This window comes from Abramis brama (assembly GCF_963993115.1).
Source record: "Abramis brama genome assembly, chromosome: 23".
NCBI lineage: Eukaryota > Metazoa > Chordata > Actinopteri > Cypriniformes > Leuciscidae > Abramis > Abramis brama.
In genome coordinates, this window is record NC_139985.1 from 5,468,190 (window position 1) to 5,703,576 (window position 235,387).

The following is a 235,387-nucleotide window of genomic DNA, read 5'->3' on the forward strand; positions in this document are numbered from 1 at the left end:
TTGTTGACGCACTTCACGAGGTGCTCAGATGTTTGGCTTGAATGGTTATCTTTGATTTTGATTGGCTATTGGTTTTTGGCTCGTTTTGGACGGGCGCAAACGACGTTGCGTTACTTTAATATTTCTTCTGTATGAAGATTTTGTTTTAAATATTTATATATTAAATTATATATAATGACTCAAATGAACTGATGAATCATTTTGTGAACATTCATTGAAATGAATAAATTATTGATCGTAAAATTGGTAGCCTATAGTAGCCTAAACAGAATGATATTTATTTTAACATATGCACAATAAGCTATATTAACAGCATTTTTATATCAATATTGTTGGAATACAAAATATCCCTTAATCTAAAAACATAGTGATAAACTGCATTTTACAACAAACAAAAATGAAAAGTAAAATCCCGCATTGGGAACAACTGAACGATGACTCAAGTGATCCAATGAGATGATCCATTTGAGCGAACCGATTCTTTAAATGATTCAGAGTCCTCGTCACTAAAGTAAGCGCGGTTCGTGCGCGCACAGCCAGAGGGGGAGTTCAGCTCATTTCACCGTTCACCGACGCCGCGTGACGCTTCAACACGGGCAACGCGCGCCGAACGCGAGGAAGCTCTCGCGCTCTCTCACGCGCAAAATAACGAATGCACACTGATGAATTTGAATTTACCGTGTCAGATCGGACCTGAGCGTTTTAATCGATGTCGGAGTTTTATCTCTGGATATAAGCCGAATCATTATCATCAGCATCATCATCCTCAGCTGAAAGGAAAGACCTCATCAAAGGTACGATATTCACGCGGCGGCCTGGCATGTTTCTGGTTAAAAATGGATCTGTTTAACAAATGATGGAGTGCAATCATTTAGCATCCGTGTCAGACCTGAAAAGATGCTGATGATGCTGATGCAGTGGATTTTGCGCTCGTTTTGGTCCCGTTATACCTTTGATGCTGTCACTGCTTGTCATAATCAGTCGTTAAAAAAAAAAGAACAGTCGGAGACTATAAAGACGCATCACAGCTGTTGTAACTGAGCATCATTGGTATCATTTAAAGAAAGACACAGATTTGGCTGCCATATATATGGAATATTGCATTTTTTGGGGGAAGAAACGCTACCGTTATTGCCTTAAAGTCACGAGCCTCTTTTTCTATACGCATAATGCATGTGTATTTCATCAAATATATGCATGAATGCATCATTGCCATGCGATGTTAGAATGACAATTGTCATTGTCCTTCATGGTAGTTTAAACATTAACGTCTAGGATCTATGGAAGCACAACAGGAAATGTTTAATTGTAAATGAAGGCATTTATTTTCTAATGTGCATCATTGTAATGCATGGCGTTAGAATGACAAATATATATATATATATATATATATATATATATATATATATATATATATATATACATAATATATATGAGCCAGTACAGGATACACTGCACTTAATGTCGTATATTATTAGTGTGAAGATTAACACTTATTGTATATGCAGCGACAGCAGAGCATCGTCTTAAATTTGACATATTTGGATGCGATGTCTTAGGTTTACACGAAGACAAATGCTTAAAGGGGATATGACCTTTCCATGCATGTCTTCATTTCCTCTGCGGGGCCTAGTGGTTCAAGGACTCTGATGTATATGAGTGACATTTGTGTATCCCATAAGCCTGATGTGTGTTTTTTTTGGTTGTATTTGAATGCAGATGATGATTTTCTTTGCTGTTGTTTGTGGATAATGTCTGTTTGTGTGCTGGGATGTTGGTAGTGTGATTCTCTGCCACAGTGCATCTATTTGCAGACTGGTTTTCATTGGGTCACGCTACACGCATTGATTTTTCCACAGGCTGTAACTTTTTTTTGTGACATTATCCTAATAATACCTCTGTCATTCAAGAGTTATGTTTTGCCTGTCTTTTTTGCTGCCCTGGTTTGTTTTAAGTGTTTGTTTTTTTTTTTAGTTATATGATATTTTTCGCTTACACTGGCACATTGTATATGGTCCTCGTAGTCTTGTTGCACTACCTCAGACTTTTCCATATTAGATGCTCCTGGTTTCATGGTTTTGATTTGATTTTGGATTTAAAGCAATAAAACATGACAATTATGTCAGTAATACAGTATTTGCATTTTGTGACAAGTTTGATGGCAAATGCCAAATGTCATGCATGCATCATGATAAGGAAGTTCAGAGATGTAGAATGAAGGCTAAAGGGATTGTTCACCCAAAAAAGAAAATTCTGTCATTAATTCCTCACCCTAATGTCGTTTCAAACCCATAAGACTTTCGTTCATCTTCGGGAACACAAGTGAAGGTCTTTTTGAAGAAATCTGAGAGCTTTGTGTCCCTCCATTGACAGCTACGCAACTACCACTTTGATGCTTCAAAAAGTTCATAAAGAGATTGTAACTAATCCACAATTGAGCGGTTTAGTCCAAATTTTCTGAAGAGACACAATCGTTTATATAATGAACAGGTTTAATTCAGGCTTTTATTCACATGTAAACATTGATCAGTGAACATAAACAGAAGCTCAACCGAACTTGCTTGACACGCTAGAACAAACCTCATTGGTTCTTGCTGAAGCTCAAACGTGCTGCGTAACACGAGAATGAACCCCATTGGTTCTCGCACGTCAAGCGAACATGTTTGAGCTTCCGTTTACCACAACTGATGTGCGAGTTTATGAATGTTTATATGTGAATAAAAGCCTAAATTCAATCTGTTCATCATATAAAGCGATCATGTCTTTTCAGAAAATTTGGTCTAAACCGCACAATTCATATGGATTAGTTTTCCGATCTCTTTATTATCACTTTGAAGTGCCAAAGTGGTGGTTGCGTTGCTGTCAATAGAAAGTACAGAAAGCTCTCAGATTTCTTCAAGGGCAACTTTTATGGTGGTTTTCAACATGAAAGTGAGTAAATAATAACATAATTTTATATTTAGATAAGCTATTACTTTGAATATATTTTTAATGTTTAGTCCCACGTCTTTCACACGTTGGGCTGCTCGCGATCCTTGGTTGAGACACTGGCCTTTAGTCCCAAAGACATACTGTATGCATCTTTTAGTCTTACACCCACATAGTTGCATAATATAATGTAGCGGTGAAGGAAGTCACTGCACAGCCTCCCACTATATTCTCTGCGCTTTCTCGTGTTCTCTCTTTCAGACCACACGCATCCTCTTACTCTCCTCTCTATCTTTTACAGAGGCAAATTATGCCAGCAGTACCAGAGTCCCTCTCTCTGGTGACGTGCCAGCCTGTTGGTGAGACCCTCCGCTCCAGCGCCCACCCCTGTGCCCTCTCCCCTGGCAGGCCCATGCTGGTGGACGCCCTGCTCAGGTCTACGCCCGCACCATGAGCGCCAACGGCCCTGCTCCGCCTGCTGCGACTCCTGCCGCGCCCCCCGCAGCCTCTGTGCCTGTACCCTCGGTGGTACCGGTCGGCTCGCTGGCCCAGAAGAAGCGGCAGCAGTATGCCAAGAGCAAAAAACAGGGCAGTTCGGCCAACACACGACCACAGAGAGCTCTCTTCTGCCTCAACCTCAACAACCCCATCCGCCGGGCCTGCATCAGCCTCGTGGAATGGAAGTATCCTTTACCATCTGTAAAACATCGGTTTCTGTCAAGCTCGACCAATATCAAAACTCTTTAGGTGTTCAAAATGTTCTCATATCCAAGGTTAAAGAGATGTGTTTTCCCCAAATTGAACATTTTTACTCGTGTTGTTCAAAACCTGTATGACTTTCCTTTTTTCTTATTCCACACAATGGAAGATCCAATGTTGTTTGGATACCAACGTTCTTCAAAATAACTTTTGTGTTCTTCAGAAGAAAGGAATGCATGTAGGTTTTGAACAACATGATGGTAAGTAAATAATTCCAGAATTGTTATTTGATTGTTATCAGCTGTCCCTTTAATATTTAGAGACAACTATATGTAAGCCATTTATAGGTTGAGTTGCGATGAATAGTATACTGGCTTTGTGGTGCTATCAAACATCGCAGTTTGAACGTATCTAGCCAATAAAATGATATTAACTCCACCACTGGTGTGAGTTGGAGGTGGGACTATCTGTTCACTGACCAATGGAGGACAAGGGGAGTGTTCTGGAAGGTTGTTTGAAAATTGCAATAGAGTGCTGCAATGATGACGTATATTTGTAGGCCAACCCAGAAGTTAGCATCACCCTGGTTCCCAATAGGATTTTTCCATTGGCTTTGGATTATTGCAGAAAGCTCTGTGACCAACAAAAGTTTATGAAGTTTTATCATGATAATCTTCACCAATGAACATAACGTTTATGAACTCTGAAGCTTAAATACAATCTCCAGAAGTAAAAAGCTAAACATAGACTATAAATTGCATGACAGCATGATGAAGTTTGATTTACCTGAAAACCTCTGTAGCAACTGCCCATTTCAAGACAAGTAAAAGCTTTTTAAAAAATCACAAGGGTGCATTACTGATGTATTTTAAGTCATAGAATAAAACATGAAAACATCTTGAGCTTGTATTCACCACAGACCTTATTTCAGGCATTTAATAAAAACCCATTTCAAAAACCCATTCACTTCAGGCCGATGGAACCAGAAGCGTTAAAATGCTAACTCGTTTCTGGGTTTTGGCCAACAAAACGTCATAGCTGAAAGGAAAGTGGGCTCAAATATTTTGTTTGCGTTTCATGGAAAAAATGGCGGCATACTGAATGGTAATTTTTTTGCTGTATGTGTAGTGGATTGCTGTATATTCTATTTTAGCATTCGAACATGTGGTAAAAAATGGTGGTCTGCTGCTGTTTGTTGTTTGTAAATACGCTTTGAAGGTTCAATTCCTCAGGAAAACTAGCATATGGTGTGGTTTGCTTTCGGCCTGTGCTGAAAATAGTTGAAGGCAGGATGAAGTAATTGAGCGAATCATCAAAAGAACAGGTAAACAAATGAAAGTAGTCCACCTTTGCGTCTCGCAGACATCTCAGCTTGTGATCTTCAGTAGAAGCTTGTCTGGTGGTCTTTATTAGAGAGAAACTGTGTTCCCTGCAGTGAGGAGCACCTTAATCTCAAGCGCAAGTCAGCGTGTATAACTGAGCTTTGAAAAGAACATCTGTTCCCCGGCCACACGGGGAAGATAAAGGTGCTATGGCTTCCAAGCTGCAGATCTCAAATGTATCTCTACAAGAGGGGATCTATAGACCTTAATCAGGGTAGCACCATGTTTCATTTTTGATAGGAATGAAAACATGGCTGTGAGGGATAGAATAGCTGTTCAATTGATTGTACTGTTTAATAACAATCCACTGTCAGTTAGGTGTGTAACGATATATCGTGTCATAATATATCGCAATACAAAATGTATCGTGGATAGTGACAGTGTATTGTGTATAGTTCACCCAAAAGGAAAATTACTGTGTGAGAAAGAAATTCAAGTTTACAGAGTTTTATGGCGCTTTTCCATTACCAGTACCAGCTCAGCTCGACTCGCCTCGGCTCGGCTCGGCTCGCTTTTTGCTCCGTTTTCCATTGCAGATAGTACCTCCACAATAGTACCTGGTCGTCATAGCGACGCCGCAGGAAACTGCCGTGACTTAATCTTTTACGCGAGACACACCCGCTACCCACACACAGGACAATGGAGGAAATCGAGTGTATGCTGTTTTTGGATGTTTTTGTTTTTGCTGTTTTTTTATTCAGGATACTCCGTCTGGCGCGTGCAATGATGATGCAATGAATAGTGACGATTCTCTCTGACCAATCAGCAGTCTGCCGTGTTTTCACGTCACATTTTAGTATCGCCTCAGCTCGCTTAGAACCTCGCCGGAGGTGGTACGAAAAAAATTACCTGGAAGCAGGTACAGGTACAACTTTTACACAGTGGAAAACCAAACAGAGTCGAGTCGAGTCGAGCCGAGGCGAGCTGGTACTGTGTAGTGGAAAAGCGCCATTAGTGTCAGTGCTACATTAAACTACTATATATAATGTTTAATATAATGTGTAATAATGCAATGGGAGAATATTTGTGGGTCCTGATAATGCCAAATGTCTTATATTACCAGTAAAAAGTAGCCTAGATTATTTTAAATACATCTAGTCAGTGACAGAGTGCAAGCATGTTTGTCTAAAATAATTCTGTATTTTCAGTTTCAGAATCATGAATATTTTTATTCTGGTGTCAACATTGTCCTGTGCATTGGGTTACCAGCACCAAGTCCAAGCCTATTAATTTCCACCCCCCATGTAATACTAAATTTAGCATTTTAAAGTACAGTTTTTTGTTAACCTTTTACCATATGTCTTGGAGTATCGCAATAATATCGTATTGTGAGTTCAGTATCGTGATATGTATCGAATCGTGACATGAGGGTATCATTACACCCCTGCTGTCAATAGACTTCATGAGAAAGTTTTGAAAGGTGTGAGTTAACACCTTTATACAGTGCGTGCCATTGTAAAAACTGTATGTCTATCCCTCACAGCATTGTTTTCATCTGTGTTAAATTCAATTTTGGCATCTAACCTAAGGTCTATAGCCCAGGATATCTCTTTTTTCTTTTTGTTGTTGTCATACAATATAATATACAGTGAAAAAAGCAATGCAGATTTGTGTATGAACATGGTAAAGCTAATGTTAGCTCAGTGCTACCAAATTCCCAGCTAACAGGGAATGTTCTCAGAACTTTAGCTAACGTTCTGGCAAGGTTCTCTTAAAGTTATGAACAAGCGTTCTTCCACTAATGTTAACAGAATGTTCTTTCAAAGTTCTCTTTCTTTACTCAAGGGAACAATGGGAAAGTCAAAGAGAACTTTCCCCTGAATGGCGCATAATCCAACATTTTAGTGTCCTAGCTCATGGCCTAATAAGAGTATTTAGCAGTGTAAAATTAGAACATTGCGTTGTACTGGATTTAAAAAAACGCATTAAGTGAGTACAAAAAGTAATGCGAGACGCAACCCTCAATCTAGCACAAAATGTTCCCTTGACACAACATATGCTTTTTTTGTGAAAGCAGAGTATAGATGTGTATTACGTTGAATGTTTAATGTAGACTGCAGCATTTTCAGGTCCTCTGACTCACACTTTTATTTACAATTTGTCTGTCTCACTAGCAGGAAAGCAGAGCGGCTGATTCAGTACTGTTGTGATGGGCTTTTTGCTGTTAAAACACATGCAAGCTTCTCACTGCTATTTCCTTCTGACCCTCTTGACCAAACACAAGATGAGATTTAGCTGGGCTGGGCTCAGTAATAAAGATGTACCGGGGCAGGGGCCGGTGTCAGAGATTGTTGAATATTTCGATGATATGTTTTTTTTATAGCTTTTGTTCTCTGTGATGCTTTGAATATTATTCTCTTGACTTGTTAGTCTCGCATAGCCAGACTTTCAGACTGATGGCAGAAGGTCTGGACTACATAGCAGCTTTCATTGGACAAGGACATGTAAAGCAACCAATCAGAGTTTGTTTTGTTCAGCATCATGCTTAGGGCCGTGAAAATGTAAAGTCAATGTCCCTACAGTGCGGCATGCAACTAATAAATAATTAATTCAAGAACCAAAAATACCTGTTTGCGAAACACCTTAGAAGACGATTGGAAACGTGTGTAGATTTTGTTCTAAGAATTTCAAATCATCTAAAAGTAACAAAAAAATTGTTGTCACGACGGCGGTGTTTCTGGGCGGACTGTTAAAGAACGTTACACACAAATCCTTGTAAGCAATCCTATAGAATTTAACCAATCAGATGAAGACTTTGAAACTCCTGAAGTGTTTCCCATTTTGTGTGCCTTATGCATCAGATGTTCAGCCAATTTTGACGTCTAAAGCTGAGACTTACTAACATAAGTTAGAATGGTTTGGAAAGATACAATTATTCCCCCGGTTTCACAGACAAGTCTTACCCCTAGTCCCAGACTAAAATGCATGTTTGAGCTGTGTTAACTGAAAGTTAACTGATTTTCATATCTTAAAATATGAATCTGAAGATGCAAACTAGTAATGTTTTTATTTATAAAAGCTACTTAAATGCCCTAGTCCTGGTTTAATCTAAGCCCTGTCTGTGAAACCAGTCCATTAGGTTATAATCAATGTTTTTTAATATATATATGTTTTTTTTTTTACACACTAAAAGTATACATTTTGTGGGGGAGCCAATGACAATATCAGTGCATTTCTGGCAGAAATCGCATTTTTGAGCCTTGTTTAGTACAAAATTCAAGGGATGAGCTGAAATTCGACCTTGGAATTTCTTTTCTCTAGTTTTCGATGTACAGAGCTGTACTGTGTCTTGTTTGATTGATTCCTGTAGCAAATTTTACTTTTACCTTTACAAGAATGACTGAATGTGCATTTTAACAGCCTCTAACTTCAAATGTAATATTCTCTTTGTTCTACTCCTTAACTTTCACCTCAGGCCATTTGATATCTTTATTTTGATAGCGATTTTCGCCAACTGCATGGCCTTAGCTGTATACATCCCCTTTCCCGAGGATGATTCCAACTCAACCAACCACGACCTGGTGAGTAAACAACTTAAACCTTTTGACCTTTTAGCATGTTCCAGCTTGACCCCTGCCATGACCCCATGACCCCGCCCTCACATTAACTGGTGTGTACATCTAAAGATGGATCTTAGGTCAAAGAGCATCTTCTACGGGGCGTAAATGGCATTGTTTAATGGACATTAAGCTCTTTTATTGTGTGCAGGTGTCTTTATAGAGCACATAGTTCTTGTGGCTTAAAAATATATAGTATCTTCTTTTAAAATAATAGCAAATGAGGACGTCTTTGGCAAGGCAGGCCGGATTTCAGTTGTTTCATAATAATTTCTCCCTTCGACAACAGGCGAATGTCTTTCTCTCCTCAAACAGAGCCGCGGCATTGTGATTATACGTGTATGTTCCTGGAAGGACATCGAGGAAAATCTGTCTCATTATAATCTCGATGATCTTTTCTGAGAACAGATGCACGCTCAGCTCAGACATTTTCTTTTCAAACTTGCTTCTCTTCCTGTCGACAAAGTGCTTCTCTTGTACAGTTTAAATTGATCTGATTTTGCACTCTTTAGATTTATATTTAGACAAGCGGAGCATTTGGATTGCAGATTTGGTGAGTTTGGAGGGGGCGGATGTTCTTCGCCGTGCGTTGGACCGAGAGGACGATTGTGAGTTGAGATAAGACAGCTGTTCGATCTTGTGCCGGAGTGGAGCTCAGCACGAGGGCTTCGTGATTTGTGAATAGCTCTCTTGGCTACTGGCATGGTTTAATTTAGTGATTTAAACTCAGACAGGAAAGAGAAAGGCAGGCAGAGATGTTGTATCCTGGGTTTTTTCCCGAAGCACTTTGGGGCTGCGTTTGATGAAGTGTTTCCCTTAACTGAGTTTGTATTGAAAGTTTCTTGAAATGTTCAAACTGTGAAGGGAATGTTTCTGATTAACTTTAATGTGCTTTTTCATTTGTAGTCTTACAAATCGTCGCTGTCATGAGGCCGTGGGCCAGATTTACTAACAGCTTGCGCCAGCGCAAACCCTCTTTTGGTGTTAAAAACTACTGTCAGGATTTACTAAAAACATGCAGTGAAAAATTCGCGCTGAAAAGACGTGTACAGGGTTATTTTTGCGGCTCACCTTATTGCATATGCATTTGTAGGAGTTTCCCTTTCAGACACAGAATTTATGGGAGGAGAGAATTTAAAGGAATCATGCAAGGTGATTTACTGAGGTTTGCGCTAGTCAATTTACTGGTATTTGCCATTATTTAGCTACCACCCAAAAAAAGCATGTCTTTAACCAAATGATCCAGCTGCGTCTGTGTTCTTCAATTTGCGTGTCTAATTTGCCCTGTTTAGTAAATCTGGCCCCTTGAATCTCCATATTTCATTTTTTTTTTTTTTTCATAAATCATTACTATAATCATTATGTCTTTCATTGGGTTTTGCAAATATTTAACCAATGGAAAGTATTAAAAAAGAGCTTGTGACTAATCCTCATTACTCCATTGGATCCTCAAACTGTTGGTCAAACCTCATAACTCCACACCGCCTCTATCATGAATGAAGTGCCGCGCGCAGTTTGGTCCGTCTCTGCTTGTTTGCAATGCAATGGTAAATAAAGAACTGTTTGTTTGAATATGTTCAGAATTTTCATATACTGTATGGCTAATATTTTGTATATTTGAGGAGCAGAGAAGAGTCTTAGTCTAGGATTTGTGGGCGAGTCACAGTCCATGCTGTCTAAAATAGCCATGCGTAGCACTTCATCTTTAATAACATGAGATTTTGGCCAAATTACAGAAAAAACTGAGCAACTGATGAAACCGTAATGCAATGCACTTTCTGTCTCAGATGCGGCCGTTCTAATGACGGACAAAACATTTGTCATACATTCACTGGTCAAATAACTTTTGGTAAAATGTCAATAATATATTGATATATGCAAGTGTCTGACCATATATAAAGCCACAATATAAACTTTTACAGTTACAATACAATATGTAATCATTTAAAGAATATATTTTTTTCCATTTTCTGAAAAGTAGCGGTTTTGGACGTACGAGGTTTCCACCCGATAGCAATGAAATGTGACCATCTGCACCACCATTATGGTACAGTTCAGATTACTGTAAACCTCACACTGAGCAGGCCATTGTTCTTACAGCGCACACATGTGACAACAATACACGTCCAACAAACATCCTTATCGGTCGTTTTGTGGCGGTTGTGTTATCTCATCCGTCTGCGGTTCCATGTGTGTGTTAAACAGCGGTGGGTAATCGCGAGGCAAAATTTCATCAGAACCCCAGCAGGCATGATAACATACATCACCTGTTCTTTCACACGGATGAGCAGAGGTCATGCTGGGGAGCCTATAGCCTATAGTTAGCATATAAACTGCACAATGCACGAACAAGGTCTAAAGATGTGCTTTTATCTTTGTAGATAATTTTTTTTTTTATGTTACTAGGTAAAGCATCACTGTTAGTATTACTCATCCTTAAGGTTAGTGATTTAAATAAACCCTTTACCATAAGTCATGCTGTTTTAAGTATTTTGATGATTTTCACCTTGCGGATGATAAAACTAATAAAACAAAACAAAAATCTAGAGACCCAGGGCCGGATTCACAAAACTTTCTTAAAGTCCCCCTGTGTTGAAAATCAAGTTTTTAATGTTGTTTAGATGTTTATATGGTGTTTTTAATACACTTTAAGACAAACCATGTGCAAAATTCATTAGTCAACACTATTGCTGAGTATTTTCTCCTTAAAACTGCATGCAGTGAACAAACTACCTTGTAACCAATCACGTCAATGTGCGGGCGGGCTTTAACATATCATCATTATTACTCTGCTGCGAAGCAGGGGAGTCTCGAGAAGCCAGGTTATCCCTGTATATTTTTCTGTTGATATGAAAAATGGGTACATATAGCAATATAGCTTGTAAATATGATGTATATTACGATTTTATGATGAACTATATATGTTGTTCAAAGCATTTAGATACTGATTGTTAGAAGGCAGCTCACTGACTCTGAAATGGCAAATGGGAACATGGTTTGTGTAACATTAGCAGCACATTATTTGCTGTTTGATAATGTAGTCAAGCCAAAGGCTAATCATATTAATTGCTGTTATGTGTCTGAAGTTGTAGAGAGCGATACATAAAATGCATTACCATTCTGATACATCGACTTGTGTATGAATTGACCAAGTGGATCTCTGAGCTGGTGTGAGTGAGTGGAGGCGGGGCTAATTTGCATATTCATTGATCTGCGTTTACTAAATGAGGCAAGGGTGTAGAGTTACATTCAAGCTATTTTAAGGCATGAATTTTTTTCACTGGAAAAAAAAAAACGTTTAAATATGTAATTTTGTTGATCAAAGATGAGTTTAAAGGGATAAAATGATTGACTAAGGGGGACTTTAAGACAAAATTTGAGAAGAATTTGAATTCATCGTAAATTGTCGTAAATTACCTCTTAAAAGTTAGGATAACCTACAACAAACAAACATTCTTCCAGTAACATTAATAGAATGTTTGTTCAAATAATTTTCACAAAACGTTAACATAAAAACATTAATTAATTCAGTCATTGAATGTTTTTTCCCCCGAAACATTTTAGTTGGATGTTTGTCCCTTTTTTTAATGTTTTTTGGGATATTACTACTATTACTGGGGATGTGCACGAGTACACTGAAGTGAAACCAGTGATCGATAATATAAAAATGATCAGCCATGATTATGCGTGACATGACAGTAGATTATGCAGCATGACATAATCTACTGCCCTCTGACATGGTTTTAAAGCTATTGCTATCCAATGTTTTTGACCTTCAAATGTCTTGAAATACACATGTAGATTAGAGAAATCAAAATGTTCTCCACTGAACCCCCCTAACCACTGCAAATTTGGGACCTTTGTGATTATAAAATCATGCCTATGGCCCTAAATGGCTTGCAGAGGTTTTGAATGCTGATGTATAATAGAAAGCGAGGAATCGAAATAAATGGGTACAACCTAGCAGCACATTCCTGCTTCTCATAATACCATGCAAATGAATTCAGAGACTGTCTATTGCTGATTTTAGCACCACAGAGAACACCTCATACACCACAGGACTGCATGAGAACTGCTTTCAAAGAACAGAGAGCACAGAAATAGCGTCAGTGGCACAGATCAAGCATTGTTACTGACTACAAGGCAGGTTGGTTGGTAATTCTCCTCTGAATGTTTTTTTTTCTCAGCTGAGCTTTAGTTTAAATTGTGGTTTTAGATGCAGCTCAGGGGAGTTTCATTTAACACAGACTCCAATTAGAGGGTTGGACCGGTTTAGGATCAAGCGTCTCTTAGTCCATACAAAATTTAAGTGTTTTTCAAAGCAAAACTTTATCACAGAGCTCACACAGACAACCCATTTCCTCATCTGAGCAAAATTTCCAGCTAATAGTTTTCCAGGGTGCTTTTAATCCTGATCTAGAGCGTGTTCATTATACGCAACACTATCATTCAAAAATCAGTGAGATTTTTTTTGTTTTAATTAATATTTGTATTCACCAAGGACGCATTAAATTGATCAAAAACGAGAGTAAAGATATTTATAATGTTCCAAAATATTTCAATTTCAAGTAAGTGCTGTTCTTTGGAACATTCTAATAAAGGAATCATGAAACAAATATATTCCACTAAATATTAAGCATCTGTTTTCAACATTGATAATATTAAGAAATGTTTCTTGAGCAGCAAATCATCATATTACAATGATTTCTGAAGGATTGTGTGACACTGAAGACTGGAGTAACAATGCTGAATAAATTACATTTACAATATATTCAAATAGAAAAAAAGTTATTTTAGGTTGTAGAAAGATTTACAGTATTACTGTGATCAAATAAATGCAGCCTTAATGAGCATAGAGACTTCTTTCAAAAAAATTAAAATAATCTTACTGACCACAAACTTTTGTCTGGTATGTACACGTAGAATGAAGTAGAATACTGCAGAAATACAGTATGTGAAATGGGATAGACCTCATGTGTTTTAGTGACCACCTGTTTAACGCTACACAGTTATGAATAATGTAAATGCTTCTCAGTGTATATTACAGCAGCCATGCATCTTTTCATTCGCCATTCTGCCACTACTGAACAATAACGTCTGTGCTGTGTTATGGGATGTTTCTATGCCTCTTTTTATGCATGAGTTCTCTGCTTATTAGGTGTCCTATTTCTAAGGGACTGCATTACCCAAAGGTCTCAGCTTTCATTTGGCCTTTCTAGGTGTTAAAGGGTTGAGTATTGAAGTATAGAAAGTGAAAACTCTCATAGGAGAGTTCCTGGTTCAAAACAAGCGGATTCATTTGGATTGTAAGGGGTGGTTTAAACCTTTTCTAACCCGTTCCATAGGACATGTAAACACTTGTGAAACACGTGGAAAAACTGGAACTTTCTGTGCATGTTTAATGGCATAGAAATGGCATAACGGCCTATGACGCACGGAACGAGCTGTTGTTGAATATGTAAGGGATAATCCACGCTAGCTGTGCATTAAACAATTTTAATGCATGATGTGGGGGCGAAGAACCGCCCGACGCAAAGTGCATTCAAATCGTTTAAGGCACAGCTAGCCGTGGATTGTGCCGTTTATACCACGGTCATTTGCCAGAATTTACAAGTTAAAGCTGTTTTTGATGTTTGCAGCGCAATATTTATCAATTACAGCTCGTTAGATCTAGTATTCTGCCCATTTTAAATCAAACACAGGGATGTAGTGCGAATTACAAGATTACATTTATTTGAGTGAATGAATTGTAGCATTTATTTGAATGAATTTTTTAGAGAGAGATGAGAGAGGTGCATGTGAATTACCTGCGTCTTTGCAGTGTCTCTCTTTCTCTAGAATGAAGCTGTGATGTTACTTCAAAAACAGCCGTTAACTCGTCGCTGAGAAATATAGTGTAGCGAAGTCACAAAGCTATTTCATTAATAAAAGTCAAAGGGTAGTGTTGATGTTTCTGTGTGTGTGCAGCGTAATCTCCGATCTATGTTCAAGCGTATATATATTAACTAAGCTGCCAATCTCTAAAGCGCAAGCTCAATGAATTCTGTACTCTTGCAAAAACTCTCATTATAATAAAAAAGCTGTCTTTGAACAAAACAAAATGCATTTAGTTTTGCAGTTTCAGCGGTGTTAAGCGGATTCTGATTAACTTACTAAGCATAAAACACATCCAGAATGACTGGCGTTAGCTTCAATTAGCCGAAGCAAGTCGATCACAGGGATGAAGGGTGTATGGCAGGGTGACGCAGTGTCTCATTTTCTTCTCAGGAACTATGGTTACAGTTGTAACCTGAGACGTTTCCTTTCGAGGGAACTTGTGCTGTGTTGATGACGCTTTGGGAACGATAATGCCCAAACGCTATGCTTACAAGTGCCTGTCTATGTGAATACTGAGAGTACAACTAAGACATGAGCACCTGTGAACCCGGGGTAGTGCCCAGGTCCAGGTTGTAAAACCTTACAAATGTGAGTGGAGAGGACCAGTCTGTCGCATGCCACATCTTGTAGGGATACCTCCTTATATAATAAGGCTTTCTAAGCCGCCATACTCCTGTCCTGGCCTAAGTAGCACCACGGAGGAAAGGTGTCACAACGGGTTTCTCCCCAGGGATACACCACCCAAAGGGACATGGTAGGCAGCTAAGGCCGCCATTTACACCTTCAGTGTGAAAGGGGATAACCCTGCGGAAAAACAAACCTGCAGTAACTCCAGCACTGTACCAATCGGGTAGTTAACTGGTTCCCACTGTCGAGATCCGCACCATGAAGTGAAAACCTTCCGATTCAATGCATACAGTATCCTCGTGGAGGGAGCTCTGGAGTTAAGTATGGTCTCCACAACCTCGGTTGAGAGACCAAAGTCGATGAGTTAGCCCCCCTCAGAGGCCAAACACACAAGTTCCATATCTCTGGGCGGGATGAAAGGTCACACCTCCCAATTGAGACAGAAGGTTCCCCCTGACTGGAATCTCCAGGGGAGAGCTATTGAGTAGGGACGCCAGGTCTGAGAACTATAATCGGCTCAGCCAGTACGGCACTACTAATAGTAGACTTATTCCGTCCCAACGGACCTTCTCCACAACTCCTGGGAGCAGAGCAATCGGGGGAAGAGCGTACACACGTAGCTTTGGTCATGTCTGTACCATAACGTCCAGCCCCAAGGGAGCTGGGTGTGTGAGGGAGAACCAAAGTGTGCAGTGCGTCGTATCCTGAGACGCAGACAGATCCACTTCTGCTTGGCCGAAAAACCTCCTATATACGCTTCACCACCTCGGGGTGAAGTTTCCATTCCCCGGGCCTCAGCCCCTGCCTCGACAGGATGCTCCTAAGTACCCTGGAATGTATACTGCTCTCAGGTAGAGCTGTTTTCTTGGAACCACAGGAGAATCTGCAATAGCGGGCACGGACACAGACCCCCTGATGCTTTATGTAAGAGACCACTGATGTGTTGTCTGTGCGAACAAGCACATGATGGCCTCTCAGGTCTGGGAGGAAATGCTTCAATGCTGTGAAGACAGCCATCATTTCTATTTTTGGGTAAACTAACCCTTTAATTAGATAAAGTACTATTACTAGAATAAAGTACTAGAATTTTCAAATCATTTATTGCTTATCGGCCATAGATTAAAAATAATTGGTATTGGCCATAATTTCATAATTTTGGTGCCTTCCTATTGTAAACCTTATTTAAAAAAAAAAAAATGTATATGAACTGAAAGATTAGTTGAAATAGTTTCTGTGGTAATCGACAGCATCTGTTGAATATACATATTCAACCCTGAACATTCTTTTAAGACTTTTCATTATTGATTACTAGTGCATCAAATTAAATGAATTATAATGCAAGCACTATATATTACAAGCAATTTGAATAACTGTTCAAAAACCTGAAGATGACTTGCATTTACATTTTGCACTTTTTGAAAGATTAGAACTTACATAATTGCATATTACAACTTTGTGTTGTCTATGGACTACTTGCACAACTACTTCCGCGTTCTAGTTAGTACATATCGGAAGTTTCCGGTTAGAGCGTTCAGCGCACCTCCATACATGAGAATGCAGATTATCACTATGTTTTATGGCTGTCATTTGATTAAAACAATGAATAATGATCTCTGTATTAATTATCTTGAGCCTGCTGAAATGTATTTTCTTTCCAACTGTGCATTCTGAATTATAAATAGCTAAATATATTTATCCACTAAGCTGCAGCAGTCCTATATGCTCGTCTTCTCATTAGTCATTACTCATTAACAGATTTTTTTCTCTTTCTGACATTTCATACCTGTTGGGTTTACATTTTTAAATGAAATTGACTATTAAAAGGATTGCTTGTGTGCGCTGGTGTTCATTCCAGTTTTTTAAAATAGTTGAATGAATGAATGCTCGCGAGGTGCCTGTAACAATGTTAAGTAGGCTAGGCTATTTAATCAATAACGTACACAGCGTAGAGGAGAATGACAGTCAACTACTTTGAATATTATAGCATTTTTGGCATAAACATGTAAATAGTGAAACGATTGACAATGAAAAATGGCACAGAATGATTAAAATATTTAATCCAAATAAATAAATGTTTGTGTTTCGTACTGATGTTATTCATCTGTTCTCACGCGGTCACTAGTTTAGACGAACACTGACACCCCATGGTGAAATAAGGGCGTATTTTTAACAGCCGCTGCTTTCTCAGATCGGCTTGGGTTGGATTAAAACTTCATGTGCCGATAAGTTTGGAAAATTCAGATTTTTTCACATTTCTAAATCTTATTGCGGACACTCATTTTAGGTGGCGTTTGTTCAACTCATTGACCACAGTACATTGAAAGTAAACATAACCGGAAATAAGTGAGAAGTACTATTTCCAAACGGAAGTGCGTCACAAAGCTCAGTGCAAATGGTCCATTCCGACCCATAAGAATTTTGTTTCAAATAGATCATGCGTCAGTTGGCCAAAAAAGGAACATCTTGAGTCGAGTATTTGAGAAGCAGTCAACACATCCTGAAGCCCCAAGCTCTCTCTCCACTAATGACGTACAGTACCTGTCTGAGTCAAACATTCCCTAGACAAGTGTTCTCTACAATACTTGTCTTGCCCTTACCCTTCCTTACATACAATATGCCACTCAGAAATGTGGTTTGCAGCATGTATGAGTAAGGAAAGCCATCATTTGGTACCTGGTGCACAAGGCGACACACAGCCTCTTTAGACACTCACATTTCTTTTTCAGACACAAACATAGATGTGGAGTCTGGAATAAGGTTATTCCTGGCTGTTTCTTGCACTAGATTGAAGGCTCCAGGCAGCTCCTGCTGAACACTGCTGTGTACGAGCGTGCCCTTTTCATAGCCAATAATATTCATATTCTCCAACCTTTACCACACACACACACACACACACACGCACATGTCATGTTGTATATCACGGAGGAAACATTACATTCACTTTTGTTGTTAAATTAAGCTAATTATTATTATTACACCATCACGTTACCCCTTGCAGGCATTTTTCCATGTAAAATAACTCTTACTAAAATACAATACCATAGTACAGTGATTATAATGGGCTTCTGACATGATATTTCATGCTCTAACATACAGCATTTGCCTGCAATGTGACAATTTTAACTGCAGTTTTCCAATTTGTTTATAATTAATTGTGCATGTTGTGTTTATGATCTATTTTTTTTGACAAACTACATGGATTATTTGGACATTAATACATGAATTTGTCACATTTGAGTGAACTACAAAAAAACTAGGTGATGTTATGACTTGTTACAGCACCTAAATATACGTTTGACTTTATAACTATGTACGGTGGTCTAAAACTTGTAATAATTATGCTTTTCAGTGTTTCTGAAACAAGTCTCTTCTGCTCACCAAGGCTGAATTTATTTGATCAAAAAATACAGCAGTGATATTTTAAATTTATTAGAATGATTTCTGAAGGATCATGTGACTCTGAAGACTGAAGTAATGATGCTGAAAATTCAGCTTTGCCATCACAGGAATTACATTTAAAAATATTTTCAGTTTTTAAATGTTAATAATATTTAACAATATTACTGGTTTTACTAGATTTTTCATCAAACAAATGCAGCCTTGTTGAACATAAGAGACTTTTTTCAAAAACATTTAAAAAGAATTCCAATCTTTTGACCACCAAAATGTTAACTTAAAATCATGTTTAATAATTTTTCAATATAGATTTATGTCATATTTTACTCCGAGGTACTCAAACAACAACAAAACATTAGACCATGGTACCAATGTCTAAAAGTTTTTTTGTATTTTTTTGTATTTGTTATTTATTTATTCAGAGATAGTATATGCCCCCTGTGGTGGATTTAATGGGACTTTTTTTTTCTGAGGGCATTTTTTTTAACTATGTAAAACATGCACCATTTATGTCAAATACTTCAACTTAATTTAAATAAATGTTCCATCTGAATAATTAATATGATTAACTTGGCTTAGAATTTAATGTTATGTATATGATTTTGTTCATATAATAATGAAAGCATTGAGCTCTTTGAATTTGCTGGCATTTTGATCATTTTTGGTGACAATTTTGCCACAAACTCCCTTTTTTTTCCTTGCATGTCAAGAAAAATTGGTTGTACTATGGTACTTTTTGATAGGAAATTTATGAATCTCTTTTCCTTTGGGGACCATGAGGTTGACCACTATTTAGATTTTTCAGGTTTTAACATCATTATAAAGACAATTTATCCCTGCAAAAAAGGACAGCAAACACAACACACTCTGGCATACGTAAGCTTTACACCAGCGTTTTCTCACAGTTGTCAGGTTTAACCTACATTAGAGTCACTGTGAGATTAAAATAGAGCAAAATGATTTGAGATGAAATCAGCCCCAAGCGAAAACTGCACCATAAGGGTGAACCAGAACCAGAACACGGTTTTGCTTTGAAAAACGGGGGGAATGGGGAAAATCGCAAGGTCTCGAGACGTCTTTTAAAAGTTGAACTTATTTTTACTTGAGCGCCACGTTTTTAGAACGCCATGTCATGCGCGAGACGCTGCAAAAGACGCAAGATGTGAGCGCAACGGTCAAACACGTCCGCCTAGCGCGTGTTTACATAGAAAAAAATAATGGAAAGGTAGTGCAGTGGAATGGAAAAACACGTTCTGTGTGAACGACCCCTAAGAAGTATGAGGGAAAAGACTGATGTTAAATGGGTACTTCACTGAGAGAAAAAAGGCTGGCCAGCGGACTTTAGCTGTCAAATAAACATGATTTTCTCGGTCCAGCCAGCAAACACGGAGAACGAGTGAACATTGTTCATTTGCATATACTACCGACATTGTAACAATACAAAGCAGGTTGAAAAATCGGTGAAGTTACACTTTAAGCATAAACCTGTTTAGGAGGAGAAGCCGTAGAGCGTAGACTTCTCTGAGGTAAGTCAGACGTGTGTGTGTGTGTGTGTGTGTGTGTGTTTGTGTCTGGCTGTGTCTCTGGACCCCAGTGGTGATGAAGGCTGAAGTGTATGTTTAATCACTTAGCTAACCGCTTATTTTCACCAGATGCGCTGACTTCCCAGTGCTCTTTATCTTGGTGTGTGTGGGTTTGACGCTTTGGAAAGCCTCTGTCCATTCATGTGTATGCATGTGAAATATTGATGGGAATATTTGATTTTGTGTGCCACACTGAGTATACGTTTTCCGAGTATACATTTCGATTAGTAGGATTCTGTGTAATGGAGTGTGTGAAAGGAGAGAGAGAGTCATATGGAGTTTGGTGTCTAGTTTGCTCTCAGTGCATTTTATATATGCATTTTATATACATTTTTTTATATATTTAATATTTTCACTTATTGTTTTTTTTTTCTTTATGATAACATGCATTTACAGCATTTAGTGAGGACTCCATGTAATGCAGTTTTCTATGGAAGCTTGTTTTCGCCCCTGAATAAAAAATAAAAGTTAATTTTATCTCACAATTCTGACCTTTTTTCTGAAATGGATGATTTAAACACAATTGTGTGTTATAAAGTCAGAATTGCAAGATATAAACTCGGACAGCAGTATGAAAATTAGGCTGCTGTCACGTTAAGAGCTAATGCACGGATCCAATATATTCATACACATTTTTTTTCTCTCAACTGTTTACGTTCACTTAAGACATAACTGACTGTTAAGATCCTTGCTAAGATGGGCATTTTGACATAATTTTGTTTGAATATGTCCGTTCAAGCACAAGACGACGTGAAAGTGAACCAAATTTGTTTTATTCGCACGCTGGATGAAATGCAGATTTCTGGAAGGAGAAATGTCGTCGTGCACGTTTGTTCGCGTTCATGTTCTCAGAAGCATTTTTAAAATTCATAAAAATGTTACTGTCCATTTTCAATGATTTTGGCATCAATTTTTCCCCATAGCCAACAACTGATTTACAACTTTTCATACACTCGCCAACACCGATTTTTACTCTCATTTGGCGAGTGTTCATTTTAGGCCTTATGTGTAACTATAGATAGTGCTGCTGCTCTCTGTGTAAATGCATCTTTGGCATCAGCACTCTGTCCTGGCTGAGTTTTCCTCAGGTGATCTCGTGCTCAGGCATAAATAAGCGATCTTGCTCATAGGCATCGAGTCAAGTCAGATTTCAGAATCACACTTACTAACATGCAGAGGCACTCGCAGGGGCTCACACGCACGTAATAAATGCAGATACACCCATACAATAAAAGCCAATTTATTTTTGGTAGTTCCTGCAACTGCAAACAGGCTTTATTTGTATACTTTTATTTGTGTACCTTTATAAGGTAGCTGTAAATAAGTTGATTAGTGATCTAGAAAAAAGGATTCTAGATTTCTGTCACATGTTGGGCCGAAAGAATTGTCCATGTGTTAAGTGTATCGTAACTTGCTTTATAGAAGAAGCGCCTATTATGACTAACTAGTGACTTTTTCATTACAAAGACATCGCTAGATGCACTAGTAGTTTGCTAGATGTGTTCGAACTCTTGCTGTTCTGACTTCTCTGCTGCTGATGTTTGGATACAATTCAACCTTATTGGGTCTTTACTGGAATTTTGTTGCAAGATGTTTTCTGCATGAATGGAACATCCATTCACTTATTAGGAGATGGTGGGAAGCATTTCTTAATGTTTGGTTATCTGGTTTCATTTTATATTTATTTATGTATGTGTATGTGTATGTGTATGTATATGTATGTGTGTACGTATATGTATATGTGTGTGTGTGTATATATATCTATATATCTATCTCTCTCTCTCTCTCTCTCTCTCTCTCTCTATATATATATATATATATATATATATATATATATATATATATATATATATATATACATATATACATACATACATACATACATACACATATACATACATACACAGGGGTTTATCTTACCAGCAGCTCTTGTCCATACAATGAAAACGAATGGCCATGGCAATCCCTGCTTCCCTTCCATTACACTTTCATTGTATGGAAAATAACTGCTTCTGTTCAATGAATTAAAAAGAAAGTTGGGTGACTAAATAATAGGGGCAGTTACAGGAACTTAGTTATAGGAACTAGCGACCAGGGCGGTTCCCAGAAAACTTAGGGCCATTTTCCTAGTTGCATTCACACCACCAGTAGGAATTCCGAAGTGACGTAAACCGCCCTTGTTGTTGTGACTTTTATTTTGACAGCGTGTCAGGCGGGTGCTGGTGTTTTGCGTGTGTTTGGCCAATCAGCGTACACCTATGTCACTGGTAGTTCCTATTATGCTGGGTTAGACCTTACTCTGAAGTAAGAACTAATTGAGTTCCCCCAAAATGCGTTCCTAAAACTAAAATCATTCCTAGTTCTTGCGGTGCGAACTAGTTCTAGGAACTATGACAAGGTCCCTCCAGTGTGAAAGCCTCTAATGACAGAATTTGTGAGTAAACTGTCCCTTCAGTGCCCTAGCTCAAATGCTTCTGCTACAGTTCCCATCTGTTCAGTCAGGTACCACATTTTCAAGGTGAAATTGCTTTGCTCCAGAGGTAAATGAAATCTGAATTGAATCTGAGATGGAGTTTTGAATGCAGTTGAATTGCATTATGATGATGTTTTGAGGGGGATCTTTGGTCTTATTAGTATTCAGTCATGTATGCATCTACCTGCGTTCTCCCGCTGCCGCCCCCACACACTGCCCCTCAGTGGTCAGGGGTGGAACAGCGCGCAGAAGAACACCTGATTCTGAGCTGCTCTGCGTAATGTGAAGCGATGCGCTTGGTTGCTGGGTTACTGAGCGAGAGGACGAGGTTCAGGATTGCATGGCTATAAGAGAGAGGAGGTGGAATAGATGCTGCATTCATCTGGCTGTCTTTATGCATTCAAAGTTGATCACTGCAAGGTCATTTGAAAAAACGTCATATTTCTATAACGCACTTGTATTCAGGATCTTTTCTATTTGTGTTTCTTTGGCTGGCTGTCTTTTTTTCCGAAGAAAAGCACGTCCTGTTCCGGGACACAGTTGTTTGTCACTCTTGTCTTGTTCCACAAGCCCCCCCCCCCACACACACACACACACACACGCACACACACACACACACACGCACACACACACACACACACACACACTGTACAGTAGGAGGTAGAGGGGGAACTCTATGATGTGGTCTGCGCTCCCTCCAGCTTTCCTGGTGTACACTGACTGATCTATATAGTCGAGAGAGAGAGAGAGAGAGAGAGAGAGAAGGAAAGATGGAAGTGGAGGATGTAGAGATGTCTTAACACATTTTTCATGCCACTCAGAAATACCAAGCTTCATCCATGTCGCAATGCTTCTACTACCATTTTTTACACATTAAAACTTAGGCTGAAACCCCTCATTTAGAGAGAGTGATGAATTATATTTAAATAGTATACATTAAGAAAGTATAAATGTTATATATATTTATATATTTATATATGTTATATGTTATATTTTCATTTATAAATGTGTGTGTGTGTATGTATATATATGTGTATATATATATATATATATATATATATATATATATATATGTGTATATGTATATGTATATGTATATGTATATATATATATGTATATGTTTGTGTGTATGTATGTATATGTGTATATGTGTATATATATATGTATATGTATATGTATGTATGTATATATATATATATATATATATATATATATATATATATATATATATATATATATATATATATATATATGTATGTATGTATATAACATCATGGTGTTACCATTTAGTTTATGCAATATGTTTTGTAAGCTGCATTAAATGTTTTTTGAATGACTGATATAAGGACAGTCGATGTATTGATGTTTTGTTGCTAGATGTATGTAGTTCATGTGGTGGTATATGCCGCATATTCTGTTACTTTGAACAGAGGACATTGTGATGTTTCCGGGATGATAAACGACATGATGTCACACTGACTCATGTCACGCCAGCTATTCGCCACATGCACAAATGCGCCTGCTTGTGTATGTGTGTGTGTGTGTGTGTGTGTGTGTGTGTGTTTACATGCTTCATTTCAAATCCATGAATATGATAAATGACATGCTGTTTTTACCAATTATAGAATAAATCAAAACAATACGTTGAACCAAATCGGAATCAAATTAACCATTTCCTCGGATCAGCATTTAGAATTTGTTCATGGCAATATTTCTCTCCTCACATTTGTCTGTGAATCAGGTTATTATTAATAATTCTATCAAGAAATTTTGGATTTGTTTGATTCATCCTGAAAGTTTCCTCAGACACTGATTCAGTTTTGATTTTACTGTAATATATAGAGTTGATTTGCATTATGGTTGTGGGCTGATCTCAGATTAGTCAATGTAACTCGCAGTAGCTTTGAGTGTAAAGGAATTTGATCCTCCTAAAATGTTTAATTTATTCTTTCTCTCTTCTGTGGAACACAAAATAAGATTTTTTTTAATGTTCATGCTGCTCTTTTCCATGCAATATAGAGAACATATGGAGTCATATGGAGCACTTTTATGGTGTGTTTGTGTCTTTCCTGGAGCTTGACATCCCCTGGTCATCTGCTTTCATTATTTGGAAAAGAGCAGCTTGAACATTTTTTAAAACATCCCCTTTTGCGTCCCCCGGATGAAAGAAACTCATTTGCAGTGACGTGAGGGTGTTCATTCTTGTGTTAAATATTCCTTTAAGTATGTTGGACATATGAGTCACAAAAACACCTCAGAGTATTTACAACTCATCCTTTGAATTCATAATTACTGCATTTGATTAAAGGATTGAGCCAAATCAATGTATGGCTGAAGATAGAGTTGATATTTTATTTTGCTCTGATCAAATATGTATCAACACTAACCAAAACAATTAAAACAGACTTCATTAACATAAAAGGGATGTTGAGCTTTTAATGTTGAAGGTGAAATTTGCATGTGTGGAACAGTAGGGCATGTGTTTGTGACATGTTTTTGTTTTAGTAAACTAGCTAATGGTTTGTGTGTGTGTGTCTCACACAGTGTGTGAATGTGTGTGTGTGTGTGTGTGTGTGTGAGAGAGAGTATGTACAGTTAGTCTTTAGAGCATAAATAAGCAGATATGAGTCAGAGATATTTATGGATTGCCCCACAGGCCTCTGTTTTCCTCTCTCTCTTTCTCTCTGTTCTCACACACTCTGCTGATGGATGAATAAAAGTAGAGGGGTAATGGATTGGGAATGCTGCATTACTTTGTTCTCAACCCCATATCGCTTAATGAAGCTCTCTAGCACCCATTTGTTTATTTGATATGTAAAATTGTGTTGTTTATTTGCATGATATGACAAGTTAAAGGCTGCTTTGTTAGAAATCCCATCATTTAAAGCGGCCATATTTAAAATAGGATTTTAAAACAGGATTTCCTTGCTCTTTCTTTGAATCTCACGAAAAGATTTCCTGGCTATATTTCACCCTAGAATTGGAAGCAATTTTTTTTTTTATTTCTCATTATGAAAATAAAGCATTTTTTAGTACCATTGTGGCATTTTTCAATTAAACACCCAAATGCATGTATCATCAAATGTTTAGTAGTATGATGCATTTTAAAACTTTTTAAATAAATGTTATGTATAGGCAATGGTGTAGGGCTGCACGATATTGGGAAAAAAACTGCAATTGCGATATTTTGTTTTTCTGCGATTATATATTGTGAAATGAAAACAATTTCACCAGATGATTTGATTAGCTTTGATTTGATTTGTAAAGAATGAACCATTCTAGGATGATTGGGGTGATTTTGTAGGAGAGTGCATTTATTAATTATTATTAAAATAATAAACAAATTACGAACAGAACAAAGATGAAATAAGCAGTGCTTTGTTTTTCAGGTAAATCGAACTATATTCAGGTACAGACAATGAATAATCAAATGTAAAATAACACATCATAGTCTTCACTGTATAAATTAAATATAATTAATTCAATTTATCTTTGTTAAAGCTACAAAAGGGATTTTCTCTTTCTCTTTTGTTGTTTGATTAACTTTGGTGACACAAACAGCTGTGTATATTAGATATATTAGGCCGCTGTCCCTTTAAGACGAATGCACGGACCCAGTATAATCATGATATTTAGAGGAATGCTCTTTTTTTTTTTTTCTTATAATTAATTAAAACATTTTCATTGTTTATCATAATAGATTTTTTTTTTTAGGTGGATAAATGTGTGCTGTGTACTACAAAGTTAATGCATTAGATCTTTGGCAAGCGCATTTGTTTGTTTCATGTGCTTTTCTGTGTCATCTGTCTCAGATTGCCTCTTTGACATCCTGTAAATATCTCATATTCAGTGCAGTGACTTCCCTCCGCTGCTGTCACTCATATCGCTCTCTCCGTCTCTGTGGCAGCAGGATCAGTGAGCCCGGGTTACTCTTTTCCCGCAGTAACAAAAGGCTCTTTTTCTGTTACACAGGGCTAAGTGCTTCATTCAGTCGTCTGTAAAATGTTGGCAAAACGAGGCCCACAGCGTATAAAAGCTTCCCAAATGTCCTTACACTTAAACGCACACGCACGCACGCACGCACGCACACCAACTAACCTCTTTCATTGTGCAACCTTTGCACAGCTGTCACACACACATAAAGGAGAAAGCTTGAGTCTCTGTGTGTTTGTATAAAGAGATGGTATTTGACAAGTTAAATGGCTGTGTCTAACACCATCAATGCACAGAAAACAACCCAGTAGCCTCTGCCATGACTGAGCTGCATGCTGCAATGCTTTAAAAACAAAAGCCAAATCACTTATTTTCCCCCATGACACGTATTCAAGGATCATTTCAGATGCCATGGATCGGTTTACGCTAGTACAGTTTCTCCAAGACACTGACTTAATTAAAGATGTCACGAAATGCATTTTCAGATCTTTATCTTATGTTTCTGGAGGTTAGCTTATGAAGTTAGCCACGTTTTTTGCATTAAATATTTCAGAAAATGTCAGTTGTTTATCTTATCAATTAATTTCTCTCTCCCTCTTTTGTCTCCCACAGGAAACAGTTGAATATGCCTTCCTTATCATTTTCACGATCGAAACCTTCCTAAAGATCATAGCGTACGGCTTGGTGATGCATCAGAACGCGTATGTCCGAAACGGATGGAACATGCTGGATTTCGTCATTGTTGTCATAGGGTACGTTTATCTGCTTATGTTTTAACATCTTAAGTTAACTCAAAGTTGTCAAAGGGATTTTTTTAAAATCTCATTTCTATTACAGACAGCACATAACACCCTTTTCTGTCCCTTTCAATTTTTCTCCCCAATATTATATTGTTACATTTTGCATTTACAGTGCTATGCATAAGTTTAGACACCCATGCTAAAGTTGACTAAAAAGAGGAATAAAAAATCATCTTTTGGAAATTGAACTTAATGCCTTAATTAAATTTTTTTGGAAAAATCCAACCTTTAAGGACACCAGTTTCTTTGTGAATGAATAATGTATTGTAAATAAATAAATGTTCTTCCTTAAAATACAGGGTGCATAAGTTTGGACACCCCTATGTTAAATTCCCATAGAGGCAGGCAGATTTTTATTTTTAAAGGCCAGTTACTTCATGGATCCAGGATACTATGCATCCTGATAAAGTTCCCTTGGCCTTTGGAATTAAAATAGCCCCATATCATCACATAGCCTTCACCATACCTAGAGATTGGCATGGTTTTATTTCAGTTAGCCTAATAGCTGGTTTGATTTGCATTGAGAGATGATCTTATGGAAAGTACTCCATGCCAATCTCTAGGTATGGTGAAGGCTATGTGATGATGTGGGGCTATTTTAATTCCAAAGGCCAAGGGAACTTTATCAGGATGCATAGTATCCTGGATCCATGAAGTAACTGGCCTTTAAAAATAAAAATCTGCCTGGCTCTATGGGAATTTAACATAGGGGTGTCCAAACTTATGCACCCTGTATTTTAAGGAAGAACATTTATTTATTTACGATACATTATTCATTCACAAAGAAAATTGGTCTCCTTAAAGGTTGGATTTTTCCAAATATTTTTAATTAAGGCATTAAGTTCAATTTCCAAAAGATGATTTTTTTTATTCCTCTTTTTAGTCAACTTTAGCATGGGTGTCTAAACTTATGCATAGCACTGTATATTTCCAAAGCATTTTCTGGTTGGTGTAAACAAATTATGTAGTCTTATTATCATTATTATTATCATTATTAAATAATTTGTAACATTATAAAATAAAATATTGATCTATTTAAATAATAAAGGAACATACAAGCATGCAAACATTTGGGCTTTTTAAGATTTTTTGTAATTATTCAGCAAGGACTAGTCTGTCAAAATTAACATGTTAACGTATGCGATAATTTTATTTGTAGCTTTAATAAAATTAATAAAACAAATATTGCAGGGAAGACTGAAGTGTTTGATAACTTTATTTGATAATTTTATTCAGTTTCTACACATTTCCTACCTGTTAGATCAAATAATTCAAATATACTGTTTTTATGTTGTTTCTACATTAATTCAGAGATTAAATGTGAAATTATTACAATTAAAAAATATATTAGAAGCTTTAATGTTAGGTGCAATTTTATCATGATTAATTACAGAAATGTGCTATTAATTACAGTAGTTACGTTTTTTAAATCGATTGACAGCACTAGCAAGGACACATTAAAATGATCAAAATCGACCAAATATGCCAGTGTCTTACTCGTTTTCTTTCTCTTTCTGTTTTGGTCTTTCTTCCCAGCATCCTCTGGAATGTCACTTTCACTAATTTTCCTCCTTTGAGGCCCTTCACCTTCTCCTCAACTCCCAAAACACACACACACACACACCTACACACACTCCTCATGCAGCTAAATGACCCAGAAAAGACCCGTAAAATAAACCAGTGACGTGAGCTGCTGTCTCTCTCTATTCATTATAGTCATTGTACCAGCCTCTTTGGAGCATTTCTTGATTTTAGATTAGAGTTCAGCGTGGACTGTATTACTCGCTCTTTATTTTCAGGTGAAATATATATTTATATTCAAAAAAACACTTCCTGGCCAGTCTTTTTTGAAGATGTAGAAGAGGAAGAATCCACCCTCCAAAGAGTCCACCTCTTCCGGCTGGTTTTTATTTAAGTGCTTTAATTTCATGTCACTTTCTACTGTACAGTATCAGCCTAAAAAAAGGTGCAGAAGCCTAAAGATAAAATGAGGAGGAACGCCTCTCCTCTTGTGTCCGTGCCGCAGGCCTGTGTCATACCGCATTCAGAAGCAGTGTAAGCAAAAGCAGCGTAACTGCACCATCAGGCTCACGTTGTGCTTTCACACTCACAACTGCCTCACGATACAGAAAATAAAGTGTTTCTGGGTTTCTACAGCCAGCATTTGCTTTAATAATGTCTATAAATTGCACAATGGTTATCGTGAGTGTTCCATTTGAGAATTATTACAAACTTGATATTCATGAAATGTAATTAGCATGAAGAGTGAGATCACATACACTGTACATCCAAATGATAATTAGAGGAATATTCAGAGTTCATTATAAGTTACACGCTTGATCGGCGGCATCTGTGGCTTAACGTTGATTACTACAAAAAGATATTCTTTTAGACTAATCCTTCATTTTATTAAAAAAAGCTAAAATTAAGTAGGATTTTTTTTAAAAAGAAGAAATGTGAAGTTTATGATTTTATGTTAAAAAACTTAAATTAATTGTTAATCTGTTAAAACTCACTTATTATTTGAGCATTATTTTATGATCGTTCGATTTGAGACATGGTTTTAGTCATGGTGACAAAATTGTAAAATTGGATCTAACTTTACACAGAATAAGTGTTTTTAACACTAAAATCATGTTAACAAGCATATCATTTGTGTCTTGTGGATATACTTTTAAAACATTTAGCATTACGGATTGACCCGATTCACTTCCATGTGTCTCACTTTATTTTTTTATTTTTTTATCTTAAACTTTTAATCAGCAAGGATGCATTAAATTGATCAAAATAGACAGGGTTCCTACACAGTTTGGAAAAGTATGGAATTTGATTTGAGTAATTTCCAGGTCTGGAAAAGTATGGAAAAATATTTATGTTTCTAGACTATTGCGTTTAATTTTCTAAAATATACAATTAAGAATTTCTGAATGATAGAATGATTCTGAAGGATCATGTGACACTGAAGACTGGAGTAATGGCAGGAATAAATGACATTTTTAAATGTATTAAAATACAGTTATTTTAAATTATAATAATATTTCACAATATTACTGCTTTTACTGTATTTTGGATAAAATAAGTACAGTCTTGGTGAGCAGAAGAGACTTTGAAACATTGAAAAAGCGTACTGACCCCAAACTTTTGAAAAGTAGTGTACGTTTTTGTAGTGTACACCTTAACTCTTATTGACCCCTGGATTTTCCTTTAAATTTAACCAGACACTATACATTGTAGCTATAAACTGCTCAAATCATCCAGATTCAGTCAATCATTTTATGAAATGGAAAGTGTTTGTGTGTCTGTAAGTGAAAAAGTAAAAGCACACGGCTTACGTGTGCGATATGAAACTGCTTTAACGGTTCTGTCCACTTGTGTTGTCGTTCTATATCTGTATCTCTCACCGCCGATGTCTTGTTCGCTTCTCTGTAGATCATTTCAAACTGTGTACACTCTCCTCTTCTTCCTCATCAGCATCTCTATCTGACTCTCCCTCACTCACTCACTCACACACACACACACACACACACACAGTCCACTGGGCAGCTAGGTCACATTTCGATCAGTTCGCCTCATGCAGAAAGAGCTGTCTCCCTCTCTCTCTTCACCTACCCGTCTCTCTGTTCACGAGGCTGTCGCTCTTCATCTTCAGCTCCTGAGCAGCAGCCCCAAATTAGCCACGAATACTCACAGATAGGTAGTCACTCTTTAAAGTCACCATGAAATCAAAAGTCTTGTTTTTTATCGAATATTGCAGTATTTATTTTAAATGGTTTATCCGTGCTCATCGTTATTTTTTCATATATTTTTATCCATGCGCCCTCGTAATCTTTAATCAAAATAATTTCCCCTCCCTCTTATAGAAACATCTCTTTTCTTTTCTGATGACATGTTCACTGGCGTGAGGGCGGGGCAACCTGTCACTCACATGAGATCCACCAATAGCAAACCACAACCATCCAATCAATTCCCCTGACAAAATCAATTCACGCCCTAATTTTGTCTTCACTCGGATAAACGGCAGAAAACACTATCGCAACATCTGTCTCATGCTGACTTTAAAAGATGAATCACTGGCATTAATAAGGCTTTATGATTTAGATGCATTCAAAAACAGCTTATTTTATACTTTGAATATTTGTTTTGTTTGTTATATTATCCGCTGTTGTTGAGATCCTGTCATACATCACTTCTCAGATGTGCACCATGGTCATTTCAGGTTACCACATGCTGCTTTTTCCTTGTGTACAGCGGATGATGCTGTCTGATGTTGTTCAGATTGAATGTCTTGCTGTTTATGTTTTGGCACATTCATGAAAGGTCATGCTGTCATGTGATGCTGAAAGTGTTTTTTCTCTTTTATAATCCAAATATGTTTTGATATTTCAGCTATTATCTTGCTACTTTAGATCAATAAATAAAGCAAAAAAAGAATTCTTTGATTTTCAAAGAATGTAATTCTTTTATATATTAATTTATAACTAGACTTTTTTTTATAGGAATTTCTTATATTTTAATAGAGCACACAGCATTTTCTAGAATAAGTTCTAAGTTGAATGTTGTAAAATAAAAAGATAATATATCTCAAAATAATGGCAAGATTTTTTGTTGTTTGCTACACAGAAAAAAATAGATACTGGACTGCACTGGTTTTGTTTAAAACAATTCAAAACGTTTTAGATAATTGTAATAAAGATGAAATAGAATAAAATATAAATATTAGATGAAAAACATAAACTTCCCTTAAATGACAAGAAATATTGCCTTGACATTGAACTAAAATATAATAAGGGAAAAAAATAAATAAAACTAAAATACTAAAAATAAAACTTAGATAAAATAGATTGATCCTAAAATGAAATATTTTAAAACACCAAAAGCTAATCCAAAATTACTGAAACTTAAATGAAAACTGGAAATATGAAAAATAAAGCTAATTCAAAATATGAATAAATAGTATAATAGTATATAAATAGTAAAGTAACAATGGTGCGCTCCACTAGTGCTTTCACATGACTCTTTTGAACAGGATCTTGTGATTCTAATGAATCTTTAAACGAAGGAGTTCTTGCTTTGAATCAGTCTAAATCCATCATAGCGCTCACTGAACTGCAAGTTCTGATATGACATGGTGTAGGTAAAGATACGTTTTTTTTTTTTGATAAATGATTTTGAGACATTGAGTTATTTTTCAGATTGATCACTGACCATCATTGTTATTCAGAGTGTTAATTTATTTTGCCATTCATTTTTTTTGTGTGTAGATTGTTTAGTGTTGTCTTGGAACTTCTGACCAAAGATGGGGAGAAGGAGATTGTTGGAACCCACCCGCCCGTGCACGGCCACGGAGGAAAACCAGGAGGTTTCGACGTCAAAGCCCTCAGAGCCTTTCGAGTGCTGCGACCGCTTCGCCTGGTCTCAGGAGTGCCCAGTGAGTGAAAAAAACATCCGGCATTAGCAGTTACTAATAGCAAAAATAACAGTAGAGTGGTTATGGTCTTTAAATATAGTGAGTATACAATATAAATCACTAATATGGTGATATCAGTGTCTATATAGTTGTATTTATTAGTTTTAGTTTTAGTTATTTTAGTATCTCAAGTTAAACTTAAGGTGTGTTCACACTTGTAGTTCAGTTTACTTGTTTCTTTTCTTCAAAAAAAACCCATTTTGTCCTGGCCCTCTTAGCGTTTACAGTGGCATTTTAACACTGAACCTAAAGATACCGAACCTAAAGGCATAGGGATATGTTCACAACCTGATTGGTCGGCTTTTATTACGTATATTTTGCGACGGAACTTACAGAACATCCAAAACGATGCTGTGTGTTGGGATAAATGCGCTTATTGTATGTGTGTAGCCTACATATGATGGTGTTTTGCCCAGCTGAGAACTCGTGAAGAGCTTATAAAATGTGTAAAGTCAAAACAGCGACAGAAATCCCTCCGGCACACACACACAAATGAAGATCTGCTGCGAGGTGGATCAGATGTATGTACCGAACTGTGCAACATCACGACTATGATGAGAAAAAACACGTATGCTTGAGCAGTCTGTCCTTTTTATGGTCGCATCTTGTGACATCACGTCCTGTTTTTGGTTCGTTTACATGTCTTTGGTCCGTATTGAGTTCATATTTCAGTAGAACCGCACCAGAGTTCGTTTGGAAGCGGACAGAGACCCATCTTTTCTACGTCTCGGCCCGCTTGTTTGGTGGCACCAGGGTTCAGATGTCAGAGTTCACACTTATTCAAATGAACTGCACTAATATAGCAATCTCACAGGGTTTGTTTTAATCAAACCAAACATGCCAAGTGTGAACACACCCTAAAAGAAAATGAGAAACATTGCCCTGGCAACTTGCAGAAATAAAAATATTTCAGTTTTTTATATATTTAATTTAATTTAATGTTTATTTTGTTTCAAGTAATTATAATTTTTTTAATGGTTTTAGCTAGATAATGATAATAACCCTAAGTGATATCGATTTATGTTTTATTTTAGATCTTTAATTAGTGCTGACAACATGTTTAGCAAGGTAAAAACCCTTTCGGAGGACATTTTTTTAAACGCCCCATTAGAAATCTGATCAAGCTGATTACATATTCAATGTCAAGACGTTCAGGCAGTGCACTGACTTGTCATTTTCGAAAATATGTCGTTTTGCACCACACTAATCATGAGGCGGTTTGACAGCTTCCCCTTCCGAGCGCCCGGAGCTCCAGACCCCCGCAGAGGGGTGGATGTTGGGTGAGAGATGGCGCATGATGTGGCCATATGGCGGGAAAAGCGCAGTATTCCTTGCTGCATCCCCTCAGGATCATTCTCTGAGAACAAGCTGTCAAACTCAATGCCCTAAAGACACTAGTGTGTGTCTGTGTGTATGCAATAGGAACTAGATGTGAAAGTTTGGACTTAAATGCACCCGAACGCTGTGGATCTGCATTTTTACGTGCGTTTGCATATCCTTAGGTTTACAGGTGGTGCTGAACTCCATCATTAAAGCCATGGTTCCTCTCCTCCACATCGCCCTGCTGGTTCTGTTCGTCATCATCATCTACGCCATCATCGGTTTGGAGCTTTTCATTGGGAAAATGCACGCTACCTGTTATTATCAAGGAACAGGTTTGTTAAACCTCTGTGACTTACATGAATATTGATAGACTAGCGTTCAAAAGTTTGGAGTCGGTAAGATTCGTCTCTTCTGCTCACCTAGACTTCTTAACGGGATAGTTCACCCAAAAATGAAAATTAGCCCATGATTTACTCACCCTTAAGTCATGCTTGGTGTATATGACGTTCTTCTGTCAGACGAATACAGTCGGAGTTATATTAAAAAATATCCTGGCTCTTCCAAGCTTTATAATGGCAGTGAATGGCCGTTTCTGTTTTGAAGTCCACAAAAGTGCATCTATCCATCATAAAAGTGATGGCAAGGGATATTCCAAAAACGGGTAGTAGTGATAGAGTAGAAAGTAAGAAGTTATTTGTTGAAGAAACAATATTTATAAGAGGGACTGATGAAAAAGAACTTATTGATGTTGTAAATAAATTGAAGAGTAAGAAGTCTACCGACTGCCATGATATTGATAGGTGCACAGTCAAAAACATTATTGAATCCATAGCAAGACCTCTAACCCATATTTGCAACCAGTCCCTACAAACCGGTGTCTTTCCAGATAAAATGAAAATAGCTAAAGTAATACCAATATATAAAACTGGAGACAAACATATACTACACAACTACAGACCCATCTCATTGCTTCCACAGTTCTCTAAAATACTGGGAAAAATGTTCTTTATAAGGCTAGATGATTTCATCGCCAAACATAGCATTTTATATGAACAACAATATGGTTTTAGAGCTGACAGATGAACTTCTTTTGCACTGATAGAATTTATAGAAAAAGTTACAAATGCCATAGACAGGAAGCAATATGCAGTAGGGATATTTCTAGATCTCAAAAAAGCTTTTGATACTGTAGATCACAAATTATTGATTAAAAAACTACAAAGATATGGTATTAGAGGAATTGCACTGACATGGTTATCCAGTTACCTAGAGAACAGAAAACAGTATGTTGAAATACAAAACAATAAATCACAGCTGTTGCAGGTTACATGTGGGGTGCCACAGGGTTCAGTGTTGGGGCCATTATTATTTAACCTTTATATGGATTTATGATGGATAGATGCACTTTTATGATGGACAGATGCACTTTTATGATGGATAGATGCACTTTTATGATGATTAGATGCACTTTTATGATGGATAGATGCACTTTTATGATGGACAGAGGCACTTTTATGATGGACAGATGCACTTTTATGATGGACAGATGCACTTTTATGATGGACAGAGGCATTTTTATGGACTTCAAAACAGAAACGGCCATTCACTGCCATTATAAAGCTTGGAAGAGCCAGGATATTTTTTAATATAACTCTGATTGTATTCGTATTCTAATTTTCATTTTTGGGTGAACTATCCCTTTAATGTGTCTATCCCTTTAACTATTTCTGACATAGTTTCCATATTGTCCGATTTAATTCCAGTAATGTTGGATTGTTACATAGATTATGTGAGACGATTATATCGATTAATATTTTCAACAAATTGAGATTCATAGGAATTGTTTCTTGCAAGGATTTATAGCCATTATGCTTGTTAATATTTGATCTTCTCCTCTCTGTGCAGACATGATAGAGGACGAACCTGCGCCGTGTGCTGTTAACCGTCACGGCCGCACATGCACCATTAATGGCACCGTGTGTAAAGAGGGCTGGCACGGCCCCAACGGAGGCATCACAAACTTCGACAACTTCATGTTTGCCATGCTCACTGTGTTTCAGTGCATCACCATGGAGGGCTGGACGGATGTACTCTACTGGGTTAGTATTAGCATGAGACTTCACACACGTCGTCTTGTTGGCGTATAATGAATGCTAGTCAGTAATTATATTTGTGTGGAGTGGATGAAGTGCTCATACAGTCATTACTGTTTTGAGGAGAGTGTGAGATGCTCAAACTAGCAGCCCACACACTGAAGCAGGAACTCAAGAGTCTGTGACTGACCAGTGTGCTCTGATGAGATCCACCCACCTTTCACATCATCCTCTGGAATATGTTTCCTCCATTTCATCACAGCACATGGTTCATTTACAGCGGCATAAACTCCAGATAGATTTCCAGCCTAGATTTCCTGTGAATCACCCCCCCCCAAAAAATTCTTAGTAGCTGTTTTTAAACCTCTTTATGGATTTTTAAAAAGCCAAATTTACCCGTGGACCCCCATACACTGAGGAAGTGTCTTCGCAATATTCAGATTAGTGTTTAATCGCTATGGGTTTTTCCTGAGATAAATCCCTGCTTTTTTGTTGCTGCTTATTGGACATGTTCAATAATTGAACATGTAAATAATGTGTAATGCAGCATGCACGTTAATGCAGCTTGCCTCCTGAAATATATATATATATATATCAGCATTTTATCTAGACTAGAATAGAAGTTTATCTATCCATACATCCATCCATGTATTATATATGTATATGTGTAAGATGTGTATGTTAATTAATTTATTCAGACTAGGCTAGAGGGGGGAAAAGTATTTATTTATTATAATTTAAGTATTTATAAGTATTTATTGCAACTTTATAGACAATGTGTGGGATTTCTCCTTTATCTTTCCTTTATATTGACTATATATATAAACTTGTGAAAGTCTTCTGGTATTTCTTCAAAATATCTAAACATGTTAAAACTGAAATCCAGATTGATTTTGAGCAGAACGTCTTCTCTAGACCTGTTTTTAACCTTCCTCTCACAGTTTCTGTTTCATACTTTCATTCTTTCATTTTCTCTTTCCCTCTTCTTCCCGCTTCTCTTCCTCTCTTCTCTCAGATGAATGATGCTATGGGGTTGGAGCTGCCCTGGGTGTACTTTGTGAGCTTGGTCATCTTCGGCTCTTTCTTCGTCTTGAACCTGGTTCTGGGTGTGTTGAGCGGGTGAGCAGCTCCTCTTTTCTCTCCCCTGATATCCATTTCTTTTTTTTCTCTGTCTCTCTCCCAAGACTAAACTCCCATCTATGGAGTTTCTCTCAGCTAGATGTACTCTCTCTCTCCGGTTAACCGTCCTGTTTGGGCCCTTGTAGGTGAATGACGCCATTGGCTGGGAGACGCCGTGGATCTACTTTGTTAGTCTGATCATTCTGGGCTCGTTTTTTGTGTTGAATCTTGTGCTGGGTGTTCTCAGTGGGTAAGAGAATGAGAATCACTGTGTGCTGTGGAGACTGCTGTGAATTTCTTATTTCTGCCAGAGTTTTTCTTGCATGGGGTTCAGTCATGGACAAAAATTGCAAACTAATCTGGTTATTTTTCATAAAACTAGGATGGATTCAGGTAAATTGTTAATCAATTATGCCTGTTTTAATATGAATAACATAATAAAAATATAAATTATTATTCATTTAAATGTATTTTATTTTATTATTCTGCATAATTTCTATATATTATTTATTATAAATTACATATTTATTCATATATATATATATATATATATATATATATATATATATATATATATATATATATATATATATATATATATATATATATATGTGTGATATATCTGCTTGGGGTGTCTGCAATGCTTTTTCCATGACTGCATATTCCGGGAGTTTTTTTTTTTTTTTTACGGGTTTCAGGTGTTTTCTGAAGTGTTGTGTGCTGTGAGATGATCTTCACGCTGCCGGGTTGATTTGTTCTGAGCTGATGACATTATTAAGTAAAACGGTTCCAAGGACAGAATGAAATGAGAGAGGAAGTGATTCAGACCAATGAAAGTCAAGAAGGGGAAATGAAATTGTTTAGACTAGAGGACAATAAGTAGGGCGAAGCAGGTGAATGATGCTCATTCAGCAGAAACATTTGCTTTTTGGGAGAAAAAAACATTAGTCATTTGGATGATTTAGCAATTCAGCATTTAAATACACTACTGTTCAAAGGATTGGGGTCTGAAATGTTTTATGCTCCCCAAGGCTGCATTTATTTGATCTAAAATATAGTAAAAACATTAATATTATGAAATACTGTTACAATTTAAATACCTTTTATTTTAATTTTCAGTCTTCAGTGTCACATGATCCTTCAGAAATCATTATAATATGCTGATATGCTGGTCAATATACATTTTAATATACATATAACAGTTGTGCTGCATGTTTTTCAAGATCCTTTGATGAATAGAACTTTCAAAAGAACAGCATTTATTTGAAATAGAAATCTTTTGTAACATTATAAATGTCTTTACTGTCATTTTTTGATCCATTTAAATCATCCTTTCTGAATAAAAGTATTAATCTCACTGACCTCAAACTTTGGAACGATGGTGAATGTCATTCCCAGTAACATTGCAAAACATAGTTCGTCATATCTTACATTGTACATCAGTTTTTTTTGGTTCTTAATTGTGAACCTTAAACTGGATATTAGTTAAGACAGAAAGAGGCAAAAGGAACAGGAGGAGATGAGTAAGAGGAAGGAAGGGCAGATGGAGGAGAGGAAGGAGACCTGAGCCAGACAGGTGACTCAATTCAATATGGTTATTTAGTTTTTTTAAATCAGAAAGATAACATCTCCTTCATCTCCGTCAGAGAAGGGCACAGATTTCCTGACCTCCTCCGGAAGGGTGAAATTAATCTGCTTCTTGTGTCCGCAAGTCCTACAAGCGCTTTCTTAGAGCTGCAGGGTTATTAATATTCTCCCACGAGAGACGCCGTGCCTGTGGTGCAACATATACAATTCGCAGATCGAGCGATCTTCTGAAATTAGGTTTAGATTCCATTTTTGTGCTTTTGCCATTTTATTAAGGATGCGACACACGTCGTGTGACCTTTTGAGCGCGTTTATGTGATGTTTCTCCTTGTCCTTTGTGGACAAGCATGCACCCTGCTGGCAGGACGCTGAAGCATTTACACTTACTGTACGTTTAGATGTATGTAAATATGGTAAACATGCACATTAGTCGTGAGAATTAGTTTAGGGTCCAATTCTCACTGTTAACTAACTATTAACTATGACTTTTCGCCTAATTACTGCTTATTAATAGTTTTTAAGGTACAGTAGTTGTTAAGTTTAGGTATTGGATAGGATTATGTGATGTAGAATATGGTCATGCAGAATAAGGCATTATTACGTGCTTTCAGCCAATATCCTAGTAATAAGCAACTAGTTAGTAGTGAGAATTGGACCCTGAACTAAAATGTTAGCTATAATATTGTATCACATTTATACATTGTATTTAATTAAAATTATTTGTATTATTTCGCATCATTTCAGAAGATTTATTTAATATTTATACTTATTCAAGAGACAGATCAGTATTGTCATCTTATAAAACCATCTAAAACCCAAGTGTTTTGGAATTGATGATGGTAAAAAAAAAAATTTTGGCAGGGTGGAAAGTTCATTCTGAACGTTAATCGGATCCTTAGTGTGTTTAGTGCAACTAATCAGTTGAACTGAATTCTATTTGATTCAGTAAATGTTTGAAATCACAAATAGCCAACAATACATTGTATGGGTCAAAATGATTGATTTCTATTTTATGGCAAAAATTATTAGGATATTCAGTAAAGATCATGTTCCATGAAGATATTTTGTAAATTTTCTACTGTAAATATATAAAACATTTATTTTTGTGAGTGAATTCAGCACAGTGGTGAACATAAATGGACAACTTTAAAGGCGATTTTCTCAATGTTTCGATTTTTTTACACCCTCAGATTCCAGATTTTCAAATAGTTGTATCTCGGCCAAATATTGCCCTATCCTAAAAAATTTAATAGTCTTGTCCAGCACAACATTTGCAATGTCCAAAATTATACATATGAATTAAGTCATTTCAAGAAAACCATAAATCAATTGTTTTCAAAAGTTCAAAAGGTTTTTTTGTTGTTATTGAAAATAATGCAAAATACTTCTTTATTCAGGTGTAAAAATGTTGTTTGTAAAACTTTAAAAACCACATATCTGTACAAAATATATAATATACTGTATTTTCATACGGTATCATCTTGTGAAATGTTATGCTTGAAAAGTGACATCTTTCTTAAACTAAATATCGCATGGTTTGATATTTTAGTATGTAATGCAATCATTTAGACATTTCTAAGTGTGGTTTAGGTTAAGTATTATAAACTTGTTGGATGATTAGTAGTGAACTGAAGGTAAAACTGTTTTCCTGAACCCAGAGAGTTCTCTAAAGAGCGAGAGAAGGCAAAGGCTCGTGGAGATTTCCAGAAGCTGCGGGAGAAACAGCAGCTGGAGGAAGATCTGAAGGGTTATCTGGACTGGATCACACAGGCTGAAGACATCGACCCCGAGAATGAGGAGGATGAAGAGGACAGCAAACGCAACCGTGAGTGCCTGAATACAGCACATGACAGGAATCCATGTGAGGGACATGGTCATTTAAATGAATACTAGTAACCAGAAACACATTATACAGTCCATATGCAGAAAGTTATTTCAAGTCAGGATTCAGAATTGAGCTGAGAATGCTTTTCAGATTGCAAATTAGTTCATGAATTTCAGTTAAATTTAGTGTAGCAAACAGGATCGATTTGATCAATTTAAATGTGAATTTAAGGAAGTTGAATAAAAAAAATCCTGTTACTTCTGTAAGTATAGTTTTTAATAAAAAATACTTTAACTTTTCTGAAATACACTATTTCCAGAAACATTTGACGATATTAATAATGTAGTAATATATACCACCTACAGTATAGAAGTTGTGATTTATCTGTAAATTTAATAAATTGTAAAATTGTGTGTAATTTATGTATACACTACTGTTTAAAAGTTTGGGATATTTAAGTTTTTTTGGTTGCAGCATTTATTTGATCAAAAGTACAGTAATATTGTGAAATATTATTACAATTTAAAAGAACTGAATATATTTTAAATGTAATTTATTCCTGTGATGCAAAGCTGAATTTTCAGCATCATTACTCTTACAGTCTTCAGTGTCACATGATCTTTCAGAAATCATTTTAAAATTATGATTTGTTGCTCAAGAAACATTTCTTATTATTTTCAATGTTGAAAACAGTTGTGCAGCTTACTTTTTTTTTTTTATGGAAACAATGATTCATTGATGAATAGAAATATTCAAACAAACAATAGAATAGAAGTTCAAACAAACCGCATTTATTTAAAATATAAATCTTTTTTAACATTATAAATGTCTTTACTGTGACTTTTGATCAATTTAATGCATCTTTCGTACTGACCCCGACTTTTGAAAAGTAGTGCATTTCATTTTTTTGCACTGCATTTCATGCATTGCATTTCAACTTTCATATTATGCAACAGTCCATTTCCCAGAATGCTTTAAATTACTCCTACAAAAATAGTCGATCAATGTAAAGTGATCATAAAACAATGTGGTTGAGATTGTTGAATGACAGAATTAAAATCTGCCTATGTTGATTGTCTTTACAGTATTTGTTTAGTTTAGAAAAATGCCATATATCAGTAGGGAACAATCAGCATATCAAGGAATCAATAGCCATGATTAGTCAAAACTGATCATTTATATTTTGTGTTGAACTAATGAAATTTGTTCAGTGAGTGAACTTCTGAATTGCACTTTTCTGACTTGTATTAAGGGTGGTGTTCCAACCAAAGCTTTGCAACTTTTTCTAGCAGCCACTGAGGCGTCTTTAATTGGCCCGTCATGCCCATCAAACTGCAGCGTGACACCGAACAGACGTCAGCAAACCAAAACAGCTGCCTCTGGTGTATTTTTGATGAAATAGTTGAGGAGCAGTGAGCAAGCGCTGACGCCACGAGCGCTGCCTCTGCCGCCGAACCGCAGATTTGTCAATCAGAGTCCAAAATCTTCAGGTTTTGGTTCAGTACAGTGCTGAACCAACATCTAGGACTGATTCTGCTGTGATCAAGACACTGTCTTCAAGTATTGTCTAAAAGTGACATTAAATGAGCTGAATGTAAGTCAGTCATTATGTCCGGTATCTACTGAACGAGAGGAGCTTGCTCATAAGGGCGTGAAGTGGAGAAACGAAGCAAAATAAAGACTAATCCTAATCCCTTTTATATAAGCAGCACACATGATTCTGAGCGGTTGGAGCCGCTACAGTAACAGCAGATTTCCACTTCCACTGTTCCAGCGAGCTGCTCTTTGACTGACCTCAGTTCTGCGAGAGGACGGTCGGGTTAGATTAGCCGGCTGGATTCTGAAAGGGTTTTTTTTGCTGTAATTGATTGATACAGACCCACAAAAGTCGCTCGTCTGGAAAGCTTAGCATTTATGCAGAACTTATTCTGCAAATGGAAAATCAAGCTGAATTCTGTTTCCGCTCACACAAGTTCACAGAATGATATCTCTTAGAAGTGAATTTATTTCCATTTTTAATCAGTATGTTTTTCTTGTTTTCCAGTAAAACCTGTTTAAAACACACCACACATACAGTGTGTGTGTATATGTATATGTATATATGTATATATATACACACATAAAATTGAAAACAAAATGCAGTTATAAACAAGTTTTATAAATACTCATATTACTTCTGTAATTATAGATTTAATAAAGAACACTTTTCAATGAACTGCACTATTTCTAGAAACATTTGATATTAATATTATAGTTATATTTGCCACCTACAGTATTTAAGTTGTAATTTATATGTAAAATTGTGTAATTTATATATACACTACTATTCAAATTTTGGGATCATTAAAGCTGCATTTATGTGCTCAAAAATACAGTATTGTGAGATATTATTACAATTTAAAATAGCTGTTTTCTATTTTAATATATTTTAAATGTAATTTATTCCTGTGATGCAAAGCTGAATTTTCAGCATCGTCACTCCAGTCTTCAGTGTCACATGATCCTTCAGAGAAATCATTCTAATATGCTGATTTTTATTATATAAATGAACTCCAAATAATCTGTTTAATAGAAAAACAGAAAAAGTTCTGTTAATTTTCTGCCATGACATTGTCTGTTGATGTTATGAACATTTCCTTTAACCCTAAAACACAAGAGAATGCATTGTGGATTCTAAGTATGGGTAAAACACCTGTGAAAATTCCATCATATTAACGCAGCACAATGGGCCCTATTTTTATGGGTTGTTTTAATATTTTTACTGAAAAACAAGACAAAGACATTGAATAAAAATAGATTTTTGTTTTGACATGGTTTAGTCATCATATTTGCAGTTAATTTGTGATTTGAACTCTGTTTGAACTGATATGATAATATTCAACATCTCATTGCTGTTGCTTAGATATCACAAAACAGCATAAAACCACATATAAAAAAAATTGTAATATTTACCATTTGTTATTTAATTGGTCTGCCATGTACCTGTTATATTTCTGATGATTTTAGATGTAAATTTAGGAGTTAATTGGTTGTTCATTTTCTAAGTCAAAAAACGACAAAGTATAAATAATAGCTTGAGTCTCCAAGCAAACAATTTCATCTCCATATTGACTCGTACCACTTTTTGTGGTTACAAGACCATTCTGTAGTTTTAATTTAATTAATTGTGCAGCCTTATGAGAAATAGCAGTATGCAATTGAGCAGTGTGAGAAAAGATTGGTTTCAAAAATATAATCATTGACAACATTTTTTTTCTGAACTTTAAGTACTGATGAACTTCCATGAATGTATGAGGGGGGCATCGAGGTCAGAGGTCAGCTTCATATCATACACGCATTCAAACATCTGCACCATCGAATCTCAACATTTGGACCCTTGCTATGTTCCTACGTTTTCATTGAATTCATTGCACCCTGTTCCTAATAACCTGCTCTTGCTCACTGTTAACTAACTACCCTTCATCCTTTGCTCCCATCCAGCAGACCAGTTGCCTCGATGTTGATGTTGTTGTGGTTGTTGTTTACTGTTGTTAATTGTTGTGTTTGGTGCTGTTCTTGTTCCCGTGCTTTAACCTGTGTCGATGTGGCTACTCGTTCTCGCCCTCGTGACCATGCCACGGCTGTGCTGTGCTGTGTAAATCATGCATGGGCTTTGGTTGCATGGGAAATGAAGGGGTTACATTGGCCAGCCTCATGGAGAAGAAGAAGAAAGGGTTTGGCTGGTTCAGCCAGTCCTCTGACACTCATGGTAAATCTCCCTCCCACCCTTCTGTCCCTTTCATATGTGTGATTACTTGATGATATTCATGAATATTACCTGTTAGAAGCCTTGCATAGAGTTTGTTTAATAGGCTCTCTTTTGAAAAGAGATATATATTACTCATTGACTTAGGCACAAATGCCCTATTTTGGCCTGTATGGAAGTATGTTATGCAGCTTATAATATGTCTATGTGTGTGATGCTTATGCGGATGCTATAGTGTGTGAATGCACTAGTTGTGCTTTGCAAATGTGTGTGTTTTCCTTCTCTATGACCGTCAGCGCCTAAATGCTGTTTGCACCCAACAGTTTTTCCTCAGCATTAGCGTTATCGAAATCCTCGCTTGCCCGTTTCCTCCTTCCTGTACTAATTTAGTCTTCTCATTGTCATTCTCTCAAAATCAGAGTGAGTCAGAGATCAGATCCGGCAGGAGTGGGAGCGCAGCGTCTCTACAACTTAAAAAATCCCAAAACAGTGACAGCGAGTTTCTAACATAGAAATGAGGTTAAACCCAGATCACCAGGCTCATGGTCAGCAGTTTATAGAGAAGTCACAAAAAGTCTGATCACACTCGCTTATTACTGTCTTTGGATGTGTCAGAATTTATCCGTATATCCTGAGGGAATGTGAGGGCTGAGCAGAACATATATTTTGTACTTTTCCCCTCAAGCGGCCTTTTGTTTTACCATTACTGAAGTCATGATTGAACTATTGGCCTTTTAATTCGATTTCTATAAATATCTCTCAGCACAGATACAGACTGACTGTAATTGAGCTGTCATATAAAAACACTTTGCATTATGATTTTCTGCTTTAACATTAGTATGGAAGTAAATTAATGACAAATGTCTTTGAAACATAAACCATGTTGAGTTGCACTAATTAAATTTTTTTACATTTTAATGTTTTTTTTTTTTTCCTTCAGGACTTGTATTTTCTTTTCTTTTTCTTTTCTTTTTTTTTTTGGGGGGGGGGGTAAAATTCAACATGATTGTATATTTAATCAATTTTTTATAAAACAATTGGTAACACTTTACAATAAGGTCTTATTTGTTAACATTAGTTAATGCATTAGTTGACATGAACTAACAATGAGCAATACTTCTACAGCATTTATTGATCTTAGTTAATGTTAATCTCAACATTTACTAATACATTTTAAAAATCAAATGTTGTATCTGTTAACATTAAATGCACTGTGAACTAACATGAACATGAGCATTTTTATTAACTAATATTAAAGGGTTAGTTCACCCAAAAATTGTAATTCTTTCATTAAGAAATCTGAGAGCTTTCTGTCCCTCCATTGACAGCTACGTAACTAACACTTTCAAACCCCAGAAAGGTAGTAAAGACATCTTTAAAATAATCCATGTGACTCCAGTGGTTTAACCTCAATTTTCCAAAGAGACGTCAGTGCTTTGTTTGCACAAAAAAAACATAATTTACCACTTTATTACAAAATATGAATCTCCAATGCGCGTTCACGCAACAACGTCCACCCTCGTGCCAATACAACACGCATGCGTCGTGGTGCTCTTGCGCGTTGGAGTCCAATCATTCATTGTCCAATTATGTTATCTATTGCAGTAACATACACAATTCTATTGTACACAACCTTATTGTAAAGTGTCACCAAAAAGTCATGTGTTCGTAAACCGAAGGATCAAGATCAAATTACATCATAATGTCAGAGCTTAGAAATTGTGTTTATACTGACATTTTTTTATTTTTTGTTGAATATTTTTCAGAAAGATAAACGATCTTGTCAAGTTCTTGTCCACGAAATTTGACTGAGAATGTTTGAACTGTGTGTTGTGAGTGTTTTAATGCGTGTGTGCTGAACCTTGTGTTTGTAACACAATAGCGAGTATGCCGGCGAGTGAGACCGAATCCATGAATACAGAGAATGAGAAAGGAGAAGAAGAGAAGGTGACATGTTGCGGCCCAACATGGTGAGAAAACTCACAAATACACATTAATTTATTTTTATATCATCAGTAATGAATCATTGTAATATGCTTTATCAAGGAGGTGTATGAATACTCTTGTTTCTTTTTTAACTTTACAATTTGTTTCAATTTACAGTCAAAAAATTTCAAAATCAAAGTGCAGGTCAGTAAAGATTTGATTAGTACGTGCTAATGTCAGTTTATTTACATGTCATTGCATGTATTTACATGTTATTTGCATGTATAACTGTGAGCTTGCATGCTCTATCTATCTGTCTGTCTGTCTAGCTAACTAACATTCCAGCTAGCATTCCAGTTATCTGTCTAACTAGCTAACATTCTAGGTATCTGTTTAGCTAGCTAGCATTCCAGCTAGCATTCCAGCTATCTGTTTAGCTAGTTAAAATTCCAGCTATATGTCTAGTTAGCTACCTAGCTTTCTATCTAACATGCTATCTGTCTTGCCAGCATTCTGGCTATCTAGCACTGTAGTATTCTATCATTTTAGCATTCTACCAATATAGTGTTCTAGTATTCTGTCTATTGTTTTGTGTCTTGCTTTGTTTATTTAGCATTCAATCATTCTGCCATATATAATATATAGCGTTCTGTTGTTTTATAGTTTGTTTTATGTTTTATAACCTTCCTGCATTCTACTGTATATAGTGTTCAATTTATCGTTTTAACGCATACCTATCTAATATTCTGGTGTTCTTTCTATGTAGTGTTCTAGCTAGTGTTCTGTAATTCTGTCTGTGTGTTATTTATCCAGTATTCTATCATTCTAGTGTTCTGTTTAGTTCTAGCATCCTGTCTATCTATAGTAGCATTCTATTGTTCTATTTAGCGCTCGATCGACTGTTCAAGTGTTCTATCTATCCCAGCATTTTGTCTAACATTCTGTATATCTAGCATTCTATCTCTCTCTCTCTTGCATTCTAACGTCTGTTATTGAGAGTTCAGGCATTTTATCTAGTGTTCAATCTCTCCTTTCAATGCATCATTCTATTTTCATTTCTTCTTGTGTCTATGTTGTCTGACTTCACTGCCTCCTCTTTCAGTCGGCGCTGGCGTCGCTGGAACCGGTTGTGTCGAAGAAACTGTCGTTTGGCTGTGAAATCTGTGCCGTTCTATTGGCTTGTGATCATCCTGGTGTTCCTCAACACTTTGACCATCTCATCAGAACATTACAACCAGCCCATGTGGCTCACACAAGTACAGGGTGAGCTCTGCGTGTATTTGTACTCAAAGCAATGAGTGTAAAAGATCATGACTGCTTCATGTTCTCACGGTATCCTCTCTTTTCTGACCCTGATCGGTTTTCTCTTGTAGACGTGGCCAATAAAGTGCTGCTGGCCCTTTTCACGTGCGAGATGTTGGTGAAGATGTACAGTCTGGGCCTGCAGGCTTATTTTGTGTCTCTCTTTAATCGTTTTGACTGCTTTGTGGTGTGCGGTGGCATCACTGAGACGATCCTAGTGGAGTTAGAGATCATGTCGCCTCTCGGCATCTCAGTGTTTCGATGTGTACGACTTCTCAGGATCTTTAAAGTCACACGGTAAGGGATTGGAAAATTAAAATTGTTAAAGTGCCCCATTATGCTATTTTAAAGGTTCCTAATTTTGTTTTGGGGGTCTTCTACAATATATTTGCATGCATTCAACTTCAAAAAAACACTTTAATTTCCTCATAATATACTTTTCTCACAGTGTCTGAAATGGTATGATAAACTCCCCCTTTCTGTGAGCCAACTCTGCTCTGATTGGTCAGATGGCCCAGTTGTTGTGATTGGTCTACCACTTACAGAACATGTCAGAAATGAAACACCCATTGCCATATCTGAATTTCAGCTCCAGAGGCTTCCTCAGCACTTGATAGCGATACTAACAATAATGATGCTGTTGTTTTTACTGTATCAGTTCTAACACAAGTCCTCATTCTTCGGAGGTGCATGTAAATTTGCTTTTACAGCGCAGAAAACAGCGTCTTCTCGACATGTCGACAACACAAACCAATCTCTTCCAGGCCTCAGCTACATCTACAGTGTTTGAGGGTCAAAGTAGACATTTTTCACAGCAAAAGAGACTATAGGCTTGCATTATGGCAATGTGCATTTCAGAATCTGTTCTTACTTTTGGGAGACAATAGCCCCATTTATCATGAACTTTAATCTTTGAAACGTTGCAGACCTTTTACAGTCACAAACAGCTATATCACACACCTCATGAAAGGTAATATCTGAAAAAGAATAATGGGGCACTTATAGTTCATCCTGTTTTTTGACAGAATGACATTTAAGAAAGAAGAAATTTTTGCAGGGCTCAGAACACTTTTTTTACAGTTTGTTTTTTGCCTTAAGTCATTGGGCGTCTCTCAGTAACTTGGTGGCATCTCTGCTGAACTCCATGAAGTCCATCGCATCTCTATTGCTGCTGCTCTTCCTCTTCATCATCATCTTCAGCCTCCTCGGTATGCAGGTGTTCGGCGGCAAGTTTAACTTCGACGAGACACAAACGAAGAGGAGCACCTTTGACAACTTCCCTCAGGCCTTGCTCACTGTGTTTCAGGTGTGTGTGTGTGTGTGTCTTTTTTTTTTATGTTATTTTGATGGGATATGTGTTTGCTCATGTGTAACAATGTTGTTCCCAGATTCTGACCGGTGAAGACTGGAATGCCGTCATGTACGATGGAATTATGGCATACGGTGGCCCATCATCGTCAGGAATGATCGTGTGCATCTACTTCATCATTCTCTTCATCTGTGGAAACTGTATCCTCCTCTTACTGCTGCTGACTTCCTAATGAAGCCAAAAAAGGAAACGGAAAAACAAAGGGACATTTTTTTTTGTCATTCCCTTAAGGAGTCAATTCATCTTCTTAGACGTCAGACATGTTGGTGTAAGCCTAATTGTGCGGCTAATTGTAGATTTGTTTTTAACTATCTTAGTTGCAAGAGAAAAGTTTGTAGTTTCAGTTCCTGGGATGTTACCCTAGAATCAGGGAGTTAAGTATTGAAATAAATAATTTTAAGTTACTAAAACTGAAAAATAAATTATATCTTATATATACACACACACACAGACACACACACACACACACATATATATATATATTTATATATATATAATATAATATATATGTGTGTGTATATGTGTATATGTAATGAACAACGACGAGACACAAAAATATGCGGTTTCTGTAAAAACATTAAGCAGCACAACTGTTTTCAACATTGATAATAATAAGAAATGTTTCTTGAGCAGCAAATCAGCATATTAGAATGATTTCTGAAGGATCATGTGATTCTGAAGACTGGAGCACTGTAATGATTCAGCTTTTATATTAGAGGATTAGATTAGATACATTTTAAAATATAAAACGGTTATTTTAAGTTGAAATAATATTTCACAGTATTTCAGTTTTTACTGTATTTTGATAAAATAAATGCAGCCTTGGTGAGCATAAGAGACTTCAAGAGACAAAAATAAAAAAATCCAGACCCAAAACTTTTGAATGGTAGTCTTTGTTTATGTAGCATATGTGTAGACAACGTGCAAATTAAATGTAATGAAACATTTTAAACACAAAGGTTTATAGCTTTAAGGAATAGATTTGATCATAAATCTCCCAATATTTAATCATCTTCATATCATTCCAAACCTGTCTGCTGTTATTTGCTTCATACTCCCACAGTTCATAGTGACCTAATCTGTCAATCTCCAAAAATGAAAGTTTTGGTTCAGTATATAGCAGTTTGCAAACAGTAACATTTTTGTAGTTTGCTATTTCATAATGTCAAGACATACAGTATATTGAATATTGTGAAAAGGCTTAAAATATTGAGCTCTGGGAGTATTGCATTGCAAAATTGTGTTGTTTTCTTATGAGCATTACAGTATAAAGCTGTTGGTTTACTTAACGCATTGACACCTAGACATTCTTCTGAATGTGTTCTTGGCTATCGCTGTGGACAACCTTGCAGACGCGGAGTCTCTGAACACAGACACCGACGATAAGAAGAAATGGTAAATGATAAAAACTTGTAGAGGTCATTTAATCAAACATTGAGGGCCTGGATCTAGTTTCCACTGCTCGTGTGCTGCATTTTACAGTGCTTGTTTTTGTGCCTTTTTTTCCCAAGTGAGGAAATTGATGAAAATGAAGATGATGCCAAGGTAACTATTTTGTGCCTGTTTTTTGTGTTTTATGTGTTTTTGTGTTAGTAGTAGGATATTATAGCGTTGCTTTCTTTCCTTCAGGCTGGAGAGGAGGATGAGAAGGAAAACGCAGGTAAAGAACTATATCATGTCGTTGCACATCCAAGATGATTTTTTTCTATACTTGTCCTGATCATCGTGTCCGTGTAACAGAAGAGGAAGAAGAAGAGCCGGACGTTCCTGCGGGGCCCCGTCCACAGATCTCAGAGCTTGTTAAGAAGGAGAAAATCACTCCAATCCCAGAGGGCAGTGCGTTCTTCATCTTTAGCAACACAAACCCGTATGTGTCACATTGACGTCTGCTCAAACATACACACAGCTAGACAGGAACAAAGACCCATGTAAACGTTTACACACACTTCATTTCTGAATCAGTCTTTTTACATTACGTTTATGCCTTTGGCAGATACTTTTATCCACTTTTCTTATACTTTTAAGCCTTTTTCCTACACATTTGACACTTCTGGTTCTTGAACACACATATAGTGTTTAAGATGTTTTTCAGTGTCTCCTCCTCCTCTCTCTCTCTCTGTAGAATTCGAGTCGCCTGCCACAAGCTGATAAACCACCACATCTTCACCAACCTCATCCTCGTGTTCATTATGTTAAGCTCCGCCTCCTTGGCCGCTGAGGACCCAATCAGAAACTTCTCTTTCCGGAATATCGTGAGTACAACTTGCGCACACATACAGAAGCTATTTGGTTCTGCAAATGTCACATTATTCATTAATGTCCAAAACATATTCATACTCGATATATTCAACTAAAACAACATTGTAAACGAAAGTTTAGTGTTATGATCAAGCATAAGTGCAAGGGTTTGTGTTTGTTTTGTTTTGTTTTTGGTTAAGAGCTATGTAGTTTATGTACTCAGATTGTAAATATTAAAAAAAATACATTTATTATTTTTATTATTTAATTTTATGATTTAAATAAGAGCTTTCCAAAGCATTTACAGATAAAGTAAAACAAATATGTTTACAAGTAGTTATATGTTACTCACTCTCATGTCGTTCTAAACCCGTAAGACTTTCGTTCATCTTAGGAACACAAATTGAGATATTTTAAGGAAATCTGAGATATTTCTGTCTTCATCGTTGATCAATGTTTATATTTAAATTAAACGTAAATTAAATCTGTTCATATAAAGCAATCGTGTCTCATAAACTGCTTCTCTTTTTGAAGTTTTTGAAGTGTCAGTGTTTTGGGTGAATGGACTTTCAATGGAGGCACAGAAATCTCTCAGATATCATTAAAAGATCTTCATTTGTTTTCTGAAGATGAACAAAAGTCTTATGGACTTGGAGCGACATGAAAGTGAGCAAATTACAGAATTTTGATTTTTGGCTGAACTAACCCTTTAAAAGGGTTAAATGTAGGGGTGTAACGGTTCAAATAATTCACAGTTTGGTTTTTATCACGGTTTCAGGGTTTCGGTACGGTTCGGTATGTGCTATATTCAGGGAAAAAAGGAACTGTCAAATGAAAACAAAGAAAATAAAAACAAATTATCAAAGTACCAGCAACAGAACAAAATAATTATGATAGAGCAAAGATACAAAAAAATTCTTTCAGGAAAAAAAAAAGCTTTTCAGGTTTTTCAGGTATCAGTAGTTTTCAGATCCAGAAAGTAATCAAATGTAAAATTACATTGCGTATAATCTTCACTGTATAAATTAAATAAAGATTAATCATTATTAAAGTTACAAATGCTATTCAGTCAAGAGCAGTGAGTGATTTATTTTGTCTTTTGTTGTTTGATTAACATTAAAAACACAGACAGGAGGAATATTATGCTGCTGTCACTTTAAGACGTAATGCACGGATCCGAGATACTGATACTGATACACATGCGTCGTCTTTCTCGACCGTTTACGTTCACTTATGACGTAACCTACGATGTTTGCTAGGATACTCGCCAAGACGGGCATTTTGACAGTTTTTGTGTGAATCTGTCCATTCAAGAGCAAGACTTGAAAGAGAACTCAATATTTGAGTGCTGTCTGAGATAGTGCTGGGCGGTATGACCAAAAATCCACATCACGGTATTTTTCTAAATTACACCGGTTTCACGGTATATCGGGGGTTTTTTTTCAAGCATAACTGGGTGTAAAACACATTTTTCACTGTGAGAGAGGAAATACTGCAGTAGATTGACTTAGAATGCCCTATTTTACTGTCATGAGTGAATATTGTAGAAAAAAATCCACACTAGTATTAATCATAGACTGTAAAAAGGTATTAATACAGGTTTGCAAGGCTGTTTACAAAGAGGTGCCAGCAGGAGGCGCTTTAGGAGCGGCAGAAATAGCGGTTTCCCCGGTAACGGCTGTACACAAAGCAGCAACGCTCATAAACGCTGCTTTATCAGGAAAGATAAAGAAAGATTCAATCGTAATAACAAAGAAACTTTTCTAAAGACCGTCAGTTAACTTCAGATACATTCATATAAAAACACCCGAGCCGCGTTTTGATTTTGAAACGTGCAGTACTCATGTTTATTCAACGATGTCAATGCCAACCACAAATAGATTTTCCAAAAGTCTGTGTTGATATTGTGAACCAATGTATGGGAAACACTGTAATATAATTTGACAGCTATCAATTATAGTTTAACCTATCCACCTTCAAAGTCACGCTTAGTAACACGTGCATCACCACAGTGCAACAGTGAAAAAGGACCCTCTCAAACAGTGTCGCGCCGCGCTCCGATCGTTATTAAAGCGACATACACCGGTACTGCGGTATTTTAAAAATTCATATCATAACAAAAATAAACACCGGTATTCGGTATGAACCGGTACACCGCCCAGCACTAGTCTGAGACACAGCTTTCCGTGTGTGTGCTTCTGATCTTTGTCCACGTTTTTTGATCATCGCTGTTGTAACGTATCAGGAAGCCAGAATGCTTATCTGACAGAAACATACAGTAGCCAAACTCTGTCTGTCTGTTTTTACGTGTTGATATTTTCATCAAAACATATTATAGATGCGTCGTCAGATTTAAGATGAACCGCGGTGCAAGTGTGTGCCAAACCATTGGTGGAGAACGGTACGGTTAGATTATATGGTTTTATTTTTTTTACAGAGAACCGTTACACCCCTCGTCAAATGTGATATTTGAGATTAAACTAGTGGAGTTGTATGTTTTGTGCATCTGTTATTCCTTCATCTCTTCATATCTGCTAACCCTTTTCTTCCAAACTAAGGACTTCCTTCACTGAAAGAGTAATGTTTCTGTGGTGTTACCGTACCAGACTAATAATTAACTAAAGGACACAACATATACCTATAATTCTAAATATATATTCTGATGGTAAATGATGATTGCTAAATGTCCTTGATCTTTGTTAAACATGTACATTGCTCTTTGCAGATACTTGGTTACTTTGACTATGCTTTCACGGCTATCTTTACTGTAGAGATCGTGTTAAAGGTAAATGTCCTGCCCTGTGCTCGTGTTGTGTGTTGTGTATGTTCAGTAACGCTGTAACCGTCTGGTTTATTCCAGGTCCTAGGCTATGCAGATTATGTCTTCACTAGTATGTTTACATTTGAGATCGTGTTGAAGGTAACCTCTCGGCACACAGGCCTGGCTGCATTCTCTCCATGTGTGTCACCTGCTACTTCAGTACTACCTGGCTTGATCAATCTCTTTTCTTTCTCTTTTTTTTAAACCATGGCACCTCTTTTACTAAAAGACTAAAAGAAAAGAAATGTCTCAGAACATGAAAGCACATCTTCATCAAACACAGCACAAGAGTTGTCAGGTTTTCACTTTTCTTTTGGGGAGAATGACAGGGCTTGAACTCAACCCTGATTGGTCAAAGTGGGGTTAAGGAAGTTTTGAAGGAAACCGATCTGGAGAAATCACACAGGATGTGTCTGTAAAACTAAAATGCTTTTTTTTTGTTGAGGAAAGAAAGCAATTCAAAAAGACGAAACTATGCAACTCTTTGTGAAATGAAAATAACACTGCCTCTCTCATGCCTTCATAACTGATTGGGCCGTATCCAGTCCATAAAAGAGGGGGCAAATATGACCATGCTTGGACAGAACATGGTTCAAACCCCTTGACTGAGTGCATATCAATGCAATGCGACCTCCAGCGCCATACAGGGCAGCACAGTTGTTATTTAATGAAGCTGCAGTAACTCTCTCTGGCTGTGTTCAGAATGTCAGACTACAGTACTATTCTATTTCTGCAGATTATAATATGTATTCTGTGTACAATATGCACATTTTCTCTGTATATTTCTCATTGTTAGTTCATTTTAGCTAATGCAATAGCTAATATCAACAAATATGGCCATATTGTGTTACCGAAATAACCAAATAGTCTTAACAGAACCTGTCAAAAAAGCATTGTGTATGGTAAAATATGTATGATACAGAATACAGTTTATTTATATATGTGTATAGTAACAGTTTAGTACAGTTTTAGTAACTTAAAATTATTTATTTCAATGAATTGCCAATGCAACATTTTTAATTTTCATTAACATTTTTAAGTTTACGTTTTTCATACAATATTTATGTGCTATTTTATTTTAGCTTTATTCCATTAATGAAAATTATTTTTAATAAATTTAGTTTTAGTTAACAATAACCACACTGATTTGAGTCGCAATGACGCCGTTTGTGGAAATCTGAGAAATGATTTAGTTTGAACAGGACATTTAAAATACTTTAAATGTGTTTTTAATTTAAATGTGAAAACTTTAAATTTGTCCTTCAAATGCTGATTTTAGTTGCCAGGAATGTGTCGCCAGAAGTTTTATTAATTTTTCAGACAATAAAAAATAACTTGCATTTCAATTAAATCTATATAATCGTGTAATGTAGAAACCCGGAAATAATTACACCATGATTTTTAACCTATTTGAGATCAGACTGCCAAAAATATAACACATTTTTACACAAAATTTATTTATTGTGAAATACCCAGTATTATTTTTAAGATGCTAACTGGATGCAAATCGCATGCAGGTGATGAGGTCATGGGACAAAAATATTAGCATACTGCTATTTAAATAGTTTATTGTGTAACCATTTTACTTCCCAGTTTTAAAGACCCCTTTAAAATCAAAATTAAAGTTTTAATGCTTTTAGTCCGTCTCTATAAGTTATTATCAATTGAAAATGAGTCAACATGCAGTAGGAAAGGAAACTGCACTTATTAAATGATTTTAATTGTTTTTAAGGAATAGTAGGCTAGTATTACATTGTGAACATAGCATCTTGTTTTGTGGAGAGATTCTCATAAGTGCTGATCTTGGACCAGCAACTTCTACCAAAAAATGTTTTATGAAAATTTTGTACGATTTTCACCTAAAGTGATTTATGTAGTTATCTAAACTTGGTCTCTGATCAGCAGCCAACGTTCGCGTAACCCAATGCTCGCCTTCATGGTGTGTGGTTGCATCTGTATTCATAATCATTCAGCAAACGACTCCTTTGCATTCATGATTTTGGAGCGACTTGCTTTGGTTTTGGCTGGTCTTTTCTCTGCCTGCTGAATATGAAGTTAAAGTAGGAGCTTCTTCCCCCTCTTTTTCTTTACCGAATCTTGCCGAGGGAACAGGGCGCAATGTTCTCAAGGATTAAAAAAAAAAACGGCTCACATGAATGTGACAGTAAGGGAAGTTCTCATTTCAGATCGCCTGATAGATAGGTTCCCTTTCTTTCTGACTCTTCTCTTGCTCTTTTATCTTTTCCTCCTGTACTCTTTCTGTCGATCCTTATTTCTTCTGTCATAAGTTAGTCCCCTTCGAAGCTCGGCAACAAACAGCATGTTTTATTGCTGGGCCCCCTAGTGGTGGATTGTGAAACAGAGCTTACTACTACATTCATGTTGACTCAAGCCGTGAGGGTTTGGCGGAGTTAGCGCTAGGATCTCGCCTTTAGTCCAACTCCGAGCACGCCACCCTTAAAAAAGAGTGATATTAAGGAGTGTAAATGTGTGTTTCTGTCTATGCGAGTGTGTGTGTGTGTGAACTCTGTCTGAGAGTGTGATTTACTGTTTTCTCTATGTCCTTCATTACGGTAGGGCAATTGTTGACCATCTACGCTTGTTTTGTTAGATGACCACATATGGCGCGTTTCTCCACAAGGGGGCGTTCTGCAGGAACTACTTTAATCTCCTAGATCTGCTGGTGGTCGGCGTGTCGCTGGTGTCCTTCGGAATTCAGTGAGTGATGGTTATATTTTAAGACTGCACAATTAATTGGCATAAAACCAAAATCGCAATATGGCTTAGTGTGATTATCAAATCACAAAAGCTGCAATTTAATTAAATACTGTATATACGCTACATGTTTCAGAGTGAAGCATGGCATTGTGTTCTTTTACACACGAGCAGCTCATCATTTGGTGTTTTCAGCGTCCCAGAACGGCTCAGTTCGGGAATCATTTTCCCCACCTGATGAGAGAAGATTTAAGGGCTTCTTACAGGTTTCTGCCCAAATAAGACAGCTAATTTAATCATTAAATTAATAAATTTAAACAAAATATATTTAAAATGAGTAATTTTACAATTTTACTGTATTTTTTTTTCTTAAATACATTTTATTTTACAGTGACATTTTACAATAGTACTTTTTCTTATTTTATTTTTATTTAGAAATAAATATTAGTAATAATAAGAGATATTTAAGAGATCTCATTTGTGGTTTTTCTTTCCTATGGGACATGCTTGTTTGATGCTGGTCAGTCTGTTGGACAAGCATCACCTCGCTGTTCACTGGCAAAACTTAGCATGGCATCATGAAGTCAGTTGACCAAGGACCAAGTCTTGCTGGTCAATCAGGTTTAGAAGCCTGGCAGAAACTCCAGTATCAAAGAATTGAAAGCATGGAGTTTGTGTTTTGGTAACGTGAACGCTTGTTTCTCTTGCAGATCGTCAGCCATCTCAGTGGTGAAGATTCTGAGGGTTCTGAGGGTGTTGCGTCCACTCAGGGCCATAAACCGAGCTAAAGGACTGAAGGTTCTGCCTATTGCTTTACTTTGATATGAATTGTCTTCATACATTTTAATATGTTTATGGTTTTGGAAAAATATAGGGCTGTCTGACAACCTCTGACTCTTAATCTTTGCCTTCTGCAGCATGTGGTCCAGTGTGTGTTTGTGGCCATCAGGACTATTGGAAACATCATGATTGTCACCACACTGCTACAGTTTATGTTTGCCTGCATTGGTGTACAGCTCTTCAAGGTAAAATATGTCATATACTGTATGGGGTCGGGTTTTTTTATGTTTTTGAAAGTCTCTTATTCTCACCAAGGCTGCATTTATTTGATAAAAAATAAAGTAAAAACAGTAATGTTGTGAAATATCATTACAATTTAAAATGACTCTTTTCTTTTTTAAATGTATTTGAAAATGTCATTTATTCCTGTGATGCTGCAGCATCATTACTTCAGTATCACATGATCCTTCAGAAATCATTCTAATATGCTGATTTGGCGTTTAATATTTGTTATTAATGTTGAAAACAGTTGTTCCGCTTAATATATTTGTGGAAACCTTTCCAGATTCTTTTATGATTAGAAATTTCAAAAGAACAGCATTAATATTATTATTATTATTATTATTTACTTTTTCTTCAGGGGAAGTTTTACCGTTGTAATGATGAAGCCAAGTCCACCTCAGAGGAGTGCAAGTGAGTCTAATTGAAGTTTTTAATCATCACTGATGTTAATAATTAGCCATAATTATGAAATAAGTATGAAATGCTGCTTTCATAAATGTATCGAAAATGTATACATTACACAAATAAGCATTTCTCTCTCTCAGGGGAACATATATCATGTATAAGGAAGGAGACTTGAACCAGCCAATCATTCAGAAGCGTCATTGGCATAACAGCGATTACAACTTTGACAACGTGCTCATGGCCATGATGGCTCTCTTCACAGTGTCCACGTTTGAAGGCTGGCCATCGTAAGCATTCAACAATACACCATATTATAACTTGGATATAGAATAGCACCTTTATTTTATTTTCCATTTTGTTATTTTATGTTATTTTATTTTGTACACCTTAATATAGATTAGATATAGAAAAGCCCCATTTTTTTATTTTTATGCAATGTTTAATTTGTATTTTTATTATCTTAATATAGATTGTATATAGAGCTGAGGTGTGTGTGTGTGTGTGTGTGTTAAATTCACCTAATTATAGCACCTTTTTATATAATTATTTTCCTTATAGATCAGAAATAGAATAGCACTGTTTATTTTATATTTTATTTTATGCACTTCATTATAGATCAGATATATGAATGCCACTTTGTGCAACTTTACCCTTGTGAAAAATAATTAGACCAAAATGTATTTGAAATGCATTTATTTTATGCTAAGTATACTACAAATACATTTACATATGTATGTACTTAATATGAATACCCTGCCGTTGTACTCTTGGTATACTAAATTGATATACTTACAGTCTGCTAAATTGTAACATCTAATTTTGTACTTAATGCACTTTAGTTATCTAGAAGTAGTGCATGCATTTAAAGACTGATATACAGTGATAAGACTATCCTAATTTTACTAATACGGATATCAAAACGCATTTTAGGCTTAATTTTAATACGTGCATTGTGCAATAAAGAAGTACTCAAAAATAAAGTTTAATTCTAACATTTATATTGGAAAGACTCAAGCGATATGTCAGTAAATATGTTAATGGATTTGTACTATACTTACTGTAGTATGAAGTAAGTGTATTTTAAATACATTTTGGTATAATAAAAAAAACTAACAAAAACGTATAAAAACCCTTTTATATATTACATGTGTTACTCTTTATGCATCCATTTTAAAGGAGCAAAAATCCCAAGCAGTTATCAGAAGCCTAAGCCTAATAAAATGGCTCAATGTAATTGGATATTGCAAAATGACAAATATTGGTTGTTGCATTGCGAGTTCTTACTCAGACAGTCGAGTTTCCTTGCTCAAGCACGGGGGTAAATGAACGAGTGTGTTATTGTAATTTTTGTGTTTGTATTGGCGCTGTTGGTAAGTGCCACTGTGAACTCGATGCCAACAGTACCACGCTGTTCCTGTAATTACAACACCACACTGCTTCAAATGTTCTGTTAGTTTAACACACACACTCACACACACAGTGACAGAATGACACAATATCGCTGTTCCGTAACTGAGGGTGTTGAAGTAGTTTTTCCTTAACTCTCCATTCTCTTAGTTTACTTCATGTCATCTTTCCTAAGGTTGTTGTACAAGGCCATAGACTCCAACCGGGAGAACATGGGTCCGATCTACAACTACCGTGTGGAGATTTCCATCTTCTTCATCATCTACATCATCATCATCGCCTTCTTCATGATGAACATCTTCGTGGGTTTCGTCATCGTGACCTTTCAGGAACAGGGAGAGAAAGAGTACAAGAACTGTGAGCTGGACAAGAATCAGGTAAGAGAAAGACACAATAGGATTGTGTGGAAATCCCTGTGAACTGCATTGATCTAGACTTTATATCTTAATGTATTCTTTTTCCATATAGTACACAAAAAAAGTATGCTGGCTTATAAGGATCCCCTTTTTTAAATCAAAGACAGCATTGCATGTAGTATATCCTTCATAGATAATAAATACATGAATTGACAGAATGAAAAGCATCATTTGATGTGTGTCGTCCTCAGCGTCAGTGTGTGGAGTATGCATTAAAAGCGCGTCCTCTCAGGAGGTACATCCCAAAGAACCCGTATCAGTATAAGTTCTGGTATGTGGTGAACTCCACCGGCTTCGAGTACATCATGTTTGTCCTGATCTTACTCAACACCATCTGTCTTGCGGTGCAGGTAACTTCCTTTATTCTTAGGTAATTATAAGTAGTCTTAGTTTGCTTTCATGCTTAATTAATGTTTAAATAATTGTTTGTGTTTAAATATTCAAACCTGCTTCATATGCTCATTTTGTAATTTTATTTGATGAGATATAACTATGCATTAATACACATTAATTTGATTATGATTTATTTATTATATTATTTAACTGTATATTTCATGTTAATTAGCTCTTTATAGTCCCCATTAAATCAAAAATTTGGTGTGTAGCTTTTAGTGCATGTCTATACAGTATATGATGTGTATATATAGCATACAATATGTATTTGAAAAAAAAATCAAATATATTGTATATGTGTGTGTGTATATATATATATATGATTCATAATAGGATTCATAATACAGTACAGGTCAAAAGTTTGGAAACATTACTATTTTTAATGTTTTTGAAAGAAGTTTCATCTGATTTATTTGATCAAAAATACAGAAAAAAAAGTAATATTGTGATATATTATTACAATTTAAAATAATTGGTTTTCAATTTATTATACTTTAAATTATCATTTATTTCTGTGATGCAAAGCTGAATTTTCAGGATCATTACTCCAGTCTATCACATGATCCTTTAGAAATCATTCTAATATGATGATTCATTATCAAAGTTGGAAACAGTTCTGCTGCTTAATATTTTTTCGTAACCTGTGATACTTTTTTAGGATACTTTGATGAATAAAAAGTAAAAAAATAAAAATAAAAAAAAAGAAGCAAATTTTTTAAAAATAGAAATCTTTTGTAACAACAATGTACACTACTGGTCAGTAATTTTTTTTTTTTTTTCTTTTTTTTAAATAAATCAATACTTTTATTCAGCAAGGATGTGTTAAATTGATAAAAAAGTGATAGTAAAGAATATTTATATTATTAGAAAATATTTTTTTATTTTGAATAAATGCAGTTCTTTTTAACCTTTTATTCATCAAATATATTAGGCAGCAGAACTGTTTCCAACACTCATAATAAATCAGAATATTAGAATGATTTCTAAAGGATCATGTGATAGACTGGATGTCACATGTGACACTAAAGACTGGAGTAATGATGCTGAAAATTCAGCTTTGCATCACAGGAATAAATTATTTTTTAAAGTATATTCAAATAGAAAACTATTATTTTAAGTTGTAATAATATTTCACAATATTACTGTTTTTTTGTATTTTTGATCAAATAAACGCAGCCTTGATAAGCATTAGAGGCTTCTTTCAAAAATATAAAAAAAGTAATGTTTCCAAACTTTTGACCTGTACTGTATATGCTATTATAGTGTTTATTAATATTTAAAATAGCTTTAAATTTGTATATTTTTAGTTTTTGTTTTCTGTTATGCAAAAATAAATAAATGTGTATATATATATATATATATATATATATATATATATATATATATATATATATCTTTTTTTTTTTTTTTTTTTTTTTTTTTTTTTTTTAGTTTTAGTTAACAATAACGACACTGGTATGCAGGGTGTATATTCATGTTTGTCTAATGAAATTACCTTTCACTTATACATTTTCTACAATTTAATATCATTCATTTATGCGTCCAGCACTATGGTCAATCCGAGCAGTTCAGTTATGTAATGGACATCCTGAATATGGTCTTCACTGCCGTCTTCACTGTGGAGATGGTCCTCAAACTGATCGCTTTCAAACCCCGGGTGAGTAATTCAAGCACATAGATGCACGCCATTATACATTATCACACAATTTCCCATTTGGACATTCAGAACAGTGCAGTATAAATACACTTCCCTCCTCAATATGTCATGCTCATCCACTTATATCGTTAGATGGTTACACAAGGTTTGTAATGTTAACTGCCCACTTTTACACATGCAGGTTTGTGTTGCGAAGAAGGACAGAATGCTAGTAAGCATCTCAGCGTGATGTGCAGTGCTGTCGTTTTCAGCTTTTCTGTGTGGCGTGACTAACAGTGTCTCTTTGACACGAACAGATTCAGTCCATCATCTGACAACAGCACAGTTCTTCCTTTACTAGAAAATAATATAGTAACCTTTCCTACTTTATATTAATATGCTCAAAAAAAATATTTAGGTCTAATTTTAAGATTTATTTATTTGAATTGCCTTAAAAATTTCCATCCGTTTTGATTAAACAGTTTTAACATAAACTAATAAATGTTTTTTTAATAAATAAATGTTTAAATTTAGCCCCCCCCCCCCCAAACGCGATAGCAAACATGCCACATAATGGTTACATTATTTTGCTCAAAGTTGTAATCACAACGATTGTTGTCATTTGAGAGATTTATTTTTAAATTTCATCAGAACGTAAAAAACTTAATCTTGACGTTGGTGTCGTCTCATCATTGTCTCGTCTTATTCATTGAAAAAAGGTCATCGACCAGCACTTTTTGTCAAAGATTTCGTTAACGAAATGAACACTATTTCGCATGCACTTCCAAGGATGTGGACCTAGGCTCAAATTGATATGGTAAAAACGACACAGTCGTTACTGTTGTTATCGCTGTGTGCTGAGGAAGCCTCCGGAGCTGAAATTCATGTAGTAAGCGTTTGGTTTCTGACATGCACTGTAAGTGGTAGACCAATCACAACAGACTGGGCCATCTGACCAATCAGAGCAGAGCTGGCTTTTGGAAAGGAGGGATTTGGAGAGGCCGAATCCTTTATCAAACCGTTACAGACACTGTGAGAAAAGAGGTGATGCTGCAATGGATGTTATGAGAAAATGAAACTGTGTTTTTATTTATTTATTTATTTTTACCTTGGATTCATGTGAACCTATTGCAGAAGACAAAATAGGAACCTTTAAAATAGCATAAAAAGGGCATTTAAAAACTGTGTAACCTAATTGGATGGAAAATGTTATACTGTATGCAATTCATATACATAAATCTTAAATATAGGCCCAAATATGTGTACTTGGTTTGGGTGTTGATTGATACTTTAATAAATAAGCTGATAACAGTTTTTTAAATGATCGGAAATGTACTGCATCTAACTTCTAATCACACATATATTCCCTGGCCGTCCACCCCTTCGCATTTCTCAGGGGTATTTTGGGGACGCCTGGAACGTCTTTGACGCTTTGGTTGTGATCGGCAGCATTGTAGACATAGTGCTCAGTGAGATTGATGTAAGTACAGCACAGTTCTAGGCCCTGTGTCTCCTCTTATATCCGCTCAACCCTTATCTTCAGACAGGCTCAGATTTCAGCTCAGGATGAGCTACTGTACTTTTCAACTGAAGACTTGTTTCTTTAACTGAGATCTAACATCTGTATTTCTGTCTTCTCTGCACCTTCTTTTTCCTCCCTCATTCTGTTCCATTCATTTCTTCCCCCTCTTCCTTGTGTGTGGTGTGTCTTTTATTAACAGCATTATTTCACTGACGCATGGAACACATTTGACGCCTTAATTGTTGTCGGTAGCGTCGTAGATATTGCTATCACTGAAGTCAAAGTAAGTACAACCGTTTTTCGCCTTTCCAAGTGTAGAAGTCTTGCAAAATAAGCATATCTGGTGCCAACACAGATTTTATCCACAAGAATATCTTTATTATGTGCGAACCCAGATTTGCACATCAAGTGGGACTCAACACAGTAACAAAATTGTTTATTGTGCAAAAGTGAAATAAATATATTTATCTATTTTTATTTTAAATGTAAATATGTATTTAAATATCTTATGCTCACCTAGGCTGCATTTATTTGATCAACATTACAGTAATATGAAAATATTAATACAATTTTAAATAACTTATATTTGAATATATTTTAAAATGTAATTTATTATTATATTACTATTATTATTAAATGATTCAAATATCATTTAAATTATTATATAATTTAAACAAATTTATATTTAAAGAATATTTAAAATATAAACATAAACAGTTATGCTGCATAATTATATATATACTGTATATAGAGTAATCTTTTTTTTTTTTTAAGAAATCTCTTACACTCACCTAGGCTACATTTATTTGATAATAAAATACATGGAAAATATTATATATATATATATATATATGCTGTGACAATAGTTAAATTTCTTGTAATGGCACTGATGATTTTTTTTGCAAGGTTTCACTATATGTTGTCTTGAGTTATTTGTGATGTGAGTTGGGTCGTTTAGCTAACCTTAATAACATTAACAGTCACACCTTCTCTTTCCCCTGCTTATCTGAGATAAAACAACATCTTGTGAACCTCGAGGACTCTTCTGCTGAGAAAACTGCTGAAATCGCTTACCGAGCTTTTTGTTGTATATTTGTGTGGAACATTAATCCGTTGTCTAGCATCCAAATGTGTGTAAATGCAGCAAGAACTGCAGAAATCCATCAGCTGGTTTGTCTAACGCTTGTTCTTCCATTCTGTCTCCATAGAAACTTTTAGAGGCAAGTATGGGAAAATGTGATCTCCTGTTTGCTTGTGTTCTGCTTCATAATGACTTTATTCCTTGAAGTGCTGTGAGGACAAAAAAATGTTCTTGTCAAAAGTTTGACAATATTGTTCCGGTTTAAGAGTTGTCATCAAGATCAGTTCAGAAAAAAATCATATATTTGTGCCTTGCTGATTTTGTGTAATGAAGTAAAGCCCTCACTGCCTTGGCTTTACTGATTACATCGAGCCAAATCAGCATTAATGATTAGTTTTTGTGGGCAGGAAGGTTGATGACTTGTTAAAGGAACAGACCACCACTTTTTGAAATCACACTTAAAATGTTCAGCATCAAACAAATCAATATGGAAACGTCAGCAATTTAATTATCTTCGTTACTAAAACATTTTATATTAACATTATATTATCAGTGTTGTTGTAGTATTTTATACTTGTATAGTGTTTATTCATATGTGGAATTGGCTTTTATTTTTGTATTGTCAGTTTTCATTTTATTACTTCATTTTAATACTTCGACTTAAACTTATTTATTTCAGTTAGTTGCAGGTCCTAACACTAACTTTTTTGTCTCATATTTTTCACCTGCTTTTTATTTGTCCTTTGTTGTTCGATTAACATTTAAAACTCAGACGGCAGCAGGAATATTGGGCTGCTGTCACTTTAAGAGCTCATGCACATATCTAATACAGTATACTGATACTGATACACGTGCGTTTACTTTCTCAACTGTTTACGTTCACTTAAGACATAACCAACTATGTTTACTACTAGGATACTTGCCATTTTTTTAACATAATTTGTGAATTTGTCCGTTCAAGTGCAAGAAGACGTGAAAGAGAGCTCAGGGCGCACGCTTCGAATGTTTGCGCACCCAAAACTTTCCACACAGCATGCGAGTAACGGAGTGAGCTCCCTTTCGAGTCTTCTTGAATATTGTCAAGGCTTAAACTTTCATGACGATGCAGCACTGGCCCGTCAACTGTCCCGAGCGTCGTTCACATTTGTTAATTTTGAATTTAGTTAGAAAAGCGACACCGTTTCATACACTCGCCAACAGATTTTTACTCTCATTTGGTGCTTGGCGGGAGTTCATTTTAGGCCCTGGTTAATTGTAAGTTTTTCCATCCAATATTCATATTTTAGTTTGTTTTATTTTAATATTTTAATTATTTCTGTATTATTTCAATTAACAAAAACATTTTTAATAGTTTTAGTTAACAATATTATCAACACTATTATATATAATTTTAAAATATATAAAATTACATTTTACCTAGTTGTGCTATATATACTTGAAATGTAAAGTTGAATGCTGGACATGAAGAGGGTGGTGCTGGAAAGTGATGGTGTTTAGCAATGGTGGAGTTTCTGTGTGTGATCTCTTTGGTGGTGCTACTTAAACTCCTGTATCTCACAATTACTGTCCAGTTTCAGACATGTAATGTAGGGAATACACACTCTTATGTATTGATTGGTTTGTCTCTCCTCTCACACGCCTGTCACTCTGCTGTCTGAGCTACAGTGCTATCTCTCTGGAGTCTCTCATGTCCCAGCGTCCATATATAAATGTATATATGTGTATATTGTACATGTCCCTTTAGGTGTTTGTACTGTGGCCATTTTCATTGGATGTGTTGTGCATTGAGTCTCTGTACGTCGTGTCCTTGTATAGTATGATTGTGGACTTGTGATATGTATTTATGAGAGTTTGTGGATGTTTGTGTGCGAGAGAGAGAATTTGAGAGTGGCTATGTCTTGTCTTTGTATGTTTTTCTTTATTTTCTTTGTCTGTTTTCCTCTACATCTTTATTTTCTGCTGTGTTTGTGCGTTTCAGTGGTGATAAATCTATTAAGAGGTTTCACAAGGTCTTCTATCAAGCCTATCTGACTAGATTCTTGCAATCCGCAAACGGTTTCAGAAGTTCATAGTTCACCCCAAAAATGTCATTATTTCCTCACCCTCATTTTGTTCCAAACCTTTACAACATTAATTCCTGTATATAATAATATCCCTTCAATAATAAATTGAACCTGTTTTTTCATGCAACTACAATAAGCAGAAAATGAATGAAAGTGGTCCTTGTGACCTAAGGCCCGTTCACACCAAGGATGATAACTTTAATGTTAAAGATAAGGATATAGTTCTAAAAATTGTTTATAAAAGAATAGCAGAATCACGACTATAATGATAACAGCACAGAGAAACAATATAGTTGGAATCACTTTCAGAACAAATTTTTTCCAGCTGATAAACGATAAAAATATTGACAGCCAATCAGAATCTGTCCTGCTTTCAAGAGCTCAAGCATTTAAAGTGGCAGACGACAAACTGCAGCACACTATTATAATAAATAGAGCAATATTGTACATTGATAGTTATAATTTTTTGGCATTATAATATATCATAATTTAGGCATTTAGGTATTATTTTTTATAGTCTTCTGGACATTCATATTCCCCTATTGTCCATGCAACTGGATCTTTGAGTCAGTAAGTTGAACTCGAGAACTGGAGCAGTTTGATTTGTGAATGAATCATTCAGACTGATTTTATGAACTGGATTCAATGAAATTCAATTCACAAGAATGTTTTGTTAATGAATCAGACATCGCTATACAAAGGTATGGTTGTGAAGACTTGGAAAATGGCATAAGTTGTGTGGAACACTTTTAGTATACTGTACATGTCATATTTGCAGGTTTTGCACTTTCATGATATTGAAAAGAGTGGTCAGGAAATTCTTCAAAAAGTCCATCAGGTTTGAAACAAAAATGAATGAATTGATCTTTTTGAACTATTTCTTGAATTTGTATAAATAATTCTTTTATCATTTTAAAAGCCTTGTGAAACTCATTTTATCACTGTTTTTAGTGGCTTACATGCATGCTGAATTTAGATATACAATTTTAAATCTGCAATTATAGATATACAGTAAAGCATTAGATGAAAGACAGCAGGTACAAATCTCTGGTTTCTCCCCGGATGTGCCCTGCTGTCTGATCTGAGATGCTCGTACAGTATCTATACTCATTAATGCCCGCTCGGGGGTATGTGTGACTTTCACCCAATCTTGCGGTGGTTGGCGTGACTGGTTTGCCCATCCCCTGTTGCATGTTGGGATATGTCCTGCTAACATTAGCTTGATTCTCTGCAGATGGCGCTCGGGCACCCGCTCCACACTCCTCCGGTCAGTGCCCAAGCGGTGTAGTCAGTTTGAAGTTTGCTCTTCCTCTCTTTCAGTGCCTCTTGTTCACCTCCAGACAGAATGGCCCTGGAGCTCAGAACTGATTTAAATAACGAGAGATCAAAATATCCAATCAATAGCAAACTAATAAAACACCATATGAATAGGGCTCAACAGGATCTCGGCCTGTGGTCCAGTAGTGTATTTCCCTTTTTCTTTTTTTAAAATAAAATTCTTAAAGAGCTCTAAGCCTTAAACGAATGAATCAGTTTTAATTCCGAATCCCACCTAAACCTGATCCAAACTTGAAATGACTCCTTTTTGAGCAAGTAGACAGGTTCTGACTCAAATATGAAATGTAATATTAATATGAAAGTAATTATGAAAGTATCATTGCACTTTAGAGACTTAGAAGAGAGCTCTTGGTTGGTCTGTGCTTAAACTACATTGTGATATTTCTGCGGTTGAGTTCTGTTCTCTGACAGCACAGAGATGCAGTTCATCTGTATATCTATATCTCTGTAGTCTGTCTGTCTGCTGAGTGACTGTCTGTCTCTCTGTTCTGTCTTTCTTCAGTGAGCTGTTAGAGCTCAGAGGAGTGAGTAGAGCAGGTGTGTAGACGTCAGACAGGCTGCATGACCTCATCACTGCTTATTGCTGACCTCCTTCCTCCTTCCTTACTTCCTTCCTGCTTCTTCTCTCCTTCCTTCCTATCTCATTTCTGCTTTCCTTCCTTCTTCATTTCTTGTTTTCTTTTCTGCCTTTTCTCCCCTTCCTTCCCTCCTTCCTTCTTCCCTTATGTTTTCCTTTCTGCTTTTTCTCCCATTCCTACCTTTTTTTCTTGTTTTCCATTCTGCTTTTTCCTTCCTTCCTTCCTTCCTTCCTTCCTTCCTTCCTTCCTTCCTTCCTTCCTTCCTTCCTTCCTTCCTTCCTTGTTTTCCTTTTTGCTCTTTCTCTCCTTTCTTCCCATCTCCTTTCTGCTTTCCTTCCTTTCTTGTTTTCCTTTCTGCTTTTTCCTTCCTTCCTTTCTACTTTTTCCTTCCTTCCTTCCTTCCTTCCTTCCTTCCTTCCTTCCTTCCTTCCTTCCTTCCTTCCTTCCTTCCTTATGTTTTCCTCTCTGCTTTTTCTGTCATTCTTACCTTCTTTTCTTAAGTTTTCCTTCCTTCCTTCCTTCCTTCCTTCCTTCCTTCCTTCCTTCCTTCCTTCCTTCAATCCCTTCTGCTTTCCTCCTCATTCTTTTCTTTTTAATTTTTTTCCTTCTTTCAGATTTCCTTCCTTATTCTTTCTTTTTTCTGCCATCCATCCTTTCTTTCTCTCTTTCTTCTCTTGCATTGGACAGTTAGAGCGCCCTCGAGTGGTGACTCTTTAGCAGGGCACATGCATGGAGGTTCTGCGGTGCTACTGAAACATTGAAGTTCTTCAAGGCTTGTGTTGCTGTTATGGAGAGAAAGACATTGTATGTGTCTAAGCGTGTGCGCACATGCCCGACTGCTTAACGCATGAACCGTCAAACGCTACAGCCAGAAACTGCATCTTATTATTTCTGCTTCTCATGCAAATGTAAAACGTTTATGGTGAGGCTGTATGAGTGAAGCCATGTCTGTCTGGAGTCTCTTCTTTCTGCACAGATGAAGGATTCATCTTTTTTTCTGATTACATGCTGAATTTTCTTCCCATTGTGTGAGTGTTTTAATGTTGATGAATGCGATGTTTGATAAAGTTATTTGACTTTGCAAAAATAAATTACAGAGTCCAATGGACTAGTAAAAAGATGATGACAGGACATAACCAACTTTTATCTGTACATAAATTGTTAATTATTACAAAACTGCGTGGAATTGGTTGCTAGATAGTTGTTAGTGTCACACTGTATATGTATTTACTAAATATTCTTTCAGTGAAAGTCTTTTTACAAATAATTATTTTTAATTGTACAAAAACTACAGAAACATAATAGCATTCATCTGGTTATATAATTTTTTTTTATCACAACATAGACGCTGTCAATGCATCTAAATGTAGAGGAGTGTATATTTGTATTAGTTATATTTGTGTCTTTTGATGATGCTTAGCGTTTGTTTGTTTTTTGGATATTCTCTTGTTTACATAGTTGTAATCATTGCATAAATGTGCGCTAGTCCATCACTGTCCTGTTAATTTTGTTTGTGTGTGTATGAATGTGTGTGCTGTATTGTATGCCGATGCTGTCTACAGCTGCTTATGTAATCCACGGGATAGAAATAAGGCCACATGATGGATCTTCGTGTTATATAAGCCCCTTATGTGAATCTAGTCGTGTTTGTCTCTGGTCACTGGTCATTTTTCAGTCCTTATAAGCAGTTTTGAATGGAGGATTGTCTGTCTTAAGGTCGTTTGAGCCAGTTTGCTGTCCTGACATCTGTCGGTTAGAAATGTTATTATAGAGTTTGATATAATGAGTGTCTGTGAATGCGTTTTAAAGCGTAAGTGGCTGTGCTAACGTCATGTGATAGTGATTAATTCAGGTCTTTGATTTTAAAGCCCACAGAGGCACCTCAGGTGGATGAGTCGGGGGTAAGAAATTCTGCCCCTCTTGGGTTTTTTGCCCAATTTTAGAGTCTGCATTCCTTTTCAGGTTTCCGTTTGAGTTCTGATTTGAGTTCTGGTTGAGTTCTGTCTTTTGATTAAACATTGTTACCTCTCATCTTAACCCACCCCAACTTCAATTTGTTGTTTCTTTGCATTTATATCTAAGTTTGTTTTATCTTTGTTTGCTTTGGTTTTACATCTTTTGACTTTTTTGCCAATTAGGGGGAGTGTCACGCAAACGTGACGAACTGTGTGTGTGTGTGCGTGTGTGGGGTTGTCGGGCCCTCACGTTTGTAGCGCTGACACTGCTGCATGGTTAAGGGGCCCCTGAAGTCAGGTCAGATTAGGTCGGATCGGGTCAGGTAAGGTTGTGACCTCAAACTGACCTTTCACCCATGAGGTTTGGGGGCCCACTGTAAATTGGCATGAAGTAACTCTGGGTCAAGAGAGCCATGCTTGTGCTGATGTTTGCAGTCAAGTATGGCAAAGTTTTTTTTATCCAGCATGCACCCTTCTTCCCCCCTTCCTTTCTTCTCTAGGATTAAAGCATGAAACGCATGGTCTCTGGTTGTGTTTCTGGATCAGTCATACCAGTCTAAATATTATGTTCTCTTAACATTGACGTTCTAAATTATTACATTTATTTTTAATTCCTAAAATCAAAATTTGGCTCTAAATGAACCATCAAAAAGTTGTAAACTATATTGTGCTGCCCTCTGCTGGTCAGACTGCCTTAATACAGCCCGATGCCCTGTGTTATCTCTTTTCCCTGATTGGTTCACTGATGCTTACTCCGCCCCCACAGAACACAGAGGACAGTGCTCGCTTTTCCATTACCTTCTTCCGTCTTTTCCGAGTGATGCGATTGGTCAAGCTGCTGAGCAGGGGGGAGGGCATTCGAACCCTTCTCTGGACCTTCATCAAGTCCTTCCAGGTCAGAAGAACATAATGAAAACCCAATTATATAGATATTCTTGATGCTTTTCTCCTTGTTTTACCATAAATCAGTCATGCACTTTATTAGAAAGGTGACTCGTTTACAGTAATAGTGTTTCAGTTTGGGGTCAGTTTGCCATAGTAATATATATATACTGTATACTGTATTTATATGTTATGTTCTTTTCTCAGGCCCTGCCATATGTCGCTTTGCTGATAGCTATGCTCTTCTTCATCTACGCTGTCATTGGCATGCAGGTTAGTTTCATTGATTTTGTCCATGGTGAATTGAATGGATGGTTGGATGATTGTGGTTTGCTATTGGTCGATCTCACGTGAGTGACAGGTTGCCCCGCCCTCGTGCCAGTAAACACATCATCAGAGAAGAGATGTCGCTGCAAGAGGGAGGGGAAGTAATATTGATTCAACATTATGAGGACATGAATTAAAATAAATAAATATGATGTGCACGGATAAATAATAAATACTGCAATATTGCGTTAAAAATAGGAATTGTTAGTTTTGATTTCATGGTGACTTCTGCTAAATGGCATTTAAGTGAGTGTATTTGATGACAGGTCTAAAATGCAAATCTCCCACATTCAGTGTAAAAATGACGCACTTCAGCTTTTAGCCCTGCACAATGCAACTTGATTTACCATAAGTGGAACTCACTCCATCTTTCAGGTGTTTGGGAAAATCGCCATGGTGGACCACACACAAATCAACAGGAACAACAACTTTCAGACGTTCCCTCAGGCTGTGCTTCTGCTCTTCAGGTCAGTGAACGGCACGGTGAAGATGTTAAAGCTTTAAATCTTTATGAAGATGCCATTGCATTTGTTACAGTTCCCATTTTTTTTATGCTGTCGGTTCATCTAAGAGTTTGTGTTTAATATAAAATGCTTTATCGGATTACATTTGAGATTATGCATTGTGTGTTTTGGGGTGTAGATGTGCTACAGGTGAAGCCTGGCAGGAGATCATGTTGGCGTGTATGACAGGGAAGCTGTGTGACCCGGAGTCAGACTATAATCCTGGAGAAGAAATGACCTGCGGGAGCAGCTTTGCCATCATCTACTTCATCACCTTCTACATGCTCTGCGCCTTCCTGGTACACACATACTAACCTCACCTCCTTTTGATGTTTTCCTAATTATTATAATTACTAGAATAATATTATTTATAATATTACATGTCCTCCTTCAAGCATTTTTTGAATTTATTAAAAGCATTATTTGGTATGGAAGCTTGTTTCCTCCTCAGAATAAAAAAAAGAAAAAGGTAAATGCGTTTATAGAATATAAAATGAGTTTATAGCTTATAATTTCAAGTTATAAACTCATAATTGCAACTCACTCTTTTCCTCAGAATTGCATGAATCTCACAATTCTATTTTTTGGGTTTCTGCCACTGAAAATTTTGTATTAAAAATGTAATTGCGACTTTATCTTACAATTTGGACTTTTTTCCCTCACAATTACAAGTTTATATCTCACACTTCTGACTTTTCTTCTCAGAATTGTGAATTAATATCTCAGAATAAACTCACAATTATGTGAAAAATGTCAGAATTATAAGTAAAAGTAAAAAGTACTGTTTTTTGCAATTACTGTACCTTTATTTATTTTTTTATTCTGTGGCAGAAACAAACTTAGTCATTTTGAAGCCCCAAAGGGATTTTTTTTTTTTTTTTTTGAGGACTTCTGGGGAGAATTATAAACTATTTTGTTCTCAAAAGTTTTTCATATGAATCAAATTGAATAATATCTTGTTTTAGATCATTAACCTGTTTGTGGCTGTCATCATGGACAACTTTGACTATCTGACCCGTGATTGGTCGATTCTGGGGCCACATCATCTTGATGAATTTAAGAGGATTTGGTCAGAGTATGATCCAGAGGCCAAGTAAGGATATGTGAATGTGTTTGAATGTACCTGTATGAAGGAATATCACAATATGCCAGTTGCTTGTCCATGATAGCAATGAAATGAAGATCAAATGTGATTTTTCGGTCAATGTTTTTCTCTTTTTTATCACAGAGGCAGAATAAAACATCTCGATGTGGTGACGTTGTTACGGAGGATTCAGCCTCCTCTTGGTTTTGGGAAACTCTGTCCTCATAGAGTCGCTTGCAAGGTAAGACTTACGCATTTATTAATAATGTGTTTGAATATTTGCAAACCCACCCTCTCCATCCCTATATCTGTCATTCTTTCTCAATTCCAGAGACTGGTGGCTATGAACATGCCCCTGAACAGTGACGGCACGGTCATGTTTAACGCTACACTCTTTGCTCTCGTGAGAACTGCATTGAAGATCAAAACGGAAGGTATGTGAATTCTTTACTGAACTGCTCATAGCGTTACGCAAAACGCTCTGAATCAAAATTACAGTCGGGAAGTCCATAAACCACTTAATTAGAAATATCCATGTCAATTAAATTATTCAAGACAAGATCATTTGCTTCATTCACAAAAGTCATAAAAGTTAAACATCGTCACTGTCAGGCGGAAACCTCAAAAACACTACTTCTCCAAAAACACTACTTTGGAAAAACATTGTATTTTTTAAATAATTAAATACTGCTGATATTGTGGATTTATATATGGTCAGACACTTGCATGTGTCATTATACTATTTTTAACATTTGACCAAAATCAAGCCCAAATGGAGTTACGCATTTTTTTGACCTGTGAATTTCTGAGAATTTAGGACATGCGTGTTTTGTCCTTCATTAGAACAGCCGCATCTGAGGCAGAAAGTGCATCGTGTTACGTTTTCATCAACTTACCGGTTAAAAAGTTTACTGTTGCTATGTGGGTGCTCATTTTTTTCTGTCATTTGGCCAAAGTGCTATGTAGTTACAGTACCATGCAAAAGTTTGGAGTCAATAAGATTTTAAAATGTTTTTGAAAGAAGTCTTTTATACTCACCAAGACTGCATTACAATTTAAAGTAACCGTTTTCTACATGTGATGGTAGTGAGTTGAAACTACCCTTATAGTTGTGTTGATAACATGGTGTGTGTGTGTTTTGACCCAGGTAACCTAGAGCAAGCGAACGAAGAGCTCCGAGCTGTGATTAAGAAGATCTGGAAGAGAACAAGCATGAAACTTCTGGATCAAGTGGTGCCCCCTGCTGGTGGTCAGTTATAAATCCCAGAACCTGTCCCTGCTTATGGAAATACATTCACAGCAGAGCATAGACATACACAACAGCACTAACTTCTGCGTCTTTTAACTCACACCTAAATGATCCATTTAGTAAATATCATTTTTGAACACAATTTAGTTTCCTACATGTAGCATATGCACACATACTGTACATTTGCATTATACACACACACACACACACAAACACACACGCCAGTTGTCGCACTAGCTTTTTCCTGCTGTTGTACTCTTAGTTTCTCCTGGTCGGGTCTCTGCAATGTTTGTTCTGTTCCGTATGTGTCGCAAATACTTTCCTCTCCTGCTCGGTACTTTCACTGCGTCCACACTGGAACCTCAATGGTGTGTGTTTGTGTGTATGAGTATATGGTTGGAGGATTTGAAGAAGGTGTGTGTGCGTGTTTGTGTGTGTGTGAGCTTTGGGCTTGCATGGCAACTCAGGCATGCTGTGTCCTTCTAAAAATGTCTCTTTCTCTGTTTTCTACACTGTCGCTCTCTCTCCTGTATCTGCTTGAGCTTCTCCACAGCTTCCGTTCCTCATTAACTGTCTTTCTGTTCATGTAAAAGTTCAAATCTTCAGAATATTCTGAAGCAATTCTGTTTTAGGGTGGTGGCATGGAACTAATGTTGCCTCTTCTATCCTGATCTGTCCCCAACGTGCTTGTTTAAAAAAGTGACAGACCCCTGCTTCAGAATGATTCTCACACACACACTTACACATACATAAACACAACACATAGACTTTATGTACACATAGAGGATCAAAATGCATATTCAAAAACAGTATTGACATGCACAAATGCACCCACAGAAATGCAACGCTAATGTGCTAATACATATTGCTCATTGTTGCTTGCTTGCATGTTCCCAGTAGAATTTAAGTACATATAGGACTAGATTTTAGTCAAGTTAGATGGCTTAGCTGATGCAGTTCTTTGCAACCCCCTTCCCCAAACTTCCAGTAATCTCTCTCACAGTTGCTATGCTAATGCTAATGTGCTAATACTAATATGTTTACAGATATCTGATGGGTGCTAAACCATGAAAATTAAATATTCTACTCCCGACATGGCGTTAAGCTGGTAGCTATGTTTGGAATAAGATAGCTGTTTGTCCAGCTAGTATCTGGTTTGCTGCTGGTCCAGGGTGGTTTTGGATCAGCTAATAACGTACTCGGTTACTAACGTAACCTCGGTTCTCTCTAGAAGAGGGAACGAGTACTGCGTTGAAAACGCTACGGGAAAAGTCTCTTTTCACGAAACACTGAAGCAAAAATTATCCTTTAATTTTTCATATATGTAAAACGCGTTGCGGCAGCAGCAGACAGCTGAAGCAAGACGGCTTGTCTGCTCATTGGCTGCTCTGCGGCAACTGCATAAGCCTATCGAGCGCAGGCTGATGCAACATCAGACCAATGAGGGCGCTTCGCGCCCTCCTCGCCACTTCCCGCCGAGACGGGCGTGGCTTACCTCTATAAAAGGTGCTCGAGAAGGCTGATTCACTTGATTTTGATCGCCGAAGCGAACCAGAGTGAACCAAACGCACGGCAAGGGAACGCAGTACTCGTTCCCTCTTCTAGAGAGAACCGAGGTTACGTTAGTAACCGAGTACGTTCTCTTACGAGAGTTCTCTCGTACTGCGTTGAAAACGCTACGGGAACCCCTTGCAAAACGCCGTGCGTGCTGGGATAAGAACACTGATCACCGGAAGCTATTTCAGGCATACAGTGCATAATCACCAGATAGACTCACACAGAGTCAGGGAATAAGGGCGGGGCCTTAATTCCCTATACTGTAGCGTCCGCGGGCTTAACATAACCCCACAGGGAGAGTCTAAGACAGGAGGGGTTCCCTCCGTCCTTATATAGACATGTCCACAGACGCGAATATGACATCACATAGCCAGGGTAGGGAGCCTGCACTAATGTGGGAAAACGTGGGTCTTACACAGTTCTGCCCAGTATGGTCGGTAGCGCATTGCGCCTGTAAATAGATTACACCGACAAAAGCTTAGCCTGTAAGGCGGGAACCTCTAGGTTATAAAACCTGATAAATGTAGACGGAGAGGCCCAGCCTGCCGCCGTACATATATCCTGTAAGGAAATCCCGCTGGACCAAGCCCACGAGGAGGCAACGCCTCTCGTAGAGTGTGCTCTGACTCCCAACGGACATTGAATGCCCTTGGCAGTATAAGCCAGCGCTATGGCGTCAACTATCCATCTGGACAGACTTTGTTTCGAAACAGCCGTTCCTATGGAACGTCCGCTGAACGAGACAAAGAGCTGCTCTGTCTGTCTAAAGGCAGCAGAGCGGGACATATAAGTTCTTAAAGCCCTAACAGGGCAAGAAAACTCGAGTCCCCTTCCTCACTCGACGCCGGCAGGGCAGCCAGGGAAATAACCTGAGCCCGAAAAGGCGTGTTGAGGGATTTCGGCACATAGCCGTGCTTAGGTTTGAGTATGACTTTAGAGTCATTAGGACCAAACTCCAAGCACGTCGGGCTCACGGAGAGCGCGTGCAGATCGCCTATGCGCTTCACTGAAGCGAGAGCCATCAAAAACACTGTTTTGAAAGACAAATGTCTGAGGCTGATTGACTGGATAGGCTCAAAAGGGGCACCTTTCATGGCCGCCAGGACCGTAGAAAGGTCCCACATAGGGACTGACGGAGGTCTGGGTGGATTCAGTCTCCTAGCTCCCCTGAGGAAGCGGATGACTAAATCATTCCTTCCTAGTGACTGACCCAGCGTTGAACCGGAGAACGCTGAAATAGCCGCCACATACACTTTGAGCGTGGAAGGGGATCTGCCCTTATCCAACAGCTCTTGTAGGAAGGAGAGAACCTCCGTTACCTCACATTCGAGGGGTGAAAGGCTCCGAGCTGTACACCAGCCGGAGAAAACCGACCACTTTGAAGCGTAGAGTCGCCTGGTTGACGGCGCTCTAGCCTCCGTGATGGTATTCATGACTCCCTCTGCGAGACCAACGGGTATCCGTTGAGCGCCCACACATGAAGGGACCACAGTTCCGGGTGTGGGTGCCAGATCGAGCCCCTGGCCTGCGAGAGGAGATCTCTCCTCAACGGCACTGGCCATGGAGCGATGTCTGCTGACTGCATCAGAACTGGGAACCATGCCTGGTTCTTCCAGAACGGTGCTACAAGCAGCACTGGGCATTTTGTTTTCCTGACCCGTTCCAACACCTGAGGCAGGAGGGAGACGGGGGGAAAAGCGTATAGCGGGCAGCGCGGCCACCTTTGGGACAGCGCGCTGTCGGTCTTTGAAAAGAATGCGGGGCAGTGAGCGTTTTCGTGGGACGCGAATAGGTCCACCTCCGCTTTGCCGAATCTCTCCCACAACAGCCGGACTGTTTGTGGGTGTAGAGACCATTCGCCTGTAGGAACGTTGTTCCTGGACAGTCTGTCCGGGCCCACATTCAGAAGCCCGGGCACATGTACTGCTCTCAGCAAGCGTAAGTTGTGCTGAGCCCATAGTAGGAGGCGTTTCGCCAGCCTGTACAGGGATATGGAATTCAGACCGCCCTGGCGATTTATGTAGGACACCACTGCCATGTTGTCCGAGCGGACTATGACGTGTTGGTCCTTGATGTGGGGACAAAAACGCGTCAGCGCGTTGTGCACTGCCAGCATTTCTAGGCAGTTTATGTGTTGGAGCTTTTCTCGTTCCGACCATAGGCCGAAGAACGGTCTGCCCTCGAGCAGCGCTCCCCATCCCGAGGTGGATGCGTCCGTAGACACCATCCTCACCCTCGAGGAAGTCCCCAGGCTTACACCTGATTGGTACCAGTCGTTCGCCATCCAAGGCACCAGGGCTGTGACACAGTCCTGATCGACCTTGAGGCGTAAATGACCGGACACCCACGCTCTGCGCGGAACCCGCGCTTTCAACCAGAACTGCAGCGGGCGCATGCAGAGCAAGCCCAGCCGGAGAACTGACGATGCTGAGGCCATGAGACCCAGCATCCTTTGAATTTTCCTGAGCGGGGTGAAAGCGCCGCGGCGGAAAGACTTCGCCGCGCGCTGAATGTTCAGCACGCGCTGTGGCGACAGCCGCGCTGTCATAGACTGTGAGTCCAGAACTACACCCAGAAACGGAATCGTTTGACTGGGGTTCAGTGAACTCTTCGCCCAATTGACCGTGATACCAAGATTCTCGAGGTGATCGAGTAAAATGGCTCTGTGCTCTATGAGCTGAGATCGTGATTGGGCTAGGATCAACCAGTCGTCCAAATAGTTCAGCACTCGCATGCCTCTGAGTCTGAGAGGAGCGAGCGCTGCGTCCATGCATTTCGTAAATGTACGAGGTGCCAGGGACAAGCCGAAAGGCAGGACTGTATACTGGTATGTCTGACCCTCGAAGGTGAATCTCAAGAATCGCCTGTGATGTGACGCTATCTGTATTTGAAAATACGCGTCCTTCAGATCTATCGACATGAACCAGTCTTCCCGGCGAACATGCGCGAGAATTTTGCTGGTTGTGAGCATTTTGAAACGGCGTTTCACTAACACTCTGTTCAGTCGTCTTAGATCCAGAATGGGTCTGATACCGCCGTCCTTTTTGGGGACTAGAAAGTATCTGCTGTATATCCCCTGTTCGCTTTGAGCTCGGGGAACAAGCTCTATCGCCCCTTTGCTTATCAGTTTTGATATTTCGGCGCGAAGTAGGTGTGCTACTTTCAGCGGTACCGAAGTTTCGACGCGCGCTGTGAAGCGCGGAGAGCGTCGAAAAAAACTGTAGCGAGAAGCCTCTCTTTATAATGCCTAAGACCCAGTCCAAAACCCCTGGAAGCGCTGCCCATGCATCTGCATGGTTGGCTAAGGGCCGGATACAGAGCGCGCTCTGTTCGCCGTGCGACAGAGGTGCTACGGGGCTCACAAACGTAGGCGTTATGCCTGCGGCATTTGAGGCGGGGGCGCGCTTAATACAGCGGGCGGAGCGCTCGTCCTCGACCTTACAACAGTGCTTGGCTGAGTGAGGGAGGGCTGCGCGAGTCCCGTGGGACTCATGTGTGCGAGTAGATGTGGGCTGGGAGCGGACACATTTACTGCTTTGGGCGCGCTGCCTGTGTAAGCAGCGCGCGCGCTCATAGGTCTCGTTTTTACAGAGAGCCTGTGATCTGATAGACATAGTGTTCGTGGGCACTGAGTAGTGGGCACTTTTACTATGTGGGGAGCGCAATCGACCTGAGTCGATTTTATTTGCGCGAGCCCTAAGTGCAGGGCTGTGCTTGTGTGTAGGGATGGGCACTGAGAAGTGTGCATCGACACTACATTTATAGCACCATCGGCCGTGGCCGGGACACCAGAAAATACTGCGAGTAAGTGTGGGCGCGGGAGAGCGGGCACAGTTACTGCAATGAGTGCACTGTCTGTCTGAGCAGAGTGAATGCACACAGGTTTCGTCTTTACAGAAACCACAAGGCATGCAGAACATAGTGTTTGTGGGCACTAGGCAGTGGGCACGTTCACTATGTTGCGTGCGTGATCGACCCGAGTCGAATATATGAGCGCGGGCCCTGTGTGAAGGGCTGTGCTAGTGTGTAGGGATGGGCACAAGCAGTGAGCATCTTCTCTACACATATAGCATCATCGGCCGTGCTCGTGGGCAGCAAAAAACACGTCTGCAGTTGTCTCTCGGGGAACAAACAGAGTGATTTGCATTCGGCGGCATAAATATTTTCTGCCGGCCGGCCTGGGGCTCGAACCTCCAATCCCCCGCGCGCAAGTCTAAGAATCTACCACTGGACCACAGTGAAGATACATAGACAAAGTCAGCGCGAGTATTATCCGCACTGGCGTTTGCTTGCAGGCACGTTTGCTTGCAGGCATGTACCACGTGCTCGTGGCCAGCAAAAAACACGTCTGCAGTTGCCTCTCGGGGAACAAACAGAGTGATTTGCATTCGGCGGCATAAATATTTTCTGCCGGCCGGCCTGGGATTCGAACCTCCGATCGCCCGCGCACAAGTCTAAGAATCTACCACTGGACCACAGTGAAGATACATAGACAAAGTCAGCGCGAGTATTATCCATACTGGCGTTTGCTTGCAGGCATGTACCACGTGCTCGTGGGCAGCAAAAAACACGTCTGCAGTTGCCTCTCGGGGAACAGACAGAGTGATTTGCATTTTCAGACGCCTGCAAAATGCCAGAATGTGAGAAGAGTGGAAATCGCCCAGTTTCAGCGGGGCTGAAAACACTCCATTCTCCTTTCGCCAGTGACGCGCGGGAACCGTAGAAACGGTGTTCGGTTGCAGGCAAGCGGGTACTACGCGCTCGCTGGCTGCAAAATGCATCTCTGCAGTCGCCTTCAGGGGACTTACAGAGCAAAGCATTGGCGGCATAAAAATATATGCCGCTAGACCGGGATCCGAACCCCGGTCTCCCGCATGGAGAACCTATAATTCCACCACTGAGCCACAGGGGGATACAGGCTTTGAAAGCGGCGTCAACATGTATTCTTCGGCGTTTGCTGGCAGGCAAGCGTGTAACAGACTCACTTGCTGCAATAATATTTCCAGTCGCCGAACAGGGAACTGAGAAATGTGAGAGAAAAGAGGTCAGACCGACCAACGGTGGGACTAAGAACACTCTTTTCTCCTTCGCCGGTGAATGACGCGTGCAGAGGCAGGGTAGCTTTTCTTGTAACGTAAAGAAAAACTAATCCCGCCATCCGCTTCCAGGAAGAGCAGCCTCGGAAGGATGCCCGGTGAGTCCTCAGAGTCACCGTAGGCAATTGGCTCGGAGTGAAGGCGTTCACCGTCAGCGAGCGCGAGCGCTGCATGAGAAGGCATCTTGAAAAAGACGCAGCTCTTTTAGGGGTGTGTGTTGCAAAGCGAACACACACACACACACAAACACAAGAACAAGAATGTAAAGGATATGGCGTCGGAAAGCGCAGCAGGTACGGCGGTAGAAGGCGGCGTTGGCCAGCGGCTTCAAGGGCTCGTCCCGCTGAAGTGCTTGCATCAGACGACGCGTGCTTCCTCGTGATCCAGCGATGCGTGCGCTTCGCTGAAGAGATTAAAATCAAGTGAATCAGCCTTCTCGAGCACCTTTTATAGAGGTAAGCCACGCCCGTCTCGGCGGGAAGTGGCGAGGAGGGCGCGAAGCGCCCTCATTGGTCTGATGTTGCATCAGCCTGCGCTCGATAGGCTTATGCAGTTGCCGCAGAGCAGCCAATGAGCAGACAAGCCGTCTTGCTTCAGCTGTCTGCTGCTGCCGCAACGCGTTTTACATATATGAAAAATTAAAGGATAATTTTTGCTTCAGTGTTTCGTGAAAAGAGACTTTTCCCGTAGCGTTTTCAACGCAGTACGAGAGAACTCTCGTAAGAGAACCAGCAAATTACTAGCTTAAACCAGCTAGAATCCAGTTACTATGTTCCAAAACATAACTACCAACTTAAGTTAGATTTTCCATCAGAAAATACATAGGAATTTGTCTTAGATTAGTTTATTTTAGCTTTTAATTGGTTTTATATTGCAGTTGTATATAAAGATTTGAAAACCTAATCATTATTAATTGTAATTATCTATATTTCTTGCATGAATGGCTTTAAAATGTAGTCTGGACTCAGTTTTAGAAATAAAAAGTAAAGGAATTCTTATTTAACAAACTTCACGTTTTAAAGTGCCATTTGGAAACATTTTTATTATAATAAACTCAAAAGTTAGGGGTCAATACATTTTTTTATTCAGCAAAGATGCATCAAATTGATCAAAAATGACAGTAAAGACATGTATAATGTGACAAAAGATTTCTATTTTCTTGCTGTTCTTTGCAACTTTCAATTAATTAAAGAATCCTGGGGAAAATGTAGAACAGTTTCCACAAAGCTGTTTTCAACATTGATAATAATGAGAAATGTTTATTGAGCAGCAAATCAGCATTTTAAAATGATTTCTGAAGGATTTCTGTAACACCTGAAGACTAGAGTCAAATTCAGCTTTGCCATCACAGGAATAACATTTGAAAACATTTTAAAATAGAAAACGGTTATTTTAAGTTGTAATAATATTTCACAGTATTCCTGTTTTACTGTATTTTTGATCAAACAAATGCAGTCTTGAAATAACTTTTGAATGGTAAAGTACTGTATACACATTCAAGGTGACCCTACTAAAAGAGGTTGAAAGTGAACTTCAAAATAACTACAGCAAAATGATCTACAGCATACCTTGTTCTTGTATGTGGTGTTTGTTAATTAAGAGCATCTGTTTATTATCTAGACTTAGGTCACATTTTCGGAGCCATTTGTGTAGAAATCCAGACAATTCTGAAGGGTTCATTAGAATTTAATTCACAGATTATAGCTGTTTTTCTCTCTCAATGACTACGTACTGTAGTTAGAATAACACAAAGCATCTCTTGGCGTCAATTTCTGTCTCTCACGTGCGTCACGCAGAGGTGTGTATGCGTGCGTTGAAGCTACTTGCTGACAGCGAAGCCGTGTGTGTGGTCTGTTCACTCAGATGATGAGGTAACGGTGGGGAAGTTCTATGCCACTTTCCTGATACAGGACTACTTTAGGAAATTCAAGAAACGCAAAGAGGAAGGCCTTGTAGGCGTTCACCCGGCACAGAACAACACGGCCATCGCCCTGCAGGTAAGCGCAACGTGCATGTGTGTTTTTTGGAGATTTCATTTTGTAGAATATATTAATAAGTGGTGTGTTCTTTTTAAGGCAAATTATTGTTGTCAAATTGGTATTTGCGAGCTTACATTGTGTGTGCATTAGTTTTGGCCTTGAGGTGCGTTCACACTGACAGAAATTACATCGCTGTAAGTCACTCTCAAACTTTCTTGGAAAGCCATTTATGTCGAATTAATGTGTTGTTGGCACAAATTATTGATCTTTAATTATTTTGGAATTGGGTATAACTGAATCTTATTGTACTCTAAAAACTAAAATTTGTCAATTTATCCAGAATCGTGCAGCTCTAGCATCAACTACATATTTTCGTTAGTAGGCATTTTTACGGTAGAATACAGATTTGTTAGTTAATCAAAATCAAATCACTGTCATTGTGAACACCCTGTACGATTTGCAATAATTATAAACAAATTTGACCGAATAAACTATTTCCTATTCCTTTGCATGAGACCTTCTTTACCTCAACTGTATCTCTCTGTTTTTGGATGTGCTAATGTTGTTTTAGCTTGAATATGGATCCCTCTGTGTGCTAATGGTGATCTGTAAATGTATTTCTGTCTGTTTTATATGTGGTTGAAGTGTTTGTATTTGTTTGCCTTCACTTTGGAGATATAATTCATGTATCATTGTTTTAAGACATTTTGTTGGTCTCCATCCTCATAAATCAAACACTTGAATGTGTTTGATTTCTTTGTAAACATAATCTTTGTTTAGAGGTTTTTAGTGTTATTAACTAACACATTTTCTTTCTTTTTTTTTACATTTGAAATGTTTTGTTGACAGAAAAAAAAGTTTTGCAATATTTCAAAATAGCATCTGTGCCTAATGCAGTCCTTTTTAGAAAGTCACAGTAAAGGATAGTACAGTAAGTGTATTAGTTGTAGTGTACAAATATGAAGGAGCTTTCGTGTTTGTCCTCTTTGTCTACTGTGATTGTTGTCATCTTTCATGAATTTGTCCTGTCTGGAACTGTCTCGTCAAGCCTGTTTGTGTCAATGTGTCTGGTAAACTGCCCCCTGGTGGCATGTGTGTGTGAGGGTCTCCGTTTTCAACATGTCGCTGCTGTTCAAGGGCTTTCCATTGAAGAACAGGTCCTTAGCTATCTTGTCGTCACGGTTACAGGCTGGCCTCCGTACGCTGCATGACATTGGGCCAGAAATACGCCGTGCGATATCATGTGACCTGCAGGATGATGAGCTAGTAGACTTTATGCCAGAGGAGGACGAAGAAATTTATAGGGTAAATTACTCACCTTTTATGACCCCTTTCTCCTTATAAAATCGATCTGTCTCACTTTAACCGATCTGAGTTGAGTAGTAACAGTTCCTTAAGGGAGTTGCAATGAATTATTCGCCATCCCTGGAGGTCCCTGTATATGCTGTAAATCTAAGATTAAGACACTAAACAGGAATAAATTCATCAAGTTGACTATCAGTTGTTGATTTCAATGATATTATCAACGTTTAAACAAGGTATATTGTACTAACAGCTAACTGTTAGCTTTAGCGTAGCATATAAATATATATAATCCAGTGTAATCCACTGTATCTGCATTTCTCTTGATTTCAAATTCAGTTGAAAATTCACTCACACCATACGCCATTTTACCTCCTTTCCAACTTCTTTTTCCCATGAGATCATTAAAAATGGCAATATCAAATATTTTAGCACTGGATAAACTGTCAAAGACGCCATATTTAATTTTTTGCAAATTATTCAAAGTTTGTGTGGGATAAATTTCCAGAGTTTTTTTGACAGCAAGAAAGACATTTTATTTTTTTGCATCAGCTGAAGGTCAATATTACAACTAAAGCTTGTACATCCATCCCTTAAAGGCTATTCACACCAAGGGCGATAACTATAACACAGTAAGTATAACTATAAACTTTTATTATCATTCTTATTCTGAGAATAGCAAAGTCCACATCACGACTATAACGATAATGACACACATGAACAATATCGTTGGACTCACTTTCAGAATGATTTTTTCCAGCTGATGAACGATAAAAACATTGACAGCCAATCAGAATCCACCTCAAGCATTTAAAGTAGCAGACGACAAAGAATAAACCAAACGTTATCGTCCTGTAGTGTGGATATAGTTATCTTCATAGTTATCGTTCTTGGTGTGAACGGGTTTTTAGCCCGCGTTTCATTCGCAAAAACTGAAATATGGCGCTATTTTTTCGTCCATTGCGCATTTTTTTGAACTTACAAACACAAGTATTTTTTCCCAGCGAAATGGAGGACTCTTTGGCAACCACATTAACCACATAAACGGAGACCCCCGGAGGAGCTCCGGCCACCAGACGAACGCCACACAGCGCCCCCTGCAGGTGCAGCCGCCCCCACATTACGCCCACATGGAACAGCCTGTGGGGCGCCTGGGCCGCGCCAATGCTATGGCCCAGCAAAACCATCATCGCCACCACCATCATCACCATCATCATCACAACTCCTACAACAAGTCGCCCAAGTCAACCAACATCAACCTAAATAACGCCAACATGTCCAGTTTACCTAACGGAGGACATAATCGGTACTATGAGCATATGCCCGCTAACGGCTACCCGGGATCGTACTATGGAGAATATGACAAGCCCAGGACCCCACAAGGGCAAAGGTGAATGCTTGTTTTTTGTTCATCCAACATCTTTCTCTCAGCTTTTTGATATATTTATTCATATGTATTCAACGCTAGCAGAGTATGATGTAATCTCATGAATATCAACAACTTCTTAAACCAATTCCTTTGATCCCTTCGGATTGTTTGGAATTGCTTCAGGAAGGATGTTTTTTAAGGTCAATGCAACTTCTTAAAGGTGCAGTAAGCGATTTCTGAGAGTCATTGTTGAACACTGTTGATATTTAAAAATCGACTCAAACAAACACACCCCTGCCTTCATTGCTCCACCCCCAAAATGGACGAACACGCAGTGCAAGAGTGGATGTCTCTTTACCATAGCAGACGCGCAGCGAAAAATAAAGTTAAGATGACGAACAATGACAAGTAAGAACAAAAAATGTACATACAGTACACGAGTATATACAAGCAAGAGTCCGTTGTTAGTCGCCAGAAGCACACACAATGTTACTCACATATGGAGCAGAAACAACACAACCTTAGTGTCCATTTTCAGGCCTTCTCCAGCACTGGAAAGCTATTCTAATATTAACATGGATCCTAAAAGCCCTTGCCTGATCATAACCCTTCTTTTTCAGGTGATATTCCTCTGAGCTTTTCTCTTTTGTAATGTCTCTCAGCCCTCTCTCTTTCTACAGTCTTTCTTCAAATCTCCCTCTATCAACAAGTTTGTTGTGGTGCTCGGTCCGATCCACTTTCAACAGCATTTAAAATTGCTTACTGCACCTTTAAGTACTTCTTTAGTAGACTGGAAAATAAGAAAGTGACTTTTAAACTGTGCATCCATTTACATTTATGCATTTAGATGATTATTCATGCGCATTATTATCAGCTTTAAGGTGTGGTCACATTTATTGTTCAGCCAATTTTTGCATGCGATTTCAGGCACTTGGGAATTTTGTGTGAGGTTGAAAGATTTTGCAACTGGTTCAAGTTGGTCCCGTGAGTTTGCTGCCTTGACCAACAGAAAGCTGCTTGGTTACACTAACTTCTGTGTGAGCAGTGCTTCATACATCTGTACACTATTGACAATAGAAAATTGTAATTTTTAGCCCAAAATTTCGCTAATGTGACCACACCTTTAGACCATTTTATTTTAAATTATTTTCCTTTTTTAGCATTTATCCATCTTTAAATCAAAGCACCTGGCCCCTGTCCTATGCTGGTCCATTATCTGGCCGTGGTGATACCATGTTTTCTTCAAGGTGTTTTCACACAATCTCATGAGAAAATAACTATTTTACGAGGTGCTGATATCGTTTGAATTTGTTCAAACTATGATATTTTGGAAAAATTTTGCATAAAAGTTCATCCCTAAACCTAACCATCAATGGGACATAAGCAGTACAAAAACGTACAAATGAGATTACATAATTCATTCAAATTAGCCACGGATTCACCAAAATGTACAATAGTTAGAAATTGTGTTGAGAGTGTGTTGGTTTTCACTCTAGAGAATTTGATGCGGAGCCAAGTCCATTTGAGGTGCTCAGGAAGTTTTTAATGAGATGAACAAGAAAAATGGCCAACCTTGAGATTGGTCTTACTCCCTGTATCACTTTAATAAAGCCATTTACGAGGAAGGGTTTCAAAAACCTATTGATAAGATTAATAGTGAGTGATCTGGTCATCCGAGCAAAGATTAGACAAGATACTGTATGTATGATTAGCAGAAAAACTAAAGTTTTTGTTAAAATCCTTGTTGGACTGCCCCAAGAAATCAGAGGAAAACTGAATTATGTTTTTTACTCAATTGGTTCATTTATAAGCAAAAAAAGGTCATTTTTGGTGGCTCGGGTTTTGGGAGACTGACCCCAAAATGAATCAAATTTATGTTCAGACCCTCCATGGTTGGTTTTTACCAATTTCAAAAAGTAAAGAAAACCAAACTTTCCATGTTTTTGGTGCTTTATTGAGCTAGTCAAACCAAAAAGTCACATGAAGTGTGGAGGACGGGGTGTAATTCAACTCAGGTTTGGACAAAGCCATCGAAGCAAGTGTGAAAACAGCCTCACATATATAAAAATGCTGTATATATCCTGTATATACTGTATGATATATGTGCCCATCCATTCCCCTTTCCTATTCCTCTGCTTTTCTCAACCTTTCTCTTTTCTTTCTAATCGAAATGCTTTCTCTTAACCATCTCTCTGCTTTCTGGAACAGAAGGCGCTACTATGAGACGTATATTAGGTATGTTACATTAGGTATTATATGTTTACATAGCAGGTACTGTTTCTTGTATAAAAACAGATGGTGAATGATAAGCAGAACTGTGGCCGGTGGGTAACAGCGTTGGGCTTTCTACCTCAGCCCCGTCCCACATGGCGCTTGATGTTGACTTTACATGTCTGCAAAAGTCCACAAGACTGGTTGACTGGCGCTATTTGGGACAGGGCCTTTATATACACACACACATAGACTTTCAAAACTGGAAAGATGATAGGAGCATCTAGTAAAGCATTAACAAATCAGGATAAGTCTTTGAGTCTCTGTGTGTTGTGATTGGGTGATGAATGGAAAGAGGGGCTTGCTGCATGTGTCTGCTGGATAACTGGTGCTAACAAAATGAAATGCTTGCCTTAAAGGATGACTCATTGTTAGATTAATACTTTATAGAAATGTAAATAACACTTAAACACAGTGTTTATTTCTAGTTAAGTACATTTTATGTACCTTATTTTTCTAGAACAAGAGTTGTCCTTTAAGTTCCCCTCTGCAGGAATGTTGATATGTCCTATATATTGGGCCAGTGGGGTTGCTAGTCTGTTTAGTATATATACCTTAGAGTAGATGCTATATCTTTTACAAAAAGCATGGCTGGGAGGGATAGATGTGTAGTTTGCTAGATATTTTGTACGTCAAGCAACACACCATTCATGATTTAAAGTTGTAGTAAATTATAGGGCTGTCCCCATTTATCAACTAAAAGTTAGTCGATGAGAAGAGGATTAGTCGACCGAATTTTAATTAGCCGGTTAGTCGTAGAAAAATTCCACTGGAATTGCCGTAGTGTGACGGACAGATTTTTAACACGGCTGGTCCATGTGGTAATTATGTCGGGCAGGAAATCCAAACATTCGCCTATCATTCATCAACCTCAAACATGGCTTATCATTTGAAACATGCAAGTAGTAGCCTAATGACTTTAGCCCCCTAACATGGCGGCTCGCTCTAGCGCTTGCCTAGATAAATGTGCGCTATTATTAGGCTCTTATCCAATATACTATATAATATAATTTTTATACTATTTTTAGTTATTTGCTGTACATATACATTGACAAGTAGAACGTCCCAATGAGGTTTTGCTTATTTACTAATGAGGTCTCACTGCGGTCTGGAGCCGCACGTCTGCATGGTAGTGCATGGTCTTTTGCTGACTCGTTGACCACAATCTAACCGGCCTCTCGCTGACCTCTCGACCTTCACCCAGGGCGCAGGGCAGCGACAGAAGACGACCCACTATACGCCGCGAAGAGGAGTATGAAGAAGATCGATACTCTGGAGAGTACTACAGCGGAGAGGAGTTTTACGAAGATGAAAGCATGCTGTCGGGTGATAGGTAAAACTATTGTGACACTTGTGTCACACAAAAAAATTATAAATAAATCAAATTTACAGAAATATATTGATGGATATTTACCATATGCAGGTACCCCAACAGTGACCAGGAGTACGAGACGCCACGGGGTTACCACCATCCTGACAGTTATTATGATGATGACGAGCAGCCCCTTTATCACGATCCACATAGGTCACCAAAGAGAAGACTGCTTCCTCCAACACCACAAGGCAAGTCTTGGTGTTCCATGCGGAAAATTAAATTTGTGTTGTTCTGTACAAACAGGCCCTCTGCTTTATGGTTCAGCATGGATGTCAGAAGATTAGGGTTGTGCAAAATCAACAAAAAATATTTCATTATTTTCTAGGATTTTGTCGATTTTTAATCACCCCTACAGAAGATATAAATCTCTCTCATTAATAGGTAATCGGAGACCATCATTCAATTTTGAGTGTCTGCGCAGACAGGGCAGTCAAGACGATCTTCCTCACCAGCGAACTGCTCTTCCGTTACATCTCATGCAACACCAGGTAACATTAAATATTACAGTAGTGTTTAACCAAATGAATAGTGACTTCATGGAGGAATCATGATGGTATTATACAGAGTTTTCATTTTATTTGTTAATATTTACATGTAATATTTAACTTTATAAATAAAGAAGAGTATCAAATAGCATGCAAGTAAAAATTTATATTGGTATCGACTAATGAAATGATTAAATATTATGACTATCCTACATGCCAGTATAGTATTGTGTCAATGCATTTATATTGACCACTGTACTTGTGGTTCCAGGTGATGGCGGTAGCGGGTCTAGACTCCAGCAGGGCTCGCAGGCTTTCACCTACTCAATCTACCAGATCATGGGCGTCACCTCCTCCTACTCCTGCAAGTAAAGACAGAACGCCGTACTACACGCCGCTGATCCGCGTGGACCGTCCGCTGAGGGACAGCGCTAGCAGCAGTCACTCATCCATCAGGAAGAGCTCATGGTATACAGATGATCCCGAGTACCAGCAGAGGAACTACTCACCCGTTCATCTGCAGGTCCCACCAGAGTATAGAAACCAGTACCACCAGAAGAGAGGTAGCGCTACCAGCCTGGTAGAGGCGGTGAGTCTGACAACTCCTATTTCTATTTATGAGATGTAAGTAGTCATAATAGTAGTTTAAATTTAAATCTTTAGATTTTAAAGGGTTAGTTCACCCAAAAATGAAAATTCTGTCAGTAATTACTCACCCTCATGTTGTTACAACCCCATAAGACATTCGTTCATCTTCGGAACACAAATTAAGATATTTTTGATGAAATCTGAGAGTTGTCTCACTCCTCCATAGGCTTCTATGTGATTGAAACTTCCTGGCCCAGACAAGTTATTAAATAGATCGTTAATATAGTCCAAGTGACTACAGTGGCTCAATCTTAAGTATATCAAGCGACGAGAATACTATTTGTGCGCAATAAAAATAAAAATAACGACTTTATTCCACTATTCATTTCCTTCTCTCTGGGCCTCGTAGTGTTTTTGCGCAGCGTGTCTGTGCCACGAATCACACGCATCACACACATGACCAGCGTCGGTCAATAGTGAGCCTACGTGGTGACGTGAAACACAGACGCGCTGCGCAAAAACACTACGTGAACCAGCTTGAGACCCAGAGAGAAGGAAATTAATAGTTTTTTTATTTTTTTTGCGCACAAAAAGTATTCTCATCGCTTGATATACTTAAGATTGAGCCACTGTGGTCACTTGGACTATATTAACGATCTCTTTAATAACTTTTCTGGGCCAGCAAGTTTCAATCACATAGAAGCCTATGGAGGAGTGAGATTACTCTCAGATTTCATCAAAAATATCTTAATTTGTGTTCCGAAGATGAACGAAGGTCTTACGGGGTTGGAACAACATGAGGATGAGCAATTACTGACAGAATTAAAATTTTTGGGTGAACTAACCCTTTAACATGTGAACTAGCACTACGTATACATAAAGCCTAAAGTATACTTTGGCCGTACGCGTGCAGCGTAGATATTGTGTCCGTGTAGACAGAGCGCATACAACGGCGCATATGCAAGTGATTTGAAAACAAAAGTGTGTTAGGTAGTGTGTAAACGCGTCTTTCCACTCTCACGGCCAAAAGAGTATACTTTGAAAGACGGAACGGAATGCGGAAAATATACCAGGGGCTTTAATCTGGATTCATTAGAAAAGGTTTTTGTTTCAAACGCTCTCCATCCACATTTTGTATTGATGTTTGCCATTAGAAAACTAGAAGCTTGTTCTGTTCTTGTGTCGGTAGACTACAGATTTCTAAAATGAGGGACGAGGGAAATAAGGTGCTTTCAATTTTATATCATTTGAACCCATTACCAGGCCAGAAGTACATAAGACACAGTTTTCATTCCCTCTTTTAAAAAGGTTTCTAGTTTCAGGACAAAATGTTTCTACAGGCAGTGACCGTATGTCTCACTACGTGTCAGCAAAGAAAGGATCTTAGAATTTATGCTGACAGAACAAAGCATAATTTCATCCTTTCTCATCTTTGAGCAGGTCTTGATATCAGAAGGACTGGGTCGATACGCCAAGGATCCAAAGTTCGTGGCTGCCACGAAACACGAGATCGCGGATGCGTGCGAGATGACCATCGACGAAATGGAGAGCGCCGCCAGCCATCTCCTGAACGGTGGCATTACGCCGGTAGTCAACGGCGTCAACGTGTTCCCCATACTGGGCCACAGAGACTACGAGCTGCAAGATGTCTCGGCTAGCTACAGCGATGAGGAACCGGACCCCGAACCCAGACCGCCATATGAGGAGGACCTGGCAGATGAAATGATATGCATTACCACTTTATAGCGCCTGATAAGAGGCTGCTGCTGTTCCTCAGAAACTGATCAGCAAAACAAAAAAATATAAACTATATTTATTGGCTTACTACCTAAAGAAGTGCCTTTACAGCAGAGCAGAAAGGCACCACAGGAACGGACGCATCGGTGCCGCTCACTCACTTCCTGTTCACGCAGGAAGTTGACAGCCACGGCGCCGGGGAGGAGCTAAGGACCGCCCAGAACTTTAATTGGCTGCTCGTACCGTCACTGCAGGAAATGGACCAATGAGCAGCGAGGAGCGGTACCCAGGGGCAGGCTGTTTCCAAGGTGATGACAATCAGAAAGATTCTCATTACCTCAGTCACTTTATTAAGGGTTTTGCATATCAAGCACGTTGCAAGCTCAATGCAAGCAAGTATGGCATATCCCTCCACTAAGGCTGTAGTTTCGACTCGCACCGTATGATTATTTTAGTAACGTTTAAGGCATATTTTAGAGAACAAACGCTAATTCTACAACACTGGTTTACAATAAGGATATCATGCAGGTTTGTGGATTTCAAGAGGATTTCAGCATTTGTGTTGAATGCACTAGCAGACAGGTTATTTTTTTAATTTAGGATAGCCTGTTTGATATTTCATAATTTGCTGTAAATGACTTGTAATATAAAGCAAAGAAAAACTTTGTAAAGAGACATTCTATATTTTGTAATTATGTACTGTACAAAAAAAAAGCAGCAATATTAATCCTAAATTGATGTTATTGCATTACAAAAAGACTAAATTTGGTGTTATTTTAATAGGTACTGTACTTTATTAAATTCTTTGCCTTTATTCTTTGCTCATATGCATTCATACTTGTTTGTGAGAAGTATAGAACAAAAAAGCCAATTTTATATGAGGTTATTATGTCTGTGACACACCCGCACAAGATATGCAAGTCGTTTTCTCATTGTCCGTTTCATAAGCGTAACCGACGTAGTGTTCCCTTAAAATCTACGGTATGCATTATGGGTCATGAATGCTGACCTTCTTTATGGGGAATTCAGTAGGGCTTACAGAATCGTGTCTTAATCGTGCTCTTGTTTATGTATATTGAAGGAGTCCGTCTCATTTTAAGGGTTTGTGTGTGTTTCGTTGCATATTTTGTGCAGGGGAGGTGCACAGGAAGGTGCAATGGTAAATGCTTTGTGCATTAACGATGCTGCTTAATTAGTCTGCAATTAAACTGTACGACCCTCACCAGGAACATGCTGCCACTTGGAAAAGCCTGCTGCCACTGGCTGATCTATAGCTGATCTCGAAATTGCGCTAGGGTTTCAGATCAGCGACTCGTTTCCACCAATGTATTTAGGTGTTTTGAATACTGAAATCTTCCTTTAGTTTTATAATAATGATAACGAAGATGATTATGATGACAAAATATGATTATGGGGGAGTTTTGGGTTGTTTGAAGTGTATGTTCGCATTATGCATCCTTAAAGGAACAGTTCAGGCTAAAATGAAAATCCTGTATTCACTCACAGTCACCATCATGTCATCAAAACTGCTTTTTTTCCCCATTGAACACAAGGATAATTTTCAAGCTTAAGTTATGTATAGCATTTCTCTGTTGGGGCAAAGACTAAATGAAATGCCTAATTGAAATTTAGTCAGATGATCATATTTCAGAACAGTGAAAGCCTTGATTCATGCTCTAAATGGAGAGTAAAATCAAAGACTTTAGATATACAGAGATGGTCCACTCATGGGAATTAGTCCCGCCTTCTAAATTAAAGAGCCAATCGCCAATTGGTAAAGTCGGGGGCAATCTGACCAATGAGAGGACAGTTTACTCGCATGTGACTTGTATTAATAAATTTTGGTCTGTTTAGAAATGTTGCCTTGTGAAAGCGATTCAAACCAAGAAGAATAACAATAGTAACAATTTGAATCCCTGTTTCGGAACAAAGCAAACAATCTACAGGTCTGAAAGCGCCCTAAGTCACGTTGGATAGTACTTTTCTTTGTTTTTCTAACCCATTTTAGCAGTCGGCATCAAGTTTTTTGAAGTTTCAATGTAGCTCATTTAAAGTCCCAACTTTACATTTATTTTGTCTGAGAATATATAAATGAACTAGAAATAAGAAAAACGCCAGCAAAATTTTGGTTTTATTTACTGACAATGATGATGTTTTTAAAAAAAAAAAAAAGTTAAGGAAGTAAAATTAATAGAAATATAGTTAAACAATAAAACACTGAAGCAAAAGTGACTATATATTCAATCTGAACATGAACAACAAACGCAAATAGTGCAGCAAGTAGTGAAAACAGATGTGAAAATTGTCTTGTGCAACAAAAATACAACAAATGCAAATGATTTAACATGCTAATTGTTGGTACAAAATACCAAAACTATGTTTATTGGTTGAGTAGATGACAGTTTCAACCAATCTGGGCTTGGGGGTGGGACTAAGCATCAACAGTCCTTCCTGTTTGACTCTAAGAACAATAGTTATTTGTAGCCGTGGGCGACTGTCTCGGCCTTTAAGGGTTAATGTAAGTGAGTGACATAAGAGTATCTAATGACAGAATTTTCATTTTTGCTTGCACTATCCCTTTAAGCAAGGCAAGAATCTTGTTAAGCAATACTGACCCCCTTTCCCCCACTTTTGCTTTTCTTTTTCTTTCTTTTCACCTTTCACTTCAGCTCTGGCTTCTGGAAATACCTCTTTTAGAGCAGGGGAAACATATCAGCATTTGAAGCGTCCTTTTTGTGAGTGTCTTTGCCTTTAAGGTGTTGTAAATCGCTGTCCTTAGGCCTCAACATGGGATTACATCAATTCAGTTGACCTTTTGTCACTTCCAACAGGCAAATTACTGCTGAGCACTATGGGCAAAAATAAAGAAGAAAAAAAAGTTTGACTGCGAAGGCCACTGCCTTGAAGTGTTAAGCTTCACTACAGTTTAAATAAAGGGAAATGTGGGGTTTGTTGGAAATTGTTGTTCTTGAGTGTTCTCTTGTGTTTTGAAAGAGTACTGTGCTTTTCAGTCAACCGAATACTGTCATGAAACACTGCGCGTGCACATCTGAAAGGGCTGAAATAATCCGTGCGGGGGGGGGGGGGATGAAACGTGTTCTGGTCTTCATGTCGATTATACTGTATCTTGTAAACGGACCAATGCACATTCTTGGCACATTGTACTATTCGTAGCAATTACTGGTAAGGACAATAAAATATGCATTATTTTTAATAAACAAAGAAAAAACTTTTCAAAAAAACGTATTGAACTAAAGATTTAACTTTTACCTCGTGTCAGGGACTCCTGAATAGAAAGAAAAAATTTGGTTTCTTAATATACCAATGGGATTTTACTATTAGCACATTGCTGTTCGTCTTTGCACAAATTACTGTAACGTGCAATTTGTTTTCCCTGTTTTCTATTCATATTTTGTGTATCAAGGTGGGCGAATTTTGTACTCTTTTTCTGTGACTGTGCGTACGGTTTAGTGAAATCTATATGTCATTTACATTTCACCTTTTAATGCTGGGACAAACAGAAGAAGGGGGGGGGGGGGGAGTACACTCCTCTGTATTGTTAACGCTGATATGTTAACGAAAAAATGGAAAAAAGTATTATACAGTACAAGTTTTCAGAGCCACATCTGTTGATTATCACATTTTCATCTAGAGTTGTTGCTATACTATTATATACTTTTTCTTATTAATGCTGTAAGGAAACTTAAGATTATAGTGTAACATATGTACATATGTAACGGAAAGATGTGTGGTGATGTTCTCCATTTGAAAGTCTTTATCTTTGCTCTGTTATGGTTTTTATTCCATGAAGAAAAAGAAAAAAAGGGTTTTCTCTTCGTAGCAGATGACTTATAATATCCCTCTAGGTTTTGTATTGATGCATTTTTTGTAATTTTCCTATTTATTTTGGCCTGGACTTGATTTTAATCAATATTGAAATTTTATTTTCTAATGATTAATACAGAATAAACTTAATGAATAAACAAACCACTGTCTCACTTATTTGTACAAGAACATTGAACTGCAATTCGTAATATAAGACTTCTGTACAGCTACGGAAAGACTTCAGTGCTAATATACGTGTCTCAGTAGATCTATGGGTTAAGGCTACTTTAATTGGAAAGTATTAAGAAAGATTTAATCAGATTATTTAGCAAAATTCATCTGGGGCTTTGGGATCTAGATGACCATCAGATGATGTAGTGTTCTCGACTCATTTAAAGGGATAGTTCACCCAAAAATGAAAGTTCTGTCAGTAATTACTCACCCTCATGTCGTTCCAAACCCGTAAGACTTTCGTTCATCTTCAGAACACAAATGAAGATCTTTTTGATGAAATCTGAGAGCTTTCTGTCCCTCCATTGACGGCTACGCAACTACCACTTTGACGCTTATTTGTTTATGTGAATAAAAGCCTAAATTAAATCTGTTCATCATATAAAGCGATCAAGTCTCTTCAGAAAATTTGGACTAAACTGCTCAATTAATATGGATTAGTTTTACGATCTCTTTATGAACTTTTTGAAGCATCAATGTGGTTGTTGCGTAGCTGTCAATGGAGGGGCAGAAATCACTCAGAATTTTCATTTTTGGGTGAACTTGTAGAATAATTGTGAACTTCAATATTTGTAGTTACACTTGCGTTCAAAAGTTTTAGGTCAGTGACATTTTTAAATGTTTTTGAAAGAAGTCTCTTCTGCTCACCAAGGCTGCGTTTATTTGATCAAAAATACGCAATATTGTGACATATTATTACAGTTTAAAGGGATACTTCACCGATTAGCATTAAGTATCAGTAGAAACCCGGTAGTATTTTCGGATGACAGTGCTTCCCTCCTTCATGTCCCCCTGAGACGAGAGATTTCTGTATTGTGTGTCTGGAAAAAAACCTCCGATGACACAAAAATCGTCATTTAGCGTCATGATCATCGGAGGCTTTTTTGTCCAGAGGCGAGAGACTCCAGCCAGTAGGAGGAGCTAGTTCCGCATGTGTTCAACCCGCCTGGGAGGCGTGGCTTGGGAGTGTCCTTGTAGGGCAGCGAAGCAAGTGCATTCTGGGAGTTGTTGTCTTTCATCCACATGAGCCAAAAATACATTTTCTGGCTTTTCTCTGTCTAGAAGGCACCAACTTCTAAAATAATTTCACATTTCTACTACATAAATGACCCAATTTAATACACATTCATCTTTCCAGCGGTGAAATATCCCTTTAAGATAGCTGTTTTCTATTGTAATATATTTTAAAATGTAATTTATTCCTGTAATCAAAGCTGAATTTTCTGCATCATTACTCCAGTCTGCAGTGTCACATGTTCCTTCAGAAATCATTCTAATATGCTATCTTGCTGCTCAAGAAACATTTCTTATCAATGTTGAAAACAGTTGCTTAAATTTTTTTTTTCAGGATTCTTTGATCTATAAGCTAGTATACAACCTAAATGTTGACAAAAGTGAACTTTTAGAGCATAAAATGTAGTCTTTCTTCTGGTAAAAAACAAAACAAACAAAGACAAAAATAACTGTTGGCTTATCTTGCACTCAGGAGATACACGTTTTTGTCCAATCAAATACTGTCTAGAATGAAAATGTCCCTGAATGAATGAATAGCATTTGCAAGTAATGAATCACAGATGAGATGTGAATGAAAAACAGTTGTCCTTAAATACCCACCCTTCACCATCTTCAATACGAAATACATACAGGAAAGAAAACCGTGTTCATTAAATCATCTCTCTTTAAGCAGAGAAGCACCTTTACCATGCACAACAGACTGCAGTGAATGGTAAGTCAATCTGGGCTGATTTTGTTGTTCAATGGTGACACGACGGTCTGAACATCAGATGCATCGTCCTCTGAAGGCCAGGGAACCTTTCCACACATCAGGAGTGGTATTGCATACCTCTGGAACTAGAAAAGAGCATTATCATTTTTAAACAGCCCACCTTACTACTTTAAACTGATAAACAACACTAGCTTTTTGGCATTGGAGAACCCTATTACAACAAAATGTTACATGTAAAAAAAATGTAAATATCCAAACTTGAAGCCTTTTTTGAAGTCCGATTAATTTTTGATTGATCTTTAATTTTCTCATAATATATACATTGCAGCATCACCTCTTCTCTCACAGTGTCTGAAATGGTTCGATAAAGGATTCACTCTCTCTAAAACCCTCCTTTCTGAGAGCCTATACTCTACTCTGATTGGTCAGATGGCCCAGTCTGTTGTGATTGGTCGGCGGAGGCTTCCTCAGGGCTTGTTACACAGTGTTACGAACAGTAACAGTGGTTTTACCGTATTAATTCGAGCCTGAGTCCTCATTCTTTTGAAGTGCATGCAAAGTGAATTTGCTTCTATAGGCATCTTCTCGACGTGTTGACAACACAAAACAAACTCTTCCAGGCCTCGGCTACATCTACAATGTTTGAGGGCAGGACAAAGTCGACATTGAATCGCAGGCAGCCAATGAGGGCCATAGGCTGACATTATGTAAATTTGTAACAAACCTACATAGGCTTGTGCATCGGTTCTTTCTTTTGGGAGACAATAACTCCATGAATGTCTTTTGTGTTAAACTAGGCAAATCAGACTGATAAACATGATTGATCTGCATCTGATTCACTCACCTGTTTATTCATGTATATGTAGATCATAGGGTTGTATACAGTGCTGCTCTTGGCCATGTATATGGGTACCACCTTCACCAGCACAGGCAAGTGGACATCAGGGTTGAAGATAACCGTTAGAGCCAGAGTAGCATATGGTAGCCAACTCACAAGGAACGCCAACACCATCATCACCACCATCCGCGCCACCTTAGCCTCTGCCTTCGCCGCCGCACCTCCACCTACCTTAGCTACCTGTCAGACAAACAGTGGTGGAACCAATACACAAATTAAATACTTGAATAAAAGAACAGATACCCTAATAAAATATTACTCCAGTCAAAGTTGCGATGATATGTATATATCTGAGTGAAAAGGGTTCTTGAACAACAACAAAAAAAAGTTGGGCGGGGCTTGATTTGGTCCATGGGGAATTGATTGGATGGTTGTTGTTTGCTATAGCTGTGATGTCATGTGAGTGACAGGTTTCCCTTGTGCCAGTAAAGGGGAAGTTAATTTGAATAAAGATTACAAGAACATGAATTTTTTTTAAAAATGCACAAACAAATTGTTTATAATAAATACTGCAATATTCAATAAAAACAAAAATTGTCAGTTTTGATTTCATGGTACTAAAATGAAAAGGTACTGATTGATGAACCATGTTTATTATTTATTCTAGCCAGCACTACTCAATAATATGAAAGATTAGTGCAGACATATAGCTATTAATTTGCAAATTAGGAAACATTTAATATTTTTACCAAAACTTATAGCCTACAATATTAAAATATTAAACTTCAATATACTAAAATATAAATTTTAAGTTACTGATAATTCAAGAGTGCAAACAAGTGAAAGAAATATAGCCTACCATGATAAAAAATTATTGATAATGTACAGACGTCACATGGGGCAAAATGTCATAAAGTATGTCATAATTTCATTATTCTCATAATTTTTATGTCTTAATTATAATTTACAAAACATAAATTATGATTTACATTTTTTCTTATGTGACGGGTAGGCTTCCATAAACAAACGTTATGTTTTTATGAAACGTAGTGGAGTACAAAATATAACATTACACGTTAGAATTTAGTGAAGTAAAAGTAAACATTTCCCAAAATAAAATAGGCCACTCTAAAAAAGTACAGATAGGCCTACTTTAATTTTTTATTAGTGAATATACTTTTGTCTACCACTTCAAACAACAAACTAAACATCACCAGCTCATCTGAAGATAACATAAAAAAAGCAAAAATGTAAAACAGGTCAAAGTTATACTTGTCTTAGCGTGTAGAGCAGCCATGAATATGATACCACAATGATGACAAATGGCACAGCGAAGCAGAGTGAGAAATAACAGATGATGTAAGACATGTTTTTGAAATCTCGACTCTGCCAGTCGGGTCCACATGACGTGCCGACTCCCTCCAGCTGGTAGCTTCCCCAGCCAAAGAGAGGTGGAGTATTCCAGATGAGAGACCAGAGCCAGGATAACGCCAGTCCCCCGGCAGCGTGCTTGCTCTGGAATGTGATGGTACCCAGAGGCTTGCACACTACAAACAGCCGTTCCACAGCTATCAAGGCCACAGTGCACAGCGCTGCGATACCTGTGCAGTCAGCAGAGGAAGAAGAGGACATTAGAGTTGAGATCAAGTTCACTAAATTCACATTTTTAAAGGTTAACATCTGTGGCTGTCGGCTGATCATGCTCAGTGTTGGGTGTAATTAATGACTAAGTAATCTAATTACTGTAATTTAATTACTTTTCCCTTGGAAAGTAAAGTAAGGGATTACTCTTCATTTTTCTGTAATTGAATTACAGTTAATTCTGATGTAATAGTATTAAATACTGTATAGACTAACAATTCTATATAAAACAAAGGTGAATTTAACATCAAAATGTATTTTTTTATGTAACCTTCTCCCTTTACACACTTTGGTCAGCTCAAGAATTATTTTTGCAATTGTATAGGCTATTGTTTATTTGAAAGAATCAAAAGTGCAGTTCCGTGTCTGTCCTTGAAGTGTCGTTCAACTCGAGGCTGACATGGGATTTAGAAAGTAATTAGTAATAAGTAATCCAATACTCTTTAGAGAGAGTAGCCTATTAATACATTAATCTAATTGCACTGTTGAAGGTGTAATTAGTATAGCCAATTAATTACTTGCAGTGCAATGTAGTCCGATTCACAAACAAGCGACTCTTTTGAGCCGGTTCTTTTTAAGGAGTGTAATAATAAAGTGCATTTTAATTCGATTCAAAAATAATAATGACTTTAATTGAAAATAATTTTTTCAATGAATAGTTCAAGAAGACTCGCGTAACCTCTCTGTTTTACTCATTCTGATGAATCTTTGAATGGCCAGTCATTAAGTCATATTGATAAGATATTCTAACCTAAGGTAAGCTACTGAAAGTTATCATTACTGTCAGTGATGATAAGCTGGTTGTGTTCTTGTTTTATAGTAACAAACGTAACAAACGTTCACGTAACAAATTCACTATTTCGAAGCACTTCAGTCAAAAAACAAGAACCATGACAATTCGTGAATGAATCACTTATTTGAATCGGTTCTTTTGTGTCAGTTGGTCAAGCAGGTTTGCAAAACATTGAATCAGTTCGTGGATACTATTGGATTCAGTCTAAAAATCATTCCGACAGTTCACACACGCTCTGAATTGTATGTAGCGGACACCGTAAAAGACACAGGAAACTAAAAGAGTGCTGAATGACCCTACAAATGTCTCCTGTGAATGTCACCTCAGAAATGAAACTCGTCGACCTCAACTCTTCGAGCAGGTAAAGACAACAAACAAAACACTAGCGGTAGGTAGCATTTCCATGCTTTTGAACATATGCCTGGTGAATATTAATGCGGGAATCATGCAGTAGGCCCTACCGCTGTATTTTTACTACCATAGTATTACACACGTAGCCTACCTCCGACACAGCTACAGTGCAGTCTGTAGCCTACCTGATACCATAGCAGTGTAATATTATGGTAGTTTGAAAACTTAATGCAAATAAATAGAGGCCAAAATTAGCTAATATGATAATTTAATAATAATTTAAATGCGCAAAAATATGAGCTTAATAATAGGGATCCTTGCTTTATCAACACTAATTATAAAATATTTAACAGAATAATAGTATTTTAGTTTTGAGGCTAAATCAGGAAGGATACATCTAATTGAATTTGAATTGTCATTTTCTTTTAAATGTGTCTGGAAGCCCATCATGGGTGCAGTTTACATTATACAGTCTATAATAATTATTTAGTGTTTGAATGAACTCTAAACAGACTTACCAAATAATGCAACACAAAATCCTTCCAATACACAACCGACCCGTCCCATGATGTGGTAGCCCACAGCATTGCTCACCACATATGGCACACTTCCTGTTAGTGTGATGCCAAGGTCGGCCACAGAGAGGTTGACCAGGGCAAAATTCAATGGCTGTCGCAGCTGTTTGTGCCGGAGGGTGACGACTATCACTGTAGCGTTCAACACGACAGATGTGATGGAGAACACGGCCATGAGGAGGGACAGCGTGATGAATCCGGCCCACGGCAGGGGCACCTTTGCACCAGAGCCATCATGGATAGACGAGCCATTCAGGAATTCTGGGAAAGAGTCCATCTCCCCAAGTCTTATAAAAATACAGACAAAAAGTAGTTTTGGTATTTTTTTCAGTCAGTTTCAAGCTATATTCTTCTCTGCTGGTTCATTCAAGTACATCAGACATGCTCCTTTGCATCACACGTAGAAGCTTCTGTCTGCACATTCAAGTCGGTGACACGCACAAAAAATCTCTTATTCAGATTAAGTGCTGTAAGAAGAAAAATCCCAAAGATCCGTACTTAAGACACAATAAGTCCTTCTTGGGTGTGTGATCCCTGATCCAGCTCTTCCCTTGATTGTAGTAGGAGTGTCTCACAAAAATACTGCATTTTCTGTTTTTCCTTTTAGAATAATGAAAATGTAAAGATTCAGAAACGCAGCTTTGTGGCTGTTTGCTATAAACAGTGTATATTTAAAATATAGGCATTTTAAATTAAACAATATATATTTATAGACAGTATATGCAGAGTATAGAATGAACGGCACTTGAGGTGTCATTCCAGTATCTACCAGCAGGGGCAAACAGAGTCATGTTAAAGGGTTAAAATTTCACCCCAAAGTAGAAAGTTTGTCATTAATTACTCACCCTCATGTGTTCCAAACCCGTAAGACCTTCGTTCATCTTTGGAACACAAATTAAGATATTTTTGATGAAATCCGAGAGCTTTCTGATCCCTCCATAGACATCAACGTCATTGCAACTTTGAAGGCCCAGAAAGGTAGTAAAGACATCGTTAAAATAGTCCATGTGACTACAGTGGTTCAAATGTAATGTATGAAGCGACGATAATACTTTATGTGCGCAAAAAACTAAAACTAAAATAAGGACTTTATTCAACAATTTATTCTCTTCTGTGTCAGATCTCCTATGCTATTCAAGTAGTAACCGCAGTGCTTATAATAAGCGTTGACATAGAACCCGGAAGTACTGTGTTTTTGGGTGAATTATCCATTTAAGTATGTGCAGTTTTGTAGGCTACTTTTCTGGACTGAAATCATGAAGTGCACTGATCAAAATATGCTAAAGCAGGGGTGCCCAATCCTGCTCCTGCCGATCGACTGTCCTGCACAGTTCATCTCCAACCCTAATCAAACACACCTGCCTTTAATTTTCAAGTGATCCTGAAGACCTTAATTGGTTGCTTCAGGTGTGTTTGATTAGGGTTGGAGATGAACTGTGCAGGACAGTCGATCGGCAGGAGCAGGATTGGGCACCCCTGTGCTAAAGGTTAATGTTTGCATTGAATTTTACATATTAAAACGCATTGAGGCCTTATCAGGTTTTTGTTTTGTTTATGTTTTGCTTCTCTATCCATGTATATTATTGTATATTCTGTGATAAGCAGAGAAGTGTGATTCCCAACACCTTCAGTGCCAGATGTCACATTTGCCCTGTACTATGTTTGACCTGCTAAGAGTTTTAACTTCCATTAAGACGAGACAGGGATTACTGTGTGTTTGCCGTGCTTTAAAATAGACAAACTCCAGCACAGACTAACCGGATTTGCTTCAAGAGTTAAAACTATTGCTTCTGTCCCTGAAAGACCCACAATTATGTAATCTTATTGTTTTTGTCGTTCTGATTAAAGAAGGACCCGGTAAGACTTCAATATCTGGATGTGAATTTTAATATACATAAGTAAACATATAGGAGACATTTGAAGGCAGGTAGGTGATTTTTATTTTTATTTTTTTGTAATGCTAGTTGAAAGTCTCTTCACATCCTGATAGCAATCACTAAGTTAAGTGGTCTAAATGTATTTATACTGTATATTTATCATCTGTGGAAGACCATAAAATGTTCGTCCAATCATTGCATCTGTTCCGAATGCATTCATACTATGTCGTATACCTGTCTATCAATGAATTTCCATACCTCCACGCATGGATGGAAACCTGTGATATTATACTCTGAGAAGTTTATGAATGTCATTTAGAGTTTTGCGCGTTGTAACAGCATTGCAGTAGTACAGTATGGCTTGTGTTCTTCAGCTTCAGTCGCCGCTGTTTTGCTGAGTCTGTGATGTATGATGCGTTTACCAGCTAATCATGACTGCACAGAGACGCAGGCCGTGTGAAGACAGATCCATCAGACCCCTTACCACACACACGCAAATGCACCTCATCATTTATGTGCTCATGATAATTAGAGGAAGAAAAAAGGAGATGAGAGAATAGCAATTAACTCCTGGATGCCATTGTTAAGCATCAGACTCGAGAGGTCAGTGCTATAGCAGTGGCTGGTCATAAATCTTACTCACTTACTTTACTAGTACTATCTGCTCTTTTATGGCATCTTTTGATGAGGAGCAGCCATAATACATCTAGCTGAATCTGTATATCAATGGGCGTATTGATGTTTTTATTAATGTGTATATAAATGAAAACAGCAATATGCAGAATTATATTATCACTGCAGTAAATGAAAATACTCAAATAAGAGCATTTTGAGGACAGAAATATTAGGCTATTAGATTATCCTAATGGAACTAGTTGTTTGAAACCAAAAACGATTATTTCTATTACTTATAGAACTGGACTCAAATTACAGTTACGGAGATATAGCAGCTTGTGACAACTTGCCTAGGTGAAATATACATAAAGTGTGTGTGACCAAAATAGTTAAAACCCGCAATATGCAGAATCATACAGTGATGTTGTGTAAATTCATCTTCTATCAATGTGAAAACACTAATGTGAAACTGATTTACGTAATCTCTATCACCGCTTGACACCAGAGCAAAAGCATCCCCAAAACGGAGGAATGCGCGTTGCCGAGGGAAAGTTTCGCATCAGCTTCTCTCGTGAGCGCGCTCTCGTGGGGAAACCGCACTGGATCTCCTTCCCTAGATTTACACGAGCCTCACTCACTGTCTTGATGACTTTCTGCTCGCTTCTCCTCTCCCTAAACTTCTGCGTTTAGTACATGCACTGACCCGAAAGTGTCGTTCATCATATATCAGCAGCGCCAGTAGTGAGAGCGCGCGAGTTCATTTGGTCTTAATCAGCTCTAAGAGAAAGGCTCGTGCACAAGAATAAGCATTTAAATACCTGTATAGTTCTCTATGCCATCAATGCAGGGATAAAAAGCAAAGGATCGATGTCAAAGAGCACGAGCTCGAGGTCTTGGGGTGTGTGACAGCTGGGCGGAGAGACTGAAGCTCCGGAGGCAGCACGCGCGCTGAGGCGGGCAGATGTGCTGCTGAATTGGCGCTCGGTGCTGTTTTTGTAACCGGGGGAGAGAGACCGAGGGGAGGGGGAGTTCTAAAGGCTGCCCGAGCCGCCGGTTTCTTTGCAGCGTAAGAAATTTTGGAGGAAGGATGCAGCAGGACCGGAGAATTCCTCGGAAGCACGCGCACTGCCTCCTCTTGTGTGTGATGAGCGCGTTCTGGACGGCGCCGGGGGTGCGGGGGTCCCAACCGGAGATCCCCTTATCAGTGTGAGTAGAAGAGCGTGCATGCAACAATATAGAGAACAGGCCAGAATAATTGCATTTTATCTATATGCATGTATATAGAAACCAAGAGAGGTCAAAACTATCCTGTGTAAGGGCTTTAGTGGTGTTTTAAGGGTTTCTTTTTCTAAAACATTTCTATAATGCTTTTAGAATATGAATGCATGCAAAATATAGAGCTATCATAATTGTATTAAATCCATATGTAAATTTGTAGAAAGCCATCATTTCGGTATTTCAAAGAGTCTGAATTTAAGACTTAATTTTTAAGCCTTAATAATGACATTTAATCTATAATAATAAGAGCACATGAGAGAGGTTAAAACTATGCTTTGTGATGCTATTGTGAGGGTCTAGTTATCTCTAGAGTCCAAATATGAGGCTTTTATAAAACCGTATACACATTTTAAACATAAAATATTGGAAAACAACAAAATATTGGAAAGAAGCCCTAATAATTGCTGTTATATGAAAAAAATGTAAAGTGTGCAGAAATGTGCTTCATGTTATAACAGCTAAGTCAGCTGATTTTATTTTAACTGATTATCAACCTCGCTACATTACATTACACCAATGAAAGCCATTTCGAAGAGTCAGATCAGGTAGAAATACTATAGCTCCTTAAGATAGTGTAGAGTGAAAATACAGTATGCAAAGCTTTTATGCCATATAAACCTTTTTGACATACAGAAAATGAGAAACATAAGGGAGAACAATGTGAATTTAACAAACATATGCTCCTGTATGACCATATAGAATACATTATAATGATTACAAACAGTTCTTGCATTAACTTTTGTTAACTTTTATTTTTAATCCATCATTGCTAATACTGTAATTGTGGCATAATGTGTTGTAAGTGATTACATGGGTTCTTCTTCCCCCAACAGGGTGAAACTCTGGGCTTCAGCGTTTGGTGGTGAAATAAAATCAATAGCTTCAAAATACTCAGGATCTCAGCTCTTACAGAAGGTATTTCCCCCTCTCTCTCACACACACACATACACACTTGCATTGACACACACACACCTCTTCTTGAAAATGAATACAGATGGCTTTGCCTTACAACATCCAGGTGTATAATCTGAGACGTGTGTGTGTGTGTGGGAGAGAGAGAGAGAGAGTTTTTGGATAAGGCTCATTACACTCAGTTTCTTTCCCCCCGATCTGTCTTTTGCATCTAAACACCTGTGTAGGACTAGTTGGACAAATAGAATAACTGAATAAATGTGTCTCTTTATAAATGAAAAAGGAGCATCTGATGATGTGTTAAACACTTTAGCCACACGGTGGCAGCTGATATTATGAACTGTGCTTTTTGGTCACAGGGTTAAAAAATGTTTTTTTAATTCAAGCATTTGGAGACAAATGTACGTTTTAAAATTATTAAATAAATCATGATGTTCTTCAAAAAATATACAAAGTAGTAAAATCAAGGGAAATTAGACAGGCCAATAAAGCATACATTTGACGGCCATTGTCTTATTTTTTTTATTTTTTATTTATCTATTTCCTCATTCATATTCATTCATGTTGTGTAGGTGGTCTTTTTGTTGTGATGGTTTCTATTTACATATAAACAATTCAATATTGATAACTATATCAAAAGAGAGAAAAGGCTCAGACACATTACAATATTAATATTTTATTATCAAAGTTCACATCTATGTGACTGCAGATATTTTGCGAATGAAGGTCTCCACCTGGTTTCTTTGTTCCAGTATACCATGTTGTTTGAATGCACTATGCGGTGGCGTTGTATACTACGGAACACACTTCATTTCCTCTCGGATTCTACTGAAGGAAAAACAGTGATGGATGTTTTGAGATAACCCGTCTCTCTCTCTCTCTCTCTCTCTCTCTCTCTGAAGTATTAATAAGTCTCTCAGTGTTGGTGTGAGATAAGAGCCCAGCTCTCACCATCAGTGCACATATTATCGTCGTAATTACCTCCTCACAGAATGTGTGTACGTGACTCTTTAACTGAACTAGCCCGGGTCTGTTTATAAAACAGCGGAAATGAAATTGAAATTGAAACTGAGGCTTTGAGAATTACAGCTGAGAATGATGGGAGTTTTCATGTATGTTAGTGAGGTACATCAGTCTGTCTTTGTGAAGGATACATGTGTCCACAAACACTGATTGTTTAACTAAAACTGAGATTCAGGGTCTGTCTTTAGCTATTGGGCCCGTACTTGCAGAAAAATCTATAGTGTAGTCAGAGCCATTACCGGTGTTGTATTTATCCACTGATCCGAGACCAATGTGTCTGATTTACCTTGTGTAATTGTTAACAGAATAATTCACCCAAAAATGAAAATTCTGTCTTTGTTTACACATGTTGTTCCAAAACATTTTTTTCTGTTCAGTTCATAGTAACCACGTCTGCCAAGCTCCAAAACGTACTGCATAAACTAGTCCATATGACCCATACGCTAAACTAAGTCGTAGCTTAGTGTGAGAAACAGACTAAAATATTAAGGGATACTCCAAAAATTTAAATCATTTACTTGCCCTCCCAAACTGTATCACTGTCTTTCTTCTTTGGAACATAAAGATATATTTTGAAAAATGTCCCAAATGATGCACTATACAGTATGCACTTACACTATACACTATGTCCTCAACCTGAGTCTGATGGCCCCTCCCCCTTTGCAATGTAAAGAAAGCTGTGACAATTGAGTGCATTTTTTACATCAGTGTGAACACACTACTCACACTATTCACAAAACTGCATTGAATAGTGCACACACCTTTAGTTTTTTGTTCATAGAATGGACTCAATGGAACTCAGTGGACTCAAGTGTTGTTTGATTACCAACGTTCTTCAAAATATCTTTGTGTTTTGCAGAAGAAAATAAAGTCATACTGGTTTGGAACAACATGAGATTGAATAAATGATGACAGAATATTCATGTTTGGGTTATTATTTACTGAAAAATCTTATATCCCATTGTGCATATTCAAATTAGCACAACATATTCATTACAACCAATGAAACTTCATGACAATGACGCCAAACATGGCATTGTGCATCAATGTTTTTGATACATCAAGATATTTTTAATATCTGAAGGCGAATGCAAATTCAGTGGAGTGGACAATTATGAGATATCAATTTAAATGTCCATTTGTTATTTGCTATAAAAATTGTATGATTCATTATAGTGCATTAATCATAATGACAACTTTTGTGGTGCTTTTTGTCCATTTAGGACAGATGTGGTCATTATGAAATAGAGATGCACCGATGTATTGGCAGCTGATATTTATCGGCCGATATTTTTGATCAATGTAAAACATCGGTATACAATAGTTTAATTAACTACGTGAACAAAATGAAATCTGTACAAAATATAGTCTGTCAGCATATATAGTTTGATAGCAAAATAACCTTTGAAGGTTGTCAAGTTTTCGTATTTGTATTTTATTTTGTTGTTTATATATATCTTACTCTGTGCCTCTCTTATAATGTTGGCCTGTTGAGTGTTAAATTGATCCAATCCATGTTCAAAGAAAATAATTTGACGATAAACTAGCTAGTATATCCTAATACATGCGTTTTTGAACTTTGCTAATATAAAACTATCTATTTTAATGACAAAATTATGCAAGTAATAAATATCGGCATCGGAATCGGCCATTAGCTGTTTGTTGTATAAAAAAATGTTGTATATCGGCCCAAAAAGATTTTGGTGCATCCCTACTATGAACTGTGTTCAAAAGAAATGAGGGAAGATTGTTTATAATCTACAAAATACAACATTCCAATGTTTGTAATGACATAAGGGTGAGTAAAAAATGACACATTTTTGCTTGAACTATCGCTTTAAAGTGAGAGCTAAGATGGAAATCTGTTCCCGATTCAGCCAAAAGCATCAATAATGAACATGTTCCTTCGTCCCACCCAGAATGATCTCAATCATCAGCCTAAACGCACACACACACACATTAACACATTGTAAAATGTCCCAGCCAGTTGTGTTCTCTCTTCATTGCCATTTCTGCGTATGTTTGCACTTTTTCCCATCATCCTGCTCAGTGGGCGTGACCGATGGGTGGAGCTCAGGGCCAATGAACTGCCAGTCTGAAGAGCTGGAAGCAGAAAGGGAGGGATGAGGCAGCAGGCCGGTTCATTAAGGAGGATCGTTAAGAGTGATCATTAAGCTTGTTATGCAAAATTACCTGATTTTTACACAAGGGGAGGGGGGAGGGGTAGCCATACAAATGTCACCCTTTGTTGCTTTCAATCGCTGAAATTTCCACCTCGCCCCAACAAAATAACAGATTGTGCAAATACTTTACCATTAGGCATCTTTACACTGAATCATTTTGTAGCGTCTTGAGAATATGAAGGCAAAAACCTGTTTTGTCCAGGAGCATCTGGTTGTTTGGGACACTCCCCGGGACTATTTCTCTACTGTGTTTTGAATCAGTGGGGTGATCATCACTATTGACGCAGCATTAATGGCTTTGATTATGGCTTTTTTTGGGGCTGGGGAGGGTGCCGGGACGGTGGGTGAGGGGTGGGGAGGCAGGACAGGCGTGAAATGAACTGTTCCGCCTCAATAACTCTCCATGGTCTCTCTCTTAAAGGGGTAATTTGCCGCGTGGTGCTACGATCTGTGTGTGTGGAGGGGGGTGTTGGTGTTAGAAACATGTTGGGGGTCTTATATGTGCCAGAGTGTGTGTTTTCATGCTATTTGTTGTCTTGTAAAAAAAAAAAAAAAACTAGAAAAAAAAATTGAAAAAAACCCCTTTTTTTTATCACAAGACATTTTGTAAGTTACTAGGACTGTGGAACTAGTGATGTGTGTGTGGTCCTGGTAAATCCTACGTTATAGGGACAAAATGTCCCCACAAATATGGCAATATCCGAAATCCTTGTCTTTGTGGGGACTTTTTTGTTGTTGTCCCCATTAGGAAAACAGCTTATAAATCATACTAAGTGATGTTTTTTGAAAATGTAAAAATGCAGAAAGTTTTCTGTGATGGGTAGAGTTAGTGTAAGCGGATAGAATATTCAGTTTGTACAGTATAAAAAAATAAGTCTATGGAATGTCACCATAAACCATGGAAATCCAATGTGTGTGTGTGTGTATCCTGTTGACTTTACAAAACTGAGACAGACATGTATGCATACTGTTTACATGTAATGTATGTCCTGTTTTTGGATTCACATTATGTTTATTTTTTTTAGATTCAGTGAATTTTTTAATGTGTTTTCATGTGATTTATGTCCTGTTGTGCTTTAAAAAACTGAGAAAGACATGTATTCATATTTTTCTCATACTGGAAACGGGAAAAAGGCCCTTTTTTTTATTTGAAAGGACTGTGTAAAACGTTGATTTTAGATGTGCCAGAGTATCTTGTCACATTTTTTTGTCCACACATTTTTTCGTGCATACATGCATTTGCATGTCCATGTTTCACTTAACTCACTTATGCTTTTTTTTTAAGTTTAATGGACTGTGTTGAACACTTATTGGGATTTGAGATGTGCAAGAGTGTTTTGATGCAATTTATATAATGTTGCCTAAAAAAACTGAAAGATAAAACATAGAAGGATATGTATGCTGTCTATTTTTTGTACTGGAAACGTATTTTTCAGCCTTTTATGAAGTTAAGATTTTAATGTGTGTGTGTGTGTGTGTGCGTGTTGATTCCATTTATGTCCATTTGTCTTAAAAAAGTGTATGGATACTGTTCATCAGAAAGGCTGTGCAGCACACGTTTTGGGATTTGTGTGTGTGTGTGTGTGTTGTTGTTGTTTTTTTTTCATTAAATCTGTCACTAAACATGAGCTTATTTTAATCAGAAAGGCTTTTTTATAGTGGAGTGGTGTAAGCCTGCAGGCGTCGATGCCTGAGTGTGTTTGAATAGTCTAATATCACAACGGCCATTGAGTGCTGTTGCTTCAGGTGTCGCTTGTATTGCAGACTCAGCGTTGTCTGAAGTGTAGTTCATTATCCAGACTCGCCCAGGCTTGACAACTTATTATCTTTCTACTGAATTCTGACTCCATTTCAATTACCCTCCAACAATGCGTGGCCCTTTCGACAAGCCACGCCCACCCTCCCCAAAGCAGCCCACCCACAACGCTCTTCCTCCACCAATAATAGACACTGCAGCAGCAGTTCCACCAATTACAGGGACAAGATTGAGCTCGTTATCTGGAGAGGACTGGTCTTATCGGCCAATCAGAGAGGCCGGTGTCAGAGAGTGGCGCACGTCGACGTGCTTATCTGAAGACTTGTGGCACTAACTCAAATGGGAATGACAGCTGTATTAACAAAGAGACAATGCAAAGCGTAGGTCATGGAGACTTGTAAAGGCCTCTTCTTACTGCCCCCTGTCTCTCCATCACTGTCTCTCGTCATTTTTACCCCCCCCAAAAAAACATCTCATTCATCCATCTTCCGCTGCCACACATATTTGCCTCCCTCCCTCAGATTTGCAAATGTAAATGCCCCTATGCTATCACAGAAAATTGTACTTGTCATGCTGGACATTGATCAGGGCGCTTTCACACTAGCACTTTTGGTGCGCACCCGGGTTCGAATGACGTCAGAGTTCGGTTCGTTTGGATGATGTGAACGCTGTTTTCCGAACTCGGGTGCGCACCCGCGAACCGTACTCGAGTCCGCTTAAAAAGGTGGTCTGGGGTACGGTTCATGTGAACTCGGGTATGGTTCGCTGCTGATATGAACGCAATCGTACCAAATCGCGGAAGTGAACCGGTATTGATGACGTATAATGTGGTGCGTGCCTGCGTGCGTGTGTTAAAGGTAAACTGTAAAAGGGTCTATATACACTTACCTTGACGAAAAGCGGGATTGATGCACTGCAAGCAGAGAGATGATTTCTGCTTGCCTCCACAAAAATTGTCTTCGGCGGACATCCCGCTGTCTTTGGAACGGTTTTAATACTTTTGCGGCAGACAGACGCAAGTGTGTTTCTGTATCTTTTCTTTGAAAACAAAAACAAAGGTTCAAAAAAAGAATAAGAAATGTGAAGCGAGCAATTCTATCCATTTTGACACTTTTTCATAGCGGTTACCAAGCAACACGTGTACGCGCCAGCTGCAGTTTGATGACGCAAGCGTACCGCGGTTCGGATACAAATAATATAATGTGAACACAGTCCATCGGGGGCTGGGGGAGGGGGGAAGCAATCGAACTCGGGTTCGGAACAGGCAATCGAACCAAGTGTGAAAGCACCCTTAAACTAATGTTTTAGGGTATCACACTATCCATTAGACTAAAGGAAAAGATGTTTATGGGTTACCCACATCTAATTTACTTTGTGCAAATTTTTACCACTACAGTATATAAAAGATCTTAAGCTAAACATGTTGTTTTCGTTAAGTTTATATTTTTCTATCAGAGTTTTATGTCTGAATTTGATAAATTTGCTTTTTAATATCTTAGGAGATTTTCTTTAGATATTCATCAACAAAGCAGAGACTTTCTTATAAGATTTCCATTGAGATTATTTGATAACTGAAATGTGAAACACACACATTGTGTTTTCAATAGACAAATTGATTTTTATACTGTACAACCTGTAAATTATATAACCCTAAACCTACCCATCACAGGACATTTCTGCATTTTTACATTTTCAAAAAACATCATTCTGTATAATTCAAAAAAATCACCAAAAAAATTTCTCCACAAGGTCAAAACTGGTAATACTATCATTGTGGGGACATTTGGTCACCACAATCTAGGGTTTACCAGGATAACACACACACACACACACACAGCAAAGAAAGAATAAAGTGATCCGCTGTATTAAAGTGTGCAAATATGAATGCAGTTAAATACAAATTATTTTATTTTATTCTATTTGCGATCTGATGTCCTTTTTAAAGAGTTGAATACATTTATTTTTGTATTAATAAATAGCTGTTAATACATGCAACATACTTTCACTATTGCCATACAAGCTGCATTCAAAATTGATATTTTAGGTATTTGATTTGATTGAATTACAGAAAACAACATATGCTTTAGTTTTATTTAAAAGTTATTTTAAAGCTGTATTGTTCAAAATATTTTGTATTAACAAAATGTCATTCAGCCTTGACCACACGGACACCAAAAAAGTAAAATGTCTGTCGTGTGTAGCCTATATTCATTGCGTAACATGACTCATTTTCTCTTTAGAAATACAAGGAACATGAGAAATCGGTGCGAATAGAAGAGATTGACGGCGCAAAAGTGGTGAAAAATGTGGCGCAGAATATGGAGGAAATATTTCGGAAAAAAGCTGAGGCCACACGAGTAAGTACAATTATAAGGAAGAGAATATCAAATGCTGCATGCGTCTTCCGTTTTCTTTTTTAATGAACAGCCTTCAATAACATCGTCTATGGTTTTTCGTTGTTGTTAATAAAGATTGGAATTATTATTAGGCTATCTATTGCCTTTAAAAAAAAATATTTTACGATTTGCGCATGAATTCTTATTGTTTCAGCATTTTCCATCAATCATTTATTGTCTTGGATGCAGCAGCCGCAACAGCTTTAATTATTGCTAACGTAAAGAAAGTATCTCGGTTGAAGCTTCTCCCTTCTATACAGAAGAACATATAGATTTTCCCGTTACAACCGGCTCTTGCCGTTATTCTTCAGAGGCACACACACGGTCCAGGCTTTAATTGCCTGTGTGTGTGGACGAGATAGGCTTATCTAACTCCTGCAGATACACACAGTCACTTTATGATGCAATGGAGTCGGTTTGCCATGAAAGGTAAAACCCATGAAATACACCTCATGCAATTGTAGCAACTGCATCCCGATTTTATAAAATGCACGCGGGTATTTAGGCTACGGAATAAATTTACACGTTCGCCGGATTTGAAGGGAGTTTGATACAATTTATACCACAACAAATCCAAGTGTATTGCAGCACATTTTATTCTATTGTAAAATAATTCTACAAATAGCCTACAAATGAAAAAAATATTTAAATGTTTATCCAGAGTGATTTTAGGCCTAATTTTAAATGATTTTCTACTGATAATGTTCGTGTTTATCCATCTTAAATTATTTTAAAACGGTTTTTTTTAGGCTATATAGGCATACTTGTGATATGTCAAATCTATAATAAAATGACAGATGATTAGGGCGTAGGCTACTACTCACGCGAACGCGATTTATGTTCACCAGCAAGCATATAAGTTAGATGAAATCCGCGCGCTGACAAACTTATTTGAATGAAATAGCCTATTGTTTGAAAGCTGTAAAAAGTTCCAGCTTAACCCATGTTGGGGTGGTTAAAGAAGTAACCATGTGAGTCAGAGCAATAAACTGTCTTTCAGGGTTGTCTTAAAGGAATTTGTAGGCTATTTTTCGGCGTGTTCAGCAGCTAACAGTTAAGGCCTAACTAACCGTCAAATAGAATTTGTAAACAAAATGTTAACTTTTTTTTAAGGATAGGCCTATCTGTGACGTAAATCTCGGCTTAAGTTATAAATGCCAATTTGTCATGTTTGTTAACTTACCGTAATAATCGTTTGTAGGCCTATATTTGCTGTGGTTACCTTCTCAGGTAAACGCGCTATTCAGTTCTCTAGCGCCACCTGTTAGGCAACAGGTGAAAATTCGCGCTCTATCTAACTGTTTTTTGCCCTCTCTATCTCGTGATTTAGCTTTTGTGGTTAATGAGACGTTTAAAACACGATTGAAAAGTAGGCTTTTCAAGAGTAGGCGTGTAGTAGCCCCCTCCAGCCTTATGTTTTGACTGTCATAATTCGCACCCTTGTAGGCCGATCTAAACCAAATTTAGAACACGTTATTTTATAATGTTTTTTTTTTCTTTTTCAGGGACACATTACATAGCCTCATAGTATTATATTTTACAGAGCAGCTTGGTTTGTAGCTTGTATTTATAAAATTGGCACAAAGCCTTTTTTTGGTTCTGTTGCTATAATTTCCACCAAATGCGACAAGTATTAATTATTTTTCCTAAAGCGCTTTGTGGATTGGAAGCAATTATACCTCCATGTAAAAAAAAAAAAAAAAAAAAAAAAAATGCATGCCAGCACTTTTCAATGACGACAAAACATAAACTGTCCTTTACGCACACACGCACACACACCCACACACGTGTTTGCCGCAAGGGAACAAGTCACCATGTGAAATACAACCTGTTTGCAAGCTGCAGGTAAACTAAACATTATATTACTGCTTTAAAGAGGTCACCTTATACAATTAATTTCATAAATCATTATGACTGTCAAGTTTTACATCTGTGAATGTTTCTCAGGGTCAGTTTGTTATTGAAAGTCAACCCCCACCCCCCTCCATATGTATCAAATGCATTCTGAAAGTACATTAACTTATAATCTGATAAGCATTATTAAATGTAATACATTTGTTAATGATGTTATGAAATTATAAAATGAAGTTATAAAATGCCTTCTACATGTAGCTAGAGGCTATTTTCACAAATGTCTGCATCTTTGAAATCTACAGTATGTTGCTCATCAAGAACAAGTCTGTGTATTTTGCCATCAATCATCTCTTCTAAGTTTCTGCTGTTGTCTGTGTCATGTCACTCATGTGTAGAGGCTTGTAGAAGCGGCGGAGGAAGCTCATCTTCAGCATGAGGAGAACCCTGACCTACAGGTGAGAGAGTTTGTACACTTGTATGTTTTTGCTGTATTACATGGGAAGATTTCAGAACCATGGACAGTTCTTAAAAAACAATCACTCTAATGCTCTTAGAAATTTTGTTTAAACACAAAAATTACATGCATATTAATTTTTAAAATGCTTCTATTTTCATGAATATTTCATATATTCTATTGTGTTCTTTAGAATAGAATCTTAAGGGATATTTTAATAAAGCCCCTGCTCTCCTTGCCATAATCTTGTAGCCCTGCTTTATGCAAATATCCTGTACATGACCTCCAGCTTAGTTCTAGAAGTGAATTATATTTATATATATATTTATGTGCCGGAAAGCCCTCCCCTCGCTCCGGCCTCCGCACTCCGACTAAGATAAATGACTCCACGTTGGCTGCGCTATTCAGGGACAAATGGAAAATTCACTGAAGCAAAATACGTTTAAAATAATGGTATCCCCCCTCAGTAATGAATTCATGCACTCACTCTCTTGTACGTAGAAATACATTTCCAGTAATTCATAAACTGTGTCTTTTTTTTTATTCACACAACTAATTGAAATTTACTACAGGAATAAATGTAAAAATATAAAGAGTATGAAATTGCAAATAAAAATGCACCAAAAATAATAAAAAGTCATGAAAATAATGTTATGTTATTTAAGCGTAGTAATCTAATTATTTTAGTGCCTCAGTGTGAGTATATAAAAACTCAGCTTTCAATAAATGGTCTGGCCGAGAGTGAATGTCTATAAAGGTCTGAATGAAACAGTTCTGACCGTGACTCTTTGAATGAGGAGTTCTGATTCACTGGGACCCACTGGGACCGGGACTCGTCGGGGTGTGCAAGCACCTGCTCCTGCTGTTTGTTGATAACCCTCAAAAGCTTGTCGCAGTGCTGTCAGAAACGCTGAGTGTGGAGCGTTTCTCCTCTGCCTCGCTACGCTCCTCTCGACTCCGCTCCCCCTCCGCCCCTCCAGGGGTGTATCACCGGAGCGCCCAGCCGTGGTATGAGCTGTCATTGCTGAGCTCTGAAGTGATGCCCCCCACCCCCCCCAACAGGAACTGAAGCCAAGTGCACACACACATACACAAACCGCTTAATAGTAAACACAAAGGTGTTATCAAGTACACTCACCTAACAGATAGATAGCCTCTTTTCACAGAATGACCTCTGGTCCAGTAAAGTGAGAGGTAGTTTAATCACGCATGCCCTCTGGACACAAACTAAATGTTCTTTGGGACGCAAGCATGAAATGTTGTATCTATAGAGTGTGTGTGTGCGCATGCAGTTCGTAAACTAACATTCATGCCTTCGGTTTCACAGACAAGGCTTAAGCCTACTCCCAGACTAAAATGCATGTTTGAGCTGTCTTAACTGAAAGCAACTCGCACTGACATATCTTAATATATGTCTCTTTTTTTCGAAGGCACGTTTATAAAAGCTATTTAAATGCCCTAATTGAACTAAGGCCTAATCCTGGCTTAGTCTAAGCCCTGTCTGTGAAACCGGGCCTTAATGGTTTAGTCTAAATGGTTAAGCATACCTGACTGTTTTCATGTTGGAAAGAGAAATCAGGAATGTTTAATGTCTCCATTAAACAGAGACTTTTGCTGAACATTCTGTAGTTTTTTGTCTGAGTGAAAGACCCTGTTAATCTCACATGTAAACTCACACTCCTTTAGAGTTTCAGATCTCAATAGTGTCTCAAACTGTGCTCAGATTTGACGAAGTCTGCATCCAAAAACTCAGAAATTATTATTAACTTTTCAGGAAAAACATCTGAGCCAAAGTTGATACTTAAATTAAACATAACTGAGTTCTTAGTTAAGTCTCTGATCAATCTTATAGGTTGTTTAAAAAAAAAATCTTTGACACTATAGTTCAAAAGTTTGGGGAAAGAAGTCTTTTATGCTCAGCATTTACAGTATTTGATCTATAATGCAGTAAAAACAGCAATATTGTGAAACATTATTAAAAATGTAACTAATTGTTTCGTGTTTTAATGTATTTTAAAATGTAATTTATTACTGTGATGGCAAAGCTGAATTTTACTCCAGTCTTTAGTCACATGATCCTTCTGAAATCATCCTAATATGCTGATTTGGTGCTAATAAACATTTCTTATTATTATCAATGTTGAAGACAGTTAATATTTTTGCAGAAAAACAGTGATACATTTTTTTTCAGTATACTTTGATAAATAGAAAGTTCAAGAGAACAGCATTTATTTGAAATGGAAATCTTTGGTAACATTATAAATGTCTTTCCTGTCATTTTTTTATCAGTTTATTGTGTCCTTGATAAATGATAGTTCTTTAAAAAAAATCGTACAGACTGCAAACTTTTGAACGTTCAAGTGCTGTTACACCATAGAATGAATATTGCAGTATTATCAACTAAAATAAAATGGTTACTTTTTCATTCACATTTTCTTTTTTCAAGCCTGACACCTCTATATAGATTTGTTTTGCTCGTTTTTCTTCCTGCAGTACGAGTATTTCAACGCAGTGCTGATAAACGAGGTGGATGAAGATGGGAACAGCGTGGAGCTGGGAGGAGAGTTCCTCCTGGAACCCAACGATCATTTTAGTAACCTATCCGTCAACCTCAGCCTCAGCGTGGTGCAGGTGCCAACCAACATGTACAATAAAGGTAATGCATCCTGTTTTTACTTGGGCATACAGGATATGGGTTATGATTCAACCAACATGACACACTGATTGGTTGATGGCAGTACAAGAACACGCACAGTCCCAAAACTGTTTATTATCCTGAGCAGCAGGATGGGAAAATGTCATTCCATTTTATTCTTTTAAGAGTTATTAAGACTTGAAAACATCTGCTATAATATAATTAAATATTGTTGATTTATACTGTATGTTGCTTGCAAAAAAATGTGTTTTGTGCAACAAAATGCTGCAGTTCAGCCATCTACCAGCAGGAGCAAAGTGCTTAAAAGTACTCTACTGTATGTAACTTTTTTGTCTTACACTGATTCACTACATTAAGCCTATTATAAGTGTTTATATTTTGATGGTTTTCACAGGAAATCATGTCTCGTCATATCCATAAATAGAGAAAATTTGCTCCGGCTACTTTGATGCGTTTATGGTGTGGGACTGTTAGTTGTCACAATGAGCAAGAAAGGTTTACTTTGAGCAAACTAGGTCTCTAAATCACCCGTTTTAATAAAATGCCGAACAGAGTCTGCTGGTAAAAACAGAACCCAACAGAGCTCGTAATAAAATGATGGCTTGGCTTTTCGGTGATGGTGAGAACTGAGACATTTTAAATGTTGTAAAAGCGACGCAGAGATGGTGTTTTTATCACTGAACAGGTGAGTAAGGTATTCTATTGAACAGATAAATCGCCATATGTAGCTCTCTAACAGAGTTCATTGTAAAGCATTATCTATTGTGAAGGGTAATTTCATTATGGTTGTTGTGCTGGAATTTATTTTCAAGGAAGTACCGTATCTATTAATGATCCTTTCCGTATCTATTAATGATCCTAGTAGTGAATGTTTTATGAGCAGTAGGATCATCCGCACAGTCACGCAGAGCCGAAACAATGTTCTTTTTGTTTTTTAACTGCTAGAGGGTCAAAAGTTTCATAGTGTACCTTTAAAGTTGTGATGTAATGGATGTAGTGGCAGATATTTTCCTCCTTATTTTGACATACATGCGAGTGAAACTTCTATCCATCAGTTTTTGATTAGATAGAGGCAGATCTGTATGTGAGCTTCAGTCAATTGTAAGAAAGTGGCAAGGTTAAGCAGACTAAATGATTGGAGAAGTCCGTCATACGTAACCAATTTTTGGATTAAAAATTATGAGGTCAAAACTAATAAAAAATAAATAAACATATGCATTTATGAATTTTTCAAAGTAAGATACATATAGAAACTAGATACTACTAGTCAAAAGTTTGGAATCGATAAATGTTTTTATGTTTTTGAAAGAAGTCTTTTCTGCTCATCAAAGTTGCATTTATTGGATGAAAAATACAGTAAAAACAGTAATATTGTGAAATGTTATTACAATGTAAAATAACTGTTTTCTATTTGAATAGATTTTAAATGTAATTTACTTCTGTGATCAAAGCTGAATTTTCAGCATCATTACTCCAGTCTTCAGTGTCACTTGATCTGAAATATGCTGTTTTGCTGCTTAGTTATTATGAATTATTATTGGTGGTCAATAATGGTTTTTACTATTATCAATGCTGAAAACAGTTTTACTGTTACTTTTAAATTCTAATAATATTTTACAGCATTACTGTTTTTACTATATTTTTGATCAAATAAATACAAAAGTTCTTTCTTTCAAGAACATTAAAAAGGCTTTTACCGGTAGCATAAAAATTTATTTTCATTTCATGCCAACTAAGTTAGTCATTTTGAACATGTAAGGGCATACATGTCATTCATGAGTTGTTTTTGCAGATTAACAAGAGAGAGCAACTTCACTGACCGTTTAATAGCTTTGAATGCGCCACTGATAAACAGCTCTCGGGTTTCCTGACGTTGCGGAGTGAAAAATAGAGAGAGGTAAGTTAGTATGTCATAGAGCAGTGATAATAGCCAACCACCTCAGGTCATTCTGAAGTTACTGATCCGAGAACGAACTCCTCAGTGTCACTGCAGCACTACGGGTCAATAACTACCTGGGGACGGCGCAATGAACGAAGCCAAGGGCTCAATGCCCCAGTGAAGAACGCGCTGAGAACAGAGTAATCACTCTTAAAGTAGATGTTCTCTTTGTGATCAGTGGATGCTGCAGTGGGCGCTCACGCGCGGTGGATGCACCGCGTCCCTTTGTGCGCGCCCGTAATGGCCTTTCAATGGCGTCACTTTGTGTGCTTGAGGACAAAGGCAAGAGGTTTTTTATGGAGTCAGGTTGGACTCGGAGCAGAAGGAGGGGTGGAACTGGGATGAGGTGATTTAACTGCACCACTTTGGGCTTGTACGACGAACGAAATTAGGGTTAAAGTTCAAATTAGAACTGTGTCTTGCCTATGATTGCAAATTATGCTTCAAATAAACTTAGCAGTTTTTCTCACTCATTTTCTCGATCTTTATCCCTTTTAGACCCTGACATTGTTAACGGAGTCTATTGGTCAGAAGCCTTGAACAAAGTTTTCGTGGATAACTTCAGAAGGGACCCGACCCTTATTTGGCAGTACTTTGGAAGCGCTAAAGGTTTTTTCCGACAATACCCAGGTGCGTGATGTTGCATTATGTCTGCGCAGAAACTGATGAAGATCAAACTGGCTGATTTCACTAATGTTTTAATTTTACAGACCATCAGAGAGGACATGGAGAAAATGTGTTCCATTAATCAAAGCCTGGCGGACTAAATCACATCTTACATCTTATAGCATTATGCCAAATTTACATAAATTAGCTATTTGTGCTAAACAGATGTGGTTAAAGAGCTGAGTCACAGAGATATACCATCATTTGATTTCTAACTAAAGAGTCTGCAAACTATAAAACCATAAATGTGAAACATGATTTTAATATAAAGGGTTCTGAGACACTAGGATATGTGTGAGGGGGAAAAACACCATATACCAAATACAATATCAACAATATCCATATACAATATAATGTCAAATTCTTTCATGTCAACCTGTGAATTAAATTCTTTACACTATGTGTGTTTTCAGGTGTGAAATGGCATCCTGATGAACATGGTGTCATTGCTTTTGACTGCAGGAACAGAAAATGGTATTTAAAATGGCTTTAAATGATTCTTGAAATGTCTCTTTTGTGCTTTTTTATTTGATTTGTGGTGGTGAGCATGATCAGTAAGGTTTTGTTTGGTTTTCAAGAATAGATTCCAGTATAACCTAACTTTTTAGTTTATTTATAAATAATTTATGAGTGAATTCATGCATTAACATTTCTGTGTGATGATTGTTGTCTCAGGTATATCCAGGCGGCCACCTCTCCTAAAGATGTTGTGATTCTGGTGGATGTCAGTGGCAGTATGAAGGGTTTAAGATTGACTATAGCCAGACAGACGGTCGCTTCCATACTGGACACGCTCGGGGATGATGACTTCTTCAACATTATTGCTGTGAGTCGAACAGAGAAAGTTTCCTTTCTTGTGTAAGGCTTGGGAAAGCGTAGTCTTCTCCGAGCTTTATCCTTCTTCTCCAAAGGCATGATGTGTATTTATGAATATAGATACAGTATAATTCCGATATCATGCGGCTCCATGATAACGCAGCTGGTCTAGGATCAGTTTCTAAACCTTAAAAATGGTACAAATTGATTCTAGATGAGTGGCTGCGAGAAACTTAATCTAACATGGTTTGCAAAGAGAAATGTCAAAACATAAATTATTTTACATAATTTATTTTTATAAAATCATATATTTTTTTTAAATAATAGCATTTATTTTATATTATTCTATTTTATATATGTCATATACACTACAGTTCAAAAGTAAGATTGCTGTTTTGTAATTAATAAAAATTAATAATTAATAGTTTTTACAAAAAAAATTCTCACGGTTTCCACAAAAATATGAACAGTTTTTAACATTGATAGTCATAAGAAATGATTTGATGAGCACCAGATCAGCATATTAGAATGATTTCTGAAAAGTCAGCTTTGCCATTGCGGAAATAAATACATTTTAAAATATATTGAAATAGAAAAAAGTTATTTTAAATTGTAAAAATATTTCAGTATATTACTGTTTTTACTGTATTTTTGATCAAATAAATGCGGCCTTGGTGAGCAGAAGAGACTTCTTTCAAAAACATTTTTAAAAAAACTGACTGACATTTATAAAAAACTTTTATAAAGTAATTAATGTAATGAATCATGTTAGCATTAAAATTAAAATTACATTTCTTTAGACATTTTTATACACTTTCATAACAAAAACGCACGGAAATTTTGATTTAATATCTATGAGTGGAATAATTAGTACCCTTTAGGATATCAATTAATTTGAAAGCTTTGTTTAATTAATGCCCACTGTGTCTAATATATCTTGTGTTTCCAGTACAACCAAGAGATCCGTTATGTGGAGTCCTGTCTAAACGGCACTCTCGTTCAAGCTGACAGTACTAATAAGGATGTATGTCTTTCTTTTATTAAACAATGGCACACACTTGCTGGCTGTAATTACTTAATTTTCTGTGAAATTAGGACTCCTAAACCATATCTGAAAGCCATTTCTCTTGCTCTTATTCATCAGCACTTTAAAGAGCATCTGGACAAGTTATTCGCCAAAGGAATCGGACTCCTGGGCAACGCACTGAGTGAGGCTTTCACTATCTTAAATGAGGTGGGTGAAGATTACCAAAACCCTGAGATTACAGAGGTCCGGTATCATGACAACCCTTCGTTCTGCTCCTACACAAGTGTGTGTGAGCCTGCATTTTGTCTCGCTGTTCTGGCCCCTCCTCGGGACACCTCTATCTCTCCCTGTGATTAATTGTGGTAATTGGCAGCGCTGATTAATAAGCTGATAAAAGAGAAGGCAATTGCAGACGAGATAGCGCTCAAAGTCGGTCCAGTTGCGCCCTTTATCTCTCTTTTCTCAGACCACTAGTCTTGCGGAAACAGCAGAGAGGGGACAAACAGAGAGACAGAAAGGAGGAACGGGGTTGTATCTGTATTTGTCACATTCATTAGAGCCAGTCCATTAATATGGTAATCGTAAAACCCAGAGTCCGGCCCCTTTAAACGACCACATGCTGTGTTTGTGCCTGATTGGTTGAAAGTAAAATAAAAAAAAATAGATGCAGCAGTCTTTGACTTTTAGAATGACATCATTCACTGCACCACAGTAAAGTTCGCTTGGTGTAAAGACTACATTAGAGAACACAAAAGCCTGATTATCACCAATAATGCAGGTTGTATAATGCAGCAAAACGTCTCCATCTAAATTTCGTTTGGCGCATTCGCACGGGATAAGCGAAGCCTGTGATTTTACTCGAATTTACTGACTTATCTTCCGGATATGATGTAAATAGGCTATTGCTTGGAAATGTCTTGTCGTTATAGGTCTAGCTGTATGAAATATCATAAACAGAAGAATGTTCCTGACCGCATGCTGCTAGTCATTCATCTCCATCTAATCACTTTTTGTCTTTGCTCTTCTGATGGTTTTCAGCTTTCTCTTTCTGCAAATTGTATAGTTGTATGGTGTAGCCTATAGTGATATGACCCAGCACCCAAAATACTATCAAAACACTCCATTCTTTAGCGAAAGATGGATAAAAAGGCGCACAGGAAACTTATATTCGACCCTGCCAAATAACAGAGATGCGGATTCGCACGGGACTAATATTATCACTGGACCTCGGTGTTCGGTGAAATATGGTAGGTCATTTGTGGGGGAATTTTTACTTTACAAACAGACGTGGCCGATTCGCACGGGATTAAGATCACAGACAACCTCCACAATTATTACAAATGACTAGAGGTCACCAGGTAATACTTATCCCGTGCGAATAGGGCTTATGAGATACTATGTAGTATTCTGCTTAGTTCCTCTGTCAAGTCAAGTCACCTTGATTTATACAGCGCTTATACAATACAGTTTGTTTCAAAGCAGCTTTACAATGTTAAACAGGTAAATAATGATCAATGATGCAAACAGAATTTAATTCTGCTGAAAAGCAGCTCTAGAACGATAATTAGTTTATTTGATCAGCTAAAACTACAAAAGTCTGAAAATGTAGGAAATAAAATCCCTTTTTAATCTGGAAATAAACTCAAATCATGCTGGAGAACATGATCATCAGGATTTGTTCCTGTCAATATAAGTTAATACATTATACAATACTGTTCAAAAGTTTGAGGTCAGTAAGTTTTTTTTTTTGTTGTAAAATAAATTCATATTTTTATTCAGCAAGGACATTAAATTTATCAAGAGTGATAGTAAAGACATTTATAATACAAAAGATTTATATTTCAAATAAATATGATGAATATTTTGAACTTTCAATTCATCATAGAATCCTTAACAAAAATGTATCACCGTTTCCACACAAATATATTTCAGCATTGGAAATAATAATAAATGTTTCATGTGATCACATGACACTGAAGACTGGAGCAATGATGCTGAAAATTCAGCTTTGACAACAGGAATAAATTACGTTTTATATAACAATATATTACAATAGAAAACAGCTATTTTAAATAGTGTAATAAAATAATGTAATAAAAAAAAAATTGCTTTTGGACCTGACTGCATGTATAACCCTAAGACTAATATTATGTTTATATTGCAAAGATTTGATCAAAACATGCAATGCTTCCCTAATAAGGTTGATGCATTGTAGCCTTTAAAGTGATCCCAAAAATACTGTATACAAACAATGTAATCAGAGCATAATTAAACAATAAAGTATGAGAGGCTGTGCTATTTTGTGTCCACAGTAAAGCTGCTGTTACTATTATCCTGAAAAATGTAGTTAACTATTTATATGTAGTAGCTATTTACTCTTGAGATCGACCAATCAGCGTCCAGGACCAGAACCATTTTATCATACAGCATAAACACAGTATTATCTACAAAGCATTATACACGAGCAATCTGTCAGAGCCTGATAATGTACTGAAGACAATTTCCTGTTTGCTTCTCTGATTTTTAGTTTTTTTCTCCCCACTAAAATAGATTCTGTTGTTAAAATTTGTTTTATCTGTGAATCTTATTAAGGCAAATTGATCGTGTTTATTCTGAATTCTCATTCTCAAAGTGAAAAGTTTCTCTTTATCTCTCCCTCTCACTGTGCAGATTAATCAGACCGGCCGTGGAAGTTCATGTAGTCAGGCGATCATGCTGATAACGGATGGAGCCACTGAAATGTATGATGATGTTTTTGCCAAATATAACTGGCCTGAGCGAAAGGTAAGATAAAGTATTATTAAAAAGGAGGGTTTTAATGCATAGCAACTCCATTTTCAGTTTAAAGCATCAAACAAGCATAAAAGCATGAATGTTTAATTTATAATTAAATCCTAAATGAGATGCATTATCAAATTTCTTTCAAGTATATTGGTTCTTTTCCTGCCTAAGTACAGTGTGTTTTCTCTTACTTTATAGATTTAGTTATGATTGCTTTTTTCACCCCAGCACAAGTGTAAAATTCCCTTTTGAGAGCGTTTTGACATTTTGAGGAATTGTATTTAGCTGCGGTGGTTGTCTGGAAAAGTGTGTTGATGTATATTGAATTGCTGACAGCACCAGCTTATTTGACACACTCTTCAAACATGGGGGAATGTGTTGAATAAACTAAATTTGGAGGGTTTGCACATGTACCTGCCCTTTAGCGGTGCTGAATCAGTCGCCCGATTGACCCTGTGAAGCAGTGTTTGCCGACTGCCGCACGATTTGCACTACCAGACGTGTTTATAAAGCATTTGGCATTCAGGTGAACATGTTAAGCGAACATTCCTGGCCTGGATTGGTTGTGTGTGTAAGTCTGCATCTCATGTCCTAATCGGCAGGAGGAGAAATGCGTTTTTACAGCCTGCAGAAGGTGTGTGTGTGTGTGTGTGTGAGTGAATTGTCGCTGGCCCACTGCGGTGTAACCGCTCAGTATTGGTTGGAATCAAAAACCATTTATACATGGGAGACAGGAGCAATGTACTGAGAAATAGAGGGATGGAGGGTAAAAGAAGGGAGGGAGAAGGAGAAAAAATGAGTGAGCGGAGGAAGGAACATCGAGAGGAATGGTTGAGTTTACACATCCGTACCAGTCTCATGTGCACAAATTAATAAATAAAAATAAATGTATATAAACATAAAACGATGTGCATTTTGGTCAATCTGTCTTCTTAATTTAAATAGATCAATCTATTTATTTTTGCACCATCAGATGTGTAAAGTTGTTTCATTTGGCTGTTTTTTTAGCATCTTGCAGCAAGGGCATCTCTAAACATGCTTATAAAAGAGTTTTCAAAGAAACTACTAACATGAAAAGCATTTTTACAACTTTTTTTTTAGACCACTGGACATTGCCTTTTCAAAAAATAATAATAAAACATTAGCAGCAGTGTTGTTATTGTCAACTAAAACTATTACAAATCGTTTTTGATAGCTGAAATAAAGCTAAAATAAAAAATAAATAAATATTCGATGAAAAACTGAATGAAAAAAAAGAAATAATCAAAAACTGAATGAAATGGAAATGGGAAATGTTTGCCTAAAACTGAAATAAAAATAAATATAATAAAAAACTAATAAAAATTACAAAAGCACATAATAAAATTGTGTAAACTGAAAATTAAAAATAAATGCTAATTCAAAATATTTATAAAGACTATAATAGCATATACATAATACTACAATAACACTGGTTTCAAGCAGTGTGAAATGTTTTTAAGTTTTTAAAATCATACAGTATCATTGATCATTGCTGTAACTCTGAGTACTCATACACAACCCTGGTGGAAACTTAAAACTGAATCTTAAAACATATGGAGAACAATTTTCCTGTCTGATTTGTTACACCAGTTGTGTAATTAAGTAAATGCGCCAAGGCGGTTGTTTTCCAATGAGTAATCAAGCAATCAGATTTTACCCTGACATTGGGAAATTGCATTGTGGGAAACAAGGAGATTCTTTGATTTAAATTCAGAGATCTGCTGTATGTGTGTTTTCAGTGTGGAGAAACAAAGAGAAACAGAGGAATGAAAAGAAACAGAGACCAATGTGATTGCATTAGTATTCGTACATAAAATGTTGAATCTGTAGCTTGCCAAGCTTAAAGCTACTCATGTGTAAAGTTTACATTCTAGGAGCTGTCCATCTGCTATTTTGTGTGTATCAGTATTCAGTAATACAAAAAAGTACAAAAATGTTTACTATTCACATACAAATAGTGAAACATTTATTTATTGCACAAATAAAACTTCTTTTTCTCCATAGGTTCGTATATTTCCCTACCTGATTGGCCGGGAATCTGCGTTTGCTGATAACCTGAAATGGATGGCGTGTGCTAATAAAGGTTTGTGATTTTTGGGGGGATGACGAGCTGAATTTGATTTACATTCCATTTTAATTTTTGCTAATTAGTTAATTAATTATCCTGGCTCGGTTTTCCTGGAGCACGGAAGCTTCCATTCAGCTTCCGAGTGCGATGAAGAGTTAGCGTGCCAGCGCTGTGGGTTTATTGGTCTTAAGGCAGGAGGAAATCACGCGGGTGTTGAGTGCTTGATGGGAGTGCGACAGCAACTGGCTCAACTCGCGGAGCTGACATGCAGAGGTCAAGGGTCAACTGAGCCTAAATCACTCTTCCTGTCAGCTCGGCTCCCGTGGCTGCACAGCGTTGATCACTCCCATGTGCCCGTGCCACGGATGACTGGCCGCGGGATGAGGAGAGCTTTCACACACACACACACACACCATACTGAGAATTTCTCGCTCTGCACCTGGAGCCTCTGCACTAGCACATGCACATTTTCAACACAGCTAAACGGATGGAAAGGCATCTGATGATCAGCTTGTATCTTGTCTTATTAATCATTACTCCTTATTAATTTAATAAAGTATGTATGATTATGTTCTGTTTCTATTATAATTTCTAAATATTCAAAAGATTCAAGGCTATATATTTAAATAGTGTAATGTATTATAGCACTAACATCATTGTTATTCAAAAGCCCAGAATTTTTTTATGGAAAAACTAATCAAATTCTGTATGTATATAATATAAATGTATATATATAAAGCCTTACACTCTTTAAATGGATAAAACAATGAATAAATAAGCATTATAATTATAATATATTATAATGGGCATTAGAATGACTTCTGAATAGGAACAGGTATTTTAAAACATTATGAATACCTTTAAAAAGAATGTATTACAGTAAGAAAATCTGTAAAAATACATTTGCAGGCTTTATAGAAAGTGATACATATACAAGTTTTTGAAAGAAGTCTCTTTTGCTCACCAAGACTTAATTTATTTGATAAAAAATATTGTGAAATTTTATTACAGTTTATTTTAAGTTTCCTAATGTAATATATTTTTAAATGTAATTTATTCATGTGATGGAAAATCGAAATTTTCTTTCTTCAGTGTCACATGATCCTTCAGAAATCATTCTTCTGATTTGCTGCTCAAGAAAAATGTCTTATTATTATCAATGTTAAAAAAATGTTTGTACTCTGTGGAAACCATATATATATATATATATATATATATGTATGAAGAGTTCAGATGCAAAAGCCTCTAAGTGCCATCTGAAATTTTCTTCTAGAATGATCATTTGTATCAAGCACGTATATTTAAGTTCAGCAATTTCACTTAAATGACAATTAATAGGTCATTTTCATTGCCATTTAAGTGAAATTACTGAACTTAAATATATGAGCTTGATAAAAATGATCATTCTAGAAGAAAATTTCAGTTGTCACTTAGAGGCTTTTGCATCTGAACTCTTCATATATATATATATATATATATATGCATACACATATTTATATGTTCAGAGTTCAGAGAGTCATTAAAATCTGCTGTGGATTGTGTGTTGTGCAGGTTATTTTAGTCAGATCTCCACTCTGGCTGATGTTCAGGAAAACGTGATGCGGTATTTGCATGTGATGAGCAGACCTAAGGTTATCGACCATGAACATGACACAGTGTGGACTGAAGCCTATGTGGATAGCGCAGTAAGTATAATTAATCACACTGTTAGTGTACAGCATCTGTATCCCTTACAAAAATGTACAATGTGAACTACAGCTTCTGCAAAAATAAAACTTTTATTTATAAATCACCAAATCAAAATACAATAAAGACTCTCAAGAAACGTCACATTGTTTTAGGAACATCCCATATTATTATTTATTTAAAAAACAACTCTGGAATTTTGTCAGGAACAAATGTCACTATGGTACATTTTTGTAAAGGGTTTGCTGTCTAAAAAATCTAGTATTTTCTCTACTTAATGTATGTGTTTTCTACAATCATTCTCCCTCATAAAATGCAACTCAGTTGCTCATTAGTAGCTCCGTTAACTCCCTGAAGGTCTCATCAAGACACTCTTCCATTCAGTGAGCACCACGAGAACGAGATCAGGTCACACACCGTGCAGTGTGTCTCTTGTATGTGTGTAGACGTGAGCACATGTCAATGACACGTATTATTTTTCTCCCTGTGTCCCTATAGCTCGCGCAGGCGCACAAGGTAACAGTCGTAACCGGTGTCTCTGTGGCTCTGTTCCGAAACCTAGCGAGCTCCCTACGGAGGCAGCATTTTAAGGGCGCGCACAACATGAAGTACCTCAATAGTACATATTAATACCTAAATTGCACATACTAATACCTAAAAGTACATATTAAAATCTAAATGTACATATTAGTTCCTAAATGGTACATATTAACATCTAAAGGTACATATTAGTACCTAAATGGTATAAATTAGTACCTAAAGTGTACATATTAATACCTAAAGGTAAAAATTAGTACCTAAATGTACTTTATTAGTATGTAAAGTATCTGTATTAGTACCTAAATGTAAATATAAAGACCTAAATGGTAAATATTAGTTCCTAAATTGTACATATTAGTACTTTTTGAAAGAGTTCCATCCCAGTGACAGCTTTTGTATATATACACAGTATATATGTGTGTGTGTGTGTGTAATTCATTCAATACTGAAAAGCATCACTAAAATAGTTCAAACTTTAAAATGGGACTGTTTTTTTTTTTTTTTAATTAATTAATTTTATGCAATATTTTTTTATATTTATGCTCATTAGAGTTATTGCTTGTGCTTTTTAGCACTATTTGTTTGACATACGGCGTAGAATGTTCCAAATCGGTCACTCAGTTAGAATGCTGCCTATGTAGACTGTAGTCAGCAAGGCAGCTGACTAGGTTTTGGAACAGAGCCTGTTTGTGTCCATTCTGTCACTGGTGTCTTGCAGCATTTCCTCATTGTAATTTGCTTTCAGTATTCCGTTTCTGGAATCTGAAACGTTTTATTAGTTCTTGAACATGGATGTGGTGCAGAGTGCTACAGGGGAACGCAGCGTGAGAGAGCGCAAGATAAAAACAAGTGAGGGCGAGATGTGGTCAGAGATAGGGTTTGGCTTCACTCGAGAACCGCAACACCGACCGCTGTGCCATTCCATTTCCGATAAGACAGACTCATACACACACACACACACACACACAAGTGCAAGTGTTCGCACCCACCCGATGTCTTTGACACCCTCCTCTGTCACACACACAGGCATAGGCGTAGGGTGTTGGGAATTGTTCTCCGGAGTGTGTGTTGCTGTATCTTGGCCACTGAGACACCCCATTCATCATTTTGTGGATCATTGGCTTTTATCTCCTAAAGCCGTAATAAAACTGACATTGGAGTAGAGGGGGTGAGAGAGGCAGAGACTGGGAGAAAGAGAGAAGGGAAGAGGGGGGAAGGAGAGGAAGGGGGAAGCACAAGGTTAATTCACAGATTTCAATTTGGCTCCTGCAGGATACACCTTCAGTGTTCTGCACGACTCCAACCAGACTGAACAAATGTTGGACAAAACTCAAACTGAGGCGATTTTATTTTGAGCTCCCGAATGTGAGACAGAATAAGAGACTTTAAAGACCTCTTCGGTGGGACTGAGGGAGATTTGTGTTGTTTTAGAAACAAACCTGCCAATCTGCCAGTGGAACAAGACCAATGATGAGTAAAGTTACATTCTGAAAACACGATTTAAAGGAATAGTTCACCCAAAAATGAAATTGTTCACTTAAAAAAAAATCATCATTTACCCTCTGAATTCATTCCAAGCCCATATGAATTTCTTTATTTTTTTGTAGTTGAACTGAAAAGGAATTGTTTTACAGAATGTCCTCACAGATCTTTTCCTTACAATGAAAGTGAAAGGGGACTGGGGCTGTCGAGCACCAAAAACACAAAATCACTATAAAAGTGGTCCATACAACTATATTCCAAGTCTTCTGTCATGTGATAGCTTTTTATTTAAATGTAAATATCATTTACTTTTCCGTTCCAAAGTTTGGGGTCAGTAAGATTTTTTTTAAAAAATATATAAATTCTTACTTTTATTCAGCAAGGATTAATTAAATTGATCAAAAGTAACAGTAAAGAATTCAAATTGTAATAATTTTTCACAATATTACTGTTTTTATTGTATTTTTAATCGAATTAATGCAGCCTTAGTGAGCATAAGACACTTATTTCATGTTACCAACCCTAAACTTTTTGAACAGAAGTCTAAAAATTAAATTTTTGAAATATTTTCATCGTTGTTCACTGGGAATCTTTCGCTTCTGACATATCTCTCATTTGCACTCGCATCATATTTGAATAAGTCACATCAAAACATGTCACACCAGATTTGATGTCATGGATTTGATTGGTTACAAGACACAATCCACAGACGGATTTGAAGATTGACATTTCACGTCATCGATGTCAAACCCGACGAGACGTTTTGACGCACATTTGAATGTACACAAACAGAAATGAGATTTGAGAACTATGACAGAGGAGAAAATGACATTTTCAGATGTCAGAAGACTTTTAATATAGCCGTATGGACCACTTTTATGATCCTTTAATGCTGTTTTTTGGAATTTTTGGAGCTCAAAAGCTCAAGTCCCCATTTACTTTATTTCATTGTTCTTCTTACAGTCATACAGGTTTGGAATGACATGAGGGTGAGAAAGTGAATTTAATATTTAATATTTAGTTTTTTGTTTTTTTACTGGAAAACAAAACAAAGATGCCAACTAAGAATGGGATATTTACTGTTTTTCTTTTTCTTTTCTGTCTGTTTTCCTTTCACAAACAACTGCATTCACGTGTCCTCTTAAGGGCTACTGTAAAACATGCATAATGGACACACACACATAAGGGTGAGGTGGGGGAATAGCAGACCTAGTTTCAGCGAGCTCATGCGTTAAATCATGTCAGCCCTCATCGTGCCCGCAGCTGAGCTTACAGTTCAGCTACAGAGATGAACCATCTTCACCAGATCACCCTTCACTTGTCTACACCTCGCACGGCCATTTATCAAAACGTTGGTTTGAATATTTCATGTCGCAGCAAGTTCCTTGATCTGAAGGCCAGTAGGACAGCACAATGTGTGAGCTTATAAACCGGCTGTGGCGATCAATGTCCATTCAGAATCTTTATTGGATGCATTTTTCTCAGATGTTCATGTAATTTAAATCTGAAAGTCTTCTGTTGGTCTGTCAGCAGCTTGGGGAGACTAAAGGTCCAAACCCGATGACCACAGTGGCCATGCCTGTGTTTAGCACCAAGAATGAAACGGTAGGGAGAATGTCTGTGTGTTTATGTGTGACATGATATCTGTTGATCTAGCTTAATTCAAAAACACTAATTATAACAATATTAATATTTTAATATGAATACTAATTTTAATGTTGATAATAATGATAATAATGATATAGAATATATAATTATATTATTATATATTACATAAATATATAAAAATGATTAATATTAATTTGATTCGTATATTATTAATAATAATAAAAATTCATATTAGTCAAATATAACTATCAATATTCATGTATATTCTAAAGTTTATTTTCTAAATGTTTTCACAGGTGTGAATGAATCATTTCGCTTTGTGAACTGAATCTACAGATTCATTGAAAAGATCATACTCAAAAGAATGATTCATTCACTAATCTCTACTTCTCTCATAAAGAGCTAGGGGTGAACGTGAACATTTTCAGTGGTCTCTTTCTCACACAAATCTATTGTACAACTTTTAAAGATTTGGAATATAATGCATGCGTTGAATGGAGTGTTTTGGGCCATTTTGAAGCGTGAAGATTTCATTTTAACTGCATTAAAAACTATTATTTTTTCATACATATCTATTTGTTTAATCGAACTCGTCGGAACACAATTAATACGCTGTAACATTGATGGTGTGTTTGACTTATAGTTCATATTCATTGAGCTTTGACATAATTAATATCCACCATACAACAGCTTCAAATTGTTTATTTTTTTCTTTACTTTAAACACACTTTACAAACAAATACCCATTAATATCAATGATAATGAGAAGTGAACAAATGCGTACGAAAATGTGTGTGAAAATAAAATTGTCTCTCTGCAGAAAAACCAAGGCATCCTGCTAGGCGTTGTGGGCACTGACATCCCCATTCAAGAGTTAATGAAAACCATCCCAAAACACAAGGTAGGATGTTACCACCAACAAATAGCCATGCATTCCGAAATCAATTTTAATCTGTTCAGTTTCACACTGTCTGTATCTTAAAGTGGGCTGAAGTGTGATAATGCTATCATTTTTTAAATCTTATCTTCTTTTCTCCAGCTAGGAATACATGGATACGCTTTTGCCATTACCAATAACGGATATATCCTGACACATCCTGACCTGAGGCCCCTGGTAAGGACTAATATGTTGTTCTGGGCCCATAAACAGCCTTATATTAGAACTATATTAGGAATATGATGCAATTACATCCATGCCCAAAAAAAAAAAAGAAGCTGGCTCAGGTAAAATCTACCCACACATGCAGTGTGTGCTTGTGAGAGCGCTGGTGGGACGCTGAAGTGCATCATGGGAGATGTAGTTTTTGTAATCCCAACCCTTTTCCTCTGATATATTGCATGCAGGAATAAAAGCCCATTCATGTGCCTGCCAGGGCTGATCAGAGCACTGAGGTAACTCACCCTTCGCAGGGACACCCCTCACCCCGCTCTCAGTCACCATGCGTGACTGTGCGTCTCTGTGTGTCATGAACGTGTTGGTGTTCTCGTCGTAGTGTGGCTCCAGTGCTGCTGTGTATCAGTTTGTGTTTGCGTAGCGGTGGTGTGCATCAGTCAAGGCTTCTGAGTGTGTGTATTACAGACCACACTGACTCTGTGTTGCTGAACAGGGACAGTGTTTACTGTTATTGAATGTGGTAAATGCTAAAATGAGTATTATTATTATTAAGTAGCATTGGTTATGGCGGTTTACTATGAACTGGACTCAAGTGTGCACACAAAGTAACATTCTTATGAAATTTTTTAGCCATTTTTAGGCTCTGTTCCAAACCCTAGTTAGCTAACAATCTAGGCAACATTTTTGGACATTAAAGACAACCTTTCACCTTGGGAGCAAATTTATGCTGGATTTTAATATTAATATTGGACATTATATAAATGATGTATAGTTCATGCGAATCCCAGGTTGCATTGCAACACGGGATTTTTTAAACAATCAGTAGACTCACAGAGATAGAGCCTCGCATACTTTTTTACATGTTCTTCGTCAAATACGTATGCAAGTTATTTGAGAACGTTTTTTTTTTTTTTGAAAAGCTTTTAATAACTTTTTGCCAGCATTGTCTGAGAATGATGTGAGCTAATTTTGGTGAAAATCAAACAAACCGTCTATGACTATTCAAAAGTAGGTTTTTCAGAAAATTGACATTTTCTTAATGTTTCTAGCCCTTATGTTTCAAAAGTTCTTAGCATAAACATGAGTGTAAATTTGGACAGTTGGTGGCGTCACAGAGATTGAGTTAGAGATTACAAAATTACTGTGGTTAATGTTCAGATTGCCATTTATCTGTGTGCCAAATTTCATAACTTTTTACCATCCGGTTCAATGGGCTGCCACAGACTCGAGCGAAAGAAGAAGAATAATAATTGGAAAGCTAACAGATACAATAAGTGCCTTCACACTTAACAAAATTAATAAAACTTAAACCAAAATTAAAATAAAAACTGAAAATATAAAAATGAATGCTTGTTCAAAATATAAATAATAACTATAAATAATACAAAAATAACTCCAGTGATTAGTATTTTTTGTGTTTCTAAGAGTTTTGAGCTTTGCAGCATGCTAAAGTCAAGCATTCTGGAACTCTGGTCCTGCTTGTCTTAAAACAAGTTGGCAACTCATTAGGGATTGGAACAGTGCCATTGACTGACTAAAACCAATCTGAGCAAAAAAGATTAGACAGATTATTTTGACACAGATCTCTATAAGCCTAAAATTGGCTGGTCTGACAGTGTGTAAACAAAACTCATTTCCTTACACCACAGTTTCTCAATCCTCCTCCTGGACTCCCTCAGCACTGCACATGTTGGATGTTTCTCTTATGTAAAGGTGCTGTAAGCCATTTTTTGGAATACCACACATAAAATGTCCCGACTACTGACAGATATCACTAAAATAGGTGTCAGTGACAGCACCAGACTCTGTAAACAGTCAATGAAAGAGTCAAGGAAGAGATCCACGCTTTTTTATCCAATCAGAAACCAGTCAATCAGAAATGTTTTGTGCCTGTCTAAATTTACTGTTTCGGATTGCTTTGATCCTTTTAGAGAGAGGCTGTGTTATTGAAGTTTACAAAATGGTGAAACTGAGCAAATTGTTTACAGCACCTTTAACACGCTTCATCATCTGATTAGACACCATAAATGCGCAGTGCAAGTGGGAAAGTCATGGAGTAGGAGTGAAAAACGCTAGACTAATGGCCTCTTTCACCATGTATTGTACATTTCTGTCTCCATCATGTTACTAATCATGTCATCCCAGTTCCTAACTGTAACTACACTGCCGTCCTCTAAAGCACTTCCTGTCCTCTGTGTGTCTCTTCCTGCAGTACCAGGAGGGCCAGAAGAGGAAGAAACCCAGTTACAGCAGCGTGGACCTGTCCGAGGTGGAGTGGGAGGACACAGAGGATGTTGTATGGATTAGTTTCTGTGTTCTTACACAATGAGTGCAGACAATGCAATACACTTACACAAGGTCCGTTCACACCAAGAGCGATAACTATAAAGATAACTATATTAGCGTCCACACCAGAGGACGACATCGTTCTATTTATTCTAAACACGCGCTGCAGTTTTGTCATCTGCTCGATCTCTTTAAAGCAGGATCGATTCTGATTGGCTGTCAATGTTTTTATCATTCATCAGCTGGAAAAAAACTTTCTGAAAGTGATTCCAATGATATTGTTTCTCTGTGTCGTTATTGTTATAGTTGTGGTGTGGATTCTGCTATTCTTTTATATTTAGACTGATTTTTAGACCCATTTCTTTATCTTTATCCTTATCATTATTGTTATCATTCTTGGTGTGAATGGGCCTTTAGACCAGCAACATACATATAGAAATACGCAAATGCAAATGCATTGCAGTTGCTCAGACCTGTTGTACATTAGGTTCACGTACTTGCATGAAGTGTTTAGCATCTTAGAAGTGTTGACATACAGTATTAAAATGAATAAGTGCTGCTTCAATGCTTCATAAATGTTTATTTGTAGTTGCGCACAGCAATGGTGAACAGGCGAACTGGCACTTTTTCAATGGAAGTTAAAAGAACAGTGGACAAAGGGGTAACGTTTTATAATTTACTATTCCAGATTAATGATATATGATGTTAGTGTCATATTATTAAAAAAACATTAGTTTAATATCAAAAATACACCTCACTTGAGTGCTTACATAACTTCATAATCTTGACTTTAAATTCGTTCCCCACCAGAAACGTGTTTTGACGATGCACAACGATTATTACTACACTGATATTAAAGGAACTCCATTTAGGTAGGTCTTGTCTCGTATATGTAGCCTAAATGTTTCTCAAATGTTTGCTTATAAAAGTATTACATTTGAACAAATGTTGATTGAAAGGACGTGACATTGTGATGATAAAAATCTGACTTCTGAAATGGTGTTTTCTGTGTTTTGTAGTGTTGGTGTGGCGCTCTCGAGAGGGCACGGAAAATACTTCTTCAAGGGAAATGTTTCACTAGAATCTGGTGAGGATTTGCTTTATTAGCAAGACTTATGAAAACCATTGTTAAAGCAAGTTCATTTTTATGGTTAAAATGTTTGAATATATATTCTTGTCATAGCTTTGGATCACATATATTTTTATTTGTTATTATTTCATTACTTTTCAGTCCTATTAAAGGTCTGATATTTTGGAGTTTGTTTCACCATTGTTATACAGTACGTTGATTTTTCATTTTCCTATGTGGGAATTTGAAATATATGTAACCCAGAGAAATGTTAAAAATCCATAATAATTTTTTTGTTGACAATTTGCATATTTTTATGAACAATGTAGGAACAATTCAAATACTTTAGGCTTTAATTGGTGTATTTATACAGTATTGCTCAGTGTTATTTTTCTTTCATTGAGATACTATTTTAGTTTTCATTAATATTTTGAATGAGTTGTTATTTAACTTTCCAGTTTTCCTTTTAATTTTAATTAAAAGTTTTAGTAATATTGTTATATGTTTTTTTTTTTAACATTTTTATTAGTTTTTTTAATTCGTCTGTGTAGTGTTCATTCTTATTTCAGTTTTAGTTATTTTAGTACATTAAGTGATACTAAATTAAAATAATGAATATTGCCTTGGCAACTAGCTGAAATAAAATAAGTAAAATATTTTATATATTTCATTTTATTTAAAGTAACACTTTTTTTTTTTTCAAAGGTTTTAGTTTTGTTTTTAGTTTTAGCTAACTATAATAACCCTGATTTGCTGAATCATTTATTCCTTTAATATAATGTCTTATGAACCCTTTATACTGTATATATCTATATAACCCTTTATACACAACCAGAATAAAACTCTCAGATTTTATTTAAGAGTCCAGTGAATAATAAATAATATTTTCATACCTCTTTCTCTGATTTATCTATAAATATATATATCCACTATCCAGGAGTGTTCCTGATACCGCCAGTTCATCTTTAATCCTCTATCCAATCCACACTTTTTTTTTAGGTCTACATGATCTGGAGCAACCAGATGTTGCCCTTGCTGATGAATGGTAAAGACTTCTATTGACACTCAATGTATGACACTCTATTCCTGTTATTAATCGCACAAGTATGAAATATTGTGCTTTTTTACGTTTTTGTTTCAGGACTTACTGTAATACAGATGAGCATCACGATCATCGTCACCTGACTCAAGTTCAGGCCATCAAACTGTACATGACCAGCCGTAAACCACACCTCAAATGTGAGCAGCATTAATAGATGATTCTTAACGTCAACATGAAATCAAAATTGACCCTGTTTACTTTCTTAAAACATGTTCCTGGTCTTATTGTGATCGATTCATCAGTGCATGTTGTTCTAAGGAGAAATGTTTGTCTTCATAATCTTTCATCAAGTGGTTCTGCTTCTGAAACGATTTCACTTTCAGCTCAATTTTCAGTTAAATGAGCTCAATTGATTGTTTTTTCAGTATAAACTTATGTGGAATCGTCATACTGCGGTATATGCAGTAGCCAATGCTCCTGCAAAGTTTTGCCACATTGTCCTTCTTCTAGATCTTACACCTGGCTTACAAAATTACTTGTTTAAACACTCTCCCCATTAAAGTTGGTGTCTGACGAGTATTATTGAGTGTGTAAATGTGTTGTCTTGTGTTGTAGGTGACAGAGAGCTGATTCAGCAGGTTCTGTTTGATGCTGTGGTAACCGCTCCATTAGAAGCATACTGGACTGGACTGGCCCTCAATAAGTCTGAGTGAGTTTGGACTTTTACTCTTTACTCGTTCATATTCACTAAATTAATTTAAAAAGAGCCATATTTCAGTCATTTAAGTTTATTAGAACAACGTGTTCCACCCTCTGTTTGTCTCTTAAATCTAAAAAGGCTGTTTTTGCAGTTTATACTGTAGTTTTTGGTAAATGGTGTTGGTTGACTGGGTAGGAAAGCTTTGTTCATGTTAGAGGCAGTCTTGTCTAAAACAAGACAAGTTTGCTTGTTTTTATCAACAGGAACTCTGATAAAGGGGTTGAGATCGCTTTCCTCGGCACCCGCACTGGTCTTTCCAGAACCAACCTGTTTGTGGTTCCCGAACAGCTGACCAATCAGTGAGTCAATCAGTGATCGCCTAATGACTGATTCTAATCTCATTACACTAGCCAATTAAAAAGCCTCAATAAGTGTAAATGACGAATGATGAAGTAAAATATCCTCTACGGTTGAACGTGTTTGCAGAGATTTCCTCACCGCTGAAGACAGAGAGGGTGTCTTTAATGCAGATCACTTTCCTCTGTGGTATAAAAGAGCCGCAGAGCAGGTGCCCGGCACATTTGTGTACTCCATTCCCTTCAGCTCAGGTATGATGCTCAAGTACATCAACACACATACAAAGTTTTCATGTCATGCAACATACTGATTTAAGGATGGCGTCATTCAGGAAAAAAGCAGTTGATGAGTATTAAAATTTGTTTAAATTTAGCTAACAATAATTTCATTTTAATTACTTTTCAACGTGTGATTTTGTCCATTGCATAATCATGTTTTCAAGAAAATTAAGAAAAATAATCAATAAAAAATTATGTGTGGTTGTATTTATGTATTTATATATATATAATATATATATATATATTATATATATAAGGTATTGTTCTGAATATAAGACCTTTTTTTTTCTTGGAAATACATCTGAAAAACTGGGGTCATCTTATATTCAGGGTCTAGATTTTCACGTGTCAGTAATACAACCGCAATAATTGGTAGCGCCAAATACGTGTAAAATGAGTGTGCCCCCCAGGAGCGGTTCAAAAGGCGGGCAAGTGAACCAGTAACTGAGGAGAGGTTGTGATGCAAACTTTAAGCTCATGGTGATAAACGCAGCAGAGTCATCTAACAACTCTCAAGCAGCCAAGAAATATGGTGTGTCAGAGTGTAGTGATAGAAGATGGCGAGCGCAAAAAAACAGTCTTAAAAATGCTAACAAATGACCAAACTTTGCCCTGTACACGATTTTAAAACGTAAGATGGTACCCAAGGAGGCAATACCAGCTGGTATTATCATTCGTGCTCAGGAGAAGAGCTGGATGAAGACTGCGCTTGTGGTGCACTGGCTTAAAGTGGTGTGGGGCACTAGGAATAAGAGGAACATGCTAGTTTTGGATGCTTTCTGTGGACACGTGACTGCGCCTGGGGGTGGGGGCGGGGGTGACAAGTTAGCTACAGGTGTTGGATGTAGTGGTAAACAAGCCATTCAAAGATAAACTGTGCAAGAGATAAACAGAGTGGCTGCTGTCTGGCAATCACACTCACACCATCTGGAAAAATTCAGAAGCTTGAGGTGAGCCTGCTCTGATGGGATCCTCCAGGCATGGGCTGCAGTGCTCCCGGAGAGCATCATCAACGGCTTCAAAACATGCTGTATCTCAAATTCTTCGGATGGGTTCGAGGATGACCTTCTGTGGGAGGAGCTGGTGGAGCCAGAGCAGAAGATTGATGATAGTGAGAGTGAACCCTGTGAGGCAGAGGACCTCTGTGAGGAATAGACTAATGACACATGAATGACATGATGATCTGAGAGGCGAAGTTAGGCCAGTTTAAACTGTTTTTTGCGCTACTGTGTTATGCCATCCTGTTTTTTCTCTCTCTCAGGCAGATTTCAAGACTACAATAAGATTTCACTTCTACTGTTAATGACATTTTGGTAGGCTACATGGTTTTAACTTAAAATATTCCATTCAGATGGACTACAGGTTATTTTTATGGTATGCCATAAAGTGTTTATTTTTAAATGTATTGTTGGTACGTTTTACCAGTATTTAGCATACTTTCAAAGCAAAAATTAAAATATGAAAAATATGCTACATGAAAATTACTTTCAAATAAAAGCATTTTCTTTATGAAAGACAAGATTAGGTCTTCAGGTCGTCTTATATTTGGAACAATGCGGTAAATATATATTTAACATTTATGTAATTGTTAAATATATTCATTTTAACATTTAAATATGTTTACTGAGTATATTTCATTAGATTTAAATATTAAATATGGTACAAATACTCACCCATTGCTTCACCGCACATATTTAGCAGATCATACGGCTGATTAGTTTAGCAAAGATCATCATTTTCTAACATATTTCAGGTGGATCTTCAAAATTACAGTTTTATGGCACACTAGTAAATGTCCGTTTAATGAAAGCTGGATACTGTTGATGTAATAGCGCATCAGTGCGGTTTGTTACTCTAGCTGCACTGTACTGCTTTCCTCACGCAGACTGTCTGCTTATCTCTCTTTCCTTCGCCTGTAATTAATGTGCCCTACTTTTATGTTCACGCAATATGTGTGTGTGTGTGTGACAGATCAGGATCATTACATCCCACTCAACAGCTCTTGGGCTTCTTATCACACAGACAACGCTGATCTTCCAACTCTCTCTGATCAAACACTCTCTCTCATTTGCCTGTACCACTATAAATGAGCTCTGTTTTATCATCTAACTGAGTTTTTGTTTCAATCCATGCTGCTTTTGATCTGAATATGCAAAGGAAGGAGTTGCTCTTAATAGATTTATGCACATAAATATTTATGTATATAAATGCTGCCCTCTAGTGGTTATGACATGTCTTTCAGAACAATGGATAGAGCTTAAAGATCCAGATTTTATATCGGATATCCCAGCACATTTTATTGTATAAACATAAAAAAATGTCCAAAACATTCAACATTGGAATTTTATTATGAACCAGTATTGTAGTCAGTCTGTGTTATATTTTCCTTTACTTTCTGTAGTTTTGTTCGTATTTTGAATATTGGGAATAACCTGTCTATGTTGGCATCAGTCTAATTTAACTAGTTTTTACCAAGTGACAGAGGAATTTGCACCTAATAGTACATTTTTCTTAGACGCGTAACATTTGCCATCAGCAATAATAGACATGGAAACAAGTTCTTAAGCCTGATTATTTTGTTTTCATAATTACATATGATTATGTGGTAAGTTGTAATTTTATTTGTATTTAGCATTGCTTTTCCCCATAAAAAAGACCTGCAAGTCATGTTTGGGTCATAAACCAGCGTTAAGAACCATTTCTTTAGTGGATTTTTCCAGATTTAATGATCATTGATGATGCTTCTGTAAATACTATAAGTGTTCATCTGTGATATTTCTTTTGAAGCGGGTGAAAATAAGAGTGTGGTTTTAGCAAGCACTGCTATCCAACTACTCGATGACAGAAAGTCTCCTATAGTGGCAGGTACATGCATGTTTTCATATTTCAGAGCAATATGATTATATTATTATATATTGTTTTTTAAATGTATTGGCTAAAATGAAACTGACTTACACTGAGCACTGTTGAACATCATTATATTAAATGTGTTTTTTATGACACCCAAAGCTGTGGGGATTCAAATGAAGCTGGAATTCTTTCAGAGGAAATTTTGGACGGCCAGTCGGCAGGTAAGCACAGAAATATATGTTCATGAAAATATAAAAATATATATTTATCAGACCAGACCTTCTACTGATGTGTTGAACGTGTATTATTACCTGCTGCATAACAGCTCTGTTTATGAGAAATAATGTACAAGAGACCATGCTAGATAAACCAATGTAACTCTAAAGCAAGTATCTGTATATAAATTGCATTAATGTATACATTTGCTTCATGTCTTTGCCATTGCATCTGTTCACGCAGTGTAATGCTCTGGATGGCAAATGTACCATCAGCTGTGATAATGAGGTAAATGTGACTCTTTCTCTCCCTTTGGCCATATTTTCAATGATGGCACTCATAAAATGGCCTGTATTCTCTACATACTCATTATACAATAGGCATTTCTGGAACATGACGGACTTACTAGATCAGTCTGCACTTATGATATATGACATGACAATGCCTTATAGCATTTCTCATTTTAAATTCTATGTCTTTTATTAATGGCTTTGGTATAAAAAGCTATAAAATGCATATTATTTTACTGTCTCGTTGCTTTTGGCCTGAAAATACATTTCAAAATGTAACTGCAAAATACGCTACAAAAAGTTCAGTCGAGGTTTATCAGAATATTCTACCTTTCTCGCTCATTTTAGGACATTAAATGCTATCTCATAGACAACAATGGCTTCATCCTGGTCTCTGAAGACACTTCTCAGGTATTGCCTATGGACAATTGTATCACAAGAGCTGTACATAAAACCATTCAGTATCAATATTGTTATGAAATGGAGACTAACTGTCCATAATATGTTTCCCACAGACAAACCTCTTCTTTGGAGCAGTGGAGGGAGCTGTCATGAACAAACTGCTTCTGATGGGCTCGTTTAAAAAGTGAGAGATGAAAGCACACACACACACACACACACACACACAAATAGATGAAAGTATACACTGTTCATATTTTAACCTTGGGTTAGTAATTAATCTGTTAAATTAATTAACATGCATAGACAGGTTTCAAGTTTTTTTTCACTGTACATCTGTAAACCCAGTGTAAACACTCTTATTTGCATATTTATGAGGTTAATTAGACTGGTTTGACAAGTACAACATGCAACGAGTATGCAACCTGTTTTAATAACTATAAAAAATATTCGTATTTGTGATCTGTTCATCAATCCAGAACACCGTAAAAAGTCTTTTTGTTGTTAAAATATCTAAACATCTTTAAAACAAGATAAAATTGAGTCTAAATGTGTCCAGTTGTTTTTAGAGAATATGTCCTGATTTTTTGTCTTACCCTATTGGCAACTTTTTTTTTTTCGTTTTAAGCATAAACCTCTCTAAATTGAGTTATATTTAGATAAAAAAGCAAGCTTAAAGAATTCTCTGATGTTTTACTTCATGAATATTTAATGAGGCCTGCATTGTTTAGCTTAAGATTGGTTGTCTGTCCTCATTCTTTAAAATGTATACTTTTAGCACTGAAATGTGGCGCCAAACTCAGGGTCGAAAGTGCCATTAAAACAAAGTCTTGATTTGGTTTTTGAGCTCTACTAGAATAGGTTTTCATGCTTGAATGTTCAAAAAAAAATTAAAAATGTTTTCATATTTGGCATTGTTGCAGCACCTCTCTTTCCAGTCTGCCTGTAATGCCCTGTTTAGCTCCTGTCTCTATGAAGCCCCTCCTTCTGAAAAGCACAGTGTGCTCTGATTGGTCAGCTGGACTTAGCGATTGGTCAAACACTTCGAGCATGTTTCAGAAATGTCACGCCCCTTACCATAACTCAACTTAACCAGGCCTCGCTCCCATTATTTTTGCATACATGTATGCCTTTGGCGGGAATTATTTAAATGAGGAATATTGTGGACGTTCCTGGAAGAAAACTTTCAGGGTGTTTCAGGGAGTTAAGAAACAGTGCCTTTTTCATGCTCACACAGCATTACACACTAAAGAAAGTTGAAACTATAAAAAAGCATAATAGGTCCTTTTTAAGCATTCCTTAACCCTGGGTGGCTTTAACCTGGGATTAAATAAGAAATAAACCCAGGGTTGAGTTTAGCAGTAAATCTGCTTCTTCTTTTTCTTCCTGCTAGGATTAATTTGTATGACTATCAGGCTCTCTGTAAAGAGTACGCAGGCAGCAGTGACAGCGCACGCACTTTACTGGATGTGAGTACACTATCATCTGTGCTGTAGTGTTTGACTTCAGTGCCTCTGGATTCTATTTCCTGTCTCCATTGACATGCCGCGCTCTTCCTTTCAGCCCTTCACCACTGTGAAATGGCTCTTGACAGAACTTGTCATGTGAGATAAAAGCCTTTTGCTTTATAATTATTATTGTCAGCTTGGGTTCTTCAGTCTGTGTTTCTGAATGAGAATGTGTCTTTATCACAGATTTCTGCTGGAGTTTAACCTGTATAGCTGGTGGAACTGGGACTCGACAGTCAAAGGTATCAGTCCACATATGACATGTTAATGGGTTTACATGCTCCTGTGAGCATGCCCTTGTTATTTTCTATGTCATCCTCATGATATATAATAGATATTAAATTTTAATCTAATACAGGACTAAAAAGATTATAAATCTCAATTAGGTCGATGACATATTAATCACACATAGCAGAAAATGTAGTTTATATAAACTGTCATGTTGGCTATCATGACCATAATGCAAACCAAAAACAATATAATATATATTAATAATGATATATTGTTTCAGTTGTAAATTATGTACATAGTTACTGTATTTTAGTAATAAGATTTTCTCCCCAGAAATATTAATTTGTTTGTTTGGAAAAAATCTTATTTCAAACATGACAACTCTCAAAAGAGTTTTAGCATGTTATTGAATATGGTTATGTAAATGTATAGGTTCTTGGCGGACTAGATCTGCTACACTGCTGCCGCAGAGCAAGTATATGGACTCACTACTGCTAATAGATACACAGACACACTCCTGTGAATGAGTAAGATAAATAAGACACATAAATCCAGTATCAGATCTATGCAGGTGGAGCTGGGGGAGGTAGGAGGTAGAGGTCTGCATGGGCTTTAAACTGAAGCCCGAACCCGGCCCGTACCCGCGATCATTTAACCCGACCCGACCCGACAATTACATTTACATGTTAAGCCCGAACCCGAGGTCCACTCTATTTCTCACAGCAAATAAATACCATTTTTGCAATATGTTGTATTTAATGATTGCTTGAAATGGTAAACAAATACATGTAGGCGCAGCGGCCCTCCCATACACAAAATAAATATATTTGAAATATATTTGAATATATATATACAAACGAAATGTTTGTAACATTTTTAAAGCACTTTTATTTAAGTTATTTAAGTTATTGCTGTTGTTCATTTAATTTGTTTTAAAATTCACATTTCATCCAGAGCAGTTTCTTCTCGCTTTGCAATGTTTTCGCTTTCTTCTCGATGTGCAATGTGCAATGTGTGCATAGGCTACACAGACCACAGACACAAAGGCTCTCTCTCAGAGCCTGTGTGTCTGTGGTCTGCGTAGCCTACTATGCACACATTGCACATCTGCGCACGCAACTTTCTCTCTCTCGCGTGCCGGTCACCACAACACAGCAAGCAGGCAAAGCACACGGCACGCAAACTATATATAGCCTATTTAGTTTTTCTTAGTTACAAACCCGAACCCGAGGCTTTTCAATAAACATTAACCCGAACCCCGCACATTTTTCGGGACCCGTCGTGCTCGGGTCGGGTAGCAGACCTCTAGTAGGAGGTAACTCTGATAGTGCGCTGCAAGACTAACTTACAGCAAACAATAAACCAGACTATTTAAATGTTGAGCAAGCAATCTCATTGGCTGCAGGATCAGCAGAGGCCAATCAGCTTGTGCCATGTGGTTATGATGTGTTTGCTTGCAGATTGCATGTAAAGGATCTCTAGAGTTTCATGACTGAACTATATATATATATACACATACATACATACACAAATGAGTGTGTTTTAAGAACATGATAATATACACTGAGATGTGCATTAAAGCAGATGGTTGAGTTGAACTGAGTGTGATGAGTATTTGTAAATCTGTGCAGCCCAGAGAGCTCAGAGGACAATGATGGTGCCATGTGACACAGAATACCCAGCCTTTGTCTCTGAGCGCACCATCAAAGAGACCACAGGGAACATTGACTGTAATGGCTGTATTCGGTGAGAACATGTCTGAGTGTGCATGCTTATGTCGTATGTCTATGCGTATGTCTATGAGTGTGCATGCTTATTTATAATGCACAGCATAAATGAGTGGAAAGTTGCATTTTTTAAAACACAAATGACTTTGAAATGATACTGATGTGAGTTGAAGTTGCAACACTAATGCATTTAAATGTTCTTAATGATGACACATTGTGTTGTCTTTAAAGTGATATGGATTTAAAAAGGCTACTATGCTAGCATTTGCTAGCATATGTGAAAATGCACTTTTATATTTAACTAGCACCACTCACTAAGTAAGGTTATCAGCCAAGCAACAGCTGAAGTGCCATGAAACCACACCTGCTAGCACTTTATAATAACTTTATATGATAATATATGCATTTATATTATATATATATAATAATATTTTACATAAGGTCTTAAAATTATAAAAGTATATCATGACAGCATATGAAACTATAGGATTAGTTAGTTATATATTCATTTAAAACAAAGCCAAAATGTTATCAAAATTCTTAATATTCTTCTAATCTAACCTATCATGGCACATATCTTGGCACATATCATCTCACTTTAATATAAAGTATAACACAGAAAGTAAAAATATTTAATATACAACCGAGAGGCCTCAGATATGACAAAGACATAACTCTCACAGTCACCTTCATGCTTCTAATTAAAAAGTGTCTGATTAGAACTGTGAGTGGCAAATTTCTGACACATATAACTGACACCTTTCTGCAGAAAAGTGTTTTAGTCTGTATGTGGTTATTTTGTCCTACATCTGAGAGTTTAAACATAGCATGATCTGCCCTTCACCTTCTCACATGATTATTTTCAACTTATAGTGCTGTGTGTTGCTAAATGTCACGCAGACGATAATGATTGTTATCTGAGATAAGCTGAAATCCACAGTATTATAGAATTATCGCATGCTTATTTATAAAGAATATCTCAAAAGATGTATTTTATAGATAATAAGATATTATTTAGATTAAAAAAATATACAGATTCAATATTGTATATTGTATATTTAGATATATTTAATTGAATCATTTTGTTAAAGTCGGCATGAAACAGAAGTTGTAATAGTCTTTTCTTCCCTATTGTGACGTATATCCAAGGGAAAATGCTTCTCGAACAACAAAAAAAATTAGGATGGGACTTGATTTCATGGTGATTTTAACAATATAGTCATGTTTTATTTTATTTTTAAGTGTACTTTTTAATTTTGATGTGTAGAAATGTATTGTACATTTATATGTGGTTTCCAAACTTTAAAAAAAATAGGACAGTCTTGATTTGTCATCAGATAAATAAGAAATACTTTTAGAGTTACTGTGTACTTGCTTCTTATTTTCTGTGTTTTCCCACTCAGGACGTTTGTGATTCAGCAGATTCCCAGCAGTAACCTGTTCATGGTGGTTGTTGAGAATAAATGTGACTGTGGTTCTGCTCCTCCAGTTACCATGCAGCCCATTGAGATCATTTATATCCTTTCATAAACTAAAAACATTTGCTTGTTTAGAATGTGGAGGTTTAACATGAGTATTTGTATAAATATCAGCCTTGACCTCTGAGCACATAATGAGTCTCTGAAGTGCGACAGACTGAAGTTTCAAAAGGATCGCAGACGGCCAAAGTCATGTCATCCATTTCATCCAGAGGTACAGAGAGAGTTTTTTTGTGTGTGTGTATTATATATAATAACCATATCATAGACGCACTTCATCATCACCATCATTTTATTTTAAATATATAATATATAAAAGTAGACCTAGTAGGGCTGCCCCTTAAAGGAGAATTTTTAACCCCATTTTTTTGTAAATTTGGAGTGCTGTCAGTACAGAGAACAACGACAAAAATCGGTGTTGCCTACACCGTGTTATCCTCTTTTTAAAATCTGCACCCTGTTGACTTCAATGGGGCAAGTTTTAAACCTGCTTTTAGCCTCTTAACATCCTTGATGTGTCATTACAAGTGCACAGCCAATGTGAGTGATTCCTTCAGAGTGAACACGGTGAATCTGACTGCAGTAGATGTGAAAGATATGAATAAAAATGGAGTTAATTCGGCCAGCGCTCATACCTGTATTTACATCCTGTTTTCGGTCAAAGTCCACAGTAATCGATTGTCGAGTTCACGCGCGTGATCATAGGTAACTAAGCAACAGTGGCAAGCAATTTTTGTTGTTGTTCTCTATACTGACAGCACTCCAAATTTACAAAAAAATGAGTTCTCCTTTAATAGTAGACCAAACGTTAGAATTTAACTGATGGGATGGTCGCAGAAAAACAAATCTCCACAGGAAGTGGTGAAGTCACACAGTCTGTGATAGACAGATCATTAACATGGCTGGTCCATGTGCTAATTATATCAGGCAGAAAATCTAAAGTGTGGGATCATTTCTTGAGGGTAATGTATGACCCCAAAAATGTGCTGGCAAACTTTCGCCTAGCATTCATCAACCTCAAACATGGCGTATCATTTGAAAGATATAAGTAGTAGCCTAACGTTAGTAGTAGCCTAAGTAGTAGCCTAACGTTGGCCGTTAACCTAGATAAATGTGTGCTATTATTAGGTGCATATCCAAGCCTGTGTCCGAATATGCCTACTTCCATACTATGTAGTAGGCGAAAAATTGTATGTGAGCCGAGTAGGATGACCAACTACTTCTTGTGAGGTTCTGAAGTGCGCCTCCAAAAGACACTTTACTATCCCATGAGGCCACGGGAAAGCATTTGGGAATGGCAATCAAGTGACGCTGAAGATCACATGACACTGATAACATGGCAGATGTGTGATATCTCTTTTCGCGCATTGTCGAGTCAGTGTCGTCACCTTCATATTTTCAGTCAACACTGACTCAGAAAACACTAGTTATTATTATAAAAGTGCAACTAGTCGACTAATGGCTGAAATTATCGACTACAAAAGTTTCAAATGTGTTTATGTTGGTAGAGCCCCATTCAATCTGCATGTAAAATGGTCATCCATATCACAACTGAAAGAAAGTACACTCAAACAATTTTAGTGGGCCATTCACTCTTAAATTTTACACCTCTTGCCACTGGCAATTTACACAAAAATATTTCGACACCCCGGGTTGCCAGTTGACAGACAACACAGTGTATCACAGCCATGGAAGCCATGTAAATCGCTATCCATTAAAAAAGCTATGACCAGAGGCATATTAAACCAGGAATAAATATTGGAGATGCATTTGAGAGATGGAGAACGTCTTAAAGCCCAGAAAGACTTTTTCCACTTACTGTTGTCAGTTGCGCAATCTAGCAACCCGTATGAGTGTGGAGTCTGAGGAGGGCCGGGGGAAACAACTCTCCCTAATATTTTGAGTTTGAACTGTAGGTCCCATTTCAACCGCTAGCTGTCAATATTACATAGTGCACAAGACTGAAATGGTTTTTCTCTATGCACTTGCTAATCCTAACTATATTTTCTCAACAGGAGAACGCCATGGAATGTGGATCAGCGAATTCTTTGAGTTTTCCAATGGTGGCTATTTTATTCCCAGTTTTGTCATTCCTGGTCAGCAGGTGACCTCTGACCCCTGTCTTGACCCATTAGGCTATACACTCCAATCAGAGAGCCTTGCTTCCGCCAAACATGAAGTCTCAGTCCACAGAGACAAAATCATCTTTGTGATGTCTGGATTACTGAAGATAGATGATATTTATTACCGTCAAAGACAGTGTTAGAATGTGCTGAGTGTTTTATTCTTACATGTGGATCAGTGAACATACCTGGATATGAGTGGCCGTCACAGCTAACCGCAGTCCATGTAGCTGTTCTTCAAGGTTCTTTCACACACCTCAACTTTAGGCTTAATCTGTACTGTTAAGCACAGACAAAACTGAGCAGAAATGTTATTTATAGAATTATTATGTGCCTGCTTCTCAGATTGATTCGGCGTTTCATTTGAAGTCTTAAGATGCATGACGTAAAAAAATAGGAATATTTCACAGTGCTGTTTGTAAGAATAGCATACACTGTCATCAAAAGATGAGATGTGGATTCTTCACAAACTTTATAAGTTTTGCCTGCCTAAAAAAAGTACTTGGAAAATAACTTTTAATTGCCAAATCCCTTTACATCAAAGGAAAGCCATGTTATGTAAATAAAAACATATTTTCCATCAGTTTTTTATCATTTATTTCAATTCTCTGAATGCACTATTTGTAATCTTTGGGTTATAATAAGATATCTCTCATTTCTTTTAGAGGACCAGCAACTTGAATTTTAGCACTAGTCATGAAAGCAATACAATCTGACAACATTGATATCATAGCTTTTTCAGAAAACTTAAATTCATGGTAAAAGGTGGCCGCATGGTTGCCAGAAATCCACTGTAAATAATATTGGGAGAGTGTTTGTGGTGTTTACAGTATGGCATATTGGTGCCTGTATTTTGTAAAATGTATAACCGTATATTCGATTAATGATATAATGGTATACCAATTGACTTGAATTCCTAAATCTGATTTTATTTTGTAATAATAAATGTGATAGTCAGGTGGTAAATCAGAAAGTCACATGATGAATCAGAATGGCCTGTACATACAATTCAGCCAAAATTCATGTTTAAATGGTGCACAAGGTCATACACACAAATACACTAATACAATGCAATAAACTACCTAAACTTAAAATGTAACACAAAACATCTGTAACACACAACATGTACATTATTCAAACCAAACATAACAAGAAACAAATCTATATAAAATATAATCGTAAGTGATGTCACACATGGACTTCAGGGAATGTCATTTTACTGTTTTTCACCATGAATATATACACAATGCATGATAATATGTGACAATTCATTGTTTCTACTAAAATCTACCAAAATCCATAAATATGACAATATTTTACAGTTGAAAGGGTCAAGATGACATGAGAAATAACATTTTCCTTGATCTTTTGACATAAACGGTCATTGTGTCATGAAAACAACCAGTATAAACAAAAAAAAAATTAATCAAGCTCCAAAAATGGTTAATTTGAATATTGTGGCATCTGGCATCACACTGGCAAATATATTTGCATATGACTGCCTCTAGTGCAAGACATCAACGAATCGGACCATAGGCCCCGCCCACTGGCGCTCATTTGTTTCTTCACCAGACACAAGCGTTGCGTCGTGCCAAAAGCAAATAGACGGTACTTATAATGTTAAAAGGACACCTTCCACAGGAACAAGTGGATGGTTTATTTTTATTTTCGTCCTGGATCACGTCGGAGAATTATATGTTTGTTTAGAGTATTTTACTGCATTTTGAAAACTAAGACGCAGTAGGCTACATTATCTGTATATGGCGGTTTTATATGGATAATGTTTTCATTCCCATATTCCTTAGCAAAGCTGCAGTTAATACTTTTTTCTATAGAATGACTTTAGCTACACATAACGTTGACAGTTTACTGACAAGCCTTAAGGAGCCACCCATTAAAAACGGATCATTTCAGAAAGAGAGATGGTTAAAAATAAATTGTATTAATATTATAATATATTTAATATTTTAAGTTCATTGTTATAACTGGTTCCACACCAAACACTGAATAATGAAAATAAACATTTTTCTGCAAGTAAAGATACTTAATAATGGATATACTGTAGGCTACATAATGGAACAACAGAGACTCATCAGTAAATTACCAAACTGTAGACTTGATCATTGGCGTTTGAATGATCTGGTTTGTCAGGGATTGTGCAGTACAGGTGGTAAACATTCTTAAGGAATAAAACAGAAAGATAGAAAGGACAATAAATATCTTGGCATTCAGTTCATGATGGACATCTCTGTTGTTTGTGTGGGTTTGGTGTGTGACAGTGTGTTTACACATACCTCATTTTCCTCTGTATCTTTCTCTTTCTGTTGTTTATTGACCAAAACACCTGTAATGCAATGCAGAAGCGTCATATCACTTTAAAGAACATGCTGACCTTCATGAACAAGCTCTTTGTCATAAAGTTTAATGTATTTTAAGCTTTGACACTTTACACAGCAGAATCATCTCTTCTCAGACTCATTCTGTGCAACACTGTTGTGATGAATTTAATATTTGTTCCACTTCCTCTGTATGAGCTCATCGTGATTGAGTGGGCCAAGTTTCAAAATGCTTATATGTGAGCGTCAAAAATGCTGTTTTTGGACTAGTGAGGAAGTTTTGAGTTGTGTAACCAGTGTTTTTTCATAGTAGGTTTGGTTCTAGTAGGTTTGATTGCTTCTCCTAAAGCTTCATACATGGTGTGTGACAATATATCGCGATTTGACATCAGTGACAGCAAACACAATCAATGCATGTCTTGATACCAAACATTTGCATTTACAAAACAGCTGTGAGAGCTACACAAGTGCTGCAGAGGTGATGTATTTTTGTCGGCCAAAACCTGGAAATAAGTTACCACCTGAAATCAATCCTCTTTACGTCATCCTCTTACTTGTCTTCAGGAGACTGTCTGTCTGTGTATGGGTTAGGAGCGAATATCATGGAGAAACACTTTGCGACTGGAAAAAGTGAAACGTGCGCTTAACCCTTGAGGGAGCCGAGTGCGCAGGTTGCAAAGTTTTCTTAATGAAAGGCTCGGCTCACAGCCTCGCACCGTCCCTATTCTCAAGGGATGTGGGACGAGCATTTGGGTGGAATGCTGTCGACTCTTCTAAGAAGCTGGATGCGCTTGGTATGATATATTCACGAGAGACTACAAGAGACAGGTAAGGAGTTTTATCTGCTCTCTCCTGAGGGATAGTAGTTATTTTTTTCCCATCAGCTCTCGAGGAAGTTGAAGCTGCTCTTGTTTGTTTCTTCATAAAAAAAAGAAGAATCTGATGCTTGAACTACGCATGCTTGACTCTGAGGGGGTTAAATGTGTGTTTTTGAGATGCGGTCGCAGTTATTGGTTCCACCCAGGCTTGACTCTCTTGAGGAATGAGAGTTGAGCGCCTGCACTCCTTGGTTCGGGTCCTGTACGGAGGAGTCAAACAGGAACCTTTCCTTTTTCAGCTTCTCTTGTTGGCTTAAGTATTGCTACTGATTCAATGTGTTGTTTCTAGTTCTGAGGAATTAGGGGCAGAAAGAGTGTTGTAGGCTCTGATCCTGCCATTTAGATTGTTATGATACTGAAGGGCACCTTTCTAAAAGGGTTACGCACTACGGAGTTTGTTATCATTTAGTGGTCGCAAGATGCTAACAATAGATGCTTCCTGTACGGGCTGAAAAAAACCCTCCTGAATGGCAGGACCTCTTCCCCACTCCCCCCTCTGAGGAGGGCTGGTTGGTCGGCAGGCAGTGGTGCCAAGTTGACAGGCTGTCTGTGAGCCTCCTTGGCTGCTGCTTTTAAAAAGGAGCGCTGTTAGGCCTCCGCTCGTTATAGAGAGTCATTTTTCTGAGGCCTCCGCTCCCTAGAGCTCCGTCTGAATATCGAATCAGAGTTGTTAGGCTTTGCAGGCCTCCATGGTAGTCTGTTCTGAGCTCAGACGGGATAAGTTGCTAGGTGTTCTGTGAGCCTCCTTGGCTACTGCACTTAGCCAGAGCATTGCTAGGCCACCTTTTGCTATGGAGAGTAGTTCTGTTAGAGGCCTCTGCTCCCCTGAGCTCTGCCTAATATTGTGTCAAGCTGCTGGCCTATGTAGCCTCCTTGACAGGCATGGGACGCTGTGCTGAGGCCTCCAACCCATGAGCTCAGCCAGGGACTAAGTTGCTAGACTCTCTGTGAGCATCCCTGGCTACTGAGCTTGAACCGGTGTGTTGTTAGGCCTCCTCACACTATTGAGAGTCGCTTTCTAGAGGCCTCTGCTCCTCAGAGCTCTCCTTGGTAAGCTGTTCTGGTTGTTGGACGTAGTTAGGTCTATTTATTTAGTTCCGTCAAGTTCATTGTCGTGTTTAGACATATGCTTCAGACACCAGGCATGCTGGAGGCATTCCCCATAGCGCCCTCTAGGGGACGCAGCGCCTCATTCCCTATTCTCGGGGAACCATGGTTACATACGTAACCTGAGCTGTTTTTGGTTAAATGCCTGAAATAAGGCCTTTGGTTAATACAAGCTCAAGATTTTTTCACATTTTATTTATATGACATAATATATCAGTAAACTCCCTTATGATTTTTGAAACTATTAAAGTTTTTTCTTGTCTTGAAAAAGGCAGTTTTAATAACGTCGTCTGTATGTGAAAAACGCAAAGGAAAAACTTTTTCCGTTTTTAGTACATAGTTGTCGTGTAAACGTACCCACAAACTGTAAGGGAAAATGTTTTTTAAATAAAGACTGAAAGCGTTTTAGAAGCTTGACAGCCCTTTTGTATAGACAGTGTAAACATTCTGCAAAAATAGTTCTGAACAGCAAGAAAGTGAGTAAATTATTTTAATTTTGCCATGACCTGTTCCTATAAGAGAAGACGTGTCTATTAATGCTGATAAAGACTTAGTAGAAATGGTACTAGTTTCAGAGAAGCTGTGGTCACTATATGGTGTTTTTAACTTAGCAGGTTTATTTTTCTTTCTTGGTGACATCTGTTACTAAGCTTCATGTTATCTGAGATCATTTACTGAGAATGATGTTCTCTCACCTACAGAGATGGGCTGAGATGTGTCTGGCACAGACGTGATCAGAGAAAATGTCCCTGCAGGGCCAGAACAACTCTAAAAAACAATTAATAATTAAGGTCATGTCCCTTTCAGCCATTCTTACTCATCATGGTTTTATAAATATTTATTACCTTGTGATTTTAATGAATGTAAATGCAGTTAATGCACAGATACTCACCATACCAGTTCCTTGATTGGGTACATCTGATGTTATTAATCTCATTTTTTTGCTAAGAATCAAATATGGATCTTTATGGCATCTTTTCATTCATATATCAGATAAAGTGCTAAACATTTACACTTATAGTTCCTAGTAGATTACAAAACATATACAACAAGACATTGTATCACAGACTACTGAAAAAGATTTCATGCAATGCAGAAGTAGTCTGCATTAAATAGTCATATCACTTTAAATAACAGATGTTTTAACCTTCATGAACAAGCTCTGTCATAATTAAAACTACTGAATTGAATGCATGAAAAAACTCACTGTTGTCTTCTTTTTTTACCTACAAAACAATGGGCATTATATGTTCAGTTTTAGCTTGCATGATAAATTCTATATTGAACAACATAAAACCCAGTACATACAGAACAAACAAAGAATATATGTAATGATAACTTTACTTACATGCAAACCAGCACAGACAGATGAGTCCAGAAAAAATGACACCAACACCAGTGGAAACCAGCACTATAATCCATAAGCCTGTGACTAAACAAAACCAACACTTTAATAAATATGTATATGCATTATGGTAAAGTTTAATTTGGTTGTTTTCTATATGTCAGTCTTCCTGACAATTTAACTGATACACAAAAGATTGAGAAAATGTATTGATTTGTTTTTTCAAAACAGACTGACAATGTGACAACTCACATGTTTTTGTGTCCATTTGTGAAGCTCTTTGAGTGGAAGTTGCTGTTGAAACTGCAGTGAGAACATTATAGGGTGTATTTAAAATGATTTTTTTCAAACAAAGACTGGCATAAATCTTTAAATTAAGTAATAGCTGTAACTATGATAATCAAACAATTGGAATGTGAAAGACCAATTCAAAATGAACTAATTTTTAATGAAATTATGCTACATACGAGAGTGTTCAACTCATAAGCAATACAGTCTCATATTGAGTCATGTGACTTCCCATTTGCTAAGTACTATGTAACTATGACATTCTTCTGTTAACAGGGAGAGTAGAGGTTGCCATGGAAACTGAAGAAAAAAACAATGCCACAAAATGTAGATGCATTATTGAACTTTAATGTCTGGGGGTAAATGCAATTCATAAACAGTTAAACATTGAGAAAAGCAGCGTAATCAAAGTAAAGTTGAGAGTCCGAAACTTTCGTATTAGTTTTTTCGTATTTTTGTCATTCGGTGGCTGTGAATTGTTAAAACACCTCTCAAAATATTTGCTATACTATACGGATGCGAAAAACGCAGAAAATGTATCCCGATTTTAATTTTTTTATTGTGTGTAAACATGATTGACACAATGTGAGGTCGTGTTTATTTTTTAACGTGCGAAAATTTAGTGTGCAAGGACCTTTAGAGCTGAGCCTTGGTTGAGTAAATGGATCCCACATATATATACAGTACCAGTCAAAAGTTTGGAAACACTACTATTTTTAATGCTTTTGAAAGAAGTCTCTTATGCTCATCAAGCCTGCAGTTAAAAACAAAACAAAAACAAAAAAAACAGTAATATTATGAAATATTATTACAATTTAAAATAATGGTTCTCTTTTTTAATATACTTTAAAATGTAATTTATTTTTGTGATGCAAAGCTGAATTTTCATCAGCAAGTACTCCAGTCTTTGGTGTCTTATGATCCTTCAGAAATCATTCTAATATGATAATTTGATACTCAGTTATTATCAGTGATGGAAACAGTTGTGCTGTTTAATATATTTTTTTGGAATACTTTTTTCAGGATTCATTGATGAGTAAAACATTAACAGCATTTATTCATAAAAACAGCATTTATTCAAAATAAAAACATTTCTAACAATATAAATCGTTACCATCACCTTTTATCAATTTAACGCATTCTTGTTGAATTAAAGTACTAATTTCTTTAAAAAAAAATAGTTATTGTTCCCAAACTTTTGAACGGTAGTGTATATTGTTACAAAAGATTTCTATTCTAAATAAATACAGTTCTTTTTAACTTTTTATTCATCAAATAATCCTGAAAAAAGTATCTCAGGTTATAAAAAAATATTAAGCAGCACAACTGTTTCCAACATTGATCATAAATCAGCATATTAGAATGATTTCTGAAGGATCATAAGACACCAAAGACTGGAGTACTTGCTGATGAAAATTCAGCTTTGCATCACAAAAATAAATTACATTTTAAAGTATATTAAAAAAGAGAACCATTATTTTAAATTGTAATAATATTTCATAATATTACTGTTTTTTTTGTTGTTTTTTTTGTTTTTAACTGCAGGCTTGATGAGCATAAGAGACTTCTTTCAAAAGCATTAAAAATAGTAGTGTTTCCAAACTTTTGACTGGTACTGTATATATATATTTTTTTTTATCTGACTTATGAATCCAACATATAGTGATTTTACAAGTGAGGAACAGTGGATGAACTTACACATAGTTTTCTTTTTTGTGCTGGTTGGCAGGTCTACAAATATAAAAATCACTTTTGAGAAGGGAATCATTTTCACTTTTAATTCAGAATAACCAGAAAAAGTGTTATCAGTAACTTATCAGCTGCAAATATACCTGTTATCACATCATTCAAGGTGCAATAAGAATAATTTATTTTAATTTTACAATCTCAATTACTTATAGGTTTTCATGGTTGTTGTCACATGTGCAGTGGTTGCTGATGTTGAAACTGTAAAGACAGTTTAGCAGTATTAAAGCAAACGTCAAGACAGTATTTGTTGTTTATGATACAGAGCCTTCATATACAAAAATAACTTTTTTCTTACGTAATATGTACAAGTTTATTTCTATAAACTGACAATATTATCGCTTTCAATAATCCTGCTGTACAGAGAAACATTACAAGAGTGAATAACCCATATCATAGATTCATAAAGCTGAATAATGAGCTTAAGTAAGGAAGGAATAATTGACGATGGGCCGTTGAATTAGAAAATAACTTGGTGGCAATGCGGCCAGTGTGTTGTCAGCACTGCTCTGACGATTTTATCAGTAAAATAGCTTAATAACTTAAAAGCAACATGACATTTCTCACTGGTGAGGTACAGCACTGTTCTTGTGGAGACGAACAGACTCAAGTAACTTTCTCTCTCTCTCTCTCTCTCTCTCTCTCTCTCTCTCTCTCTCTCTCTCTCTCTCTCTCTCTCTCTAACTGCATTAGTCTACTATCAATGGCTCAAGCCTCAATTACTAGATCTAAAATTATGTTTTGGAATTTGCAACAGAGGCGTGGGATTAGATGCGTAAGAAATTAGTCCTACACACATGAGCGTTTTAAGGACAAAAAACCTGACAAATGTCTTGAAATACATAATTTGAACAATGTTTTGAGCTGTGGTAACCACTATAAGCAGAATAACTGACTCCGGGCTGTTGAGTTACTGAAAAATAATGCACACCTGAGGTGTAACTTAGGTGCATTACCACCTCAGATGTGCATTATTTTTTCTAATACTTCAACAGCCCGTCATTAATTATTCCTTACTTAATACTTTCATGTTGCTCATCTGGAATCTTTACCTGTGCAGAGTTGAGCCTCGGTTGAGCAAATGGATCCCAGTTACATTTTTTAAAGTTACACTTTTAAATCCAACATATTAATTCTCCACAGTAATTTTTACCATTTAGGAAGAGTGGATGAACTTACACATGGATTCCTCTGATGTGCTGGATGGCAGGTTTGACTTGGAATGGAGGTCTAATAATATAAAAATGAATTATTGCAAGGTGAATCAGTTTTAATCAGTGTTATCAGTAACTTACCAGCTGTACTGTACATTTCAGAAGTGGACATTAAAGGTAAAGCTGTTAAAAAAAAACACATTGTAAAATTTGCAGTGATGTATAAAAAATGTTCAACCGCAACAGAAAATAATGAGCCTGACAGAACAATTGCCACATCATTCAATGTGGAATAAGAATTATGGCTTTGATTTTTCAAACTCAGTTACTCACAGGTTTTCATGGCTGTTGTAACATGTGCAGCTGGTGTTGAAACTGTAAAGACAGTTTACCAGTATTACAGGGAGCAATTGCAATATTTAACTTTAAAGCAAATGTAAAGACAGTCTTTGTTGTTAAGGGGTACAGAGCCTTCAAATACAACTTTATTATGCCATATGATGTAATTCTGCCCTGTACTGGTTTAATTCAATAAGGATACATTTTTAAACATTATCAATATATAAATCTCAAGACTCACTCTGGATTGTTATTGTCACTGGATCGGAGTGAGGAGATGGTACGAGAACTTGTGACTTCTTCACAGTGTAGAAGCAGGTTATTCTCACAGATGAACTCTGACCTTCTGACCAAATACTGATCTGAGATCCAGTGAGTGAGAGCTGACATGATGAGCTCTGTTCTGATTTACTTTCTCTTTCATTTATGTTAAAGACACACATCTCCATCTACAGATCTTCAGTATTCAGTATCAGCATTAGCAATTGACGTATTTTCTGTGATTGCTTGTGTATTAGTTGTGTAGCAAAAATCTGTTTGATAATATCAACACTTCAAACGTTGTTTTAAACTGACTGTCAATCACTCACTGTGCAAATCATAATTAATCCAGTCATAATGTCATGTGATGAGTTTAACCAGATCACAGCATATTTCTGAATATAGGCTTCAGCACAAGTGTATTAATATGTGTATTAATAGAAAGAGTTCAAGAAGTGCTGCAGAACAGGAATGACCCAATAAAAACTTACAAAGAAACTTTTAAAATATTAAATAATTTGTTTGCGGTTTCTCCTCTCACCATCATATTAGATGTGCAGAAACAAGCTTCTGTCTATATGATGTCGAGCTCTCTGACATGATCAGCTGAAGCGACTCTTCCTTCCTGCCTAAATATATCACATAGTTCACTTGCTGAAGTCACACTGGTTAAGCGTTTGTCTGAGAAGAACCTACAAGTTATTCAGTGTAAGAAGATTTCACAGATCTCTGTCTGACTCACTATCTTACAGCATCCCACAACTGCTAGAATCAGCTCAATATGTTGTTTCTGACTTCATAGACCAATACCGATCAATACATTTAGTGTATTTGACCTTTCAGTGTTGTAAAGGGTGGTTCTAAATAGTATCCATCAAGTGCCATAAATGTAATACACAATATCATTCAACTTTTCTCAAATGTTTTTATTTGTTGTAAATACTGACTTTTTCTTTTATTGATCAAACTTTCATGTTTTAATGACCTACATAAATCAAACTGGCTTAAGAATTCTACAGTGTCTCTGATTAAAAGTGCTCATGTGTTAAAAAATGATTACAGTAAAAAGTCCTCACCTCTGATGGTGTGTGTGTCACTGCGCGGTGATCTGATCTCAGGTTCAGTGTTGATGTAATAATCACAGCTCAGATGTCTGCTGTTCACTGATCGTGTGAAGAGTTCACTATAGCTTGGATAAAACGCACAAAAAGGATGTTCTCCAAACTGTCTCTTCTGAATGTGAGAGACACTTCTGTGCAGAAGAACATCCTCAGTGTAGAGACTACAGGTGAAATCAGCTCTGACTGAAGATGGTATTTCACAGGCTATGTTGATCTGGACATCATTGTCACTAACACTGATCAAGGGTTTCTGAAGTGAACCTAAAGTGAAATAATCCAGAGTTATTAAAAACATTGCAATAAGAGATGGCAACGCAGAAGAACATCAACAGTGAAATCTCTCACCTAGAACCGTCACTGTAGCAGCAGGAGAATGAGATGATGGTTTATCAATCCTGTGCTCAGTTATTATGTAGAATAACGGTAGAATACACATAACGGTAATTGTTATTGGCCTCTGCTTGATATCAAACAGCTAATAATGTGATGCTAATGTTACACAAACCATGTTCCCGTTCAGACAGCTGCCTTCTAACCATCAGTGTCCTTAGAAACGCTTTGAACATCAAAGTCAGTGGAGAAAGACATATATTTCATCATAACATAGCCGCAACATAGTGTCGGCCCGGATCCGGCCCACATCTGGGCCGTGTGGAATTCATGTGTACCAGATGTGGGCCGGATCTGGGCCAACACTATGTTGCTGTCTGGGATACATCATATACATAATTCATCCACTTTATTGCTATACCGGATTTTTGATGTCCCTTCCTAAAGGTGAGTTATTTTGTTCTCACTGTGTAAAATGCCCACAGAGTTATAGAAATGATAGGAAAAGCCCCGCACTGCACACTGACAGGATTCATTACGTTTGTGAAGGTAGAAAATGGGTCATTTTTGAAACTGTTTTCTTTGGTTCACTGCAGTTTTAAGAAGAAAATACTGTTGACTGGTGAATTTGCACATGGTTTGTCTTCAAATTATATTAAAAACACCCCATAGACATAAACAACATTAAAATCTTATTTTTGTCACTTTCTCATGCACTTCAAAAATGTCATTCCTCTGATTCTTATAGCTTTTTATCAGGATATATACAGTAGCACCAAGAATAACTTTTATATGAACATGTGCAGATGTAAATGAATTCTCCTGTACAGTGGATATTCCAAATAAGGTAATAATAAATTCCAATTAATGCATTAATCAGGTTATAGCGATCAGTTAAATGAATTTTCATGGCTAAAGTAAAACTTCCTAAAAGCAGAGGTTGTAGGTTCATGTGTTTGCAAATATTTTAGACAAATGTTTTTTTCACTACAAATGTGGACATTCAGTGTTAAATTAAAATTAAATGACAAAGATCACTTACTGTAAGACTGAACCTCCATAAGAAGCTGAAAAGCAATGAAGATGAACAACTCCATTACAGCGAGAGTGAGAAAAGAGACAAGACTCACACAACAGGTGAATTAGGAAGTAACACATCAGACCACAAGCATTTAATGCTTGTGCAGTCAGAACTATGAAGATGAACGTACATCATGAGTCCACGTGTTCAGCTTTATTCACTGTAATAGAGGGCAGTTCTGGCCACAGGCATTAGAACAGTGGAAGGCAACAGTGTCTTCAAGCGATTCAATCTATCGTGTGAAGGGGCCGTTCACCCAAAAATGAAAATTCTGTCATCATTTACTTACCCTCATGTTGTTCCAAACCTGAATGAATTTCTTTCTTCTACTGAACACAAAAGAAGATATTCTGAAGAATGTCAGTAACCAGACAGTTGACAGTATCCATTGACTTTCATAGTATTTTTTTCCATACTATGGAAGTCATTTGGGAACATCAGCTGTTTGGTTACCCATATTCTTCAAAATCGTCCATATTCTCCATAATCGTCCCGGTGTTGCACAAGGCTTTAGTTTTGCGACCACAAGAAGCCCAGGTAATCCCCGTCATTTTCTTGGACATGGAACTGGTGGAACATTTTTTCGATGTCACATATTACAGCTATAGGATACCTTCTGAACCTCACAAGGACACCTGTGAGATTGTTTATCATGTCTGATCCTGAAAATTTTTCATTGAGACCTGAACCTTTAAATTTCACAGAACAATCAAAAACGACCCGTAGCTTGTCTGGCTTTTTCGGATGGTAGATGCTATGATGAGGTATGTACCACTTTTCACCATCAGTTCCTTCATCATTCACTGTTTCCACATCACCTCTCTCAATGACGTCGTTCATGTTAGTAATGTAGTATTGTATTTTTCTCGTTTCTACAGAACTTCTTGTTGAAATGATTGAGTCTGACTTTGGCAAGCTCTCTGCAGTCAGGTAAGTAAGGCCGTTGTTTGAATGGAAGAGGCATTTCATAATGTCCTTGAGCATTTTTCTTTATGCCTTCTTCGAGTTTGTCTAGGAACGTGATATCATCTTGAGAGATTGTCTTGTCATCTTAAAGTCTGACTCGAGTACACGGATTGCATCCACAGGTGTCAAAGCTGGTATCTCCTTTGTGGCTATTCTGTGACAAAAATGCCTGGTGTGGAGCAGCCCACAATACTCCATCCTAAATGTGTTAGAATAGCATAAGGTTGATCATCTTTACCTAGTATGGCTTGCCTGTGAGCTAGCACTCTAGGGCAGTTATAGCCGATTAGTAAAACTACTTCACAGCTGAGAAGAGGCGACATTTTGTCTCTGATTACCTTCGCAGTTTCCTGTGTTGCAGTGTGTGATCAGGATTGACAGGAATACACTCCTTGGTGTATACTGTAGGAAGATTGATATGTACTGAGGAATTGTACCCTCTCACACGAAGATCAGATACTCTTTTACTTTTAATGATCATATTGTCTCCCATCAGGGTGGTAAGTTTGTTTTATTGGTTGAGTATTTACTTGCAGTACATTACTCTTTTCTTCATCAATGAAAGTAGTGTCACTCTGAGTGTCTAACAAAGCAAAGAATTTTCAAAGATGGATTTTTCACAGACGACACCCATACAATCATAGATGTAATGACTGAATGACCTTCGCTTGTGATATTAAGTGACGTAGCCTCACTCTCATGTGCATGCTCATTGCTTACCGTCGGTTTTCTGTTTCCGTTATTCTCATAATCATGAAGACGTGAGATTGAAGACAAATTGAAGATAATGAAGACAATTTGCATACATCACATGTGTGGCGACATTCCTCAGCACAGTGACCTGGTTTCATACAGCCATAACAGACTTCATTGTCTTTGACATTGAACCTTCTGTCTTTCAGAGACTTCTCCATGAATTTTGGACACTCACAAAGTTAATGATTGTCATCTTGTGCATGGCATTACAAGGTCATTATGCCGTGGCCACGCGATGTAAAGTCGTGGGCTCGAGATCATATGTTGAGGGAACAATATATATTTCTCGTGGCCACGACTTCATATTTTGAAAGAACGACATATTTCTTGTGGCCACGAGTTATGTTGAGGGAACCACACCGGTCAATACTGTAACCACATACAGCAGTCGGAGATGGAGATGACTGATGAAATAACATTTTACTTTGAATTAGGAATGACATATAAATATATAATGCGCTCTCTGGCATTAAGACATGGGTACGTTATAAGTGAAAGACACCTGAAGCGCATTCTTAAGTTGAATGGGCTTTTTCGTCAGAAATTTGCTGTCTTGAATTAAATACTCTGGTCACAAATAAAGTCCCGTTTAAGGCAATAAACAAAAACAAATTATGAGAAACTTAAATTAACAAATAGTAAAGTAAATTATGCCAAGAGTAAAAGGAGAGCCCATGTCGTGTGTGAAGATTCGGTTTCCACATGTTATAAATCTCGTAGCCACGAGAAACGGATGTCGTTCCCTCAACATAAGATCTCATACCCACAAGATATTATGACGTTCCCACAACTTAATATCACGTTCCCCCGAGTTTATATGTTGTGGCCACGACAAAACTAAGTGAACCGAACATGTCCCCTCCCGGTCGCCGTAGTTGACTGACTCTTTGTCTCTTGTTTTATTTCTTCATCATATAATTTTACTAGGGCACGAGCAACCTCTAAATCACTGGTCTCAAACTCCTGGAGGGCCACAGCTCTACACAGTTTTGCTCCAGCCCTAATTAAACACACCTGATCCTGCTAATCAAGGTCTTCAGGATTACTAGAAGCTTCTAAGCAGGTGTTAGTTGGAGCTTAACTCTGCAGAGCTGTGACCCTCCAGGAACTGAGTTTGACAGCAATGCTCTAAATCCTGTTCTATCTGCAGTCGTTCTAAATCAAACCTTTGAGTTTATTGCTCTTTTCTGAGGAGCTCTTCTAGAGTTCTTATTTTTTTCCTTTTTTCTTGTCTTTCCATTTGCATCATCTTGTATTCAGCCTCTTTTGCAGCATCTGCTTATAGAAGAGAAGATCCAGAATGGCTGCTGAGCATAACTATGAGCTAAAGCCCTTTACTGTTCTGCCTCAAACTCGCCATCTACTGTTGAAAACGCACTCGGTTACCTAATGTAACCTCGGTTCTCTCTAGAAGAGGGAACGAGTATTGCGTAAGTAGCTTACGCTTCGGGAAAGTTCTCTTTCTTCGAGATCTGAAGCCAAAAAATTATCCTTAATTTTGCATTTATTGTCAACGCAGTGCAGCAGCAGGCAGACCAAAGCAAGCTGTATAAGCGTGCTCATTGGCTGCCAGGCGGCAACTGCTTAAGCCTATCAGTGAGCCCGGTGTGACGTCACACCCAATGAGGGCGCTTCGCGCCCTCCACACCCTTCTAACCGTCAAGAAGGGTGTGGCCAGTGTGTATATATTGCGGGCTCACAGGCTGAGTTCTGGTTTTCATAGTCTGAAGCGCAAAAGCTCGTGGCGCGTCACGGCAGGTTACGCAATACTCGTTCCCTCTTCTAGAGAGAACCGAGGTTACATTAGGTAACCGAGTACGTTCTCTTACGAGAGGTTCTCTCGTATTGCGTAAGTAGCTTACGCTTCGGGAACCCATTGTCAACGCCGTGCGCGCCGAGCATCCAACACATGAATCCCAGGGAGACCGGGGAAAAACATAACGTTGAAACAGGTGGCCGGTCGGGCCCACACCTGTACTAAGCACTTCACTTCACATAAATGATAGAGCGGCATAGCCGGTCTGTATACATCAGTGGAAATGGTGTGGCCGGCAGCGCGGGCCCACACAGTGCATAAACACGTATAGGGAAAGGGAATAGAGCAGAAACACTGGTCTATTTGTGGAAAAGAATCCTTCCCCTGGTGCCAACCAGAAAATTAACCAGTATGTGGACATAGTCTGCGCATAAGCGACTGGGCAGCATACATGCCACTTATACTGATAACAGTTTAGCCTGCAGGGCGGGAACTTCCAGGTTATAAAACCTCACGAATGTAGATGGGGAGGCCCAGCCCGCCACCATACAAATATCGTGAATAGAAATTCCGCTGGACCAGGCCCACGAAGAGGCCATGCCTCTAGTGGAGTGGGCTCTGACACCCAAAGGACACTGCAGGTGTTTGGAGGCGTAAGCTGCTGCAATCGCGTCCACTATCCACCTGGGCAGGCTGTTTCGAGGCGGCGAGACCCTTGGTGCGTCCGCCAAAAGAAACAAAGAGCTGCTCGGACCGCCTGAATGCGGCGGAACACGTGATGTAAACTCTCAGCGCCCTTACAGGGCATAGGAGGTTATCACTGTCCCCGTTATCGGATATTGGCAGAGCCGAGAGGGAGATGATTTGTGCCCTAAAGGGGGTACCAATCGCTTTGGGAATATACCCGTGTCTCGGTCTGAGAATGACTTTAGAGTCATTCGGTCCGAACTCAAGACATGCAGGGCTAATAGATAGCGCGTGCAGATCCCCCACGCGTTTTACTGAAGACAGAGCTATCAGAAAAACGGTTTTGAGCGAAAGGTACTTAGGATCCACAGATTCAAGCGGTTCAAAAGGAAAAGCCTTCAGGGCCTCCAGGACCAAGGACAGATCCCAGATAGGAACCGAGGGGGGCCGCGGGGGATTCATCCGCCTGGCTCCTCTGAGGAGACGGATAATAAGCTCATTCCTTCCGAATGCCCGGCTGCGCGTCGCCTCAGCGAACGCTGCAATAGCCGCCACATACACTTTGAGCGTGGAAGGGGACCTGCCCTTTTCCAACAGCTCCTGTAGGAAGGAGAGCACTTGCGGAACCCCACATGTGCGTGGATCAAAGCTCTTAGTAGCGCACCATTTAGAGAACACAGACCACTTAGACGCATAGAGCCGTCTCGTGGAGGGAGCTCTAGACTGCGTGATCGTGTTCACGACCCCTTCTGGCAGGTCAACGGGTATCCGTTGATTACCCATGCATGCAGAGACCATCGCTCCGGATGGGGATGCCAGATTGACCCACCGGCTTGAGAGAGGAGATCCTTTCTCACCGGGATCGGCCATGGAGGTGAGTGCGACAGCCTCACCAGCTCTGGGTACCAAATCTGGTTCTCCCAGCGCGGGGCTATAAGGAGCACTGGGTGCTGTGTTTCCCTGATCCTTGTTAAAACCTGTGGTAACAGGGAGATCGGGGGAAAAGCGTACAGCGGGAGGCTGGGCCAGGTCTGGGACAGCGCGTCCTCGCTTTTCGAGAAAAATTTCGGGCAATGAGCGTTGTCTCTCGACGCAAAGAGGTCGACCTCCGCTCTGCCGAATAGGCGCCAGAGAAACTGGACTGTCTGGGGTTGCAGGGACCATTCTCCCGGGGGAATGATGTCTCTGGACAGTCTGTCTGGACCGACATTCAGGTGGCCCGGCACGTGCGCGGCTCTCAGCGAGCGCAACGAGCGGTGAGCCCACACGAGAAGGCGTTCTGTCAGCTTGCACAGGTTCCTGGATCTGACACCGCCCTGTCGGATCACATAGGATACCACGGACATGTTGTCCGAGCGGACTAGCACATGGTGATCCTGTATGAATGGGAGGAAGCGCTTGAGCGCGTTCTCGACCGCTATCATCTCCAAACAGTTTATGTGGAGGCATTTCTCCTGGTCTGACCACAGGCCAAAGACCGGTTTGCCCTCGAAAGAGCGCCCCAACCTGAGGTGGAAGCGTCCGTCGAGATAACTTTGCGGTGTGAGATGGCTCCCATTGTCACTCCCCGCTGGTACCAGTCGGCTGCTAACCAGGGCTTCAGTGCTGAAAACGCAGCTCTGAGTCACTCTGATTCGAATGCCGCCGGAAGCCCAGGCTCTGTGAGGCACTCGGGCATTCAGCCAGCGTTGTATATAACGTAAATACTCATAAATACTCGAGCACCATGAGTAGGAGTGGTACGAGAGGCGGGTTCATTTTCTGTAAGTAAGAAAAACTGGCCGCGAGCTCGGAGAAGCGAACAGCATAAATTTTTATCTGCCGCGAGCGAACTCGGGTCTCTAGCGTGAAAGCCTATGATTCTGCCACTGAACCACAGGGGAGAACACATTACCTTTCAGTTAGCGCGAAGATATAAGAGAGCGACCTCATGTTCGTTTGCAGGCGTGCGTGTATAAAACAGGCTCGTTTACTGCAATAGTAATATTTCCAGCCGCCTGAACTTAAGAGGGGACTGAGAAATGTGTGAGAATTGGCGGTTTGTCCGGCCACAGCGGGACTAAAACACTCTCTCTCCTCTTTTCGCCGGTGAGTGAGGCGCGCGCGCGCTGAACGTTGCTCGTGACCGTCCGCTCTGTTATCCCTTGTGAACGGCGCAATCTGCGCGGCCCAACAAGGGGGAGAGCGGGTTCGCTTTCTGTATGTAAGAAAAGCTGGCCGCGAGCTCGGAGAAGCGAACAGCATAAATTATTAACTGCCGCGAGAGCCGGGATCGAACACGGGTCTCTGGCGCGAAAGTCTAAGATTCCGCCACTGAGCCACAGGTTCCGGCGAGCTCCTCAGTCACAACAGTCTCCGGTGGTCTCTGCGAGCGGCGCTTCTTCTTGCGCGGCCCGGCAGGGACAGGCGGAGCGACAGCTTGGTCGAAAACTTCAAGTCGAGCCCGCAGGGTCGACATTGAAAGTTCCTCGCACTCGGGGCAGCCGCCCGTAGAGAGTGCGGTGGCGGCGTGCTCGCGGCCCAGGCAGAGAGCGCAGAAGAGGTGGCGGTCTCCGTTGCTGAGCGGGGCGCGGCACGAGCCGCAGGAAAAACGAGGTATTTTGACAAAAACGCCTCGTGCTCTTTTAGAACAGTGAGAGAAAGTGTGTGTCGCAGGGCGAACACACACAGCAGTAATAAAAGGATATGTCGCCGGATAGCGTAGCAGGCACGGATGGCTGAAGGCGGCGAAGGCGGCCGGCTTCCTCAGGCGCTGTCCTAAGCTTGCTGGTCGCTGGTTTCGACGGCGGCGGCTTCTCAAGATCCAGCGATGCGAAGAGCTTCGCTGAAGACAAGAAAATCAGAACTCAGCCTGTGAGCCCGCAATATATACACACTGGCCACACCCTTCTTGACGGTTAGAAGGGTGTGGAGGGCGCGAAGCGCCCTCATTGGGTGTGACGTCACACCGGGCTCACTGATAGGCTTAAGCAGTTGCCGCCTGGCAGCCAATGAGCACGCTTATACAGCTTTCTTTGGTCTGCCTGCTGCTGCACTGCGTTGACAATAAATGCAAAATTAAGGATAATTTTTTGGCTTCAGATCTCGAAGAAAGAGAACTTTCCCGAAGCGTAAGCTACTTACGCAATACGAGAGAACCTCTCGTAAGAGAACCTTTTCAGCACAAATTTGACGATGTCATTGGTCACAGCTTCACATGCATCAAGTTTACGTCTTAAACCAGCAGTGTGTGTGATATGTTCCCTTATTTCTATATTAGCTCCACAGATTCTGCCTTGGCTTGCTGATCAATTTATAAATTGAATAGCTATACAGTAGCCAACATATTGTATAATTATTTCTGTACATATAATTGTATTTTTTCTCTTTAGAGGTGCAACAAGTGAAGAAATGAAACGGTTCATCCATGTTTTGAGGAGCATAAAAGAGATGTTTCCACCTGGCAGGAGGTGTAGATTCTGTGGCTGTTTTCAAAGTTTCACCAGTAGAGGTCGCCACTGAATCAGCAAAGAGAATTCAACAATGTCACAGAGTCCATTTAGTTTGGAAATATCACTTTAATTATAGCAGGATACTGGTATCAATATTACAGCATAACATATCATCGTAAAACATATCAGAAACACTCTACTTTATGAATGTTCCACATATACACTGCAGTTCAAAAGTTTGGGATCGACAAGATTTTTTTTTCAAAAGTCTCTTATGCTCACCAAGGCTACATTTATTTGATTAAAAATACAACAACAACAACAAAACAGTAATATTGTGAAATATTACGATTTAATATAACTGTTTTCTAATTTGTAATTTATTCCTGTGATAAAAGCTGATTTTTCAGCATCATTACTCCAGTCTTCAGTGACAAAATCATCTTTGTGATGTCTGGATTACTGAAGATAGATGATATTTATTACCGTCAAAGACAGTGTTAGAATGTGCTGAGTGTTTTATTCTTACATGTGGATCAGTGAACATACCTGGATATGAGTGGCCGTCACAGCTAACCGCAGTCCATGTAGCTGTTCTTCAAGGTTCTTTCACACACCTCAACTTTAGGCTTAATCTGTACTGTTAAGCACAGACAAAACTGAGCAGAAATGTTATTTATAGAATTATTATGTGCCTGCTTCTCAGATTGATTCGGCATTTCATTTGAAGTCTTAAGATGCATGACGTAAAAAAATAGGAATATTTCACAGTGCTGTTTGTAAGAATAGGATACACTGTCATCAAAAGATGAGATGTGGATTCTTCACAAACTTTTTAAGTTTTGTCTGCCTAAAAAAAGTACTTGGAAAATAACTTTTAATTGCCTAATCCCTTTACATCAAAGGAAAGCCATGTTATGTAAATAAAAACATATTTTCCATCATTTTTCTATCATTTATTTAAATAATCTGAATGCACTATTTGTAATTTCTGGGTTACAATAAGGCAGAGATTTCTCATTTCTCTTAGAGGACCAGCAACTTTTTTTTACAACAATTTTAGCACTAGTCATGAAAGCAATAAAATCTAACATTGATATCATAGCTTTTTCAAAAAACTTAAATTTATGGTAAAAGGCGGCAGCATGGTTGCCGGAAATTCACTTTAATTAATACTGTGAGAGTATTTGTTTACAGTATGGCATATTGGTGCCTGTTTTTTCTAAAATGTTTAACTGTATATTCAATATTGTATAATGTTAGTATACCAATTGACTTGAATAACCAAAATCAGATTTTATTTTGTAATGATAAATGTACTGATAACCACTATGATAGTACAGATGGTAAAACAGAAAGTCACATGATGAATCAGAGTAGCCTGTCCAGACAATACTCATATTTAAATGGTGCACAGGGTCATACACACAAAGACACTAAAACAATGCAATAAACATTAACTAAATAACTTAAAATGTATCACAAAACATCTTAAATGTACATTATTCAAAGTAAAAATAAGCAAATAGGCCTATAAAATATAGCCCAGGTGTCATGCAGGGACTTGTCCTTTTATTGTTCACAATAAATACATATAATTCATGATTATATATGATAATTCATTGTTTTTATTTCCAAAACCCATAAATTTGACAGTATTTTACAGTTAAAGGGTCAAGATGACATGACAAGATTACATCAAATTTGATCTTTTGACATATCTTTGGTCTTTGTGTCATGAAAACATCCTGCAAGTTTCATAGCCTAAAGCGCCAATTTAATTAGGATATTGTGGCATGTGGCGTCACATGGGCGAATACATTTGCAAATGACTGCAAAACATCAACGAATCGGTTTACATCATCGGACCATAGGCCCCGCCCACTGGTGCTTACTCTCTAATTGATTGACACCTGTCTTCAGACACAAACGTCGCGTGTCAAAAGAAAATAGAAGCCATTTATAATAACTCACAAGATGTACTCCATGGACGAGTAAAAGAGCATTGCTTAAACTGTTTAAACAGCATTTGCGTTTCTGTACAGACTTCAGAAGGACACCTTCCACAGGAACAAGTGGATAGTTTATTTTTATTGGCGTAGCCTACTGGATCGCGTCGAAGAATTATATATTTGTTCAGAGCATTTTACTGCGTTTTTTAAATGAAGGCTCAGTATAATGGAGAGTTCACGCTAAAACTTTTGTTGAAATATGAACTTTCAACTATTTTGGATGCATAGACTGTAAAAAAAGATTAACGATGCCGGATTGGATCTGACAGCAGCTACATCCCAAACTGTAAGTAAACAATTTCTTCTGTATATGATGGTTTTATATGGATAATGTTTTCAAAGCAATAGCGAAGGGGCTGCTGACGTTAGCTAACCGTGACAGTTTACTGACAAGCCTTAAAGGAGCCGCCCATTAAATCATTTTAGACAGAGGAATGGTTAAACAATAAATTGCATTAATAGGCTATGTTTAATATTTTAAGATCAATATTAGAAGTGGTTCCACACTAAACACTGAATAACGAAAGTGAGCACCATTTTTTCTGCAAGTAAAGATAATATACTTTATAATGGATATACTGTACATAATGAAACAACAGAGACTCATCAGTGATTCACCAAACTGTAGACTTGATCTCCTGCGTTTGAATGAACTGGTTTGTCAGGGATTGTGCAGTACAGGTGGTAAACATTCTTAAGGAATAAAACAGAAAGATAGAAAAGAAACACATGATAAATGTCTTGGCATTCAGTTCATGATGGACGTCTCTGTTGTTTGTGTGGGTTTGGTGTGTGACAGTGTGTTTACACATACCTCATTTTCCTCTGTATTTCCCTCTTTCTGTTGAGTATTGTATTCTGTAATGCAATGCAGAATCATCATATCACTTTAAAGAACATGCTGACCTTCATGAACAAGCTCTTTGTCATAAAGCTTTAATGTATTTTAAGCTTTGACACTTTGCACAGCAGTATCTCTTCTCAGACTCATTGTGTGCATCACTGTTGTGATGAATTTAATATTTGTCCCACTTCTTCCGTATGAGCTTGAGCTCATTTTGAGAGAGTGGGCCAAGTTTCTCAATGCTTATGTGAGCATCAAAAATGCTGTTTTTGGACAAGTGAGAAAGTTTTGAGTTTGTTTTTATAGTAAAGACCGAGAATGATTTGATTCATCATGATATGACCACTTTAATGAAAGAAACATTTTATTACCTGAGGGCTGGTAAATTGAATTCTCAGACATAATGAAAGAGTCAGTTGCTGTGGGATCTGGTGTGCTGTCCTGATGGGACTCTGGGTGTTCGAGGCCTTTGGAAGAACAGCATGATGAAGAGGGTCAAACAGAGTCAATATCCAAACAAGAGGATAAATGTGAAATGGCTTCTCCTAAAGCTTCAAACGTGGTGTGTGAAGATACATCGCGCTTTGACGTCAGTGACACTAAACACAATGCATGTCTTGATACCAAACATGATGCACCATGATGGAATGAGTGCATTTACAAAATAGCTGTGAGAGCTACACAAGTGCTGCACGGGTGATGTATTTTTGTTGCCAAAACCCGGAAATGAAGATCAATGTTTTTTTGTTTTTTTTATAGTTTTTTTTTTGTTAAATCCCTGAAATAAGGTCTTTGGTTAACATAAGCCCAAGATTTTTTCAAACTTTATTTATATGACATGACATATAGTAAACCCCCTTTAGGATTTTTGAAAATTGTAAAGCTTTTTTCTTGTCTTGAAATAAGAGGTTTTTGGGGCACATTAAGGAGCCGTTTACATGCATTTTGGCCATTCATTTTATACAGAACATGTTTTGGGGGTTTAGGGGTTGGGGTCATGTTCTGAAAACCCAAACTTTTGAAAATGGATTTCAAAGGGCAAGTTTTTGAAAATGTTACCGTTACTGTCTATGTGTAAAAATGCAATTTTGTGAAAACAGTGATGTCATGCGCATGTGTAGCCTATTACGCGTTCAGTCTATAGATGGGCTCATAGTGTTACAAAGTGACATTGCCAACTACTGGCCTGGCAGCATAATACAGCGTTTTTAGTCCTTTTTCGCGGATCCGTGTGAACAGGATCGTTTTGACAATGTTGTCATCTGTACACGAAAAACACAAAGGAAAAACCTTTTAGTTTTTAGCACATTGCTGTACTGTAAATGTATCCTGAAAGGGAATATGTTCTTAGACTGAAAGAGTTATAGAAGCTCGACAGCCCTTTAAAAGTGCTGATTTTACTGTATAGGCAGTGTAAACATTCTGCAAAAAGCTCATTTTGTGTTCCACAGAAGAAAGAAAGACTTATGGGTTTGAAACAGTAGGAAAGTGAGTAAATGATTTTCATTTTGTCATGAACTGTTCCTTTAAAGCTGCAGTCCTTCACTTTTTTTGTGTTCAAAATGTACAAAATGTATATAATAACTAAGCGAGTACATCATGAATCCATTTTCCAAACCGTGTTTTTGTCTTATCACGAATGTACACCTATAATAAGTCTTTATATTCTCACTATTTTAGAGGTCTTACCCATGCGTGACTCATCATAGACATAAACAGAGAGAAGTAGCTCCGGCTACAAGATGCATCTTCTGTTTATTAACCGCTAAAGCGCCAAAGGTTGCGGACTGCAGCTTTAAGAAAAGATGTGGCTAATAATGCTGAAGACTTGAAAGAGGAAGTGATACTAGTTTCTGAGAAGCTATGGTCTATATATCGTGTTTTTGACTTAGCAGGTTTATTCATTGTTCTTGTTTCACGTTATCTGCGATCATCAACTGAGAACGATGTTCTCTCACCTACAGAGATGGGCTGAGATGTGGCTGGTACAGAAATGATCAGAGAATATGTCTCAGCAGGGCCAGAAGTCTAAAAGACATTAAGAATAATTAAAGTCATGTCTATGTTAAGGTTCAGCCATTCTTACTCATCATGACATTATAAATATTTATTACCTTGTGATTTTAAAGATTGTAAATGCACAGATACTCACCATACCAGTTCCTTGATTGGGTACATCTGATGTAATTGATCTCATTTTATTGCTAAGAATCAAATATGGATCTTTATGGCATCTTTTCATACATAAATCAGATAAGGTGCTAAACATTTACGCTTATAGTTCCTAGATTACAAAAAATATAGACATTGTAGACATTGTATCACAGACAAAAGATTTCATGCAATGCAGTAGTCTGCATTAAATAGTCATATCACTTTAAATAACAAATGTTTTAACCTTCATGAACAAGCTCTGTCATAATTCAGACTACTGAATTGAATGCATGAAAAAACTCACTGTTGTCTTCTTTTTTTACCTACAAAACAATGGGCATTATATGTTCAGTTTTAGCTTGCATGATAAATTCTATATTGAACAACATAAAACCCAGTTCATACAGAACAAACAAAGAATATATGTAATGATAACTTTACTTACATGCAAACCAGCATGGGTAGATGAATCCAGAAAAAATGACACCAACACCAGTGGAAACCAGAACTATAATCAATAAGCCTGTGACTAAACAAAACCAACACTTTAATAAATATGTATATGCATTATGGTAAAGTTTAATTTGGTTGTTTTTAGTGCTGGGCAACGATTAATCGCAATTAATCGCATCCAAAATAAAAGTTTGTGTTTACATACACTGTAAAAAAAAAATACATCCCCAAGTCAAAATTTTCTAGTGACTGGTTACATCTAAAATTTTCAATTAGTCTGACGTATTATTTCTCATCGAGTCAATGTTAACAGACTATTGCAACAAGAATTGCACTTGGGCCAATTTAAAAAGATGTGATCAGTCACTAGAAAATTTTGACTTGGAGAGGCTAGAAATTTTTTACAGTGTAATATATGTGTGTATAATTATTTTTAAAATAAAAGCATATGCATGTATATATTTAAGAAATTTTTGCATGTACTGTATATATATAACTCATATTTCTTATATATACATATATATAAATATATACATGCACATGTGTGTATTTATATACAAAATAATTATACACAGTAGTACACACACACACACACACATATATTATGTAATATATTTTCATATATTATTGTGATACACAAAAAATTGAGAAAATGTATAAAGATTTGTTTTACTTTTGCTCTGTGGATGCTGTGTTGGGGTTGGACTGTTAGTTTGATCTGTTGTAGTGTGAACATTAGGAGCATCTGCATCAGAAAAGACCTCAAATGAAATCACATTTGACCAAAGCGTGATGATTATACACAGCAGTGTTAAGTCACACCGCACAGAAAGACACTGACCAATGCCAACAATCACCAGATTAAAGACTTCACTTATTAGACATTCCACTATTCGACAAACACCGATTCAATATGTTAAATCTGCAAAAACGAGAGCTGACCAATGGCGTCACAGCAGCAGACTCCAAAAGGAGTAACACACTGATCCGAAAAATAAAAAATTCGCCATTTTTTGGTGTACAGTGTGAATGGGCCTTTACAGTGTTCGATGAAGTCACTGGAAAAAAGAAGAATTGTCCTTATATGGCATTCTACTGATATTTATAAAAGTTACCAGTTCTGGTGGATGTTGGGGTTTCAGAAGTGGAAATGGCAGCCATTACTGCTGAAAATACATTGCAAAATAATGAGCTATATGAGTTAACACACTATGAAAGAATTGTAATGTTATACGTGTTTTAATTGAACACTAAACTATGCTCACATGTTTTCGAGTTTCCATTTGTGGCTTTTTGAGTGGACGTTTCTGTTGAAACTGCAGTGAGAACATACTGTACATCATGGGTGTATTTAAAATGAAAACTGTCTTAACAAAGATTGGCATAAATATTTAAATTAAAAGTTATAGCAGTAACTATGATTTGAAAACAATTGAAATATAAAGACCAATCCCAAAAAATTATGATGCCTCAGAAGAGAGTCCAGCTCAGCTTATAAGCCACACAGTCTCATCTTGAGTCATGTGACATTGAGTAATTTGTTTACTTACTTGGCATCCAGGTACTGGGTTCTGAGATCAGTGGTTCTGACATGCTTATGTTAACAGGCAAAGGAGATGTTGCCATGGAAACTGAAAAAAACAATGACACAAAATGTAGATGCATTATTGAACTTTAATGTTTAGGGGAAAACTGCAATTCATAATTGAACACTGAGAAAACCAGCATGATCAAAGTAAGTTGAGAACTTTCAAACTGCTCAATGTTTGGAATCTTCACCTGTGCAGAGTTTAGCCAAGTTGAGTAAATTGATCCCAGATTTTTTTTTTTTTAATCCAACATATAGTGATTTTACCAATGAGGAAGAGTGGGTGAACTTACTTGTGGTTTCCTTTGTTGTGCTGGTTGGCCGGTTTGATGTGGAAAGTAAGTCTACAAATATAAAAATAACTTCCTGTATATTGCAAGGGGAATCACTTTTGACATTTCAATTCTTCTTTTAATTCAGAATGACTAGACAAAGTGTTATTAGTAACTAATCAGCTGCAAATATACAAATTAGGCCTACACTGTAAAAAATGATCGTAATTTTAACGGTAAAAGACTGTAAAAATGCTACAGTGAAAAACTGTTAATTGGTTAACAGAAAGTTTCTGTACTATATACGGTAAATAACTGTGATAGATCTAACGGTACATTTAATGTAATTTTACTGTAACATACCGTTAAATTTACAGTTTTTGAAAGTGAAAAAACAACTCATTGTATAATTTACAGTGAAAAACCGTAAATTGACATTCCCACAATTCCCTGTGACACTTCACATTTGATCTATTTTTGTTGAAATAACTATGTTTGTTTCTTCATAGTTTTCTTCGTTTTTTCTAATCAGTTATGTACATTAGGGGTTTATGTTACATTTAATGTTGTTAAATTAATGTTTATTGCATTTTTAAAATTTCATGTGTTACCATGATGGTGTTTAATGTTTGTGTGAATGACACTGTGCAGCTTCTATATATATTAGTATTAACTTTCTTGTGGAAGAACTGCTTGTGATGAGCTTTGATTGATCATGTGACTCTCATCACTGCTGTGATTGGTGGTTATCAGTGTACAAAACAGATATTAATACTTCAATAGGACGGTAAATTAACTTTATATCATATTACTGAAATTACTGTTATATTTACTGGATTATACTGTAAAATTGACATGTTGTTCAGAATAGCACGTACATTTTACAGTTTAAACCAGTAAATATAACAGAACTCCAGTGTGTTATATGCTGGTTTAAACTGTAAAATGTACATGTTATTCGGTAAAAGCAATTACTGTTTTGTTGTATATTTTACGGAATTGTTCTGGTAACCCCAGCTGCCAGTTTTTTTCCGTAAAAACTACGGAATTTTTTTTACAGTGTATCACGTCATTCATGGTGTGATAAGAATATATATTAGGGGAGAGCGGGGCACAAAGTAACGCTTTTTGACTTTCTCAGTTTGTGTAAATCTACTTATGGTTCAGAGTATTTATTTTTTCCCACATTAATTTCCCACATGTCTACTACAATTATGTGTTTTTGTTTTATTAATACAGTTTATACTTTTTTCTTAAAAATACCCCGAAAGAATGGAAGTGAAATGTGACAACATGCCCCATAGGCGGGGTACATTGTAACATGTGAGGGGCACATTGTAACATGACATGATATGACAGCTTAAAATGTTATCTGATCTAATAAAAACAATATACAAAACAAACTAAAATATTTTCTAAATAAAATACAATTAAAAAACTTTTTCATATAAAATAATGTCAATTTTTAATAATTAAATATAAACTCATTTTTGAGTTTTGACTACGAACACATGAAAACACAGCTATACAACATAGTTCAAAACAAATAAATAATTAGTCATTTCTGAACATTGACTCTCAGTCTTTATTCACTTTTTTCTCACGTTTTCTCAATAAAATTAATAAAAGTATAGAATATAATAGCATATTTCTAATAGGGGCACATTGTAACGCAGTGTTACAACATGCCCCCGCCTGCACAACTGGGGTTTAAACCCTGCTAGTGTCTATAGTTAGCGAAGCATTAAAGAACTATCTCAACTGTTAAATAACATCTTAGAGATTCAAATAATATCAGATTTGTCTTATTTTAAATAAACACAAAAAATAGAGATGAAAAATTAACTTAAGTAAGAAATTTACTTTTGCAATGGTTTAATAAATGTCTATGGATATCTTCCACAAAAAAAAAATTTTTGGCGGATTTTTTTTTTCTATATAGTGTTGATATGGCAACTAGTAAATACACAAAGTTTCATCATCCAAGCATGTGCGGAAGTATTTAAAACAAGCGTGTTACAACTAGCCCCGCGTTTGGTTGTGCCCCGCGCTCCCCTATATATATATTTTTGATTTTTCAAAGTCAATTACTCACAGGGTTTCATGGTTGTTGTCACATGTGCAGTGGTAGCTGGCGTTGAAACTGTAAAGACAGTTTACCAGTATTACAGGGAGTAATTGCAATATTTAACTTTAAAAGCAAATGTCAAGATAGTCTTTGTGGTTGATGGTACAGACCCTATAACTTTTCATACCATGTAATATGTAGGCCTACAGGTCTTGTACAGGTTTATATCTAATGAGGATATTACTGAACCAAATGAGACAATGAGTTGATTATTGTATATTGTAAACTGACACTAATTTTGTTTTCAATAACCCTGCTGTACAGAGAAACATTAAGAGTAAACAGCCCATTATCATAGATTCATAAAGCTGAATAATGAGCTTAAGTACAGTAAATCACAGTGGATAGATGTATTTATAGGATTTTAGTGTTTGTTTGTTTTATATAGAAATGACTTTTTAAACAGATTATAAATACATAAATATCTAAAGACTCACTCTGGATTGTTATTGTCACTGGATCGGAGTGAGGAGATGGTACGAGAACTTGTGACTTCTCCACAGTGTAGAAGCAGGTTATTCTCACAGATGAACTCTGACCTTCTGACCAAATACTGATCTGAGATCCAGTGAGTGAGAGCTGACATGATGAGCTCTGTTCTGAGTTACTTTCACTTCCATTTATGTTAAAGACACACATCTCCATCTTCAGATCTTCAGTATTCTCACAGCTCAGCTGAATTGTGTCTGTTTCCTTAATAACTGAAGCAGATGCTGTTAACTTGGCCTGAGGAAGACCTAATGAAGAAGAAAGAAAAATTGAAATGTATTCATCTAGAGATCTCAGACAGAAGCACTTCTGAAAGTCTTTAAATTTCATCATGTTAGTCTTTTGTCATTTTAGACTTTTAGAAGTATTAAAAAGCAGTTCTTTAATGACATCGTCCTTCAGAAAGTTACATCATTTTGGAGCTCTATACAGCACAAACATCAGCATTTGCATTATTTTCTGTGATTTCTTGTGGTATTAGTTGGTTTGACAAAATACAAAAATCGCTAACACTTTATTTTGATGGTCCCTTTTGTATGATAATGTCAACACTTCAAAAGTTGTTTTAAACTGACTGTCAATCACTCACTGTGCAATGATTCTTTATTTGCATGTGTAAAAAAATCATAATTTATCCAGTCATAATGTCAATGTCAATATGATGAGCTTAACCAGATCAGAGCATATTTCTGAAAGATACTTAAATTGAAAAACTTCTACTTCAAATGTATTAATTTGTGTATTAATAAAAAGAGTTCAAGAAGTGCTGCAGAACTGGAATGGCCCAATAAAAACTTACAAAGAAACTTTTAAAATATGAAATAATTTGCTTGCTGTTTCTCCTCTCACCATCATATTAGATGTGCAGAAACAAGCTTCTGTCTATAGATGTGTCAGATGATGTCGAGCTCTCTGACATGATCAGCTGAAGCGACTCTTCCTTCCTGCCTAAATATATCAGTTCACTTGCTGAAGTCACACTGGTTAAGCGTTTGTCTGAGAAGAACCTACAAGTTATTCAGTGTAAGAAGATTTCACAGATCTCTGTCTGACTCACTATCTTACAGCATCCCACAACTGCTAGAATCAGCTCAATATGTTGTTTCTGACTTCATAGACCAATACCGATCAATACATTTAGTGTATTTGACCTTTCAGTGTTGTAAAGGGTGGTTGTAAATATTATCCATCAAGAAGTGCCATGAATGTAATACACAATACCATTCAACTTTTCTCAAATGTTTTTATTTGTTGTAAATACTGACTTTTTCTTTTATTGATCAAACTTTCATGTTCAAATGACCTACGTAAATCAAACTGGCTTAAGAATTCTACAGGTGTCTCTGATTAAAAGTGCTCATAAGTTAAAAAATGATTACAGTAAAAAGTGTCACTGCGCGGTGATCTGATCTCAGGTTCAGTGTTGATGTAATAATCACAGCTCAGATTTCTGCTGTTCACTGATCGTGTGAAGAGTTCACTACGAGTTAAATAAAATACACAATGATATTCTCCAAACTGACTCTTCTGAATGTGAGAGACACTTCTGTGCAGAAGAACACCCTCAGTGGAGAGACTACAGGTGAAATCAGCTCTGACTGAAGATGGTATTTCACAGGCTATGTTGATCTGGACACCATTGTCACTAACATTGATGATGGGTTTCTGAAGTGAACCTAAAGTGAAATAATCCAGATTTATTAAAAACATTGTAATAACAGTTTGTAACGCAGAAGAACATCAGTGAAATCTCTCACCTAGAACCGTCACTGTAGCAGCAGGAGAATGAGATGATGGTTTCTCAATCCCGTGCTCAGTTATTGTGTAGAAGCAGTAAATGTCGACTGATGCAGGAGATTTTACATCTGCCCATCTGAGCACTTCAGCACCAGTGAGATCGAGTTTACACTTCCAACTGACTTTTATATTCTTCTGTTCACTGTTTCTGTAGAAATAACACTGTTTCGCTGTAACATCTGCTGGCGTCTCACAGATCATCTTCACTGAGCTGGACTCTCTTAGGACATCTGGAGATACTTTTACAGCAGGAGCTTCTGAAATAACAAAAATAGATCAATCCCTACATTACATCTTCTCACTGACCACTTTTCCATGCATCATTTTCCAATCATGGTCCATGTTTTGGTGAAACTTTTAAACAAATTGAAATTTATAAATGTCCTTGCAGCAACAGCCAACTACACAATAAATGGAAAATGTAGGCCAGCCCATGAAGGTATTTGTTTACTAATTTAGAGTCATACAGTCAATAACTAGCCTGATGTCGTCATACTCAGATTCTAGTCAGAATGTGAACTTCCTGACCTAAAAATGTTGTGGGCTGGGCTATGTTCGGCTGGCATCCAGGCTAGTCAATAATTGTATCCCTTAAAACTCATCTTAGATAATCAAAATGACATCTTTTCTTCAGCCCTTAAAATTTAACTTTACACCCTTGCTTAATTTAATTTAAGCATATCCATAAATATGCAAATTAGCCCCGCCTCCGCTCAATCACACCAGCTTAGGCTACCTGATCCACTCTGTCAACTTAAACGCGACACAGTGGAAATATTGGTTTAATTCAGCCATATATGTTTGAAACAGAAACTTCAGAAGAAGAATTTACAGGGTTGTCTACAAGACAATGTATCAGAATGGTACTGCGTTTTATGTATCGCTCTCTACAATGTTGGACATATAACAGCAGGCTAATTGAAATCCCTAGTTAAAAAAAAAAAAAACCTGTTCCAAAATGTATTTAAAATAAATTCATTCATACTGAGTTTACTACAAACCCATTAACATATTTACTGACATATCGCTTGAGACTTCCTGAAATAAATATTGTGATTAAACTTTATTTGGAGTGGGTTTTTTTTTGACAATGCACATTTCTTAATATTAAGCCTAAAATATGTTTTAATATCATTATTAGTTAAAAAAAAAAAAAAACACATATATATGTGTTTTTAAAAAAACTATTTAAAAATTATAAACATTATTAAAAAAAACACATATATATGTGTTTTTTTGTTTGTTTTGTTTTGTTGTTGTTTTTTTGTTTGTTTTTCTCTTTGATTCAATTTGCAATGTAACCTCCTGGACCTTCTCTGTATAATGTGCATGTAATTTGTCATTCAGGTGTTTCTAATTAGCACCTATAAAAGAGGAAATTGTTTGATTGGAAAGTATACCCTGAAGAAGGCCGTTTGTGCCGCTACGCGTGGGTTGGTTTTTCCCCCATGTATTTTAAATTTTCTATTATGAAATAGCCAGTCAAATAAAGGCTTTTTATAAATTTCTAAAGAAGAGTGCCTTGGATTTCCTTCAACTACATTTCATTGAATTCCCGACCCCAAAGAGCACATTCAAAAACTTTTTTGAACTCCTTGAGCACCCTGGACATTTTTCTCTTTCCAATAAGTATATCTTTATTTGAACCTCATACTATTTCCGGATAACTAAAGTGCATTAAGTAGCTACAGAAATAGTTGCATCAATTTAGCAGACTTTAAGTATACAAATTTAGTATACCAAAAGTTGAATTGCAGGGTATGCAGCGTAGTATATTAAGTACATACATAAATGTATTTGTACTTGGCATAAAATAAATGTATTTCAAATAAATTTGTATATATATATATTTTTTTTCACTAGGGATGATTAGCCTTTGGCTTGACTACATTATTTAACAGCTAATAATGTGATGCAAATGTTACACTCACCATCTCAGAGTCAGACAGACTAACCATCAGTGTCATTAGAAATGCTTTGAACTCAGAACGCCAGTGGAGAAAGAGTTCATCATAACATAGCCTACATCATATTCATAATTCACCCACTATATTGCTACATGTACACTCTTTTTCCTGTCCCTTCTTAAAGGTGATTTTGTGCTCACTGTGTTAAAATGCCAAACTGAGCATGATAGAAAAGACAGGTAAAGCCCAACACTGCACGTTGACAGGATTCATTACATTTGTGACGGTAGGAAACGGGTGGTTTCTAACTGTGTTTTTGAGACTGTCTTTGATACACATTTTGCAGTTATTCAAATGATACACATGCAGTTTTAAGCAGAAAATACTCAGCAATGATGTTGACTGATGAATTTGCACATGGTTTGGCTTTAAGTATATTAAAAACACCACATAGACATGAACAACATTAAAAACTTGATTTTCATCAAAGGGGGTCTTTAAGTCCATTTTATTTTATTAATGTTTGGCAAAAAAAGAAAGGAAAAGAAAGTCTCTTTTTCATGCACTTCAAAAAAGCATTCCTCTGATTCTGATAGCTTTTATCAGCATAAATGCAGTAGCTCCAAGAATAACTTTTATATGTGCAGATGTAAATTAATTCTCTTGTACACCAAATAAGGTGTTTGCATGACTCATAATTCTAATTAATGGATTAATCAGGTTATTGCAATCATTTTCATGAATTTTAATGGCATAGCTAAAGTAAAACTGCTTTAAGGTTGTAGGTTCATGTGTCTGCTGTGCTCTACTAAAACACAAACGTACTGATCACACATGCTTAAATTCTGTATTTTAGACAAATGTTTTTTCACTACAGATGTGGACATTCAGTGTTAAATTAACATTAAATGACAAAGATCACTTACTGTAAGACTGAACCTCCATAAGAAGCTGAAGAGCAATGAAGATGAACAACTCCATTACAGCGAGTATGAGAAAAGAGACGAGTCTCGCACAATAGTTGAATTAGGAAGTAACACATTAGACCACAGGAAACCGTATAATGCAGTCAGTTCTGTAGGGCTCGCGCTCGATCGGCCCAAAACCGGCATCCGAACAGCGTGGAAGGTCTTTACGTGTTACTGTCCTTTTCTCGAGGCAAAGTATTTTTTGATTAAATGCAATACATTTGAATATGTATTCTCTCGTTATTTCATCTGACTCCATAAATGAAAAGGTTTTAATGATATCTGTGCATCATTAAATGTGAGCAAATGTTTGACTATTCCTTTTAATGAAAATAATGCCAAAGTCGGTTAGAATAATCAAATGTAACAATTTATTATGTCAGGTAAATGTATCATGCCAATTTCATAATCAATTCAAAGATAATCAGTACAAAACATCAAATGCTCTGGAATAAAGAGAAGAGATGCGAACCCAACATAAAAATACATGATGCTGAATTCTTTGAGGTCCTTCAACATCATGGGCTCATCTGATTAACAGAAGGCCTCGAACCCCCTGCTGCATTCCATTATGACAGACCTCTTTCACATGGAAACATGGAAATTTACATTCAGAGGTTACACCTAGGAGAACATTTGTCTAGGGACCATCATTCACATTAAACCATGTATTCTTGGGTGAGTTTTTGGTGATCTTCGCATGGGGAGAAGGAGAGGGGGGGATGAGGGAAAGAGATGTAGATTAGGATGACTCGGGGGTGAGACTTTCGTCTCGATGTGCACGAGGGTGAGTTCAAATGTTAATTTCCAGAGAGGTCCTTTGTCGCTCTTCAACCAGACTGCACGGCATCTCCTAATTCCTCAATTCTTACAGTTTTGCCTCCTTGACTCCGTGGGTCTAATTCAAATGAGTCCCTATGGAGTCACTGATAAAGTTTGTTGTAATTGTCTTTTCAATGTAAGCATCTCTAGAAGCTTTCAAAGGGCTGTGTTCACCTGCAGAACACCTGGTCTCACCAGGTGTATGTTGCTTGAGTCCAGCAGGTGGATGAATGCGTTCAGGTTTTCTTCCTGTGATCCTGTGATGTGAGCAAAGTTCGTAGAGTCAATCTGGTCCTTTGTGACTTGTTCAGTTGACGTGTCATTCCTTCATGGAGAAACTTCTTCTTCTCTGGCACCTTCCCCATGGTGATAATCTGACCCTTCTTGACCAGTCCTGTCACCTCCAGCGGTGCGGTTGTCTGGGCAGACCTCAGTGGATGAAAGGGTTCTCCTTGGTTCACACTGCTTTGTGTGAGACACCTGAAGAGCATCTTAAATGTCCACTTCACGATTGAGCACTTATGAACTTAAAGTCATAGGGAGGAACATATAATGCAACAAAATAAAATCATGTCATGTTCAATATAAAATATCATGTTCATGTCAGCGAGTGCGAATGGTACATCTGGTCTCAAGTGTTTCTCAAGGTCAGGTAGGGTGGTCTCATTTAAATATCCAATTCTTCACTACCACTGTGATGTTAAATGGTAATGGAATTTAAATATTCTTGGTCTGAATTATTCAAAGGAAATGCAGCAAGAGGTCAGTGTAACCTAAATAATAAAATCGATGGTACGCATCAATAAATCTTGTAATAACAGTAATAATAATAACATTCAATCACAATTAGGAATGTCTATGTACCAATACCGATGCAGATCTAAGGATCTATCATTCACTGCAACAGTTTTGTGTGTGTGTGTTTGTGTGTGTGTGTGTGTGTGTGTGTGTTTTTGTGCTGGCTAAGTCACAGTCGATGACAGGGTTAAATTGTAAATTTTGTAATTGATTGAAGTGCTCACACTTCAGATCTGTCTGTTTTTATGATGTTTTTGTTAGTGGTATGTTGAGAAATCAGGGGCCCTCTGATTTTCCAACCACTCTAATAACAGTCAGAAAGTTTTAACATTTTGAAATTTAATAGCAGGTCTGTCTCTGCTTTGCATCATTGATTTGTGACTGTAGCCATTCATAAGTATATTACAGTGTTTTCCCATGAGTTGGCAGTGTGTTGTGGATAGCGTATGCTATGTGTGTCTCTGTTAGACCGTGATCATGGGATCGGCTTTACCATCCTATGTGTGTGAAGCTATCTGGATCTGTTAGTGTGAAGATGGACACTAGATCTTTAGTGAAGTGACACTTTTGGACTCTGTCATCTTTATCTTCTTATGATGTGTAGTGTTCTGCCTGGATAGACTTGGTCTATTCCAGGTGATGATGCTGTGAGGGTGTAGTGATGGAGGTGTGTGTTAAGTGTTCATGTCTAGGAAATGGGTGGAATATAATCTATAACAATTCGTAGCCACGCGATGTAAAGTCGTGGCCTCGAGATCGTATGTTGAGGGAATGCTATATTTTTCTTGTGGCCACGACTTCATATTTTGAGAGAACGACTATATTTCTCGTGGCCACGTAGTTATGTAGTAGTTCTCCTTATGTTGAGGGAACCACACCGGTCAATACTGTAACCACATACAGCAGTCGGAGATGGAGATGACTGATGAAATAACATTTTACTTTGAATTAGGAATGTCATATAAATATATAATGCGCTCTCTGGCATTAAGACATGGGTACGTTATAAGTGAAAGACACCTGAAGCGCATTCTTAAGTTGAATGGGCTTTTTCGTCAGAAATTTGCTGGCTTGAATAAAATACTCAGGTCACAAATAAAGTCCCGTTTAAGGCAATAAATAAAAACAAATTATGAGAAACTTAAATTAACAAATAGTAAAGTAATTATGCCCGGGGTAAAAGGAGAGCCCATGTCGTGTGTGAAGATTCGGTTCCCACATGTTATAAATCTCGTAGCCACGAGAAACGGATGTCGTTCCCTCAACATATTAATTCGTGGCCACAAGAAACAGATGTCGTTCCCTCAACATAAGATCTCATACCCACAAGATATTATGACGTTCCCAGGACTTAATATCATGTTCCCATGAGTTTATATGTTGTGGCCACGACAAAACTAAGTGAACCGAACATGTCCCCTCCCGGTCACCATAGTTGACTGACTCTTTGTCTCTTGTTTTAATTCTTCATCATATGATTTTACTAGGGCACGAGCAACCTCTAAATCACTGGTCTCAAACTCCTGGAGGGCCACAGCTCTACACAGTTTTGCTCCAGTCCTAATTAAACACACCTGATCCAGCTAATCAAGGTGAAGGGTCTGGATTGGAATCCACTGCTGCTTCAATGTTTATGTAATGAGTAATTATAATCAAGGTATTAATCAATATTTTTCCTTCTAAATATCAAATGAGTTGAAGGACTTCTCTGGAGATTTTACTTTGTTATTTAAGTTACCAGTGTGATTACTGAAATGTCCTTTCAAGTATTCTTTTTAATGTCTGTATTTGATATTTGAAACTGCAAACTATCTTCAGAAAAATTTTCTTCAATTTTTTATAATTCTGACTCCTTTCTTTCAAACATCTGTTCCTTGGGTCCTAAACTGTTAACCCCTATCAAAGGTCTTCAGGATTACTAGAAGCTTCTAACAGGTGTTAATCTTAACTCTGCAGAGCTGTGGCCCTCCAGGAACTGAGTTTGACAGCAATGCTCTAAATCCTGTTCTATCTGCAGTCGTTCTAATTCAAACCTTTGAGTTTATTGCTCTTTTCTGAGTTGCTCTTCTAGAGTTCTTCTTTTTTTCCCTTTTTCTTGTCTTTCCATTTGCATCATCTTGTATTCAGCCTATTTTGCAGCATCTGCTTATAGAAGAGAAGATCCAGAATGGCTGCTGAGCATAACTATGAGCTAAAGCCCTTTACTGTTCTGCCTCAAACTCGCCATCTACTGTTGACAACCTTTTCAGCACAGATTTGACGATGTCATTGGTCACAGCTTCACATGCATCAAGTTTACGTCAGCAGTGGGTGTGATATGTTCCCTTATTTCTATATTAGCTCCACAGATTCTGCCTTGGCTTGCTGATCAATATATTTATTGAATAGCTATACAGTAGCCAACATATTGTATCATTATTTCTGTACATATCATTTTATTTTTTCTCTTTAGAGGTGCAACAAGTGAAGAAATGAAATGGTTCATCCATTCTGTGTCTGTTTTCAAAGTTTCACCAGTAGAGGTCGTCACTGAATCAGCAAAGAGAATTCAACAATGTCCATTTAGTTTGGAAATATCACTTTAATTATAGCAGGCTACTGGTATCAATATTACAGCATAACATATCATCGTAAAACATATCAGAAGCACTCTACTTTATGAATGTTCCACTTATACTCTGCAGTTCAAAAGTTTGGGATTGACAAGATTTTTTAATGTTTAATTATGTTAAATATATATTTTTTAATGTTCAATTTTTAAATGTTAATTGTCTCTTATATGCTCACCAAGGCTACATGTATTTTATTAAAAATACAACAACAAAACGTTAATATTGTGAAATATTACAATTTAATAAAACTGTTTTCTATTTTAATATATTTTAAAATGTCATTTATTCCTGTGATTAAAGTTGAATTTTCAGCATCATTAGCCAAAATCATCTTTGTGATGTCTGGATTACTGAAGATAGATGATATTTATTACCGTCAAAGACAGTGTTAGAATGTGCTGAGTGTTTTATTCTTACATGTGGATCAGTGAACATACCTGGATATGAGTGGCCGTCACAGCTAACCGCAGTCCATGTAGCTGTTCTTCAAGGTTCTTTCACACACCTCAACTTTAGGCTTAATCTGTACTGTTAAGCACAGACAAAACTGAGCAGAAATGTTATTTATAGAATTATTATGTGCCTGCTTCTCAGATTGATTCGGCATTTCATTTGAAGTCTTAAGATGCATGACGTAAAAAAATAGGAATATTTCACAGTGCTGTTTGTAAGAATAGCATACACTGTCATCAAAAGATGAGGATTCTTCACAAACTTTATAAGTTTTGTCTGCCTAAAAAAAGTACTTGGAAAATAACTTTTAATTGCCTAATCCCTTTACATCAAAGGAAAGCCATGTTATGTAAATAAAAACATATTTTCCATCAGTTTTCTATCATTTATTTAAATTATCTGAATGCACTATTTGTAATTTCTGGGTTATAATAAGGCACACGAATAGAGATCTCTCATTTCTCTCAGAGGACCAGCAACTTTTTTACAACAATTTTAGCACTAGTCATGAAAGCAATACAATCTGACAACATTGATATCATAGCTTTTTCAGAAAACTTAAATTTATGGTAAAAGACGGCAGCATGGTTGCCAGAAATTCACTTTAACTAATACTGTGAGAGTATTTGTTTACAGTATGGCATATTGGTGCCTGTATTTTGTAAAATGTTTAACTGTATATTCAGTATTGTATAACCCTTATGTGCTGTTGGGGATGTTTTCATCCACTACGGGGTATTTTTGAGTCTTAATTTGGCCATAACTTTCTCTGTGTTTCATGTGATATGATTTTTGGTGACAAATCTTATTTTGACACATATTTTGGGAAAATGCTTTGAAATTTTTCAAAAACTCAACAGTACACCGTGGGCAAATTTACTACCCTTTCGTTATGTTCGTGGCTGAAAACAGCCACTACTTTAAACTGCTGTAAAAATGTATCAGATAAATATTTTTTTCAATTTTTTTTGCATAAATCTATTAATCAACCTCAGTCCTGCTCAAAAATACTAATTTTTTTAAAAAAAAATCAGGATTTTAACTCTTTAATTGCCAAATTCGTAAATGATGTCACCGATTTGGGAAAAAAAACACACAAAATGACTCATTTTCAATATAAAATGTGATTGTGGACTGGATTTTTTTTTACCTTTTATCACAGTCTTGGACATGTCAAAGATTAGAAACAACATTGGTTTTGATGGATTGTTAGTTTTTGTGCAGCATCAGATTTTAACTTTTTCTCCCTCATTTACTGTTCGTGGCTGTTTTTGCCCCATTGACTTCCATTATAACCACATTTTTTGATTGCAAAGCCATGACACCATATAATCATGCATTTTTGATTGTTGGTGGTTTTCCCTGTTGGGAAGAGGTAAAATTTGTAATTTTTACTGTTGATAACCAGGTGGCACCATTAACCCTTTAGATAGGCCTGTGCAAAAAAAAAAGCTTAGTTTCTGGCTTTCTGATCTGAGGGCGGCCGCGTGGCCGCGGTATAATTCCCACCCTGCTGGTAGGGACTACACAACATTCCTCCCGGGTTAGTGACATCACTAACCCTAGAATTTACATAAACCCCGCCCCCGGGAACACGCAGTCCATGTTGAGAAGAGGAAAAGTTGTTGTATAAGAGTACATTTGTGAGTCAGCTAAAACTTTAGCATCCATCTTTTCACATGCAATAGAAAGTCACTCTGTGTGCATCTCACAACAGTTCCTATATGAGCGATTTATAGATTTATCATGACAGAATATCCTAACTGAAGATAGTTAACTCCACATCAGCAACATAAATTCATCAACTAACCATTCAGAGACGTCCTGTTGCATTCTACATGTTGTCACTTCTTCTTGAGTCTCTCCATCTTTGTCTGACTCCATTTTAACATTAAAGGCAGAACAGTTTCTGTCATTTTAGTGTGTCTGCGTGAGGTAATAGCAGCTGCTAACACACAGGAGCTCTTGAAACCCCGCCCTCTGCAGCAGCTCATTTGCATTTAAAGGGCCAGGCACAAAACGGTGCGTTTTTGCAAATCCTCAAAAAGTGACAAATTTAACTTGCTATATAAAAATATCTGTGGGGTATTTTGCGCTAAAACTTCACACACACACTCTGGGGACATCATAGATATATTTTACATCTTGTGAAAAGGGCATTATACCACCCTTTTAAGTGAAGCTTCAGCGTTACCCATGCGACGCATTGCTGGTCAGCTGAGCCTTGCAAAGTGGAGCTCAAAGTTAAAAATAATTAACCTTGTTTCATTACTATCTTTTAATGAATCAGTCAGCGTTTTTGAACGTGTTGTTGAATGAATGGTTTAATGACTCACTTAAATACAGTCCGTTGCCGTAACAACTGCGCGCTGAGTGACAGGTTTTCAATGCGGAGAGGCGCTGTTTAGTTTCGGTTTATTGGTTACTGAAAATGTACTCGTTTTTGTGCATACTGACCACATCGTGACACTTAATTATATAGCAACAAATAAATATAAATAAATCAAAATAAATTAATAAATGCTGTAAAACCGTATATCGCGCTATTGAGCCACTCAAAATTACCGTAAGGGAAAATCCTTCACCGCGACAGCCCTAGTTCACACTAAAACTTTTGTTGAAATATGAACTTTCAACTCTATTGGATGCATAGACTGTAAAAAAAGATTAACGATGCCGGATTGGATCTGACAGCAGCTACATCCCAAACTGTAAGTAAACAATTTCTTCTGTATATGATGGTTTTATATGGATAATGTTTTCAAAGCAATAGCGAAGGGGCTGACGTTAGCTAATGGTGACAGTTTACTGACAAGCCTTAAAGGAGCCGCCCATTAAAAAAATGGATCATTTCAGACAGAGATGGTTAATGGTTAAAAATAAATTGTATTAATATGTTTAATATTTTAAGTTCAATATCATAAGTGGTTCCACACTAAACACTGAATAACGAAAGAAAGCACCATTTTTTTCTGCAAGTAAAAATCCTTTATAATGGATATACTGTACATAATGAAACAACAGAGACTCATCAGTGATTCACCAAACTGTAGACTTGATCTCCTGCCTTTGAGTGAACTGGTTTGTCAGGGATTGTGCAATACAGGTGGTAAACATTCTTAAGGAATAAAACAGAAAGAGAGAAAAGGCACACAGGATAAATGTCTTGGCATTCAGTTCATGATGGACGTCTCATTCGATTATGTGGGTTTGTGGTGTGACAGTGTTCACGCATACCTCTTTTTCCTCTTTCTGTTGTTTATTGACCAAAACACCTGTAATGCAATGCAGAAGCGTCATATCACTTGGTGGCCTTCATGAACAAGCTCTTTGTCATAAAACTTGAATGTATTTTAAGCTTTGACACTTTGCATATGCAGCAGTATTATCTCTTCTCAGACTCATTCTGTGCAACACTGTTGTGATGAATTTAATATTTGTCCCACTTCCTCTGTATGAGCTCATCTAAATTGAGTGGGCCAAGTTTCACAATGCTTATATGTGAGCATCAAAATTTGGACTAGTTTTTGGACTAGTGAGGAAATTTTGAGTTGTGAAACCAGTGTGTTTTCCTAGTAGGTTTAGTACTAGTATTGGTAGATTTGATTCCTCATGATATGACCACTTTAATGAAAGAAACATTTTATTACCTGAGGGCTGGTAAATTGACTTTTCAGACGTAATGGAAGAATCAGTTGCTGTGGGATCTGGTGTGCTGTCCTGATGGGACTCTGGGTGTTCGAGGCCTTTGGAAGAACAGCATGATGAAGAGGGTCAAACAGAGTCAATAGAAAACCATCCAAAACAAGAGGACAAATGTGAAATGTCTTCTCCTAAAGCTTCAAACGTGGTGTGTGAAGATACATCGCGCTTTTATGTCAGTGACACCAAACACAATCAATGCATGTCTTGATACCAAACATGATGCACCATGATGGAATGAGTGCATTTGCAAAATAGATGTGAGAGCTACACAAGTGCTGCAGGGGTGATGTACTTTTGGTTAAATGCCTGAAATAAAGTCTTTGGTTAACACAAGGCAAATATTTTTTCACATTTTATTTATGACATATTATGTCAGTAAACCCCCTTGGGATTTTTTAAACTTTTGAAGCTTTTTTCTTGTCTTGAAAAAAGGCAGTTGCTAACAAGAGATTAAATGGGACTACAGAGGTTTTTGGTTACACATGTTTTGGGGGCTGAAAACACAAACTTTTGAAAACAGATTTCAAAGTGCAAGTTTTTGAAAATTAATACCGTTACTGTCTGTGTGAAAATGCTAATTTGTGAAAACGGTGACATCATGCGTAGCTTATTACGCATCTTTACAAAGTGACATTGCCAACTACTGGCCTGGCAGTATAATACAGCGTTTTTAGCTGTTTTCTCGGATCCATGTGAACGGGGATCTTTTTGACAATGTTGTCATCTGTACACGAAAAACACAGAGGAAAAACTTTTTCGTTTTTAGCACATTGTTGTATTGTAAATGTATCCTGAAAGGGAATATGTTCTAAGACTGAAAGAGTTATAGAAGCTCGACAGCCCTTTAAAAGTGCTGATTTTACTGTACGGCAGAGTAAACATTCTGCAAAAAGCTCATTTTGTGTTCCACAGAAGAAAGAAAGACGTATGGGTTTGAAACAGCAGGAAAGTGAGTAAATTATTTTATATAATAAGCGAGTACATCATGAATCCATTTTCCATTTTCCATTTTCAAGTGTTTGTATTCGGACTATTTTAGACTGATATGGGTTGTACCACAGCGAAGTAGCCCAGACCTGCGTGACTCATCGTAGACATATACAGAGAGAAGTAGCTCCGGCTACAAGATGCATCTTCTGTTTATTAACCGCTAAAGCGCCAAAGGTTGCGGACTGCAGCTTTAAGAAAAGATGTGGCTAATAATGCTGAAGACTTGAAAGAGGAAGTGATACTAGTTTCTGAGAAGCTGGTGTCACTATACGTGTTTTTGGTTAACTGAAATCATCAACTGAGAATGATGTTCTCTCACCTACAGAGATGGGCTGAGATGTGTCTGGTACAGAAGTGATCAGAGAATATGTCTCTGCAGGGCCAGAACAACTCTAAAAAAACAAAACAATGAATAATTAATGAACAATATGGCTGTCCCTTTAAGTCATTCTTACTCATTATCGTATTATAAATATTTATTACCTTGTGATTTTAAAGATTGTTAATGCACATATACTCACCAAACCAATTCCTTGATTGGGTACATCTGATGTTATGGATCTCATTTTATTGCTAAGAATCAAATATTGATCTTTATGGCATCTTTTCATACATAAATCAAGGTGCTAAACATTTACACTCATAGTTCCTAGATTACAAAAATATACAACGGGACATTGTATCACAGACTACTGAGAATGATTTCATGCAATGCAGAAGTAGTCTGCATTAAATAGTCATATCACTTTATATAAAAACATTTTCTAACCTTCATGAACAAGCTCTGTCATAATTCAGACTACTGAACTGAATGCAATGCATGAAACAACTTACCGATGTCTTCTTTTTTTACCTACAAAACAATGGGCATTATATGTTCAGTTTTAGCTTGCATGATAAATTCTATATTGAACAACATAAAACCCAGTACATACAGAACAAACAAAGAATATATGTAATGATAACTTTACTTACATGCAAACCAGCACAGACAGATGAGTCCAGAAAAAATGACACCAACACCAGTGATAACCAGAACTATAATCAATAAGCCTGTGACAAAACAAAACCAACACTTTGATACATGTTTATGTGCATTATGGTAAAGTTTAATTTGGTTGTTTTATATATGTCAGTCCACCTGACAACTGAAGTGATACACAAACGATTGAGAAAATGTATATAGATTTGTGTTTTGTTGTGTGCATGTAAATGTTTTACAGAGATTTGAAAGTAAACATCTAATTCATGCAACAGTCAAATCAAATCAATTAAAATGGAAGCACAACAGGAAAAGGAAAAACCTTTGAGGATGTTCTGTGGATGCTGTGTGGGGGTTGGACAGTTAGTTTGATCTGTTGTAGTGTGAACATTAGGAGCATCTGCATCAGAAAAGACCTCAAATGAAATCACATGACCAAAGCGTGATGATTATACACAGCAGTGTTAAGGCCAATTCACACCACACAGAAAGACGGCTACCAATGCCAACTATCACCAGATGAAAGACTTCACTTCTCAGACATTCCACGATCCGACAAACACTCAACATGTTAAATCGGCAAAAATAAGAGCTGACCAATGGCAGAGGCGACAGACGCCAACAGGAGTAACACACTGATCCGAAAAAACAAAGTGCCTATTGCCATTTTGTTGGCGTTTGTCAGTGCAGTGTGAATGGGCCTTTACAGTGTTTAATGAAGTCACGTTAAAGGGAGAATCTTTCTATGGCATTCTACTGATATTTAGTAAAGTTACCAGTTCTGGTGGATGTTGGGGTTTCAGTAGTGGAAATGGCAGCCATTACTGCTGAAAATACATTGCAAAATAATTAGCTAGTATTTGAGTAATAAACACACTAAAGAATTGTAATATTTGGTACGTGTTTCAATTTAACACTAAACTATACTCACATGTTTTTGTGTTTATTTGTGAAGCTCTTTCAGTGGCCCTTGCTGTTAAAACTGCAGTGAGAACATTATAAGGTGTATTTAAAATTATTAACTTTTTAACAAAGACTGGCATAAATCTTTAAATTAAAAGTAAGAGCTGTAACTATGATAAACAAACAATTGGAATGTGGAAGACCAATCCAAAATTAACTAAAATGTTTTTGAATGAAATTATGATGCTACAGATGAGAGTGTTCAGCTCATAATCAATACAGTCTCATCTTGAGTCATGTGACTTCCCGTTTGCTCACTAATTTGGCATCTAAGTACTAGGTAACTATGACATTCTTCTGTTAACAGGCAGAGTAGAGGTTGCCATGGAAACTGAAAAAAACAATGCGTGCCACAAAATGTAGATGCATTAGCCTATTGAACTTTAATGTTTGGCGACTGCAATTCATAAACAGTTAAACATTAAGAAAAGCAGCGTAATCGAAGTAAAGAGACCTTTCATGCTGCTCAACATTTGGAAAATTTGCCTGTGTAGAGTTGAGATTTGGTTGAGTAAATGGATCTCACATATATTTTTTTATTTCAACATAGGCCTAGTGATTTTACCAATGAGGAAGAGTGGATGAACTTACGTGTGGTTTTCTTTGTTTTGGTGTTTGGCAGTTTTGACTCGGAAAGTAAGTCTACAAATATAAAAATAAATAACAAATTGCAAGGAGAATCACCTTTGAATCAAATTTTCAATTTTAATTCAGAATAACCAGAAAAAGTGTTATCAGTAACTTACCAGCTGTACTGTACGTTTCATAAGTGGACATTAAAGGTAAAGCTGTACAAAAACATTGTAAAATTTGCAGTGATGTATAATAAAATGTTCAACCGCAACAGATAATAATGAGCCTGACAGAACAATTGCCACATCATTCAATGTGGAATAAGAATTATGTCTTTTTGATTTTACAAACTCAGTTACTCACAGGTTGTCATGGCTGTTGTAACATGTGCAGCTGGTGTTGAAACTGTAAAGACAATTTAACAGTATTACAGGGAGCAATTGCAATATTTAACTTTAAAACAAATGTCAATACAGTCTGTTGTTAAAGGTACAGAGCCTTCAAATACAACTTTTTTTCCCCACATTATGCCATATGATGTAATTCTGGCCTGTACTAGTCTATATCCAATAAGGATATTACAGAACCAAAGAACCAGCACTGTAACATTTAAGAATGAGACGATGAGTTTATACAGTTGTATATAAACTGACACTAATTTTGTTTTCAATAATCCTGCTGTAGAGAAACATTACAAGAGTGAACAGCCCATTTCATAGATTGATAAAGTAAATCACAGTGGACAGATGTATGTAAAGGATTTTGGTGTTTGTTTTTTGATAGAAATAATCTTTTTAACAGATTATAAATACATAAATATCTCAAGACTCACTTTGGATTGTTATTGTCACTGGATCGGAGTGAGGAGATGGTACGAGAACTTGTGACTTCTTCACAGTGTAGAAGCAGGTTATTCTCACAGATGAACTCTGACCTTCTGACCAAATACTGATCTGAGATCCAGTGAGTGAGAGCTGACATGATGAGCTCTGTTTTGAGTTACTTTCTCTTTCATTTATGTTAAAGACACACATCTCCATCTTCAGATCTTCAGTATTCTCACAGATCAGCTGAACTGTGTCTGTTTCCTTAATAACTGAAGCAGATGCTGTTAACTTGGCCTGAGGAAGACCTAATGAAGAAGAAAGAAAAATTTAAATGTATTCATCTCTCAGATTAGAAGCAGGTGACTCTTCTGAAAGTAACAAAAAACAAACAAAAAATAAAAATAGTGTCCTTAACTTTCATCATGTTAGTCTTTTGTCATTTTAAACTATTAAAACTATTACAAAGCAGTTAATGACATCATCCTTCAGGAAGTTACATCATTTTGGAAGGAAAACTACAGTACAAACATCAGCATTAGCATTTGACTTATTTTCTGTGATGGTTTGTGGTATTAGTTGGTTCGACAAAATACAAAATCGGCAATATTTTATGTTGATGGTTCCTTTTGCATGATAATATCAACACTTTAAAAGTTGTCAATCATTTACTGTGCAATGGTTCTTTATTTGCATATGTAAAAATCCTAATTTATCCAGTATCAATGTCATATGATGAGCTTAACCAGATCAGAGCATATTTCTGAAAGATACTTAAATTGAAAAACTTCTACTTCAAATGTATTAATTTGTGTATTAGTAAAAAGAGTTCAAGAAGTGCTGCAGAACAGGAATGGCCCAATAAAAACTTACAAAGAAACTTTTAAAATATTAAATAATTTGCTTGCGGTTTCTCCTCTCACCATCATATTAGATGTGCAGAAACAAGCTTCTGTCTATAGATGTGTCAGATGATGTCGAGCTCTCTGACATGATCAGCTGAAGCGACTCTTCCTTCCTGCCTAAATATATCAGTTCACTTGCTGAAGTCACACTGGTTAAGCGTTTGTCTGAGAAGAACCTACAAGTTATTCAGTGTAAGAAGATTTCACAGATCTCTGTCTGACTCACTATCTTACAGCATCCCACAACTGCTAGAATCAGCTCAATATGTTGTTTCTGACTTCATAGACCAATACCGATCAATACATTTAGTGTATTTGACCTTTCAGTGTTGTATTATACAGCCTATTGAAAGGGTCGTTATAAATAGTATCCATCAAGAAGTGCCATAGATGTAATACACAGTATCATTCAACTTTTCTCATAGGTTTTTATTTGTAAATGTATTATTTGTCAGACTGTCTTAAGAATTCTACAGGTGTCTCTGATTAAAAGTGCTCATATGTTAAAAAATGATTACAGTAAAAAGTCCTCACCTCTGATGGTGTGTGTGTCACTGCGTGGTGATGTGATCTTAGGTTCAGTGTTGATGTAATAATCACAGCTCAGATTTCTGCTGTTCACTGATCGTGTGAAGAGTTCACTGTGAGTTAAATAAAACACACAATGATTCTCTCCAGACTGTCTCTTCTTAGAGACACTTCTGTGCAGAAGAACATCCTCAGTGTAGAGACTACAGGTGAAATCAGCTCTGACTGAAAGTGGTATTTCACAGGCTATGTTGATCTGGACATCATCGTCACTAACACTGATGAAGGGTTTCTGAAGTGAACCTGTTTAAGTCAATTAATCCAGAATTAATAAAAAGAAAACATTGCAATAACAGTTTGTAACGCAGAAGAACAGCAGTGAAATCTCTCACCTAGAACCGTCACTGTAGCAGCAGGAGAATGAGATGATGGTTTCTCAATCCCGTGCTCAGTTATTAAGTAGAAGCAGTAAATGTCGACTGATGCAGGAGATTTTACATCTGCCCATCTGAGCACTTCAGCACCAGTGAGATCGAGTTCACATGATGGACTGACTTTCATATTCTTCTGTTCACTGTTTCTGTAGAAATTACACTGTTTCACTGGAACATCTGCTGGCGTCTCACAGATCATCTTCACTGAGCTGGACTCTCTTAGGACATATAGAGATACTTTTACAGCAGGAGCTTCTGAAATAACAAAAATAGATCAATCACTACATTACATCTTCTCACTGACCACTTTTCCATGCATCATTTTCCAATCATGGTCCATGTTTTGGTGAAACTTTTAAACAAATTTAAATTCATAAATGTCCTTGCAGCAGCAGCCAACTACACAATGAATGGAAAATGTAGGCCAGCCCATGAAGGTATTTGTTTACTAATTTAAAGTCCCCCTGCAGTCAATAATTTTATACCTTAAAACTCATCTTAGATAATCAGAACGACATATAAACGTTTTCCCGTCAAAATAATTTCTTCAACTCTTAAAATGTAACTTTACACCCTTGCTTAATTTATTGTACGCATAACCATAAATATGCAAATTAGCTCCGCCTCCACTCAATCACACCAGCTCAGACTACCTGATCCTAGAAATCTAGACGCACCCTAGCAGCAGCAAAATGTATTTTGCAGCCAGGCCAGTCTAGCAAGCAACTCTCCATTGACTTTCGAGCTGCAAAAACCTAAATTGGGTCAGGCCAATCACGTCGTGTATAGAGTAGGCGGGGCGGGCTTAACATAATGACGACAGAGTTGCGACGGTTACCTGCCTGCGACTTGAAAACAAAGAATGGCGGCTGCTGCTGGAGAACAGTCTTTCGAATCGGCTTTGTCCGCGACTCTGGAGGACTTGGAGTTAAGCTTTTCTTTGAGAAAAGAGCAAAGAACGGCACTTAAGTCATTCTTAAAAAAAGGAAGATGTGTTCGTAGTTTTGCCGGCCAGATATGGCAAAAGTTGAATCTATCAACTAGCTCCGCTGTTGGGAAAACGCTCTGGTTGGTTGAAGCGCTGTCCTATTGCGTGCAGAGGGAATTTGAAAGACAGCCGTTTATCCCGCTTCTCAGATTGAGCCGTGTCTATGGTGAGTTGCCAGACCTAACATCTTGATGTAGGTCTGGCTTGCCAGGCTATACCTGATCCACTCTGTCAACTTAAACGCGACACAATGGCAAGTGGAAATATTGGTTTAATTCAGCCATATATGTTTGAAACTGTACTACATCATTATTAGTAAGGTTAGTATGATCTCTGTATAATATCAGTTTTTAAATGCAAGATATTTAAAGTGTACCTAAAGTACATTAGCAATAGTTCCATTTTAGCGCAATCAAATATAAGTATATCTTTATTTGAACCTCATACTATTTCCTGATAACTAAAGTGCATTAAGTACATAAATAGTCATACCAAATTAGCAGACTTATACCAATTTAGTATACCAAGAGTGGAATTGCAGGGTGTTACCTATATTAACTACATAAATATGTAAATGTATTAAAAGTATACTTAGCATAAAATAAATGTATTTCAAATAAATTTTAGTATATATTTTTTTCACTAGGGATGATTAGCATTTGGCTTGACTATGTTATTTAACAGCTAATAATGTGATGCTAATGTTACACTAACCATCTCAGAGTCAGACAGACCATCAGTGTCCTTAGAAACGCTTTGAACAACTCAGAACGTCAGTGGAGAAAGAGTTCATCATAACATACATCATATTCATAATTCACCCACTATATTGCTACATGTACACTCTTTTTCCTGTCCCTTCTTAAAGGTGATTTTGTGCTCACTGTGTTAAAATGCCAGCTGAGCATGATAGAAAAGACAGGTAAAGCCCAACACTGCACGTTGACAGGATTCATTACGTTTGTGACGGTAGGAAATGGGTGGTTTCTAACTGTGGTTTCTTTCATACACTGCAGTTTTAAGGAGAAAATACTCAGCAATGATGTTGACTGATGAATTTGCACATGGTTTGGCTTTAAGTATATTAAAAACACCACATAGACATGAACAACATTAAAAACTTGATTTTCATCAAAGGGGGTCTTTAAGTCATTTTCAGTCCATTTTCATTTCTTTTAATGTTTGGCAAAAAAAAAAAAAAGGAAAAGAAAGTCTCTTTTTCATGCACTTCAAAAAAGCATTCCTCTGATTCTGATAGCATTTATTAGCATATACAGTAGCTCCAAGAATAACTTTTATATGTGCAGATGTAAATTAATTCTCTTGTACATCAAATATGGTTTTTACGTGACTAATAATTCTAATTAATGGATTAAATATTGCAATCATTTTCATGAATTTTAATGGCATAGCTAAAGTAAAACTGCTTTAAGGTTGTAGGTTCATGTGTCTGCTGTGCTCTACTAAAACACAAACGTACTGATCACACATGTTTAAATTCTGTATTTTAGACAAATGTTTTTTCACTACAAATGTGGACATTCAGTGTTAAATTAACATTAAATGTCAAAGATCACTTACTGTAAGACTGAACCTCCATAAGAAGCTGAAAAGCAATGAAGATGAACAACTCCATTACAGCGAGAGTGAGAAAAGAAACAAGACTCACACAATAGTTGAATTAGGAAGTAACACATTAGACCACAGGAAATCATACAATGCAGTCAGGTCTATGAAGATGAACGTAGATCACGAGACCACATGTTCAGCTGTATTCACTGTAACAGAGGGCAGCTCAGGGCCACAGGCATAATTTACATGTGGGACATGTTGTCTTTTTGGGGGGAAAGCTCCACAGATTCTGCCTTGGCTTGCTGATCAATATATGAACTGAATAGCTATATAGCCAATATATTGTATCATTATTTCTGTACATATAATTTTTTTTTTCTCTTTAGAGGTGCAACAAGTGAAGAAATGAAATGGTTCAGCCATGTTTTGACGAGCATAAAATAGATGTTTCCACCTGGCAGATTCTGTGGCTGTTTTCAAAGTTTCACCAGTAGAGGTCGCCACTGAATCAGCATAGAGAGTTCAACAATGTCCATTTAGTTTGGAAATATCACTTTAATTAGCAGGCTACCATTGGTATTAATATTGCAGCGTATAAATATCAGAAACGCTCTATGAATGTTGGAGGAGGAGGGGTTGGAGGAGCTATTATACTCCACACAATGTTTATTTGACTGTCTAAAAAGCACATGAATATGACAAGTGCCATTCACTGATGACATCTAGCTCCAGCTCCCCCTCTCTGGACGTAATATGGGTGGAGCTTGTCCTAGTTAGGTTTAGGGGTAGGGGTTAGGGTTAGGCTGTGGCTGGACCTTCAAGCTCCATCCATTACAACCAGAGAGGCTAAGCTGGACCTCCATTGTCTCTGCAGTGAATCCCAAGCACTTCTCACAAGGCAGTATTGGGCTAGAGAGCCTTTCCAGAGAAAGTCTTCTGCGTGGTCACAGTGGTCACAATGCATTTCACAGTAAACACTAAATGATGAAAATAAAAACCTATTTGTCAGCAAGTAAAGATATTTTATTTATATTGAATGTACATAATGAAACACTCATGTACATAATTGAGACTCATCAGTGCAACTGAACTGGTTTGTCAGGGATCGTGCAGTACAGGTGGTAAACATTCTTAAGGAAGACAACAGAAAGATTGATAAGACAGACAAGATAAATGTTTGTAATCTGTTCATGATGGACTTCTCATTTGGTTGTCTGGGTTTGTGGTGCGACTGTTCACATATTACCTTATTTTCCTCTGTATTGCCCTCTTTCTGTTGAGTATTGACCAAAACTTCTGTAAAGCAGAAGCGTCATATAATTTTTTTTAACTGCAAATGTGGACATTTAGTATTTAATCAGCATTAAATAGCAGAGATCACTGTAAAACTGAACCTCCATAAACAGCTGAAGTGCAATGAAGATGAACAACTCCATTACAGCGAGAGTGAGAAAAGAGACGAGTCTCCCACAATATAGTTTAATTAGGAAGTATATTAGACCACAACCATTTAATGCTTGTCTATTCAGAACTATGAAAATGAACGTACATCATGAGAACACGTGTTCAGCAGATCTGGGTCACCGGTAACATTTTTTGTAGGCTCACAGACTACAGGCACATAATGTCTGTCACACTCTGCCTGTTTTACTTCAGTTTTCATGGACTTTTAGTTTGTTTCTCTTATTAACCTGTTTCCTGTGCTCCTTTATTCCCGCCAGTCCTTAGTTGCTGGATATTCATTTAATTAGCACACCTGACAGTTTGAGTTCATCACCCTGTATTTAAGTCCTTCAGTTTCCTCAGTTCATTATCTGGTATTGTTTGTGCATTGCACGCTGTTTGTGTTATCATATTGGATTGCCTGAGTTTTGCTTTAGTTAATAAAAAATCAGTTATTTTGATTTACTTTTTCTTCTTCTTAATTCTTCTTCATCTTTGGACTAAAACGTTACACAAAGTCAAGTGGTTCAGTTGCTCATTGAACAGACAGTTGTTTAACTGAAAATAACACTGCAAAAATCTTGTCATAATTATTAAGCAACGGTTGCTATAATTCCGTAAAAATGCAGTAAAAACACATTTATAGAACAACCTGTAAATTGTATCATTTAAAACTAATTTAAAAAAAACAAAACATTTTAAAACCAGTAAATCCGACAGCTCTTTTCTGCTGAATTATCAAGGTCACTAAAATATGTTTTGTACTTTGAACATATACTGACAACTACCATAATAACACTAGCAGTAAAGAGAAAGTCACATGAATTATAGTAGTATTAGTAGTATTGGATAGTAGGACTGAAAAAGGTTGGACTGTAATAGCTTTCCTCTATGGGGTGTCGATCAGAACACACTGGATTCGAGCAGTTCCATGCAAAGGAGGTTTATTGTTCACGGTCTTTGGCTGTACAACACAGCAGTACACAGCTTTACAGCTTAATAGGGTATTTAGATGTGGTCTACAAAGGGAAAGGAATATATATATATATATATATGTCTTGAGTATTATTACACAAACATTATTTCCAAAGCTGCCAATCTCTCAAATAAAGAATTATCAAGTTCAATTCTAGAATAAATAAAGAAATCAATATACAAGCAACAAAATATGAATTCAGAAGCTCTGAACTATCATTCTTTCTGTACATAATTGTTTCTCTTTAAATTAGCAAGAAGTGAAGAAATGAAACGGTTCATCCATGTTTTGCGGAGCACACAGAGGAAGTTAACTGAGATGTTGTTTCCACCTGACAGGAGCTGTAGATCACCTCTGTGAGAACGTCATCAGAACCTGCACACATACAGACTTTATTATATGTTTCTATATCATGGACAGGGCCGGCCCTGACCAATTTGCTGCCCTAGGCAAGATTTTACCTGGCGCCCCATGCATCACAGCCCATTTCACCCTGTCATTGTGTTCATGATTTAGCATATATATATATATATATATATATATATATATATATATATATATATATATATACACACACACACACACACATATACACACACACATACACATACATACACACACACACACACACACACACACACACACACACACATTACAGCTGAACTGTTTCCAACACTCATAATAAATCATCATATTAGAATGATTTCTAAAGGATCATGTGATAGACCGGATGTCACATGTGACACTGAAGAATGGAGTAATGATGCTGAAACTTCAGCTTTGCATCAAAGAAATAAATGATAATTTGAAGTATAATAAATTGAAAACAAATTATTTTAAATTGTAATAATAGCCTATATCACAATATTAAATTTTTTCTGTATTTTTGATCAAATAAATGCAGGCTTGATGAGCAGAAGAAACTTCTTTCAAAAACATTAAAAATAGTAATGTTTCCAAACTTTTGGCCTGTACTGTATCCCCCCCAAAACTGCACAACTGTAGAGTAAAACATTAATAAAAAAGTGATAATAAAAAATGCGTCTTAAAACTGACATGATTGTTACAAAATCACAGTCTGGGGACTCAGAACAACTGCTAACATTAAGTTTAAGGTAAAAATAACTGCCATGAAATTATAGTATCTTACTCCTATGCAATAAATTGTTCATTCACTACATCACTTTACCTCTGTCTTTATCCTCTTCTCTTCTTTTTGGCACTGTATCTATCGCAGACTATGCTCATTTATAATGTGTCATGTAAATTCGGCCTTCCGTCACAATCAGGAAACTTTCACCGTGTCTAGAACTGGCGCGAGCTGCCAGGCCCGTTTCTACGAGCTGTGTGTTAACAAAAGCAGTGCTGTCTACATTGGATGCGGCGTCGGGCACGCTACACAACAAATTACCAACAACTGATCGCGCGCGCGCTGTGTTTCTGACGCACTTCAAGCACTCGATGGGCGGGGGAAGATTGAAGAGCCGGACTTTTTTTTTTTTTTTTTTTTTTTTTTTTATTTGGTAGTATTTCGAATTAATGGTTTTAAAATAGTAGCCTATTATAAAAAAAATATATATAAAAAATAAAATAAAATAAAAAATTCACTCATTCACTTATTCTGGCGCCCCTATGGATGAGTGGCGCCCTTAGCATTTGCCTATACCGCCTATGCCGCGGGCCGGCCCTGATCATGGAGCTCAGTTTATGAATATGTAAACTTACTGGCAGAGTAGAGACAGATGAATCCCATGAGTCCAGACAGAAATAAACCAATACCAGTGAAAACCAGCACTACTAAAAGCCATGAGACTGTCAAAAGACAAAAATAAGGCTTTAATCCATGTTTATATTTATATCAGATATATAATGTGCAGGTTTTTTTTTTATTAAATTAATTTTAAATTAACGACACCTCATATGATCATGAAAGGAGGGAATGAAAATGTTTGTTTTAGTTTTTACAGATATTTAGATTATCAGTTTTGAGTTTTGTATTGTGAGTGAATGAACAACCTTCAGAGTGAATGTGATCAGTAGGAGGAACAGCTGCAACAGAACAGATCTCAGATTAAATCATATTACAATAAAAAAAAAAAAAAAAGCTGAACTAGTTCAGAACTACAGCATCATGATTACAGACATAAGTGTTTCTAGATGATCTCACTGTCACGAAAAGGATTCTTCATATTTAACATTTAATACAGATTAAATATTCTCCTATCAACAAAGCAAAAATCCACTTACATGTTTCTGACTCTCTGGTGGTTTCAGGCAGAGCAGAAGCTGGTATGAAAACAGCTGATAGAATCAACAGTGTGTCAGAGTGAGATGAGATATGAGAGATAGGAAAATATTAGCCTAAAGTTGCCAGAGACCATTATCAATAATACAGTTTAGCTGTAATTTTATAACAATATTTGACTGCTAAATCCTGACTAATCATAGTCACATAGGAAAGCTGTGCAATAAACTAACAATCATTTTTGAAGCAATTTAAAGTGAAATGAGCAAAATGCCTGTGCTTGTCAAGTGATTTATTTGAAAAAAAAATGTGTCTGTCAAAGTTTGTCCAGTAGAGGTCGCTGTTGAAGATGCAAAGAGAATTCAACTATGTCAAAGGAAGCATTTAGTTTGGAAATAAAACTATTTGTTGTGGTATTGTGGTACTTGGAAAGTAAGTCTGCAAATATAAAAATAAATAACAAATTGCAAGGAGAATCACCTTTGAATCACGTTTTCAATTTTAATTTAGAATAACCAGAAAAGGTGTTATCAGTAACTTACCAGCTGTACTGTACGTTTCATAAGTGGACATTAAAGGTAAAGCTGTTAAAAAACACATTGTAAAATTTGCAGTGATGTATAATAAAATGTTCAACCGCAACAGATAATAATGAGCCTGACAGAACAATTGCCACATCATTCAATGTGGAATAAGAATTATGTCTTTTTGATTTTACAAACTCAATTACTCACAGGTTGTCATGGCTGTTGTAACACGTGCAGCTGGTGTTGAAACTGTAAAGAGATTTTAACAGTATTACAGGGAGCAATTGCAATATTTAACTTTAAAGCAAATGTCAATACAGTCTGTTGTTAAAGGTACAGAGCCTTCAAATACAACTTTTCCCCACATTATGCCGTATGATGTAATTCTGGCCTGTACTAGTTTATATCCAATAAGGATATTACAGAACCAAAGAACCAGCACTGTAACATTTAAGAATGAGACAATGAGTTTATACAGTTGTATATAAACTGACACTAATTTTGTTTTCAATAATCCTGCTGTAGAGAAACATTACAAGAGTGAACAGCCCATTTCATAGATTGATAAAGTAAATCACAGTGGACAGATGTATGAAAAGGATTTTGGTGTTTGTTTTTTGATAGAAATAATCTTTTTAACAGATTATCAATACATAAATATCTCAAGACTCACTCTGGACTGTTATTGTCACTGGATCGGAGTGAGGAGATGGTACGAGAACTTGTGACTTCTTCACAGTGTAGAGGCAGGTTATTCTCACAGATGAACTCTGACCTTCTGACCAAATACTGATCTGAGATCCAGTGAGTGAGAGCTGACATGATGAGCTCTGTTCTGATTTACTTTCTCTTCCATTTATGTTAAAGACACACATCTCCATCTTCAGATCTTCAGTATTCTCACAGATCAGCTGAACTGTGTCTGTTTCCTTAATAACTGAAGCAGATGCTGTTAACTTGGCCTGAGGAAGACCTAATGAAGAAGAAAGAAAAATTTAAATGTATTCATCTCTCAGATTAGAAGCAGGTGACTCTTCTGAAAGTAACAAAAAACAAACAAAAAATAAAAATAGTGTCCTTAACTTTCATCATGTTAGTCTTTTGTCATTTTAAACTATTAAAACTATTACAAAGCAGTTAATGACATCATCCTTCAGGAAGTTACATCATTTTGGAAGGAAAACTACAGTACAAACATCAGCATTAGCATTTGACTTATTTTCTGTGATTTCTTGTGGTATTAGTTGGTTCGACAAAATACAAAAATCGCTAACACTTTATTTTGATGGTCCCTTTTGTATGATAATGTCAACACTTCAAAAGTTGTTTTAAACTGACTGTCAATCACTCACTGTGCAATGATTCTTTATTTGCATGTGTAAAAAAATCATAATTTATCCAGTCATAATGTCAATATGATGAGCTTAACCAGATCAGAGCATATTTCTGAAAGATACTTAAATTGAAAAACTTCTACTTCAAATGTATTAATTTGTGTATTAATAAAAAGAGTTCAAGAAGTGCTGCAGAACTGGAATGACCCAATAAAAACTTACAAAGAAACTTTTAAAATATTAAATAATTTGCTTGCGGTTTCTCCTCTCACCATCATATTAGATGTGCAGAAACAAGCTTCTGTCTATAGATGTGTCAGATGATGTCGAGCTCTCTGACATGATCAGCTGAAGCGACTCTTCCTTCCTGCCTAAATATATCAGTTCACTTGCTGAAGTCACACTGGTTAAGCGTTTGTCTGAGAAGAACCTACAAGTTATTCAGTGTAAGAAGATTTCACAGATCTCTGTCTGACTCACTATCTTACAGCATCCCACAACTGCTAGAATCAGCTCAATATGTTGTTTCTGACTTCATAGACCAATACCGATCAATACATTTAGTGTATTTGACCTTTCAGTGTTGTATTATACAGCCTATTGAAAGGGCCGTTATAAATAGTATCTGTCAAGAAGTGCCATAGATGTAATACACAGTATCATTCAACTTTTATAGGTTTTTATTTGTAAATACTGACTTTATCTTTTATTGATCAAACTTTCATGTTCTAATGACCTACATAAATCAAACTTGCTTAAGAATTCTACAGGTGTCTCTGATTAAAAGTGCTCATGTGTTAAAAAATGATTACAGTAAAAAGTCCTCACCTCTGATGGTGTGTGTGTCACTGCGCGGTGATGTGATCTCAGGTTCAGTGTTGATGTGATAATCACAGCTCAGATGTCTGCTGTTCACTGATCGTGTGAAGAGTTCACTACGAGTTAAATAAAACACACAATGATTCTCTCCAGACTGTCTCTTTTTAGAGACACTTCTGTGCAGAAGAACATCCTCAGTGTAGAGACTACAGGTGAAATCAGCTCTGACTGAAGATGGTATATCACAGGCTATGTTGATCTGGATATCATCGTCACTAACACTGATGAAGGGTTTCTGAAGTGAACCTGTTTAAGTCAAATAATCCATAATTAATAAAAAGAAAATATTGCAATAACAGTTTGCAACGCAGAAGAACAGCAGTGAAATCTCTCACCTAGAACCGTCACTGTAGCAGCAGGAGAATGAGATGATGGTTTCTCAATCCCGTGCTCAGTTATTAAGTAGAAGCAGTAAATGTCGACTGATGCAGGAGATTTTACATCTGCCCATCTGAGCACTTCAGCACCAGTGAGATCGAGTTTACATGATGGACTGACTTTCATATTCTTCTGTTCACTGTTTCTGTAGAAATTACACTGTTTCACTGGAACATCTGCTGGCGTCTCACAGATCATCTTCACTGAGCTGGACTCTCTTAGGACATCTGGAGATACTTTTACAGCAGGAGCTTCTGAAATAACCAAAACTGACAAATCAATAATTACATCTTCTCACTGACCACTTTTCCATGCATAATTTTCCAATCATGGTCCATGTTTTGGTGAAACTTTTAAACAAATTTAAATTCATAAATGTCCTTGCAGCAGCAGCCAACTACACAATGAATGGAAAATGTAGGCCAGCCCATGAAGGTATTTGTTTACTAATTTAGAGTCATACAGTCAATAATTGTATCCCTTAAAACTCATCTTAGATAATCAAAATGACATAATTTCTGCAACCCTTAAAATTTAACTTTACACCTGTGCTTAATTTATTGTACGCATAACCATGAATATGCAAATTAGCTCCGCCTCCACTCAATCACACCAGGGCTGCGTTCAGCCCCGACAAAACGTTGCACAACGTTTTTAAACAGAAACGGTGGTGCGTTGAACACACTGTTCTGATGACGCAAGAGTTGCAACTATGGCAGCTGAGAAGGCTATTCTTTGTGTTCTCTGTGAAGAATTTTCGGAGCCTGATGAAGTCGGTATAAATATGTGTTTAATACTACAAAATATGCCCGATGTTACAGTTACTGCACTTGCCGCCCAGAACAAAAGAGAACATCCCAATCGAGAGAAGGGATTGCTGAAACTGAAATGGAAGCAAACATCTTACCTAATTCAGACTAAAACACATCTATTTAGCCTCACATACTGACTTTATTTGTAGTTCATACTGTTTTAATACCCTGTATTTTCTTTCTCATTTTTAGGAAAAGCACTTAACTACCATTGTTTATTTCTATACCAATACACTTGCAATGAAGCTAAAATAAACAACTACATCATTTTGTTGATATCCTATATTTTTTACAATAAAACTTTCGACAAACATGTCTTCTAATATCCTCAGTTGTTGCGTATACCGAGCTGCATCGAACACATTTGTAAATGTAATACTTTCCTTGAACCCATTGTGCGAGTTCACTTTAATACCGCGTGCTTTATATACATGTTGTTGCTGATTGGACTGCAGTTCTGACACACCCACCAAACAAGAGAAAACGTATCTCAAACCCCGTTGCACACCGGTGCACGCCGTTTCCAGGAAACATGACGTTCAACCCGGAAACCGTAGCAAAACGTTGCGCACCGTTTTGAACTTGAACATGCCCCAGCTCAGGCTACATGAGTCACTCTGTCAACTTAAACGCGACACAATGGCAAGTGGAAATATTGGTTTAATTTAGCCATATATGTTTGAAACTGTACTACATCATTATTAGTAAGGTTAGTATGATCTCTGTATAATATCAGTTTTTAAATGCAAGCTATTTAAAGTGTACCTAAAGTACATTTGCCATAGTTCCATTTTAGCACAATCAAATATAAGTATATCTTTATTTGAACCTCATACTATTTCCTGATAACTAAAGTGCATTAAGTACAGAAATAGTTGTACCAAATTAGCAGACTTATACCAATTTAGTATACCAAGAGTGGAATTGCAGGGTGTTACCTATATTAACTACATAAATATGTAAATGTATTAAAAGTATACTTAGCATAAAATAAATGTATTTCAAATAAATTTTAGTATATATTTTTTTCACTATGGGATGATTAGCCTTTGGCTTGACTATGTTATTTAACAGCTAATGTGATGCTAATGTTACACTAACCATGTTCCCATTCACCATCTCAGAGTCAGACAGACTAACCATCAGTGTCATTAGAAATGCTTTGAACAACTCGAACGTCATTGGAGAAAGAGTTCATCATAGCATACATCATATTCATAATTCACCCACTGTGCTCACTGTGTTAAAATGCCAAACTGAGCATGATAGAAAAGACAGGTAAAGCCCAACACGTTGACATGATTCATTATGTTTGTGACGGTAGGAAACGGGTGGTATTTTTGAGTCTTTCATACACTGCAGTTTTAAGCAGAAAATACTCAGCAATGATGTTGACTGATGAATTTGCACATGGTTTGGCTTTAAGTATATTAAAAACACCACATGAACATGAACAACATTAAAAACTTGATTTTCATCAAAGGGGGTCTTTAAGTCATTTTCAGTCCATTTTCATTTATTTTAATGTTTGGCAAAAAACTCTTTTTCATGCACTTCAAAAATGCATTCCTCTGATTCTGATAGCTTTTATCAGCATATATACAGTAGCTCCAAGAATAACTTTTAAATGTGCAGATGTAAATGAATTCTCTTGTACACCAAATAAGGTGTTTACGTGACTCATAATTCTAATTAATGGATTAAATATTGCAATCATTTTCATGAATTTGAATGGCATAGCTAAAGTAAAACTGCTTTAAGGTTGTAGGTTCATGTGTCTGCTGTGTTCTACTAAAACACAAACGTACTGATCACACATGTTTAAATTCTGTATTTTAGACAAATGTTTTTTCACTACAAATGTGGACATTCAGTGTTAAATTAACATTAAATGACAAAGATCACTTACTGTAAGACTGAACCTCCATAAGAAGCTGAAGAGCAATGAAGATGAACAACTCCATTACAGCGAGTATGAGAAAAGAAACAAGACTCACACAATAGTTGAATTAGGAAGTAACACATTAGACCACAGGAAATCATACAATGCAGTCAGGTCTGTGAAGATGAACGTAGATCATGAGACCACATGTTCAGCTGTATTCACTGTAACAGAGGGCAGCTCAGGGCCACAGGCATAATTTACGTGTGGGACATGTTGTCTTTTTGGGGGGAAAGCTCCACAGATTCTGCCTTGGCTTGCTGATCAATATATGAACTGAATAGCTATATAGCCAATATATTGTATAATTATTTCTGTACATATTAAAAAAAAAATCTCTTTAGAGGTGCAACAAGTGAAGAAATGAAATGGTTCAGCCATGTTTTGACGAGCATAAAATAGATGTTTCCACCTGGCAGATTCTGTGGCTGTTTTCAAAGTTTCACCAGTAGAGGTCGCCACTGAATCAGCAAGAGTTCAACAATGTCCATTTAGTTTGGAAATATCACTTTAATTAGCAGGCTACCGTTGGTATTAATATTACAGCGTATAAATATCAGAAACGCTCTACATGAATGTTGGAGGAGGAGGGGTTGGAGGAGCTATTATATTCCACACAATGTTTCTGTGACTGTCTAAAGCACATGAATATGACAAGTGCCATTCACTGATGACATCTAGCTCCAGCTCCCCCTCTCTGGACGTAATATGGGTGGAGCTTGTCCTAGTTAGGTTTAGGGGTAGGGGTTAGGGTTAGGCTGTGGCTGGACCTTCAAGCTCCATCCATTACAACCAGAGAGGCTAAGCTGGACCTCCATTGTCTCTGCAGTGAATCCCAAGCACTTCTCACAAGGCAGTATTGGGCTAGAGAGCCTTTCCAGAGAAAGTCTTCTGCGTGGTCACAGTGGTCACAATGCATTTCACAGCAAACACTGATGAAAATAAAAACCTATTTGTCAGCAAGTAAAGATATTTTATTTATATTGAATGTACATAATGAAACACTCATGTACATAATTGAGACTCATCAGTGCAACTGAACTGGTTTGTCAGGGATCGTGCAGTACAGGTGGTAAACATTCTTAAGGAAGACAACAGAAAGATTGATAAGACAGACAAGATAAATGTTTGTAATCTGTTCATGATGGACTTCTCATTTGGTTGTCTGGGTTTGTGGTGCGACTGTTCACATATTACCTCATTTTCCTCTGTATTGCCCTCTTTCTGTTGAGTATTGAATAAAACTTCTGTAAAGCAGAAGCGTCATATATAAAAAATTTTAACTGCAAATGTGGACATTTAGTATTTAATCAGCATTAAATAGCAGAGATCACTGTAAAACTGAACCTCCATAAACAGCTGAAGTGCAATGAAGATGAACAACTCCATTACAGCGAGAGTGAGAAAAGAGACGAGTCTCACACAATATAGTTTAATTAGGAAGTATATTAGACCACAACCATTTAATGCTTGTCTATTCAGAACTATGAAAATGAACGTACATCATGAGAACACGTGTTCAGCAGATCTGGGTCACCGGTAACATTTTTTGTAGGCTCACAGACTACAGGCACATAATGTCTGTCACGCTCTGCCTGTTTTACTTCAGTTTTCATGGACTTTTAGTTTGTTTCTCTTATTAACCTGTTTCCTGTGTTCCTTTGTTCCCGCCAGTCCTTAGTTGCTGGATATTCATTTAATTAGCACACCTGACAGTTTGAGTTCATCACCCTGTATTTAAGTCCTTCAGTTTCCTCAGTTCATTATCTGGTATTGTTAGTGCATTGCACGCTGTTTGTGTTATCATATTGGATTGCCTGAGTTTTGCTTTAGTTAATAAAAAATCTGTTATTTTGATTTACTTTTTCTTCTTCTTAATTCTTCTTCATCTTCGGACTAAAACGTTACACAAAGTCAAGTGGTTCAGTTGCTCATTGAATAGACAGTTGTTTAACAGAAAATAACACTCCAAGAATCTTGTCATTATGACTAAGCAACGGTTGCTATAATTCTGCAGTAAAAAAAAAATGCAGTAAAAATGTTAACACATTTATAGAACAACCTGTAAATTGTATAATTTAAAACTAATTTACAAAAAAAAAAAACATTTTAACAGTAAATCCGACAGCTCTTTTCTGCTAAATTATCAAGGTCATTCTGATAATTCATTCTCATTAAAGTTCATCACAAGTAGCTTTTCCACAAGCTGATGTAAATACTAATATAGAGAAGGTGAACACAGTGTCATGCACACATGACACCACTAAATTAATGCAATAAACATTAAACAACATAAGATGTAACATACAACCCTGATGTACTTAACCAATAACAAAAAACTAAGAAGAAATTTCTCCCAAAATCTAAATGTGGGGAAAAAACATCCAAGCTGCCTTGGCCTGCTGATCACTATATGAATTTAGTAGCTATACTGAACTATCATTCTTTCTATACATAATTGTTGTCTTCAAATTAGCAAGAAGTGAAGAAATGAAACGGTTCATCCATGTTTTGCGGAGCACACAGAGGAAGTTAACAGAGATGTTGTTTCCACATGACAGGAGCTGTAGATCACCTCTGTGAGAACGTCATCAGAACCTGCACACATACACTTTATTATTATCATATGTTTCAAGGAGCTCAGTTTATGAATAATTATACTTGTACATTGTACTTACTGTCAAAGTGGCAGAGAGAGATGAATCCCATGAGTCCAGACAGAAATAAACCAATACCAGTGAAAACCAGCACTACTAAAAGCCATGAGCCTGTCAAAAGACAAAAATAAGAATTTAATCCATGTTTATATCTATATCAGATTTATGAAATGTATTTTAAAATAACATGCCACATCATATCATGATGAAAGGAGGAAATTTCAAGGTTTATTTTAGTTTTTACCAACCCAATCTCACAGCAATTCACGTATTTTACGATTTGGCTAATTCGTACGAATTCATAAGATTTTTGCTAAATCGTATTTTCTGAGTTGGCCAATTCATATGAATTCGTACGAATTATCCACCTTGTCCTCACTCGTACAAATTGGTCGTGAGATAGCATTGGTTTTAACAGATATTAAGATGTTCAGTTTTGTATTGTGTTGTGAGTGAATGAACAACCTTCAGAGTGAATGTGATCAGTAGGAGGAACAGCTGCAACAGAAAAGAATATATTACAATAAAAAACTGATCAACTGCATCATGATTACAGACATCAGTGTTTCTAGATGATCTCACTGCAAAGAGAATTCAACAATGTCAAAGGAAGTAATTAGTTTGGAAATAAAACTATTTGGTTGTGGCATTAATACAATATAGCATACAATAATACAATATAAATATATTTTAAAAACTTCACCCACAAGTTTGTATGAATGTTGTCAAAGTTGTTGTAGATGAGGTGGCTGTTGAGACAGGAAAAATATATCAACAATGTACATTTAAGTTATGTTGGCTTGAGAAAGCCAACATATTGAAATGCTATTTAAACTTTTTATTATAAAGTTTAAAAAGTTTAAAAGGGAGGGGGAATATTGTATTTATATTGTATTCATTCAATATATTTTTAAGTATACTTAATGCAGTCAGTATACTAATATTAATGTACTAGTAGTAAACTTGTAAGTTTGCTTGGGACAAAATTGGTCCACTTAGTAGAAGTATATGTTTAAGTGTTGGCTACTATACAATAAGTGTAACAGTAGTAATCTTTAATTGCACAACTACGTTTCTCATTTACAAGTGAACTTAGTAGTAGAACTGAAGTAGTAGTTTACTATTTTAATACTTGTAGTATTTTTTTTAGTATATGAAAGTACACTTTGAAATAGGGATGCACAGAAATTTCAGCCGCCGAAAATTATCGACCAAAATTGCTTCTTCAGAAGATGCACAACTTCTAAGCAAATGCTCAGTGTTTTTAAAGTGACTTTATTTAAAAGTATTGTTGTTAAATATTGTAGACATAGATTCAATCAAAATCCATGTGAAAACAGCTTATATTTATCAAAAGAAAATTATGTGTATGGGTAGCGCAACTATGACTGTTTAAGCCCCGCCCCTTCTGAAACTGGTTCTGAAACTGGTTCTGGTTCTGAAACTGCTGGTGTGCAGCTGGATGCTATTGGGAGATTCAGTCAGTGGTGGGGAAAGAGTAAAGTAGATTTGAAGTAAATTCCTATGTAAACTAAGTGAACTAGCCTACACATATACTCAGAATTAGGAATATATCCGTTTTCTTTATACATCAATATTTTCAAGCACTCTAAGTTTATAAGATTGTATGTGAAACTATGTGAAAAAATTATTTAGGCTACTCAATCAAAAGATTAAACACAACTGCAAGCCAAGTTTACTTAGAATACTTAATTAGACTTTTAAGTATATCTTGATCAAAAGATTGAGTACAAGTATAGGCCAAATATACTTGGACCTTTCTGTTAGTATAAGTAAAGTATACTTAAGTGCAATTTCAAGTATATTTCTGAGAAAAGTAGACTGAAAGTAGTATACTTTCTTATATTTAGTTTAAAAGAAATATACAATAGCACACTTGAATAAACTTCTTTTTCGTAAGGGTATATATTCGTCATAGTCACATAAAGCTATGTAATAAACTAAGAAAGAATAATTTTCACATTTAAGCAATTTAAAGTGAAATGAGCAAAATGTCTCTGTGTGCTTGTCAAGGATGTTTTATTTTAAAAATTAATCTTCACTCACAAGTTGTTTTGGCTGTCAAAGTTTCACCAGTAGAGATCGCTGTTGAAGCTGCAAAGAGAATACGAATTATGCATTTAGTTTGGAAATAAAACTATAATTACAGTAGTACTGGTATTAATATTATAGTATGACATACAATATAACATAATATCAGAAATACTCTATGATAATCCTCTACAGGAATATTGAGACATAAGGTTACTCACTTGTTTTTGTGGCAGTTGTCAAAGTTTGAACAGTAGAGACTATCACACATTGGACAAATAAAAGTACATGTAAAGTAATTAATTTGTTTGTTTTTTTTAAAGAAATGTGATTAAGTTTTTCTGTTGTAAATTGTTACGTCCTGTGGACGTATTTGTGAATTGTGCGCTCTTGGGAGAGTGATGTCACCTATTGGGCAAGTTATGCATTGCATGTTTTCTTCTCTTGCTCTTTCTGTCAGGGCCTCTTCCTTTTGTGGTTTCCATCTGCACATCAGCAAGCCCTCCTCCCAAAAGTAAACCACCCCTGAATTCGAATCATGGACACAATTCTCAACAGCCTTTATACACTTAACCAAAGAAGGGTCTGCTCTCTGTGCAGCAGCTAAAGAGTCTCTCCCCACCTTCAAAGAAGTCTCCATATCACCCTCCTCCCTCCCAGAAGGTACATCAACATCAGAATCTGGTGATATAAACAAAGCACATTCCACAGTCTTAGGCACGTCATTAGCTATAAAAGAAGTTGACAGGTCTACTATTTCCTTAAACTTCTGTGCTTGAGCACGAGTAACCACACAAGAGGGGAACACAGACGGAAACTTCTCAGCTAAATCATCATCTTGGGAAGTATTAGGCATGCAAGTCACAATAGGTGTAGGGAAAACTATGCCACCTGCAAGATCATTCCCAAGAATCAAGTCAACAACCTCTACACTCAAAAAAATAACTCTTTGAATGAACATAAAAAAATCATGGAAATGATTTCCACATGATTAACTTGCTTTATTTCAGCATTATGCAATTCTGTTATTCCAATTTAATGTACTTATGTTGGGTCAACTTAATTTATTAAGGTTGATTCAACTTATTTACTATGGTTGGACACAGCTTAATTTAATAGTGTCAGCCCAACTAATTTACTTAATTTGCATTCAACTTATGTGTTTGTTATTTTCATTCACCCATTCATATTTTATTTATTTTAGTGACACATAATTAAATGAATAAACTATAGCTAGATATTTACTAGCAGTAGCACATATTAGCATCTTAAATGCTAGGATTTACATGCTCCTTCAGCCAAAGCAATTAAAAGTAACCAAATCAGTCCACAGCCAAACAAAATGCTCCACACTTATCCACAATGGTAACCCACTGTATTTTAAATGGTTCTAATAATTCCAACGTAATTGAACATTAAACACAATTACACACTATCAAGTCTTCCCCTTTTCTCATTTTCTCAAAAAAACATAAAATAACACTTAATTTTAACATTTATTCTCTCTTAATTCAACCATATGCAAAGCATGCTGGGAACTAACAAGCACTGCCCAGTTTCAGTTAATGCAACACAAATCATTCATATAATCCAACACAAACGGATTAAGTAAACTTAAATTTGACATATTAAGCAGATTGAACACAATCAAATTAAGTTAGGGCAAAATGGCAGATGGCGTCGCACTATACTGCCACCCTCTGGATGTAAGAATTTTTTTACTTAACATAAATGGTTTGTGTTTAGACAACACGTTAGGATTTTGTACTGTTAAGTTGAGACATAATTACGTGGACCTTAATAGAAAAAAACATTTCAAGTCAACAAACACAATTATTATAAGTAAACTAAATATAAATATATTATGTAAAGTGTACAACCTTCCTAGTTTTTTGAGTGTACAGGTAACTGTTCACGCACAGCCAAGTTGACTACCCCACTAACAATATCAGATTTCAAGTATGCAATATGCAGTGGTACATTCACACAACATATCTCAATTCCACGTACCAATACTTCCTGACCAGTAAAAGTAGTATCGGAAAACGGCAAGATTCCCGCAGATATAAACGATTGAGCTGCCCCCGTATCACGCAGAATTGTTACAGGCTTAAACTCCGAATCAAACGATAACGAGACTGTACCCCTAAACAAAAAAGGCTGATACATCTCTTTATCGGTGTTAGATTGTACGGAAACAACAAGTGCAACATTTTGGGTCTTAGAAGCACCACTCTTCTGCTTCCATGCTCTACAATCCGCAATCAGATGATTTGAATCGAGGCAAAAGAAACAAACTCGCTTGTCAGCACCCCCATTTGATTTACGAGTCATTTCATTTTTAAACGGACGTGCAACACGCAAATCAGTTATTTCAACATATGCATTAAAAAAACTTACTCTGGATTGTTATTGTCACTGGATCAGAATCAAGAGATGGTACGAGATCTTCTGACAGCTTCGCAGTGTAGTAGCAGGTTATTCTCACAGATGAACTCTGACCTTCTGACCAAATACTGATCTGAGATCCAGTGAGTGAGAGCTGACATGATGAGCTCTGTTCTGATTTACTTTCTCTTCCTTTTATGTTAAAGACACACATCTCCATCTTCAGATCTTCAGTATTCTCACAGCTCAGCTGAACTGTGTCTGTTTCCTTAATAACTGAAGCAGATGCTGTTAACTTGGCCGGCCAAAGAGCTAATGAAGAAGAAAGAAAAAGACAGAGTTACCTAAAAAGCAATGGGACATCTTGATTGCTTGGTTTCTGTTTTTAAAAATAGCTGGCAGAGAAACCTCATTGGTCCAAACAGTCTCATTGCTATTTTCAGGATTCACCAATTTTTGACTAATGAATTTCCATGACTTTTCCATGATCTTCCCAGTCATTCATGATTGTTAGATTATTGTATTATTACAGAAATATTTGGAGAGATTTATAAATGACTTTCACATTTCACTTTGCAAGTCAATTTCACTCACAAGCTCTCGCATATACGAATATCCAGTTGATTAAAAAAAAAGACATATTCGATACATTTGTACTCATCTGCATGATGACAGGCCATGGCAGATGTTCACAAGTCTTTCGTCTGGAGTCCGAGTCAAGCCTGAAGTCTTTGTCACTGGAGTCTGAGTCAAGTCTGGAGTCTTTTTTCACGAGTCCGAGTCGAGTATAGCTTGCAATCCAAAGGAACCATGCAGCTACACCACAGTATAATATGTAATGTAATAACCTTTGTGGATGCGATGTCTCATCAAATTTGAAGTTGTCGTTCCGGTATCTTTAATTGTTTTCCCACATTCTTTGCATCTAGCCGATTTGACATGTAAATAAACCCAAATGAAAGAACATATGGGTTCTCCCGTCATGTTTCATGGGACTTTCATTATGACATTTCGGAGTTTACGCGCAATTTACGGACATAGTCTACGTAATCCAATTCTATGACAAAGGGTCCACACCCAGACAGCAACATAGAATCAGCCCAGATCTGGCCCAAATCTGGTTCATGTGGATTTCACACGGTCCAGATGTGGGCCGGATCTGGGCCGACACTATGTTGCTGTCTGGGGAACTACCGCGACACGTAGGGAAATATATGTGACGCATATATTATAAAACCATTCAAATAAAACACAAAATTCTTTCTTTATTAGTATATTAAGAATTAAAGACTTGAGTCATTTTTAAAATATTCTGTCGAGTCCGAGTCAAGTCAGAAGATCATTTCAGGTCGAGTCCAAGTCAAGTCTGAAGTCTATTAAAATGCGACTCGAGTCAATAATTTGACTCAATAATTTGGCAGCTAGGGAGTCGAAATTTGGCACAGCACCTGTGTGTACCAGCCCAATTGAATCAATAAGCTTTCCATTGATGAATGGTTTGTTAGGATAGGATAATATTTTGCCGAGATACAACTATTTGAAAATCTGGAATGGGTGCAAACAAATCTAAATATTGAGAAAATCGCCTTTAAAGTTGTCATTTTTTGTTCGCGATTTTGCTGCCAGCATCCACTATAAATATTTAAAAAATATATTTTAAAAGACATTAAATAGCATAAATCACTTACTGGTAGACTGAACCTCCATAAGAAGCTGAAAAGCAATGAAGATGAACAACTCCATTACAGCGAGAATGAGAAAAGAGACGAGACTTCAAGTAACACATCAGACCACAGGAAGCCATTTAATGCACGGAGCGGTTTTAAGTAGATGAAATAGATAAAAAATGCTAAACTTATAGCCATGTGCAATGAAACGTGTATCAGTGTGCATAAGAATTTCTCATATAGTTTTATAATGTCCAATGAATACTGACAACCATACTGGTGACTTATTGAGTTAAGAGTTATCTAAAGCTATTCTCTGACTAATAAATCTTCTTGTTAGTGTTCTGCATATTAAATATAATATAATTTAGTATTTTTTTGTAAACCTCCTGAATAGAAAACATATACTGTACAGATATTATTGTCCTTATTGTAATGTACAGCAGTGATGATCAGTAGGAAACAGAAGTTAAAATGTTAATGCATGATATAAATAGACAAACAATATCTGACATGCATCTTAATGAATTGAAAGAGCAAGAAAAAATATAAAATTAAAAGAGATTAGATCCTCCTGAAATTATGATAAGTTTAAAGGGATATGTAAATTAGATCAAATTGTCCATTTCAAAGTCAGACAGTTGCCTTCTAACAATCAGTCTCCTTAGAAATGCTTTGAACATCAAAGTCAGTGAGAAAGACATGTACTGTAAGCACGTTCATCAGAACATACATCATACAATTCACCCGCTATATTGCTATATGTACCCGGCTTTTCCTGCCCCGTGCACGTTGACAGGATACATTACATTTTTGTGACAGTAGGAAACACAGGCGATTTCAAACCTTTTTGAGACTGTCTTTGATACACTGCAGTTGTAAGGAGAAAATACTCAGCAGTGATGTTGACTGATGAAGTTGCACATGGTTTGGCTTAAAGTAGGCTATATTAAAAACACCACAGACATCTAAACAACATTAAAACCGAATACCAAATGAGGTTTCTGTTTGGCAAAAAAAGAAAGTCTCTTCAACATGATCTTTTAAAATGCATTTCCGATAGCATTCTGATAGCTTTTATCAGCATATATACAGTAGCTCCCAGAATATTTTTATATGAACGTGCAGATGTAAATTAATTCTCTTGTACAGTGGATATTCCAAACAGTGTTATGTACACTGTTCTATTGCAGTGCAGTGCAGTTCTATTGCATAGTCTTTATTTGTCCAGTTAAAATCACAAAAGAAAGTGCATACAAACGTGTCCCTGCTCTTGATATACAATCACTTATGAAGATCTTTGGTTTTAATTAGAAAAATGTCTGGACAGTGTAGATTCTGTGGCTGTTTTCAAAGTTTCACCAGTAGAGGTCGCCACTGAATCAGCAAAGAGAATTCAACAATGTCAGTCACAGACATAGGTCACAGAGGGTGCTTCTCAATATCCCTCCTCGTCTCCTCTCTCCTCCAATATTCGAGCTCAGCCATCTTGAAGGACATCTCAGTTATCTAATTGCACCGCGAGGAGGCTTCCTGAGGAGTCATGAGTGAGGATACACAGGTGTATCTTATGCGGAAGAGTTTTATTGACTAAACGTGACGCACGTATAAATTCTCCTCCCCCATCACGTCTGTCACAATAATTTTTATTTATACTTTACCTTTGCAGTTACAAACCACACGCGAGGAAAGGAAGCAAGGAAAGGAAACGAGGATGCACAAATAAGAATTGAGAAGCACCCAGAGTCCATATAGTTTGGAAATATCACTTTAATTATAGCAGGCTAAAGCCTACTGGTGTCAGTATTACAGCATAAACATATAATGCAGCGTAAAACATATCGGAAACGCTCTACTACTTCATGAATGTTCCACATATAACGTTACTCTGCAGTTCAAAAGTTTGGGATCAGTAAGATTGTTTAATGTTTTTAAAATAAGTCTCTTATGCTCACCAAGGCTGCATATATTTGATTAAAAAACGGTAATGTTGTGAAATATTACAATTCAATATAACTGTTCTAATATAACTGGACACGACTGCTCGTAATTCGCGCTAGCAATTAGCTTAGTAAAAATACAATAGCATAGCTTAGCTCTGATCAGCCCCCACGTTCTACCGAGTAACTGCCAGTTATTACAGTAGCCTACATATTCAAGATTCCCACAGCTCATCTTCACTGAGCTGGACTCACTAATATCATCTTGAGATACATGACAGTAGGGAATTCTGCAACAACCCAAAACAGATCAATCACTTTTCAATAATTCTGTGTTAATTTAAACATGACCTTTACACACTTTGCAAGTTTAAGAATATGTATCAAAAAGACGAGTACAAATGTATTTATTTTACAGTATTTAAGAAGACAATGATTAAACAGCAGAGATCACTTACTGTAAGACTGAACCTAAGAAGCTAAAAAGCAATGAAGATGAACAACTCCATTACAGCGAGTGTGAGAAAAGAGAAAAATGAGACTCGCATAATAAGTGAATTATGAAGCAGCGCATCAGACCGGAAACTATTTCATGCACTTATCAGTTTTATGTAGATTAGTGTACACTCTAAAACCAATGTGTTAAAAATTACCCAATTTGGATTCTTTTGCAAACCACATGGGCAAACCCAACCATGGTTTATTTAAACCTTCCATGTTTTGTGGTTCATTTACCTCAGCATAATGAGTTTACTGCGATTTCATGTTCCTCATTTTTACCTCACATGGGTTAATGTTTCCTGACTAACTTAAATCCTGAAAAAAAAAATATATATTTTTTTTTTCATCCTCCACAAAGGATGACGACAAAGATTGCATAAAAAATAAGCTTATTATCTTTAATAAAACAAAGCAGAGGCACTAATCCAAGAATAACATAACAGTGTGAACTATACACAAACAACAACAGACGATGAACAGAAGAAACTGAAAGGCTTAAATATACAAGATAATGAACTGAATACAAACGGTGATCTAATTAATGAATTGCACTTGCATATTGTACTTGCATATTGTTGTGGCCACTTACACTTGCATATTGTACTTTATCGTTGTCCTATTGTTAGTTTAACTGCTTCTATTGTTCTCATTTGTAAGTTGATTTGGATAAAAGCGTCTGCTAAATTAATAAATGTAAATTAATAACCATGGTGACAAACTAGTGGCGAGAACAAAGGAAAACTAACAAGATAAAGGCAGAAAAAACAGGAACTGAACACTATAAAAATGAATCCAAAACTGAGCATAAATGTGACATCTCTGTCATCCATTTTCCACCCAAATAGTGCTGGTTCTCGTGCTAGTTATTTAAAGTCCAGGTACAAATCAATGCAAAAACTTTTTACTCACATTGAAAAGGGGGTTTGAGGAGCTATTAATTTTGCTCTTTAAAACTTTTTTCACACTTGAAATAGTTAAACGTACAGTATGGAATTTTTCGCCACTAGGAGTCGCTAACCTCTTTACAATAACAAAGGCGTAGTTTGATGACGCAACACATGCTAAGAATTATGGATGTTGTCGTCAACGTCAAGCCGGCCGATCTAATAATGTTTATGGATGACTGAATACATTGATGCTTTTATCATGACTGTGATATGAAGCAGTTCGGGATTGCTAAGAGACAGCTATCAGCTCCACACGCGACGCGAGTCCCTCGGATATAAAAGGAATACGGACATTTCATTCTACCGAACTACACGCAGAATTACTACTCACAGGTCAGTTTATTAGACAAATTAAACTTGTGAGGTAACGCAGCGCTGTTTCACCTGGTCTAACATTACACTAGCACACTAAACTGCATTTGAATGTGTTGAAAAGTATGTGTTAGTCTGTCTGTATGAGACTAGCAGTAAACTAGATCAACATTAGAATAACATACAGATCATATTCTAACATTTTATCATTGTTGAACTATATAACATTGATTAGTTTTATGTAAATGTGCTCACCTGTTTAATAAGTACATGTAGGAGCGGTCGAAGTCTCGGACGTGGAGCTCTCGTTTATATACTGTCTATGGGAGCTCTCGGCATCTCGAAAACACCGCGCTGATATTGATTCTCGTTTTAATTCTCCTTTTTTATCCAAAGTCTGCTTGCCATGGTCCGTAATGTTTGAACGACAACAGCGTGCAAATAGACATTGCGAACTCCACAGTTGTCTACGTCTGTCGCTTTGGTTAATCAGAGGGCTCTGCTCATAGCTCTGGTTACCATGGCAGTACGAGCGGAAACCATAGGCGGAAACCAGGGACAACGCGGATATGACGCCATTGACTGCGACAAAACGGAAATAAAGAAACGTGCCGTGTCTAAAAATTAAATTAAAATTTCTCCTGGTTTGAAAGTTGTTGGAAACAGTCGGGATAATGTAAGTACACAACTAAAAAATATATATATAACGTAGATATAGTGATTTTTGCTAATTTTAAAGCAAAAAAGTTACATATTGTCCCTTTAATACTGGGTCATTCTAAACCCTGGGTAAACTGAGTCCTGGGTAATCTTGCTTCACGTTTCACACTTCTCATAATTTAACCAGGGTTAACGATTAATCCTGGGTAATCATAAACTGCCATTTTGCACTGTATATTCCTAACCCTGGGTAAACATCCTTATTTGCGGTGTCAGGATCACTGATTGGATGAACGTGATATGTTTAAAGGCTCTAGCATTGTACATCCTCATATTCACTATATATTGCAAACAGTACTACATGTTTATCCTGAACAGACCTTTTGGACTATAAATGTGAATGAAATGGTTTCTTCATGAACATAAACTACTGTTTATACTTCACGCAATGTTTCTGTGACTGTCTAAAGCACGTGAATTTGACAAATGCCATTCACTGCAAATGACCTCCAGCTCCAACTCTCTGGACGTAATATGGGTGGAGCTAGCCCTATTCCAGCTTCACCTCTGTGGATCTAATGGGTGGAGCTTGCCCTAGTTACTTTAGGGTTATGGTGTGGCTGAAGCTTCAAGCTCCACCCATTACAACCAGAGAGGCTAAGCTGGACCTCCATTGTCTCTGCAGTGAATCCCAAGCACTTCTCACAAGGCAGTATTGGGCTAGAGAGCCTTGCCAGAGAAAGTCTTCTGCGTGGTCACAGTGGTCACAATGCATTCCACACCAAACACTAAATGATGAAAATAAAAACTTTTGTCAGCAAGTAAAGATAGTTTATTTATATTGAATATACATTATGAAACACAACTTGAGACTCATCAGTGCATCTTCACCAAACTGTAGACTTGATCTCCAGCGTTTGAGTGAACTGGTTTGTCAGGGATTGTGCAGTACAGGTGGTAAACATTCTTGAGGAAGACAACAGAAAGATTGATAAGACAGACAAGATAAATGTTTGTAATCTGTTCATGTTAGACTTCTCGTTTATGTGGGTTTGTGGTGCGACTGTTCACATATTACCTCATTTTCCTCTGTATTGCCCTCTTTCTGTTGAGTATTGACCAAAACGTCTGTAAAGCAGAAGCGTCATTTCACTTTAAATAACACATTTTGACTGTCAAGAACAAGCTCTCTGTCATAAAACTTGAATGTATTTTAAGCTTTGACACTTTACACAGCAGAATCATCTCTTCTCAGACTGACTGTTTTGATAAATTTAATATTTGTCCCACTCCCTCTGTATGAGCTCATCGTGATTGAGTGGGCCAAGTTTCTCAATGCTTATATGTGAGCATCAAAAATTCAGTTTTTGGTCAAGTGAGAAAGTTTTGAGTTTTGAAACCAGAGTTTGTTTTTATAGTAAAGGCCGAGAATGATTTGATTTGTCATGATATGACCACTTTAATGAAAAATCTTACCTGAGGGCTGGTAAATTGAATTCTCAGACATAATGAAAGAGTCAGTTGCTGTGGGATCTGGTGTGCTGTCCTGATGGGACTCTGGGTGTTCGAGGCCTTTGGAAGAACAGCATGATGAAGAGGGTCAAACAGAGTCAATAAAAAAACATCCAAAACAAGAGGACAAATGTGAAATGGCTTCGCATAAAGATAGAAACTTGTCATATTACAATTTTTCCGGCCCCTCATCACGGCTTCATTGGATGACAGTGCAAACATTCTGCAAAATAGCTCATTTTGTGTTCCACAGTAGAACAAGTTTTGAACAGCAAGAAAGTGATTAAATGATTTTCATTTTGGCGGGAGCTGTTCCTTTAAGAGAAGATGTGGCTATTAATGCTGATCTCCTGAAGACTTGAAAGAGGAAATGGCTTCAGTTTCCGAGAAGCTGTGGTCACTATTTTTAACTTATCAGATTCTTGGTTACAACTGTTAAGCGTCACGTTGTCTGAGAATGATGTTCTCTCACCTACAGAGTTGGGCTGAGATGTGGCTGGTACAGAAGTGATCAGAGAATAAATCTCTGCAGGTCCAGAACAACTCTAAAAAGAAAAAAGAATAATTATGGTCATGTCCATTTCAGCCATTCTTACTCATTATTGTATTATAAATATGTATTACTTTGTAATTTAAAAAAAATAATTGCAAAGATACTCACCATACCAATTCCTTGACTGGGCTCATCTGATCTTATTAATCTTATTTTATTGCTAAGAATCAAATAATGATCTTTATGGCATCTTTGCATGCATGCATATATCAGATAATATAATACACATTTGCACATACAGATCCTATAGACTACAAAAAACTATATTAGTATCTCAATGATACTTAAATAACACTGTCTCCAATACATATCACAGACTATGAAATTGAATGCATGAAATAAAACTTACTGTTTTCTTCGTTTTTTACCTAGAAAAACAATGAGCTACTGCATTATGTTCAGTTTTTACTCTTGTGCAGCATTTTGGTCAAAATTCACATGATAAATGATTTCACATAATAATATTGAACAGCGTGGAGTGTACAATTATAAACTTGACTTACATGCAAACCAGCACAGACAGATGAATCCAGTCAAAATGACACCAACACCAGTGGAAACCAGCACTTTATACCATGTGTATGTGTCAAAACAAAACCAGCACTTTAATACATGTTTATGAGCATTATGATGATTAATATAGGTGCTTTAGATACATCAGTCCACCTGACAACTGAAGTGATACAAGAAGATTTGTTTTACGTTTGTTGTGTGTATGGAAAGAAGTAAATGTTCTACAGAGATCTGAAAGAGAATGCTATGGTAAAATCATTTAAATATGGAAGAAAAAGATTTATAATAAAACCTGTATATTTTGTTGCGGATGGATCTTTAGGATCAGCTGTTGAAGTGTGAACACTAGAAACCACTGCAACAGAAAGAACTCAAATGATACATGATGAATATACACAGCAGTGTTTCAGTGTTTGATGAAGTCACTGTAAAAATATTTTTTCTTAAATGGCGTTCTAAAGATATTTCTAAAAGTTACCAGTCCTGGTGGATGCTGGGGTTTCAGTAGTGGAAATGGCAGCCATTGTTGCTGAATTTGAAATGGTAAAATAATGAACTATATGAATTACGAATATTTGTATTGTCAGGTAGCTACACTAAACTACTCACATGTTTCTGTGTTTGTCTGTGAAGTTTTTTGAGTGGATGTTGCTGCTGAAACTGCTTAAAGAAGTTAAGTTGTATATAAAATAAAAATTGTTTTTACAAAGACTGGCATAAATCTTATCGTTGTACTGAACTAATCATTGTAGTAATAACCATGATAGCAGATCCAAAATTATCTTTTTGTTTTGTGTGTGTGAAAAATACACTAAAGTAGGCAAACATATTGGGTGAGACATGCAATGTTCATCCATGACTTAACATTTTGAGCAGACATCATTTTGGAGCAAAACAATTTTGCCATTTGCTTGGCAATTTGGCATCTAAATACGTACCATGTTCTGACATATTTCTGTTACCAGGCAGAGTAGAGTTTGCCGTGAAAACTGCAACAACAACAAAAAAATAACAGTGCCACAGCATGTATATTATTAAAATAGAATGTTTGAAAAAATATTCACATAATTCATTAGCAATTATTAACCATGTTGAAAAAGCAGCACAATCATGAACCTCGTGTTTGTTGAATTCATTGTGCTTGTACTTAATACTTCCCACTTACCTTCAAGAACTTCCTCTTTGAGTTATAAACGAACAGTATAAATAAACTTTAAATGAATCCCACATTGAACCTGACATTTGAATCCAACATATTCTACACAGTCACTTTAACCATTGAGGAAAAGTGGATGAACTTACATATGGTTTCCTTTGTTGTGTTTGTTGGCAGGTTTGTCTTGGAATGGAGATCAACTAATATAACAAAAAAAAACATATAGGGCCCTATTTTAACGGTCTAAACTCATGGTCTAAAGCGCACTGAGGGCGTGTCTGAATCCACTTTTGCTAGTTTAACGACGGGGAAAATGGTCAGCACGCCCGGCGCCTTGTCTAAAAGGGTTGTCTCTATTCTCTTAATGAGTAATGGGTGTGTTTTGGGCGTAATGTGCAATAAACCAATCAGAGTCTCATATCCCATTCCCTTTAAAAGCCAGTTGTGCTCACGCCATGGCTGATTCGTGTGAATATGGCATGTAATATTTGGCATTTTTGTGTGCTGCTGCGCATCCCTGTGTGTGTGTAATAATCAGAGTGTATGAGCGTTGTGGACCCGCCTAAGGCGCACATTATTACTAATACGCTCTTTAAATAACATTGCGCCATTGACTTTAGACCAGGTTTCAGCTGGTCAATGGCGCAGTCTATTTCAGTTGCCTCAAAATATCAACGCGCCATCAGTGCGCCCGCACACACCTCATTTTCAGACCAGCTCGACCACAAATGGGTGCAAATGCATTTGCTATTTAAACAACGTGGTGCAGGACATGAAAATGATAACTGTGTCAAGCTGAAACTAGCAAAAAACACTCGCATTGTGCATTGCGCCAGGTGTATGATAGGATCCATAGCAATCATTTCTGAAATTTGATCTAACCAGAAATTATGTTGTCAGTACTTACCAGATTTACTATATGTTGTGGTTTCAGAAGTGGACCTTACAGTTAATGCTGTTGAAAAGACTGTGAAATTTGCTGTCATGTACAGTAAATGTTCAACAAGTAATCATGATCAAGGAATAATGTTTTTCATTCCAAAGACATTCATGGTGGAGTAATAATAATGCTTTTTTGATTACTCACAGGTTGTCATGGCTGGTGTAGTATGTGCAGTGGTTGTTGAAACTGCAGAGACAAATTACCAGCATTATAGGGCAAGCTTTAAAGCTAAGTTTGCTTGTTGAAGAGACCGGTCCTTCAAATACAATGAAGAAGAGTGATTCTTCCTAAAGTTGCAAAAACTCTGTTAACTTTAATCCTGTTAGTACTTTTGTAATGTGTAATTTTGGAGGGAAAACAACTCCATAAACATCTGTATTAGCAACAATTGATTTGATGATTTCTGTAATGTTTTGTGGTATTGATTCAACAAAATACAAACATCTGTCTGATAATATCAATGCTTCAAAGGTTGGTTGACACTCATGTAAACTGTCAATCACTCACTGAGCAATTGCTCTTTATCTTTATTTTGTTCATTTTATTGCCATGTTTAAAAAACACAATTAATCAATTCAGAATATATAAGCATGTTTCTGAAAGAAATTTTAATTGAAATATTTCTGACTTCAACATTTATTTATTTATTTAACATTAACATGTATTCATTTTTGTAAAGTCACAGTTCAAAAGTAGCTGCAGAAAAGATTGATCTAAAGTACCTTCTATAGATTTGTCAGACATAGACTTGCTGTCTGACATCTCAACTTTGATCACATGATCATCCCCTGACTTCCTTCCTGCTCAAATATATCAGATTGTTCACTTGCACGTCACTCTGTGGTTAAACGTTTGTTGTCACAGATCACTGTCTACTGATTCACACTGTCCACAACTGCTATAGAATCAGCTTTAACATGTTGTTTCTGATTTCATAGTCTGACCCCAACCCACATTAAATGAGTCTCAACACACCACAGGGATTATGATCAACCATATTCAACTCTTACTTATATTTAGTATATTTGTCTTTTCTGTATTGCATTATACAGCCGATTGAAAGAGTCTTTAAATAGTATCTATCCAGAAGTGTCCTATAAGTGTTACATCACAAACACTGATGGTGGGTTTCTCAAGTGAATCAGTTTGAAGTGAAATAATCCATATAGTTACTAAACACACTGAAATAACGGTTTCTAACCCAGAAGAACAGCAGTGAAATCTCTCACCTTGAACCCTCACTGTGGCAGCAGGAGAATGAGATGATGATTTATTATTGTTGCACTCATAGAAGCAGTAAATGTCGACTGATGCAGGAGATTTTACATCTGCCCATATGAGCACTTCAGCACCAGTGAGATCGAGTTCACACTTCCAACTGAGTTTTGTATTGTTCTCTTCTCTGTTTATGTAGAAAGTACACTGATTCACTGGAACATCTGCTGGCGTCTCACAGATCATCATCACTGAGCTGGACTCACTTAGGACATCTGGAAATACTTTTACAACAGGAGATTCTGAAACAACCAAAACAGATCAATTAGTCATTACATCTCCTTATTGACCATATTTACATACATCGTTTTGGTTTAATCTTTAAACAAATTAATGCCTGGTTTCACATACAAGGCTTAAATCTAGTCCTAGACTAAAATGCATGTTTGAGCTGTTTTAACTGAAAGCAACTTGCACTAACCTATCCTAAAATATGTCAGTGCCATTGTTTTGTTGTTTTGTATGTTTTTTCTAAGGCACCTGTAGAAAAGATTCTTAAATGTCCTAATTTGACTAAAGCCTACTCCTGCCTTAATCTAAACCCTGTCTGTGAAATAGGGCCTTAAACTCATGTGAACAGTAAACTTTTAAATGACCGTGCAGATTTTCCAAATAACTCATTTACATGAACATGTCCAATTAATATATATTATTATTTCACCCAAACATTAGCTTAATCGGATAATTGCAATCAGTTTAATAAATTAAAATGCTAACAAAAAAACGAATAAGCTTAAAGCAGAGAGGTTGTAGGTTCATGTGTTTGCTCAACTGAAACATAACCGTACTGATCACACATGCTGAAATATTTTAGAAAATGTAACTTTTTTTTAACTGCAATTGAGGACATTCAGTATTTAATCAACATTAAATAGCAGAGATCACTTACTGTAAGACTGAACCTCCATAAACAGCTGAAGAGCAATGAAGATGAACAACTCCATTACAGTGAGAGTGAGAAAAGAGACTAGACTCACACAATGGGTGAATTAGGAAGTAACACATTAAACCACAACCATTTAAAGGGATAGTTCGCCCAAAAATGATATTTAAGCCATGATTTACTCACCCTCAAGCCGTTCGAGATGCATATGTCATGCTCCCCCCTGGAGCCGGATGGATTATTTTTGTGAAGGATGCGCGCACATTTTGGGACTTCAACGAGGTGAGCCCCATTGCTTCACATTATAACCACTGAAAGGTCTAAGACATTTTCTAAAATAACTGAAAATGTGTTCGTCTGAAAAAAGATTGACATATGCATCTCGAACGGCTTGAGGGTGAGTAAATCATGGCTTAAATATCATTTTTGGGCGAACTATCCCTTTAATGCTTGTGTATTCAGAACTATGAAGATGAACGTACATCATGAGAACACGTGTTCAGCAGATCTGGGTCACTGGTGACATTTTTTGTAGGCTCACAGACTACAGGCACATAATGTCTGTCACGCTCTGCCTGTTTTACTTTAGTTTTCATGGACTTTTAGTTTGTTTCTCTTATTAACCTGTTTCCTGTGTTCCTTTGTTCCCGCCAGTCCTTAGTTGCTGGATATTCATTTAATTAGCACACCTGTCAGTGTGAGTTCATCACCCTGTATTTAAGTCCTTCAGTTTTCTCAGTTCATTATCTGGTATTGTTTGTGCATTGCACGCTGTTTGTGTTATCATATTGGATTGCCTGAGTTTTGCTTTAGTTAATAAAAAAGGCTGTTATTTTGATTTACCGCATCTATTTTCATCTTTGGACTAAAACGTTACGATAAGTGAAGTGGTTCAGTTGCTCATTGAACAGACAGTTGTTTAACAGAAAATAACACTGCAAAGTCCTGTCATTATTACAAAGTTGTGGTTGCCATAATTCTGTAAAACTGCAGTAAAAATGTTAACATATTTATAGAACAACCTGTAAATTGTACAATTTAAAACTAATTTACACACACACACACATTTTAAATCAGTAAATCCTACAGCTCTTGTCTGCTGAATTATCAAGGTCACTCTGATACTAAAATCTGTTTTGTACTTTGAACATATACTGACAACTACCATAGCATTAAAGAGAAAGGTAAATACTAATATAGAGAAGATGAACGCAGTGTCATGCACACACTAAAATATAGCAATAAACATTACTTTAATAACATAAGATGCAACATTAAACCCTGATGTGCATAACTTATATAAAAAAACTGAGAAGAAAAATAATTATTAAAATTAAAAAACATCAAATTTAAAGTGTCACACAGGGAATGTCAGTTTATGCTAATTCACTGTCAATTATAAGACGATTTGTTCTTTTTACTTGGCGAATGGCACATGTAACTATATTTTACTGTAAAATTACATGAATGTAATCCAGGTTACATCTATTAAATTTTTCATATATATATATATATACTGTGTGTGTGTGTGTGTGTGTGTGTGTATATATATATATATATATATATATATATATATATATATATATATATATATATATATACTGTATGTGTGTGTGTGTGTGTATATATATATATATATATATATATATATATATATATAGGGGAACTTAATGTTAACCAATTAACATGGCATCTTTTACAGTCTTTTACAGTTAAAATTAATATAATTTTTACAATGAATACAAACTGAACAATTTGAGCACTATGCTAATTTTGTGAAATTGTTTGCTGCAGTTAAAATGCAACTTTATTGTTAGC

The 235,387-nt window shown here is 37.0% G+C and overlaps 9 protein-coding genes and 2 long non-coding RNA genes across 32 annotated transcripts; 2 read left to right on the forward strand and 9 right to left on the reverse strand.

Annotated features, from left to right (window-relative positions):
* Nucleotides 1-550: 550 nt before the first annotated feature.
* Nucleotides 551-96,432, forward strand: cacna1da (calcium channel, voltage-dependent, L type, alpha 1D subunit, a). 11 transcript variants are annotated; one of them, XM_084101484.1, is made up of 49 exons: nucleotides 551-794; nucleotides 3,230-3,611; nucleotides 8,425-8,530; nucleotides 27,068-27,207; nucleotides 32,517-32,683; nucleotides 34,225-34,377; nucleotides 35,951-36,144; nucleotides 37,154-37,257; nucleotides 40,503-40,669; nucleotides 44,343-44,417; nucleotides 46,297-46,384; nucleotides 46,518-46,544; nucleotides 47,443-47,603; nucleotides 47,714-47,939; nucleotides 48,741-48,948; nucleotides 49,031-49,151; nucleotides 50,316-50,406; nucleotides 50,523-50,556; nucleotides 50,641-50,671; nucleotides 50,752-50,878; nucleotides 51,134-51,263; nucleotides 53,975-54,034; nucleotides 56,682-56,788; nucleotides 57,496-57,583; nucleotides 57,703-57,810; nucleotides 58,206-58,258; nucleotides 58,393-58,539; nucleotides 59,835-60,036; nucleotides 60,267-60,425; nucleotides 62,015-62,125; nucleotides 63,826-63,909; nucleotides 70,555-70,587; nucleotides 71,408-71,536; nucleotides 71,731-71,796; nucleotides 72,226-72,317; nucleotides 72,493-72,652; nucleotides 73,319-73,446; nucleotides 73,582-73,678; nucleotides 73,769-73,871; nucleotides 74,585-74,686; nucleotides 83,203-83,336; nucleotides 84,507-84,623; nucleotides 85,625-86,010; nucleotides 88,198-88,224; nucleotides 89,465-89,593; nucleotides 89,684-89,823; nucleotides 90,017-90,123; nucleotides 90,392-90,709; nucleotides 92,149-96,432. In XM_084101484.1, the coding sequence occupies exons 2-49, from the start codon at nucleotides 3,379-3,381 to the stop codon at nucleotides 92,452-92,454; spliced, it is 6,276 nt and encodes a 2,091-aa protein (XP_083957610.1). In that variant the 5' UTR covers nucleotides 551-794; nucleotides 3,230-3,378; the 3' UTR covers nucleotides 92,455-96,432. The 11 variants fall into 11 exon arrangements, with proteins under 11 accessions (XP_083957610.1, XP_083957607.1, XP_083957611.1 ...); XM_084101481.1 differs by lacking the exon at nucleotides 53,975-54,034 and adding an exon at nucleotides 54,110-54,169; XM_084101485.1 differs by lacking the exon at nucleotides 53,975-54,034 and adding an exon at nucleotides 54,110-54,169 and having other exon boundaries at nucleotides 88,201-88,224.
* A 714-nt stretch (nucleotides 96,433-97,146) lies between these two features.
* Nucleotides 97,147-102,874, reverse strand: parapinopsinb (parapinopsin b). The gene is made up of 4 exons (XM_084101492.1): nucleotides 102,369-102,874; nucleotides 100,338-100,666; nucleotides 99,072-99,305; nucleotides 97,147-98,352 (listed from the first exon to the last, which is right to left on the reverse strand). The coding sequence occupies exons 1-4, from the start codon at nucleotides 102,700-102,702 to the stop codon at nucleotides 98,233-98,235; spliced, it is 1,017 nt and encodes a 338-aa protein (XP_083957618.1). The 5' UTR covers nucleotides 102,703-102,874; the 3' UTR covers nucleotides 97,147-98,232.
* A 2,941-nt stretch (nucleotides 102,875-105,815) lies between these two features.
* On the forward strand, nucleotides 105,816-152,313 carry cacna2d3 (calcium channel, voltage dependent, alpha2/delta subunit 3). 2 transcript variants are annotated; one of them, XM_084101493.1, is made up of 38 exons: nucleotides 105,904-106,123; nucleotides 107,029-107,110; nucleotides 114,310-114,426; nucleotides 116,715-116,774; nucleotides 119,267-119,429; nucleotides 121,867-121,998; nucleotides 122,448-122,508; nucleotides 122,710-122,860; nucleotides 123,800-123,874; nucleotides 123,995-124,084; nucleotides 126,548-126,661; nucleotides 128,684-128,762; nucleotides 130,299-130,432; nucleotides 130,932-130,949; nucleotides 133,989-134,060; nucleotides 134,884-134,964; nucleotides 135,103-135,177; nucleotides 137,390-137,473; nucleotides 138,053-138,124; nucleotides 138,274-138,335; nucleotides 138,483-138,550; nucleotides 139,532-139,577; nucleotides 139,674-139,771; nucleotides 140,190-140,283; nucleotides 140,538-140,633; nucleotides 140,761-140,882; nucleotides 143,697-143,774; nucleotides 143,919-143,980; nucleotides 144,219-144,263; nucleotides 144,614-144,676; nucleotides 144,781-144,851; nucleotides 146,058-146,133; nucleotides 146,228-146,268; nucleotides 146,359-146,414; nucleotides 148,035-148,149; nucleotides 149,534-149,646; nucleotides 149,740-149,822; nucleotides 151,624-152,313. In XM_084101493.1, the coding sequence occupies exons 1-38, from the start codon at nucleotides 106,005-106,007 to the stop codon at nucleotides 151,714-151,716; spliced, it is 3,261 nt and encodes a 1,086-aa protein (XP_083957619.1). In that variant the 5' UTR covers nucleotides 105,904-106,004; the 3' UTR covers nucleotides 151,717-152,313. The 2 variants fall into 2 exon arrangements, with proteins under 2 accessions (XP_083957620.1, XP_083957619.1); XM_084101494.1 differs by lacking the exon at nucleotides 130,932-130,949 and having other exon boundaries at nucleotides 105,816-106,123; nucleotides 133,986-134,060.
* Nucleotides 152,314-153,772: 1,459 nt separating this feature from the next.
* LOC311074559 lies at nucleotides 153,773-156,791 on the reverse strand. The gene is made up of 3 exons (XR_014604322.1): nucleotides 156,748-156,791; nucleotides 154,026-154,075; nucleotides 153,773-153,910 (listed from the first exon to the last, which is right to left on the reverse strand). It is a non-coding gene; the product is annotated as an uncharacterized lncRNA (long non-coding RNA).
* Nucleotides 156,792-160,710: 3,919 nt separating this feature from the next.
* LOC311074454 lies at nucleotides 160,711-161,384 on the reverse strand. The gene is made up of 3 exons (XR_014604302.1): nucleotides 161,166-161,384; nucleotides 160,919-160,960; nucleotides 160,711-160,768 (listed from the first exon to the last, which is right to left on the reverse strand). It is a non-coding gene; the product is annotated as an uncharacterized lncRNA (long non-coding RNA).
* Nucleotides 161,385-172,728: 11,344 nt separating this feature from the next.
* LOC311074452 (uncharacterized protein) lies at nucleotides 172,729-180,766 on the reverse strand. The gene is made up of 13 exons (XM_084101064.1): nucleotides 180,732-180,766; nucleotides 178,658-178,708; nucleotides 178,327-178,407; nucleotides 178,042-178,092; nucleotides 177,892-177,942; nucleotides 177,450-177,521; nucleotides 176,769-176,852; nucleotides 176,628-176,646; nucleotides 176,322-176,373; nucleotides 176,128-176,197; nucleotides 174,541-174,636; nucleotides 174,140-174,183; nucleotides 172,729-174,018 (listed from the first exon to the last, which is right to left on the reverse strand). The coding sequence occupies exons 1-13, from the start codon at nucleotides 180,739-180,741 to the stop codon at nucleotides 173,932-173,934; spliced, it is 768 nt and encodes a 255-aa protein (XP_083957190.1). The 5' UTR covers nucleotides 180,742-180,766; the 3' UTR covers nucleotides 172,729-173,931.
* A 431-nt stretch (nucleotides 180,767-181,197) lies between these two features.
* LOC311074585 (uncharacterized protein) lies at nucleotides 181,198-185,994 on the reverse strand (the record flags this gene model as incomplete). Its single annotated transcript, XM_084101291.1, has 5 exons — nucleotides 185,884-185,994; nucleotides 183,011-183,307; nucleotides 182,633-182,929; nucleotides 181,433-181,501; nucleotides 181,198-181,322 (listed from the first exon to the last, which is right to left on the reverse strand). Exons 1-5 carry the CDS (start codon nucleotides 185,936-185,938, stop codon nucleotides 181,198-181,200), a joined length of 843 nt encoding a protein of 280 aa, XP_083957417.1. The 5' UTR covers nucleotides 185,939-185,994.
* A 6,141-nt stretch (nucleotides 185,995-192,135) lies between these two features.
* On the reverse strand, nucleotides 192,136-203,207 carry LOC311074446 (uncharacterized protein). Of its 5 annotated transcripts, none has more exons than XM_084101047.1 (17): nucleotides 203,084-203,207; nucleotides 200,473-200,769; nucleotides 200,087-200,383; nucleotides 198,656-198,955; nucleotides 198,187-198,228; nucleotides 197,997-198,038; nucleotides 197,842-197,892; nucleotides 197,219-197,269; nucleotides 197,064-197,111; nucleotides 196,610-196,687; nucleotides 196,281-196,358; nucleotides 196,140-196,158; nucleotides 195,827-195,878; nucleotides 195,625-195,697; nucleotides 194,261-194,356; nucleotides 193,848-193,885; nucleotides 192,136-193,728 (listed from the first exon to the last, which is right to left on the reverse strand). In XM_084101047.1, the coding sequence occupies exons 1-17, from the start codon at nucleotides 203,136-203,138 to the stop codon at nucleotides 193,642-193,644; spliced, it is 1,704 nt and encodes a 567-aa protein (XP_083957173.1). In that variant the 5' UTR covers nucleotides 203,139-203,207; the 3' UTR covers nucleotides 192,136-193,641. The 5 variants fall into 5 exon arrangements, with proteins under 5 accessions (XP_083957173.1, XP_083957172.1, XP_083957176.1 ...); XM_084101046.1 differs by having other exon boundaries at nucleotides 197,064-197,114; XM_084101050.1 differs by lacking the exon at nucleotides 200,473-200,769 and having other exon boundaries at nucleotides 197,064-197,114.
* Nucleotides 203,208-205,454: 2,247 nt separating this feature from the next.
* LOC311074448 (uncharacterized protein) lies at nucleotides 205,455-213,669 on the reverse strand. Its single transcript, XM_084101053.1, has 10 exons — nucleotides 213,578-213,669; nucleotides 210,814-211,110; nucleotides 210,428-210,724; nucleotides 208,939-209,238; nucleotides 208,473-208,514; nucleotides 208,281-208,322; nucleotides 207,741-207,794; nucleotides 207,510-207,542; nucleotides 207,219-207,305; nucleotides 205,455-205,868 (listed from the first exon to the last, which is right to left on the reverse strand). Exons 1-10 carry the CDS (start codon nucleotides 213,630-213,632, stop codon nucleotides 205,771-205,773), a joined length of 1,305 nt encoding a protein of 434 aa, XP_083957179.1. The 5' UTR covers nucleotides 213,633-213,669; the 3' UTR covers nucleotides 205,455-205,770.
* A 1,926-nt stretch (nucleotides 213,670-215,595) lies between these two features.
* On the reverse strand, nucleotides 215,596-222,443 carry LOC311074451 (uncharacterized protein). The gene is made up of 8 exons (XM_084101063.1): nucleotides 222,396-222,443; nucleotides 220,720-221,019; nucleotides 218,728-219,000; nucleotides 218,541-218,579; nucleotides 218,335-218,382; nucleotides 216,733-216,765; nucleotides 216,289-216,378; nucleotides 215,596-216,208 (listed from the first exon to the last, which is right to left on the reverse strand). Exons 1-8 carry the CDS (start codon nucleotides 222,412-222,414, stop codon nucleotides 216,111-216,113), a joined length of 900 nt encoding a protein of 299 aa, XP_083957189.1. The 5' UTR covers nucleotides 222,415-222,443; the 3' UTR covers nucleotides 215,596-216,110.
* A 5,106-nt stretch (nucleotides 222,444-227,549) lies between these two features.
* Nucleotides 227,550-233,691, reverse strand: LOC311074449 (uncharacterized protein). 7 transcript variants are annotated; one of them, XM_084101054.1, is made up of 16 exons: nucleotides 233,576-233,691; nucleotides 232,641-232,928; nucleotides 231,556-231,597; nucleotides 231,376-231,435; nucleotides 230,615-230,668; nucleotides 230,251-230,301; nucleotides 229,922-229,972; nucleotides 229,791-229,841; nucleotides 229,605-229,667; nucleotides 229,303-229,365; nucleotides 229,149-229,167; nucleotides 228,908-228,959; nucleotides 228,719-228,791; nucleotides 228,211-228,306; nucleotides 227,813-227,862; nucleotides 227,550-227,700 (listed from the first exon to the last, which is right to left on the reverse strand). In XM_084101054.1, the coding sequence occupies exons 1-16, from the start codon at nucleotides 233,628-233,630 to the stop codon at nucleotides 227,611-227,613; spliced, it is 1,158 nt and encodes a 385-aa protein (XP_083957180.1). In that variant the 5' UTR covers nucleotides 233,631-233,691; the 3' UTR covers nucleotides 227,550-227,610. The 7 variants fall into 7 exon arrangements, with proteins under 7 accessions (XP_083957180.1, XP_083957183.1, XP_083957182.1 ...); XM_084101057.1 differs by lacking the exon at nucleotides 230,615-230,668; XM_084101056.1 differs by lacking the exon at nucleotides 230,251-230,301.
* Between the last annotated feature and the right edge of the window lie 1,696 nt (nucleotides 233,692-235,387).

Excerpts from the sequence above, each read along its gene's own strand:
- cacna1da (XM_084101484.1), top strand. The coding sequence starts at position 3,379 with ATGAGCGCCAACGGCCCTGCTCCGCCTGCTGCGACTCCTGCCGCGCCC. Across the intron at positions 73,447-73,581 it reads GAGTATGATCCAGAGGCCAA|AGGCAGAATAAAACATCTCG; the intron begins GTAAGGATATGT and ends TTTTTATCACAG. Across the intron at positions 84,624-85,624 it reads AGGACGAAGAAATTTATAGG|CGAAATGGAGGACTCTTTGG; the intron begins GTAAATTACTCA and ends ATTTTTTCCCAG.
- parapinopsinb (XM_084101492.1), bottom strand. The coding sequence starts at position 102,702 with ATGGACTCTTTCCCAGAATTCCTGAATGGCTCGTCTATCCATGATGGC. Across the intron at positions 100,667-102,368 it reads ATTTTGTGTTGCATTATTTG|GTATCGCAGCGCTGTGCACT; the intron begins GTAAGTCTGTTT and ends CTGACTGCACAG. Across the intron at positions 98,353-99,071 it reads ACATATACATGAATAAACAG|TTCCAGAGGTATGCAATACC; the intron begins GTGAGTGAATCA and ends GCTCTTTTCTAG.
- cacna2d3 (XM_084101493.1), top strand. The coding sequence starts at position 106,005 with ATGCAGCAGGACCGGAGAATTCCTCGGAAGCACGCGCACTGCCTCCTC. Across the intron at positions 121,999-122,447 it reads TTTTTTCCGACAATACCCAG|GTGTGAAATGGCATCCTGAT; the intron begins GTGCGTGATGTT and ends GTGTGTTTTCAG. Across the intron at positions 122,509-122,709 it reads GACTGCAGGAACAGAAAATG|GTATATCCAGGCGGCCACCT; the intron begins GTATTTAAAATG and ends TTGTTGTCTCAG.
- LOC311074452 (XM_084101064.1), bottom strand. Across the intron at positions 176,853-177,449 it reads ACAGCATCCACAGAGCAAAA|TCACAGGCTTATTGATTATA; the intron begins GTAAAACAAATC and ends GGTTTTGTTTAG. Across the intron at positions 174,019-174,139 it reads GAAATACAGAGGAAAATGAG|AATGTTTACCACCTGTACTG; the intron begins GTATGTGTAAAC and ends TTATTCCTTAAG.
- LOC311074446 (XM_084101046.1), bottom strand. The coding sequence starts at position 203,138 with ATGGAGTTGTTCATCTTCATTGCTTTTCAGCTTCTTATGGAGGTTCAG. Across the intron at positions 198,039-198,186 it reads TACAACAGCCATGACAACCT|CTTTACCTTTAATGTCCACT; the intron begins GTGAGTAACTGA and ends GTTTTTGTACAG. Across the intron at positions 197,270-197,841 it reads CAAAACAAAGAAAACCACAC|TTTTAACAGCAAGGGCCACT; the intron begins GTAAGTTCATCC and ends TTCTCACTGCAG.
- LOC311074448 (XM_084101053.1), bottom strand. The coding sequence starts at position 213,632 with ATGGAGTTGTTCATCTTCATTGCTCTTCAGCTTCTTATGGAGGTTCAG. Across the intron at positions 211,111-213,577 it reads TATGGAGGTTCAGTCTTACA|AAGCTCCTGCTGTAAAAGTA; the intron begins GTAAGTGATCTT and ends TGGTTATTTCAG. Across the intron at positions 205,869-207,218 it reads CATCTGTCTCTACTCTGCCA|GTTCTGATGACGTTCTCACA; the intron begins GTAAGTTTACAT and ends GTATGTGTGCAG.
- LOC311074451 (XM_084101063.1), bottom strand. Across the intron at positions 216,766-218,334 it reads TTTGACAGCCAAAACAACTT|CTGTTCCTCCTACTGATCAC; the intron begins GTGAGTGAAGAT and ends TTTCTGTTGCAG. Across the intron at positions 216,379-216,732 it reads TGATCACATTCACTCTGAAG|GCTCATGGCTTTTAGTAGTG; the intron begins GTTGTTCATTCA and ends GTCTTTTGACAG.
- LOC311074449 (XM_084101054.1), bottom strand. The coding sequence starts at position 233,630 with ATGGAGTTGTTCATCTTCATTGCTCTTCAGCTGTTTATGGAGGTTCAG. Across the intron at positions 232,929-233,575 it reads TATGGAGGTTCAGTCTTACA|AATCTCCTGTTGTAAAAGTA; the intron begins GTAAGTGATCTC and ends TGGTTGTTTCAG. Across the intron at positions 229,668-229,790 it reads CCCAGCATCCACCAGGACTG|TGGTTTCTAGTGTTCACACT; the intron begins GTAACTTTTAGA and ends TTTCTGTTGCAG.